Raw genomic sequence first — 288,358 nt, 5'->3', positions numbered from 1 at the left:
CCCGACATCTATCATACAACTACAATGCGTGTCCAACATGGCAATGCAATAGGATATATGTACAACCTACATATATATATATATATATCTATATTACATGATGCATGTTCAAGAACAATTCATGCTCGATGGAAGATTGAACAAGTAAGGTATGCAATATAACTCAAATCATACAACGAAGAAATCACAAAGTGGGGTTGCTCTCCCTTAGGTACAATTAAGGTGAGAACGAATCATAATGAACAATGAGAAAAGATAAACGTTCTTAATAGGAAGACATATTCAAAGAAAATAGCGAAGGGTGGAGTTTCCCTACCTCGCACTCCAAAAATTAGCTATGTAAACCAATACTCAACCTTGAATTTTCCGGCCTCAACCGACCTATTATTTGATAAGCCCATCCTCCAATCAATATACAAACAACTTCAATTTCACATATCTAACACAAATTAACCCAATAAATCAAGAAACCATTACCTTCTCTTACCCAAAACTTTTCAAGTTCTTGAACTTCACCTACTCAGCTTGCTACTCCAATCAACAATAGAATCTAGAAATACAACCATAAACAAGTCTAAATCAACCTATTAAATCACTAATTTCATCTAATTTAAATATTTCCCCCCAAATCTATAAAACCCATGAAACCCTAGAATTCTAAATCACCCAATCTCTAGATACTAGCTTTTAGGTTTAAGAAAACTTACCAAGCTTGTAGAGACAAGTAGAAGGAAGGGATTCAAGCTTCCTTTAGGCCTCAAATGATGTAGGAACTCATGGATTTGAGTTTGGGTTCAAACCTTGAAAGATTAGGACAAAGAGAGGAATTTAAAAACATGTAAGCTAGAGAGAGAAGTTATGAATCCAACTTGAAAGAGGACAATCTTACCTTGGTTGATGATCTTAGATTGATGGAAGGGAGGAAATTTGAGAGAAAATGGGGTTTAGGGAAAGTTGAGAGAAAATAGGGAGGAAATTTGAGTGAAAATCGTGAAATGAGTGTTTTTAAAACAATTCACGCATGCAGATTTTAGGGAGGTGTTCGGACACCCTGGATGGCCGTCCGGAAACCTCTTCCTGAAACCATCCCTGTTTTAGTTTCTTCTATAGCTGTCCGGATAGTTACACCTGTAGTCACAATTTTCAATTTTAAAACCACTCGTATACCCCCTAATCACTCGATATTAATTTCTAATGATTTTAAATATATATATACTCAACACATGTGGGTCCTACCTAATTTCTAAAAGAAAGAAGTTCGGGGTATTACACGTGAACTTTTCTATGATTTTTTGGACGATAGAAGGGGCGTGGAGATTTATTCTTCCAACTTTGTTACTGGCTAATTTGGACTTGCTTAGGCCTGGCCAGCTCCATTATTTTACGGCCGCAATTTATGTACTGCTAATCACTTTCCTTGTCTGTCTATATCTGAACTCACCGCTGTTTCTTCTGAATTCAACATCCTTTTTTCTTTATTACCTATTCTGCCTATTTTGTCTAATGTTTTTACTCATTTTTTGTTTACAAATTCTTGGCCTGGAGTTAGAGAACTTTTATTTCCTCCCATTATTGGCCATCCTTGCTTTTCTTATGAGCTTGGTATTACCATCTCTATAACTCCTGATCATGAACTGGCTAGCTTATTACGGCTATTGAGGAAGAGGCTACGACCAATAAATGATTCAGCCAGCTTAGCTCGCCGTAAGGTATCAAGCTCATCTTTTATATTATTCACAGTTAATGTTCAACATGCATTTAATCATTATTTGCATTCTTGCAGAAATTGAAAGCAGGCCATTCAGCTTCTTCTTCTAGTTTACAGGTAATAATTCGCCTTTGCACTTTTATTATTTTCATGAATAAATCTAACCTTTTTTTTTGGCAGGTCGATACTTCTCTGGTAGACCATGCTTCGAGTTGGACATCTTCTTGGTCTAAGTTACAGCTTGAAGCTCCTGCCCCTCGTCCAACTCCGGTTGAAACTGTCAACTTAGAAGAAGCTCACGACGTTATATTCATGCTCGTCGCATATCTTGAGTTGAGTCTTGACCATGCTTCTTTGCCAAAGAACTATGTATGCCTTAACTTAATAGAGACCATTATGCCCCCTACTGCCATTCTTGATGCTCTTCCTTTGAGCACTTGTCTTTTGATTACTTATGGTATGCAGGAGATTCGTGCCATTATTGAGCGACATCGTCAATCTCGGTCAGCTGTAGCACTTGGCGCTCAAAGATCAAATCTACCCACTACAATCAATACCAAACGAGAAACTATTTTGAAGTTGCTGGACACCATCACTTTGAAGGAATCCACTCTGAAGCTTCTTAGAGTTCAACATGTTAATGTTGATCATGACATTGATAGGATTCAACGCGAGAGGGACGATCTTCAATAGGAACTGACTGCAGAACTAGAGGCTGTATCTCAGTTAACCACGGAATTTTCTACTTTGAGCGAGGCCAGGACTTCGGCCGAACCAATTGCTAACAATGATACAATTTTTAGAGACTGGCAGAGGCTTCGTGCTAATATTTTGAACATTCAACAGTCTCTAAGCCATTAACATGTGTATTTTTTTAAGATGGACGTTTTCATCCTTTTTGTAGATGAAATAATTTCTTTTATGTTTATGATAAGTATCATTTTTCTAATACACTTATCTTGATATATTAATTGCGTTGTTTTTTGGCGTTTCACCGCCCAGTACCCATTTGCACCACGTCTTTTACTCATAAATGCAATTTTATTTCTTCCAAACCACCCCCTTTTGGCCTCTATAAAATGGGGTTTCCTGTTCTTTTAACTTATCATTCTCAAATCTTCTGAAAGACTTGGTAATTTGTATCGTGTGTAACCTCACAATGTCAGGATTCCTTCGACGTTGTGGGGAACACGCAATATGACTTTGTCAGGCCTACTGATAGTATTCTGCAAGTTTCTTTGCTAACTAATATGGGTAGGCTATGATTCAAGGAAGGGGTTGCTTGATCGGTCGTTTACCTATAACATTTTTCTGTTGGTTTCTAGGTCTGAAATGTGTGAACGCTCTTGACTTTTAAACATTTACATCTATATACCAGGTGGGTTCATCAAGCTACAACTATTAAGTTTTAGTATCTTTGGCTTGTCGTTTCAAAGCCATTTTACATTCAACTGTATGTTTTGTGTAAACATTTTGTGTAATTTCTTACTTATAGAAGGCCAATCTTTTCTTTGTCCTTACCACATTCTGCTTTGAGTAATGAGTTATAAGACGAGTTCGTTCTTTTATAAATCTTCGTGTTCCCATACTGACGGAACATATTTTTTCAAATATTTTCCATTGATGGCACGAATGTGTGCTTCTCCATCTAAATCTTTCAAATGGTAAGCACTATTAGGTAATATAGATTCCACCTGGTATGGTCCTTCCCAATTGGGTGACCATTTCCCATATTTTGGGTCTTTGGAGTTAAGAGGTAACCGGGCTTTCCATACTAACTCTCCTGGGTCAAAGGACTTCGCTACCACTCTCATATTATAACACTTGGCTATTTTAGTTTTTTGTACTTCAATCCTATTTAATGCATCAAACCTGACTTCGTCTAATTCTGATAAATTTTGCATCATGGCTTCAGTATAATCATCTTTGCTTAGTTCGTTCTGTAAAGCTACTCACATTGATTGAACATTTACTTCTACGGGCAATACTGCTTCCTGACCATACACCAATTGAAAAGGTGTAAAGCTGGTAGCTGAACAAGGACTTGTCCTATGTGCCCATAAAGCCTGTGCTAAAGTTTCATGCCACTGTCTGACATTTTGTTCAACCATTTTTCTTATAATATTTTTTAAGGCTTTATTGGATGATACAACTTGTCCATTGGATTAAGCGTAATAGGGAGTGGAATTAACCAATTGAATACCAAGTTCTTCCAACAAACCATTTACTCTTTCCCCATTCAGAGACGTGCCATGATCAACCATTATAGTTTGGGGAATTCCAAATCTATATATAATATGGTTTTTTATAAATTCGATCAAGTTCTCTTGGGTTATTTCTTTCAAGGGTATGGCCTCAACCCATTTCGTGAAAAAATCTATGGCCACAATAATGAATGTGTGGTGTTTAGACGAAGGTGGGTATATTTTCCTTATCAGATCTATCGTCCATCCTCTAAATGGTCCTGGTTTGATAATGGGTGCCATCTCTTTGGCAGGTGCTCTTTGAATAGGTCCATGTCTTTGACAAGCCTGACAACCTTTGACATATTGAGCACACATTTCCCCATTTTCGGCCAAAAATATCCATTCCTAATTATTAACCATCTCATTTTTACTCCAGCTTGATGGGCACCACATATTCTTTCATGGACTTCAGCCATTATTATTTTGACTACTTGTAAACTAACGCATTTCAGTAAGACCCCATCTGGACGTTTTTGTATAACACATCTTCTATTAATAAGAAATTCAAAGCTTTCAGCTTTGTTTTCTTATCCACCGTTATGCTCGTGTTATTTAAGAATGTAACTATCTCTGTTCTCCAATCTACTTTGTCTTGACATTCTATGCTTAAGATTTCCGCCCTATTCCTTTTTAAAGCTGATTTAATTTGGTCGGATTTAGTTTGGTCGAATTTAGTAACCTCATGGGTTAGCATGCTAACTTCCTTGAATCCTGGCGCTACTTGTGCTAAATCTTTGCCATATCATTGTACATTCTTGGGATGAACTGTACCTCAAGTTGATCAAATTCATCCAACAGGTTTTGTACCATTTCGTACAATGCAAGCAACAAGTGACTTTGACACTTAAAACCTCCTGTTGTCTGGCAAACAACAACTTGTGAATCTCCCATAATTTTTATATTCTTAACACCTATTTCTATTAAGATTTCCAAGCCAATAATTAGTGTTTCGTATTCGGCCTAGTTATTTGTACATACTTCATCCACTGTGAAGTAAAATCAGTATATTTGAACTACTGGTGTTATAATAACAATTCCTGCTCCTGCTCCTTTTGACGTTTTTGATCCGTCAAAATATAGAATCCACGGGTTAACATTCACCATATACAAATCTTGTTCTAATTCTTTGGTAATTGTCAAACATAGATGATCAGCTTAGAAATCGGCCAAAGCTTCATTTTTTACTACATTCTGAGGTATATATTGATATCAAATTCAGACAAGGCTAACGCCCAGTACCCTACCCTTTGCTGTATGATTGGGCAAGAAAACATGTATTTTATTAAATTCACTTTAGAAATCAAGTACACAATCACAGGCCTTATATAGGCCCTTAATTTCATACATGTGAAAAATAAAGCCAAACACAATTTCTTCGGTGGAGAATAATTACACTCATACTTGTGTAACTACCTACTCAAGTAGTAAATGGCTCTTTCCTTGCCCTGAGCATTGTCTTGTGCAAGTATTCCTGCTACAAATTGATCTTTAGGCGATATATACAGCTTCAATGCTTTCCCACGTGTAGGTGAGACCATGATTGGTGGTTGTGATAAATAGTCTTACAGGCTTTTAAAAGCCTTTTGGTGATCTTCATTCCAAACGAATTCATCTTGACCTTTCAGCTTTAATAAAGGAGAGAACACTTTTGTTCATCCTGGGTAATTAGAAATAAACAGTCTTAGGAAATTCACCTGCCATAGAAATCGTTGTAACTCTTTCTTGTTATTGGGTGATTGAGCTTCAAGTATGGCTTTCGATTTATTTCGATCTATTTCGATTCCTTTTTGATGCATGAGGAATCCTAGAAAGTTCACAGCGCTTACACCAAATGTGTACTTGAGCGGATTCAATTTTAACTTATAAGTTCTCATCCATTCAAATAGTTCCCGCAACTGGCCGAAATGTTCATCAACTTTGACCGATTTGGCCACTATGTCATCTACATAGACTTCCACGTGCTAGACAATCATATCATGGAAAATTAGGTTCATGGCCCGTTGGTATGTGGCATTAGCATTTTTTAAACCAAACAGCATAACTACCCATTCAAAACACCCCAATGACCCTGGGCATCTAAAGGCAGTTTCATGCACATCATTTTCGTCAATGAAAATTTGGTTATACCCAGAGTATCCATCCATGAACGAGTAAATTTCATATCCTGTAGTTGTATTTATTAAAGAATCTACCGTGGGCGTAGAGGCAAATCTTCTAAGAGGTTGTTTGTGAGGTTTGAAATTCGGCCTGGTTGGTAACTTATGCACTACCACCTGTCTGTCTAACTCGGGCATTTCATCATATTCCCAAGCAAAACAATCAATATACTCTTTAAGTAAAGCAATAAGTTTAACTCTGACCTCTGTGTCGAGTAGTTTACTGATGAAAGTTGGCCGATGTTCTCCTCCTTGTCCAAGCTCCACTTCCACGAGCGGGTCTTGGGCTCTAATGAATCCTTGTTTTTCTGCCTCATCCATGATACCCCTCAAATTTATCTCATCCGTAACACTTCATTCCTTCAAGCAATCTATTTTACATAAGTTTACGAGTTGGTCTTCCATTCGATGACCCATGAGCTTGGCTCTGAAATCTTGCATGGCCAGCTTTTTTTCTTGTGCAGCTCGTATTCCTCCTTCACATTCCTAGTGATAAGCCATTAGTCTGACTTTGGTGGCCGTTATTACGGTCTATTTTGTTGTTGGGTTGCTTATCATTGAAAAGTATTTCCAGTCTATGAGCCGTTGGTTGGCCCTTCAAAGGCGACTAAATTTGGCCTCATTGAATTGAGTAAACCAGTCAATTGTTCCATTGAGTAATCTTCATTTACGACCGTTACTATAAAATTTTCCCCACCTTGGGTCAATCTAATAAGCTCATAGTTTCCTTCATACATGTCATATTCAGCCAAGTTTGATTCAGTTGTAAAGGGTTTTCTGTCTGCTTGGACCACTTTGGCTTCGTCCTTCTGGTTCTAAAAGATTAGGAACTAATGCAATGATGATGGAATACATCTACTGCCATGTAGCCAATCTCTTCCTAGTAATATATTATAGTTGGCTGGTCCATCAATGACGAAGAAAATGGTGGTCCTAGTTGCACTTTCGATGGTAATATCTAACTGTAATACCCCAACATTTAAAACGAATTAAAGTGAAATTTTCAATAAGGGTTAAATTGAATGTACAAATTGTGATTGATTATTAATCAGTATGAAATTGGTATATTGGTATAGGTGATCGAGCAGTGGACTTGAGGCTGTAGACGGTTAATTATTTTGTGTACCGCTATCGAGGTAGGGGTTTCCTTACTCTTGCATGTGACTTTAGAGTTCCGGTTTACGGACTCTGGTGATATTATGGTTTTGTCGGTTTCCGGGGGTGGAAATACGACCTGTTTGCATGTTGATTTATATTCCATGTTATATATATCACTGTTGGTATGTTTTCTGAGAGTGAGGTGATTGGAGGTGTTGGATGTGGATGTGGATGTGGATTGTGGGCCCATATAGGAGCCCAAATGATCAGATATGGATTTCTGATGGATGATATATGTACATATACAGACCGGATATATACCGGTGGACCGTCTGAGATGGGGTGCATCACAGGGGACGCCCTCTGGTGTAGGATATGCTATCGGGATACCCGATCCTCATCCAGTTTCGGTGTGGACCTGGACTGGGAGACACCCTACGGGGATTAGGGTGGGTCCAGGGGTGATTTATGAATGATGGATTACTGGAGATTGGTTTGGTGGTTACAGTGTTGGATAGCCTTATCGGTTACCATTTCACTTGATTGGATTGGTGTATGGATTTCTGGAGACCAGTGTGGGTGGTTCCAGTGTTGTTTAGCCTTATCGGCTATTGTGCTATTTGGTTGGCTTACTGATGGATGTACATTTACTGTATTGCATACTGTGCATTATATTTCTGGATTTATTATTTATGGATATTGGCGTTTCCTCTCTAGGCCCTACTGAGCTTTGTGGCTCACCCCTCTTCTTTACCCCCTTTCAGGTGAGTTGGATGTAGGTGATGGCGGTCAGCAGCGGGATGCGTGAGCTGGTGTGTAGCCTCAGGCAGACTCTTTAGTGGGTGTGGGGACTTTTGATATTGTATTTTGTATATATTACTGGGTTTGATATCGGGTAGATATATTTTATTATTCCGCTGATGTATTCATACTCCGGTATTTCAAGTGATTTAGGTGGTGGTATGTATGGTATTTTGGGTTTAGTACTGATTATTATACATTGTGGGAGCTAGTATGATTATTATTATTACAATTTATTTTATTGAGTTTAATTGTATGAGTTGGGATCAGGTTCGGGGGACGGGGTGTCCCCTGCCGGTCACGTTCCTGTGGTATAGGTACACTTCGGTATACCTTAGGAGAGAGGGGCGTGACACTAACGGCACTACCCCCTTGGCCAATGAGGCTCCACCATTAAAGCTGGTTAACACTACTTCGGTCGGAATTAGGTCAACCTTTGACTTCGCAAACTTCTTAAGCATGCGATATGGGATGGCATTGATGGCAGCTCCATTATCCACCATTACCCTACATACTGGGACTCCATTGATCGTAGTTCGTACATAAAGAGGGTGTAGGTGTTTGGTCAATTTTAGGGGTGGTTTGCTAAGCAGCACTTTTTTGGCCTCATTAATTTCTACTTTCCCTTCTTCTTCTAGAAGCCTTTTGCTTTCTATTCCAATTTTCATTATGTCCAAAGATTCTGGGTGAGTGGATTCTTCTTCGATATCTCCCTATCTTGTAGGCTCTGGCTAGCTAGTTGATGTTGCATTTTTCCTTGCACTAGCTCTTAGCACTCGCCTTGTGACTTTGGGTGTTCCATACAGAACGAGAAACTCATAACCTGATTCTCCTAAAGGTCCTATAGGAGGATTCCCTGATTTGTACAATTCCTTTAACAATCGGCCTGTGGATATTCTCCTTTTCTTATCTTCAACTACAATATCAATTTCCTCCTCAACATCAGTCATCCCATCATCTTCTTCTAGGGGTTGATCTATGACAAAAGCAATCGTTTCCTCCTCGATTCTTTCTTGCTCATGTTTGCTTTCGTTGTCCTCTTCATATGAGAATGTTGTCTTCTTAAACTTAATGGATAAGAGGTACTTGTTGGCTACTACAGGTAGCATCGTCTCGAAACGTATAGTGATTGGAGTGGTAATATCTTCACTTTCATCATCTTTCTTGCTACAGAACCTAGATTTTTTGTTGGTTGACTTCTGAGGAACGTCTATTTCCATACCAGCCTCTTCTTCTTGATTCTCAACAGTGCTTTTAGTAGTTTCAGTGACTGCCCCACTATCTGTTCCTGAGTGATCCAACCTACCACTAACTTCAGAACGAACATAGCCGTATTTCCTCCTTATCATTTGGCCGTAATTCCTCTGATATCTTCGTTGTTGAGTGCGTGTCATCTCATCGAAAGGAATTGACTTTTGTGTCTGAGTGTTGTAGGAATGCCATGTGTTGGCTTTATGCAATTGAGGTCGAAAAGTCCTGACGTGCACGAAGTTTGAATGCTTTCTATAGAATCTTGGTTAATAGCTTCTTGGATGCCACATGGGTGGTTGTCTCCTTGGCATGAAAATTTCTTCTGGCATCACCCTTGGCCGCCAATCGACTGGCTGCTTGCTTTTTTCGTAATCTTCTTCACGTCGGATTTCATCGTTCAACTTCTAAATTAATCTTATGCTGTTGCGGCATCTTATGCATAAATCTTCTGCCTTGTCAGGATCGTATGTAATCTTTCCTTTAGCTTTGATGCTATCCAAGATGCTAGGACATTTCTCATCCATTTCCTTGTCTAGTACTAACTTGAATTTCGGTAGACTCAATTTGGTCAAATAAGGTGTCACCATATTTATCCTAGTAGTCTTTGGGAAGGGGTCTTCGTCTACCTTCATTTTCCCCTTGTCGAACGCAATTCGTCCAGACTCAATCCTGTGAAAGATTATGGAAAACCAAACAACTGTTAGTAGTGTAGGGCCATGCATTATGCCATTTGCAATATCGCTTCTTGCGAATTTGTTCAGGATTGGGGAGCTTATGTTTATCGCTCAATTTAATATGTTTATCTTTGTGCATCTGGTCGAATATCACGTCCGTTTTTGACAGGTCAAAAGAAAATGTTCTATTTTTCTTTTCTTTTGGCGCTTCTTTTTTATCTACATTTTCTTTCTTAATTAAAGCTTTACAGACATAAGTCTTCCCTTGTACTAATTCGGCCAAACATACGTCGGCTTGAGCCTTCTCATATTCTAAATCATTTTCTACATCTACCTCATTCATTTCATAATTTGGGTCCTTATAATAGGTCCCTCTGCTTGAATTTTTCATTTTATCTTTTTCTCTTAACAATTGCTCATGTTTAATTACGTTCGCGCAAAGTTGAAAAAGATTTGGGAATTCTCGATCTTGGAATTTCTTTTTCAAATCAAAGTTCAGACAACTTTGCTCGATCTTAGCAAATTCTCTCCCGGGCAAGGCGATGAAACATTTGGATCTAGTTGTCTTAAATCTTTGTAAAAAGGCCTCGGCCCATTATCCTGGCAATTGTCTAAGGTTAGCTAAATCTGCCAATATGACTTCCGATTATGCCCTATAAAACTGAGTCTGGAACAACTATTCCATTTACGGCCAATTTTGGACCTAATTTGCAGGCAAATTTATATTCCACGAAAATGCAATACCTGATAGTGAGCTATGAAACATTCTAAGTTTAGGATAATCATTAGCTTTCCAAAAGGACAATTCTGTCCATAAATGAGCTTTTCAAGTTTTGTGTATTTTCAAACATAACTTGGTCTATTGGCATGTTTTGATACAAACCATTGTATGAAAGCAAAACTAGCAAGTTAGACTTCTAAAAACACTAAATATAGTGTAATGGTCCACTTTGATGCTTTGTAATTGCTCAACTCTCTCTGTAGATGAGCTTTGACGTTTTTGTGCCATTTCCAACATAACCTGGTCTATTGACATCTTTACCTAACGAAACGTTTTACGAAAGCTAAACTAGCAAGTTAGACTTCTAAGAACACTAAATAGAGCACAATTGTCCACTTTGATGCTTTGGGAATGCTCAAGTCTGTCTACGGACAAGCTTCTCATGTTTTGGACAATTTTAAACATAACTAGGTTTATTGACATCTTTTGGTTAGGAAACATTGTACGAAAGCTAAACTAGCAGGTTAGAATTGTACAAACACTAAATAGAGTACAACGGTCCACTTTGATGCTTTGGAATTGCTCAACTCTCTCCATAGACGAGCTTTCGATGTTTTTGTGCAATTTCAAACATAACTTAGTATATTGGGATGTTTACCTAACGAAATGTTTTGCGAAAGCTAATCTACAAATTTAGACTTTTAAGAACACTAAATAGAGTACAACGGTCCACTTTGATGCTTTGGGATTGCTCAATTCTGTCCATGGACGAGTTTTTTACGTTTTGTGTAATTTCAAACATAACTTGGTCTGTTGGCATCTTTACTGAACGAAACAGTGTACGAAAGCAGAATTAGCAAGTTAGACTTCTAAGAACACTAAATAGAGTACTACGGTCAACTTTGATGCTTTGGGAATGCTCAATTCTGTCCATAGACGAGCTTTTCACGTTTTGTGCATTTTCAAACATGACTTGTTCTATTTTCATCTTTTGGTACAAAATGTTGTGTGAAAGCTAAACTAGCAAGTTAGACTTCTAAGAACACTAAAAAGAGTATAACGGTCCACTTGGATGATTTGGTATTGGTCAAGTCTCTTCAAAGATGAGCTCTTCACGATTTAGCGCAATTTCAAACAAAACTTGGTCTGTTGGCATCTTTACCTAACGAAACGTTGTACGAAAGCTAAAGTAGCAAGTTAGACTTCTAAGAACACTAAATAGAGTATAGCGGTCCACTTTGATTCTTTGGGATTGCTCAATTTTGTCCATATATGAGCTTTTCAGGTTTTGTGCATTTTCAAACATAACTTGGTCTATTGGCATCTTTAGGTACAAAACGTTGTATGAAAGCGAAACTAGCAAGCTAGACTTCTAAAAACACTAAATAGAGTATAATGGTCTACTTTGATGTTTTGTAATTGCCCAACTCTCTCCGTAGATGAGCTTTTGACGTTTTGGTGTCATTTCAAACATAGCTTTGTCTATTGGCATCTTTACCTAACGAAACGTTGTACGAAAGCTAAACTAGCAAGTTAGACTTCTAAGAACACTAAATGGAGCACAATTGTCCACTTTGATGCTTTGGGAATGCTCAATTCTGTCCATGGACAAGTTTTCACATTTTGGACAATTTCAAACATAACTAGGTCTATTGGCATGTTTTAGTACAAAACATTGTACGAAAGCTAAACTAGCAAGTTAGACTTCTAAAAACACTAAATAGAGAGAGTATAACGGTCCACTTCGATGCTTTGGAATTGCTTAACTCTCTCCAACGACGAGCTCTTCATGTTTTTGTGCAATTTCAAACATAACTTGGTCTATTAGCATCTTCACCCTACAAAACATTGTACAAAAGCTGAAGTAGCAACTTAAACTTCTAAGAATACTAAATAGAGTACAACGGTCCACTATAATGCTTTGGGAATGCTCAATTCTGTCCATAGACGAGCTTTTCACGTTTTGTGCAATTCCAAACATAACTTGATCTATTGACATTTTTTGGTTAGGAAACGTTGTACGAAAGCTAAACTAGGCGGTTAGAATTGTAAAAACATTATATGGAGTACAACGGTCCACTTTGATGCTTTGAAATTGCTCAACTCTCTCCATAGACAAGCTTTGACGTTTTTGTGCAATTTCAAACATAACATGGTCTATTAGCATCTTTACCTAACAAAACATTGTACGAAAGCTAAACTAGGAAGTTAGACTGATCAGAACACTAAATAGTGTACAACAGTCGACTTTGATGCTTTGGAAATGCTCAATTCTCCCCATACACGAGCTTTTCACGATTTGTGCAATTTCAAACGTAACTTGGTCTATTGGCATCATTTGATTATGTAGTGTTGTAGAAAGCTAAACATGCAAGTTAGACTTCTAAAAAAATCAAATAGAATACAACGGTCCACTATGATGCTTTGGAATTGCTCAACTATCTTCACAGACGAGCTGTTTATGATTTAGCGTCATTTCAAATGAAACTTCATCTAATTGCATATTTACCTAACGAAACGTTGGATGAAAGCTAAAGTTGCAAGTTAGACTTTTAAGAACACTAAATAGAGTATAGCGGTCCACTTTGATTCTTTGGGATTGCTCAATTTTGTCCATAAATAAGCTTTTCAGGTTTTGTGCATTTTCAAACATAACTTGGTCTATTGGCATCTTTAGGTACAAAACGTTGTATGAAAGCGAAACTAGTAAGCTAGACTTCTAAAAACACTAAAATAGAGTATAATGGTCTACTTTGATGCTTTGTAATTGTCACGCCCCTCTCTCCTAAGATATACCGAAGTATACCTATACCACAGGAACGTGACCGGCAGGGGACACCCTATCCCCCGAACCAGATCCCAACCAGATCCCAAATCTAAAACTAAACCCAACAGACATAATCATAATAATAATAAAAACTACCATAATATCCACAAAGTACATCCACCTATGTACATATACAACAGCGGAATAATAAAATATATCTACCCGATACCAAACCGTATAGTATCTACAAATACAATACAATAAGTTCTCACACCCACACTGAAGAGTCAGCCCAAGGCTACACACCAGCTCACGCATCCCTCTGCCGACCGCCATCACCTACATCCAACTCACCTGAAAGGGGATAAAGAAGAGGGGTAAGCCACAAAGCTCAGTAGAGCGTAGAGAGGAAACGCCAATATCCATAAATAATAGTAATAAATCCAGAAATGTAATGCATAGTATGCAATACAGTAAATATACATCCATCAGTAAGTAAACCAAATAGCACAATAGCCGATAAGGCTAAACAGCACTGGAACCACCCACACTGGTCTCCAGAAATCCATACACCAATCCAATCAAGTGCAATGGTAGCCGATAAGGCTATCCAACACTGTAACCACCAAATCAATCTCCAATAATCCATCACACCCCTGGACCCACCCTAATCCCCGTAGGGTGTCTCCCAGTCCAGGTCCACACCGAAACTGGATGAGGATCGGGTATCCCGATAGCATAGCCTACACCAGAGGGCGTCCCCTGTGATGCACCCCATCTCAGACGGTCCACCGGTATATATATCCGGTCTGTATATGTATATATATCATCCATCAGAAATCCATATCCGATCATTTGGGCGCCTATATGGGCCCACAATCCACGTCCACATCCAACACCTCCAATCACCACTCACAGAAACATACCAACAGTGATATATAACAGAGAATATAAATCAACATGTAAACAGGTCGTATTTCCACCCCCGGAAACCAACAAAACCATAACATCGTCAGAGTCCGTAAAATCAGAACTCTAAAGTCACATGCAAGAGTAAGGAAACCCCTACCTGGAAATCGGAAAGCAAATACCACGCAAACGTCCCCGTCAACCCCTGACTCCGAAAGTCAACCCGCTTCAAATCTCAACTGAGATTACCGTCTACACCGAAAAACACGATATACGAAAATACAATTAAAATACGGACGGTCAACTATGGTCAACGGTCAAACAGTATTGAACCGGGCCAAACAGTGCAAAACCGGTCAAACCGGGTCAAACAGTGGCAAACCGGGTCAAACAGTGGCAAACCGGGTCAAACCGGGTCAGACCGGTCAACAGACCAGTCAACCGAGTCAACTCGGCCTGACTCGGTCAACTCGGCTGAAACCCATTCAACACTACCACCGGAGATCCGGCCACCCAAACCTGCCAAATCTTATATCAAATCGAAGAGCTCGATGAGATGAACTCATAGGTACCTGAAAGAAGTCAAACCATCGCCGGAATCGACCGGATCGACCAAAAGAAATTCAAGGTGACCGAAACTTCAAACTCCGATATCTCCCTAACCGTAGCTCCGATCGACTTGATTCAAGTTGGGTTACACTCGTCTCGTCAATACGCTTCTTTTGATACCAAACACAGCCATCATCGTCACCGGAATCAGAAAATCACCAGGAGAGAGAAAGGTGTACGGGAGAGAGAAGAGTTGTGAGGAAGAGGGTGTATTTGTAAATAGTGAGAAATCTGGGTATTTAACTTATTTACTTAAAACTTCACTGTAGTCCCTGAAATTTTACGAAAATGCCACTCACCAAATGTAAAAATCCAACTAACTAAAAAAAACATAATAAATCCAATTTAAATCCGATTTGAGTGATTCTTGCGTCTAAAACTTTCTTTTAAAATCCTCCACTTATGAAAAATATTTCCAGATTTTTATCTTAATTTAATTTTTATTCTCTTCAAATACCGGTTCACCAACACAGAGGTTCCCTCCACCTCAACCACCACAATAAAATACTATGAATAGTGTAAAGTTATATCAGGATATTACATCCTTCCCCCCTTAAGAAAATTTCGTCCCCGAAATTAAATCATACGTAGGTAGTAAATAAATCCGGAAATCTAGTCTACATATCCGACTCCAACTCCCAAGTCGTCTCCTTCACTCCATAATGTTGCCATATCACCTTAACCAAGGGTATGGTCTTCGACCGTAGTCGCCTCTCCTGTCTATCCACAATCCTAATAGGACGTGTCTCGAAAGTAGCGTTCTCACCAATCTCCAGGGTAGACCAATCTAATATATGAGAAGGGTCCCTATGGTAACTCCGTAACATAGACACATGAAATACCCCATGTACTCCTGACAACTGTGGGGGTAATGCTAATCGATAAGCTACCATCCCCACCCTCTCCAAAATCTCAAATGGCCCTATAAATCTAGGGGCTAACTTCCCCGCTATCCCAAACCTCTGTACTCCTCTACGAGGACTAACCCTCAGGAAAACATGATCCCCCACCTGAAACTCTAGAGGTCTACGTCTCCTATCCGCGTAACTCTTCTGACGTGACTGAGCTGTCAGAAGCCGCTGTCGAATCACTGTCACCACCTCTGTAGTCTGCTGCACCATCTCTGGACCCAATAATGGTCTATCTCCAACCTCTGACCAACACAACGGTGATCTACAAGGTCTCCCATATAATGCCTCAAACGGTGCCATCTGAATACTACTCTGATAGCTATTATTGTACACAAACTCCACTAGAGGAATATGAGTCTCCCAATCTCCTCGAAAGTCTATCGCACAAGCCCGAAGCATATCCTCGAGAATCTGAATAGTCCGCTCACTCTGTCCATCAGTCTGCGGATGAAAAGCTGTACCGAAGTTCAGTTTCGTCCCCAGAGTATCCTGAAAACTGCCCCAAAACCGTGAAGTAAATCTGGGATCCCGATCAGATACAATACTCAACGGTACCCCATGCAATCAGACTATCTCTCGTACATATAATCTCGTCAACGACTCAATCGAATCTGTCTGACGAATAGGCATAAAATGGGCTGTCTTTGTCAACCGATCCACAACAACCCAAATCGCATCATGTCTCCGAGGAGTCATAGGTAAACCCATCACAAAATCCATAGTGATATGCTCCCACTTCCATTCAGGTAATGGAAGCGGTTGCAATAATCTAGCAGGTCGTCGATGCTCTGCCTTTACCTGCTGACAGGTAAGACATCGAGTCACAATCTGTGCCACATCTCTCTTCATGTCACTCCACCAATACTGCCTCCGTAAATCTCGATACATCTTAGTAGCACCAGGATGCATCGCAAATTGTGAGTAATGTGCCTCCTGAAGTATCTCCTCGCGTAACTCGGTGTCCTCTGGAACCACTAATCTGCCCCTGAATCTGACTCCACCATCAGTGCCTCTAACCCATCCCTCCATATCCTCAATGTCATCAAATAATGCATCCCCCAACTGTGCATCCAACACCCTCTGTACCAGGGTCGGACGAGCAATCAAACTCCGTAAACTCAGTACATCTCTACGCTCCTCCACATCTAGTCGATACTGACTAAGTGTATCCACCAACCCAAACTCCTGAATAGCCAACCGAGCTGCAATCAATCTCCTACTCAAGGCGTCGGCCACCACATTGGCCTTGCCCGGATGATACTGTAAAGTAAAATCAAAATCCCCAAGATACTCCATCCATCTACGCTGTCTTTGGTTTAAATCTCTCTGAGTAAACAAGTACCGAAGACTCCTATGATCCGAGAATACCTCAAACCTTTCTCCATAAAGATAATATCTCCACTGCTTAAGTGCGAACACTACTGCAGCCAACTCCAAATCATGCACAGGATAATTCCTCTCGTTCGGCTTCAACAAACGTGAAGCATACTCAACCACTCCCTCCTGCTGCATCAACACACAACCCAAACCAACTCCTGAAGCATCACAATATACCTGATAACCAATACCCCTGTCGGGTATCACCAACACTGGAGGTGAAGTGAGTCGAGTCTTCAACTCCTGGAAAGCCTGCTCACACACATCTGTCCACACAAATGGAGTATCCTTCCGAGTCAACTGTGTCATCGGTGCTGCAATCCGTGAGAATTCCCCAATAAAACGCCGATAGTAACCTGCTAATCCCAGGAAACTGCGAATCTCTCCTACATTTTTCGGTCTCCTCCATGCCACCACTGCCTCTACTTTCGCTGGATCCACCGCTATACCCTCCTGAGAAATCACATGCCCTAAAAATCTCACCTGAGTCACCCAAAATTCACATTTACTCAGCTTAGCATACAATCTATTCTCTCTGAGCGTCTGCAACACAATCTCCAAGTGTCTAATGTGATCTTCCTCAGTGGCTGAATAAACCAATATATCATCAATGAACACAATCACAAACTGATCCAGATACGGTCTAAACACCCTGTGCATCAAATCCATAAACGCTGCAGGTGCATTGGTTAACCCAAATGGCATAACCAAGTACTCATAATGGCCAAACCGTGTGCGAAATGCTGTCTTTGGAATATCCTCCTCTCTAATCCTCAACTGATGGTACCCCGATCTGAGATCAATCTTGGAGTAATAATGACTACCTCTCAACTGATCAAACAAATCATTAATCCTCGGCAATGGATATTTGTTCTTTACTGTCACCCTGTTCAGTTGTCGGTAGTCCACACACATACGCATCGTACCATCCTTCTTTTTCACAAACAAAACAGGTGCTCCCCAAGGTGAAGTGCTCGGTCTGATAAATCCCAACTTCTGTAAATCCGTCAACTGAGTGTCCAACTCCTTCAGCTCTGCTGGTGCCATCCTATACGGTGGTATAGAAATCGGATCTGTACCCGGGTACAACTCAATCACAAATTCAATCTCCCTCTGCGGTGGTAACCCCGGTAAATCATCGGGAAAAACATCCATATAATGCTCCACAACCGGTATGGGGTTCGAAGAATCTCCCCTCGACGCCGAAGTAATCAAACCCGCTATAACACAATCGGTGTACTGAGGATTATCTAGAAAATGTGGACACGGAAGAAATCTCGTTCCACGAAATCTAACCCTCCCCGTAGGTGTGGTCAGTGTAATCCTCCTCTCAGCACACTCTATAATCGCCTCATACTCAGTCAACCAATCCAAACCAAGAATAACATCAAAATCAGTAAATGGCATCACAAACAGATCCGCTCTAAACTCATGGTCTGAGAAACTAAATACACAGTCCCTACAGATACCACTAATCACGGTGCCTGGTCCTAGTGGTGAATCAACTATAAATCTCCTCGCCACACCCGTAATCTCCAAACCCAATGTCTCAGCAAATGATGCAGAAATAAATGAATGCGTAGCACCAGTGTCAAACAAAACACGTGCCCAAGAACTGAATAAGAGAAACCTACCTCCCAAGTGATCTCGCTCTGCTGGAACCACATCAGGCCTAAGTGCATACACTCCACCTCTCTGAACCTGCTGCTGCTGTCGCTGCTGCTGAACTAGTGGCCTACCCCGTCCTACAGGACCCCTCTGTATCGGAACCGGTGCTGGAGCTGGAGCTCTCTGACCTCCAAATACTGGCGGTGCAAATCCTCCACCCTGTGGACAATCTCTCCTGGTATGTCCTGGCAATCCACACTGGAAACATAACGGGTTGTTTGCCATAGGACAATCCCATCTCATGTGGCCCACATGACCACAAGCATAGCAATGCTGAGGCTGCTGGTCCCGTCTCGGAGCCTGTCCCTGCTGATCTGATCTCTGCCCCTGTTGACCCTGTCTCTGCCCCTGCTGAACCTGTCTAGGACCCTGCTGTCCCTGCCTGGGTCCTCGGTAACCCTGCCTCCGACTCTGAGAACCCTGTCCCTGACTCTGCTGCTGCCCCCGAGTATCAGTCCTCTGTCTGTGCTGACTACTCTCTCCAGTAGCAGATGTAGAACTCTCAAGCTTCCTCTTATGAATCTCCCAGTAATCCTTAATCTCCACTAAAGTCCTCTCCACTCCGAGTGCCTTATCAATACACTCACGATAGGTGGTGATAGTCTGAGCCGCCAAATGAGGTGAAATCTTTGGCGACAACCCTCTCCTAAATCTCAGTATCTTCTTTTCCTCTGTGCAAATATACTCCTCCCCATATCGCCCTAGCTCCTCAAAACGAGACTGATACTGTGTCACTGTCATGTCCGGAGACTGAATCAACTCGAGAAACTCCTTAGCTTTAGCAACACGCACTGTCTGTGGTACATACTGTGCCAGAAAAGTAGTCTCAAACTCTGCCCACTGCATACCCTCCCTGCCCCGACTAACTGTCATCACCTCCCACCAAGTGAAAGCATCTCCCTCTAAAAACTCTGGAGCTAATAAAGCCCTCCTCTCCTCAGGAATCCGTAAGGTAGTCATCTTCCTGTGTAACTGGCGAACCCACTCCTCTGCTGCCACTGGATCTATCACTCCCCTATATACCGGAGGATTCGTCTTTCGTAACTCGGCTAGCTCTTTGATCGACGTATCAATCGCCAAAGGAGCTACCTGTGCCTCCACAATCTGTCCTACACCCTCCTGTAACTCACCCAAACTCAGAACCTGCTCTGGAACCTCAACAGAAGCCTGTAATGCAGCTGGCACTGGAGCAGTCATCTGTGTCACAAGTCCTGTAACAGTCTGCCCAAGAGCTCGTACCAATTCAGTAACATCCCGAACCTCCTATCGTAAAGTAGTAACAACTGTCTCTACCCCCTGTGGTGCTAGATATCCCTCCTGATCCTCCCCAATATCATCCACTGGATCTATATTCACTCGCCGCCTGCCCCCACCTCTCCCACGTCTTCCGCCCCTACCACGTCTCGCACCCCTACCTCTCCGTCCTCGCCCCCGCTCTAATGGAGTCACCTCAGGCATACCCACCTCATCTACCCCCTGAGGCTCATCCGCCTCATGTTCTCCTCTACCCCGTCCATATCCTCGCACCCGAGTACTACGTGTGTCAACCATATCTGGAAAATATAACACACATATACATAAATCTAAAGCAGGAAACACCAAAAGTAAAAACTCACCAGGTCAGCGGGGAAACGCATGATGTGTAGCCAACAAAATAACCTAGGTAACCTAACCACTATAAGTTTCTAAACCTACAGCTCCGATACCAATCTGTCACGCCCCTCTCTCCTAAGATATACCGAAGTATACCTATACCACAGGAACGTGACCGGCAGGGGACACCCTATCCCCCGAACCAGATCCCAACCAGATCCCAAATCTAAAACTAAACCCAACAGACATAATCATAATAATAATAAAAACTACCATAATATCCACAAAGTACATCCACCTATGTACATATACAACAGCGGAATAATAAAATATATCTACCCGATACCAAACCGTATAGTATCTACAAATACAATACAATAAGTTCTCACACCCACACTGAAGAGTCAGCCCAAGGCTACACACCAGCTCACGCATCCCTCTGCCGACCGCCATCACCTACATCCAACTCACCTGAAAGGGGATAAAGAAGAGGGGTGAGCCACAAAGCTCAGTAGGGCGTAGAGAGGAAACGCCAATATCCATAAATAATAGTAATAAATCCAGAAATGTAATGCATAGTATGCAATACAGTAAATATACATCCATCAGTAAGTAAACCAAATAGCACAATAGCCGATAAGGCTAAACAGCACTGGAACCACCCACACTGGTCTCCAGAAATCCATACACCAATCCAATCAAGTGCAATGGTAGCCGATAAGGCTATCCAACACTGTAACCACCAAATCAATCTCCAATAATCCATCACACCCCTGGACCCACCCTAATCCCCGTAGGGTGTCTCCCAGTCCAGGTCCACACCGAAACTGGATGAGGATCGGGTATCCCGATAGCATAGCCTACACCAGAGGGCGTCCCCTGTGATGCACCCCATCTCAGACGGTCCACCGGTATATATATCCGGTCTGTATATGTATATATATCATCCATCAGAAATCCATATCCGATCATTTGGGCGCCTATATGGGCCCACAATCCACGTCCACATCCAACACCTCCAATCACCACTCACAGAAACATACCAACAGTGATATATAACAGAGAATATAAATCAACATGTAAACAGGTCGTATTTCCACCCCCGGAAACCAACAAAACCATAACATCGTCAGAGTCCGTAAAATCAGAACTCTAAAGTCACATGCAAGAGTAAGGAAACCCCTACCTGGAAATCGGAAAGCAAATACCACGCAAACGTCCCCGTCAACCCCTGACTCCGAAAGTCAACCCGCTTCAAATCTCAACTGAGATTACCGTCTACACCGAAAAACACGATATACGAAAATACAATTAAAATACGGACGGTCAACTATGGTCAACGGTCAAACAGTATTGAACCGGGCCAAACAGTGCAAAACCGGGTCAAACAGTGGCAAACCGGGTCAAACAGTGGCAAACCGGGTCAAACCGGGTCAGACCGGTCAACAGACCAGTCAACCGAGTCAACTCGGCCTGACTCGGTCAACTCGGCTGAAACCCATTCAACACTACCACCGGAGATCCGGCCACCCAAACCTGCCAAATCTTATATCAAATCGAAGAGCTCGATGAGATGAACTCATAGGTACCTGAAAGAAGTCAAACCATCGCCGGAATCGACCGGATCGACCAAAAGAAATTCAAGGTGACCGAAACTTCAAACTCCGATATCTCCCTAACCGTAGCTCCGATCGACTTGATTCAAGTTGGGTTACACTCGTCTCGTCAATACGCTTCTTTTGATACCAAACACAGCCATCATCGTCACCGGAATCAGAAAATCACCAGGAGAGAGAAAGGTGTACGGGAGAGAGAAGAGTTGTGAGGAAGAGGGTGTATTTGTAAATAGTGAGAAATCTGGGTATTTAACTTATTTACTTAAAACTTCACTGTAGTCCCTGAAATTTTACGAAAATGCCACTCACCAAATGTAAAAATCCAACTAACTAAAAAAAACATAATAAATCCAATTTAAATCCGATTTGAGTGATTCTTGCGTCTAAAATTTTCTTTTAAAATCCTCCACTTATGAAAAATATTTCCAGATTTTTATCTTAATTTAATTTTTATTCTCTTCAAATACCGGTTCACCAACACAGAGATTCCCTCCACCTCAACCACCACAATAAAATATTATGAATAGTGTAAAGTTATATCAGGATATTACAGTAATTGCCCAACTCTCTCCGTAGATGCGCTTTTGACGTTTTGGTGCCATTTCAAATATAACTTGGTCTATTGGCATCTTTACCTAACGAAACGTTGTACGAAAGCTAAACTAGCAAGTTAAACTTCTAAGAATACTAAATAGAGCACAACTGTCCACTTTGATGCTTTGGGAATGCTCAATTCTGTCCATGGACAAGTTTTCACATTTTGGACAATTTCAAACATAACAAGGTCTATTGGCATGTTTTAGTACGAAACATTGTACGAAAGCTAAACTAGCAGGTTAGAATGTAAAAACACTATATAGAGTACAACGGTCCACTTTGATGCTTTGAAATTGCTCAACTCTCTCTGTAGACGAGCTTTGACGTTTTTGTGCAATTTCAAACATATCATGGTCTATTAGCATCTTTACCTAACAAAACATTGTACGAAAGCTAAACTAGGAAGTCAAACTGCTAAGAACACTAAATAGTGTACAACGGTCGACTTTGATGCTCTGGAAATGCTCAATTATCCCCATACACGAGCTTTTCACGATTTGTGCAATTTCAAACGTAACTTGGTCTATTGGCATCATTTGATTACGAAATGTTGTAGAAAGCTAAACATGCAAGTTAGACTCCCAAAAAAACTAAATAGAGTACAATGGTCCACTATGATGCTTCGGAATTGCTCAACTATCTTCACAGACGAGCTCTTTGCGATTTAGCGCAATTTCAAACAAAACTTCATCTATTGGTATTTTTACCTAACGAAACGTTCTACGAAAGCTAAAGTAGCAAGTTAGACTTCTAAGAACACTAAATAGAGTACAACGGTCCACTTCAATGCCTTGGGATTGCTCAATTCTATCCATAAATGAGCTTTTCAGGTTTTGTGCATTTTCAAACACAACTTGGTCTATTGGCATCTTTTTGTACCAAACGTTGTATGGAAGCGAAACTAGCATGTTAGACTTCTAAAAACACTAAATAGAGTATAATGGTCCACTTTGATGCTTTGTAATTGCTCAACTCTCTCCGTAGACTTGCTTTTGACGTTTTTGTGCCATGTCAAACATAACTTGGTCTATTGGCATCTTTACCTAACGAAACGTTGTACGAAAGCTAAAGTACAAGTTAGACTTCTAAGAACACTAAATAGAGTACAACAGGCCACTATAATGCTTTGGTAATGCTCAATTCTGTCCATAGATGAGCTTTTCACGTTTTGTGGAATTCCAAACATAACTTGGTATATTGGCATCTTTTGGTTAGGAAACATTGTACGAAAGCTAAACTAGCCGGTTAGAATTGTAAAAAGACTATATGGAGTACAACGGTTCACTTTGATGATTTGAAATTGGTCAACTCTCTCCATAGATGAGCTTTGACTTTTTGTGTAATTTCAAACATAACATGGTCTATTAGCATCTTTACCTAATAAAACATTGTACGAAAGCTAAATTAGGAAGTTAGACTGCCAAGGACACTAAATAGTGTACAACAGTCGACTTTGATGCTTTGGAAATGCTCAATTCTCCCCATACCCAAGCTTTTCAAGATTTCTGCAATTTCAAACATAACTTGGTCTATTGGCATCATTTGATTATGAAGTGTTGTAGAAAGCTAAACATGCAAGTTAGACTTCTAAAAAAATTAAATAGAGTACAATGGTCCACTATGATGCTTTGGAATTGCTCAACTATCTTCACAGACGAGCTATTTACGATTTAGCCTAATTTCAAATGAAACTTCATCTATTGGCATCTTTACCTAACGAAACGTTGTATGAAAGCTAAAGTAGCAAGTTAGACTTTTAAGAACACTAAATAGAGTATAGCTATAGGAATTGTTTTAAAATATATATACACTTATATATGCTATGCTATACCAAAGTGCACGAACAGACTACTCCAAAACCCTATCACGCATTCTTTTTTTTTTCCTATTTTTCTCACTCTTGCCGTGTGCCCTCTTCCTCCACCATAATCTCAAGTTCTCAACTTCACTTGCAGCCACCTCCAATCACTGGTCGACCACCTGATTTTGGTAAGAATTAAGAAACCACCACAACCTTTATCTATTTCAATGGGTTCTAAACCAAGTGATTTTCTTTGGGTCTTGCAACAAAGGAGAATTTGACACTTGAATCTCTTCCTTTTTGTCTATTAGGAACTAGCTTTGAAGGTCCTTACAAGTTGGTAAGAACTATGATCTCATTAGATACAAATTTAATTGGAAATTTGTTAGATTATAATTTTAGGGTATTTGAATCAATTTGGGGCTTTTGTTATATTGATGTTAGGCTTGATAAATTAAGTCATAACATGTTATTTATGAATAGGTTGACTCATTGGATAGTACTTGACGTCTATTGTTCGAGCTTGGGAAGTTTGCATCTACAAGAGGTAGGGGAAACTTCTACCCTCCTTGATAACTCCTTCTATGCACTGTGTTAAATCATTGTAGGGAAACTACCACCCTCTTTAATAATTCTTTGTATATCTTGTGTTTAATCATTGTAGGAAAAACTTCTATTATCTTTAATAATTTCTTTTATGCCTTGTATTGAATTATTGTACAAACTTCCTAAATTCTTAAATTACTTGTTCCTACAATTGTTTTATTGTTGTACATGGATAATTATTGGCCTCCATTATTCTTTGTCTTCCTCCATGGACATGTTGTTGTGGCCTAAGCCGTTGTTGTGGGCTTAGGCCGTCTTGCATCCATCATGTTTGACTATAATTTTTTTTGACAAAGATATTGCATAAATATTTGTTATTCATGTCAAATACTTTTAATGCTTAAAGAGGAAAATTGTCAATTTATTTAAACCCAATATTTTACCTATTTTACACCTTTGTGGAGTTAAATGGATAAAGAGTTCGGGAATGACGTCAGGGCTTCGGCTTGGACATTGTGCGACTCCTAGAAGGATCCCGAGTTTATTGGACCGCAAGATGGGTTTTTTGAAAATTATATTGTAAACTGTTTTGGGTATAACCTAGTTGTACTGTTGTTGTTAAAGTAAATTCTTGTAATGATATAAAAAATTATATCATTGGTAAATGTTTTGAACTGTATTGTAATGTGGCATATATTGAGCCAAGTTTTGTGGACAATTGTTGGTTGTGTTGTTGTATCGCATTGTTCGGTGTAGGTGTACAACGCACTACCAGTTTAGATGTCCGGATATCCTTGTTTTTGGGAGTACACTTTCCTTCAATGGATCCTCCCTTGTGTGTGATTGTGACCTTATGTGTACTTCTATACACTTGGCCAATGAGTGCCCCTGCATTCGGTGTGCCTCAATTGTTCCACTTGTTGTTTTAAATATATATACAATATTTTAAATGTGTATATATGTTGTAAATTGCATTCATTCATTGATGCATATTAGATATGATACCGTGTAACCATTTATCCATATTCATTATTGTTATGTGCCATGTTTATACTCTCTTGGCACTTTGAGCGCTGTAAATCTTTATAGGGGCCCGAATCTAGTACGGTTCCTTCTGGTATTGTATTTCTATAACTTGTTGTTTATCGTTATATTTTTATTTCCCTATTGGGCCTTTCGCTCATGCCTTTGTTTCTTTCTTTTCCTTCCCCCCTCAGGCTAGGGAAAGGTTCAGGATTGACTGCCGGAGGTGTCACAGTGTGGTGTAGGCCGTGTTTATTAAATGTCTGTTTCCTTACCTTTATCTAGGATTGTTAGACATTTTAAATTGTTGAACTTTATGTATGACTCAGTCACCTTTGACTTGAGCTGTTATTTTGTTTTCGTTGTGATATTAACCACTGAGGTCTAGCATTCTAATTAAGTAGGTTGTTTTGTTGTATCTACTTGATGTGGACCGTTGAGGTATTAATTGCTATAGTAGTATTGAACTATGTTTCTAGAGGCTTAATGTCATTGGAGTCCTCTTTAGGACAATTGTTGATTTCTATACAGGTTGGTGCTCATTGTACTACAATGTTACGCCACGTCTGTCGAATTTTGTATGTGTGTTTTTCATCTCACGACCCCACCCGAAACGGGGCGTGACAACTTGGTATCAGAGGTTTATTTTCTAGTGCTCTAGCCTTGTGTGTCTATGGGCTACACTATGCGTCTTCGCAGTCGGCAAGTAAGTTTTGTTTTCAACATTAGTCTTGTAGTTGGAATTACTGACATTATAATTGTTCTGATATTTATGTTCCTGGAGGTAGATATAAGTTCTTGTTTGTGCTATAATTGTTGTTGTCTGTTGTTAGCTTATTATGTCATGTTTGTATGTTAAATACACATTCAATTCGACTAAAGATTTTTCTGTGTAGTTATGTTAGAGTTTCAAATGATGCACATGATTGGTGTGTTTAGTTAATGTTAGTGGTTCAGATGATGCGTATGAACATAGTTCATCAAAAACCTGTTAGTGGTGTGATGAACAAGGAAGTGTTCTCCACACTCATTTGTTAACTAAGTGAAAGAAAATAGGTAAAGCTTTACGATGATTGAAAATGATATTCAAAGTAACGGTAATCTTTCTCAATGAAAATGATTGTGGGTGTCTTGATCGTTAAGTTTGTGTTTTACCAAAAGAATGGTACATGGAAAATTTTGGGTGACTTTGTCAACCTAATGACGATAAGTCACAAAATGGGTTGGACTTAAGGTTCTAGAATTTTGTGGATGCTTCGTAATAACTAAGAAGTATGGGAAGTTTTAGTTTCAAAATTGAAGTTGTCTTTTCCCAAAATTAAGAACATTGAGTATGTGGTGTGTAAAGTCCCTATTGAGGTATGTAGTAAAAAAAAATCCTAGTGAAGTTGGAAAGGAAATTGTCGGAAAGGTTGGCACTTTAAATTTATAAGTTTAGAGTTGTCTAGTGGTTGAAAAATGAAAAAAAGTGTATTGTGAGATCCTTGGTGGATTATTTGAATCTACTAAGATCTAAGTGTAAGTTAGTAACTCTTATTGAGAGTCACTTCCCAATGAATGATGTTAGTGAGATTTTAAGAAATTTTAAAGATCACTACGTTGTGTGGACTTTATTGCATGTCATCAATGGTTAAGGAGAATTTTTCAATATTTGAAGTAAATTCATGAGTGTTGGGTGTTATGAGGATAAATGGAGTTGTTTAGAGATTAATGCACTTTATGTTAAGAGAATGATCTTAATTGTAATGGAGTAAATGTCTAAGTAATGGTATGATGTTCTTGATTAATGACACCTCATGAGATGTTGATGTTAAGATGTTTGTGGAAAATATGACCAAGTGACGATCATGTAAATCAATGCGTTTAATGATGAAAGTGTAGTTGCGAAAATGCTAGAAGCATATTGGAGTTTTTAGATATACATGAATCAATATATCTTGAACTTGTTGTGAAATTATTGCGTAAGTTGCTAATCTGGTGAAATATGAGATGTTAATACAAAATCAAAGAAATTGTTGAAGTTGTCCACTTGTGAATGTATGTTAAAGGAAAATTTGAATACTAGTGAAAGTTGTAACGGTATAGTGTATAGTGAAGTTGAAAATTTGTATGGTGAATATAAAAGGTAAGGTGGATGATATGAAACATATATATTGGGTTCCGATTAATTTTGACAATCATCTTGATTATTATGGGAGACAGGTATATTTATGGTTGCTTACAACTTTTTAGTAATTGGTGCTAGTTAGAAATTAGTGTAAGTTCTCAAGTTTGTTATTGGAGACATGGTTACTCAATAAGGTGAATTTATAAATTAATTATTTAAGTGATATTTGTGATGTCATGATTGGAGTATGATAGTTACGGTGTATCAAATATCTTTTTAAAGGATAGTTGGTTCTAAAGGTTCGATTGGTGAATTGTGATCCTATTGTAGTTAAGGTTGTGTGATTTTGATACATTGGGTAAACTAATAATTCCTTTGTGGATGATATATCATTTGATGGACTTTTGGATTTTCATAATTTTAGTGGTACTTGATGATTCTTTTTCTATAAAAAGGTAGATAGAATGAATATTACATAGGTTATTTTTTGGTGGGTTATGGTTCGTTTGATGTTTACATGCTTTTTGAGTTTTACTTGAAAATACATGCCTAATAATAACTTATAAGACCGAAAACTATTCGTAAGCTATACTTTTCTTTACCCTGTTTATGGATCAAAAAACAAAATTTGAAATTATTTATATAATCTTTTTATTTATTACTGAAGAAAGATATGGTATAATTTTTCTTAGTGGTTTACATTATGATATGTCAATTATGCACTTAACCTATGATGTATAATATTTTGCTTGGTCTACTTATGATGATGGAGAATGGAGCTATATTGCTTGACTTTACTGTATAAGTAAAATGTAATATCTTACAAATATCATAGTTGATGAGCATTTGACAATAGTAGCATCTTTGTACCTACTGTACTAAAAGAAAATTTTGGGGGAATATATCATATTTGTATTAAAGGTTGGAGATTTTATCAGTTCTACAAAAATCTTGATAGTAAGAAGAAAATTGTTTATATTTCCCACTTTTGGCTGTATAATTTGAACACTTTCTCGTCTCGTTAATTATGAAAACTAATTGAGAAATGTTTGGCGCGTCTGTTGTCTCAGTTTGACAATGTCTGTTTATTTGTTTTATTGATAAGATTGTTAATTATGTGAACTTTTTCTTTAAGCTAATAAGAGATATCATGTGATACTATAATTGGTTATAAATTTTCAAAATTTTATATTTCATGGAGCTCTATGGTCTGCTAATTAGTATGACTTATGTGAAGTAGAAGAAGTTATGTTATTAATCTTTTGATACTTTAGTTAACTTTATGTAAAATTAGCTTTTATTGACTTTACAAAAGTTCTGCACCGTTTATTTTTGAGTTTTGTAATTGGACTGGTATGTATTGGATTGGTTAATGGATCCCAATCTAGTCCATGAGTTTAGACATGAAGTGTGCATAATTCAAATCCTAGAATGGATTTTATTTTTTTTTTATGTACTTGAAAGATTATGGGAATAACTCGTCGTTAAATGAATTGGTATTGGATCTTTTGGAACACGATTTAGAGTGAAATTCTCTTGTAACATTTTTGCTTGAGGCTTGAAGTGTTTGCTCGCCTGAGACCATACTATAGTTTTCATGGTAAATTAGAAATAACTAATATTATGGGTAAACTAACAGTTTCTTAGTAAAATTTCGAGGATTAAATTTTGTTTCGAGGGGGAGAATGTTACACCCCGAGAGCCTGTAGTTTTTTGTGTGTTTGTGAATTCTTTAGTAGTAAACATGTTATGTACTATTACTTGCGAGCATTAAGCTTAGCGAGTGGTATAAATTTCGAGGACGAAATTTTGTTTAGTAGGGGAGAATGTTACACCCCTAGTGGTTGCAATTCTTATATGTTTGTGAATTCTTGACTAGTGAACATGCTGTGTTATGAGCTGTCATAAGCTTTGATGGTTATATAAATTTCGAGAACGAAATTTTTGTTAAGTGGGGAAGGATGTAATATCCCGTATTTTTTTGGGTCTGTTAAAACGGACAAGTGTCCTTAGTAGTAATATCCATTGAACCACATAGTGTAATAGAGGTTATAATTATAAATTTAGAAATAGTAAAATTTGATGGGATTAAATCATAGGAATATTGGTAAAGTAGTAAATATGAGAAAGGGGTTGTCTGTAATTTTATTTTTATAACTTGAGGGACATGATTGTCCTAATGAAAAGAAAAATAAAATTCTCTATTGCCGGACAAAGAAGACAGGGTAATTACAGTGGTAGCTATAGGAATTGTTTTTTAAAATATATATATATATATATATATGCTATACTAAAGTGCACGAACAGACTATATCAAAACCCTATCACACATTCTTTTTTTTTCCTATTCTCCTCACTCTTACAGTGTACCCTCTTCCCCCACCATAATCTCAAGTTCTCAACTTCACTTGCAGCCACCTCCAATCATCGGTCGACCACCTAATTTTGGTAAGAAACCACCACAACCTTTATTTATTTCAGTGGGTTCTAAACCAAGAGATTTTCTTTGGGTCTTGCAACAAAGGAGAATTTGACACTTGAATCTCTTCCTTTTTGTCTATTAGGAACTAGCTTTGAAGGTTCTTACAAGTTGGTAAGAACTATGATCCCATTAGATACAAGTTTAATTGAAAAATTGTTATATCATAATTTTAGGGTATGTGAATCAATTTGGGGCTTTTGTTATATTGATGTTAGGCTTGATAAATTAAGTCATATCATGTTATTTATGAATAGGTTGACTCATTGGATAGTAATTGATGTTTATTGTTTGAGCTTGGGAAGTTTGTATCTACAAGAGGTAGGGGAAACTTCTACCCTCCTTGATAATTCTTTCTATACACTGTGTTAAATCATTGTAGGGAAACTACCACCCTCTTTAATAATTGTTTGTATATCTTGTGTTTAATCGTTGTAGGGAAAACTTCTATTATCTTTAATAATTTCTTTTATGCCTTGTATTGAATCATTGTAGTAACTTCCTAAATTCTTAAATTCCTTGTTCCTACAATTGTTTGATTGTTGTCCATGGGTAATTATTGGCCTCTATTATTCTTTGTCTTCCTCCATAGACATGTTGTTGTGGCCTAAGTCGTTGTTGTGGGCTTAGACCGTCTTGTATCCATCACGTATGACTATAATTTTTTTTAACAAAGATATTCCATAAATATTTGTTATTCATATCAAATACTTTTAATGCATTAAAGAGGAAAATTGTCAATTTTTTTAAACCCAATATTTTACCTATATTTACACCCTTGTGGAGTTCAATGGATGAGGAGTTCGGAAGTGACGCCGGGGCTTCGACCTGGACATTGTACGACTCCTAGGAGGATCCTGAGTTTATTGGACCGCAAGATGGGTTTTTAGAAAATTATATTGTAAACTGTTTTGGGTACAACCTAGTTGTATTGTTGTTGTTAAAGTAAATTCTTGTAATGATAAAAAAAATTACATCATTGGTAAATGTTTTGAACTGTATTGTAATGTGACATATATTGAGCAAATTTTTGTGGACAATTGTTGGTTGTGTTGTTGTATCACATTGTTCGGTGTGGGGTGTACAACCCACTACCGGTTTAGTGTCCGGATATCCTTGTTGTTGGGAGTACACTTTCCTTAAATGGATCCTCCCTTGTGTGTGATTGTGACCTTATGTGTACTTGTATACACTTGGTTAACAAGTGCCTCGGCATTCGGTGTGCCTTAATTGTTCCACTTGTTTTTTTAAATATATATACAATATTTTAAATGTACATATATGTTGTAAATTGCATTCATTCATTGATGCATATTGGATATGGTACCTTGTAACCATTTATCCATATTCATTGTTGTTATGTGCCATGTTTATACTCTCTTGGCACTTTGAGCGCTGTAAATCTTTATAGGGGCCCGAATCTAGTATGGTTCCTTCTGGTATTGTATTTATATACCTCGTTGTTTATTGTTCTATTTTTATTTCCCTACTGGGCCTTTCGCTCATGCCTTTGTTTCTTTCTTTTCCTTTCCCTGCCCTCAGGTAAGGGAAAGGTTCAGGATCGACTGCTAGAGACGTGACAGTGTGGTGTAGCCCGTGTTTATTAGATGTCTGTTTCCTTACCTTTATTTAGGATTGTTAGACATTTTAAATTGTTGAACTTTATGTATGACTCAGTCACCTTTGACTTGAGTTGTTGTTTTGTTTCCGTTGTGATATTGACCACTGAGGTCTAGCATTCTGAGTAAGTAGGTTATTTTGTTATATCTGCTTGATGTGGATCGTTGAGGTCTCAATTACTATACTAGCATTGAATTACATTTCTGGAGGCTTAATACCATTGGAGTCCTCTTTAGGACAATTGTTGATTTCTGTACAGGTTGGTGCTCACTGTACTACAATGTTACGCCACGTCTAACGAATTTTGTGTGTGTTTTTCATCTCACGGCCCCACCTGAACATAACTTGGTCTATTGGCACGTTAACCTAACGAAATGTTGTACGAAAGCTAAACTAGCAACGTAGACTTCTAAGAACTCTAAATACAATACAACGGTCCACTTTGACGCTTTGGGAATGCTCAATTCTGTCCATAGACGAGCTTTTTCGCGTTTTGTGAAATTTCAAACATAACTTAATCTATTGGCATCTTTACCGAACGAAACGTTGTATGAAAGCTAAACTTCCAACGTAGACTTCTAAGAACACTAAATAGAGTTTAACGGTCCGCTTTGATGCTTTGGAATTGCTCAACTCGCTTCATAGATGAGCTTTTCAAGTTTTTATGCAATTTCAAACATAACTTGGTCTATTGGCATCTTTACCTAATGAAACATTGTACGAAAGCTAAACTGGCAACGTAGACTTCGAATAACACTAAATAGAGTACAACGGTCCACTTTGAAGCTTTTGGAATGCTTAATTCTGTCCATAGACGAGCTTTTCACGTTTTGTGCAATTTCAAACGTAACTTGGTCTATTGGCATCTTTACCTAATGAAACATTGTATGAAAGCCCAACTAGCAAGTCAGACTTCTAAGAACACTAAATAGATTGCAACGGTCCACTTTGATGCTTTGTGAATGCTCTGTTCTGTGGATAGACGAGCTTTTCATGTTTTGTACAATTTCAAAATGACTTAGTTTATTGGCATCTTTTGGTTACGAAACATAGTATGAAAGCTAAACTAGTAAGTTAGACTGCTAAGAGCACTAGATAGAGTACAACGGTCCACTTTGATGCTTTAGGAACGCTCAATTCTGTCCATAGACAAGTTTTTCATGTTTTTTGCAATTTCGAACATACCTTGGTCTATTGGCATCTTTACCTAACGAAATATTGTACGAAAGCTAAAATAGCAATGTAAACTTCTAAGAACACTAAACGGAGTACAATGGTCGGCGTTGAAGCTTTGGAATGCTCAATTCTGTCAATAGATCAGCTTTTCACGTTTTGTGCAATTTCGAACGTAACTTGCCTATTGACATCTTTACCTAACGAAACGTTCTATGAAAGCTAAACTAGCAACGTAGACTTAATGGAACACTAAATAGAGTACAACGGTCCACTTTAATGCTTTGGAAATTCTTGATTCTATCCATAGATAAGCTTTTCACGTTTTGTGCAGTTTCAGACATAACTTGGTCTATTGGCATCTTTACCTAACTAAACGTTGTACGAAAGCTAAACTAGCAAGTTAGACTTCTAAGAACACTAAATAGAGTACAACGGTCCACTTTGATGTTTTTGGAATGCTCAATTCTGTCCATAGACATGTTTTTCACGTTTTGTGAAATTTCAAACATAACTTAATCTATTGGCAACTTTATCGAACGAAACGTTGTACGAAAGCTAAACTTCCAACGTAGACTTCCAAGAATAGTAAATAGAGTTTAACGGTCCGCTTTGACGCTTTGGAGTTGCTCAACTCTCTTCGTAGATGAGCATTTCAAATTTTAATGCAATTTCAAACATAACTTGGTCTATTGGCATCTTTACCTTATGAAACATTGTACGAAAGCTAAACCAGCAACATAGACTGCGAACAACACTAAATAGAGTAAAACGGTCTACTTTGATGCTTTTGGAATGCTTAATTCTGTCCATAGTCGAGCTTTTCACGTTTTGTGCAATTTCAAATGCAACTTGGTTTATTGGCATCTTTACCTAATAAAACATTGTATCAAAGCTCAACTAGTAAGTTAGACTTCTAAGAACACTAAATAGATTGCAATGGTGCACTTTGATGCTTTGGGAATGCTCCGTTCTGTGCATAGACGAGCTTTTCATGTTTTGTGCAATTTCGAAATAACTTAGTTTATTGGCATCTTTTGGTTACGAAACATAGTATGAAAGCTAAACTAGCAAGTTAGACTGCTAAGAACATTAAATAGAGTACAACGGTCCACTTTGATGCTTTGTGAATGCTCAATTCTGTCGGTAGACAAGTTTTTCACGTTTTGTGCAATTTCGAACATAACTTTGTCTATTGGCATCTTTACCGAAGGAAACGTTATACAAAAGCTAAACTAGCAACTTAGACTTCTAAGAACTAAGAACACTCAAAAGAGTTTAACGGTCATCCTTGATGCTTTGGAATTGCTCAACTCTCTTCATAGATGAGCTTTTGAAGTTTTTGTGCGATTTCAAATATAAATTTTGGTCTATTGACATTTTTACCTTACAAAACGTTGTACGAAAGCTAAACTAGCATGTTAGACTTCTAAGAACAATAAATAGAGTACAACGGTCCACTTTGATGCTTTAGAAATGCTCTATTCTATCCATAGACAAGCTTTTCACTTTTGGTGCAATCTCAAACATTACTTGGTCTATTGACATATTTACCTAACTAAAGATTGTAACAAAGCTAAACTTGCAAGTTAGACATCGAAGAACACTAAATAGAAGACAACGGTCCAATCTGATGCTTTAGGAATGCTCAATTCTGTTCATAGAGAAGTTTTTCACAATTTGTACAATTTCGGGCATAATTTGGTCTATTGGCATCTTTACCTAACGAGACGTTCTACGAAAGCTAAACTAGCAATGTAGACTTCTAAGAAAACTAAATAGAGTACAACGGTCCACTTTGATGCTTTGCGAATGCTCAATCCTATCCATAGAAGAGTTTTTCACATTTTGTACAATTTCGAACATAACTTGGTCTATTGGCATCTTTACCAAACGAAACGTTGTACCAATGCTAAACTAGCAACTTAGACTTTTAAGAACACTAAATAGAGTTTAACGGTCCACTTTGATGCTTTGGAGTTGCTCAACTCTCTCCATAGACGAGCTTTTAAGTTTTTGTGCAAATTCAAACATAACTTGGTTTATTGGCATCTTTACCAAACGAAACGTTGTACCAATGCTAAACTAGCAACTTAGACTTTTAAGAACACTAAATAGAGCTTAACGGTCCACTTTGATGCTTTGGAATTGCTCAACTCTCTCCATAGACGAGCTTTTAAGTTTTTGTGCAAATTCAAACATAACTTGGTCTATTAGCATCTTTACCTAACGAAACATTGTACGTAAGCTAAACTAGCATGTTAGACTTCTAAGAACACTAAATAGAATACAACGGTCCACTTTGATGCTTTGCGAATGCTCAATTCTCTCTGTAGACATGTTTTTAATGTGTTATGCAATTTCGAACATAACTTGGTCTATTTCCATCTTTACCAAACGAAACGTTGTACAAAAGCTAAACTAGAAACTTAGACTTCTAAGAACACTAAATAGAGTGCAATGGTCCACTTTGGTGCTTTGGGAATGATCCATCTGTGCATAAACGAGCTTTTCACGTTTTATGCAATTTCAAACATAACTTAGTCTATTGACATCTTTTGGTTACGAAACATAGTATGAAAGTAAACTAGAAAGTTAGACTTCTCACAACACTAAATACAGTGTAACGGTTCATTTTGATGCTTTGGAATTGCTCAACTCTCTCCATAGATGAGCTTTTCAAGTTTTTGTACAATTTCAAACATTGCTTGGTCTATTGGCATCATTACCTAACGAAACATTATTCAAAAGCCAAGCTGGCAAGTCAGAATTCTAAGAACACTAAACAGAGAGCAACGGTCCACTTGAATGCTTTGACAATGCTCAATCTGTCCATGCACGAGCTTGTCACGTTTTCTACAAATTCAAACATAACTTGGCCTACTAGTATCTTTACCGAACAAAACGTTGTACGAAAGTGAAACTAGCAAGTTAGACTTCTAAGAACACTAAATAGACTACAACGGTCCACTTTGATTCTTTGGGAATGCTCAATTCTATCAATAGACGAGCTTTTCCCGTTTTGTACAATTTCAAAGATAACTTGGTCTATTGGCATCTTTACTGAACGAAACGCTGTACAAAAGCTAAACTATCAACATAGACTTCTAAGAACACTAAATAGAGTGTAACGGTCAACTTTGATGCTTTGCAATTGCTCAACTCTCTCCATAGACGAGCTTTTCAAGTTTTCTTGCAATTTCAAACATAACTTGGTCAATTGGAATCTTTACCTAACAAAACGTTGTACGAAAGCTAAACTAGCAACGTAGACTTTTAAGAACACTAAATAGAGTACAACGGTCCACTTTGAAGCTTTAGGAATGCTCTATTCTTTCCATAGACAAGTTTTTCACGTTTTGTGAAATTTCAAACATAAATTGGTCTATTGGTGTCTTTACCGAACGAAACGTTACACAAAAGCTAAACTAGCAACTTAGACTTCTAAGAACACTAAATAGAGTTTAACGGTTCACTTTGATGCTTTGGAATTGCTCAACTCTCTCCATAGATGAGCTTTTCAAGTTTTTGTGCAATTTCAAACATTGCTTGGTCTATTGGCATCTTTACCTAACGAAATATTGTACGAAAGCTAAAATAGCAATGTAGACTTCTAAGAAAACTAAAAAGAGTACAACGGTCCACTTTGAAGCTTTGGGAATGCCCAATTCTGTCCATAGATAAGCTTTTCATGTTTTGTGTAATTTCGAACGTAACTTGTCTATTGGCATCTTTACCTAACGAAACGTTGTATGAAAGCTAAACAAGCAACGTAGACTTCTAAGAACACTAAATAGAGTACAACAGTCCACTTTGACGCTTTGGAAATGCTCGATTCTATCCATAGATAAGCTTTTCACGTTTTGTGCAATTTCAAACAAAACTTGGTATATTGGCCTCTTTACCTAACTAAACGTTGTACGAAAGCTAAATTAGCAAGTTAGACTTCTAAGAACACTAAGTAGAGTACAACGGTTCACTTTGATGCTTTAGGAATGCTCAATTCTGTCGAAAGACATGTATTTCACTTTTTGTGAAACTTCAAACATAACTTAAATTATTGGCATCTTTACCGAACGAAATTTTGTACGAAAGCTAAACTTCCAACATAGACTTCTAAAAACACTAAATAGAGTTTAACGGTCCGCTTTGATGCTTTGGAATTGCTCAACTCTCTTCATAGATGAGCTTTTCAAGTTTTTAGGCACTTGCAAACATAACTTGGTCTATTGGAATCTTTACCTACTGAAACATTGTACGAAAGCTAAACTAGCAACGTAGACTGCGAAGAACACTAAATAGAATACAACAGTCCACTTTGATGCTTTTGGAATGCTTAATTCTGTCGATAGATGAGCTTTTCACATTTTGTGCCATTTCAAACATAACTTGGTCTATTGGCATCTTTACCTAACGAAACATTGTATGAAAGCTCAACTAGCAAGTTAGACTTCTAGGAACATTAAATAGAGTGCAACGGTCCACTTTGATGCTTTGGGAATGCTCCGTTTTGTCCATAGGCGACCTTTTCATGTTTTGTACAATTTGAAAATTACTTAGTTTATTGGCATCATTTGGTTATGAAACGTAGTACAAAAGCTAAACTAGTAAGTTAGACTGCTAAGAACACTAAATAGAATACAACGGTCCACTTTTATGCTTTGCGAATGCGCAATTCTTTCCATAGACTATGCAATTTCGAACATAACTTTGCCTATTGGCATCTTTGCCGAAGGAAACGTTATACAAAAGCTAAACTAGCAAGTTAGACTTGTAAAAACACTCAATAGAGTTTCACGGTCATCCTTGATGCTTTGGAATTGCTCAACTCTCTCCATAGACGAGCTTTTCAAGTTTTTGTGCGATTTCAAATATAACTTGGTCTATTGGCATCTTTACCTAACAAAACATTGTAGGAAACCTAAACTAGCATGTTAGACTTCTAAGAACAATAAATAGAGTGCAACGGTTAAATTTGATGCTTCGGGAATGCTCCATTCTATCCATAGACGTGCTTTTCACGTTTGATGCAATTTCAAACATACCGTGGTCTATTGACATCTTTACCTAACTAGACATCGAAGAACATTAAATAGAGTATAACAATTCACTTTGATGTTTTAGGAATGCTCAATTTTGTCCATAGAGAAGTTTTTCACATTTTGTACAATTTTGAGCATAACCTGGTCTATTGGCGTCTTTACCTAACGAAACGTTGTACGAAAGCTAAACTAGCAACGTAGACTTCTAAGAACACTAAATAGAGCACAACGGTCCACTTTGAAGCTTTAGGAATGCTCAATTCTGTCCATGGACAAGTTTTTCACGTTTTGTGAAATTTCAAACATAACTTGGTCTATTGGTATCTTTACCGAACGAAACGTTACACAAAAGCCAAACTAGCAACTTAGACTTCTAACAACACTTAATAGAGTTTAACGGTCCACTTTGACGCTTAGGAATTGCTCAACTCTCTCTATAGACGAGCTTTTCAAGTTTTTGTGCAATTGCAAACATTGCTTGGTCTATTGGCATCATCACCTAATGAAACATGCTATGAAAGCTAAACTAGCAAGACATACTTCTGAGAACACTAAACAGAGAACAACGGTCCACTTGAATGCTTTGGGAATGCTCAATCTATCCATACACGAGATTTTCACGTTTTCTGCACTTTCAAACATAACTTGATCTATTCGCATCTTTACCTAACGAAACGTTGTACGAAAGCTAAACTAGCAACATAGACTTCTAAGAACACTAAATATAGTACAACGATCCACTTTGATGCTTTGCGATTGCTCAATCCTGTCCATAGAAGAGTTTTTCACGTTTTATACAATGTCGAACATAACTTGGTCTATTGGCATCTTTACCTAACGAAACGTTGTACGAAAGCTAAAATAGCAATGTAGACTTCTAAGAACACTAAACAGAGTACAAGGGTCCACTTTGAAGCTTTGGGAATGCTCAATATTGTCCATAGATAAGCTTTTCGTGTTTTGTGTAATTTCGAACGTAACTTGTCTATTGGCATATTTACCTAACGAAACGTTGTACGAAAGCTAAACTAGCAACGTAGACTTCTAAGAACACTAAATAGAGTACAACGGTCCACTTTGATGCTTTGGAAATGCTCGATTCTATCCATAGATAAGCTTTTCACGTTTTGTGCAATTTCAAACATAACTTGGTCTATTTTCATCTTTACCTAACTAAACGTTGTACGAAAGCTAAACTAGCAAGTTCGACTTCTAAGAACACTAAATAAAGTACAATAGTTCACTTTGATGTTTTAGGAATGCTCAATTCTGTTCATAGACATGTTTTTCATGTTTTGTGAAATTTTGAACATGACTTAATCTATTGGCATCTTTATCGAACGAAACATTGTACGAAAGCTAACTTCCAACGTAGACTTCCAATAACACTAAATAGAGTTTAACGGCCCGCTTTGACTTTTTGGAATTGCTCAACTCTCTTCATATATGAGGTTTTCAAGTTTTTATGCAATTTCAAACATAACTTGGTCTATTGGCATCTTTACCTAACGAAATGTTGTTCGAAAGCTAAACTAGCAACGTAGACTTCAAAGAAAACTAAATAGATTACAACGGTCCATTTTGATGCTTTTGGAATGCTTAATTCTCTCCATAGACAAGTTTTTCATGTTTTGTGAAATTTCAAACATCACTTGGTCTATTGGTATCTTTACCAAACGAAACGTTGCAGAAAAGCTAAACTAGCAACTTAGACTTCTGAAAACGCTAAATAAAGTTTAACGGTCCACTTTGATGCTTTGGAATTGCTCAACTCTCTCCATAGATGAGCTTTTCAAGTTTTTGTGCAATTTCAAACCTTGCTTGGTCTATTGGCATTATTACCTAATGAAACATGCTATGAAAGCTAAACTAGCAAGTCATACTTCTAAGAACACTAAACAGAGAACAACGGTCCACTTGAAAGCTTTGGGAATGCTCAATCTATCCATACACGAGATTTTCACGTTTTGTGCAATTTCAAACATAACTTGGTCTATTGGCATCTTTACCTAATGAAACGTTGTACGAAAGCTAAACTAGAAACATAGACATCTAAGAACACTAAATAGACTAGAACGGTCCACTTTGATGCATTGGGAATGCTCAATTCTACCCATAGATGAGCTTTTCATGTTTTGCGCAATTTCAAACATAACTTGGGGTATTGGCATCTTTAGCAAACAAAACGTTGTACCAAAGATAAAGTAGCAAGTTAGACTTCTAAGAACACTAAATAGAGTACAACGATCCACTTTGATGCCTTACGAATGTTGAATCATGTGCATAGAAGAGTTTTTCACGTTTTATACAATTTCGAACGTAACTTGGTCTATTGGCATCTTTACCTAACGAAACGTTGTACGAAAGCTAAAATAGCAATGTAGACTTCTAAGAACACTAAACAGAGTACAAGGGTCCACATTGAAGCTTTTGGAATGCTCAATTCTGTCCATAGATAAGCTTTTCGCGTTTTGTGCAATTTCGAACGTAACGTATCTATTGGCATCTTTACCTAACGAACATTGTACGAAAGCTAAACTAGCAACGTAGACTTCTAAGAACACTAAATAGAGTATAACGGTCCACTTTGATGCTTTGGAAATGCTCTATTCTATCCATAGATAAGCCTTTCACATTTTGTGCAATTTCAAACATAACTTGGTCTATTGGCATCTTTACCTAACTAAACGTTGTACGAAAGCTAAACTAACAAGTTAGACTTCTAAGGACACTAAATAGAGTTTAACAATCCACTTGGATGCTTTAGGAATGCTCAATTCTGTCCATAGACATATTTTTCACGTTTTGTGAAATTTTGAACATAACTTAATCTATTGGCATCTTTACCGAACGAAACGTTGTACGAAAGCTAACTTCCAACGTAGACTTCTAAGAACACTAAATAGAGTTTAATGGTCCGCTTTGACGCTTTGGACTTGCTCAACACTCTTCATAGATGAACTTTTCAAGTTTTTATGCAATTTCAATCATAACTTGGTCTATTGGCATGTTTACCAAATGAAACGTTGTTCGAAAGCTAAACTAGCAGAGTAGACTTCGAAGGACACTGAATAGAGTACAACGGTCCACCTTAAAGCTTTTGGAATGCTTAATTCTGTCCATAGACAAGTTTTTCACATTTTGAGAAATTTCAAATATAACTTGGTCTATTGGTATCTTTACCGAACGAAACATTGCACAAAAGCTAAACTAGCAACTTAGACTTCCAAAAACACTAAAGAGAGTTTAACGGTCCACTTTGATGCTTTGGAATTGCTCAACTCTCTCCATAGACGAGCTTTTCAAGTTTTTGTGCAATTTCAAACATTGCTTGGTCTATTAGCATCATTACCTAACAAAAAATGGTATGAAAGCTAAACTAGCAAGTCATACTTCTAAGAAAACTAAAAAGAGAACAACGGTCCACTTGAAAGCTTTGGGAATGCTCAATCTATCCATACACGAGAATTTCACGTTTTGTGCAATTTCAAACATAACTTGGTCTATTGGCATCTTTACCTAACTAAACGTTGTACGAAAGCAAAACTAGCAAGTTAGACTTTTGAGAACACTAAATAGAGTATAACAATCCACTTTGATGCTTTAGGAATGCTCAATTCTATCCATAGACATGTTTTTCACGTTTTGTGAAATTTTGAACATAACTTAATCTATTGGCATTTTTACTGAACGAAACGTTGTACGAAAGCTAACTTCCAACGTAGACTTCTAAGAACACTAAATAGAGTTTAACGGCCCGCTTTGATGCTTTGAACTTGCTCAACTCTTTTCATTGATGAGCTTTTCACGTTTTACGCAATTTCAAACATAACATGGTGTATTGGCATCTTTAGCAAACGAAACGTTGTACGAAAGATAAAGTAGCAAGTTAGACTTCTAAGAACACTAAATAGAGTACAACGATCCACTTTGATGCCGTACGAATGTTGAATCCTGTGCATAGAAGAGTTTTTCACGTTTTATACAATTTCGAACGTAACTTGGTCTATTGGCATCTTTAACTAACGAAACGTTGTACAAAAGCTAAAATAGCAATGTAGACTTCTAAGAACACTAAACAGAGTACAAGGGTCCATTTTGAAGCTTTTGGAATGCTCAATTCTGTTCATAGATAAGCTTTTCGAGTTTTGTGCAATTTCGAACGTAACTTGTCTATTGGCATCTTTACCTAACGAACGTTGTACGAAAACTCAACTAGCAACGTAGACTTCTAAGAACACTAAATAGAGTATAACGGTCCACTTTGATGCTTTGGAAATGCTCTAATCTATCCATAGATAAGCCTTTCACGTTTTGTGCAATTTCAAACATAACTTGGTCTATTGGCATCTTTACCTAACTAAACATTGTACGAAAGCTAAAGTAGCAAGTTAGACTTCTAAGGACACTAAATAGAGCATAACAATCCACTTGGATGCTTTAGGAATGCTCAATTCTGTCCATTGACATGTTTTTCACGTTTTGTGAAATTTTGAACATAACTTAATCTATTGGCATCTTTACCGAACGAAACGTTGTAGAAAGGTAACTTCCAACGTACACTTCAATGAACACTAAATAGAGTTTAACGGTCCGCTTTGACGCTTTGGACTTGCTCAACTTTCTTCATAGATGAGCTTTTCAAGTTTTTATGCAATTTCAATCATAACTTGGTCTATTGGCATGTTTACCTAACGAAACGTTGTTCGAAAGCTAAAGTAGCAAAGTAGACTTCGAAGGACACTGAATAGAGTACAACGGTCCACCTTAAAGCTTTTGGAATGCTCAATTCTGTCCATAGACAAGTTTTTCACATTTTGTGAAATTTCAAATATAACTTGGTCTATTGGTAACTTTACCGAACGAAACGTCGCACAAAAGCTAAACTAGCAACTTAGACTTCTAAAAACACTAAATAGAGTTTAACGTTCCACTTTGATGCTTTTGAATTGCTCAACTCTCTCTATAGACGAGCTTTTCAAGTTTTTGTGCAATTTCAAACATTGCTTAGTCAATTGGCATCATTACCTAACGAAAAATGGTAAGAAAGCTAAACTAGCAAGTCATACTTCTACGAACACTAAAAAGAGAACAACGGTGCACTTGAAAGCTTTGGGAATGCTCAATCTATCCATACACGAGAATTTCACGTTTTGTGCAATTTCAAACATAACTTGGTCTATTGGCATCTTTACCTAACTAAACGTTGTACGAAAGCTAAAGTAGCAAGTTAGACTTCTAAGAACACTAAATAGAGTATAACAATCCACTTTGATGCTTTAGGAATGCTCAATTCTGTCCATAGACATGTTTTTCACGTTTTGTGAAATTTTGAACATAACTTAACCTATTGGCATCTTTACCGAGCGAAACGTTGTACGAAAGCTAACTTCCAACGAAGACTTCTAAGAACACTAAATAGAGTTTAACGGCCCGCTTTGACGCTTTGGACTTGCTCAAGTCTCCTCATAGATGAGCTTTTCAAGTTTTTAAGCAATTTCAAACATAACTTGGTATATTGGCATCTTTACCTAACGAAATGTTGTTCGAAAGCTAAACTAGCAAAATAGACTTCGAACAACACTAAAAAGAGTACAACGGTCCACCTTGAAGCTTTTGGAATGCTCAATTCCGTCCATAGACAAGTTTTTCACATTTTGTGAAATTTCAAATATAACTTGGTCTATTGGTATCTTTACCGAACGAAACGTTGCATAAAAGCTAAACTAGCAACTTAGACTTCTAGAAACACTAAATAGAGTTCAAAGGTCCACTTTGATGCTTTGGAATTGCTCAACTCTCTCCATAGATGAGCTTTTCAAGTGTTTGTACAATTTCAAACATTGCTTGGTCTATTGGCATTATTACCTAACGAGAAATGGTATGAAAGCTAAACTAGCAAGTCATACTTCTAAGAACACTAAACAGAGAACAACGGTCCACTTGAAAGCTTTGGGAATGCTCAATCTAACCATACACGAGATTTTCACGTTTTGTGCAATTTCAAACATAACTTGGTCTATTCGCATCTTTACGTAACGAAACGTTGTACGAAAGCTAAACTAGCAACATAGACATCTAAGAACATTAAATAGACTACAACGGTTCACTTTGATGCATTGGGAATGCTCAATTCTATCCATAGATGAGTTTGTCACGTTTTGCGCAATTTCAAACATAACTTGGTGTATTGGCATCTTTAGCAAACAAAATGTTGTACGAAAGATAAAGTAGCAAGTTAGACTTCTAAGAACACTAAATAGAGTACAACGATCCACTTTGATGCCTTACGAATGTTGAATCCTGTGCATAGAAGAGTTTTTCACGTTTTATACAATTTCGAACGTAACTCGGTCTATTGGCAACTTTACTTAACGAAACGTTGTACGAAAGCTAAAATAACAATGGAGACTTCTAAGAACACTAAACAGAGTACAAGGGTCCACTTTGAAGCTTTGGGAATGCTCAATTCTGTCCATAGATAAGCTTTTCGCGTTTTGTGCAATTTCCAACGTAACTTGTCTATTGGCATCTTTACCTAACGAACGTTGTACGAAAGCTAAACTAGCAACGTAGACTTCTAAGAACACAAAATAGAGTACAACGGTCCACTTTGATGCTTTGGAAATGTTCTATTCTATCCATAGATAAGCTTTTCACGTTTTGTGCAATTTCAAACATAACTTGGTCTATTGACATCTTTACCTAACTAAACGTTGCACGAAAGCTAAACTAGCAAGTTAGATTTCTAAGGACACTAAATAGAGTATAGCAATCCACTTTGATGCATTAGGAATGCTCAATTCTATCCATAGACATGTTTTTCACGTTTTGTGAAATTGTGAACATAACTTAATCTATTGGCATATTTACCGAACGAAACGTTGTACGAAAGCTAACTTCCAACGTAGACTTCTAAGAACACTAAATAGAGTTTAACGGCCCGCTCTGACGCTTTGGACTTGCTTAACTCTCTTCATAGATGAGCTTTTCAAGTTTTTATGCAATTTCAAACATAACTTGGTCTATTGGCATCTTTACCTAACGAAACGTTGTTTGAAAGCTAAATCAGCAAGTTAGACTTCTAAGAACACTAAATAGAGTATAACAATCCACTTTGATGCTTTACGAATGCTCAATTTTGTCCATAGACATGTTTCTCACGTTTTGTGAAATTTTGAACATAACTTAACCTATTGGCATCTTTACCGAGCGAAATGTTGTACGAAAGCTAACTTCCAACGTAGACTTCTAAGAACACTAAATAGAGTTTAACGACCCGCTTTGATGCTTTGGACTTGCTCAACTCTCTTCATATATGAGCTTTTCAAGTTTTTATGCAATTTCAAACATAACTTGGTCTATTGGCATGTTTACCTAACGAAACGTTGTTCGAAAGATAAACTAGCAAAGTAGACTTCGAAGAACACTAAATAGAGTACAACGGTCCATCTTGAAGCTTTCGGAATGCTCAATTCCGTCCATAGACAAGTTTTTCACATGTTGTGAAATTTCAAATATAACTTGGTCTATTGGTATCTTTACCGAACGAAACGTTGCACAAAAGCTAAACTAGCAACTGAGACTTCTAAAAACACTAAATAGAGTTTAACGGTCCATTTTGATGCTTTGGAATTGCTCAACTCTCTCCATAGACAAGCTTTTCAAGTTTTTGTGTAATTTCAAACATTGCTTGGTCTATTGGCATCATTACCTAACGAAACATGGTATGAAAGCTAAACTAGCAAGTCATACTTGTAAGAACACTAAACAGAGAACAACGGTCCACTTGAAAGCTTTGGGAATGCTCAATCTATCCATACACGAGATTTTCACGTTTTGTTCAATTTCAAACATAACTTGGTCTATTGGCATCTTTACCTAACGAAACGTTGTACGAAAGCTAAACTAGCAACATAGACATCTAAGAACACTAAAGAGAATATAACGGCCCACTTTCACGCATTGGGAATGCACAATTCTATCCATAGGTGAGCTTTTCCTGTTTTGTGCAATTTCAAACATAACTTGGTCTTTTGACATCTTTACCTAACTAAACGTTGTACGAAAGCTAAACTAGCAAGTTAGACTTCTAAGAACACTAAATTGAGTATAACAATCCACTTTGATGCTTTAGGAATGCTCAATTCTTTCCATAGACATGTTTTTCACGTTCTGTGAAATTTTGAACATAACTTAATCGATTGGCATCTTTACCGAACGAAACATTGTACGAAAGCTAACTTCCAACGTAGACTTCTAAGAACACTAAGTAGAGTTTAACGGCCGCTTTGACGCTTTGGACTTGCTAAACTCTCTTCATAGATGAGCTTTTCAAGTTTTTATGCAATTTCAAACATAACTTGGTCTATTGGCATGTTTACCTAACGAAACGTTGTTCGAAAGCCAAACTAGCAAAGTAGACTTCGAAGAACACTGAATAGAGTACAACGGTCCACCTTGAAGCTTTTGTAATGCTCAATTCCGTCCATAGACAAGTTTTTCACATTTTGTGAAATTTCAAATATAACTTGGTCTATTGGTATCTTTACCGAACGAAACGTTGCACAAAAGCGAAACTAACAACTTAGACTTCTAAAAACACTAAATAGAGTTTAACAGTCCACTTTGATGCTTTGCAATTGCTCAACTCTCTCCATAGACGAGCTTTACAAGTTTTTGTGCAATTTCAAACATTGTTTGGTCTATTGGCATCATTACCTAACGAAAAATGGTAAGAAAGCTAAACAAGCAAGTCATACTTCTACGAACACTAAAAAGAGAACAACGGTCCACTTGAAAGCTTTGGGAATGCTCAATCTATCCATACATGAGAATTTCACGTTTTGTGCAATTTCAAACATCACTTGGTCTATTGGCATCTTTACCTAACTAAACGTTGTGCGAAAGCTAAACTAGCAAGTTAGACTTCTAAGAACACTAATTAGAGTATAACAATCCACTTTGATGCTTTAGGAATGCTCAATTCTTTCCATAGACATGTTTTTCACGTTCTGTGAAATTTTGAACATAACTTAACCTATTGGCATCTTTACAGAGCGAAACGTTGTACGAAAGCTAACTCCCAACGTAGACTTCCAAGAACACTAAATAGAGTTTAACGGCCCGCTTTGACGCTTTGGACTTGCTCAACTCTCTTCATATATGAGTTTTTCAAGTTTTTATGCAATTTCAAACATAACTTGGTCTATTGGCATGTTTACCTAACGAAACGTTGTTCGAAAGCTAAAGTAGCAAAGTAGACTTCGAAGAACACTGAAAAAAGTACAACGGTCCACCTTGAACCTTTTGGAATACTCAATTCCGTCCGTAGACAAGTTTTTCACATTTTGTGAAATTTTAAATATAACTTGGTCTATTGGTATCTTTACCGAATGAAACGTTGCACAAAAGAGAAACTAGCAACTTAGACTTCCAAAAACACTAAATAGAGTTTAACGGTCCACTTTGATGCTTTGGAATTGCTCAACTCTCTCCATAGATGAGCTTTTCAAGCTTTTGTGCAATTTCAAACATTGCTTGGTCTATTGGCATCATTACCTAACGAAACATGGTATGAAAGCTAAACTAGCAAGTCATACTTCTAAGAACACTAAAAAGAGAACAACGGTCCACTTGAAAGCTTTGGGAATGCTCAAGCTATCCATACACGAGATTTTCACGTTTTGTGCAATTTCAAACATAACTTGGTCTATTGGCATCTTTACCTAACGAAACGTTGTACGAAAGCTAAACTAGCAACATAGACATCTAAGAACATTAAAGAGACTATAACGGCCCACTTTCACACCTTGGGAATGCTCAATTCTATCCATAGGTGAGCTTTTCGCGTTTTGTGCAATTTCAAACATAACTTGGTCTATTGACATATTTACCTAACTAAACGTTGTACAAAAGCGAAAGTAGCAAGTTAGACTTCTAAGAACACTAAATAGAGTATAAGAATCCACTTTGATGCTTTAGGATTGCTCAATTCTGTCCATAGACATGTTTTTCACGTTTTGTGAAATTTTGAACATAACTTAATCTATTGGCATCTTTACCGAACGAAACGTTGTACGAAAGCTAACTTCCAACGTAGACTTCTAAGAACACTAAATAGAGTTTAACGGCCCGCTTTGACGCTTTGGACTTGCTCAACTCTCTTCATAGATGAGCTTTCGAAGTTTTTATGCAATTTCAATCGTAACTTGGTCTATTGGCATTTTTACCTAACGAAACGTTGTTCGAAAGCTAAACTAGCAAAGTAGACTTTAAAGGACACTGAATAGAGTGCAACGGTCCACCTTAAAGCTTTTGGAATGCTCAATTCCGTCCATAGACACGTTTTTCACATTTTGTGTAATTTCAAATATAACTTGGTATATTGGTATCTTTACCAAACGAAACGTTGCACAAAAGCTAAACTAGCAACTCAGACTTCTAAAAACACTAAACAGAGAACAACGGTTCACTTGAAAGCTTTGGGAATGCTCAATCTATCCATACACGCGATTTTCACGTTTTGTACAATTTCAAACATAACTTGGTCTATTGGCATCTTTACCTAACGAAACGTTGTACGAAAGCTAAACTAGCAACATAGACATCTAAGAACACTAAATAGACTACAACGTTTCAATTTGATGCATTGGGAATGCTCTATTCTATCCACAAATGAGCTTTTCATGTTTTGCGCAATTTCAAACATAACTTGGTGTATTGTCATCTTTAGCAAACGAAACGTTGTACGAAAGATAAAGTAGCAAGTTAGACTTCTAAGAACACTAAATAGAGTACAACGATCCACTTTGATGCTTTCCGAATTCTCAATCCTGTCCATAGAAGAGTTTTTCACGTTTTATACAATTTAAAACATAACTTGGTCTATTGGCATCTTTACCTAACGAAACGTTGTACGAAAGCTAAAATAGCAATGTAGATTTCTAAGAACACTAAACTGAGTACAAGGGTCCACTTTGAAGCTTTGGGAATGCTCAATTCTATCCATGGATAAGCTTTTCGCGTTTTGTACAATTTCGAACGTAACTTGTCTATTGGCATCGTTACCTAACGAAACGTTGTACGAAAGCTAAACTAGCAACGTAGACTTCTAAGAACACTAAATAGAGTACAACGATCCACTTTGATGCTTTGGAAATGCTCGATTCTATCCATAGATGAGCTTTTCACGTTTTGTGCAATTTCAATCATAACTTGGTCTATTGGCATCTTTACCAAACTAAACGTTGTACGAAAGCTAAACTAGCAAGTTAGACTTCTAAGAACACTAAATAGAGTATAACAATCCACTTTGATGCTTTAGGAATGCTCAATTCTGTCCATAGACATGTTTTTCACGTGATGTGAAATTTTGAACATAACTTAACCTATCGGCATCCTTACCGAGCGAAACGTTGTACGAAAGCTAACTTCCAACGTAGACTTCTAAGAACACTACATAGAGTTTAACGGCCCGCTTTGACGCTTTGGACTTGCTCAACTCTCTTCATAGATGAGCTTTTCAAGTTTTTATGCAATTTCAAACATAACTTGGTCTATTTGCATCTTTACCTAACGAAACGTTGTTTGAAAGCTAAACTAGCACAGTAGACTTCGTAGAACACTAAATAGAGTACAACGGTCCACCTTGAAGCTTTTGTAATGCTCAATTCTGTCCATAGACAAGTTTTTCACATTTTGTGAAATTTCAAATATAACTTGGTCTATTGGTATCTTTACCGAACGAAACGTTGCACCAAAGCTAAACTAGCAACTTAGACTTCTAGAAACACTAAATAGAGTTCAACGATCCACTTTGATGGTTTGGAATTGCTCAACTCTCTCCATAGACGAGCTTTTCAAGTTTTTGTGCAATTTCAAACATTGGTTAGTCTATTGGCATCATTACCTAACGAAACTAGGTATGAAGGCTGAACTAGCAAGTCATACTTCTAAGAACACTAAACAGAGAACAATGGTCCACTTGAAAGCTTTGGGAATGCTCAATCTATCCATACATGAGTTTTCCACGTTTTGTGCAATTTCAAACATAACTTGGTCTATCGGCATCTTTACCTAACGAAACGTTGTACTAAAGCTAAACTAGCAACATAGACATCTAAGAACACTACATAGACTAAAACGGTCCACTTTGATGCATTGGGAATGGTCAATTCTATCCATAGATGAGCTTTTCACGTTTTGCGGAATTTCAAACATAACTTGGTGTATTGGCCTCTTTAGCGAGAAATGTTGTGCGAAAGATAAAGTAGCAAGTTAGACTTGTAAGAGCACTAAATAGAGTACAACAATCCACTTTGATGCTTTACGAATACTCAATCCTGTCCATAGAAGTGTTTTTCCCGTTTTATACAATTTCGAACATAAGTTGGTCTATTGGCCTCTTTATCTAACGAAACGTTGTACGAAAGCTAAACTAGCTACGTAGACGTCGAAGAACACTAAATAGAGTACAACGGTCCACTTTGATGCTTTTGGAATGCTTAATTCTTTCCACAGATGAGCTTTCCACGTTTTGTGTAATTTCAAACGTAACTTGGTCTATTAACATCTTTACATAACGATACGTTGTATGAAATCTCAACTTGAGAGTTGGAATTCTAAGAACACTAAATAGATTACAACGGTCCACTTTGATGATTTGGGAATGCTTCGTTCTGTGTATAGACGAGCTTTTCATCTTTTGTGTAATTTCAAACATAACTTAGTTTATTGGCATCTTTTGGTTACGAAACATAGTACGAAAGCTAAACTAGCAAGTTAGACTTCTAAGAACACTAAATAGAGTACAACGGTCCACTTCGATGCTTTGCGAATGCTCAATTCTGTCCAGAGACAAGTTTTTCACGTTTTATGCAAATTCGAACATAACTTTGTCTATTGCCATCTTTATTGAAGGAAGCGTTATAAAAATACTAAACTAGCAACTTAGACTTCATAGAACACTCAATGGAGTACAACGATCCACTTTGATTATTTGGGAATGGTCTATTCTGTCCATAGACGAGCTTTTCACGTTTTGTACAATTTCAAACATAACTTGGTCTATTGGCATCTTTACCTAACGAAACGTTGTACGAAAGCAAAACTAGCAACATAGACATCTAAGAACATGAAATAGACTACAACGGTCCACTTTGATGCATTGGGAATGCTCAATTCTATCCATAGATGAGCTTTTCACGTTTTGCGCAATTTCGAACATAACATGGTGTATTGGCATCGTTAGCAAACGAAACGTTGTACGAAAGATAAAGTAGAAAGTTGGACTTCTAAGAACACTAAATAGAGTACAACAATCCACTTTGATGCTTTACGAATACTCAATCCTGTCCATAGAAGAGTTTTTAATGTTTTATACAATTTCGAACATAACTTGGTCTATTGGCATCTTTACCTAACGAAACGTTGTACGAAAGCTAAAATAGCAATGTAGACTTCTAAGAACACTAAACAGAGTGCAAGGGTCCCCTTTGAAGCTTAGGGATTGCTCAATTCTGTCCATAGATAAGCTTTTCACGTTTTGTGCAATTTCGAACGTAACTTGTCTGTTGGCATCTTTATCTAACGAAACGTTGTACGAGAGTTAAACTAGCAACGTAGACTTCTAAGAACACTAAATAGAATACAACGGTCCACTTTGATGCTTTGGAAATGCTCTATTCTATCCATAGATAAGCTTTTCACGTTTTGTGCAATTTCAAACGTAACTTGGTCTATTGGCATCTTTACCTAACTAAATATTGTACGAAAGCTAAACTAGCAAGTTAGACTTCTAAGAACACTAAATAGAGTATAACAATCCACTTTGATGCTTTAGGAATGCTCAATTCTGTCCATAGACTTGTTTTTCACGTTTTGTGAAATTTTGAACATAACTTAATCTATTGGCATCTTTACTGAACGAAACGTTGTACGAAAGCTAACTTTCAATGTAGACTTCTAAGAACACTAAAAAGAGTTTAACGACCCGCTTTGATGCTCAATCCCGTCCATAGAAGAGTTTTTCACATTTTATACGATTTCAAACATAACTTGGTCTATTGGCATCTTTACCTAACGAAATGTTGTACATAAGCTAAACTAGCATGTTAGACTTCGCAGAACACTAAATAGAGTACAACGGTCCACTCTGATGCTTTGTGAATGCTCAACTCTGTCATTAGGCAAGTTTTTCACGTTTTATATATTTTCGAACATAACTTGGTCTATTGGCATCTTTACCGAACGAAACATTGTACAAAAGCTAAAGAAGAACCTTAGAATTCTAAGAACACTAAATAGAGTACAATGATCAACTTTGATGGTTTGCAAATACTCAATTCTGTCCGTAGATAAGTTTTTCACGTTTTATGCAATTTCAAACATAACATGCTCCATTGGCATCTTTTCCGAACGAAACATTGTACAAAAGCTAAACTGGCAACTTAGACTTCTAAGAACACTAAATAGAGTACAACGGTCCACTTTGATACTTTGGGAATGCTCTATTTTGTCCATAGATGAGCTTTTCATGATTTGTACATTTTCAAATATAACTTGATCTATTGGCATGTTTACCTAATGAAACGTTGTGTGAAAGCCGAACTAGCAACTTAGACTTCTAAGAACACTAAATGGACTACAAAGGTCCACTTTGATGCTTTAGGAATGCTCAATTTTGTCCATAGACGAGCTTATAAAGTTTTGTGCAATTTCAAACATGACTTGGTCTATTGGCATCTTTACCTAACAAAAGGTTGTATGAAAGCTTAACTAGCAAGTTAGACTTCTAAGAACACTAAATGGAGTACAACAGTCCACTTTTATGCTTTAGGTATGCTCGATTCAGTCCATACACAACTTTTTCACGTTTTGTGCAATTTCAAACGTAACTTGGTCTATTGGCATCTTTACCTAACAAAACATTGTACGAAGGCTAAACTAGCATGTTAGACTTCTAAGAACACTAAATAGAGTACAACGGTCCACTTTGATACTTTGGGAATGCTCTATTTTGTCCATAGATGAGCTTTTCATGATTTGTACATTTTCAAACATAACTTGATCTATTGGCATGTTTACCTAATGAAACGTTGTGTGAAAGCCGAACTAGCAACTTAGACTTCTAAGAACACTAAATGGACTACAAAGGTCCACTTTGATGCTTTAGGAATGCTCAATTTTGTCCATAGACGAGCTTATAAAGTTTTGTGCAATTTCAAACATGACTTGGTCTATTGGCATCTTTACCTAACAAAAGGTTGTATGAAAGCTTAACTAGCAAGTTAGACTTCTAAGAACACTAAATGGAGTACAACAGTCCACTTTTATGCTTTAGGTATGCTCGATTCAGTCCATACACAACTTTTTCACGTTTTGTGCAATTTCGAACGTAACTTGGTCTATTGGCATCTTTACCTAACAAAACATTGTACGAAGGCTAAACTAGCATGTTAGACTTCTAAGAACACTAAATAGAGTACAACGATCCACTTTGATACTTTGGGAATGCTCTATTTTGTCCATAGATGAGCTTTTCATGATTTGTACAATTTCGTATGTATTGTCATTTTTACCTAACGAAACGTTGTCCGAAAGCTAAACTAGCAAGTTAAGAGTTGAAAAACACTAAATAGAGTATCACGGTCCATTTTGATGCTTTGGAACTGCTCAACTATCTCCATAGACGAGCTTTTCAAGCTTCTGTGCAATTTCAAATATAACTTCATCTATTAGCATCTTTACCTAACAAAACATTGTACAAAAGCTAAAATTAGGGCTGTGCACGGTCCGGTTAACCGGACCATGCAGGTGAAACCATCACCAATCCGGAATTTACGGATTTGTATTTTCCGAAACCAAAACCAGACCAAAACCATTAAATCCAGTAACTACGGTTAACCGCTTAACCGGTCCGGTTATGGTTTCCAATAAAATATGCAATCTGTATTCTGTAAGTGCAAAAACAAATGACAAATCCATGTGTATCAATCAAACTATCAAAGCTATAATAACTAATATTTGTTCCAACTTCCGATATTCAAAGTGAACTAAAAACACAAACACAATTACAGTCATCCAACTATCCACCAAGTATCAAAGTATCAAAACACTCAAGTATCAAACAAAGTGTATAATATTACAGTGAATACAGTCATCCAAATTCCAAAACAAAAGGGTTCAAAATCAAACAAGTAAAGTAGTAAACAATAGTAGGTAGCAGCTGCCAGCAAGTAGGCAGTAGTACTGGAGTGGGCAGCAATTGGGCAGTGACGTAGTGCTGCAGTGGGCAATAAGCTGTAAGTATCAGTAGACAGTAATTTACAAATATGAAATTAAAGAACTTCCAGTATGTAAAATTATAGAATGATACTATGATACCTCACTGGCTCACTTTGAACTTGCAAGGGCAGTTTCAGTAGGTTCTTTACTTGCAAAAATTTGCAATGCTTCCATTTCTACAGTAGAACATTAGAAATTGGAGATTAAGTAGAACATTATATGATAATAATTAATAGAACAATAGAATTAGTAGATATTAGCAATTTAGAACAAACCTTTTTCTATTTGTTCGCACCATTCATATAATTCAATCGAATCTTCAGTTGGTTCCTTGTAAAAGTCGAAAGGTTCGCATCGAATCCAATCATTGCAACAAATGAGTGCCTCCACTGTTTTGGGACTCAAACAAGCCCGAAAAGGATTGACAACTCGCTTCCCAGCACTAAATGCAGATTCTGAAGGCACACTTGACATCGGAGCTGCAAATATATCCCTAACAATCTTGGATAGAATTGGATACCTTAATTGGTTTTCTTTCCACCAATCCAACACATTAAATGCAAGATTTTTAGGATTCTCGGCCGCCTCCAATAAATACTTATCAACTTCATTTCTAATTTGAACCCCATCTTTATCTTTTCTTCTTCTCATAAACATCTCCAAATTTGCATCTCCCTCCTCTTCATTTACATCCCCCTCATTCTCATTAGTAGCATCCATACTCCATTGAGCAACTCCCGGAGTATCCTTTTTATAATCTTCATACATGTTGAATAAGAGAGTTTTCACTCTAAACACCAACCCTTCAATCATTGTAGGTTCATCTTCCAAGAATTCAAATCCCCATTGGACTAGATCCATTTTGTAACGAGGATCAAGGACCACTGTAAGAACCACAACTTGATTGACATCTTTGATATTACCCCAATACTTGTCAAACTTTGTTTTCATTGAAGTTGCAACCTTCTTTAAGAATTCATCATCACTTCTCATTGCCTTTTTCAATGCATCAGCCATCATATAAATCTCACGGAAAGGCACATTAGCTGTCACCGTTTTGTAGGAACTAAGTTTCAAAGTTGCATCATAGAATTTTTTTAAGAACTTGACAAAAACCCTAGCATAAGACCAATCTGAGGCACTAGGCCATCAAGCAAAGTCTAGCAACCTCGTCCTCACTTGAAGTGCTTTGGAGTCCGAATCACTCCATGTAGCTTTGAAGGCTCTCTTGGTTTGCTCCTTGCTCTTTTCTTTCTTCTTTGGACACTCATACTTCATGTGTCCCTTCTTACCACACTCAAAGCACCTCAAATCTTTGTCTTGCTCCTTATGGTTCCCTTTTGAGTCGTTTTGATCCCCATGGCCAGATTTGAAGTTGTCCCTCCTTGAGTGGCCAAAAGGTCTACCACCTTGCTTCTTCTTGTTTATCAAGTATCTCTTGAATCTTTTTGTCATTAGGGCTACTTCCTCATCACTCAAATCATCTCCACTATCACCCTTGGAGGCAAAAGCAATGCTCTTCTTTTTGGTGTCCTCTTTTTGAGCTTCTCTTGCCTTCAAATTTGTCTCATATACCAGAAGTGATCCTACAAGCTCATCCAACTTCAAGACTTTGAGATCTTTAGCTTCTTGGATGGCTGTTACTTTGGCATCCCATGCTTCCGGAAGACTTCTCAAGTACTTTTGCACCTTTTCTTGATTGGAGAATGTCTTCCCTAAAGATTCAAGAGAATTCAGAATTTTGGTTAGTCTAATATCCATATCGGTAATAGACTCATGTGAAAGCATAGTGAACAATTCATATGAATGCATGAGCATGTTAATCTTGGACTCCTTTACTTGATTAGTTCCCTCATGCTTCATCTCTAACCTAGTCCACATATCTTTAGCCGAAATGCATGTTGAAATATGTTTAGCTTCAATTGAATTCAATGCATTAAATAAAATAGACATTGCTTTAGCATTCAAGGAAATCTTTTTCTTATCATTGTCATCCCATTTATCCCAAGGTTTTGAAATCTCCTTTTCAACATCACCAACTTTGGTGATGATGGTATGCTCATAAGGTCCATCCTCTATGACATACCACAAATCAATATCCAGAGACATGAAATAAAGTTTCATTCTCATCTTCCAATGGTCATAGTCATCTCCATCAAAGTATGGAGGTCTACCACTAGATTGACCCTCTAATACATGATCATGTCTACCACTAGTAGATGCCATATCAAGAATCACAAATAATGCACAAGACAATTACTTCTATATGCAAGTAACCTTGCTCCGATACCACTTGTTAGGATGTATGGCACCACAAGAGGGGGGGTGAATTGTGTCCTTAGTCAAATTTAGACTAGGTCACTATATTTTTCGGTTTCAATGAATTCTATCAAATTTCACCTTAAGCGGAAGCTAACTACCAAATTAAGTTCTAGTGTATATGTATATGAGTCAAGGAGAACAATCAATTTAAACAAACTTGAATCTAGCAACCTAAATATCCAATTTCAAGTATGTATGATATGAGAATGCAATGCTAATTGAAATTGCTGGAAAGTAAAAGAGGCAAGAGATTTATAGTGGTTCGGCTTAACCCAAGCCTACTCCACTCCCCAAGTCCCACTTGGGAATTTCAAACACTCCAATATGGCTTGTTCAACCGAGTCAAGCGGAACTCTTACAACCGATGTTTTTGTAGCTCAAACACCAAACTCTACACACCGTGTGGTTTGTAGCTCACCACACTAACTCAATCAACAAAATACAAGCTCAAAAATGGCTCTAAGAATAGCCGGGTATGAGATAAGTTTAGGCTCAAAGGCTGGCTCTTTAGTAGCTGGATTTGTAAGTGTCTAAGGCTCAAATGAAGCTCTTGAAAAGCTGGAATGGGAATGGTAAGCACAAAACTCAGATTTGAGATTTTTTGGTTGCTAGGGTATGTGAAATTTTGAGTAGTGTATCAACCAACGAAAATCAGTTGTGATAAGGCTTGAATGGTGAAATGGAGATATAGAATGAAGCCTTATAGGTGCTGGAAATTAGATTGCTCAAGCAAGTAGAATGACTCTTGAGGAAATGATAAGAATCTGGTAAGAAAGGCTCAAGAGTAACAATAAAGCTTTACTTGGCTAGTGTGTGTGATCTCTCTTCAAAATCAAGTATGTAATCAAGAAATGAATGAGTGAAAGAATGAAAGCTTAGAAGATGAAGAACACTAGAGAGAGAGTGTAATTTTCGGCCAAGTATATGCACCATAGACAAAGAGTTAGTTTTTATAGAAAATTGTGGAGTGTAAGCTCATGAAATGAGGGCCATTGGATTGATATGAAAGATATGGACCCTTGGATCATTAGAGACGTTAGAAGGCTTAGAGAAGTGTGAAAATGTTTACAACAAGTCTCTTTTGGTAGGAGGAAATAATGGCTTTTGGATGGATATAGACTTTGGAGGCATCTTGGAAGATACAACAATTGACTTGAGAAAAGTTTGTCTTTTAGGTGGAGTAAATCATGGCTTTTGGATGGATATAGACTTTAGATGCATCTTGAAAGATACAACAATTGACTTGAGAAAAGTTTGTCTCTTAGGTGGAATAAATGATGGCCTTTGGATCAAATGAAGATTCAATTTTGGCCATAGGATGTAAAGTAGGAGAGATAAGAATAAAGCTTGAATCTTTGGCCATTGGATTAAAATGTGATTTTGATGTAGAGAGAATATGATCCATTGGATGTGGAGTGTCTTGGTGGGAAAGAGAAATGGTTTTGAAATAAAGCTTCCCACACATGTGAAGAGAAAAACTTGTCATAAGACTTGTTGTACCTCTTGTCTCCTCCTTTCAAATTAACTTTTCCTTCTCTTCTCTTTTTGGCTCCAAGTCTTCTAGTTAAGATGTAACTATGGTTAACTTGTCTTCTTTGCCATGTCATCAATGCCATGTCATTAATGCCGTGTCAACAATGCCATGTCAGCTGCCACGTCACGTCCGTCGATTCTGACTTTGACTAGAAAGTTAATTTTACTTCAATTGATCCCAATTAAGCTTCAAGACATCTTTGGCAAAACTTGATTACGTTGACCACGAAATTGACTTTCTTAATCATGTTTGACACTGATTAAGTCTTCATTACAGTTCGGTTAAGGTCACCATGTTGATACATGGCCAACTTGATCATCCTACACACAATTAAACTCAAGACATGCTATGTAAACCCTTTTAGGATTTCTTGCAATTAGTTCATGTTAGTTCAATAATCAAATCATCAAATAAGCACAATTGAACTAGTTTAATATAAGTCTTGAATTCCTAAACTAATCAAGTAGGCATATGCACCTAGGTTTCTCAATACAATCAATAGATCAAAGTTCAATCAAAACATGCCGTTGTAATCACTCAAACATATATTCAACACGGTCCACTTCGATGAATTGGGAATGCTCAATTCTTTCCATAGACAAGTTTTTCACATTTTATGCAATTTCAAACGTAATTCGGTCTATTGGCATCTTTACCTAACAAAAGGTTGTATGAAAGCTCAACTAGCAACATAGACTTCTAAGAACACTAAATATAGTACAATGGTCCACTTTGATGCTTTAGGAATTGTCAATTCTTTCCATAGACAAGTTTTTCACGTTTTGTACAATTTCTAACGTAACTTGGTCTATTGCCATCTTTATCTAACGAAACGTTGTCCAAAAGCTAAACTAGTGAGTGAAAACTTCTAAGAACACTAAATAGAGTATAATGGTCCATTTTGACGCTTTGGAATTGCTCAACTCTATCCATAGACGAGCTTTTCAAGTTTTTGTGCAATTTCAAACATAACTTGATCTATTGGCATCTTTACCTAACAAAACATTGTACAAAATCTGAACTAGCTAGTTAGACTTCTAAAAACACTAAATAGAGTACAATGGTCCACTTTGATGCTTTGGGAATGCTCTATTTTGTCCGTACAAGAGCTTTTCACGTTTTATGCAATTTCAAACATAACTTGGTCTATATTTATCTTTACCTAATGAAACGTTGTACTAAAGCTAAACTAGCAACTTAGAATTCTCAAAACACTAAATATAGTACAACAGTCAACTTTGATGCTTTGGGAATGCTCAATTTTGTCCATAGACGAGCATTTCACGTTTTATGCATTTTCAAACATAACTTGTTCTATTCTATTGGCATCTTTACCTATCGAAACATTGTACGAAAGCTAGACTAACTAGCTAGATTTTTAAAAACACTAAATAGAGTACAACAATCCACTTTGATGCTCTAGGAAGGCTCAATTATGTCCATACATGAGCTTTTCATGTTTTGTGCAATTTCAAGCATAACTTGCTCTATTCGCATCCTTTTTTACCTAACTAAAAGTTTTATGAAAGCTAAAGTTGCAAGTTAGACTTTTAACAACACTAAAAAGAGCACAACGGTCCACTTTGATGGTTTAGGAATGCTCAATTCTATCCATAGACAACTTTTTCATGTTTTGTGAAATTTCAAACATAACTTGTTCTATTGGCATCTTTACCTAACAAAACGGTGTACGAAAGCTCAACTAGCAAGTTATACTTGTACGAACACTAAATAGAGGACAACGGTCCACTTTGAAGCTTTGGGAATGCTCAATTCTGTCCATGAATGAGATTTTCACGTTTTGTGCAATTTCAAACATAACTTGGTCTATTGGCAACTTTACCTAACTAAACGTTGTATGAAAGCTAAACTAGCAAGTCAGACTTCTAAGAAAACTAAATAGAGTACAACAGTCCACTTTGATGCTTTGGGAATGCTCAATTCTGTCCATCGATGAGCTTTTCACATTTTGTGCATTCTCAAGCATAACTTGGTCTATTGTCATCTTGACCTAACGAAACATTGTCCAAAAGCTAAACTAGCAAGTTAAGAATTCTAAGAACACTAAATAGAGTATAATGGACCATTTTCATGCTTTGGAATTGCTCAACTCTCTCCATAGACGAGCTTTTCAAGTTTTTGGGCAATTTCAAACATAACTTGTTTTATTTGCATCTTTACCTAATGAAACGTTGTACGAAAGCTAAACTAGCAAGTTAGACTTCTAAGAACAGTAAATTGAGAATAATGGTCCACTTTGATGGTTTAGGAATGATAAATTCTATCCATAGACGATCTTTTCACATTTTGTGCAATTTAAAACGTAACTTGGTCCATTGGCATCTTTACCTAATGAAACGTTTTACGAAAGCTTAACTAGCACGTTAGACTTCTAAGAACACTAAATAGAGTTTAACGGTCCACTTTGATGCTTTGGGAATGCTCAATTTTGTCCATGGACGAGCTTTTCACTTTTTGTGTAATTGCAAACATAACTTGGTCTATTGGCATCTAAAACCTAACGAAACGTTGTACGAAAGCTAATTATGTCCGTAGACAAGTGTTTCACGTTTTGTGTGATGGCGAACGTAACTTGGTCTATTGACATCTTTACCTAAGAAACTGTTGTACGAAAGCTAAACTATAAAGTTAGACTTCTAAGAACACTAAATAGAGTACAACGGTCAACTTTGATGGTTTGCGAAAGCTCAATTCTTTCCATACACGAGCTTTTCTCGTTTTATGCAATTTCAAACATAACTTGCTGTATTGGCATATTTACCTAACGAAACGTTGTACGAAAGCTAAACTAGCAAGTTAGACTTATAAGAACACTAAATAGAGTACAACAGTCCACTTCGACGCTTTGGGAAAGCTAAATTCTGTTCATAGATAGCTTTTCAGGTTTTGTCATTTTCAAACATAACTTGAACTATTGGCATCTTTATCGAATGAATCGTTGTACGTAAGCAAAACTACCAAGTTAGACATCTAAGAACACTAAATAAAGTACAATGGTCCACTTTGATGCTTCAGGAATGCTCAATTCTGTCCATAGACAAGTTTTTCACATTTTGAGGAATTTCGAACATAAATTGGTCTATTGGCATCTTTACCGAACGAAACGTTGTACAAACGCTAAACTAGCAACTTAGACTTCTATGAACACTAAATAGAATTTAACGGTCCACTTTGATGTTGTGGAATTGCTCAACTCTCTCCATGGATGAGCTTTTCAAGTTTTTGGGTAATTTCAAACATAACTTGATCTATTTGCATCTTTACCTAACAAAATGTTGTACGAAAAATAAACCAGCAAGTTACATTTGTAAGAATACTAAGTAGTGTACAATGGTCCACTTTGGTACTTTCGGAATGCTCAATTTTGTCCCTAGATTAGCTTTTCATGTTATGTGCAATTTCGAACATAACTTGGTCTATTGGCATCTTTTACCTAATGAAACGTTGTACGAAAGCTAAAATAGCAAATTAGACTTCTAAGAACACTAAATAGAGTTTCATGGTTCGCTTTGATGCTTTAGGAATTCTCAATTCTGTCCATAGACGAGCTTTTCACTTTATGACCAATTTCAAACATGACTTGGTCTATTGGCATCTAAAACCTAACGAAATGTTGTACGAAAGCTAAACTAGAAAGTTAGACTTCTAAGAATACAAAATAGAGTACAACGGTCCCCTTTGATGCATTGGGAATGCTCAATTCTGTCCGTAGAAAAGTTTTTCAAGTTTTGTGCAACTGCAAAAATAACTTGATCTTTTGCCATCTTTATCGAACGAAACATTGTACAAAAGCTAAACTAGAAACTTAGAATTCTAAGAACACTAAATAGAGTTTAACGGTCCGCTTTGATGCTTTGGAGTTGTTCAACTTTCTCCATAGACGAGCTTTTCAAATTTTTGAGCAATTGAAAACATAGCTTGGTTTGTTGGCATTTTTACCTAACGAAACATTGTACAAAAGCTAAACTAGCAAGTAAAACTTCTAAGAACACTAAATGGAGTAAAACGGTCCTCTTTGATGATTTGGGAATGCTCAATTCTGTCCATAGACGAGCTTTTCACGTTTTGTGTAATTTCTAGCATAACTTGGTCTATTGTCATCTTTACCTAACTAAACGTTGTACAAAAGCTAAAGTAGCAAGTTAGACTTTTAAGAACACTAAAAAGAGCACAATGGTCCACTTTGATGGTTTAGGAATGCTCAATTCCGTCCATAGACAAATTTTTCATGTTTTGTGCAATTTCGAACATAACTTGTTCTGTTGGCATCTTTACCTAACAAAACGGTGTAGAAAATCCAAACTAGAAAGTTAGACTTGTAAGAACGCCAAATAGAGGACAACGGTCTGTAATATCCTGATATAACTTTACACTATTCATAGTATTTTATTGTGGTGGTTGAGGTGGAGGGAACCTCTGTGTTGGTGAACCGGTATTTGAAGAGAATAAAAATTAAATTAAGATAAAAATCTGGAAATATTTTTCATAAGTGGAGGATTTTAAAAGAAAATTTTAGACGCAAGAATCACTCAAATCGGATTTAAATTGGATTTATTATGTTTTTTTTAGTTAGTTGGATTTTTACATTTGGTGAGTGGCATTTCCAAGTTATGTTTGAAATTGCAGAAATCTTGAAAAGCTTGGGTATGGGGAGAATTGAGCATTTCCAAAGCATCAAAGTCGACTGTTGTACACTATTTAGTGTCCTTAGCAGTCTAACTTCCTAATTTAGCTTTCGTACAATGTTTTATTAGGTAAAGATGCTAATAGACCATGTTATGTTTGAAATTACACAAAAAGTCAAAGCTCATCTATGGAGAGAGTTGACCAATTTCAAATCATCAAAGTGAACCGTTGTACTCCATATAGTCTTTTTACAATTCTAACCGGCTAGTTTAGCTTTCGTACAATGTTTCCTAACCAAAAGATGCCAATATACCAAGTTATGTTTGGAATTGCACAAAACGTGAAAAGCTCATCTATGGACAGAATTGAGCATTACCAAAGCATTATAGTGGCCTGTTGTACTCTATTTAGTGTTCTTAGAAGTCTAACTTGTACTTTAGCTTTCGTACAACGTTTCGTTAGGTAAAGATGCCAATAGACCAAGTTATGTTTGACATGGCACAAAAACGTCAAAAGCAAGTCTACGGAGAGAGTTGAGCAATTACAAAGCATCAAAGTGGACCATTATACTCTATTTAGTGTTTTTAGAAGTCTAACATGCTAGTTTCGCTTCCATACAACGTTTGGTACAAAAAGATGCCAATAGACCAAGTTGTGTTTGAAAATGCACAAAACCTGAAAAGCTCATTTATGGATAGAATTGAGCAATCCCAAGGCATTGAAGTGGACCGTTGTACTCTATTTAGTGTTCTTAGAAGTCTAACTTGCTACTTTAGCTTTCGTAGAACGTTTCGTTAGGTAAAAATACCAATAGATGAAGTTTTGTTTGAAATTGCGCTAAATCGCAAAGAGCTCGTCTGTGAAGATAGTTGAGCAATTCCGAAGCATCATAGTGGACCATTGTACTCTATTTAGTTTTTTTGGGAGTCTAACTTGCATGTTTAGCTTTCTACAACATTTCGTAATCAAATGATGCCAATAGACCAAGTTACGTTTGAAATTGCACAAATCGTGAAAAGCTCGTGTATGGGGATAATTGAGCATTTCCAGAGCATCAAAGTCGACCGTTGTACACTATTTAGTGTTCTTAGCAGTTTGACTTCCTAGTTTAGCTTTCGTACAATGTTTTGTTAGGTAAAGATGCTAATAGACCATGATATGTTTGAAATTGCACAAAAACGTCAAAGCTCGTCTACAGAGAGAGTTGAGCAATTTCAAAGCATCAAAGTGGACCGTTGTACTCTATATAGTGTTTTTACATTCTAACCTGCTAGTTTAGCTTTCGTACAATGTTTCGTACTAAAACATGCCAATAGACATTGTTATGTTTGAAATTGTCCAAAATGTGAAAACTTGTCCATGGACAGAATTGAGCATTCCCAAAGCATCAAAGTGGACAGTTGTGCTCTATTTAGTATTCTTAGAAGTTTAACTTGCTAGTTTAGCTTTCGTACAACGTTTCGTTAGGTAAAGATGCCAATAGACCAAGTTATATTTGAAATGGCACCAAAACGTCAAAAGCGCATCTACGGAGAGAGTTGGGCAATTACTGTAATATCCTGATATAACTTTACACTATTCATACTATTTTATTGTGGTGGTTGAGGTGGAGGGAACCTCTGTGTTGGTGAACCGGTATTTGAAGAGAATAAAAATTAAATTAAGATAAAAATCTGGAAATATTTTTCATAAGTGGAGGATTTTAAAAGAAAATTTTAGACGCAAGAATCACTCAAATCGGATTTAAATTGGATTTATTATGTTTTTTTTAGTTAGTTGGATTTTTACATTTGGTGAGTGGCATTTTCGTAAAATTTCAGGGACTACAGTGAAGTTTTAAGTAAATAAGTTAAATACCCAGATTTCTCACTATTTACAAATACACCCTCTTCCTCACAACTCTTCTCTCTCCCGTACACCTTTCTCTCTCCTGGTGATTTTCTGATTCCGGTGACGATGATGGCTGTGTTTGGTATCAAAAGAAGCGTATTGACGAGACGAGTGTAACCCAACTTGAATCAAGTCGATCGGAGCTACGGTTAGGGAGATATCGGAGTTTGAAGTTTCGGTCACCTTGAATTTCTTTTGGTCGATCCGGTCGATTCCGGCGATGGTTTGACTTCTTTCAGGTACCTATGAGTTCTTCTCATCGAGCTCTTCGATTTGATATAAGATTTGGCAGGTTTGGGTGGCCGGATCTCCGGTGGTAGTGTTGAATGGGTTTCAGCCGAGTTGATCGAGTCAGGCCGAGTTGACTCGGTTGACTGGTCTGTTGACCGGTCTGACCCGGTTTGACCCGGTTTGCCACTGTTTGACCCGGTTTGCCACTGTTTGACCCGGTTTTGCACTGTTTGACCCGGTTTGACCGGTTTTGCACTGTTTGGCCCGGTTCAATACTGTTTGACCGTTGACCATAGTTGACCGACCGTATTTTAATTGTATTTTTGTATATCGTGTTTTTCGGTGTAGACGGTAATCTCAGTTGAGATTTGAAGCGGGTTGACTTTCGGAGTCAGGGGTTGACGGGGACGTTTGCGTGGTATTTGCTTTCCGATTTCCAGGTAGGGGTTTCCATACTCTTGCATGTGACTTTAGAGTTCCGGTTTTACGGACTCTGGTGATATTATGGTTTTGTTGGTTTCCGGGGGTGGAAATACGACCTGTTTGCATGTTGATTTATATTCTCTGTTATACATATAACTGTTGGTATGTTTTCTGAGAGTGAGGTGATTGGAGGTGTTGGATGTGGATGTGGATGTGGATATGGATATGGATATGAATGTGGATGTGGATTGTGGGCCCATATAGGCGCCCAAATGATCGGATATGGATTTCTGATGGATGATATATATACATATACAGACCGGATATATATACCGGTGGACCGTCTGAGATGGGGTGCATCACAGGGGACGCCCTCTGGTGTAGGCTATGCTATCGGGATACCCGATCCTCATCCAGTTTCGGTGTGGACCTGGACTGGGAGACACCCTACGGGGATTAGGGTGGGTCCAGGGGTGTGATGGATTATTGGAGATTGATTTGGTGGTTACAGTGTTGGATAGCCTTATCGGCTACCATTTCACTTGATTGGATTGGTGTATGGATTTCTGGAGACCAGTGTGGGTGGTTCCAGTGCTGTTTAACCTTATCGGCTATTGTGCTATTTGGTTTACTTACTGATGGATGTATATTTACTGTATTGCATACTATGCATTTCATTTATGGGTTTATCATTATTATTTATGGATATTGACGTTTCCTCTCTACGCCCTACTGAGCTTTGTGGCTCACCCCTCTTCTTTATCCCCTTTCAGGTGAGTTGGATGTAGGTGATGGCGGTCAGCAGCGGGATGCGTGAGCTGGTGTGTAGCCTTGGGCTGACTCTTAGTGGGTGTGGGAACTTTTTGTGTTGTATTTGTATATACTATACGGTTTGGTATCGGGTAGATATGTTTTATTATTTCGCTGTTGTATATGTACACAGGTAGATGTACTTTGTGGATAGTATGATAGTTCTTATTATTATTATTATTATGTCTGTTGGGTTTAGTTTGAGATTTGGGATCTGGTTCGGGGGATGGGGTGTCCCCTGCCGGTCACGTCCCTGTGATATAGATACACCTCGGTGTATTGTAGGAGAGAGAGGCGTGACAGTTTGGTATCGGAGCTGTAGGTTTAGAAACTTACAGTGGTTAGGTTACCTAGGTTATTTTGTTGGCTACACATCATGCGTTTCCCGGCTGACCTGGTGAGTTTTTATTTGTCGTGTTCCCTACTTTAGATTTATGTATACATGTGTTATATTTTCCAGATATGGTTGACACACGTAGTACTCGAGTGCGAGGATATGGACGGGGTAGAGGAGAACATGAGGCGGATGAGCCTCAGGAGGTAGATGAGGTGGGTATGCCTGAGGTGGCACCATTAGAGCGGGGGCGAGGACGGAGAGGTAGGGGTGCGAGGCGTGGTAGGGGCGGAAGACGTGGGAGAGGTGGGGGTAGGCGGCGAGTGAATATAGATCCAGTGGATGATATTGGGGAGGATCAGGAGGGATATCTAGCACCACAGGGGGTAGAGGCTGTTGTTACTACTTTACGACAGGAGGTCCGGGATGTTACTGAATTGGTACGAGCTCTTGGGCAGACTGTTACAGGACTTGTGACACAGATGACTGCTCCAGTGCCAGCTGAATTACAGGCTTCTGTTGAGGTTCCAGAGCAGGTTTCGACTTTAGGTGAGTTACAGGAGGGTGCAGGACAGATTATGGAGGCACAATTAGCTCCTTTGGCGATTGATACGTCGATCAAAGAGCTAGCCGAGTTACGGAAGACGAATCCTCCATTATATAGGGGAGTGATAGATCCAGTGGTAGCAGAGGAGTGGGTTCGCCAGTTACGTAGGAAGATGACTACCTTACGGATTCCTGAGGAGAGGAGGGCTTTATTAGCTGCTGAGTTTCTAGAGGGAGATGCTTTCACTTGGTGGGAGGTGATGACAGTTAGTCGGGGCAGAGAGGGTATGCCGTGGGCAGAGTTTGAGACTGCTTTTCTGGCGTAGTATGTACCACAGACAGTGCGTGTTGCTAAAGCTAAGGAGTTTCTCGAGTTGATTCAGTCCCCGGACATGACAGTGACACAATATCAGGCTCGTTTTGAGGAGTTAGGGCGATATGGGGAGGAGTATATTTGCACAGAGGAAAAGAAGATACTGAGATTTAGGAGAGGGTTGTCGCCAAAGATTTCACCTCATTTGGCGGCTCAGACTATCATCACCTATCGTGAGTGTATTGATAAGGCACTCGGAGTGGAGAGGACTTTAGTGGAGATTAAGGATTACTGGGAGATTCATAAGAGGAAGCTTGAGAGTTCTACATCTGCTACTGGAGAGAGTAGTCAGCACAGACAGAGGACTGATACTCGGGGGCAGCAGCAGAGTCAGGGACAGGGTTCTCAGAGTCGGAGGCAGGGTTACTGAGGACCCAGGCAGGGACAGCAGGGTCCTAGACAGGTTCAGCAGGGGCAGAGACAGGGTCAACAGGGGCAGAGATCAGATCAGCAGGGACAGGCTCCGAGGCGGGACCAGCAGCCTCAGCATTGCTATGCTTGTGGTCATGTGGGCCACATGAGATGGGATTGTCCTATGGCAAACAACCCGTTATGTTTCCAGTGTGGATTGCCAGGACATACCAGGAGAGATTGTCCACAGGGTGGAGGATTTGCACCGCCAGTATTTGGAGGTCAGAGAGCTCCAGCTCCAGCACCGGTTCCGATACAGAGGGGTCCTGTAGGATGGGGTAGGCCACTAGTTCAGCAGCAGCGACAGCAGCAGCAGGTTCAGAGAGGTGGAGTGTATGCACTTAGGCCTGATGTGGTTCCAGCAGAGCGAGATCACTTGGGAGGTAGGTTTCTCTTATTCAGTTCTTGGGCACGTGTTTTGTTTGACACTGGTGCTACGCATTCATTTATTTCTGCATCATTTGCTGAGACATTGGGTTTGGAGATTACGGGTGTGGCGAGGAGATTTATAGTTGATTCACCACTAGGACCAGGCACCGTGATTAGTGGTATCTGTAGGGACTGTGTATTTAGTTTCTCAGACCATGAGTTTAGAGCGGATCTGTTTGTGATGCCATTTACTGATTTTGATGTTATTCTTGGTTTGGATTGGTTGACTGAGTATGAGGCGATTATAGAGTGTGCTGAGAGGAGGATTACACTGACCACACCTACGGGGAGGGTTAGATTTCGTGGAACGAGATTTCTTCCGTGTCCACATTTTCTAGATAATCCTCAGTACACCGATTGTGTTATAGCGGGTTTGATTACTTCGGCGTCAAGGGGAGATTCTTCGAACCCTATACCGGTTGTGGAGCATTATATGGATGTTTTTCCCGATGATTTACCGGGGTTACCACCGCAGAGGGAGATTGAATTTGTGATTGAGTTGTACCCGGGTACAGATCCGATTTCTATACCACCGTATAGGATGGCACCAGCAGAGCTGAAGGAGTTGGACACTCAGTTGACGGATTTACAGAAGTTGGGATTTATCAGACCGAGCACTTCACCTTGGGGAGCACCTGTTTTGTTTGTGAAAAAGAAGGATGGTGCTATGCGTATGTGTGTGGACTACCGGCAGCTGAACAGGGTGACAGTAAAGAACAAATATCCATTGCCGAGAATTAATGATTTGTTTGATCAGTTGAGAGGTAGTCATTATTACTCCAAGATTGATCTCAGATCGGGGTACCATCAGTTGAGGATTAGAGAGGAGGATATTCCAAAGACAGCATTTCGCACACGGTTTGGCCATTATGAGTACTTGGTTATGCCATTTGGGTTAACCAATGCACCTGCAGCGTTTATGGATTTGATGCACAGGGTGTTTAGACCGTATCTGGATCAGTTTGTGATTGTATTCATTGATGATATATTGGTTTATTCAGCCACTGAGGAAGATCACATTAGACACTTGGAGATTGTGTTGCAGACGCTCAGAGAGCATAGATTGTATGCTAAGCTGAGTAAATGTGAATTTTGGGTGACTCAGGTGAGATTTTTAGGGCATGTGATTTCTCAGGAGGGTATAGCGGTGGATCCAGCGAAAGTAGAGGCAGTGGTGGCATGGAGGAGACCGAAAAATGTGGGAGAGATTCGCAGTTGACTCGGAAGGATACTCCATTTGTGTGGACAGATGTGTGTGAGCAGGCTTTCCAGGAGTTGAAGACTCGACTCACTTCACCTCCAGTGTTGGTGATACCCGACAGGGGTATTGGTTATCAGGTATATTGTGATGCTTCAGGAGTTGGTTTGGGTTGTGTGTTGATGCAGCAGGAGGGAGTGGTTGAGTATGCTTCACGTTTGTTGAAGCCGCACGAGAGGAATTATCCTGTGCATGATTTGGAGTTGGCTGCAGTAGTGTTCGCACTTAAGCAGTGGAGATATTATCTTTATGGAGAAAGGTTTGAGGTATTCTCGGATCATAGGAGTCTTGGGTACTTGTTTACTCAGAGAGATTTAAACCAAAGACAGCGTAGATGGATGAAGTATCTTGGGGATTTTGATTTTACTTTACAGTATCATCCGGGCAAGGCCAATGTGGTGGCTGACGCCTTGAGTAGGAGATTGATTGCAGCTCGGTTGGCTATTCAGGAGTTTGGGTTGGTGGATACACTTAGTCAGTATCGACTAGATGTGGAGGAGCGTAGAGATGTACTGAGTTTACGGAGTTTGATTGCTCGTCCGACCCTGGTACAGAGGGTGTTGGATGCACAGTTGGGGGATGCATTATTTGATGACATTGAGGATATGGAGGGATGGGTTAGAGGCACTGATGGTGGAGTCAGATTCAGGGGCAGATTAGTGGTTCCAGAGGACACCGAGTTACGCGAGGAGATACTTCAGGAGGCACATTACTCACAATTTGCGATGCATCCTGGTGCTACTAAGATGTATCGAGATTTACGGAGGCAGTATTGGTGGAGTGGCATGAAGAGAGATGTGGCACAGATTGTGACTCGATGTCTTACCTGTCAGCAGGTAAAGGCAGAGCATCGACGACCTGCTGGATTATTGCAACCACTTCCATTACCTGAATGGAAGTGGGAGCATATCACTATGGATTTTGTGATGGGTTTACTTATGACTCCTCGGAGACATGATGCGATTTGGGTTGTTGTGGATCGGTTGACAAAGACAGCCCATTTTATGCCTATTCGTCAGACAGATTCGATTGAGTCATTGACGAGATTATATGTACGAGAGATAGTCCGATTGCATGGGGTACCGTTGAGTATTGTATCTGATCGGGATCCCAGATTTACTTCACGGTTTTGGGGCAGTTTTCAGGATACTCTGGGGACGAAACTGAACTTCGGTACAGCTTTTCATCCGCAGACTGATGGACAGAGTGAGCGGACTATTCAGATTCTAGAGGATATGCTTCGGGCTTGTGCGATAGACTTTCGAGGAGATTGGGAGACTCATATTCCTCTAGTGGAGTTTGTGTACAATAATAACTATCAGAGTAGTATTCAGATGGCACCGTTTGAGGCATTATATGGGAGACCTTGTAGATCACCGTTGTGTTGGTCAGAGGTTGGAGATAGACCATTATTGGGTCCAGAGATGGTACAGCAGACTACAGAGGTGGTGACAGTGATTCGACAGCGGCTTCTGATAGCTCAGTCACGTCAGAAGAGTTACGCGGATAGGAGACGTAGACCTCTAGAGTTTCAGGTGGGGGATCATGTTTTCCTGAGGGTTAGTCCTCGTAGAGGAGTACAGAGGTTTGGGATAGCGGGGAAGTTAGCCCCTAGATTTATAGGGCCATTTGAGATTTTGGAGAGGGTGGGGATAGTAGCTTATCGATTAGCATTACCCCCACAGTTGTCAAGAGTACATGGGGTATTTCATGTGTCTATGTTACGGAGGTACCATAGGGACCCTTCTCATATATTAGATTGGTCTACCCTGGAGATTGGTGAGAACGCTACTTTCGAGACACGTCCTATTAGGATTGTGGATAGACAGGAGAGGCGACTACGGTCGAAGACCATACCCTTGGTTAAGGTGATATGGCAACATTATGGAGTGGAGGAGACGACTTGGGAGTTGGAATCGGATATGCAGACTAGATTTCCGGATTTATTTACTACCTACGTATGATTTAATTTCGGGGATGAAATTTTCTTAAGGGGGGAAGGATGTAATATCCTGATATAACTTTACACTATTCATAGTATTTTATTGTGGTGGTTGAGGTGGAGGGAACCTCTGTGTTGGTGAACCGGTATTTGAAGAGAATAAAAATTAAATTAAGATAAAAATCTGGAAATATTTTTCATAAGTGGAGGATTTTAAAAGAAAATTTTAGACGCAAGAATCACTCAAATCGGATTTAAATTGGATTTATTATGTTTTTTTTTAGTTAGTTGGATTTTTACATTTGGTGAGTGGCATTTTCGTAAAATTTCAGGGACTACAGTGAAGTTTTAAGTAAATAAGTTAAATACCCAGATTTCTCACTATTTACAAATACACCCTCTTCCTCACAACTCTTCTCTCTCCCGTACACCTTTCTCTCTCCTGGTGATTTTCTGATTCCGGTGACGATGATGGTTGTGTTTGGTATCAAAAGAAGCGTATTGACGAGACGAGTGTAACCCAACTTGAATCAAGTCGATCGGAGCTACGGTTAGGGAGATATCGGAGTTTGAAGTTTCGGTCACCTTGAATTTCTTTTGGTCGATCCGGTCGATTCCGGCGATGGTTTGACTTCTTTCAGGTACCTATGAGTTCATCTCATCGAGCTCTTCGATTTGATATAAGATTTGGCAGGTTTGGGAGGCCGGATCTCCGGTGGTAGTGTTGAATGGGTTTCAGCCGAGTTGACCGAGTCAGGCCGAGTTGACTCGGTTGACTGGTCTGTTGACCGGTCTGACCCGGTTTGACCCGGTTTGCCACTGTTTGACCCGGTTTGCCACTGTTTGACCCGGTTTTGCACTGTTTGACCCGGTTTGACCGGTTTTGCACTGTTTGGCCCGGTTCAATACTGTTTGACCGTTGACCATAGTTGACCGACCGTATTTTAATTGTATTTTCGTATATCGTGTTTTTCGGTGTAGACGGTAATCTCAGTTGAGATTTGAAGCGGGTTGACTTTCGGAGTCAGGGGTTGACGGGGACGTTTGCGTGGTATTTGCTTTCCGATTTCCAGGTAGGGGTTTCCATACTCTTGCATGTGACTTTAGAGTTCCGGTTTTACGGACTCTGGTGATATTATGGTTTTGTTGGTTTCCGGGGGTGGAAATACGACCTGTTTGCATGTTGATTTATATTCTCTGTTATACATATAACTGTTGGTATGTTTTCTGAGAGTGAGGTGATTGGAGGTGTTGGATGTGGATGTGGATGTGGATATGGATATGGATATGAATGTGGATGTGGATTGTGGGCCCATATAGGCGCCCAAATGATCGGATATGGATTTCTGATGGATGATATATATACATATACAGACCGGATATATATACCGGTGGACCGTCTGAGATGGGGTGCATCACAGGGGACGCCCTCTGGTGTAGGCTATGCTATCGGGATACCCGATCCTCATCCAGTTTCGGTGTGGACCTGGACTGGGAGACACCGTACGGGGATTAGGGTGGGTCCAGGGGTGTGATGGATTATTGGAGATTGATTTGGTGGTTACAGTGTTGGATAGCCTTATCGGCTACCATTTCACTTGATTGGATTGGTGTATGGATTTCTGGAGACCAGTGTGGGTGGTTCCAGTGCTGTTTAGCCTTATCGGCTATTGTGCTATTTGGTTTACTTACTGATGGATGTATATTTACTGTATTGCATACTATGCATTTCATTTCTGGGTTTATCATTATTATTTATGGATATTGGCGTTTCCTCTCTACGCCCTACTGAGCTTTGTGGCTCACCCCTCTTCTTTATCCCCTTTCAGGTGAGTTGGATGTAGGTGATGGCGGTCAGCAGCGGGATGCGTGAGCTGGTGTGTAGCCTTGGGCTGACTCTTAGTGGGTGTGGGAACTTTTTGTGTTGTATTTGTATATACTATACGGTTTGGTATCGGGTAGATATGTTTTATTATTTCGCTGTTGTATATGTACACAGGTAGATGTACTTTGTGGATAGTATGATAGTTCTTATTATTATTATTATTATGTCTGTTGGGTTTAGTTTGAGATTTGGGATCTGGTTCGGGGGATGGGGTGTCCCCTGCCGGTCACGTCCCTGTGATATAGATACACCTCGGTGTATTGTAGGAGAGAGGGGCGTGACACGGTCCATTTTGATGCTTTGGAAATGCTCAATTCTGTCTATAGACAAGTTTTTCACATTTTGTACAATTTCGAACATAAATTAGTTTATTGGCGTCTATGCCGAACGAAACGTTGTACAAAAGCTAAAGTAGCAACATAGACTTCTAAGAACACTAAATATAGTACAATGGTCCACTTTGATGCTTTAGGAGTGGTCAATTCTTTCCATAGACAAGTTTTTCACGTTTTACACAATTTCGAACGTTACTTGGTCTATTGGCATCTTAACCTAACGAAACGTTGTCCAAAAGCTAAACTAGCAAGTTAAGACTTCTAAGAACACTAAATAGAGTATAACGATCCATTTTGATGCTTTGGAATTGCTCAACTCTCTCCATAGACAAGCTTTTCAAGTTTTTGTGTAATTTGAAACATAACTTGATCTATTGGCATCTTTACCAAACAAAACATTGTACAAAAGCTAAACAAGCTAGTTAGACTTCTAAGAACACTAAATAGAGTACAATAGTCCACTTTGATGCTTTGGGAATGCTAAATTATGTCCATACATGAGCCTTTCATGTTTTGTGCAATTTCAAGCATAACTTGCTCAGTTGGCATCTTTACCTAACTAAACGTTGTACGAAAGCTAAAGTAGCAAGTTAGACTTTTAAGAACACTAAAAAGAGCACAATGGTCCACTTTGATGGTTTAGGAATGCTTAATTCCGTCCATAGACAAGTTTTTCATGTTTTGTGCAATTTCGAACATAACTTGTTCTATTGGCATCTTTAACAACCAAAACTCATGCGAAAGCTAAACTAGAAAGTTACAGTTCTAAGAACAATAAATTGAGTATAACGGTCCAATTTAAAGCTTTGGTAATGCTCATTTCTGTCCATAGACATGTTTTTCATGTTTTGTTCAATTTCGAACATAACTTGGTCTATTGGCATCTTTACTGAATGAATCGTTGTACAAAAGCTAAAATAGAAACTTAGACTTCTATGAACTCTAAATAGAGTTTAACGGTACACTTTGATGCTTTGGAATTGCTCAACTCTCTCCACAGATGAGCTTTCCAAGTTTTGGGCAATTTCAAACATAACTTGTTCTATTTGCATCTTCACCTAACGAAACGTTGTACGAAAGATAAACTAGCATGTTACACTTGTAAGAATACTAAATAGTGTACAACAGTCCACTTTGATCCTTTGGGAATGCTCAATTTCGTCCATAGATGAGCTTTTCACGTTTTGTGCAATTTCAAACATAACTTGGTCTATTGGCATCTTTACCTAATGAAAAGTTGTACAAAAGCTAAACAAGCAAGTTAGACTTCTAGGAACACTAAATAGGGTTTAACGGTTCGCTTTGATGCTTTAGGAATGCTCAATTCTGTCCATAGATGAGCTTTTCACTTTATGACCAATTTCAAACATGACTTGGTCTATTAGCATCTAAAACCTAACGAAACGTTGTACCAAAGCGAAACTAGAAAGTTATACTTTTAAGAACACTAAATAGAGTACAACGGTCCACTTTGATTCATTTGGAATGCTCAATTCTATCCATGGACAAGTTTTTCACGTTTTGTGCAATTGCGAAAATAACTTGGTCTATTGGCATCTTTACCTAACAAAACATTGTTCGAAAGCTAAACTAGCTAGTTAGACTTCTAAAAATACTAAATAGAGTACAACGGTACACTCTGATGCTTTGGGAATGCTCAATTTTGTCTGTACACGAGCTTTTCACGTTTTATGCAATTTCGAACATAACTTGGTCTATATTCATCTTTACCAAACGAAACATTGTACTAAAGCTAAACTAGCAAGTAAGAATTCTAAGAACACTAAATAGAGTCCAACAGTCAACTTTGATGCTTTGGGAACGCTCAATTTTGTCCATAGACGAGCTTTTCAAGTTTTTGTACAATTTAAAACATAGCTTGGTCTATTGGCATCGTTACCTAACGAAGCATTGTACGAAAGCTAAACTAGCATGTAAAACTTCTAAGAACACTAAATAGAGTACAACAGTCCGCTTTGATGCTTTGGGCAATTTCTAACATAACTTGGTCTATTCTCATCTTTATCTAACTAAACAATGTACGAAAGCTAAACTAGCAAGTCAGACTTCTAAGAACACTAATATAGTACAACGGTCCACTTTGATGCTTTAGGAATGGTCTATTCTTTCCATAGACAAGTTTTTCACGTTTTGTACAATTTCGAACGTAACTTGGTCTATTGGCATCTTTACCAAACAAAACGTTGTCCAAAAGCTAAAATAGCAAGTTAAGACTTCTAAGAACACTAAATAGAGTATAACGGTCCCTTTTGATGCTTTTGACTTGCTCAACTCTCTCCATAGACGAGCTTTTCAATTTTTGTGCAATTTCAAACATAACTTGATCTATTGGCATCTTTACCTAACAAAACTATATACAAAAGCTAAACTAGCTAGCTAGACTTCTAAAAACACTAAATAGAGTACAACAGTCCACTTTGATGCTTTGCGAATGCTCAATTTTGTCCGTACACGAGGTTTTCATGTTTTTTGCAATTTCAAACATAACTGTTGGACCTATGGTCCTATATGTCTAATTTTGATGATATTAAATCATTTATAAATCATAATGAAACATTAAAGCAATATTTGATTTATATGAATTGAATTTAAATGACTATATATTTTTTAGATAGTGCTGGAAATTAAGTTTTGAAAACAAACATACATGGACTAAGTTAGAGCATCAATTTTCCAATTATCATATCTTAACCAACTTAGGTCCAAATGACTTGAAACTTGAATCACATATACATGAAGGTTTAATATATGTTCTAGGACTATAATCATGAGAAATTAAGTGCATCACATATATATTTGGTCATATGCTTAAATTCCGCCAAAACTAGGTTTTACCTAATTTTGTGCATATGTGTTCTTTGTGAACGTGGTGAACCAAATGAACTCCGATTTAAATGAAATTTCGTGTGCATCTTAGTTTCATCACTATGAACATATTTGATTTAGTAAAGTTCAAGAGAAAAGGTCATTTACACTGAGTTAGCAAAATGACTTTGAATTTACACTTGGAATTTATCGGTTTCACTATTAGTGATCAAATTGCTTGGTTGAGTGACCAAACGATTTCCGATTGTTATGAAATTTTACATGGACATTCTAATACATATAAAATGATTTATCATGCAGTAATATGAATTTTCTGGGTTGTTTTTGTAACGGCCCGACCCACTAAAGCCCAATCTCCCCACCAACCACTGAACTTGGCCCATACCAAGCCCAGCCTGGCAGTTCCCAACCTCTCCTGGCCCATACCAGAAAAGATTGGACAATAGTTTAAGGTCTGCAGCTCATTATATTCTGCACCCAGGGACCTTCCTTGGCTGATGTGGTATTTCATCACAGAACAGTAACCCCCACACCTCGCCTCATATGACGCAGAGCAGGGCATCACAGTCCACCCCCCTTAGGAGCCCACGTCCCCGTGGGTCACGCCAGACACGGGCACCGCGCCCCGGCTAGACGCAAGGGACGAAACCCACATACCCACCAAGGTCGGCTTCGATACCAACTGTAACGGCCCGACCCACTAAAGCCCAATCTCCCCACCAACCACTGAACTTGGCCCATACCAAGCCCAGCCTGGCAGTTCCCAACCTCTCCTGGCCCATACCAGAAAAGATTGGACAATAGTTTAAGGTCTGCAGCTCATTATATTCTGCACCCAGGGACCTTCCTTGGCCGATGTGGTATTTCATCACAGAACAGTAACCCCCACACCTCACCTCATATGACGCAGAGCAGGGCATCACAGTTTTTCTAATATAATTAACCTATGCGCTCTATATGAAGCTCTTTGAGCTTACATGCAATTGGGGAGTTCTACCTCCTATTTCCTTGTAGGTTAATCATCATTGTGGTCTCATATGGCTCAGAATTCAGTATGTTCAAGAGTGGTCGAAGTCCAGTTTCTAAGAATGAGCTTGGAGCTCTAGGAAACTATGAAAAATCCTATATTTGCCAACTTTCCACTAAGGCACTTTATCAAGTTGAATGAATCAAACATTGAGGCTATTGGTTGTGGTCTTCATGGAGATACAACTCTTTTCAAACATGTGGGACAAACCTTGTCCTCTCTATCATTAGTGATATATTCTTGTTTGACATTTTCACTCAAGACATGTGCTACCAAGAAAGTTAGGTTGGTGCAATCAAACAAGATCCTTGACATTTTCACTCAAGACATGTGCTACCAAGAAAGTTATGTTGGTGCAATCAAACAAGATCCTTGACTAAGGGATCACTTTTGAAGTCTTTGACTCAAAATGAAGGGACAAGATTGTTATGATATGAGTTTTGATGATGAAGTGTGCATTCTATATGTTGATCAAAATATGTGTTCTATGTTTGCTATGCATTCTTAATTATATTCTGAACTTGTTTCTATCCTTTAATGCTTTAATTTGCAAGGCTAACAAAGATCAAGACATGAAGCTTTTAATCAAGCTTACAAGTCACTAAGTTTCAGGTTTCAGATTTCATTATGATTTGTCTTGTTGTTTTGGCCATTACTAATCTTACACAAGTTAGCATATCACAAGTTGTCATCCTATAAAGTCAAAGCTTGCTGAAATTCAATGAATGAGTACAGAAAAGAAAGATTAGCAGCTGATTTGAAATGGCAGCTAGCAAAGCATGCTGAAAATTAAATTATGAAGACTTTCCTAGCACCTACAAACATCACATGTTCAAGTTACTGCAAAAAGTTAAAGATGGCTGCAATTGTTGAAAAGAAAAGCAATGAAGTAGGTGAAAGAGATAAGAAGTCAAAGTTGGCTGTAAAAGAAGTTGGAATTATTGAAGAGATGAAGAAATAAATGGAGAAGACAAGAAGTGAAATATAGCTGCAAATGGGAGCTGAAATCTTTCAAGATCACAAAGCCTTAAAAGTCAAAAAGGTCTAGCTCCATGCAACGGTCATGTTTAGGAATTCTAGTGCATATAAATGCTTCTATATACTCCATAGAACAACACAGAACTTGATTCCAATTCTCTGAGAGTTTTACAAGCATTCAAGCCTTCATTCTTACTCAGAAAATACTCGAGCTTCATTGTACACTCCTTGATCATTATAGAGTCACTTTGTACACACAATTAAGAGTCTAAGTGCTGGTGGTTAGCTTACAAAATCACAAGAAAGTGAGGCTGGCACTTGGTAAGCCAAAACAGCCATTGTAAAGTGAAGTTGGCACTTTAAACAACAGCTGGTGTAAAGAGAGAGGCTTGGCTCTTCAACAAGCAAATCATAGTGGATTCAAACTCTCAAGGAGGAGCCTTGAGGAGTGGATGTAGGACTATACGTAGCCGAACCACTATAAATCTGTTTGCACTCTCTTACCCTACTCTTTACTTGTTTATTTGTGTGTGTGCTTGTTGTATTTAGTTCTAGTACTTGATTCCTACTTGAACTAACCTAGACCTCAAGCTTATATTCACTAATATCAAGTTTCTATAAGATTTAAAGTAATCTGAAATCAGTAGGTTTAAACTCAAATTTGACATATTTTTAAGGGTAAAACAATTCACCCCCCCCTCTTGTGTTACCTAGATTCTTTCAATTGGTATCGGAGCAAGGTTTTAAATTCTCATAAGAACTAACATTCTAGAGAATTAGATGGCTGAAGAGTTTGGAATGTCAATTAATAAACCACCATTCTTTAAAGGAAAAGACTATGCTTTTTGGAAAAATAGAATGGAGATTTTTCTACAATCAAATGACATTGAGTTATGGGAAATTGTAGCAAATGGACCATATAAACCAACAAAACAGATCAAGAAAGGTGAAGAAGAATCAGAGATTGATAAACCTAGAAGTGAATGGAGTGAAAATGACAAGAAGTTAGTGTCCTATAATGCAAAAGCTAAAAACATATTACACTGTGGACTAAGTAGACAAGAATATAATCATATTTCTACATGTGTAACAGCTAGAGATATATGGAAGAAATTAGAAGTTAAGCATGAAGGGACAAGTCAAGTTAAGGACTCTAAAATAAATATTCTTGTTCATAAGTATGAGTTGTTCAAAATGGAACCTCATGAGTCAATATCTGATATGTATGGAAGGCTTACTGGTTTAGTAAATGATTTAACTGCTCTTGGTAAAGTGTTTTCAGATGCAGATCAAGTTCAAAAGATCCTAAGATCTCTACCTAAAAAGTGGGATGCCAAGGTGACAGCAATTCAAGAATCAAAGAACTTGAAGACATTACCTCTTGAGGAACTCATTGGTTCCCTAATGACTCATGAGCTAAAATTGAAGGATAGAGAAGTAGAGGAAGAAGAGGACAACAAGAAAAGAACTACTGCACTTGCTGTACATAGTTCCCATGAAGATAGTGAAGATGATAGTGATGCTGATACAGCTTTGCTGGTTAAAAATTTCAAAAAATTTATGAAGTACAGGAAGAAGTTTCCTAACAGAAGCAAAAGAAATGAAAAAGGTAAAACAATTGATGAAGTTGTTTGCTTTAATTGTGGCAAAGCAGGACATGTTAAAAATGAATGTCCAAGGAGGAAAAGAGCACACTACATAGATAAGAAGAAAGAAGATAAGAAAGCACTTAAATCTACTTGGGATCTAGATTCTTCAGAGTCGGACCAATCTGATAATGAAGATATCAGGGCAAACTTTTGCCTAGTTGCTAAGGAAGAAGCTCATTCTTCTGCAGAGGTTAGTGAATCTGATTTGGACTCTGATTATGATGATATTTCTATTGATGAATTATTTAAATCTTTCCAGGAAATGTGCAATCAAAATGAAAAACTTATCTTTGTAAACAAGAACTTGAAAAAGGAAAATACTAGCTTGAAAGATAAAGAGAAAGCATGTCTAGAAGAAATAAGTAAATTACAAAGCAAGCTTAACAACTTAAACATAGAACTAGAGGAGCTGAAAAATTTTAAGGACATTACTATGCCTGATAATTCAGATTTGCTAGAAGAACTTAGATGTCTAAAAGAAAAGAACAAATGCTTAGAAGAGTCTTTTAAAAAATTTTATGCTAGTTCAGACAAGCTTGATAACATCCTATCTATGCAAAAACAATATCTAGATAAAACAGGGATAGGATACAATCCTACTAAATTGAAGGAAACATTATTAGAAAGAAGCAAATTTGATTTTAATGCCTCTACCAGCTCAGTAATTAAAAATTCCAGATTCAGGTCAAGAACTATAAATAAAAAAATTGTCCAAATTTGGGTTCCTAAAGGAACATATGTTGTTGATACTAACCACCAAGGACCCCACAAAGTGTGGGTACCTAAATAAACACAAATTTTCTGCAGGTTTGTCTAAAATCAAGCCTTAAAGCTTGTGAATGGTTTCTGGACAGCGGGTGTTCTAGACATATGACTGGAAATCCAAAATTGTTTTCGTCCTTCACAAAGAAAGAAGATGGAGGATATGTAACTTTTGGAGACAATGCAAAGGGTAAGATCCTAGGTATAGGGTCTATAGGTAATCTCTCTTTGGTTTGCATTGAAAATGTGCTCTTGGTAGATGGTTTATCTTACAATCTATTAAGTATTAGTCAATTAACAGATAGAGATCTTAATGTGTGTTTTTCTAAGAAAAAATGTCTTATAACAAGTGCTGAAAATGTCACAGCTTTAACTGGTTTCAGAAAAGGTAACGTTTATAAAATTGACTTGGAAATGTTACATGCAAGTTCTGTAAAATGCTTAGTTGCATCTGAATTAGTAATTGAAAATTGGCATAGAAGACTTGGACATATAGGTATGAGCACCTTAGCTAAATTGACTAAAAGAGGGCTAGTTAAAGGAGTTCCAAATCTGAATTTTGTCAATAATGGTGTCTGTGATACTTGCACAAGAGGCAAGCAAGTGAAAAGCTCTTTTAAACCTGAAGATGTAGTTTCTACTTCAAGGCCATTACAACTATTGCATTTGGACCTTTTTGGTCCTAGTAGAGTAAAAAGTCTTGGTGGAAAATCTTATGCTTTTGTTCTAGTTGATGACTATACAAGATTTACATGGGTTCTATTTTTAGCACATAAAAATGAGGCCTTAACTGAATTTTCAAAACTAGTAAAGAAATTGCAAAATGAAAAGAGTTGTTGCATATCTAGAATAAGAAGTGACCATGGAGGTGAGTTTGAGAACAATGAATTTGTAAAATATTGTGATGAACAAGGTATTTCACATAATTTTTCAGTTTCTAGAACACCACAGCAAAATGGTGTGGTGGAAAGGAAAAATAGAACTTTACAAGAAATTGGAAGAACTATGATGCTTGAAAACAATTCACCTAAGTATTTTTGGGCTGAAGCAATAAATACAGCTTGTTATGTCTCAAATAGGTTAACAATAAGACCTATTCTTAAGAAAACCCCTTATGAGTTGTGGAATGGAAGACCTCCTAGAGTTGATTATTTTAAAGTTTTTGGATGTAAATGTTTTATTCTAAATACCAAGGATAATCTAGACAAATTTGATTCCAAATCTGATTTAGGTATCTTTCTAGGCTACTCACTGGTTAGTAAAGCCTATAGGGTGTTTAATAAAAGAACTAAATGTGTTGAAGAAGCAATACATGTTAAATTTGATGAATTATCTACTCTAACACCTTCTTGTGAGAAAAATGTGGATATAGTAACAGAAATTGCAGAATTAACAAACAAGGAAAAAGCTGGTACAATTTCTCCAGAGAAGGAAGATGACTCTGAAGAGGAAGTTGACATTTTTGGAACTAAGAAACAAGAAGAGAAAAATGAGTATAAAACTCATGAAAGCACAACTTCAATACCAACCATAGTAGTGGATCCAAAGAAACCAAGGTACACAACATATCATTCACCAAAAGAAATAATTGGTGATGTACATGAAGGAATTCAGACCAGAAATTCCAGGTTATCATCTCTTAATGTTTTCAATTTTGTTGCACTCATTTCTAAGATTGAACCTAGGAATATAAGTGAAGCTATAGATGACAATGATTGGGTTATTGCCATGCAGGAAGAATTAGATCAATTTCAAAAATGTAATGTATGGGAACTAGTTCCAAAACCAGAAAATAAATCAATCATAGGTACTAGATGGATTTATAGAAATAAAATGGATGAAAGTGGTGTAGTTACAAGGAATAAAGCCAGGTTAGTTGCACAAGGTTATAATCAACAAGAAGGCATTGATTTTGGTGAAACCTATGCACCCGTAGCTAGAATGGAAGCCATAAGACTATTAATTGCATTTGCATGTTACAAAGGAATAAAATTATTTCAAATGGATGTTAAAAGTGCTTTCTTAAATGGAAAAATTAATGAAGAAGTGTATGTTAAACAACCACCAGGGTTTGAAGACTTGAAACATCCAGATTATGTTTTCAAATTAAATAAAGCTCTTTATGGATTAAAACAAGCTCCTAGAGCCTGGTATGAGAAGCTGTCCAGCTTCTTAATTCAATGTGGTTTTAGCCGTGGGAAAATTGATAACACTTTGTTTATTAAGATTAAAGATCAAGATATACTACTAGTACAAATATATGTTGATGATGTGATTTTTGGAGCTACTAATGAGTGTATGTGCAAGGAATTTGCTGCAAGAATGCAGGGGGAGTTTGAGATGAGCATGATGGGTGAACTTACCTATTTTCTTGGCTTACAAGTGAAACAAACGCCTAAGGGAACACACATCAATCAAACCAAATACATAAAGGATCTTCAGATCAAATTTGGAATGGACAAAGCTAAACCTTCTCCAACTCCTATGGCAACTACAACTAAACTTGACATAGACTCAGAAGGCAATGAGGTAAATTCAAAACTCTATAGATCCATGATTGGATCTTTGCTATATTTAACTGCCAGTAGACCAGATATCATGTTTAGTGTATGTTTGTGTGCTAGATTTCAATCAAATCCTAAGGAATCACATCTAAAAGCTGTCAAAAGAATTTTTAGATACTTAAATGGTACCCCTACTTTAGGACTATGGTATTCTAGAGAATCAAACTTTGATTTGTTTGGTTTCTCTGATGCTGATTATGCAGGCAGCATGATTGATAGGAAAAGTACCTCTGGCACATGTCAATTTCTAGGAAGAATGTTAGTTTCCTGGTATTCTAAAAAGCAATACAGTGTGGCTCTATCAACCACAGAGGCAGAATATGTAGCTTTAGCGGGCTGTTGTAGTCAACTATTATGGATAAGACAACAACTAAGTGATTTTGGACTCACATATTCAAAAATCCCAATTATGTGTGATAACACAAGTTCAATCAATCTATCAAACAACCCTGTGCATCATTCCAAAGCCAAACACATAGATGTTAGGCACCATTTTATCAGGGACCATGTCATAAAGGGTAATGTTAGCATAGAATACATTGACACTACTCACCAACTTGCTGACATTTTTACAAAGCCCTTGAATTCTGAGAGATTTAAATTCTTAAGACATGAACTAGGATTAACTCAAACATCTTAGTTTCTACCATGCATCATTTCAGGGGGAGCATTCAATATTATTCTTTTTGATTATTCCAAAAAGGGGGAGAAACATTGACAAATTGACAAACATCAAGACTTAAATCTGATTTAAGTCATACATATTTTGTCATCATCAAAAAGGGGGAGAATGTTATGATATGAGTTTTGATGATGAAGTGTGCATTCTATATGTTGATCAAAATATGTGTTCTATGTTTGCTATGCATTCTTAATTATATTCTGAACTTGTTTCTATCCTTTAATGCTTTAATTTGCAAGGCTAACAAAGATCAAGACATGAAGCTTTTAATCAAGCTTACAAGTCACTAAGTTTCAGGTTTCAGATTTCATTATGATTTGTCTTGTTGTTTTGGCCATTACTAATCTTACACAAGTTAGCATATCACAAGTTGTCATCCTATAAAGTCAAAGCTTGCTGAAATTCAATGAATGAGTACAGAAAAGAAAGATTAGCAGCTGATTTGAAATGGCAGCTAGCAAAGCATGCTGAAAATTAAATTATGAAGACTTTCCTAGCACCTACAAACATCACATGTTCAAGTTACTGCAAAAAGTTAAAGATGGCTGCAATTGTTGAAAAGAAAAGCAATGAAGTAGGTGAAAGAGATAAGAAGTCAAAGTTGGCTGTAAAAGAAGTTGGAATTATTGAAGAGATGAAGAAATAAATGGAGAAGACAAGAAGTGAAATATAGCTGCAAATGGGAGCTGAAATCTTTCAAGATCACAAAGCCTTAAAAGTCAAAAAGGTCTAGCTCCATGCAACGGTCATGTTTAGGAATTCTAGTGCATATAAATGCTTCTATATACTCCATAGAACAACACAGAACTTGATTCCAATTCTCTGAGAGTTTTACAAGCATTCAAGCCTTCATTCTTACTCAGAAAATACTCGAGCTTCATTGTACACTCCTTGATCATTATAGAGTCACTTTGTACACACAATTAAGAGTCTAAGTGCTGGTGGTTAGCTTACAAAATCACAAGAAAGTGAGGCTGGCACTTGGTAAGCCAAAACAGCCATTGTAAAGTGAAGTTGGCACTTTAAACAACAGCTGGTGTAAAGAGAGAGGCTTGGCTCTTCAACAAGCAAATCATAGTGGATTCAAACTCTCAAGGAGGAGCCTTGAGGAGTGGATGTAGGACTATACGTAGCCGAACCACTATAAATCTGTTTGCACTCTCTTACCCTACTCTTTACTTGTTTATTTGTGTGTGTGCTTGTTGTATTTAGTTCTAGTACTTGATTCCTACTTGAACTAACCTAGACCTCAAGCTTATATTCACTAATATCAAGTTTCTATAAGATTTAAAGTAATCTGAAATCAGTAGGTTTAAACTCAAATTTGACATATTTTTAAGGGTAAAACAATTCACCCCCCCCTCTTGTGTTACCTAGATTCTTTCAAAGATGACATAGTACAATCTACATCCATGGCTGAGAATTAAAGAGAGTTTGAATGGTCAAGATTTGAAGACATACATTGATCAAATGGTTGTGCATAAGACAACTTTCTTGCTTGCAATTTTTGACTTAAAAAAAGGAGCATGTGCAACGTCTATATGCTCTATGGTGGAGATTTGTTTGCTCAAATCATCAATGACCAAGATTAGGAGCTGCAATGGATGGTAGAGATCAACTCTTGAAGTTTGATCGAATGGCTACAAGCATAGGAGAGAATTGCCTTTAAAAGAGGATCTTCCCTTTCATACAACTTGGAGAAGCAAATTGAAAAATTATCCTTGAGAGAAACCTCTTGCTATCAAGTTCATCAATCATCAAGCCTTCTTGCTATTTGCTACAACAATCTTCTCCAATACAAGCCTCTACAATCAAGGACTTCTCACTACTCTTGCTTTTGCAAAAGGGAAGTTCCTATATCCTTTAGGCTTTGTTTACTTACAATCTAAACCTCTCTTGTTCTTAAAATCCTATCTTTGAGAGTGTTGCTGTAATCTTGAGAGTTCCACACCAAATACCTTTGAGGTAACCTGTGAGAACCTTGGTTGAAAATCCCATTGAAAAATTCCCTTTGTTAAGGGAAATTGTAAACATTGAAGTTTGAGGGAGTTCTTAGAAACCCTTGGTGTAAGGAGTTTTGTGGGTCTCTTAAAACCACACCTTAGTGGAGTTGGGAAAATCCTAGGTTGGTGAATCTAGGTAGTAGACGTAGGAGAAGGGTCTCCGAACTACTATAAATCGCTGTGTTGATTTTTTTGTTTACTTGTTTATATTTACTACTTGTTTCAAACTGCAGGATTTTCAAAACCCTAATCTGTCCGAGATTAGCAGACTGCCTTAAACTTTGAATTTTGATCTGAAATTTTGATATAGTGTTTATTAAGGTGTTGTGACATTGCATATAAAATTTCGTTGCATTTTGACATCATTTGATAGGTAAAATCTGAGTTGACAAATCTGTGTGCAGTGTGTTGCTTGAAAATCTGTTTTGTGCAATTCTTGATTATTTGATATTTGGTCATTCACTATATTGTATCACATCTTGCATTGGATTGAATATTGATTAGGAAAATCATTAGAGTCCAAATTTGTGTGCTACTTGTTAATTGCCATTAATTTGTTTAAATTGAAAAAGGGATTCCAATTGGAATTTGGGGACACAATTCACCCCCCTCTTGTGTTAAACTCGATCCGTCAATAACTTGGTCTATATTTATCTTTATTGAACGAAACGTTGAACTAAAGAAAAACTAGCAAGTTAGAATTCTAGGAACACTAAATAGAGTACAACAGTAAACTTTGATGCTTTGGGAATGCTCAATTCTTTCTATAGACGAGCTTTTCATGTTTTATGCATTTTCAAACATAACTTGTTCTATTGGCATCTTTACCTAATGAAACATTGTACGAACGCTAAACTAGCTAGTTGGACTTCTAAGAACACTAAATAGAGTACAACAGTCCACTTTGATGCTTTGGGAATGCTCCATTCAGTCCATAGATGAGCTTTTCACGTTTTGTGCAATTTCAAGCATATCTTGCTCTATTGTCATCTTGACCTAACTAAAATTTGTACGAAAGCTTAAGTAGCAAGTTAGACTTTTAAGAACACTAAAAAGAGCACAATGGTCCACTTTGATGGTTTAGGAATCCTCAATTCTGTCCATAGACCAGTTTTCATGTTTTGTGGAATTTCGAACATAACTTGTTCTATTGGAATCTATGCCTAACGAAATGGTGTACGAAAGCGAAACTAGAAAGTTAGACTTGTAAGAACACTAAATAGAGGACAACGGTCCAATTCGATGCTTTGGGAATGCTCAATTCATTCCGTGGACGAGCTTTTCACGTTTTGTGCAATTTCAAAGATAACTTCATCTATTGACATTTTTACCTAACTAAACGTTGTATGAAAGCTAAACTAGCAAACTAGGCCTCCAAGAACACTAAATGGAGTACAACGATCCACTTTGATGCTTCAAAAATGCTCAATTCTGTCCATAGACAAGTTTTTCACATTTTGTGCAATTTTGAACATAACTTGGTCTATTGGCATCTTTACCTAACGAAATGTTGCATGAAAGCTAAATTAGCAACATAGATATGTGAGAACACTAAATAGAATACAGTGGTTTAGTTTGATGCTTTAGCAATGCTCAATTCTATTCATACACAAGTTTTTCATATTTTGTGCAATTCTGAACATAAATTGGTCTATTGGCACCTTTACCAAAGCTAAACTAGCAACTTAGACTTCTATGAACACTACATACAGTTTAACGGTCCACTTTGATGCTTTAGGAATGCTCAATTCTGTCTATAGATGAGCTTTTCACATTTTGTGCATTTTCAAACGTAACTTGTTCTATTGGCATCTTTACCTGACGAAACATTGTACAAAAGCTAAACTAGCTAGTTAGACTTCTAAGAACACTAAATAGAGTATAACGGTCTATTTTGATGCTTTGGAATTGCTCAACTCTCTCCATAGATGAGCTTTCCAAGTTTTTGAGTAATTTCAAACATAACTTTATCTATTGGCATCTTTACCTAACAAAACATTGCACAAAAGCTAAACTAGCTAGTCAGACTTCTAACAACACTAAATAGAGTACAACGATCCACTTTGATACTTTGGGAATGCTCAATTTTGTCCGTACACGAGCTTTTCACGTTTTATGCAATTTCAAACATAACTTGGTCTATATTCATCTTTACCGAACGAAACGTTGAACTAAAGCTAAACTAGAAAATTAGAATTCTAAGAATACTAAATAGAGTACAGCAATCCACTTTGATGTTTTGGGAATGCTCAATTCTGTCCATACATGAGCTTTCACGTTTTCTGCAATTTCAAGCATAACTTGCTCTATTGGCATCTTTACCTAACTAAACATTGTACAAAAGCTAAGTAGGAAGTTAGACTTTTAATAACACTAAAAAGAGCACAATGGTCCACTTTCATGGTTTAGGAATGCTCAATCCTATCCATAGATAAATTTTTCATGTTTTGTTCAATTTCAAACATAACTTGTTCTATTGGCATCTTTACCTAACGGAGCGGTGTACGAAAGCTAAACTAGCAAGTTAGACTTGAAAGAACACTAAATAGAGGACAACGGTCCACTTTGATGCTTTAGGAGTGCTCAATTTTGTCCATGGATGAGCTTTTCACGTTTTGTGCAATTTCAAACATAACTTGGTCTATTGACATCTTTACCTAACTAAACGTTGTATGAAAGCAAGAATAGCAAGCTAGCCGTCTACGAACACTAAATAGAGTACAATGATCCACGTTGATGAACCTAACTAAACGTTGTATGAAAGCAAAAATAGCAAGCTAGCCGTCTACGAACACTAAATAGAGTACAATGATCCACGTTGATGCTTCAGAAATGCTCAATTATGTCCATAGATGAGTTTTTCACGTTTTGTGTAATTTTGAACATAACTTGGTCTATTGGCATCTGTACCTAACAAAACATTGTATGAAAGCTACACCAGCGACATAGACTTGTAAGAACACTAAATAGTGTACAACGGCCCAGTTCGATGCTTTAGCAACTCTCAATTCTATCCATAGACCAATTTTTCACATTTTGTGCAATTTCAAACATAAATTGGTCTATTGGCATCTGTACCAACGCTAAACTAGAAATTTAGACTTCTATGAACACTAAATAGAGTTTAACGGTCCACTTTGTTGCTTTGGAATTGCTCAACTCTCTCCATAGACGACCTTTGTATGAAAGCAAAAATAGCAAGCTAGCCGTCTACGAACACTAAATAGAGTACAATGATCCACGTTGATGAACCTAACTAAACGTTGTATGAAAGCAAAAATAGCAAGCTAGCCGTCTACGAACACTAAATAGAGTACAATGATCCACGTTGATGCTTCAGAAATGCTCAATTATGTCCATAGATGAGTTTTTCACGTTTTGTGTAATTTTGAACATAACTTGGTCTATTGGCATCTGTACCTAACAAAACATTGTATGAAAGCTACACCAGCGACATAGACTTGTAAGAACACTAAATAGTGTACAACGGCCCAGTTCGATGCTTTAGCAACTCTCAATTCTATCCATAGACAAATTTTTCACATTTTGTGCAATTTCAAACATAAATTGGTCTATTGGCATCTGTACCAACGCTAAACTAGAAATTTAGACTTCTATGAACACTAAATAGAGTTTAACGGTCCACTTTGTTGCTTTGGAATTGCTCAACTCTCTCCATAGACGACCTTTGTATGAAAGCAAAAATAGCAAGCTAGCCGTCTACGAACACTAAATAGAGTACAATGATCCACGTTGATGTACCTAACTAAACGTTGTATGAAAGCAAAAATAGCAAGCTAGCCGTCTACGAACACTAAATAGAGTACAATGATCCACGTTGATGCTTCAGAAATGCTCAATTATGTCCATAGATGAGTTTTTCACGTTTTGTGTAATTTTGAACATAACTTGGTCTATTGGCATCTGTACCTAACAAAACATTGTATGAAAGCTACACCAGCGACATAGACTTGTAAGAACACTAAATAGTGTACAACGGCCCAGTTCGATGCTTTAGCAACTCTCAATTCTATCCATAGACAAATTTTTCACATTTTGTGCAATTTCAAACATAAATTGGTCTATTGGCATCTGTACCAACGCTAAACTAGAAATTTAGACTTCTATGAACACTAAATAGAGTTTAACGGTCCACTTTGTTGCTTTGGAATTGCTCAACTCTCTCCATAGACGACCTTTTCAAGTTTTTAGGCGATTTCAAGCATAACTTGTTCTATTTGCATCTTCACCTAACGAAACGTTGTACGGAAGCTAAACTAGCAAGTTAGACTTCTAACAACACTACATTGAGTACAATGGTCCACTTTGATGGTTTAGGAATGCTCAATTCTATCCATAGACGATCTTTTCACGTTTTGTGCAATTTCAAACATAACTTGGTCTATTGGCATCTTTACCTAGTGAAACATTTTACGAAAGTTAAACTAGCAAGTTAGACTTCTAAGAACACTAAATAGACTTTAACGGTCCGCTTTGATGCTTTGGGAATGCTCAATTTTTTCCATAGACGAGCTTTTCATTTTCTGTGCAATTTCAAACATAACTTGGTCTATTGGCATGTAAAACCTAACGAAACATTGTACGAAAGCTAAACTATAAAGTTAAACTTCTAAGAACACTAAATAGAGTACAACGGTCCACTTTAATGAATTAGGAAGGGTCAATTCTTTCCATAAACAAGTTTTTCACGTTTTGTGCAATTTCAAACGTAACTTGGGCCATTGGCATCTTTACCTAACAAAATGTTGTACGAAAGCTAAACTAGCAACATAGACTTGTAAGAACACTAAACAGAATACAACGGTCCAGTTTGATGCTTTAGCAATGCTGAATCCAGTCCATACACAAGTTTTTCACATTTTGTGTAATTTCGAATATAAATTGGTCTATTGGCATCTTTACCAAAGCTAAACTAGCAACTGAGACTTCTATGAACGCTAAATAGAGTTTAACGGTCCACTTTGATGCTTTGGAATTGCTCAACTCTCTCCATAGACGAGCTTTTAAAGTTTTTAGGCAATTTCAAACATAACTTGTTCTATTTGCAGCTTTACCTAACGAAACGTTGTACGAAAGCTAAACTAGCAAGTTAGACTTCTAACAACACTAAATTGAGTACAACGGTCCACTTTGATGGTTTAGGAATGCTCAATTCCATCCATAGATGAGCATTTCTCGTTGTGTGCAATTTCAAACATAACTTGGTCTATTGGAATCTTTACCTAATGAAACATTTTACGAAAGCTAAACTAGCAAGCTAGACTTCTAAGAACACTAAATAGACGAGCTTTTCATGTTTTGTACAATTTCAAGCTTAACTTGATCTATTGGCAACTTTACCTAACTAAACGTTGTACGAAATCTAAAGTAGCAACTAGACTTTTAAGAACACTAAAAAGAGCACAATGGTCCACTTTGATGGTCTAGGAATGCTCAATTATGCCCATAGACAAATCTTTCATGTATTGTGCAATTTCAAACATAGCTTGGTCTACTGACATCTTTACCTGACTAAACATTGTATGAAAGCTAAACCAGTGAGCTAGACCTCTAAGAACACTAAATAGAGTACAACGATCCTCTTTGATGCTTCGGAAATGCTCAATTCTGTCCATAGACAAGTCTTTCACGTTTTGTGCAATTTCGAACATAACTTGGTATATTGGCATCTTTACCCAACAAAATGTTGTATGAAAGCTAAACTAGCAACATAGACTTGTAAGAACACTAAATAGAGTACAACGGTCCCGTTCGATGCTTTAGCAATGCTCAATTCTATCCATAGACAAGTTTTTCACTTTTTGTGCAATTTCGAACATAAATTGGTGTATTGGCATCTTTACCAAAGCTAAACTAGCAACTTAGACTTCTACGAACACTTAATAGAGTTTAACAGTCCACTTTGATGTTTTGGAATTGCTCAACTCTCTGCATAGACGAGCTTTTCAAGTTTTTGGACAACTTCGAACATAACTTGTTCTATTTGCATCTTTACCTAACGAAACGTTGTACGAAAGCTAAACTAGCAAGTCAGACTTCTAAGAACACTAAATTGAGTACAACGGTCCACTTTGATGGTTTAGGAATGCTCAATTCTGTCCATAGACGAGCTTTTCACGTTTTGTGCAATTTCAAACATAACTTGGTCTATTGGCATCTTTACCTAATGAAACGTTTCACGAAAGCAAAACTAGCAAGTTAGACTTCTAAAAACACTAGATATAGTTTAACGGTCCGCTTTGATCTTTTGGGAATGCTCAATGTTGTCCATAGACAAGCTTTTCACTTTTTGTGCAATTTCAAACATAACTCGGTCTATTGGCATCTAAACCTAACAAAACATTGTACGAAAGCTAAACTAGAAATTTAGACTTGTAAGAACATTAAATAGAGTACAACGGTCTACTTCGATGAATTGGGAGTGCTCAGTTCTTTCCATAAACAAGTTTTTCACATTTTGTGCAATTTCAAACGCAACTTGGTCTATTAGCATCTTTACCTAACAGAACGTTGTACGAAAGCTAAACTAGCAACATTAACTTCTAAGAACACTAAATATAGTACAATGGTCCACTTTGATGCCCTAGGAATGGTCAATTCTTTCCATAGACAAGTTTTTCACGTTTTGTACAATTTCGAACGTAACTTGGTCTATTGGCATCTTTACCTAACAAAACATTGTACAAAAGCTGACTAGCTAGTTAGACTTCTAAAAACATTAAATAGAGTACAATGGTCTACTTTGATGCTTTGGGAATGCTCAATTTTCTCCTACACGAGCTTTTCACGTTTTATGCAATTTCAAACATAACTTAGTCTATTGGCATCTAAAACCTAACGAAACCTTGTACGAAAGCTAAACTAGTAAGTTAGACTTCTAAGAACGCTAAAAAGAGTACGACGGTCCACTTTGATGCTTTGGGAATGCTCAATTCTGTCCATAGACAAGTTTTTCATGTTTTGTGCAATTTCGAACATAACTTGGTCTACCCGCATCTTTATCGAACGAAACGTTGTACCAAAGCTAAACTAGGAAGTTAGACTTCTAAGAATCCTAAATAGATTTTAACGGTCCTCTTTGATGCTTTGAAATTGCTCAACTCTCTCCATAGACGAGCTTTTCAAGTTTTTGTTCAATTTCAAACATAACTTGGTCTATTGGCATCTTTACCAACCAAAACTTGTACGAAAGCTAAACTAGAAAGTTACACTTCTAAGAGCAATAAATAGAGTACAACAGTCCACTTTAATTCTTTGGTAATGTTCAATTCTGTCCATAGACATGTTTTTCACGTTTTGTGCAATTTCAAACATAACTTGGTCTATTGGAATCTTTCCCGAATGAAACGTTTTATGAAAGCTAAACTAGCAAGTTAGACTTCTAAGAACACTAAATAGAGTACAACGGTGCACTTTGATGCTTTAGGAATGCTCAATTCTATCCATAAACAAGTTTTTCATGTTTTGTGCAATTTCGAACATTAGTTGGTCTATTGGCATCTTTACCGAACAAAACATTGTATGAAAGCTAAACTAGAAACTTAGACTACCAAGAACACTCAATATAGTACAATAGTCCACTTTGATGCTTTAGGAATTGTCTATTCTTTCCATAGATAAGTTTTTCACTTTTTGTGCAATTTCAAACGTAACTTGGTCTATTGGCATCTTTACCTAAGGAAATGTTGTCCAAAAGCTAAACTAGCAATTTAAGACTTCTAAGAACACTAAATAGAGGATCACGGTCGATTTTGATGCTTTGGGAATGCTTAATTATGTCTGTACACGAGCTTTTAAGTTTTATGCAATTTCAAACATAACTTGTTCTATTCGCATCTTTACCTAATGAAACATTGTACGAAAGCTAAACTAGCTAGTTAGACTTCTAAGAACACTAAATAGAGTACAACCGTCCCCTTTGACAATTTTGTAATGCTCAATTCTGTCTACAAATAAGTTTTTCACGTTTTGTGCAATCTCGAACATAACTTGGTCTATTGGCATCTTTAGCTAACAAAACGTTGTACAAAAGCTAAATTAGCATCGTAAACTTCTAAGAACACTAAATAGATTACAATGGTCCACTTTGATGCTTTGGGAATGCTCAATTCTTTCCATAGATGAGGTTTTCACGTCTTCTGCAATTTCAAACATAACTTGGCCTATTGGCATCTTGACCTAACTAAATGTTGTACAAAAGCTAAACTAGCAAGTTAGACTTCTAAGAACACTAAATAGAGTACAACGGTCGACTTTCATGCTTTAGGAATGCTCAATTCTGTCCATAGATCAGTTTCTCACGTTTTGTGCAATGTCGAACATAACTTGGTTTATTGGCATCTTTACTGAATGAAACATTGTACAAAAGCTAAACTAGCAACTTAGACTTCTAAGAACGCTAAATAGAGTTTAACGGCATGCTTTGATGCTTTGGAATTGTTCAACTCTCTCCATAAAAGAGCTTTTTAAGTTTTTCAAATGTAACTTAATCTATTGGAATCTAAAACCTAACGAAACGTTGTACGAAAGCTAAACTAGAAAGTTAGACTTCTACGAACACTAAATAGATTACAACAGTCCACTTTGATGCTTTGGGAATGTTTAATTCTGTCCATAGGCAAGTTCTTCACGTTTTGTTCAATTTCGAACATAACTTGGTCTATTGGCATCTTTACCTAACGAATCATTGTGTGAAAGCTAAACTAGCAAGTTAGACTTCTAAGAACACTAAAGAGAGTACAACGGTCCACTTTGATGTTTTGCGAATGCTCAATTCTGTCCATAGACCAGTTTTTCACGTTTTGTGTAATTTAAAACATAACTTCGTCGATTGCCATCTTCACCGAACGAAACGTTGTACAAAACTAAACCGGCAACTTAGACTTCTAAGAACACTAAATAGAGTTTAACGGTATGCTTTGATGCTCTGGAATTGCCCAACTCTCTCCATAGATGAGCTTTTCAATTTTTTGAGCAATTTTAAACATTACTTGGTCTATTGACATCTTTACAAAACGAAACTACATACAAAAGCTAAAATAGCAACCCAGACCTCTAAGAACACTAAATATATAACAACGGTCCACTTTGATGCTTTGGGAATGCTCAATTTTGTCCACAAACGAGCTTTTCACTTTTTGTGTAATTTCAAACATAACTTGGTCTTTTGGAATCTAAAACCTAACAAAACGTTGTACGAAAACTAAACTGCAATGTTAGACTTCTAAAAACACTAAATAGAGTACAACAGTCCACCTTGATGCTTTGGGAATTTTCAATTTTGTCCATGGACAAGTTTTTCACGTTTTGTTCAATTCTGAACATAACTTGGCCTATTGGCATCTTTACCAAACGAAACGTTATACAGAAGCTAAACAAGCAAGTTAGACTTCTATTAACGCTAAATAGATTTTAACGGTCCTCTTTGATGCTATGGAATTGCTCAACTCACTCCATGGACGAGCTTTTCAAGTTTTTATGTAATTTCAAACATAACTTGGTCTATTGGCATCTTTATCGAACGAAACATTGTACGAAAGCTAAACTAGAAATTTAGACTTCTAAGAACACTAAATAGAGTACAACAGTCCACTTTGATGCTTTAGAAATGATCAATTCTTTCAATAGACAAGTTTTTCACGTTTTGTGTAATTTCGAACATAACTTGGTCTATTGGCAGCTTTACCTATCGAAACGTTATCCAAGAGCTAACCTAGCAAGTTAAGACTTCTAAGAACACTAAATAGATATCACAGTCCACTTTGATGCTTTGCAATTGCTCAGCTCTTTCCATATATAAGCTTTCCAAGTTTTTGTGTAATTTCAAACATAACTTGATCTATTGGCATCTTTACCTAACGAAACATTGTACAAAAGCTAAACTAGCAAGTTAAGACTTCTAAGAACACTAAAAAGAGTACAACGCTCAACTTTGATACTTTGGTAATGCTCAATCCTACCATTGATGAGCTTTTCATGTTTTGTGTATTTTCAAACATATTTGTTCTATTGGATTCTTTACCTAACGAAAGATTGTACGAAAGCTAAACTAGCTAGTTAGACTTCTAAGAACACCAAAGAGAGTACAACGGTCCACTTTGATGCCTTTGGGAATGCTAAATTCTGTCCGTGCACGAGCTTTTCACGTTTTGTGCAATTTCAAACATAACTTGCTCTATTGGCATCTTTACCCAACTAAACATTGTACGAATGCCAAAGTAGCAAATCAGACTTCTAAGAACACTAGATACAGTACAACGGTCCACTTTGATGCTTTAGCAATGCTCAATTCTATCCATAGACAAGTTTTTCACGTTTTGAGCATTCTCGAACATAACTTGGACTATTGGCATCTTTAGCTAATGAAACGTTGTACAAAAGCTAAAATAGCAAGTTAAGACTTCTAAGAACACTAAATAGAGTATAACGGGCCACTTTTATGCTTTGGAATTTCATAACTCTTTCCATAGATGAGCTTTTCCTGTTTTTGTGTAACTTCAAACATAACTTGATCTATTGGCATCTTTACCTAACGAAACATTGTAAGAATGCTAAAATAGCTAGTTAGACTTCTAAAAACACTAAATGGAGTGCAACGGTCCACTTTGATGCTCTAGGAATGCTCAATTCTGTCCATAGATATGTTTTTCACGTTTTGTGTAATTTCGAACATAACTTGGTCTATTGGAATCTTTACCAAATGAAACGTTGTACAAAACCTAAACTACCAAGTTAGACTTCTAAGAACACTAAATAGAGTATAGCGGGCCACTTTTATGCTTTGGAATTGCTTAACTCTCTCCATAGACGAGCTTCTCATGTTTTTATGCAATTTCATACATAACTTGATCTATTGGCATCTTTACCAAATGAAACATTATACGAAAGCTAAATTAGCTAGTTAGACTTCTAAGAACATCAAATAGAGTGCAACGATCCACTTTGACGCTTTGGGATGCTCAATTCTTTCCATACACGAGCTTTTCACGTTTTGTACAATTTCAAAGGTAACTTACTCTATTAGAATCTTTACCTAACTAAACGTTGTACGAAATCTAAACTAGCAATGTCGACCTCTAAGAACACTAAATAGCGTACAACGGTCCACTTTGATGCTTTGGAAATGCTCAATTCTATCCATAGACGAGCTTTTCACGTCTTGTGCAATTTCAAACATAACTTGGTCTATTGGCAACTTTACATGACGAAACGTTATACGAAAGCTAAACTAGAAACTTAGACATCTAAGAACACTAAATATAGTACAACGGTCCACTTTGATGCTTTAGGAATGGTCAATTCTTTCCATAGACAAGATTTTCACTTTTTGTTCAATATCGAACGTAACTTGGTCTATTGGCATCTTTACCTAATGAAACTATTGGCATCTTTACCTAATGAAACGTTGTCCCAAAGCTAAACTAGCAATTTAAGACTTCTAAGAACACTAAATAGATATAACGGTCCACTTTGATGCTTTGGGAATACTCAATTCTGTCCATAAATATGTTTTTCACGTTTTTTACAATTTCGAACATAACATGGTCTGGAATCTTTACCGAATGAAAAGTTGTACAGAAGCTAAACTAACAAGTTAGACTTCTAAGAACACTAAATATAGTACAAAGGTCAGCTTTGATGCTTTAGAATGCTCAATTTTGTCCTTGAGCAAGTTTTTCACATTTTGTGCAATTTCGAACATAACGTGGTCTATTGGCATCTTTACCAAATGAAACGTTGTACGAAAGCTAAACTTGCAAGTTAGACTTCTAAGAACACTAAATAGAGTACAACGGTCCACTTTGATGCTTTAGGAATGAGCAAATCTATCCATAGACATGTTCTTCACGTTTTGTGCAATTTTGAACATAACTTGGTCTATTGGAATCTTTACTAAATGAAACGTTGTACGAAAGCTAAACTAGCAAGTTAGACTTCTAAGAACACTAAATAGAGTATAACGGGCCACTTTTATGCTTTGGAATTTCATAACTCTTTCCATAGATGAGCTTTTCCTGTTTTTGTGTAACTTCAAACATAACTTGATCTATTGGCATCTTTACCTAACGAAACATTGTAAGAATGCTAAAATAGCTAGTTAGACTTCTAAAAACACTAAATGGAGTGCAACGGTCCACTTTGATGCTCTAGGAATGCTCAATTCTGTCCATAGATATGTTTTTCACGTTTTGTGTAATTTCGAACATAACTTGGTCTATTGGAATCTTTACCAAATGAAACGTTGTACAAAACCTAAACTACCAAGTTAGACTTCTAAGAACACTAAATAGAGTATAGCGGGCCACTTTTATGCTTTGGAATTGCTTAACTCTCTCCATAGACGAGCTTCTCATGTTTTTATGCAATTTCATACATAACTTGATCTATTGGCATCTTTACCAAATGAAACATTATACGAAAGCTAAATTAGCTAGTTAGACTTCTAAGAACATCAAATAGAGTGCAACGATCCACTTTGACGCTTTGGGATGCTCAATTCTTTCCATACACGAGCTTTTCACGTTTTGTACAATTTCAAAGGTAACTTACTCTATTAGAATCTTTACCTAACTAAACGTTGTACGAAATCTAAACTAGCAATGTCGACCTCTAAGAACACTAAATAGCGTACAACGGTCCACTTTGATGCTTTGGAAATGCTCAATTCTATCCATAGACGAGCTTTTCACGTCTTGTGCAATTTCAAACATAACTTGGTCTATTGGCAACTTTACATGACGAAACGTTATACGAAAGCTAAACTAGAAACTTAGACATCTAAGAACACTAAATATAGTACAACGGTCCACTTTGATGCTTTAGGAATGGTCAATTCTTTCCATAGACAAGATTTTCACTTTTTGTTCAATATCGAACGTAACTTGGTCTATTGGCATCTTTACCTAATGAAACTATTGGCATCTTTACCTAATGAAACGTTGTCCCAAAGCTAAACTAGCAATTTAAGACTTCTAAGAACACTAAATAGATATAACGGTCCACTTTGATGCTTTGGGAATACTCAATTCTGTCCATAAATATGTTTTTCACGTTTTTTACAATTTCGAACATAACATGGTCTGGAATCTTTACCGAATGAAAAGTTGTACAGAAGCTAAACTAACAAGTTAGACTTCTAAGAACACTAAATATAGTACAAAGGTCAGCTTTGATGCTTTAGAAAGCTCAATTTTGTCCTTGAGCAAGTTTTTCACATTTTGTGCAATTTCGAACATAACGTGGTCTATTGGCATCTTTACCAAATGAAACGTTGTACGAAAGCTAAACTTGCAAGTTAGACTTCTAAGAACACTAAATAGAGTACAACGGTCCACTTTGATGCTTTAGGAATGAGCAAATCTATCCATAGACATGTTCTTCACGTTTTGTGCAATTTTGAACATAACTTGGTCTATTGGAATCTTTACTAAATGAAACGTTGTACGAAAGCTAAACTAGCAAGTTAGACTTCTAAGAACACTAAATAGAGTACAATAGTCCACTTTGATGCTTTAGGAACGCTCAATTCTGTCCATAAACAAGTTTCTCATGTCTTGTGCAATTTTGAACATAACTTGGTCTTTTGGCATCTTTACCGAACGAAACGTTGTACTAAAGCTAAACAAGGATCTTAGAATTCCAAGAACACTAAATATAGTACAACGGTCCACTTTGATGCTTTGGGAATGGTCAATTCTTTGCATAGACAAGTTTTTCACGTTTTGTTCAATTTCGAACGTAACTTGGTCTATAGGCATCTTTACCTAACGAAACGTTGTCCCCAAGCTAAACTAGCAATTTAAGACTTCTAAGAACAATAAATAGATATAACGGTCCACTTTGATGCTTCGGAATCGCTCAACTGTCTCCATAGATGAGCTTTTCAAGTTTTTGTGCAATTTCAAACATAACTTTGTCTATTGGCATCTTTACCTAACGAAACGTTGTAATAAAACTAAACTAGCAACGGTCAACTTTGAAGCTTTGGGAATGCTCAATTCTGTCCATAGATGAACTTTTCACGTTTTGTGCATTTTCAAACATAACTTGTTCTATTGGCATCCTTACATAACGAAAGATTGTACGTAAGCTAAACTAGCTAGTTACACTTCTAAGAACACTAAACAGAGCGCAACGGTCCACTTTGATGCTTTGGGAATGCTCAATTCTTTCCATACACGAGCTTCTCACGTTTCGTGCAATTTCAAAGATAACTTACTCTATTGGCATCTTTACCTAACTAAATGTTGTAGGAAAGCTGAACTAGCAATGTCGACTTCTAAGAACGCTAAATAGAGTACAACGGTCCACTTTGATGCTTCGAAAATGCTCAATTCTGTCCATAGACGAGCTTTTCACGTCTTGTGCAATTTTAGAAATAACTTGGTCTATTGGCTTCTTTACCTGACGAAACATTGTACGAAATCTAAACTAGAAACTTAGACATCTAAGAACAGTAAATAAAGTACAAAGGTCCATTTTGACACTTTAGGAATGCTCAATTCTGTCCATGGGCAAGTATTTCACATTTTGTGTAATTTCGAACATAACTTGGTCTATTGGCATCTTTGCCCACCGAACCGTTGTACGAAAGCTAAACTAGCAAGTTACACCTCTAAGAACACTAAATAGACTACAACGGTCCACTTTGATGATGTGAGAATGCTGAATTCTATCCGTAGAAGAGTTTTTCACGTTTTGTGCAATTTCGAACATAACTTGGTCTATCGACAGCTTTACCTAACGAAACGTTGTACAAAAGCTAAACTAGGAAGTTAGATTTCTAAGAACTCTAAATAGAGTTCAACGGTCCACTTTGATGATTTGAGAATGCTCAATTCTATCCATAGACAAGTTTTTCACGTTTTGCGCAATTTCAAACATAACTTGGTCTATTGGCATCTTTACCTAACGAATCATTGTGCGAAAGCTAAATTAGCGAGTTAAACTTCTAAGAACACTAAATAGAGTACAACGGCCCACTTTGATGCTTTAGGATTGAGCAAATCTATCCATAGACATCTTTTTCACGTTTTGTGCAATTTCAAACATAACTTGGTCTATTGGAATCTTTACCGAATGAAATGTCATACGAAAGCTAAACTAGAAAGTTAGACATCTAAGAACACAAAATAGAGTACAACGGTACACTTTGATGCTTTAGGAATGCTCAATTCTGTCCATAAACAACTTTCTTACTTTTTGTACATTTCTGAACATAACTTGGTATGTTGGCATCTTTACCGAACGAAACGTTGTACGAAAGCTAAACAAGAAACTTAGACTTCTAAGAACACTAAATATAGTACAACAGTCCCATTTGATGCTTTAGGAATTGTCAATTCTTTCCATAGACAAGTTTTCACGTTTTGTTCAATTTCGAACGTAACTCGGTCTATATGCATCTTTACCTAACGAAACATTATCCCAAAGCTAAAATAGCAATTTAAGACTTCTAAAAACACTAAATAGATATAGCTGTCCACTTTGATGCTTTGGAAATTCTCAACTCTCTCCATAGATGAGCTTTCCAAGTTTTTATGCAATTTCAAACATAACTTGGTCTATTGGCATCTTTACCTAACGAAACGTTGTCCTAAAGCTAAACTAGCAAGTTTGACTTCTAAGAACACTAAATAGAGTGCAATGGTCCACTTTGATGCCTTAGGAATGCTCAATTCTTTCCATAGACGAGCTTTTCACGTTTTGTGCAATTTCAAAGATAACCTACTCTATAGGCATCTTTACCTAACTAAACGTTGTACGGAAGCTAAACTAGAAATGTCGACTTCTAAGAACACCAAATAGAGTACAACGGTACACTTAGATGCTTTAGGAATGCTCAATTCTGTCCATAAACAAGTTTCTCACGTTTTGTGCAATTTTGAACATAACTTGGTCTGTTGGCATCTTTACCGAACGAAACGTTGAACGAAAGCTAAACAAGAAACTTAGACTTCTAAGAACACTACATATAGTACAACGGTCCCTTTTGATGCTTTAGGAATGGTCAATTCTTTCCATAGATAAGTTTTTCACGTTTTGTTCAATTTCAAACGTAACTTGGTCTATTGACATCTTTTCCTAGCGAAACGTTGTCCCAAAGCTAAACTAGCAATTTATGACTTCTAAGAACACTAAATAGATATAACCATCCACTTTGATGCTTTGGAATTGCTCAATTCTCTACATAGATGAGCTTTTCAAGGTTTTTTGCAATTTCAAAAATAACTTGGTCTATTGGCATTTTTACGTAACGAAACGTTGTGCGAAAGCTAAACTAGAAACTTAGACATCTAGGAACACTAAATAAAGTACAAATTCCCCTTTGACGCTTTTGGAATGCTCAATTCTATCCATAGACAGGTTTTTCACGTTTTGTGCAGTTTCGAACATAACTTGGTCTATTGGCATCTTTACTGAGCGAAACGTTGTACAAAAGCTAAACTAGGAAGTTAGACTTCTAATAATTCTAAATAGAGCTTAACGGTCCTCTTTGATGCTTTGGAATTGCTCAACTCTCTCCATAGACGAGCTTTCCAAGGTTTTGTGCAATTTCAAACATAACTTGGTCTATTGGCATCATTACCTAACGAATCATTGTGGGAAAGCTAAACTAGCAAGTTACACTTCTAAAAACACTAAATAGAGTACAACGGTCCAGTTTGATGCTTTGGGAAAGAGCAAATCTATCCATACACATGTTTTTCACGTTTTGTACAATTTCAAACATAACTTGGTCCATTGGCACCCGTACGTAACGAATCATTGTTCAAAAGCTAGACTAGCAGGTTAGACTTCTAAGAATAATAAATAGAGTACAACAGTCCACTTTGATGCTTTAGGAATGCTCAATTCTGTCCATAAACAAGTTTCTCACGTTTTGTGCAATTTCGAAAATAACTTGGTCTTTTGGCATCTTTACCGAACAAAACATTGTTCAAAAGATAAACAAGAAACTTAGACTTTTAAGAACACTAAATATAGTACAAAGGTCCACTTTGACGCTTTAGGAATGGTCAATTCTTTCCATACACAAATTTTTCACATTTTGTTCAATTTCGAACGCAACTTGGTCTATTGGTGTCTTTACCTAACGAAACGTTGTCCCAAAGCTACACTAGAAATTTTAGACTTCTAAGAACACTAAATAGATATAACGGTCCAGTTTGATGCTTTGGAATTGCTCAACTCCCTCCATAGAAGAGCTTTTTAAGTTTTTGTGCAATTTCAAACATAACTTGGTCTATTGGTATCTTTACCTAACGAAACGCTGTACTAAAGTTAAACTAGCAAGTTAGACTTCTAAGAACACTAAATAGAGTACAACGGTGAACTTTGAAGCTGTGAGAATGCTCAATTCTGTCCATAGATGAGCTTTTCACGTTCTGTGCATTTTTAAACATAACTTGTTCTTGGCATCTTAACATAACGAAAGATTGTACGAATGCTAAACTAGCTAGTTAGACCTCTAAGAACACTAAATAGAGTACAACGGTCCACTTTGAAGGTTTGGGAATGCTCAAATCTTTCCATACACGAGCTTTCCACGTTTTGTGCAATTTTAAAGATAACTTTCTCTATTGGCATCTTTACCTCACTAAACGATGTACGAAAGCTAAAGTAGCAAATAGAGTACAACGTTCCACTTTGATGCTTTAGGAATGTGCAAATATTTCCATATACAAGTTTTTCGCGTTTTGTGGAATCTCGAACATAACTTGGTCTATTGGCATCTTTACCTAAAGAAACGTTGTACGAAAGCCAAACTAGCAGTGTCGACTTCTAAGAACACTACATAGAGTACAATAGTCCACTTTGATGCTTTGGGAATGCTCGATTCTATCCATAGACGAGCTTTTCACGTCTTGTGCAATTTCAAACATAACTTGGTCCATTGGCATCTTTACCTGAGAAACGTTGTACAAAAGCTAAACTAGAAACTTAGACACCTAAGAACACTAAATAAAGTACAAATGTCCATTTTGACGCTTTAGGAATGCTGAATTCTGTCCATAGTCGAGCTTTTCTCGTTTTGTGCGTTTTCAAACATAACTTGTTCTATTGACATCTTTACATAACGAAAGATTGTACGAAAGCTAAACTAGCTAGTTAGACTTTTAAGAACGCCAAAAAGAGTGCAACGGTCGACTTTGACGCTATGGGAATGCTCAATTCTTTCCATACACGAACTTTTCACGTTTTGTGTAATTTCAAAGATAACTTCATCTATTGGCATCTTTACCTTACTAAACGTTGTACGGAAGCTAAACTAGCAATGTCGACTTCTAAGAACACTAAATAGAGTACAACGGTTCACTTTGATGCTTTAGGAATGCCCAATTCTGTCCATAGACGAGCTTTTCACGTCTTGTGCAATTTCAAACATAACTTGGCCTATTGGCATCTTTACCTGACGAAACATTGTACGAAAGCTAAACTAGAAACTTAGAAATCTAAGAACACTAAATAAAGTACAAAGGTCCACTTTGATGCTTTAGGAATGCTCAATTATTGCCATAGACAAGTTTTTCATGTTTTGTGTAATTTCAAACATAACTTGGTTTATTGGCATCTTTACCTAATAAATCATTGTGCGAAAGCTAAACTAGCGAATTAAACTTCTAAGAACACTAAATAGAGTTCAACGGTCCACTTTGATGCTTTAGGATTGAGAAAATCTGTCCATAAACATGTTTTTCACGTTTTCTGCAATTCCAAACATAACTTGGTCTATTGGAATCTTTACCGAATGAAACGTTGTACGAAAGCTAAACTAGCAAGTTAGACTTCTAAGAACACTAAATAGAGTACAACGGTACGCTTTGATGCTTTAGGAATACTCAATTCTGTCCATAAACAAGTTTCTCACGTTTTGTGCAATTCTGAACATAACTTGGTCTGTTGGCATCTTTACCGAATGAAACATTGTACGAAAGCTAAACAAGAAACTTAGACTTCTAAGAATACTAAATATAGTTCAACGGTCCCCTTTGATACTTTAGGAATGGTCAATTCTTTCCATAGACAAGTTTTTTACGTTTTGTTCAATTTCGAACGTAACTCGGTCTATTGGCATCTTTACCTAACGAAACATTATCCCAAAGCTAAACTGGCAATTTAAGACTTCTAAAAATACCAAATAGATATAACTGTCCACTTTGATGCTTTGGAATTGCTCAACTCTCTCCATAGATGAGCTTTTCAAGTTTTTGTGCAATTTCAAACATAACTTGGTCTATTGGCATCTTTACCTAACGAAATGTTGTCCTAAAGCTAAAGTAGCAAGTTTGACTTGTAAGAACACTAAATAGAGTGCAACGTGACGGATCGAGTTTAACACAAGAGGGGGGGTGAATTGTGTCCCCAAATTCCAATTGTAATCCCTTTTTCAATTTAAACAAATTAATGGCAATTAACAAGTAGCACACAAATTTGGACTCTAATGATTTTCCTAATCAATATTCAATCCAATGCAAGATGTGATACAATATAGTGAATGACCAAATATCAAATAATCAAGAATTGCACAAAACAGATTTTCAAGCAACACACTGCACACAGATTTTTCAACTCAGATTTTACCTATCAAATGATGTCAAAATGCAACGAAATTTTATTTGCAATGTCACAACACCTTAATAAACACTATATCAAAATTTCAGATCCAAATTCAAAGTTTAAGGCAGTCTGCTAATCTCGGACAGATTAGGGTTTTGAAAATCCTGCAGTTTGAAACAAGTAGTAAATATAAACAAGTAAACAAAGAAATCAACACAGCGATTTATAGTAGTTCGGAGACCCTTCTCCTACGTCTACTACCTAGATTCACCAACCTAGGATTTTCCCAACTCCACTAAGGTGTGGTTTTAAGAGACCCACAAAACTCCTTACACCAAGGGTTTCTAAGAACTCCCTCAAACTTCAATGTTTACAATTTCCCCTAACAAAGGGAATTTCTCAATGGGATTTTCAGCCAAGGTTCTCACAGGTTACCTCAAAGGTATTTGCTATGGAACTCTCAAGATTACAGCAACACTCTCAAAGATAGGATTTTAAGAACAAGAGAGGTTTAGATTGTAAGTAAACAAAGCCTAAAAGATATAGGAACTTCCCTTTTGCAAAAGCAAGAGTAGTGAGAAGTCCTTGATTGTAGAGGCTTGTATTGGAGAAGATTGTTGTAGCAAATAGCAAGAAGGCTTGATGATTGATGAACTTGATAGCAAGAGGTTTCTCTCAAGGATAATTTTTTCAATTTGCTTCTCCAAGTTGTATGAAAGGGAAGATCTTCTTTTAAAGGCAATTCTCTCCTATGCTTGCAGCCATTGGATCAAATTTCAAGAGTTGATCTCTACCATCCATTGCAGCTCCTAATCTTGGTCATTGATGATTTGAGCAAACAAATCTCCACCATAGAGCATATAGACGTTGCACATGCTCCTTTTTTTAAGTCAAAAATTGCAAGCAAGAAAGTTGTCTTATGCACAACCATTTGATCAATGTATGTCTTCAAATCTTGACCATTCAAACTCTATTTAATTCTCAGCCTTGGATGTAGATTGTACTATGTCATCTTGTCCCTTCATTTTGAATCAAAGACTTCAAAAGTGATCCCTTAGTCAAGGATCTTGTTTGATTGCACCAACATAACTTTCTTGGTAGCACATGTCTTGAGTGAAAATGTCAAGGATTTTGTTTGATTGCACCAACCTAACTTTCTTGGTAGCACATGTCTTGAGTGAAAATGTCAAACAAGAATATATCACTAATGATAGAGAGGACAAGGTTTGTCTCATATGATTGAAAAGAGTTGTATCTCCATGAAGACCACAACCAATAGCCTCAATGTTTGATTCATTCAACTTGATAAAGTGCCTTAGTGGAAAGTTGGCAAATATAGGATTTTTCATAGTTTCCTAGAGCTCCAAGCTCATTCTTAGAAACTGGACTTCGACCACTCTTGAACATACTGAATTCTGAGCCATATGAGACCACAATGATGATTAACCTACAAGGAAATAGGAGGTAGAACTCCCCAATTGCATGTAAGCTCAAAGAGCTTCATATAGAGCGCATAGGTTAATTACATTAGAAAAACAACCCAGAAAATTCATATTACTGCATGATAAATCATTTTATATGTATTAGAATGTCCATGTAAAATTTCATAACAATTGGAAATCGTTTGGTCACTCAACCAAGCAATTAGATCACTAATAGTAAAACCGATAAATTCTAAGTGTAAATTCAAAGTCATTTTGCAAACTCAGTGTAAATGACCTTTTCTCTTGAACTTTACTAAATCAATTATGTTCATAGTGATGAAACTAAGATGCACACGAAATTTCATTTAAATCGGAGTTCATTTGGTTCACCACGTTCACAAAGAACACATATGCACAAAATTAGGTAAAACCTAGTTTTGGCGGAATTTAAGCATATGACCAAATATATATGTGATGCACTTAATTTCTCATGATTATAGTCCTAGAACATATATTAAGCCTTCATGTGCATGTGGTTCAAGTTTCAAGTCATTTCGACCTAAGTTGGTTAAGATATGATAATTGGAAAATTAATGCTCTAACTTAGTTCATGTATGTTTGTTTTCAAAACTTAATTTCCAGCACTATCTCAAAAATATATAGTCATTTAAATTCAATTCATATAAATCAAATATTGCTTTAATGTTTCATTATCATTTATAAATGATTTAATATCATCAAAATTAGACATATAGGACCATAGGTCCAACAATCTCCCCCTTTTTGATGATTACAAAACATGCATGATATAAATGTCTATTTGATTGTAATTGAATTTAATATCAATTCAAAGTGCATTAAAAAGTTTAATGATATCAATTTAAAACAATTTTGAAACTCATATACAACTTTAGTTAAGTAAGCTTAGCTCCCCCTTATTTTAACATCTATTCTCTCCCAATCATGGCATATACACTCCCCCTTAAGTTATGCCTATATATGCATTTTGGCAAATGATTTTAATGCAATTTATCATCATGTCTCTCCCCCTTTTTGTAATAATTCAAAAAGTGGAGAACTAAGGGGTTGATGCAAGTTTTGTAAAAGATTTATAAGCATTTTTGAGATTTTATCACAAAAGTGATTTAAGACCATAAACATTCTTCAAATAATATCAAAACTAGTTCTCATCAACAAATAATCATGGCTACACACCAATTGAACTAATAGAACCTAAGTGACCTAATTTGGAGCCTATCACACTAAGTGACCCATGGCCTCCTAATGACACTAGGTTACTCCCCCTTCAATCATGCATACCAATTTATACATTTAGCTTATAAGCACATATCACCAAGAAAATATAATAAGCATTCAAGTTCAATCTTGGGATATCAATCAAACCAGGATATGCATTCAAGTAATATGCTCTCAAGGTGCTTCACACAAACCCAATGCATTTCTTAGTTTTATGAATCTATCCTTAGCTAAAGGTTTAGTGAACAAATCGGCAATATTATGTTCCCCGTCTACATGTTCAAGCACAATGTTCTTTTTAGCAACATGATCTCTAATGAAATGATGTCTAATGTCTATATGCTTAGCTTTACCATGATATCTAGGATTCTTAGACAAATGTATGGCACTTATGTTATCACAAAGAATTGGAATGTTTGAAAATTCCATATTAAAATCAAGCATTTGTTGTTTAATCCAAAGCAATTGGCAAGTACAACTACCAATAGCCATATATTCGGCTTCGGTAGTGCTCAAAGCAACACATGTTTGCTTCTTGGAGAACCAAGATATGAGCATATTTCCTAGGTATTGACAAGTACCACTAGTACTTTTCCTATTTATTTTGCAACCCGCAAAGTCGGCATCTACAAATGAATGCAAGTCAAATGAAGATTTCTTATCATACCACAACCCTAGGGAAGGTGTGTCTTTTAAGTACCTAAGAATCTTCTTTATGGCCATGAGATGTGTTTGCTTAGGATTAGATTGAAATCTTGCACACATGCAAACACTAAACATAATATCGGGCCTAGATGCGGTCAAGTAAAGTAAACTACCAATCATTGACCTATATCTCTTTTGATCAACATCATTACCATCTAGGTCGGGTTCTAATTTGGTTCCCACTCCCATAGGTGTGGATGAACCTTTAGAAATATCCATGCCAAACCTTTTTAATATCTCATTTGTATACTTAGTTTGACTAATGTGAGTGCCAAGTGGGGTTTGTGTAATTTGTAAACCTAGAAAGTAAGTCAACTCACCCATTATACTCATTTCAAATTCATTCTTCATGCATAATGCAAAATCTTCACACATAGATTCTAATGTAGCACCAAACACAATATCATCAACATATATTTGCACAATTAGCATATCAAGACCTTTGTATTTAATAAACAAAGTATCATCAATACTACCACATTGAAAACCATTTTCAAGCAAGAACTTAGACAATCTTTCATACCAAGCTCTAGGAGCTTGTTTTAAACCATATAAAGCCTTGTCTAGTTTGTAAACATGGTTTGGAAATTTCTTACTTTCAAATCCGGGAGATTGTTTAACATAAACTTCCTCATTTATCACACCATTTAAAAATGCACTTTTCACATCCATTTGAAAAAGTTTGATATTTTTGTAACATGCAAATGCAAGCAATAATCTAATAGCCTCTAACCTTGCAACCGGTGCAAAGGTTTCATCAAAGTCAATGCCCTCTTCTTGGCAATATCCTTGGGCCACTAATCTAGCTTTGTTCCTAGTTACATTACCATTTTCATCCATCTTATTCCTATAGACCCATTTTGTTCCTATAATGGTGTGGTCTTTAGGTTTAGGACAAAGAGTCCAAACCTTACTTCTCTCAAATTGTTCTAACTCCTCTTGCATGGCATACACCCAATCATCATCATGCAAAGCATCACGTACATTTTTAGGCTCTACTAAAGAAAGCATGGCAAAAGAGTTTAAAGGATTAGAATTAACCGTAGAGTCCCTTTTGGCTCTTAGTTGCCTTCCTTGATGCAAGTCTCCAATAATTAGTTCTTTTGGATGAGACTTCATCACCTTGTATTTGTGAACACCCGGTTGTTCCATAGCATTTTCAGCTTCTTTTGGTTCTTCATTTCCCTCGGGTTCACCTTCACTTTCTTCATTTGGTGGTGTTTCTTCATTTGAGATATTCATCTCCCTTAAGTTCTCCACCAAAGGGACATCATCTTCATCTTCTTCTAGCAATTGTACTCCATGTGTACCTTCATTTTTGTGCTTCAAAGGATGTTCCAAATCTGAAAATTTATTTTCTACACGCACATTTGGAGCAAGTGTGGTCATATCATCGAATTTAACATTTACACTTTCTTCCACAATTTTAGTTCTAGAGTTAAATAATCTATATGCTTTAGATGATGATGAATATCCTAAAAATATTCCAATGTCACTCTTTGCATCAAATTTATCCAAATTGTCTTTGGTATTTAAAATAAAACATTTAGCACCAAAAACCTTAAAGTAATCTACTTTAGGTTTCTTGCCATACAAGAGTTCATAAGGAGTTTTCTTTAATCCTTTTCTAATGCTAAGTCTATTACTCACATAACATGCATTACTAGTAGCTTCGGCCCAAAAATATTTAGGAAGATTATATTCTAGAAGCATGGTTCTTCCTAGTTCTTGTAAAGTTCTATTCTTCCTTTCTACAACCCCATTTTGTTGAGGTGTCCTAGGAGCACTAAACTCATGTTTAATACCAAAAGAAGCACACAAAGAATCAAAATTAGCATTTTCAAATTCACCTCCATGGTCACTTCTAATTTTTGAAACTTTTAAGTTATGCTCATTTTGCAATCTCCTAAGTAAGTTTTCAAAAGCATGCAATGCATCACTTTTATGCACAAGAAACAAACACCATGTAAATCTAGTATAATCATCCACAATAACAAATGCATAGTATTTTCCACCTAGACTCCTAACTCTACTAGGACCAAATAAATCCATATGTAACAATTCTAGAGGCCTAGAAGTACTAATATCAAGTTTAGGCTTAAAAGACTCTTTAGTTTGTTTACCCCTAACACAAACATCACAAACATGTTCAACATTGAAATTTAACTTAGGCAATCCTCTAATAAGTTCATTGGCACACAACTTTTTCAATGTAGACATTCCGATATGACCTAATCTTCTATGCCAATGCAAAGCATCATCATTCTTAGCAAGCAAGCAAGATATTTTAGAATTTTTCATAGCATCAAAATGCATTACATACATATCACCACTTCTACTTCCTAATTTCACAACATTACCATAAACATCAAACACATAACATTTATCATTTTTGAAAAGAATATCAAAGCCTTTATCGGCTAAATGACTAACACTCAATAAATTAAAAGATAAATTTTCAACCAATCTTACTTCACTAAGGGAGAAAGAAGAGTTACCTATGGATCCCAAGCCTAGGATCTTACCTTTGACCTTGTCTCCAAAGGTCACAAATCCTCCATTCTTCTTTGCTTCAAAGGATGTGAATAATGAAGCATCTCCCGTCATGTGTCTAGAACAACCACTATCCAAATACCATTTGCATGATTCGGATTTGGATTTTAAGCACACCTAGATAAACACATGTTTAATATACCTTAGGTATCCAAACTTTGGATCCTTTGGGGTTAGTAGCAATAAAGGCATATGCATCAATTTTGAAAGTTCTCATCACATATGCTTTCTTTTCAAAGTCATTCAACCCTTTAGGCACCCAAACCTTCTTCACATAAACTTTTCTCTTCCTAGGTGTAGTTCCCTTAGGAACATTAGCCTTACCCTTGGGGTAGGTACCATTTTTGTTCACATTGACCGTGGCCTCCTTAGCCTCTAGGGTGTCCTTAAGTTTCATAGGATCATATCCTAATCCACTCTTGTCAAGATAATGTCTTTGAGATGCAAGAAGTTCATCCAATTTAGAAGAACTCATAGAAAATTTTGAAAATTGTTTTTCAAGCATATTGTATTTCTCATTGGCCATATCAACCTCTATTTGTAGAGAAGAAGAGTTAGGCATAATAATGCACTCATGATCATCCCATGTATCCAACTCACCTTCTAGCTCATGAATCCTAGCATGCAAAGCATCTAAGTCATGTGAATTGCTAGATGATGCAATGTTACTAGAATTAACACATGTTTTCAATTGATTTTTTAAATCCTCATTTTCTTGAACTAATGCATCAAGTGAAAAACATACATCATCATATTTAGATTTCAAATCACAACACTCATTTAGATGCATTTTTTCTACTTTAGAAAGTCTACTAACTTCTTTCTTAGCATGCTTGTGTTTATGCATCAATTTCTCATAAGCAATATAAAGTTCATCATAAACACAAGAGAGCTCATCATAAGAAGATTTAGAAGATGTTACCATCTCATCCGAATTTGATGAGGACACTTCCTCTTCCTCATTTGCCATGAGACACAAGTTGGCTTGGAGTTCCTCTTCACTATCACTTGAAGATGATGATGAAGAATCATCCCAAGTGGCCTTGAATGCCTTCTTCTCCTTCTTCCCTTTTTCCTTCTTCTTCTCTTTCTCTCTATATTCCTTATGCTTCTTCTTTTGAAGCTTAGGGCAATCGGCCATAAAGTGACCTACTTTGCCACACTTAAAGCAAGTACTCTTTTCTTTCTCTTTCTCCTCTCTCTTTTCTTTAAAAGCCTTTCTATTCTTGAATCCTCCACGTTTGTTCATCCTCAAGAACTTCTTGAAATGCTTAGCTAATAGGGCTGCCCCTATTTCACTATCATCATCACTAGAATCCGAACTAGTGTCACTATTGATCCTAAGAGCTAAGCCATTTTTCTTAGGTGGTGCATCTTCCTCATCTAATCTTGACATCTCCAACTCATGTGTCATTAGACTTCCTATTAATTCCTCTATTTTAAGCTTCCTAAGGTCTTTAGCCTCTTTAATGGCTACTACCTTATCTTTCCAAATCCTAGGTAAACTCCTAAGGATCTTTTGGACCTAATCAACTTCCTCATATGGTTTGTTCAAAGCTTCTAATTCATTACATATGCAAGTAAGTCTAGAAAACATCTCCCTAATGCTCTCACCCTTTTTCATTCTAAAGGTCTCAAACTCGGTGACTAGCATGTTTATCTTAGAGTCCTTCACTTGACTTGTTCCTTCATGCTTCAACTCTAACATATCCCAAATCTCCTTTGCACTCTTACATTGAGCTATGTAATCAAATTCACTCCTAATAAGTGCAATGTGCAAAGTGTTGATTGCCTTATTATTTAGGCTAAGTAATCTCTTATCTTCCTTAGTAAACTCACTCTTTTCCTTATCTACCATCTCATCACCCAAAAGTTTCCTAGGAACATAAGGACCATTCTCTACAACTTCCCACAAATCATAATCAATGGAATTTATAAAAATTTTCATCCTATTTTTCCAAAAATCGTATTGCAAGCCATTGAAAAATGGTGGTATATTCATGGATAGGCCTTCGGCCTCACTATAAGAATTAATATTTGCCATAAATATGCCAAATAAGATATAACTCCTAGTTTTAGCTAACCTGCTCCGATACCAATTGACGGATCGAGTTTAACACAAGAGGGGGGGTGAATTGTGTCCCCAAATTCCAATTGGAATCCCTTTTTCAATTTAAACAAATTAATGGCAATTAACAAGTAGCACACAAATTTGGACTCTAATGATTTTCCTAATAAATATTCAATCCAATGCAAGATGTGATACAATATAGTGAATGACCAAATATCAAATAATCAAGAATTGCACAAAACAGATTTTCAAGCAACACACTGCACACAGATTTTTCAACTCAGATTCTACCTATCAAATGATGTCAAAATGCAACGAAATTTTATATGCAATGTCACAACACCTTAATAAACAGTATATCAAAATTTCAGATCCAAATTCAAAGTTTAAGGCAGTCTGCTAATCTCGGACAGATTAGGGTTTTGAAAATCCTGCAGTTTGAAACAAGTAGTAAATATAAACAAGTAAACAAAGAAATCAACACAACGATTTATAGTAGTTCGGAGACCCTTCTCCTACGTCTACTACCTAGATTCACCAACCTAGGATTTTCCCAACTCCACTAAGGTGTGGTTTTAAGAGACCCACAAAACTCCTTACACCAAGGGTTTCTAAGAACTCCCTCAAACTTCAATGTTTACAATTTCCCCTAACAAAGGGAATTTCTCAATGGGATTTTCAGCCAAGGTTCTCACAGGTTACCTCAAAGGTATTTGGTATGGAACTCTCAAGATTACAGCAACACTCTCAAAGATAGGATTTTAAAAACAAGAGAGGTTTAGATTGTAAGTAAACAAAGCCTAAAGGATATAGGAACTTCCCTTTTGCAAAAGCAAGAGTAGTGAGAAGTCCTTGATTGTAGAGGCTTGTATTGGAGAAGATTGTTGTAGCAAATAGCAAGAAGGCTTGATGATTGATGAACTTGATAGCAAGAGGTTTCTCTCAAGGATAATTTTTTCAATTTGCTTCTCCAAGTTGTATGAAAGGGAAGATCTTCTTTTAAAGGCAATTCTCTCCTATGCTTGCAGCCATTGGATCAAATTTCAAGAGTTGATCTCTACCATCCATTGCAGCTCCTAATCTTGGTCATTGATGATTTGAGCAAACAAATCTCCACCATAGAGCATATAGACGTTGCACATGCTCCTTTTTTTAAGTCAAAAATTGCAAGCAAGAAAGTTGTCTTATGCACAACCATTTGATCAATGTATGTCTTCAAATCTTGACCATTCAAACTCTCTTTAATTCTCAGCCTTGGATGTAGATTGTACTATGCCATCTTGTCCCTTCATTTTGAATCAAAGACTTCAAAAGTGATCCCTTAGTCAAGGATCTTGTTTGATTGCACCAACATAACTTTCTTGGTAGCACATGTCTTGAGTGAAAATGTCAAGTATTTTGTTTGATTGCACCAACCTAACTTTCTTGGTAGCACATGTCTTGAGTGAAAATGTCAAACAAGAATATATCACTAATGATAGAGAGGACAAGGTTTGTCTCATATGATTGAAAAGAGTTGTATCTCCATGAAGACTACAACCAATAGCCTCAATGTTTGATTCATTCAACTTGATAAAGTGCCTTAGTGGAAAGTTGACAAATATAGGATTTTTCATAGTTTCCTAGAGCTCCAAGCTCATTCTTAGAAACTGGACTTCGACCACTCTTGAACATACTGAATTCTGAGCCATATGAGACCACAATGATGATTAACCTACAAGGAAATAGGAGGTAGAACTCCCCAATTGCATGTAAGCTCAAAGAGCTTCATATAGAGCGCATAGGTTAATTACATTAGCAAAACAACCCAGAAAATTCATATTACTGCATGATAAATCATTTTATATGTATTAGAATGTCCATGTAAAATTTCATAACAATTGGAAATCGTTTGGTCACTCAACCAAGCAATTAGATCACTAATAGTAAAACCAATAATTCTAAGTGTGAATTCAAAGTCATTTTGCAAACTCAGTGTAAATTACCTTTTCTATTGAACTTTAATAAATCAAATATGTTCATAGTGATGAAACTAAGATGCACACGAAATTTCATTTAAATCGGAGTTCATTTGGTTCACCACGTTCACAAAGAACACATATGCACAAAATTAGGTAAAACCTAGTTTTGGCGGAATTTAAGCATATGACCAAATATATATGTGATGCACTTAATTTCTCATGATTATAGTCCTAGAACATATATTAAGCCTTCATGTGCATGTGGTTCAAGTTTCAAGTCATTTCGACCTAAGTTGGTTAAGATATGATAATTGGAAAATTAATGCTCTAACTTAGTTCATGTATGTTTGTTTTCAAAACTTAATTTCCAGCACTATCTCAAAAATATATAGTCATTTAAATTCAATTCATATAAATCAAATATTGCTTTAATGTTTCATTATCATTTATAAATGATTTAATATCATCAAAATTAGACATATAGGACCATAGGTCCAACACAACGGTCAACTTTGAAGCTTTGGGAATGCTCAATTCTGTCCATAGACGATCTTTTCACGTTTTGTGCATTTGCTAACATAACTTGTTCTATTGGCATCTTTACATATTGAAAGATTGTATGAAAGCTAAAATAGCTAGTTAGACTTCTAAGAACACTAAGTAGAGTGCAACGGTCCACTTTGATGCCTTGGGAATGCTCAATTCTTTCCATAGACGAGCTTTTCACGTTTTGTGCAATTTCAAACATAACTTACTCTATTGACATCTTTACCTAACTAAACGTTGTACGAAAGCTAAACTAGAAATGTCGACTTCTAAGAACACTAAATAGAGTACAACGGTACACTTTGATGCTTTGAGAATGCTCAATTCTGTCCATAAACAAGTTTCTCACGTTTTGTGCAATTTTGAACATAACTTGGTCTATTGGCATCTTTACCGAACGAAACGTTGTGCGAAAGCTAAACAAGAAACTTAGACTTCTAAGAACACTAAATATAGTACAACGGTCCCCTTTGATGCTTTTCGAATGGTCAATTCTTTCCAGAGATAAGTTTTTCACGTTTTGTTCAATTTCGAATGTAACTTGGTCTATTGGCATCTTTACCTAACGAAACATTGTCCTAAAGCTAAACTAGCAATTTAAGACTTCTAATAACACTAAATAGATATAACGGTCCACTTTGATGCTTTGGAATTGCTCAATTCTCTCCATAGATGAGCTTTTCAAGTTTTTTTGTAATTTCAAAAATAACTTGGTCTATTGGCATTTTTACCTAACGAAACGTTGCATGAAAGCTAAACTAGAAACTTAGACATCTAGGAACACTAGATAAAGTACAAAGGTTCACTTTGATGCTTTGGGAGTGCTCAATTCTGTCCATATACAAGTTTTTCACGTTTTGTGCCGTTTCGAACAGAACTTGGTATATCGGCATCTTAACTGAACGAAACATTGTACAAAAGCTAAACTAGGAAGTTAGACTTCTAAGAACTCTAAGTAGAGTTTAACGGTCTTCCTTCATGCTTTGGAATTGCTCAACTCTCTCCATAGACAAGCTTTCCAAGTTTTTGTGCAATTTCGAACATAACTTGGTCTATTGGAATCTTTACCTAATGAATCATTGTGGGAAAGCTAAACTGACAAGTTACACTTCTAAGAACCCTAAATAGAGTACAACGGTCCACTTTGATGCTTTGGGAATGAGCAAATCTGTCCATAGACATGTTTTTCACGTTTTGTGCAATTCTGAACATAACTTGGTCTATTGGAATCTTTACCGAATGAAACGTTGTACAAAAGCTAAACTAGCAATTTAGACTTCTAAAAAAACTAAATAGAGTACAACGATCCACTTTGATGCTTTAGGAATGCTCAATTCTGTTCATAAACAAGTTTCTCACGTTTTGTACAATTTCGAACATAACTTGGTCTACTGGAATCTTTACCGAACGTGTACGAAAACTAAACTAGAAATGTAGACTTCTAAGAACACTAAATATAGTACAACGGTCCACTTTAATGCTTTAGGAATGGTCAATTCTTTTCATAGACCAGTTTTTCACGTTTTTCACAATTTTGAACATAACTTGGTCTATTGGCATCTTTACCTAACAAAACGTTGTCCAAAAGCTAAACTAGCTAGTTAGACTTCTAAAAACACTAAATTCAAAACAGCGATCCACTTTGATGCTTTGGCGATGCTCAATTATCTTAATACACAAGCTTTCCATGTTTTATGCAATTTCAAACATAACTTGGTCTTTTGGCATCTTTAGCTGATGAAACATTGTACAAAGGCTGAACTAACAAGTTAGACTTCTAAGAACACTAAATAGACTACAACGGTCAACATTGATGCTTTGGGAATGTTCAATTCTGTCCATAGTCAAGCTTTTCTCGTTTTGTGCATTTTCAAACATAACTTGGTCTATTGGCATCTTTACATAACGAAAGATTGTACGAAAGCTAAACTAGCTAGTTACACTTCTAAGAACACTAAATAGAGTGCAACGGTCCACTTTAACGCTTTGGGAATGCTCAATTCTTTCCATACACGAGCTTTTCACGTTCTGTGCAATTTCAAAGATAACTTCCTCTATTGGCATCTTTACCTAACTAAACGTTGTACGAAAGCTAAACTAGCAATGTCGACTTGTAAGAACACAAAAGAAAGTAGAACGGTCCACTTTGATGCTGTGGGATTGCTCATTTCTGTCCATAGACGAACTTTTCACGTCTTGTGTAATTCCAAACATAACTTGGTCCATTGGCATCTTTACCTGAGGAAACATTGTACGAAAGCTAAACTAGAAACTTAGACATCTAAGAACACTAAATAAAGTACAAACGTCCATTTTGACGCTTTAGAAATGCTCTATTCTGTCCATGGTTGAGCTTTTCTCATTTTGTGCGTTTTGAAACGTAACTTGTTCGATTGGCATCTTTACATAACGAAAGATTGTACGAAAGCTAAACTAGCTAGTTAGACTTCTAAGAACACAAAATAGAGTGCAACAGTCCACTTTGATGCTTTGGGATTGCTCAATTCTGTCCATAGGTGAGCTTTTCACGTCTTGTGCAATTTCGAACATAACATGGTCCATTGGCATCTTTACCTAACTAAACGTTGTACGAAAGCTAAACTAGAAACTTAGACATCTAGGAACACTAAATAAAGTACAAAGGTCCACTTTGACACTTTAGGAATGCTCAATTCTGTCCATAGACAAGTTTTTCACGTTTTGTGCAGTTTCGAACAAAACTTGGTCTATCGGCATCTTTACTGAACGAAACGTTGTACAAAAGCTAAACTAGGAAGTTAGACTTCTACGAATTCTAAATAGAGTTTAACGGTCCTCTTTGATGCTTTGGAATTGCTCAACTCTCTCCATAGACGAGCTTTCCAAGGTTTTGTGCAATTTCAAACATAACTTGGTCTATTGGCATCATTACCTTGGGAAAGCTAAACTAGCAAGTTACACTTCTAAGAACACTAAATAGAGTACAAAGGTCCACTTTGATGCTTTGGGAATGAGCAAATCTGTCCATAGACATATTTTTCACGTTTTGTGTAATTTTGAACATAACTTGGTCTATTGGAATCTTTGCCGAATGAAACCTTGTACGAAAGCTAAACTAGCAAGTTAGACTTCTAAGAAAACTAAGTAGACTACAACAATCCACTTTGATGCTTTAGAAATGCCCAATTCTGTCCATAAACAAGTTTCTCACGTTTTGCACAATTTCGAACATAACTTGGTCTACTGGCATCTTTACCGAACGAAACGTTGTACGAAAGCTAAACTAGAAATTTATACTTGTAGGAACACTAAATATAGTACAACGGTCGACTTTGATGCTTTAGGAATGGTCAATTCTTTCCATAGACAATTTTTTCACGTTTTTCACAATTTTGAACATTACTTGGTCTATTGGCATCTTTACCTAACCAAACGTTGTCCAAAAGCTAAACTAGCTAGTTAGACTTCTAAAAACACTAAATGCAAAACAACTATCCATTTTGATGCTTTGGCAGTGCTCAATTATGTAAATACACGAGCTCTCCATGTTTTATGCAATTTCAAACATAACTTGGTCTATTGGCATCTTTACATGATGAGACATTGCACTAAGGCTAAACTAACAAGTTATACTTCTAAGAACACTAAATAGACTACAACGGTCGACTTTGATGCTTTGGGAATGCTCAATTCTGTCCATAGTCAAGCTTTTCTCGTTTTGTGCATTTTCAAACATAACTTGTTCTATTGGCCTCTTTACATAACGAAAGATTGTATGAAAGCTAAACCAGCTAGTTAGACTTCTACGAACACTAACTAGAGTGCAACGGTCCACTTTAATGCTTTGGGAATGCTCAATTCTTTCCATACACGAGCTTTTCACGTTCTGTACAATTTCAAAGATAACTTCCTCTATTGGCATCTTTACCTAACTAAACGTTGTACGAAAGCTAAACTAGCAATGTCGGCTTGTAAGAACACTAAATAGAGTACAACGGTTCACTTTGATGCTTTGGGATTGCTCAATTCTGTCCATAGATGAGCTTTTCAAGTCTTGTGCAATTTAAAACATAACTTGGTCCATTGGCATCTTTACCTGAGGAAACGTTGTATGAAAGCTAAACTAGAAACTTAGACATCTAAGAACACTAAATAAAGTACAAATGTCCATTTTGACGCTTTAGGAATGCTCAATTCTGTCCATGGTTGAGCTTTTTTCATTTTGTGCGTTCTGAAACATAACTTGTTCTATTGGCATCTTTACATAACGAAAGATTGTACGAAAGCTAAACTAGCTAGTTAGACTTCTAAGAAAACAAAATAGAGTGCAACAGTCCAATTTGATGCTTTGGGAGTGCTCAATTCTTTCCATACACGAGCTTTTCAAATTTTCTGCAATTTTAAAGATAACTTCATCTATTGGCATCTTTACCTTACTAAACGTTGTACGAGAGCTAAAATAGCAATGTCGACTTGTAAGAACACTAAATAGAGTACAACATTCCACTTGGATGATTTGGGATTGCTCAATTCTGTCCATAGACGAGCTTTTCACGTCTTGTGCAATTTCGACATAACTTGGTCCATTGGCATCTTTACCTAACGAAACATTGTACGAAAGCTAAACTAGGAAGTTATACTTCTAAGAACTCTCAATAGAGTTTATCGGTCCTCTTTGATGATTTGGAAAATCTCAACTCTTTCCATAGAAGAGCTTTCCAAGGTTTTGTGCAATTTCAAACATAACTTGGTCTATTGGCATCATTACCTTGGGAAAGCTAAACTAGCAAGTTACACTTTTAAGAACACTAAATAGAGTACAACGGTCCACTTTGATGCTTTGGGAATGAGCAAATCTGTCCATAGACATGTTTTTCACGTTTTGTGCAATTTTGAACATAACTTGGTCTATTGGAATCTTTACCGAATGAAACGTTATACGAAAGCTAGACTACCAAGTTAGACTTCTAAGAAAACTAAATAGAGTACAACGGTCCACTTTGAGGCTTTCGGAATGCTCAATTCTGTCCCTAAACAAGTTTCTCACGTTTTGTACAATTTTGAACATAACTTGGTCTATTGGCATCTTTATCAAACGAAACGTTGTACGAAAGCTAAACTAGAAATTTAGACTTCTAAGAACACTAAATATAGTACAACGGTCCACTTTGATACTTTAGGAATGGTCAATTCTTTCCATAGCCAAGTTTTTCACGTTTTTCACAATTTCGAACATAACTTGGTCTATTGGCATCTTTACCTAATGAAACGTTGTCCAAAAGCTAAACTAGCTAGTTAGACTTCCCAAAACACTAAATGCAGAACAATGATCCACTTTGATGCTTTGGCAATGCTCAATTATGTTAGTTCACGAGCTTTCGACGTTTTATGCAATTTCAAACATAACTTGGTCTATTGGCATCTTTAGCTAACGAAACATTATACTAAGGCTAAACTAGCAAGTTAGACTTCTAAGAACACTAAATAGACTACAACGGTCGACTTTGATGTTGTGGGAATGCTCAATTCTGTCCATAGTCAAGTTTTTCTCATTTTGTGCATTTTCAAATATAACTTGTTCTATTGGCATCTTTACATAACAAAAGATTGTACGAAAGCTAAACTAGCTAGTTAGACTTCTAAGAACACTAAATAGAGTGCAACGGTCCACTTTGATGCTTTTGGAATGCTCAATTCTATCCATACATGAGCTTTTCACGTTCTGTACAATTTCAAAGATAACTTCCTCTATTGGCATCTTTACCTAACTAAACGTTGTGCGAAAGCTAAACTAGCAATGTCGACTTGTAAGAACACTAAATAGAGTACAACGGTCCACTTTGATGGTTTGGGATTGCTCAATTCTGTCCATAGACGAGCTTTTCACGTCTTGTGCAATTTGAAACATAACTTGGTCCATTGGCATCTTTACCTGAGGAAACGTTGTACGAAAGCTAAACTAGAGACTTAGACATCTAAGAACACTAAATAAAGTACAAATGTCCATTTCGACGCTTTAGAAATGCTCAATTCTGTCCATGGTTGAGCTTTTCTCATTTTGTGCGTTTTGAAACATAACTTGTTCTATTGGCATCTTAACATAATGAAAGATTGAACGAAAGCTAAACTAGCTAGTTAGGCTTCTAAAAACACAAAATAGAGTGCAACAGTCCACTTTGACGCTTTGGGAATGCTCAATTCTTTCCATACACTAGCTTTTCATGTTTTGTGCAATTTCAAAGATAACTTCACCTATTGGCATCTTTACCTTACTAAACGTTGTATGAAAGCTAAACTAGCAATGTCAACTTGTAAGAAAACTAAATAGAGTACAACGGTCTACTTTGATGCTTTGGGGTTGCTCAATTCTGTCCATAGACGAGCTTTTCACGTCTTGTGTAATTTCGAAAATAACTTGGTCCATTGGCATCTTTACCTAACGAAACGTTATACGAAAGCTAAACTTAGACATCTAGGAACACTAAATAAAGTATAAAGGTCCACTTTGATGCTTTAGGAATGTTCAATTCTATCCATGGATAAGGTTTACACGTTTTGTGCAGTTGTGAACATAACTTGGTCTATCGGCATCTTTACTGAACAAAACGTTGTACAAAAGCTAAACTAGGAGGTTACACTTCTAAGAACTCTAAATAGACTTTAACGGTCCTCTTTGATGCTTTGGAATTGCTCAACTCTCTCCATGGACGAGCTTTCCAAGGTTTTGTGCAATTTCAAACATAATTTGGTCTATTGGCATCTTTACCTAACGAAACGCTGTACTAAAGCTAAACTAGCAAGTTAGACTTCTAAGAACACTAAATAGAATACAACGGTTAACTTTGAAGCTATGGGAATGCTCAATTCTGTCCATAGATGAGCTTTTCACGTTCTGTGCATTTTCAAACGTAACTTATTCTATTGGCATCTTTACATAACGAATAATTGTACGAAAGCTAAACTAGCTAGTTAGACTTCTAAGAACACTAAATAGAGTACAACGGTCCACTTTGAAGGTTTGGGAATGCTCAAATCTTTCCATACACGAGCTTTTCACGTTTTGTGCAATTTCAACGATAACTTTCTCTATTGGCATCTTTACCTAACTAAACGATGTATGAAAGCTAAAGTAGCAAGTGAGACTTCTAAGAACACCAAATAGAGTACAACGTTCCACTTTGATGCTTTAGGAATGTGCAAATCTTTCCATACACAAGTTTTTCGCGTTTTGAGGAATCTCGAACATAACTTGGTCTATTGGCATCTTTCCCTAAAGAAACGTTGTACGAAAGCTAAACTAGAAACTTAGACATCTAAGAACACTAAATAAAGTACAAATGTCCATTTTGACGCTTTAGGAATGCTCAATTCTTTCCATACACGAGCTTTTCACGTTTTGTACAATTTCAAAGATAACTTCGTCTATTGGCATCTTTACCTTGCTAAACGTTGTACGGAAGCTAAACTAGAAATGTCGACTTCTAAGAACACTAAATAGAGTACAACGGTTCACTTTGATGCTTTAGGAATGCCCAATTCTGTCCATAGACGAGCTTTTCACGTCTTGTGCAATTTCAAACATAACTTGGTCTGTTGGCATCTTTACCTGACGAAACGTTGTACAAAAGCTAAAATAGAAATGTAGAAATCTAAGAACACTAAATAAAGTACAAAGGTCCACTTTGATGCTTTAGGAATGCTCAATTATGTCCATAGACAAATTTGTCACATTTTATGTAATTTCAAACATAACTTGCTATATTGGCATCTTTACCAACCGAAAAGTTGTATGGAAGCTAAACTATAAATTTACACTTCTAAGAACACTAAATAGAGCACAACAGTCCACTTTGATGATATAAGAATGCTCAATTCTGTCCATAGACAAGCTTTTCACGTTTTGTGCACTTTCAAACATAACTTGGTCTATCGGCATCTTTACCGAACGAAACGCTGTTCAAAAGCTAAAATAGGAAGTGAGAATTCTAAGAACTCTAAATGGAGTTCAACGGTTCTCTTTGATGCTTTCGAATTGCTAAACTCTCTCCATAGACGAGCTTTCCACGTTTTTGTGCAATTTCAAACATAACTTGGTCTATTGGCATCTTTACCTAACAAATCATTGTGCGAAAGCTAAAATAGCAAGTTACACTTCTAAGAACACTAAATAGAGTACAACGGTCCACTTTGATGCTTTGGGAATGAGCAAATCTGTCCATAGAAATGTTTTTCAGGTTTTGTGCAATTTCGAACATCACTTGGTCTATTGGAATCTTTACTCAATGAAACGTTGTACGGAAGCTAAACTAGCAAGTTAGACTTCTAAGAACACTAAAGAGAGTACTATGGTCCACTTTGATGCTTTAGAAATGCTCAATTCTATCCACAAACAAGTTTCTCACGTTTTGTGCAATTTCGAACATAACTTGGTCTTTTGGCATCTTTACCGAACAAAACGTTGTGCAGAAGATAAACAAGAAACTTAGACTTCTAAGAACACTAAAGATAGTACAACGGTCCACTTTGATGCTTTAGGAATGGTCAATTCTTTCCATAGACAAATTTTTGATGGTTCGTTTAATTTCGAACGTAACTTGGTCTATTGGCATCTTTACCTAACGAAACGCTGTCCCAAAGCTAAACTAGCAATTTAAGACTTCTAAGAACACTAAAGAGATATAACGGTCCACTTTGATGCTTTCGAATTGCTCAACTCCCTCCATAGATGAGCTTTTCAAGTTTTTGTGCAATTTCAAAAATAACTTGGACAATTGGCATCTTTACCTAACGAAACGCTGTACTAAAGCTAAACTAGCAAGTTAGACTTCTAAAAACATTAAATAGAGTACAACGGTTAACTTTGAAGCTTTGGGAATGCTCAATTCTATCCATAGACGAGCTTTTCACGTTCTGTGCATTTTCAAACATAACTTGTTCTATTGGCATCTTTACATAACGAAAGATTGTACGAAATCTAAATTAGCTAGTTAGACTTCTAAGAACACTAAATAGACTACAACGGTCCACTTTGAAGGTTTGGGAATGCTCAAATCTTTCCATACATGAGCTTTTCACGTTTTGTTCAATTTCAAAGATAACCTCCTCTATTGGCATCTTTACCTAACTAAACGATGCACGAAAGCTAAAGTAGCAAGTTAGACTTCTAAGAATATCAAATAGAGTACAACGTTCTACTTTGACGATTTAGGAATGTGCAAATCTTTCCATAGAGAAGTTTTTCACGTTTTGTGGAATCTCGAACATAACTTGGTCTATTGGCATCTTTACCTAAAGAAACGTTGTACGAAAGCTAAACTAGCAATGTCGACTTCTAAGAACACTAAATAGAGCACAATAGTTCACTTTGATGCTTTAGAAATGCCCAATTCTGTCCATAAACGAGCTTTTCACGTCTTGTGCAATTTCAAACATATCTTGGTCTACTGACATCTTTACCTGACGAAACGTTGTACAAAAGCTAAACTAGAAACTTAGAAATCTAAGAACACTAAATACAGTACAAAGGTCCACTTTGATGCTTTAGGAATGCTCAATTATGTCCATAGACAAATTTTTCACGTTTTGTGTAATTTCAAACATAACTTGGTCTATTGGCATCATTACCTACCAAAACGTTATACGAAAGCTAAACTAGCAAGTTACACTTCTAAGAAGACTAAATAGAGTAAAACGGTCCACTTTGATGATATGAGAATGGTCAATTCTGTCCATAGACAAATTTTTCACGTTTTGTGCACTTTCGAACATAACTTGGTCTATCGGCATCTTTACCGAATGAAATGTTGTACGGAAGCTAAACTAGGAAGTTAGACTTCTAAGAACTCTAAATAGAGTTTAACGGTCCTCTTTGATGCTTTGGAATTGCTCAACTCTCTCCATAGACGAGCTTTCCAAGGTTTTGTGCAATTTCAAAGTTAACTTGGTCTATTGGGATCATTACCTAACGAGTCATTGTGGGAAAGCTTAAATAGCTAAATAGAGTACAACAGTCCACTTTGATGCTTTGGGAATGGTCAATTCTTTCCATAGACAACTTTTTCATGTTTTGTTCAATTTCGAACGTAACTTGGTCTATTGGCATCTTTACCTAGCGGAACGTTGTCCCAAAGCTAAACTAGCAATTTAAGACTTCTAAGAATACTAAATAGATATAACGGTCCACATTGATACTTTGTAATTGCTCAACCCTCTCCATAGATGAGCTTTTCAGGTTTTTGTGCAATTTCAAACATAACTTGGTCTATTGGCATCTTTACCTAATGAAACGTTGTACTAAAGCTAAACTAGGAAGTTAGACTTCTAAGAACACTAAATAGAGTACAACAGTCAACTTTGAAGCTTTGGGAATGCTCAATTATGTCCATAGACGAGCTTTTCATGTTTAGTTCATTTTCAAACATAACTTGTTCTATTGGCATCTTTACATAACGAAAGATTGTACGACAGCTAAACTAGCTAGTTAGACTTCTAAGAACACTAAATAGAGTACAATGGTCCACTTTGAAGCTTTGGGAATGCTCAATTATTTCCATACACGAGCTTTTCACGTTTTGTTTAATTTCAAAGATAACTTCCTCTATTGGCATCTTTACCTAACTAAACATTGTACGAAAGCTAACTTGGTCCACTTTGATGCTTTAGGAATGTGTAAATCTATCCATAGACAAGTTTTTCACATTTTGTGGAATCTCGAAGATAACTTGGTCTATTGGCATCTTTACCTAAAGAAACGTTGTACGAAAGCTAAACTAGCAATGTCAACTTCTATGAAAGCTAAACTAGAAACTTAGACATCTAAGAACACTAAATAAAATACAAAGGTCCACTTTGACGCTTTAGGAATGTTCAATTCTGTCCATAGAGAAGTTTTTCACGTTTTGTGCAGTTTCGAACATAACTTGGTCTATCGGCATATTTACCGAACGAAACGTTGTACAAAAGCTAAACTAGAAAATTTTAATTCTAAGAACACTAAATATAGTACAACGGTACACTTTGATGTGTTAGGAATGGTCAATTCTTTCCATAGACAAGTTTTTCATGTTTTTCACAATGTTGAATGTAACTTGGTCTATTGGCATCTTTACCTAACGAAACGCCGTCCAAAAGCTAAACAAGCTAGTTAGACTTTTAAAAACACTAAATGCAGTACAACGATCCACTTTGATGCTTTGGCAATGCTCAATTCTGTTAATACACGAGATTTTCACTTTTTTGCAATTTCAAACATAACTTGATCTATTTGCATCTTTACCTAACGAAATATTGTACTAAGGCTAAACTAGCTAGTTAGACATCCACGAACACTAAATAGACTACGATGGTCGACTTTGATGCTTTGGGAATGCTCAATTTTGTCCATTGTCGAGCTTTTCTCATTTTGTGCATTTTCAAGCATAACTTGTTCTATTGGCATCTTTAGCTAACGAAACAATGTATGAAAGCTAAACTAGCTAGTTAGACTTCTAAGAACACTAAATATAGTACAATGGTCCCCTTTGACGCTTTGGGAATGATCAATTCTGTCCATACACAAGCTTTTCACGTTTTGTGCAATTTCAAACGTAACTTGCTCTATTGGCATCTTTACGTAACTAAACGTTGTAAGAATGCTAAAGTAGCAACTTAGAATTCTAAGAACACTAAATAGAGTACATTAGTCCACTTTGATGCTTTAGGAATGTTCAATTCTGTCCGTGGACAAGTTTTTAACGTTTTGTGTAATCTCGAACATAACTTGGTCTATTGGCATCTTTACCTAACGAAAAGTTGCACAAAAGCTAAACTATAACCGTAGACTTCTAAAAACACTAAATAGAGTACAACAGTCCAATTTGATGCTTTGGGAATGCTCAATTCTTTCCATAGAGGAGCTTTTCATGTCTTGTGCAATTTCAAACATAACTTCGTCTATCGGCATCTTTACCTAACTAAACGTTGTACGAAAGCTAAACTAGCAAGTTAGACTTCTAAGAACACTAAATAGAGTAGAATGGTCTACTTTGATGCATTAGGAATGTTGAATTCTGTCCATATACCAGTTTTTCACGTTTTGTGCAATTTTGAACATAACTTGGTTTATTGGCATCTTTACCGAGTGGAACGTTGTACAAAAGCTAAACTAACAACTTTGACTTCTAAGAACACTAAATAGAGCTTAACGGTATGCTTTGATGCTTTGGATTTGCTTAACTCTCTCCATATACAAGCTTTTCAAGTTTTTGTGCAATTTCAAACATAACTTGGTCTACTTGCATCTTTACCAAATGAAACTTCGTACAAAAGCTAAACTAGCAATTCAGACTTCTAAGAACACTAAATAGATAACAACTGTCCACTTTGTTGCTTTGGGAATGCTCAATTTTGTCCATAGACATGTTTTTTTTGTTTTGTGCAATTTTAAACATAACTTGGTCTTTTCGAATCTTTACCGAATGAAACATTGTATGAAAGCGAAACTAGCAAGTTAGACTTCTAAGAGAACACTAAATACAGTACAGCGGCCAACTGTTATGCTTTAGGAATGCCCAATCCTGTCCATAAATAAGTTTTTCACGTTTTCCGTAATTTTGAACATAACTTGGTCTATCGGCATCCTTACCGAACGAAACGTTGTATGAAAGCTAAACTAGAAACTTATACTTCTAAGAAAACTAAACATAGTACAACGGTCCACTTTGATGCTTTAGGAATGGTCAATTCTTTCCATAGTCAAGTTTTTCACGTTTCGCGCAATTTCGAACGTACCTTGGTCTATTGACATCTTTACCTAACAAAACGTTGTCCAAAAGCTAAAAAAGCTAGTTATACTTCTCAAAACACTAAATGCAATGCAATGGTCCACTTTGATGCTCTGGCATTGCTCAATTCTGTTAATACACGAGCTTTTCACGTTTTATGCAATTTCAAACATAACTTGGTCTATTGGCATCTTTACCTAACGAAACGTTGTACTAAAGCTAAACTCGCAAGTTAGACTTCTAAGAACACTAAATGGACTGCAATGGTCCACTTTGATGCTTTGGGAATACTCAATTCTGTCCATAGTTGAGCTTTTCTCGTTTTGCACATTTTCAAACAAAACTTGTTCTATTGTCATCTTTACCTTATGAAAAATTGTACAGAAGATAAACTAGCAAGTTAGAATTCTAAGAACACTAAAAAGAGTACAACGGTCCCCTTTGTCGCTTTAGGAATGCTCAGTTTTATCCATACACGAGCTTTTCACGTTTTGTGCAATTTCAAACATAACTTGCCCTATTGGCATCTTTACCCAACTAAACGTTGTACGAATGCTAAAGTAGCAACTTAGACATCCAAGAACACTAAATAGAGTACAACGGTCCAATTTGATGCTTTGGGAATGCTCAAATCTTTCCATACACGAGCTTTTCACGTCTTGTGCAATTTCAAACATAACATCGTCTATCGGCATCTTTACCTAACTAAACGTCGTACTAAAGCTAAAGTAGCAAGTTAGACTTCTAAGAACACTAAATAGAGTAGAATGGTCCACTTTGATGCATTAGGAATGCTGAATTCTATCCATAGACCAGTTTTTCACGTTTTGTGCAATTTTGAACATAACTTGGTCTATTGGCATCTTTACCAAATGAAACGTTCCACAAAAGCTAAACTAGCAAATTAGACTTATAATAACACTAAATAGAGCTTAACGGTATGCTTTCATGCTTTGGAATTGCTTAACTCTCTCCATATACAAACTTTTCAAGTTTTTGTGCAATTTCAAACATAACTTGGTCTACTGGCATCTTTACCAAATGAAACTTCGTACAAAAGCTAAACTAGGAAGTCAAACTTCTACGAACACTAAATAGATAACAACTGTCCACTTTGATGCTTTAGAAATGCTCAATTTTGTCCATAGACATGTTTTTCTTGTTTTGTGCAATTTTGAACATAACTTGGTCTTTTGGAATCTTTACCGAATGAAACATTATACGAAAGCTAAACTAGCAAGTTAGACTTCTAAGAGAATACTAAATAGAGTACAACGGCCAACTTTGATGCTTTAGGAATGCTCAATCCTGTCCATAAATAAGTTTTTCACGTTTTACGTAATTTTGAACATAACTTGGTCTATCGGCATCCTTACCGAACGAAACGTTGTATGAAAGCTAAACTAGAAACTTATACTTCTGAGAAAACTAAACATAGTACAACGGTCCACTTTGATGCTTTAGGAATGGTCAATTCTTTCCGTAGTCAAGTTTTTCACGTTTCGCGCAATTTCGAATGTAACTTGGTCTATTGACATCTTTACCTAACGAAACGTTGTCCAAAAGCTAAACAAGCTACTTAGACTTCTCAAAACACTAAATGCAATGCAATGATCCACTTTGATGCTCTGGCATTGCTCAATTCTGTTAATACACGAGCTTTTCACGTTTTATGCAATTTCGAACATAACTTAGTCTATCGACATCTTAACCTAACAAAACGTTGTCCAAAAGCTAAACAAGCTAGTTACACTTCTCAAAACACTAAATGCAATACAATGGTCCACTTTGATGCTCTCGCATTGCTCAATTCCGTTAATACACGAGCTTTTCACGTTTTATGCAATTTCAAACATAACTTGGTCTATTGGCATCTTTACCTAATGAAACGTTGTACTAAGGCTAAACAAGTAATTTAGACTTCTAAGAACACTAAACAGACTACAACGGTCCACTTTGATGCTTTGGGAATACTCAATTCTGTCCATAGTCGAGCTTTTCTCATTTTGCGCATTTTCAAACATAACTTGTTCTATTGGCATCTTTACCTTATGAAAAATTGTACAAAATATAAACTAGCAATTTAGACTTCTAAGAACACTAAATAGAGTACAATGGTCCCCTCTGACGCTTTGGGAATGCTCAATTTTGTCCATTCACGAGCTTTTCACGTTTTGTGTAATTTCAAATGTAACTTGCCCTATTGGCTTCTTTATCCAACTAAACGTTGTATGAATGCTAAAGTAGCAACTTAGACATCCAAGAACACTAAATAGAGTACAACAGTCCAACTTGAAGCTTTGGGAATGCTCAATTCTTTCCATACACGAGCTTTTCACGTTTTATGCAATTTCAAGCAAAACTTGGTCTGTTGGCATCTTTACCTAACGAAACGTTGTACTAATGATAAACTACCAAGTTAGACTTCTAAGAACACTAAATAGACTGCAACGGTCCACTTTGATGCTCTGGGAATGCTCAATTCTATCCATAGTCGAGCTTTTCTCGTTTTGTGCATTTTCAAACATAACTTGCTCTATTGGCATCTTTACCTTACGAAACATTGTACAAAAGCTAAACTGGCTAGTTAGACTTCTAAGAACACTAAATAGAGTACAACGTTCGCCTTTGATGCTTTGGGAATGCTCAATTCTGTCCATACACGAGCTTTTCAGAATTTGTGCAATTTCAAATGTAACTTTCTCTAATGGCATCTTTACCTAACTAAACTTTGTACGAACGCTAAAGTAGCAAGTTATACTTCTAAGAACACTAAATAGAGTACAACGGTCCAATTTGATGCTTTGGGAATGCTCAATTCTTTTCATAGAGGAGCTTTTCACGTCTTCTGCAATTGCAAACATAACTTGGTCTATTGGCATCTTTACCTAACTAAACGTTGTACGAAAGCTAAACTAGCAACTTAGACTTCTAAGAACACTAAATAGAGTAGTATGGTCCACTTTGATGCTTTAGGGATGCTCAATTCTGTCCATAGACCAGTTTCTCACGTTTTGTGCAATTTCGAACATAACTTGGTCTGTTGGCATCTTTACCAAATTAAACGTTATACAAAAGCTAAACTAGCAAATTAGACTTCTAAGAACACTAAATAGAGTTTAACGGTGTGCTTTGATGCTTTGAAATTGCTCCACTCTCTTCATAGACGAGCTTTTCAAGTTTTTATGCAATTTCAAACAAAACTTGGTCTACTGGAATCTTTACGAACTGAAACTTCGTACAAAAGCTAAACTAGCAAGTCAGACTTCTAAGAACATTAAATACATAACAACTATCCTCTTTGATGCTTTGGGAATGCTCAATTCTGTCCATAGAAATGTTTTTCACGTTTTGTGCCATTTCGAACATAACTTGGTCTATTGGAATCTTTACTGAATGAAACATTGTACGAAAGCGAAACTAGCAAGTTGGACTTCTAAGAAAATTAAACAGAGTACAACGGTCCACTTTGATGCTTTAGGAATGCTCAATTTTCTCCACAAACATGTTTTTCATGTTTTGCGCAATTTTGAACGTAACTTGGTCTATTGGAATCTTTACAGAGCGAAATGTTGAACGAAAGCTAAACTAGAAACTTATACTTCTAAGAACACTAAATATAGTACAACGGTCCACTTTGATTCTTTGGGAATGGTCAATTCTTCCCATTGACAGGTTTTTCACGTTTCGCACAATTTTGAACGTAACTTGGTCTATTGGCATCTTTACCTAACGAAATGTTGCCCAAAAGCTAAACAAGCTAGTTAGACTCCTAAAAACACTAAATGCAATGCAACGGTCCACTTTGATGCTTTAGAAATGTTCAATTCTGTAAGAACACTAAATAGAGTACAATGGTTCTCTTTGACGCTTTGAGAATGCTCAATTCTGTCCATACACGAGCTTCTCACGTTTTATGCAATTTCAAACGTAACTTGCTCTACTGACATCTTTATCTAACTAAACTTTGTACGAATGCTAAAATAGCAACTTAGACTTCTAAGAACACTAAATAGAGTACAACGGTCCACATTGATGCTTTAGGAATGGTGAATTCTATCCGTAGACAAGTTTTTAACATTTTGTGCAATCTCGAACATAACTTGGTCTATTGGCATCTTTACCTAACGAAACGTTGTACAAAAGCTGAGCTACCATCATAGACTTCTAACAACACTAAATAGAGTACAACGGTCCAATTTGATGCTTTGGGAATGCTCAATTCTTTCCATAGAGGAGCTTTTCACGTCTTTTGCAATTTCAAACATAACTTGGTCTATTGGCATCATTACCAAACCAAACATTGTACGAAAGCTAAACTAGCAAGTTAGACTGCTAAGAATACTAAATAGAGTAGAATGGTCCACTTTGATGCTTTAGGAATGCTCAATTCTGTCCATAGACCAGCTTTTCACGTTTTGTATGATTTCGAACATAACTTTGTCTATTGACATCTTTACCAAATGAAACGTTGTACAAAAGCTAAGCTAGCAAGTTAGTCTTCAAAGAATAATAAATAGAGTTTCACGGTATGATTTGGTGCTTTAGAATTGCTCAACTCTTTCCATAGGCGAGCTTTTCAAGTTTTTATGCAATTTAAAACATAACTTAATCTCTGGAATCTTTACCAAATGAAACTTCGTACAAAAGCTAAACTAGCAAGTCACACTTCTAAGAACACTAAATAGATACCAACTGTCCACTTTGATGCTTTGAGAATGTTCAATTCTGTCCATAGACATGTTTTTCACGTTTTGTGCAATTTCGAATATAACTTGGTCTATTGGAATTATTACCGAATGAAACATTGTATGAAAGCTAAACTAGCAAGTTGGACTTCTACGAACTCTAAATAGAGTACAACGGTCCACTTTGATGCTTTAGGAATGCTCAATTTTGTGCATAAACATGTTTTTCACGTTTCGCGTAATTTTGAACATAACTTGGTCTATTGGCAGCTTTACCGAACGAAACGTTCTACGAAAGCTAAACTAGAAACTTATACTTCTAAGAACACTAAATATAGTACAACGGTCCACTTTGATGCTTTAGGAATGGTCAATTCATTCCATAGAGAAGTTTTTCACGTTTTATGCATTTTCGAACGTAACTTTGTCTATTGGTATCTTTACGTAATGAAACGTTGTCCAAAAGCTAAACTAGCTAGTTAGACTTCTAAAAACACTAAACGCAGTACAATGGTCCACTTTGATGCTTTGGCAATGCTCAATTCTGTTGATACACGAGCTTTTCACGTTTTATGCAATCTCAAACATAACTTGGTCTATTGGCATCTTTACATAACGGAACGTTGTACTAAGGCTAAAGTAGCAGATCAGGCTTCTAAGAACACTAAATAGACTACAACGATCCACTTTGATGCTTTGGGAATGCTCAATTCTGTCCATGGATGAGCTTTTCATGTGTTCTGCAATTTCAAACACAACATAGTCTATTGGCATCTTTACCTAACGAAACGTTATACAAAATCTAAACTAGAAACATAGACTTCTAAGAACACTAAGTGTAGTACAACAATCCACTTTGATGCTTTAGAAATGGTCAATTCTTTCCATAGACAAGTTTTTCACGTTTTGTGTAATTTCGAAAGTAACTTGGTCTATTGGCATCTTTACCTAATGAAACGTTGTCCAAAAGCTAAACTAGCAAGTTAAGAATTCTAAAAACACTCAATAAATATCATGGTCCACTTTGATCCTATAGAATTGCTCAACTCTCTCCATATACGAGCATTTTAAGTTTTTGTGCAATTTCAAACATAACCTGATCTATTGGCATCTTTACATGACGAAACATTGTACGAAAGCTAAACTAGCCAGTTAAGACATCTACGAACGCTAAAAAGAGTACAACGGTCAATTTGATGCTTTGGGAATGCTCAATCATGTCCGTACAAGAGTTTTTCACGTTTTGTGCAATTTAAAACATAACTTGCTGCATTGGCAACTTTACCTAATTAAACGTTGCACGAAAGCTAAAGTAGCAAGTTAGACTTCTAAGAACACTAATAGAGTACAATGATTCACTTTGATGCTTCAGGAATGCTCAATTCTGTCCATAGACAAGTTTTTCGAGTTTTGTGCAATCTCGAACATAGCTTGATCCATTGGCATCTGTACCTAATGAAACGTTGTACGAAAGCTAAACTATCAAGTTAGACTTCAAAGAACACTAAATAGAGTACAACGGTCAACTTTGAAGCTTTGGGAATGCTCAACTCTGTCCATAGACGAGCTTTTCACATTTTGCGCATTTTCAAACATAACTTGTTCTATTGGCATCTTTACATAACGAAAGATTGTATGAAGCTAAACTGGCTAGTTGGAGTTCTAAGAACACTAAATAGAGTACAACGGTCCACTTTGACGCTTTAGGAATGTGCAAATCTTTCCAAAGACAAGGTTTTCACGTTTTGTGGAATCTCGAACATAACTTGGCCTATTGGCATCTTTACCTAAGGAAACGTTTTACGAAAGCTAAACTAGCAATGTTGACTTCTAAGAACACTAAATAGAGTACAACGGTCCACTTTGATGCTTTGGGAATGCTCAATTCTATCCATAGACGAGCTTTTCACGTCTTGCGCAATTTCAAGCATAACTTGGTCTACTGGCATCTTTACCTGACGAAACGTTATACGTAAGCTAAAGTAGAAACTTAGACATCTTAGAAAACTAAATAAAGTAAAAATATCCATTTTGACGCTTTCGGAATCCTCAATTCTGTCCACAGATAAGTTTTTCACGTTTTGTGCAGTTACGAACATAACTTGGTCTATTGGCATCTTTACTGAACGAAATGTTGTACAAAAGCTAAACTAGGAAGTTAGACTTCCAACAAATCAAAATAGAGTTTAACGGTCCTCTTTGATGCTTTGGAATTGCTTAGCCCTCTCCATAGATGAGCTTTCCAAGTTTTTGTGCAATTTCGAACATAACTTGGTCTATCGCCATCTTTACCTAACGAATCATTGTGCGAAAGCTAAACTAGACAGTTACACTTCTAAGAACACTAAATAGAAAAAAACGGTCCACTTTGATGCTTTAGGAATAAGCAAATCTGTCCATAGACATGTTTTTCACGTTTTGTGTAGTTTCAAACATAACTCGGTCTATTGGAATCTTTACCGAATGAAACGTTGTACGAAAGCTAAAATAGCGAGTTAGACTTCTAAGAACACTAAATAGAGTACAACGATCCACTTTGATGCTTTAGGAATGCTCAATTCTGTCCATAAACAAGTTTCTCACGTTTGTGCAATTTCGAACATAACTTGGTCTATTGTCATCTTTACCGAACGTCACGTTGTACAAAAGATAAACAAGAAACTTAGACTTCTAAAAACACTAAATATAGTACAACGATCCACTTTGATGCTTTAGGAATGGTCAATTCTTTCCATAGACTAGTTTTTCACGCTTTGTTTAATTTCGAACGTAACTTGGTCTATTGGCTTCTTTACCTAGCGGAACGTTGTTCAAAAAGCTAAACTAGCAATTTAAGACTTCTAAGAACACTAAAGAGATATAACGGTCCACTTTGATGCTTTGGAATTGCTCAACTCTCTCCATAGATGAGCTTTTCAAGTTTGTGTGCAATTTCAAACATAACTTGGTGTATTGGCATCTTTACCTAGCGAAACGTTGTACTAAAGCTAAACTAGCAAGTTAGACTTCTAAGAGCACTAAATAGAGTACAAAATTCAACTTTGAAGCTTTGGGAATGCTCAATCTTGTCCATAGACGAGCTTTTCACGTTTTGTGCATTTTCAAACATAACTTGTTCCATTGGCATCTTTACATAATGAAAGATTGCACGACAGCTAAACTAGCTAGTTAGACATCTAAGAACACTAAATAGGGTACAACGGTCCACTTTGATACTTTGGGAATGCTCAATTCTTTTCATAGACGAGCTTTTCACGTTTTCTGCAATTTCAAAGATAATTTCCTCTATTGGCATCTTTACCTAACTAAACGTTGTACGAAAGCTAAAGTAGCAAGTTAGACTTTGAAGAACACTAAATAGAGTACAACGATCCACTTTGATGCTTTAGGAATGTGCAAATCTATCCATAGACAAGTTTTTCACGTTTTGTGGAATCTCAAACATAACTTGGTCTATTGGCATCTTTACCTAAAGAAACGTTGTATGAAAGCTAAACTTGCAAATTCGACTTCTATGAAAGCTAAACTATAAATTTAGACATCTAAGGACACTAAATAAAGTACAAAGGTCCACTTTGATGGTTTAGGAATGCTCAATTCTGTCCATAGACAAGTTTTTCACGTTTTGTGCAGTTTCAAACATAACTTGGTCTATCGATATCTTTACCGCACGAAACGTTATACAAAAGCCAAACTACAACCACAGACCTCTAACAACACTAAATAGAGTACAACAGTCCAATTTGATGCTTTGGGAATGCTCAATTCTTTCCGTAGAGGAGCTTTTCACGTCTTGTGCAATTTCAAACATAACTTCGTCTATTGGCCTCTTTACCTAACTAAATGTTGTACGAAAGCTAAACTAGCAAGTTAGACTTCTAAGAATACTAAATAGAGTAGAATGGTCCACCTTGATGCTTTAGGAATGCTCAATTCTGTCCATAGACCAGTTTTTCACGTTTTGTGCAATTTTGAACATAACTTGGTCTATTGGCATCTTTACCGAATGAAACGTTGTACAAAAGCTAAACTAGCAACTTAGGCTTCTAAGAACACTAAATAGAGTTTAACGGTATGCTTTGATGCTTTGGAATTGCTTGACTCTCTCCATAGACAAGCTTTTCAAGTATTTGTGCAATTTCAAAGATAACTTGGTCTACTGGCAACTTTACCAAATAAAACTTCATACAAAAGCTAAACTAGCAAGTCAGACTTCTAAGAACATTAAATAGATAACAACTGTCCACTTTGAAGTTTTGGGAATGCTCAATTTTGTCCAGAGACATGTTTTTCACACTTTATGCAATTTTGAACATAACTTGGTCTATTGGAATCTTTACCGAATGAAAAATTGTACGAAAGCTAAACTAGCAAGTTAGACTTGTAAGAGAACACTAAATGGAGTACAACGGCCAACTTTGATGCTTTAGGAATGCTCAATCCTATCCATAAACACGTTTTTCACGTTTTGCGCACTTTTGAATATAACTTGGTCTATCGGTATCCTTACCGAATGAAACGTTGTACGAAAGCTAAACTAGAAACTTATACTTCTAAGAACACTAAGTACAACGGTCCACTTTGATGCTTTAGGAATGGTCAATTCTTTCCATAGTCAAGTTTTTCACCTTTTGCGCAATTTCGAACATAACTTGGTCTATTGGCATCTTTACCTAACAAAACGTTGTACAAAAGCTAAACGAGCTAGTTAGACTACTAAAAACACTAAATGCAGTGCAATCGTACACTTTGATGCTTTGGCAGTGCTCAATTCTGCTCATACACGAGTTTTTCACGTTTTATGGAGTTTCAAACATAACTTAGTCTATTGGTATCTTTACCTAACGAAACGTTGTACTAAGGCTAAACTAGCAAGTTAGACTTCTAAGAATACTAAATAGACTACAACGGTCCACTTTGATTCTTTGGGAATGTTCAATTCTGTCCATAGTCGAGCTTTTCTCATTTTGCGTATTTTCAAACATAACTTGCTCTATTGGCATCTTTACCTTACGAGACATTGTACGAAAGATAAATTGGCTAGTTAGACTCCTAAGAACACTAAATAGAGTACAACGGTCCCCTTTGATGCTTTGGGAATGCCAATTCTGACCATACACGAGCTTTTCACGTTTTGTGTAATTTCAAACGTTATTTGCTCTAATGGCATCTTTACCAAATTAAACATTGTACAAAAGCTAAACTAGCAACTTACACTTCTAAGAACACTAAATAGAGTTTAACGGTATGCTTTGATGCTTTGGAATTGCACAACTCTTTTCATAGATGAGCTTTTCAAGTTTCTATGCAATTTCAAACATAACTTGGTCTACTGGAATCTTTACCAAATGAAACTTTGTACAAAAGCTAAACTAGCAAGTCAGACTTCTAAGAACACTAAATAGAGAACAACTGTCTACTTTGATGCTTTGGGAATGCTCAATTCTGTCCATAGACATGTTTTTCACGTTTTGTGAAACTTCTAACATAACTTGGTCTGTTGGAATCTTTGTCCGAATGAAACGTTGTACGAAAGCGAAACTAGCAAGTTGGACTTCTAAGAAAACTAAATAGAGTACAACGGTCCACTTTGATGCTTTAGGAATGCTCAATTCTGTCCATAAACAAGTTTTTCACGTTTTGTGCAATTTTGAACGTAACTTGGTCTATTGGCATCTTTACCTAGCGAAACGTTGTATGAAAGCTAAACTGGAAACTATACTTCTAAGAACACTAAATATAGTACAACGGTCCACTTTGATTCTTTAGGAATGGTCAATTCTTTCGATAGACAAGTTTTTCACGTTTCGCTCAATTTTGAACGTAACTTGGTCTATTGGCATCTTTACCTAACGAAACATTGTCCAAAAGCTAAACAAGCTAGTTAGACTTCAAAAAACACTAAATGCAGTGCAACGGTCCACTTTAATGCTTTGGCAATACTCAATTCTGTTCATACACGATCTTTTCACGTTTTATGCAATTTCAAACGTAACTTGCTCTATTGGCATCTTTACCTAATGAAACGTTGTACTAAGGCTAAACAAGTAATTTAGAATTCTAAGAACACTAAATAGACTACAGCGGTCAACTTTGATGCTTTGGGAATGCTCAATTTTGTCCATAGTCGAGCTTTTCTCGTTTTGTGCATTTTCAAACATAAATTGTTCTATTGGCATCTTTACCTAACGAAACATTGTACGAAAAGTAAACTAGCTAGTTAGACTTATAAGAACACCAAATAGAGTAAAATGGTCCTCTTTGACACTTTGGGAATGCTCAATTCTGTCCATACATGAGCTTTTCACGTTTTGAGCAATTTGAAACGCAACTTGTTCTATTGGCATCTTTATCTAACTAAACGTTGTACGAATGCTAAAGTAGCAACTTAGACTTCCAAGAACACTAAATAGAGTACAACGGTCCACTTTGATGCTTTAGGATGCTCAATTCTGTCCGTAGACAAGTTTTTAACGTTTTGTGCAATCTCGAACATAACTTGTTCTATGGCATCTTTACCTAATGAAACGTTGTACAAAAGCAAAACTACCATCATAGACTTCTAACATCACTAAATAGAGTACAACGGTCTAATTTGATGCTTTGGGAATGCTCAATTCTTTCCATAGAGGAGCTTTTCACGTCTCGTGCTATTTCAAACATAACTTGGTCTATTGGTATCTTTACCTAACTAAACATTGTACGAAAGCTAAACTAGCAAGTTAGACTTGTAGGAACACTAAATAGAGTATAATGGTCCACTTTGATGCTTTAGGAATGCTTAATTCTATCGATAGACCAGTTTTTCACGTTTTGTGCAATTTCGAACATAACTTAGTTTATTGGCATCTTTACCAAATGAAACGTTGTACAAAAGCTAAACTAGCAACTTAGACTTCTATGAAAAGTAAATAGAGTTTCACGGTATGATTTGATGCTTTGGAATTGCTCAACTCTCTCCATAGACAAGCTTTTCAAGTTTTTATGCAATTTCAAACATAACTTAATCTCTGGAATCTTTACCAAATGAAACTTTATACAAAAGCTAAACTAGCGAGTCAGACTTCTAAGAACACTAAATAGATACCAACTATCCACTTTGATGCTTTCGGAATGCTTAATTATGTCCATAGACATGTTTTTCACGTTTTGTGAAATATCGAACATAACTTGGTCTATTGGAATCTTTACTGAAAGAAACGTTATACGAAAGCTAAACTAGCGAGATGGACTTCTGCGAACACTAGATAGAGTACAGCTGTCCACTTTGATGCTTTAGGAATGCTCAATTCTGTGCATAAAAAGGTTTTTCACGTTTTGCGTAATTTTGAACATAACTTGGTCTATTGGCATCTTTATCAAACGAAACGTTGTACGAAACCTAACCTCGAAACTTATACTTCTAAGAACACTAAATATAGTACAACGGTCCACTTTGATGCTTCAGGAATGGTCAATTCATTCCATAGACAAGTTTTTCACGTTTCATGCAATTTCGAATGTTACTTGGTCTATTGGAATCTTTACCAAACGAAACGTTGTCCAAAAGCTAAACTAGCTAGTTAGACTCCTAAAAACACTAAATGCAATACAACGGTCCACTTTGATGCTTTGGCAATGCTCAATTCTGTTGATACACGAGCTTTTCACGTTTTATGCAATTTCAAACATAGCTTGGTCTATTGGCATCCTTACATAACGAAACATTGTATTAATGCTAAACTAGTAAATTGGGCTTCTAAGAACACTAAATATACTACAACAGCCCACTTTGATGCTCTGGGAATGCTCAATCATGTCCATACATGAGCTTTTCACGTTTTGTGCATTTTCAAACATAACTTGCTGTATTGGCAACTTTACCTCACTAAACATTGTATGAAAGCTAAAGTAGCAAGTTAGACTTCTAATAGCACTAAATAGAGTACAATGATCCACTTTGATGCTTTAGGAATGCTCAATTCTGTCCATAGATAAGTTTTTTGAGTTTTACGCAATCTCGAACATAACTTGATCCATTGGCATCTGTACCTAACGAAACGTTGTACGAAAGATAAACTAGCAACGTCGACTTCTAAGAACACTAAATAGAGTACAATGGTCCACTTTGATACTTTGGGAATGCTCAATTCTGTCCATGGATGAGCTTTTCACGTCTTGTGCAATTTCAAACATAACCTGGTCTATTGGCATCCTTAACTAATGAAATGTTTTACGAAAGGTAAACTATAAATTTAGACTTCTAAGAACACTAAACATAGGACGACAGTCCACTTTGATGGTTTAGGAATAGTCAATTCTTTCCATGTACAAGTTTTTCATGTTTTGTGCAACTGCGAACGTAACTTGGTCTATTGGCATCTTTACCTAACAAAATGTTATCCAAAAGCTAAACTATAGAGTTAAGACTTTTAAGAACACTAAATAGAGTACAACGGTCCACTTTGATGCTTTGGAATTGCTCAACTCTCTCCACAGATAAGCTTTTCATGTTTTTGTACAATTTCAAACATAACTTGATCTATTGGCATATTTACCTAATGAAACATTGTATGAAAGCTAAACTAACTAGTTAGACTACTAAAAACAAAAAATAGAGGACAACGTTCGTTCCACTTTCATGCTTTGGGAATGCTCAATTCTTTCCATGGACATGTTCTTCACGTTTTGTGCAATTTCGAACATAACTTGGTTTATTGGAATCTTTACCGAATGAAACGTTGTACCAGAGCTAAACTAGCAAGTTAGACTTCTAAGAACACTAAATAGAGTACAACGGTCCACTTTGATGCTTTAGAATGCTCAATTCTGTCCATAAACAAGTTTTTCACGTTTTGTGCAATTTCGAACGTAACTTGGTCTATTGTCATCTTTACCGAATGAAAAGTTCTACGAAAGCTAAACTAGAAACTTAGAATTCTAAGAACACTAGATATAGTACAACGGTCCACTTTGATGCCTTAAGAATGCTCAATTCTTTCCACATACAAGTTTTTCACTTTTTGTGCAATTTCTAACGTAACTTGGTCTATTGGCATCTTTACCTAACGAAACGTTCTCCAAAAGCTAAACTAGCAAGTTAAGACTTCTAAGAAAACAAAATAGATATAACGGTTCACTTTGATGCTTTGGAATTGCTAAACTCTCTTCATATATAAGCTTTTCATGTTTTTGTGCAATTTCAAACATAACTTGATCTATTGGCATCTTTACCTAACGAAACATTGTACGAAAGCTAAACTGGCTAGTTAGACTTATAAAAACACTAAATAGAGTACAACGGTCCACTTTGATGCTATGGGAATGCTCAATTATGTCTATAGACATGTTTTTCACATTTTGTGCAATTTCGAATATAACTTGGTCTATTGGAATCTTTACCGAATGAAACGTTGCACGAAAGCTAAACTAGCAAGTTAAACTTCTAAGAACACTAAATAGAGCACAACGGTCCACTTTGATGCTTTAGGAATGCTCAATTCCGTCCATAAACAAGTTTTTCACGTTTTACGCAATTTTGAATATAACTTGGTGCATTGACATCTTCACCGAACGAAACGTTGTATGAAAGCTAAACTAGAAACTTATACGTCAAAGAACACTAGATATAGTACAACGGTCCACTTTGATGTTTTAGGAATGGTCAACTCTATCCATAGACAAGTTTTTCACGTTTTGTGCAATTTCGAACGTAGCTTGCTCTATTGCCATCTTTACCTACCGAAATGTTGTCCAAAAGCTAAACTAGCAAGTTAAGACTTCTAAGAACACTAAATAGAGTACAACGGTCCACCTTGATTGTTTGGAATTTCTTAAATCTTTGCATAGACGAGCTTTTCAAGTTTTTGTGCAATTTCAAACATAACTTGGTCTACTGGCATATTTACCAAATGAAAGTTCGTAAAAAATCTTAACTAGCAAGTCAGATTTCTAAGAACACTAAATAGATAACAACTGTCCACTTTGATGCTTTGGGAATGCTCAATTCTATCCAAGGACTTGTTTTTCACGTTTTGTGCAATTTCGAACATAACTTGGTCTATTGGAGTCCTTACCGAATGAAACGTTGTACGAAAGCTAAACTAGCAAGTTACACTTCTAAGAACACTAAATAGAGTACAGCGGTCCAGTTTGACGCTTTAGGAATTCTCAATTCCGTCCATAAACAAGTTTTCACGTTTTGTACAATTTTGAACATAACTTGGCTATTGGCATCTTTATCGAATGAGACGTTGTACGAAAGCTAAACTAGAAACTTATACTTCTAAGAACACAAAATATAGTACAACGGTCCACTTTGATGCTTTAGGAATGGTCAATTCTTTCCATAGACAAGTTTTTCACGTTTTGTGCAATTTCGAACGTAACTTGGTCTATTGGCATCTTTACCTAACGAGACGTTGTACGAAAGCTAAACTAGAAACTTATACTTCTAAGAACACAAAATATAGTACAACGGTCCACTTTGATGCTTTAGGAATGGTCAATTCTTTCCATAGACAAGTTTTTCACGTTTTGTGCAATTTCGAACGTAACTTGGTCTATTGGCATCTTTACCTAACGAAACGTTGTCCAAAAGCTAAACTAGCAAGTTAAGACTTCTAAGAACACTAAATAGAGTACAACGGTCCACTATGATACTTTGGAATTTCTCAACTCTCTCCATAGCCGAGCTTTTCAAGTTTCTGTGCAATTTCGAACATTACTTGCTCTATTTGCATCTTTACCTATCGAAACGTTGTACGAAGGCTAAACTAGCAACTTCGACTTCTAAGAACGCTAAATAGTGTACAACGGTCCACTTTGATGCTTTGGGAATGCTCAGTTCTGTCCATGGACGTGCTTTTCACGTCTTGTGCAATTTCAAACACAACATGGTCTATTGGCATCTATACCTAACGAAACGTTGTACGAAAGCAAAAAACTAGAAACTTAGAATTCTAAGAACACTAAATAGAGTACAGCGGTCCACTTTGAAACTTTAGGAATGCTCAATTCCGTCCATAAACAAGTTTTTCACGTTTTGTGCAATTTTGAACATAACTTGGCTATTGGCATCTTTATCGAACGAGACGTTGTACGAAAGCTAAACTAGAAACTTATACTTCTAAGAACACTAAATATAGTACAAGGGTCCACTTTGATGCTTTAGGAATGGTCAATTATTTCCATAGGCAAGTTTTTCACGTTCCATGCAATTTCGAACGTTACTTGGTCTATTGGCATCTTTAACTAACGAAACGTTGTCCAAAAGCTAAACTATCTAGTTAGACTTCAAAAAACACTAAATGAAATACAATGGTCCACTTTGATGCTTTGGCAATGCTCAATTCTGTTGATACACGAGCTTTTCACGTTTTATGCAATTTCAAACATAGCTTGGTCTATTGGCATCCTTACTTAACGAAACATTGTATTAAGGCTAAACAAGTAATTTAGGCTTCTAAGAACACTAAATAGAGTAGAGCGGTCCACTTTCACGCTTTAGGAAAGCTCAATCCCATCCATAAACATGTTTTTCACGTTTTGTGCAATTTTGAACATAACTTGGCTATTGGCATCTTTATCGAACGAGACGTTGTACGAAAGCTAAACTAGAAACTTAGACTTCTAAGAACGCTAAATATAGTACAACAGTCCACTTTGATGCTTTAGGAATGGTCAACTCTTTCCATAGACAAGTTTTTCACATTTTGCGCAATTTCGAACGTAATTTGGTCTATTGGCATCTTTACCAAATGAAACATTGTCCAAAAGCTAAACTAGCAAGTTAAGAATTCTAAGAACACTAAATAGATACCACAGTCCACTTTGATGCTTTGGAATTGCTCAACTCTTTCCATATATGAGCTTTTCAAGTTTTTCTGCAATTTCAAAGATAACTTGATCTATTGGCATTTTTACCTAGCGAAACATTGTACGAAAGCTAAACTAGCAACTTAAGACTTCTAAGAACGCTAAAAAGAGTACAACTGTAATGCCCTGCTATGCGTCATATGAGGCGAGGTGTGGGGGTTACTATTCTGGATGAAATACCACATCGGCCAGGGACGAGTCTTGGGTGCAGAATATAACACGCTGCAGACCTTAAACTATTGTCCAATCTTTTTTGGTATGGGCCAGGAGAGGTTGGGAACTGCCAGGCTGGGCTTGGTATGGGCCAAGTTCAGTGGTTGGTGGGGAGATTGGGCTTTAGTGGGTCGGGCTGTTACAGTTGGTATCGGAGCCGACCTGGTGGGTATGTGGGTTTCGTCCCTCACGTCTAACCGGGGCGCGGTGCCCGTGTCTGGCGTGACCCACGGGGACGTGGGCTCCTAAGGGGGGTGGACTGTAATGCCCTGCTCTGCGTCATATGAGGCAAGGTGTGGGGGTTACTATTCTGGATGAAATACCACATCGGCCAGGGACGAGTCTTGGGTGCAGAATATAACACGCTGCAGACCTTAAACTATTGTCCAATCTTTTCTGGTATGGGCCAGGAGAGGTTGGGAACTGCCAGGCTGGGCTTGGTATGGGCCAAGTTCAGTGGTTGGTGGGGAGATTGGGCTTTAGTGGGTCAGGCTGTTACAACAACGGTCACTTTCATGCTTTGGGAATGCTCAATCATGTCCATACATGAGCTTTTCACGTTTTGTGCATTTTCAAACATAACTTGCTGTATTGGCAACTTTACCTCACTAAACATTGTATGAAAGCTAAAGTAGCAAGTTAGACTTCTAATAGCACTAAATAGAGTACAATGATCCACTTTGATGCTTTAGGAATGCTCAATTCTGTCCATAGATAAGTTTTTTGAGTTTTACGCAATCTCGAACATAACTTGATCCATTGGCATCTGTACCTAACGAAACGTTGTACGAAAGATAAACTAGCAACGTCGACTTCTAAGAACACTAAATAGAGTACAATGGTCCACTTTGATACTTTGGGAATGCTCAATTCTGTCCATGGATGAGCTTTTCACGTCTTGTGCAATTTCAAACATAACCTGGTCTATTGGCATCCTTAACTAATGAAATGTTTTACGAAAGGTAAACTATAAATTTAGACTTCTAAGAACACTAAACATAGGACGACAGTCCACTTTGATGGTTTAGGAATAGTCAATTCTTTCCATGTACAAGTTTTTCATGTTTTGTGCAACTGCGAACGTAACTTGGTCTATTGGCATCTTTACCTAACAAAATGTTATCCAAAAGCTAAACTATAGAGTTAAGACTTTTAAGAACACTAAATAGAGTACAACGGTCCACTTTGATGCTTTGGAATTGCTCAACTCTCTCCACAGATAAGCTTTTCATGTTTTTGTACAATTTCAAACATAACTTGATCTATTGGCATATTTACCTAATGAAACATTGTATGAAAGCTAAACTAACTAGTTAGACTACTAAAAACAAAAAATAGAGGACAACGTTCGTTCCACTTTCATGCTTTGGGAATGCTCAATTCTTTCCATGGACATGTTCTTCACGTTTTGTGCAATTTCGAACATAACTTGGTTTATTGGAATCTTTACCGAATGAAACGTTGTACCAGAGCTAAACTAGCAAGTTAGACTTCTAAGAACACTAAATAGAGTACAACGGTCCACTTTGATGCTTTAGAATGCTCAATTCTGTCCATAAACAAGTTTTTCACGTTTTGTGCAATTTCGAACGTAACTTGGTCTATTGTCATCTTTACCGAATGAAAAGTTCTACGAAAGCTAAACTAGAAACTTAGAATTCTAAGAACACTAGATATAGTACAACGGTCCACTTTGATGCCTTAAGAATGCTCAATTCTTTCCACATACAAGTTTTTCACTTTTTGTGCAATTTCTAACGTAATTTGGTCTATTGGCATCTTTACCTAACGAAACGTTCTCCAAAAGCTAAACTAGCAAGTTAAGACTTCTAAGAAAACAAAATAGATATAACGGTTCACTTTGATGCTTTGGAATTGCTAAACTCTCTTCATATATAAGCTTTTCATGTTTTTGTGCAATTTCAAACATAACTTGATCTATTGGCATCTTTACCTAACGAAACATTGTACGAAAGCTAAACTGGCTAGTTAGACTTATAAAAACACTAAATAGAGTACAACGGTCCACTTTGATGCTATGGGAATGCTCAATTATGTCTATAGACATGTTTTTCACATTTTGTGCAATTTCGAATATAACTTGGTCTATTGGAATCTTTACCGAATGAAACGTTGCACGAAAGCTAAACTAGCAAGTTAAACTTCTAAGAACACTAAATAGAGCACAACGGTCCACTTTGATGCTTTAGGAATGCTCAATTCCGTCCATAAACAAGTTTTTCACGTTTTACGCAATTTTGAATATAACTTGGTGCATTGACATCTTCACCGAACGAAACGTTGTATGAAAGCTAAACTAGAAACTTATACGTCAAAGAACACTAGATATAGTACAACGGTCCACTTTGATGTTTTAGGAATGGTCAACTCTATCCATAGACAAGTTTTTCACGTTTTGTGCAATTTCGAACGCAGCTTGCTCTATTGCCATCTTTACCTACCGAAATGTTGTCCAAAAGCTAAACTAGCAAGTTAAGACTTCTAAGAACACTAAATAGAGTACAACGGTCCACCTTGATTGTTTGGAATTTCTTAAATCTTTGCATAGACGAGCTTTTCAAGTTTTTGTGCAATTTCAAACATAACTTGGTCTACTGGCATATTTACCAAATGAAAGTTCGTAAAAAATCTTAACTAGCAAGTCAGATTTCTAAGAACACTAAATAGATAACAACTGTCCACTTTGATGCTTTGGGAATGCTCAATTCTATCCAAGGACTTGTTTTTCACGTTTTGTGCAATTTCGAACATAACTTGGTCTATTGGAGTCCTTACCGAATGAAACGTTGTACGAAAGCTAAACTAGCAAGTTACACTTCTAAGAACACTAAATAGAGTACAGCGGTCCAGTTTGACGCTTTAGGAATTCTCAATTCCGTCCATAAACAAGTTTTTCACGTTTTGTACAATTTTGAACATAACTTGGCTATTGGCATCTTTATCGAATGAGACGTTGTACGAAAGCTAAACTAGAAACTTATACTTCTAAGAACACAAAATATAGTACAACGGTCCACTTTGATGCTTTAGGAATGGTCAATTCTTTCCATAGACAAGTTTTTCACGTTTTGTGCAATTTCGAACGTAACTTGGTCTATTGGCATCTTTACCTAACGAGACGTTGTACGAAAGCTAAACTAGAAACTTATACTTCTAAGAACACAAAATATAGTACAACGGTCCACTTTGTTGCTTTAGGAATGGTCAATTCTTTCCATAGACAAGTTTTTCACGTTTTGTGCAATTTCGAACGTAACTTGGTCTATTGGCATCTTTACCTAACGAAACGTTGTCCAAAAGCTAAACTAGCAAGTTAAGACTTCTAAGAACACTAAATAGAGTACAACGGTCCACTATGATACTTTGGAATTTCTCAACTCTCTCCATAGCCGAGCTTTTCAAGTTTCTGTGCAATTTCGAACATTACTTGCTCTATTTGCATCTTTACCTATCGAAACGTTGTACGAAGGCTAAACTAGCAACTTCGACTTCTAAGAACGCTAAATAGTGTACAACGGTCCACTTTGATGCTTTGGGAATGCTCAGTTCTGTCCATGGACGTGCTTTTCACGTCTTGTGCAATTTCAAACACAACATGGTCTATTGGCATCTATACCTAACGAAACGTTGTACGAAAGCAAAAAACTAGAAACTTAGAATTCTAAGAACACTAAATAGAGTACAGCGGTCCACTTTGAAACTTTAGGAATGCTCAATTCCGTCCATAAACAAGTTTTTCACGTTTTGTGCAATTTTGAACATAACTTGGCTATTGGCATCTTTATCGAACGAGACGTTGTACGAAAGCTAAACTAGAAACTTATACTTCTAAGAACACTAAATATAGTACAAGGGTCCACTTTGATGCTTTAGGAATGGTCAATTATTTCCATAGGCAAGTTTTTCACGTTCCATGCAATTTCGAACGTAACTTGGCCTATTAGCATCTTTAGCTAATGAAACGTTGTCCAAAAGCTAAACTAGCAAGTTAAGAATTCTAAAAACACTAAATACATATCACTGTCCACTTTGATGCTTTGGAATAGCTCAACTCTCTCAATATACGAGCTTTTCAAGTTTTTGTGCAATTTCAAAGATAACTTGATCTATTGGCATCTTTACCTAACGAAGCATTGTGGGAAAGCTAAAATAACAAGTTAAGACTTCTAAGAACACTAAAAATAGTACAATGGTCACTTTGATGCTTTGGGAATGCTCAATCAAGTCCAAACACGAGCTTTTCACGTTTTGTTCAATTTCAAACATAACTTGTTATATTGGTAACTTTACCTCACCAAACATTGTATGAAAGCTAAAGTAGCTAGTTAGACTTCTAATAACACTAAATAGATTACAACGATCCACTTTGATGCTTTAGGAATGATCAATTCTGTCCATAGACAAGTTTTTAACGTTTTGGGCAATCTCGAACATAACTTGATCCATTGGCATCTTTACCTAACGAAATGTTGTACGAAACATAAACAAGCAACGTCGACTTCTAAGAACACTAAATAGAGTACAACGGTCCACTTTGATACTTTGGGAATGCTCAATTCTGTCCATGGATGAGCTTGTGCAATTTTAAACATAGCATTGTCAATTGGCATCTTTACCTAACGAAACGTTGTACGAAAGGTAAACTAGAAATTTAGACTTTTAAGAACACTAAATATAGGACAACAGTCCACTTTGATGCTTTAGGAATGGTCAATTCTTCCCATAGACCAGTTTTTCACGTTTTGTGCAATTTCGAGCATAACTTGGTCTATTGGCATCTTTACCTAACGAAATGTTGTCCAAAAGCTAAACTCGCTAGTTAGACTTCTAGAAACACTAAATTCAATGCAACGGTCCAATTTGATGCTTTGGCATTGCTCAATTCTGCTCATACACGAGCTTTTCACGTTTTATGGAGTTTCAAACATAACTTAGTGTATTGTCATCTTTACCTAATGAAACGTTGTACTAAGGCTAAACCAGCAAGTTAGACTTCTAAGAATACTAAATAGACTACAACGGTCCACTTTGATGCTTTGGGAATGTTCAATTCTTTCCATAGTCGAGCTTTTCTCATTTGCTTATTTTCAAACATAACTTGCTCTATTGGCATCTTTACCTTACGAGACATTGTACGAAAGCTAAACTGGCTAGTTAGACTTCTAAGAACACTAAATAAAGTACAACGGTCCCCTTTGATTCTTTGGTAATGCCAATTCTGTCCATACACGAGCTTTTCACGTTTTGTGTAATTTCAAACGTTACTTGCTCTAATGGAATCTTTACCAAATTAAATGTTGTACAAAAGCTAAACTAGCAACTTAGACTTCTAAGAACACTAAATAGAGTTTAACAGTATGCTTTGATGCTTTGGAATTGCTCAATTCTTTCCATAGATGAGCTTTTCAAGTTTCTATGCAATTTCAAACATAACTTTGTCTACTGGAATCTTTGTCCGAATGAAACGTTGTACGAAAGCGAAACTAGCTAGTTAGACTTATAAAAACACTAAATAGAGTACAACGGTCCACTTTGATGCTATGGGAATGCTCAATTATGTCTATAGACATGTTTTTCACGTTTTGTGCAATTTGGAACATCACTTGGTTTGTTGGAATCTTTACCGAATGAAACGTTGTACCAGAGCTAAACTAGCAAGTTAGACTTCTAAGAACACTAAATAGAGTACAACGGTCCACTTTGACGCTTTAGAATGCTCAATTCTGTCCATAAACAAGTTTTTGACGTTTTGTGCAATTTCGAACGTAACTTGGTCTATTGGCATCTTTACCGAACGAAACGTTGTACGAAAGCTAAACTAGAAACTTAGAATTCCAAGAACACTAATTATAGTACAACGGTCCAGTTTGATACCTTAGGAATGCTCAATTCTTTCCATAGACAAGTTTTTCACTTTTTGTGCAATTTGTAACGTAACTTGGTCTATTGGCATCTTTACCTAACGAAACGTTGTCCAAAAGCTAAACTAGCAAGTTAAGACTTCTGACAAAACAAAATAGATATAACGGTCCACTTTGATGCTTTGGAATTGCTAAACTCTCTTCATATATAAGCTTTTCATGTTTTTGTGCAATTTCAAACCCTAAACCCTAAACCCTAAACCCTAAACCTAAATCTATTGGCATCTTTACCTAACGAAACATTGCACGAAAGCTAAACTCGCTAGTTAGACTTATAAAAACACTAAATAGAGTACAACGGTCCACTTTGATGCTATGGGAATGCTCAATTATGTCAATAGACATGTTTTTCACGTTTTGTGCATTTTCGAATATAACTTGGTCTATTGGAATCTTTACTGAATGAAACGTTGCACGAAAGCTAAACTAGCAAGTTAGACTTCTAAGAACACTAAATAGAGCACAACCGTCAACTTTGATGCTTTAGGAATGCTGAATTCCGTCCATAAACAAGTTTTTCACATTTTACGCAATTTTAAATATAACTTGGTCCATTGACATCTTCACCGAACGAAACGTTGTACGAAAGCTAAACTAGAAACTTATACTTCAAAGAACACTAGATATAGTACAACGGTCCACTTTGATGTTTTAGGAATGGTCAATTCTTTCCATAGAAAAGTTTTTCACGTTTTGTGCAATTTCGAACGTAAGTTGCTCTATTGCCATCTTTACCTACCGAAACGTTGTCCAAAAGCTAAACTAGCAAGTTAAGACTTCTAAGAACACTAAATAGAGTACAACGGTCCACCTTGATGGTTTGGAATTTCTTAAATCTCTGCATAGACGAGCTTTTCAAGTTTTTGTGCAATTTCAAACATAACTTGGTCTACTGGCATATTTACCAAATGAAAGTTTGTACAAAAGCTTAACTAGCAAGTCAGATTTCTAAGAACACTAAATAGATAACAACTGTCCACTTTGATGCTTTGGGAATGCTCAATTCTATCCAAGGACTTGTTTTTCACGTTTTGTGCAATTTCGAACATAACTTGGTCTATTGGAGTCCTTACCGAATGAAACGTTGTACGAAAGCTAAACTAGCAAGTTATATTTATAAGAACACTAAATAGAGTACAACGGTCCAGTTTGACGCTTTAGGAATTCTCAATTCCGTCCATAAACAAGTTTTTCACGTTTTGTGTAGTTATGAACATAACTTGGCTATTGGCATCTTTATCGAACGAGACGTTGTACGAAAGCTAAACTAGAAACTTATACTTCTAAGAGCACTAAATATAGTACAACGGTCCACTTTGATGCTTTAGGAATGGTCAATTCTTTCCATGGACAAGTTTTTCATGTTTTGTGCAATTTCGAACGTAACTTGATCTATTGGCATCTTTACGTAACGAAACGTTTTCCAAAAGCTAAACTAGCAAGTTAAGACTTCTAACAACACTAAATAGAGTACAACGGTCCACTTTGATACTTTGGAATTTCTCAACTCTCTTCATAGCCGAGCTTTTCAAGTTTCTGTGCAATTTCGAACATAACTTGCTCTATTTGCATCTTTACCTATCGAAACGTTGTACGAAAGCTAAACTAGCAACTTCGACTTCTAAGAACGCTAAATAGTGTACAACGGTCCACTTTGATGCTTTGGGAATGCTCAATTCTGTCCATGGACGTGCTTTTCACGTCTTGTGAAATTTCAAACACAACATGGTCTATTGGCATGTATACCTAACGAAATGTTGTACGAAAGCAAAAAACTAGAAACTTAGAATTCTAAGAACACTAAATAGAGTACAGCGGTCCACTTTGACGCTCTAGGAATGCCTAACGAAACGTTGTACGAAAGGTAAACTAGAAATTTAGACTTTTAAGAACACTAAATATAGGACAACAGTCCACTTTGATGCTTTACGTTTTGTGCAATTTGGAGCGTAACTTGGTCTATTGGCATCTTTACCTAACGAAATGTTGTCCAAAAGCTAAACTCGCTAGTTAGACTTCTAGAAACACTAAATTCAGTGCAACGGTCCAATTTGATGCTTTGGCATTGCTCAATTATGCTCATACACGAGCTTTTCACGTTTTATGGAGTTTCAAACATAACTTAGTCTATTGGCATCTTTACCTAACGAAACGTTGTACTAAGGCTAAACTAGCAAGTTAGACTTCTAAGAATACTAAATAGACTACAACGGTCCACTTTGATGCTTTGGGAATGTTCAATTCTGTCCATAGTCGAGCTTTTCTCGTTTGCTTATTTTCAAACATAACTTGCTCTATTGGCATCTTTACCTTACGAGACATTGTATGAAAGCTAAACTGGCTAGTTAGACTTCTAAGAACACTAAATAAAGTACAACGGTCCCCTTTGATTCTTTGGGAATGCCAATTCTGTCCATACACGAGCTTTTCACGTTTTGTGTAATTTCAAATGTTACTTGCTCTAATGGCATTTTTACCAAATTAAACGTTGTACAAAAGCTAAACTAGCAACTTAGACTTCTAAGAACACTAAATAGAGTTTAACGGTATGCTTTGATGCTTTGGAATTGCTCAATTCTTTCCATAGATGAGCTTTTCAAGTTTCTATGCAATTTAAAACATAACTTGGTCTACTGGAATCTTTGTCCGAATGAAATGTTGTACGAAAGTGAAACTAGCAAGTTGGACTTCTAAGAAAACTTAATAGAGTACAACGGTCCACTTTGATGCTTTAGGAATGCTCAATTCTGTCCATAAACAAGTTTTTCATGTTTTGCGTAATTTTGAACGTAACTTGGTCTATTGACATCTTTACCTAGTGAAACGTTGTACGAAAGCTAAACTATAAACTATACTTCTAAGAACACTAAATATAGTACAACGGTCCACTTTGATTCCTTAGGAATGGTCAATTCTTTTGATAGACAAGTTTTTCACGTTTCGCTCAATTTCGAACGTAACTTGGTCTATTGGCATCTTTTCCTAACGAAACATTGTCCAAAAGCTAAGCAAGCTAGTTAGACTTCAGAAAATACTAAATGCAGGGCAACGGTCCACTTTAATGCTTTGGCAATGCTCAATTCCGTTCATACACGAGCTTTTCACGTTTTATGCAATTTCAAACGTAACTTGCTCTATTGGCATTTTACCTAACGAAACGTTGTACTAAGGCTAAACTAGTCATTTAGAATTCTAGGAACACTAAATAGACTACAGCGGTCAACTTTGATGCTTTGGGAATGCTTAGGAAGCATGCCATGGCTATCACACTTTGTGATGAGCAACTGATTGGACCTCTATTTTGAGGTTCCAATGTCTTTTAATTAGGATGTTCTAGCACTTAGCTAATGTATTTGATTGCATTTTAGCTTAGTTTTACACTTACGAATGTTTCCCCTTGGTTTTGTAGGAATCGGACCTTGTTCGGGCAAGTTGGAGCACGTTTTGGGGACTTTTTGCTGTGAGGTGTCGGGACACCGCTCAAGGTGTCCGGACACTTACTGTCCGGACACCCACATTAGGTGTCCGGACACGTTCTTTGAAAAATGAGATAGAGCCTATGACGAAGACTTGATGAAGCCCAGGTGTCCGACCACCTTCCGAAGCCGTCCGGACACCTACCGCGGATCTGCAATTTTCTACACCAAAATTTCAAGGGCATTTGGGGTAAATCATGTATGTAACCAATGGGGAACGTTTGTATAAGGGTAGTTAGGTATTTTCAATGGTAAAAGGAGGAGAAAACCCTAAGATTTCTTCTTCCTTCTCATATTTCATCTCACACAACATCTAGCCTCCATAGTTTTTCTCTCTTTCTCTCTCTAGGGTTTTACTTAGTTCTTGTGATCTTGATTGTAAACATTGGTTTTCATCTATAAAATTGATGTTTATTCTCATTATAATGAGTGGCTAAGTTCCCTTTCTAGTTTCTAGTCCCGAACGGTGGGTGGAAGGTTTCGATTACTCAAGGTATGCTCAAAGAATCGTAGCTCCGATTTCTCTCTTTTAATTTCGTGATAGTTGTGTGATTGGATCTACGGGAATGACATTTTTTATTGTATTCTTGGATTGTCTAGTCTAGGGATTGCATCTAATGTGTTCGATTGAGAATTGTTAAACCCATTGCATGATTTCCTTAATTAATTGAGTTTTTCATTGCATAGCTATTAATTATGTGTATTGATGATGGGGTTTTGGGTTAATTTAGGAATGTGCATGGGAGAGTTATGGTTAATTGATCTTTGAGTGTGAAACTAGGGTGTTAGCCAAGCCGAGTCCCAAGGGGGAACATTAATCCATAATATTAGGTGCTTATCCCTTTGCGTTCATCGTAGATTAAGAGACCCGATAGCCTACATGTATGAATTGAAGTCTTATATCCCAATTCTCTTTGCATATGCATGATTGATAGTATCACACAATGCATTGTGTATGGTTGTGTGTGTTTGCAATGATACCTTGAGTATGAGAACCAAGTAGCCACCGGGACGGACTAGAGGCTAGGTTTTTAATTAATTGTTTTAAATCCAATTTGTACTTACTTTGATTACAAAATCGCTCATGCTACCGAGTCATTCGGCCCATTTCTTTTACTTGCTTTTATTTGATATTCATTGTGTTTATTAGTGTTAGCTAGTCATTTGCATATCATTCACTTCAAATTTGCATTGCTTCCTCGTGGATCGATACCGGACTCATCGGTTTATTACTTGACGATACCCTACACTTGGGGTAAGTACACACACACACTTTGGTGTCGGTTAAGTTTTTGGCGCCGTTGCCGGGGAAGCGGATGTCAAAGACGGAGCTGGGTGGCTTGTAGATGCTAGCTTTATGCTATTAAACACCATCAAATAAGGAAGGAGCACGGTCACGCTTCAAGGGTAACTTCGTTCCTCCCTTTTACTTGCTTTCTAGTGTAGTTGATTTAGTGTAGTGGCTGAAAAAAAAAAAAAAAATTTGTGAGGAGAACTTGGCGGATGGGGCTAACTTAGATTCCTGTGGGCGATGGATGCCATCTTGTTTGCTGCTTGGTAGTGATACGTTGTTTGAGAGAGCTTTGCGCATTTTTCTTTCTATCACTACTTGCTACATCTTGGTGTGTTATTGTTCCTAAGGTTGATCGTTGTTCTATTCCTATCTTTGCTCTCGTTCTTGGTAGTTCCTTGATTGAAAATCTTGTGTTACTTGACGTGGTTGATTGCTACTTTTGTGTGCTACTTGCTATTGTTCCTTGCCATCATGTCTCAACCTAGAGATAATGTTAGTGGGCATGGGTCTAATAGAGATGGGATAGGTGGTGATATAAATGTGAGTGATGCGGGGAGTGTACGTGGGGGTGATATGAATCTTGATGCATTGCGTCGTCTTTTGCAACATGTGAACATTGATGAATTAATGAATCCTGTGCAAGGGCAAGATGCCCAAAATTTGCCAAATGTTCCAGTTGAGCATGCTTTGCAAAATGCACCTCAACCACTTCAACACGACAATGCGGTGCAATTTGCCCCACAAAATGTCTACCAACCTCCCAATATGCCTCCCGCATACCATATGCCTCCCCCATATAACTATGTGCATCCCATGTATTACAATATGCCTCAAATGCCACAAGTGCCACAATATGCTCCTTTTGGGCAAAACTTTCATGCACCTCCTCCTATGGAGTACCTTCATGCCCAAGCCCAAGAGCATCGCACTTTGAGGGAGCTTACACATCCCGCAAGGCAAACCCAACCTTCTTGCATCATCATGCCACCGAACCAACAAAATGTGAGCCTTAAACCATCCATGTTCCAAATGATTCCCAAATTCCATGGAATGGAATCGAAACGACCATATTCACATGTGCGTGATTTTGAATCGGTGTGTACTACTTTTGGTGATGTCACATGCTCACAAGAAATTTTGAGACTCAAACTTTTTCCATTCTCTTTGAAGGATCATGCAAAACAATGGTTTGAGAACTTACGCCCCCAATCCATTGTGACTTGGGTGGCAATGCAAGAAGAATTTCTTAACAAATATTTTCCTTCCCACCGTACCATCTCTTACCAAACACAAATCATGAATTTTCATTGCAAAGAACATGAAATCTTCTTCCAAGCTTGGGAGAGGTTTAAAGATTTGTTGTTTATGTGCCCTCACCATGGATTTCAAAAATTTCAAATTGTGAATTTTTTCCACAAATCTTTGACTCCATCTTTGAAGAAATTGGTCTCCACCATAACTCAAGGTGATTTTTTGAATAGGGATGCCAATGAAGCATTCACTTTCTTTGATGGGTTGGCGGAGGAATCTCGATCTTGGGAAGCTCCTCCACTAACCCGACATGATGTTGTGCCAAACTCTAGTGGCAAGTTTGTTTGAATGAAAATGATGATGTGCATGCTAAACTTGCTTTGTTGTCCAAGAAATTGGAGTCCTTAGAGTCACAAAAGGCCCCTATAAATGTGGTTGGTGTTGATGAACAAGTTGCTTGTACTTTGTGTGAAAGTAGGGATCATAGGACGGATGAGTGTAATGCTCTACCGGCTTGTAAGGAAGTCCTATTTGGGCAAGGTTACAATGGGAACAATTCTCAAAACTTTAGAAAGCCCTACCCTACTAATAACCAAGGCAACAATTCTTACAATGAGAATTACCCTTGGAGGAATCATCCAAACTTTGGGTGGAGGAATGATGGGAATGCTCAATCTCAATCACTCCCCACTCCACCCCAACAACAATTGCCTCCTCCAAGTGTTACACAACCACCTCCACAACCTTACATTCCACCTCCTAAGAGGTCTCTTGAAGACACTCTTAACATTTTCATGCAAGCTCAAATAGGGGAGAATCAAAAGGCCACCAAATTCCAAGAACAAACCAATAGAGCCATTGAGGATATTAAGAGTCAAATCACTAAGGTCACCCAAGCTCTCACCACATATGAGAAGGGTAAATTCCCAGCTCAACCATATCCCAATCCATCCAAACCAGCCAATGTGGTGGAATCTACTAGTGGGGGGGGTGAGTGGACATGAACAAGCCCAATCCATCCTCACTTTGAGGAATGGACGCGTTGTGGATAGGCCCATACCAAATGAGAATGTTGATCAAAGTGATGAGGTGCAGAATTTTGGGGATAGTGTGGGGAGGAAAGACAAAGGAAATAGTGGAAAGGAGAATAGTTTGGAGAAAATTGTGCAGGAAAATGGTACACTTGATGCAAGTGTCCGGACACCTATTTTGGATCATCCGGACAATGCATCCAGAAATTTAGAGAAAGGTGAGAAAATACCAAGAAACGATGAGGCGAGTGAGGGACAATCACATAGGACAAGGGTAGACACGTCTAAGGATAAAGAGTGTATCCCAAGGCCACCATTTCCTCACCGATTAGGGAAGAAAACCAATGAGGCTCTACATAAAGAGATGTTTGAACTTTTCAAACAAGTGAAAGTGAACATACCTCTTTTAGATGCCATCAAACAAGTTCCCTCGTATGCAAAGTTCCTCAAGGATTTGTGTACCGTGAAACGCAAATTGAATGTGAAGGAGAAGGCATTTCTTACAGAGCAAGCAAGCTCCATCTTACAAGCCACCACTCCACCTAAATATAAGGATCCCGGTTGCCCTACCATTCCCATAGTCATAGGGAACCATAGGATTGAGCAAGCATTGTTGGATTTAGGTGCTAGTGTTAATCTCCTTCCATACTCGGTCTATCAACAAATGGGGTTAGGTGAGCTTAAGCCTACAAGAATTACTTTGCAACTAGCCAATAGATCCGTCAAGATTCTTAGGGGAATAGTTGAAGACGTACTAGTTCAAGTGGATGAATTTTACTTCCCGGTTGACTTTGTGGTTTTAGATACTCAACCCCTCCCTAGCTTTAGCAAACCAATTTCGGTCCTTTTAGGTAGACCCTTCCTAGCAACCTCAAATGCTTTGATCAATTGTAGGAATGGTATCATGGTGCTATCTTTTGGGAATATGACCGCGGAGATGAACATCTTTAATGTGTCTAAGCAAATGGGAGAGTTTGAAGACATTAGGGAAGTAGATTGGATCCATTCATATGTTGAGGAGAACTTCGAGAAAACTCTTGCTAGGGATTCGGTGGAAGGTGTGCTAGCTTTGAGCGAAAAAGGTAGTCAATTTCTAGTTGAGGAAGAGGAAATTAATGAGGTTTTGGAGTCTTTAGCTATCCATAGCATAGGACGATTCAACCCACCTATTGAGGAATTAGAACCTTCCAAGACTAAGCTTGAATCATCTCTAGAGCATCCACCAACACCGGAAAGGAAACCCTTACCAAGTGAATTAAAATATGTGTTTTTGGGCGAGAAGGAGTCATACCCCGTTGTGATATCTTCCCTACTTACTTCTCCCCAAGAAGAGAAACTTGTTCAAGTTTTGCAAAGGTATAGACGGGCAATAGGTTGGACAATTGCTGATTTGAAGGGTATTAGTCCTTTGGTTTGTACTCATAGGATTTACATGGAAGAGGAAGCTAAGCCCGTTAGACAAATGCAAAGACATTTGAATCCAAACATGAAGGAGGTAGTTAGGGGGGAGGTACTAAAATTGCTTGACGCGGGGATCATTTATCCCATTGCGGATTCCAAATGGGTATCTCCTACCCAAGTGGTCCCCAAAAAGTCCAGAGTTACGGTAGTTAAGAATGACAAGAACGAATTGGTGCCCACTCGAATTCAAACCGGGTGGCGTATGTGTATTGACTACCGTAGACTCAATATGGTTACTAGAAAGGACCATTTCCCCTTACCTTTCCTTGACCAAGTCCTTGAGAGAGTAGCGGGTCGAGCCTATTATTGCTTCCTTGATGGGTATTCTGGATATAATCAAATAGAGATTGCCTTAGAAGACCAAGACAAGACCACATTCACATGTCCATTCGGAACTTTTGCTTATAGACGCATGCCTTTTGGGTTATGCAATGCTCCGGCTACCTTTCAAAGGTGCATGATGAGTATCTTTAGTGACATGGTTGAGAAGATTGTGGAGGTCTTTATGGATGATTTCTCGGTTTACGGAGACACCTATGACCAATGCCTTGCTAATTTGGCAAGTGTGTTAAAAAGATGTGAGGAGAGCCAATTGGTTCTCAATTGGGAAAAGTGTCATTTCATGGTGACACATGGAATTGTATTGGGACACATTGTGTCGTCAAAAGGGATAGAGGTTGACAAGGCAAAAATTGAATTAATTCAAAAGTTACCTCCCCCTACATGTGTTAAAGATGTGAGATCTTTTTTGGGTCATGCGGGTTTCTATAGAAGGTTTATTAATTCTTTTAGTGCCATTGCCAAACCTTTAAGTAACTTGCTTGCTCAAGATGTCTCTTTTGAATGGACACCACAATGTCAACAAGCTTTTGATGATTTGAAAGGTGCCCTAACCACCGCACCCATTATGCAAACTCCCGATTGGAGTATGCCCTTTGAACTCATGTGTGATGCAAGTGATGTGGCGGTTGGGGCGGTCCTAGGACAAAGAAAAGAAAAACATGCTCATGTTATATACTATGCTAGTAAGACTTTGAATGATGCTCAAGTGAATTATACCACTACCGAAAAGGAATTACTAGCTATAGTTTTTGCCTTGGACAAGTTTAGGTCCTATTTGGTTGGCTCGAAAGTCATCATCTTTACCGACCATGCAGCTTTGAAGTATCTACTTTCAAAAGCTGATGCCAAGCCTAGGTTGTTAAGATGGATTCTCTTACTTCAAGAATTTGACCTTGAAATTAAAGATAAGAAAGGAGTGGAGAATGTAGTAGCCGACCATCTCTCTCGACTTCCCGGACAAAATTTGATTTCACATGGCCTACCCATCAATGAGCATTTCCCGGATGAACAACTCCTCCTCACTAATGCCATCTCTTCTAAATTGACTCCATGGTATGCGGACATTGCCAACTTTTTGGTGACCGGAAACATGCCATCTCATTGGAGTAAGATTGATAGATCCAAATTTCTTCGCAATGTGCGAAACTTCTTTTGGGATGACCCATATTTGTTCAAGTATTGTTCTGATCAAGTGATTAGGAGGTGCATTCCCGATAATGAATTTGAAAGTGTCATGGCCTTTTGCCATAAATATGCTTGTGGATGCCATTTTTCCTCCAAAAAGACCGCAGCCAAAATTCTTCAAAGTGGCTTATATTGGCCTTCTTTGCACAAAGATGTCCATGCTTATTGCCTATCTTGTGACAATTGCCAAAGGCTAGGTAATTTAGGAAAACGTGAGATGATGCCCCTCCAACCTATTAACATTTTGGAAATTTTCGATTGTTGGGCCATTGACTTCATGGGACCCTTCCCTAATTCATTTGGTTATTTGTATATCTTGGTTGGTGTGGATTATGTGTCCAAGTGGGTAGAAGCCATCCCTTCTCGAACAAATGATCACCAAGTTGTGATAAAATTTTTAAAAGAAAACATTTTCTCAAGATTTGGGATGCCTCGAGCCATCATAAGTGATGGTGGGTCTCACTTTTGCAATGCCCCGGTTAGAACTTTGATGAAACGATATGGCATTTTGCACAAAGTTGGCACCCCATATCATCCACAAACAAGTGGCCAAGCGGAATTGGCAAATAGGGAGATTAAACGTATTCTTGAAAAAACGGTTGGTCCCAATAGAAAAGATTGGTCTTCAAAATTGATTGATGCTTTGTGGGCTTACCGTACTGCGTATAAGACTTCCCTTGGAATGTCTCCTTATAGACTTGTCTATGGCAAGGCTTGCCACTTGCCGGTGGAATTGGAGCACAAGGCCTATTGGGCCATTCGCACTTTGAATGACTCCACCGATCAAGTTGGGGGGCATCGCAAACTCCAAATCCAAGAGATTGAGGAGTTGAGGAATGATGCTTTTGAAAATGCTAAAATTGCTAAGCTTAAAATGAAAAGATACCATGACAAGCACATTGTGAGGAAAGTTTTTCATGAGGGACAAAAGGTTCTTTTATACAACTCCCGGTTACACTTGTTTCCCGGGAAGTTACGTACCAAATGGACCGGACCTTTTATTATCCGTAAGGTTTCCCCATATGGAAGCATTGACATTGATGATCCTAGGAGTGGAAAAACTTTTAAGGTTAATGGCCAACGTTTGAAACCATACTTGGAAAATTTTAATGAATTGGCCGAAGAATGGGACCTTGTGGATCCCACTCCTTCCTAGTGTGCGTGAAAAGAGCTCTCTTGTAAATATGTAGTGTTAGATTATTTTTCATTCATTTTTGATGTGTTTTTGTATGTTCACAATGTATTTCACAATTTGTTCTTGCCTTGTTTTCCATTCTTGACATTGGGGACAATGTCTCATTTAAGTTGGGGGGTGAGGGAATTGTGAATCCATTGTGAAACTTGCTTTATTTTGGTGTGCTTTTGTGAATATCAAAAATTTGAAAATTTTGAAAAAAAAAAAAAAAGTCTTGTTGTGTCATGCTTGGATAGTGTGGTTGGTATTAACTTTTTCAGGACATGCTTCGTTTCTCATGATTCCAACCACTTTTGAAGAGTATGGTATGACTTCCTACCCTTTATCCTATTGTGTTGTGCTTTGTTGTTCATACATGCTAGATGGACTTTAGGAGGGGACGGGTAGGTGCTTTTAGGGATTCACTACCAATTTGACTGTTAATTTCTTATTCTTGTTCAAACGTGCAAGTGTAGAGTAGGTTTCTTGATTTCTTTTGTGAAGTTGATACATGCAATTGAGTGGGATAACTATAATCAATTTCTCTTGGAATGATTGAGACCTAGTTTGATATAGAATTGTGCAGTTGAGCAGACATCTTGGCATTGAAGCATTTGTATGACTGCGTTTTTGGATCATTTTGTCTGAAAAATTACCTTTTTACCATTCTCATTCCTTTGAGCCATTCTTCATTGATACACATTGGGTTTCGGGTGATGTTTTTCATTGATATTCATTTGCCATCTTATGCGCGTGTTCTTCAATAGCTTTGCATCCATTACATTTGATTACTGAGAGGTGTGATTTTTGTATTTTGCCACTTGCTTGTGAACTTAGGATTGAAGGATTCATTAGGTTGAGAGATTTGAGCCTAACCTATTCATTTGTGAGTGATTATAAGCCAAAATTTCTTTAAGCTTCTTGATTTCACTTACAAGCCTTGTGTGAGCTATTTTCCCAAATATTTCCCACCTTTGGTTGCAAGGTTGAGTAGGAGCTTGAAAAATAAATCGGTAGTGATATTACCCCTCCTTATTATGAGAAAAAAATTATGAGGGTTGTTGTATAAATGATGTTATATTCAAAAAAAAAAAACAAAAACAAAAACAAAAGAAAAGGAAAAAAATGCATAGAAAAGAGAAGAAAAATATCAAAAAAAAAAAGAAAAAAAAAAAGAAAAAGAAGGTGTATGCAATAAAGTTAATCCTTTGTGTGTAAAGCATGAGAAGTGTTTGAAATTGTGGTACACTGGAAGGGGTGACAAAAATGAGAGTTTAGCTCACATGTTTGAACTTAACCTTGCAACTTGTTACCTAGATCCAAATTCTTCCTACCTTGTCCCATGACCACATTACAACCCATTTAACCTTTGGATGAATTTGATCCAAGGTAAGCAAGTGAGTTGGTGAATGCATTAATTGCTTTTGTAGGTGATTTCTTTCTCAAAGCTATGCCCATCCAAATTATCTTTTATAAGCACATACATTTAATTCAATTGTGTAAGTAATTCACTTAGCACAATGCTTTCATGTTTTTGTGTACATTTGGGATTGAGAATTTATGAACACCAAAAGGGTCCATAACAAGGTTTTGCTTGTGTGAATATGTTGAGTTGTCTAGTTTGATTGCACATATATTTTTCATAGTATAAAATGTTCTTGGTCATTTTTAAGGGGATTGAGATTGATTTTCCAAAGATTTTGCATGTTTTTGACCAAGCAGGGGAATTGGGGGATTAGCTCTACTTCTTACATGTGAGAACTTAAGAATCATTTATGGTGCTTTCAAAGTAATGGTGGATCCCTTGGCAAGTGTTTGTGGGTATCGCTCTGATAAGCCCTCACGAGACTACAACTCGTCCACTAGGGTGACCTAGGGGTTTAAAGGCTTGTTGCATGCGCTAAATGCAACCGTGATGCCTACGTCAGTGAGTTAGGATTTTATTTAGTAGATTTTAGTTTTAGGTAGTGATTGCATTGCTAGAGACTAGCAACGTCTAAGTTGGGGGGTGTGATTGGACCTCTATTTTGAGGTTCCAATGTCTTTTAATTAGTATGTTCTAGCACTTAGCTAATGTATTTGATTGCATTTTAGCTTAGTTTTACACTTACGAATGTTTCCCCTTGGTTTTGTAGGAATCGGACCTTGTTCGGGCAAGTTGGAGCACGTTTTGGGCACTTTTTGCTGTGAGGTGTCGGGACACCTCTCAAGGTGTCCGGACACTTACTGTCCGGACACCCACATTAGGTGTCCGGACACTTTCTTTGAAAAATGAGACAGAGCCTATAACGAAGACTTGATGAAGCCCCGGTGTCCGGACACCTTCCGAAGCCGTCCGGACACATACCGCGGATCTACAATATTCTACACCAAAATTTCAAGGGCATTTGGGGTAAATCATGTATGTAACCAATGGGGAACGTTTGTATAAGGGTAGTTAGGTATTTTCAATGGTAAAAGGAGGAGAAAACCCTAAGATTTCTTCTTCCTTCTCATATTTCATCTCACACAACATCTAGCCTCCATAGTTTTTCTCTCTTTCTCTCTCTAGGGTTTTACTTAGTTCTTGTGATCTTGATTGTAAACATTGGTTTTCATCTATAAAATTGATGTTTATTCTCATTATAATGAGTGGCTAAGTTCCCTTTCTAGTTTCTAGTCCCGAATGGTGGGTGCAAGGTTTCGATTACTCAAGGTATGCTCAAAGAATCGTAGCTCCGATTTCTCTCTTTTAATTTCGTGATAGTTGTGTGATTGGATCTATGGGAATGACATTTTTTATTGTATTCTTGGATTGTCTAGTCTAGGGATTGCATCTAATGTGTTCGATTGAGAATTGTTAAACCCATTGCATGATTTCCTTAATTAATTGAGTTTTTCATTGCATAGCTATTAATTATGTGTATTGATGATGGGGTTTTGGGTTAATTTAGGAATGTGCATGGGAGAGTTATGGTTAATTGATCTTTGAGTGTGAAACTAGGGTGTTAGCCAAGCCGAGCCCCAAGGGGGAACATTAATCCATAATATTAGGTGCTTATCCCTTTGCGTTCATCGTAGATTAAGAGACCCGATGTCCTACATGTATGAATTGAAGTCTTATATCCCAATTCTCTTTGCATATGCATGATTGATAGTATCACACAATGCATTGTGTATGGTTGTGTGTGTTTGCAATGATACCTTGAGTATGAGAACCGAGTAGCCACCGAGACGGACTAGAGACTAGGTTTTTAATTAATTGTTTTAAATCCAATTTGTACTTACTTTGATTACAAAATCGCTCATGCTACCGAGTCATTCGGCCCATTTCTTTTACTTGCTTTTATTTGATATTCATTGTGTTTATTAGTGTTAGCTAGTCATTTGCATATCATTCACTTCAAATTTGCATTGCTTCCTCGTGGATCGATACCGGACTCATCGGTTTATTACTTGACGATACCCTACACTTGGGGTAAGTACACACACACACTTTGGTGTCGGTCAGCAACAAAGCCGAGTTGCTACAAAGTTGGAAGAGCAGAAAGTTCAAGAACAAGAGCAGCCATTTCAACAGTCACGTCGTGCAATCATATATGGGTTGCCTGACCCCGATAAACCTGCTCCACCTGTGAGACCTTATGTTCCTCCAATCCCGTTTCCAGGGCGTCTTATGAGAAATAAAGAAGAAATGTCATCATTGCAAAAGACAATCCCAAAGGCGGATGTGGAACCTTCTGTTGTGCAAGAAGAGAAGAAAGTAGATGAGAATAAGGTGGTTCAACTAACTGAAGAGTGTAGTGTCATATCACAAAAGAAGTTGCCGCCAAAGCTTAAGGATACAGGAAGTTTCACTATACCTTGTTACATAGCTAATCAAAATTTTGAACATGCTTTATTAGATTTGGGTGCATCAGTTAATCTAATGTCTCTCTCTGTCTTTGAATCTTTGAATGTAGGTGCGCTCAAAAAGACCTCTGTGGGCATACAATTGGCTGATCGATCTATTTGATATCCTAGGGGAGTACTAGAAGACGTTTCCGTTGAGGTACATGGACTAATTTTTCCAGCTAACTTTCTAGTACTTGATATGCAAGATTGCCAAGGTCATGGAGAAGAGTTTCCGCTGATTTTGGGACAACCATTCATGAAAACTGCAAGGATGACAATTGATGTGTACAAAGGCACGCTGACAATGACAAATAATGAGGAGACAGTGACCTTCAAGCCCAAGGCAGCACAAGGTGAGAAATCAATGGAGAAAGTGCTCACTATTAAAGATTACATTGTGGAGAAAGAAGGACATCCAACTAAGGTTGAGTCTATGAATCTACCTAGAGTCATGCCATACGAGAGAGGTAAGCATACTCCCGCCTTTGAGTCCTTTTCTTTATCCACTAACAAGTTGTTCCCCTCAATTGTGAAAGTACCCCAAGATAAAATCCTCCAACAAGCGGTTTTTGGAAAAAGGGAAAAAGGATATTCAGATCCTTTTGAGAAATCAACTGCTCTTACAACTCTGAGTAATGAAAGGCATACTTTAGATGTTGAACTGGGTGTTGCTAGAGGAAGGCGATTGTTACCACCCAATGAACTGAAAGTGGGCTTCCAAGTTCACTAATTTAACTACTTGAAGAGTTACGTCTCGCCTAGACGTTAAATAAAGCGCTTGGTGGGAGGCAACCCACCCGGTAAATTCGTTTCTTTTATTGTATATTATTTTAGTTTATTATAGAAGAGCACTCATCCCACACTGAATTGAATTGCTATTTGTGAATTAAATGCCGAAAGAAAAGTTGTGCCAAAGCACTGGATTGAAACAATTTTATGGGACAACTCGGGACGAACCAGAATATGTTCCATATATGTACAGAAAGCTATGGATGTCTAGTTTCTGCAGAATTTTACGGTTCATGAATCCGAGCTCAGATGAAGAAGAAATTGATGATTTTACGACAGCTGCGCAGTGCAGAATTCTACGCGGGAAATATTTCCCGGATGTTTTCGCAGTCAGGTTGTATTGCTCTAACTCAGTACTTTTTCTTTGTGTTTTTTTGCACATTATTCCATGCACTGAGGACATTGCATAATTCAAGTGTGGGGGTGAGAATAGCTTGTTTTGAAAAAAAATTTTGAAAAAATTTATTTAGTTCCTTCCAATGCGATGATGAGACATAAATTGTTTAGGTCTAAAATTAGTTTGTTAGTAAAGAGAATTTTCACTAGAATTGAGCTTGAATTACAATTTTTCATGGGCCAATATTAACATGATATGTTGATTGAGAAAGAAGCATGTTTAGACTTGATGTAGACTTGCATAATTACCCTTGTGAGTTTTGAGCCTATATGATTGATACATTATGCATATCAATCCAATTTCTTTCTTGTGTGCTCTCATGATTACATGTTTCTCTAGAACTTTCTTTAAACCTTTTTGAGACTATATTGATACATGTGATGACATGAATATGATTTAGGCATTAGGATGATACAACCATAGCCAAATTGCCTATATCCTAATGTATTTATCCACTAGGAAGCCCTTTGAGCCTAAATAACCCTTTTTACTCATGAAACTTATCTACTTGACCCTTTAACTCGAAAAACAATTACTTACCTAATTCTAAGGAATTAGTAGAGCATACCATAAGAGTTTTCAAGTGTCGATTGTGTTTAGTATGTTGAGTTTGATGATGAAAAGAATTAAGTGTGGGGGAGTTTTTGTTTGTTTTGGGATGTTATTTGGTGAAGAATAAGTGTGATATCGAACACATGTGCATTAATGTGTCGAAAAGAAAATAAGAAGAAGAAGAAGAAAAATATGTAGTATGATTCGACATTGTTCTGAAAAAAAAAAAAAAGAAGAGAGTAAAAAAAGAAGAAAAAAAAAGTTTATGTGCATAGTGAAAGAAATCTTGAAGTTGTGAAGGATTGGTGGAGTAATAAATATTGAGAAAATTGCCCTAATTTTTGTGTGCTCTAATTTTTGTGTGCTCTACTAGTTCTTTAGAAATTTTGTGATTTCATATACCATTTTTTTTTCTCTTTACCTTCACCCTTGGCCCCATTACAACCTTGAATAAAGACCTCTTGATTCATGAAGTTACATGATTTTAATAGTGTATAATAGGTGGACAAGCAAGCATATGGTAGGGCTGTTTTCATGAGATTAATTGAGTGCAAACACTTTACTACCACTAAATTGAGTGAATCTTGAGAGTATTCCTAGTGAGAGGTTGCAATTGAGCTTGAATGTGCACTATTTCGATTGAGATATGTTGTGTTGATGTTGGCCTAATTCTAAACATATATATTTGAGCATGATTCTTTGTGAAATTCTTTAGCTAATGACTAGTTTACAAGACATCTTTGGTGCTTGAGCGAGATTGGAAGGACTATTTTAAATGTTTGTGGGTGTCGTTCTGGTAAACCCTCACGAGACTATAACTCGTCCACTAGGGACACCTAGGGGTTTAAAGGCTTGTGTCACATGCTTAGTGCCACCGCGATTCGTACGAAATTGAGTTAGGTTTTTTATTTTTATTTTTGTTTTACTCGAGGACGAGCAAAAACTAAGCGTGGGGGTATTTGATCGTATGATATTTTATATATTTTTATACCTCACTTTATATTTATTTTTGTCTCTATTTAATTGAATTAGTCATGGATATTACAAATATTTCCTTTATTTTGATTTTCAGGACATTATAAATAAATGGGTGATAAAAGTCTTATTTTGTATCAATAAATGGACACTTAAAAAGCCATCAGGCCGTGAGTTCAAGAAAGCCCATAAAGGCCGGAGAATGGTCGGATGGTGTTAGAGAAGCTTGACCATGAGAGAAGGCAGTATTAGAAGAAAACAAAAAAAGATGCCGCATGTGATCAAACAGATACAGGGAAATAAATCAATGAAGATCACTAAATGAAGATATGCATGGGTCAGTGAAGTACACATATCAAGGGGAGCTTAGTTGACTTTGAAAGCAAAGATTCAATTGAAGGAAATATACGCATGACGCCGTTGGTCATTAAAAGAGCAAAAGCAATAAAGAGATTTGCACGGCAAGTAAAGGAAATCAAATCAAATTAAGTGAAGGAAACCGAGTTTGACAAGGTGATCAATTGAAGGAAGCTTTTGTCACTATAAAAGGGGAGGCACGGCAATGTAATAACACGAATTGGAGAGCCACATTCTCTAGCTTTTGTTCTAGTTCTTGTCTCTAGCTTTTCTCTTTGTTCTTGTTCTTGATTCATGGCGTTCTCATATTTAGTTTCCTTGTGTTCTTATAACATGAGTAGCTAAACGTTTTTGCTAGGGCTTGATGCAGTCTAGTATGATTATTGCAAGTACTTCAATTAATTGAATGCACAATTTTGGTTCATGATTCTTGTCTTTAATTTCTATGCTTATAATCTATTGTTTGTTTGGTTGATTGGCCACCAATTGAATGCTCAATTAGATTCATCTAGCTAGGACTAAGGAATGAACCGAATTCATGTGTCTTAGTAGAACTGAAATTAAGGAAATCAATTGTCGACTGCCATGAACAAGGTTTAGGGGATTGATTGGTTGTTATAGTTCTTTAGATCGTAATGAGTTGTTAGCCTTGGGTTAAAAACTGCGAACCGAACAGGATTAATCCATTGTTAATAATATTTGTTGGCACCGCGAACGAACGAACCAACATATTTAAGAAAGAATCAACCCTTGAATCGGAACCATAATTGTGTGTCTGTTAATTGGATGCTTGTGATAGGATTACTAGGTGAAATCATTGCCCTAGCGTTCTTCTCTTATTGAATACAAAATCTGAATTTTATTTCTTTGTTTTTATTTTATTTTATTTACATCAATCATTCTTCCTTTTTCCCTCAATCTCAATCATTCATCAAGTTAGGTAAATTAATTAGATTAACTAGTCTCCGTGGGATTGACCTCGTACTTCCATACACTGTACTATTCGTAAACCCTTGTGCACTTGCGAGAATTATTACATCAACAAGGATCCACTTTGATGCTTTAGGAATGATCAATTCTGTCCATAGACAAGTTTTTTGCGTTTCGTGCAATCTCGAACATAACCTGATCCATTGGCATCTTTACCTAACGAAATGTTGTACGAAACATAAACTAGCAACGTCGACTTCTAAGAACACTAAATAGAGTACAACGGTCCACTTTGATGCTTTTGGAATTCTCAATTCTGTCCAGGGATGAGCTTTTCACGTCTTGTGCAATTTCAAACATAGCATGGTCAATTGGCATCTTTACCTAACGAAACGTTGTACGAAAGGTAAACTAGAAATTTAGACTTTTAAGAACACTAAATATAGGACAACAGTCCACTTTGATGCTTTAGGAATGGTCAATTCTTCCCATAGACCAGTTTTTAACGGTTTGTGCAATTTCGAGCGTAACTTGGTCTATTGGCATCTTTACCTAACGAAACGTTGTCCAAAAGCTAAACTAGCTAGTTAGACTTCTAAAAACACTAAATGCAATACAACGGTCCACCTTGATGCTTTCACAATGCTCAATTATGTTGATACACGAGCTTTTCACATTTTTTGCAATTTCAAACATAACTTGATCTATTGGCATCCTTACATAACGAAACATTGTATTAAGGATAAACTAGCGAATTAGGCTTCTAAGAACACTAAATAGACCACAACAATCCACTTTGATGCTGTGGGAATGCTCAATTCTATCCAAGGATGAGCTTTTCACGACTTGTGTAATTTCAAACACAACATAGTCTATTGGCATCTTTACCTAACGAAACGTTTTACGAAAGCTAAACTAGAAACTTAGACTTCTAAGAACACTAAATATTGTACAATAGTCCACTTTGATGCTTTAGGAATGGTCAACTCTTTCCATAGACAAGTTTTTCACGTTTTGCGCAATTTTGAATGTAAGTTGGTCCATTGGCATCTTTACCAAATGAAACGTTGTCCAAAAGCTAAAATATCAAGTTAAGAATTCTAAGAACACTAAATAGATATCACAGTCCACTCTGATGCTTTGGAATTGCTCAACTCTCTCCATATAAGAGCTTTTCAAGTTTTTGTGCAATTTCAAAGATAACTTGATATATTGGCATCTTTACCTAACGAAACATTTTACAAAAGATAAACTAGCAAGTTAAGACTTCTAAGAACGCTAAAAAGAGTACAACAGTCACTTTGATGCTTTGGGAATGCTCAATCATATCCATACACGAGCTTTTCACGTTTTGTGCAATTTCAAACATAACTTGCTGTGTTGGCAACTTTACCTGACTAAACGTTGTATGAAAGCTAAAGTCGCAAGTTAGACTTCTAATAAAACTAAATAGAGTACATCAATCCACATTGATGCTTTAGGAATGCTCAATTCTGCCCATAGACAAGTTTTTCAAGTTTTGTGCAATCTCGAATATAACTTGATCCATTGGCATCTGTACCTAACGAAACGTTGTACAAAAGCTAAACTAGCAACGTCGACTTCTAAGAGAACTAAATAGAGTACAACGATCCACCTTGATGCTTTGGGAATGCTCAATTCTGTCCATGGATGAGCTTCACGTCTTGTGCAATTTCAAACATAACATGGTCTATTGGCATCTTTACCTAACGAAATGTTGTACGAAAGGTAAACTAGAAATTTAGACTTCTAAGAACACTAAATATTGGATGACAGTCCACTTTGATGCTTTAGGAATTGTCAATTCTTTCCCTTTACAAGTTTTTCATGTTTTGTGCAACTATGAACGTAATTTGGTATATTGGCATCTTTACCTAACGAAACGTTGTCCAAAAGCTAAACTAGCAAGTTAGGACTTCTAAGAACACTAAATAGAGTACAACGGTCCACTTTGATACTTTGGAATTTCTCAATTCTCTCCATAGACGAGCTTTGCAAGTTTTTGCGCAATTTCAAACATAACTTGGTCTACCGGCATATTTACCAAATGAAACTTGGTATAAATGCTTAACTAGCAAGTCAGACTTCTAAGAACACTAAATAGATAACAACTGTCCACTTTGATGCTTTGGGAATGCTCAATTCTATCCAAAGACTTGTTTTTCATGTTTTGTGCAATTTCGAACATAACTTGGTCTATTGGAATCTTTACCGAATAAAATGTTGTACGAAAACTAAACTAGCAAGTTAGACTTCTAAGAACACTAAATAGAGTACAGTGGTCCACTTTGATGATTTAGGAATGCTCAATTCCATCCATAAATAAGTTTTTCACGTCTTGTGCAATTTCAAACACAACATGGTCTATTGGCATCTTTAGCTAACGAAACGTTGTACGAAAGCTAAACTAGAAACTTAGACTTCTAAGAACACTAAACATAGTACTACAGTCCACTTTGATGCTTTAGGAATAGTCAACTTTTTCCATAGACAAGTTTTTCACGTTTCGTGCAATTTCAAACGTAACTTAGTCTATTGGCATCTTTACCTAATGAAACGTCGTCCAAAAGCTAAACTAGCAAGTTAAGAATTCTAAGAACACTAAATACATATCACGGTCCACTTTCATGCTTTGGAATTGCTCAACTCTCTCCATATACGAGCTTTTCATGTTTTTGTGCAATTTCAAAGATAACTTGATCTATTGGCATCTTTCCCTGACGAAACATTGTACGAAAGCTAAAATAGAAAGTTAAGACTTCTAAGAACACTAAAAAGAGTACAATGGTCACTTTAATGCTTTGGGAATGCTCAATCATGTCCATACACAAGCTTTTCACGTTTTGTGCAATTTCAAACATAACTTGCTGTATTGGCAACTTTACCACACTAAACGTTGTACGAAAGCCAAAGTAGCAAGTTAGACTTCTAATAACACTACCTATAGCACAACGATCCACTTTGATGCTTTAGGAATGATCAATTCTGTCCATAGACAAGTTTTTTGCGTTTTATGTAGTCTCGAACATAACTTGATCCATTGGCATCTTTTCCTAACAAAACATTGTACGAAACCTAAACTAGCGACGTCGACTTCTAAGAACACTAAATAGAGTACAACGGTTCACTTTGATGCTCTGGCAATGCTCAATTCTATCCCTCGATGAGCTTTTCACGTCTTGTGCAATTTCAAATATAACATGGTCAATTGACATCTTCACCTAACGAAACGTTGTACGAAAGGTAAACTAGAAATTTAGACTTTTAAGAACACTAATTATAGGACAACAGTCCACTTTGATGCTTAAGGAATGGTCAATTCTTTCCATACACCAATTTTTCATGTTTTGTGCAATTTCGAGCGTAACTTGGTCTATTCGCATCTTTACCTAACGAAACATTGTCCAAAAGCTAAACTAGCTAGTTAGACTTCTAAAAACACTAAATGCACTACAATGGTCCACTTTGATGTTTTGACAATGCTCAATTCTGTTGATACACGAGCTTTTCACGTTTTATGCAATTTCAAACATAACTTGGTCTATTGGCATCCTTACATAACGAATCATTGTATTAAGGCTAAACTAGCGAATTAGGCTTCTAAGAACACAAAATAGACTACAACAATCCACTTTGATGCTTTGGGAATGCTCAGTTCTGTCCATGGATGAGCTTTTCACGTCTTGTGCAATTTCAAACACAACATAGTCTATTGGCATCTTTACCTAACGAGACGTTGTACGAAAGCTAAACTAGAAACTTAGACTTCTAAGAACACTAAATATTATACAACAGTCCACTTTGATGCTTTAGGAATGGTCAACTCTTTCCATAGACAAGTTTTTCACATTTTGCGCAATTTCGAACGCAACATGGTCTATTGGCATCTTTACCAAATGAAACATTGTCCAAAAGCTAAATTAGCAAGTTAAGAATTCTACGAACACTAAATAGATATCATGGTCCACTTTGATACTTTGGAATTGCTCAACTCTCTCCATATATGAGCTTTTCAAGTTTTTGTGCAATTTCAAAGATAACTTGATCATCTTTACCTAACAAGACATTGTACGAAAGGTAAACTAGCAAGTTAAGACTTCTAAGAACGCTAAAAAGAGTACAACGGTCACTTTGATGCTTTGGGAATGCTCAATCATGTCCATACACGAGCTTTTCACGTTTGGTGCAATTTCAAACATAACTTGCTGTATTGGCTACTTTACCTCACTAAACGTTGTATGAAAGCTAAAGTAGCACGTTAGACTTCTAATAACACTAAATAGAGTACAACGATCCACTTTGATGCTTTGGTAATGCTCAATTCTGTCCATAGACAAGTTTTTCAAGTTTTGTGCAATCTCGAATATAACTTGATCCATTGGCATCTGTACCTAACGAAACGTTTTACAAAAGCTAAAGTAGCAACGTCGACTTCTAAGAACACTAAATAGAGTACAACGGTCCACTTTGATGCTTTGGGAATGCTCTATTCTTTCCATGGATGAGCTTTTCACGTCTTGTGTAAATTCAAACATAACATGGTCTATTGGCATATTTAACTAACGAAATGTTGTACGAAAGGTAAACTAGATATTTAGACTTCTAAGAACACTAAATATAGGATGACAGTCCACTTTGATGTTTTAGGAATAGTTAATTCTTTCCATGTACAAGTTTTTCATGTTTTGTGCAACTGCGAACGTAACTTGGTCTATTGGCATCTTTACCTGACGAAACGTTGTCCAAAAGTTAAACTAGCATGTTAAGACTTCTAAGAACATTAAATAGAGTACAACGGTCCACTTTGATGCTTTGGAATTTCTCAATTCTCTCCATAGATGAGCTTTTCAAGTTTTTGTGTAATTTCAAACATAACTTGGTCTACCGGCATATTTACCAAATGAAACTTTGTACAAATGCTTAACTAGCAAGTCAGACTTCTAAGAACACTAAATAGATAACAACTCTCCACTTTGATGCTTTGGGAATGCTCAATTCTATCCAAAGACTTGTTTTTCATGCTTTGTGCAATTTCGAACATAACTTGGTGTATTGGAATCTTTACCGAATAAAATGTTGTACGAAAACTAAACTAGCAAGTTAGACTTCTAAGAACACTAAATAGAGTACAGCGGTCCACTTTGATGCTTTAGGAATGCTCAATTCCGTCCATAAATAAGTTTTTCACGTCTTGTGCAATTTCAAACACAACATGGTCTATTGGCATCTTTACCTAACAAAACGTTGTACGAAAGCTAAACTAGAAACTTAGACTTCTAAGAACACTAAACATAGTACTACAGTCCACTTTGATGCTTTAGGAATGGTCAATTCTTTCCATAGACAAGTTTTTCACGTTTAGTGCAATTTCAAACGTAACTTGGTCTATTGGCATCTTTACCTAATGAAACGTCGTCCAAAAGCTAAACTAGCAAGTTAAGAATTCTAAGAACACTAAATACATATCACGGTCCACTTTGATGCTTTGGAATTGCTCAACTCTCTCCATATACGAGCTTTTCAAGTTTTTGTGCAATTTCGAAGATAACTTGATCTATTGGCATCTTTCCCTAACGAAACATTGTACGAAAGCTAAAATAGAAAGTTAAGACTTCAAATAACACTAAAAAGAGTACAATGGTCACTTTAATGCTTTGGGAATGCTCAATCATGTCCATACACAAGCTTTTCACGTTTTGTGTAATTTCAAACATAACTTGCTGTATTGGCAACTTTACCATACTAAACGTTGTACGAAAGCCAAAGTAGCAAGTTAGACTTCTAATAACACTAACTAGAGTACAACGATCCACTTTGATGCTTTAGGAATGATCAATTTTGTCCATAGACAAGTTTTTTGCGTTTTATGCAGTCTCGCACATAACTTGATCCATTGGCATCTTTTCTTAACGAAACGTTGTACGAAACCTAAACTAGCGACGTCGACTTCTAAGAACACTAAATAGAGTACAACGCTCCAATTTGATGCTTTGGCAATGCTCAATTCTATCCATCGATGAGCTTTTCACGTCTTGTGCAATTTCAAATATAACATGGTCAATTGACATCTTTACCTAACGAAACGTTGTATGAAAGGTAAACTAGAAATTTAGACTTTTAAGAACACTAATTATAGGATAACAGTCCACTTTGATGCTTTAGGAATGGTCAATTCTTTCCATAGACCAGTTTTTCATGTTTTGTGTAATTTCGAGCGTAACTTGGTCTATTCGCATCTTTACCTAACGAAACATTGTCCAAAAGCTAAACTAGCTAGTTAGACTTCTAAAAACACTAAATGCACTACAATGGTCTACTTTGATGCTTTGACAATGCTCAATTCTGTTGATACACGAGTTTTTCACGTTTTATGCAATTTCAAACATAACTTGGTCTATTGGCATCCTTACATAACGAAACATTGTATTAGGGTTAAACTAGCGAATTAGGCTTCTAAGAACACAAAATAGACTACAACAATCCACTTTGATGCTTCGGGAATGCTCAATTCTGTCCATGGATGAGCTTTTCACGTCTTGTGCAATTTCAAACACAACATAGTCTATTGGCATCTTTACCTAACGAGACATTGTACGAAAGCTGAAGTAGAAACTCAGACTTCTAATAACACTAAATATTGTACAACAGTCCACTTTGATGCTTTAGGAATGGTCAACTCTTTCCATAGACAAGTTTTTCACGTTTTGCGCAATTTCGAACGTAACATGGTCTATTGGCATCTTTACCAAATGAAACATTGTCCAAAAGCTAAATTAGCAAGTTAAGAATTCTAAGAACACTAAATAGATATCATGGTCCACTTTGATGCTTTGGAATTGCTCAACTCTCTCCATATATGAGCTTTTCAAGTTTTTGTGCAATTTCAAAGATAACTTGATCATCTTTACCTAACAAAACATTGTACGAAAGCTAAAATAGAAAGTTAAGACTTCAAAGAACACTAAAAAGAGTACAATGGTCACTTTAATGCTTTGGGAATGCTCAATCATGTCCATACACAAGCTTTTCACGTTTTGTGTAATTTCAAACATAACTTGCTGTATTGGCAACTTTACCACACTAAACGTTGTACGAAAGCCAAAGTAGCAAGTTAGACTTCTAATAACACTAACTAGAGTACAACGATCCACTTTGATGCTTTAGGAATGATCAATTTTGTCCATAGACAAGTTTTTTGCGTTTTATGCAGTCTCGCACATAACTTGATCCATTGGCATCTTTTCTTAACGAAACGTTGTACGAAACCTAAACTAGCGACGTCGACTTCTAAGAACACTAAATAGAGTACAACGCTCCAATTTGATGCTTTGGCAATGCTCAATTCTATCCATCGATGAGCTTTTCACGTCTTGTGCAATTTCAAATATAACATGGTCAATTGACATCTTTACCTAACGAAACGTTGTATGAAAGGTAAACTAGAAATTTAGACTTTTAAGAACACTAATTATAGGATAACAGTCCACTTTGATGCTTTAGGAATGGTCAATTCTTTCCATAGACCAGTTTTTCATGTTTTGTGCAATTTCGAGCGTAACTTGGTCTATTCGCATCTTTACCTAGCGAAACATTGTCCAAAAGCTAAACTAGCTAGTTAGACTTCTAAAAACACTAAATGCACTACAATGGTCCACTTTGATGCTTTGACAATGCTCAATTCTGTTGATACACGAGCTTTTCACGTTTTATGCAATTTCAAACATAACTTGGTCTATTGGCATCCTTACGTAACGAAACATTGTATTAAGGCTAAACTAGCGAATGAGGCTTCTAAGAACACAAAATAGACTACAACAATCCACTTTGATGCTTCGGGAATGCTCAATTCTGTCCATGGATGAGCTTTTCACGTCTTGTGCAATTTCAAACACAACATAGTCTATTGGAATCTTTACCTAACGAGACGTTGTACGAAAGCTAAACTAGAAACTTAGACTTGTAAGAACACTAAATATTGTACAACAGTCCACTTTGATGCTTTAGGAATGCTCAACTCTTTCCATAGACAAGTTTTTCACGTTTTGCGCAATTTCGAACGTAACATGGTCTATTGGCACCTTTACCAAATGAAACATTTGGTCAAAAGCTAAATTAGCAAGTTAAGAATTCTAAGAACACTAAATAGATATCATGGTCCACTTTGATGCTTTGGAATTGCTCAACTCTCTCCATATATGAGCTTTTCAAGTTTTTGTGCAATTTCAAAGATAACTTGATCATCTTTACCTAACAAAACATTGTACAAAAGCTAAACTAGCAAGTTAAGACTTCTAAGAACGCTAAAAAGAGTACAACGGTCACTTTGATGCTTTGGGAATGCTCAATCATGTCCATACACGAGCTTTTCACGTTTTGTGCAATTTCAAACATAACTTGCCGTATTGGCAACTTTACCTCACTAAACGTTGTATGAAAGCTAAAGTAGCACGTTAGACTTCTAATAACACTAAATAGAGTACAACGATCCACTTTGATGCTTTGGGAATGCTCAATTCTGTCCATAGACAAGTTTTTCAAGTTTTGTGCAATCTCGAATATAACTTGATCCATTGGCATCTGTCCCTAACGAAACGTTGTACAAAAGCTAAAGTAGCAACGTCGACTTCTAAGAACACTAAATAGAGTACAACGGTCTACTTTGGTGCTTTGGGAATGCTCAATTTTGTCCATGGATGAGCTTTTCACGTCTTGTGCAAATTCAAACATAACATGGTCTATTGGCATCTTTAACTAACGAAATGTTGTACGAAAGGTAAACTAGAAATTTAGACTTCTAAGAACACTAAATATAGGATGACAGTCCACTTTGATGCTTTTGGAATAGTTAATTCTTTCCATGTACAAGTTTTTCATGTTTTGTGCAACTGCGAACGTAACTTGGTCTATTGGCATCTTTACCTAACGAAACGTTGTCCAAAAGCTAAACTAGCATGTTAAGACTTCTAAGAACACTAAATAGAGTACAACGGTCCAGTTTGATGCTTTGGAATTTCTCAATTCTCTCCGTAGACGAGCTTTTCAAGTTTTTGTGTAATTTCAAACATAACTTGGTGTACCGGCATATTTACCAAATGAAACTTCGTACAAATGCTTCACTAGCAAGTCAGACTTCTAAGAACACTAAAAAGATAACAACTGTCCACTTTGATGCTTTGGGAATGCTCAATTCTATCCAAAGACTTGTTTTTCATGCTTTGTGCAATTTCGAACATAACTTGGTCTATTGGAATCTTTACCGAATAAAATGTTGTACGAAAACTAAACTAGCAAGTTACACTTCTAAGAACACTAAATAGAGTATATCGGTCCACTTTGATGCTTTAGGAATGCTCAATTCTGTCCATAAATAAGTTTTTCACGTCTTGTGTGTAACGACCCATCCCACTCACCCACCCCGCAGTAATGGTCTGGCTTAGTTGGTGACATAGGTTGCCAAAGGCCACTATGTTAAAGGCTAGGTGGACGGTTCGAAACCTAGCAACAACCTGCCTGCGTTGCGAGGGGGAGAGGGGTTGGGGGTAGCGGCCCATGGGCCCGGCTTGTATGCACAGCCCATTACTGCGGGGTGGGTGTGTGGGATGGGTCGCTACATTGTGCAATTTCAAACACAACATGGTCTATTGGTATCTTTACCTAACAAAACGTTGTACGAAAGCTAAACTAGAAACTTGACTTCTAAGAACACTAAACATAGTACTACAGTCCACTTTGATGCTTTAGGAATGGTCAACTCTTTTCATAGACAAGTTTTTCACGTTTCGTGCAATTTCAAACGTAACTTGGTCTATTGGCATCTTTACCTAATGAAACGTCGTCCAAAAGCTAAACTAGCAAGTTAAGAATTCTAAGAACACTAAATACATATCATGTCCACTTTGATGCTTTGGAATTGCTCAACTCTCTCCATATACGAGCTTTTCAAGTTTTTGTGCAATTTCAAAGATAACTTGATCTATTGGCATCTTTCCCTAACGAAACATTGTACGAAAGCTAAAATAGCAAGTTAAGACTTCTAAGAACACTAAAAAGAGTACAATGGTTACTTTAATGCTTTCGGAATGCTCAATCATGTCCATACACAAGCTTTTCACGTTTTGTGCAATTTCAAACATAACTTGCTGTATTGGCAACTTTACGACACTAAACGTTGTACGAAAGCCAAAGTAGCAAGTTATACTTCTAATAACACTAACTAGAGTACAACGATCGACTTTGATGCTTTAGGAATGATCAATTCTGTCCATAGACAAGTTTTTTGCATTTTATGCAGTCTCGAACATAACTTGATCCGTTGGCACCTTTTCCTAACGAAAAGTTGTACGAAACCTAAACTAGTGACGTCGACTTCTAAGAACACTAAATAAAGTACAACGGTCCACTGTGATGCTTTGGCAATGCTCAATTCTATCCATGGATGAGCTTTTAACGTCCTGTGCAATTTCAATTATAACATGGTCAATTGGCATCTTTACCTAACGAAACGTTGTACGAAAGGTAAACTATAAATTTAGACTTTTAAGAACACTAATTATAGGACAACAGTCCACTTTGATGCTTTAGGAATGGTCAACTCTTTCCATAGACAAGTTTTTCACGATTTGCGCAATTTCGAACGTAACTTGGTCTATTGGCATCTTTACCAAATGAAACGTTGTCCAAAAGCTGAACTAGCAAGTTAAGAATTCTAAAAACACTAAATAGATATCACGGTCCACTCTGATGCTTTGGAATTGCTCAACTCTCTCCATATATGAGCTTTTCAAATTTCTGTGCAATTTCGAAGCTAACTTGATCTATTGGCATCTTTACCTAACGAAACATTGTACGAAAGCTAAACTAGCAAGTTAAGACTTCTAAGAACACTAAAAAGAGTACAACGGTCACTTTGATGCTTTGGGAATGCTCAATCATGTCCACACACGAGCTTTTCACGTTTTGTGCAATTTCAAACATAACTTACTGTATTGGCAACTTTACCTCACTAAATGTTGTATGAAAGCTAAAGTAGCAAGTTAGACTTCTAATAACACTAAATAGAGTACAACAATCCACTTTGATGCTTTAGGAAAGCTCAATTCTATCCATAGACAAGTTTTTCGAGTTTTGTACAATCTCGAATATTACTTGATCCATTGGCATCTGTACCTAACGAAACATTGTACAAAAGCTAAACTAGCAACGTCGACTTCTAAGAACACTAAATAGAGGATGACAGTCCACTTTGATGCTTTAGGAATAGTAAATTCTTTCTATGTACAAGTTTTTCATGTTTTGTACAACTGTGAACATAACTTGGTCTATTGGCATCTTTACCTAACGAAACGTTGTCCAAAAGCTAAACTAGCTAGTTAAACTTCTAAAAACAATAAATGCACTACAACTGTCCACTTTGATGCTTTGAGAATGCTCAATTCTGTTGATACACGAGCTTTTCACGTTTTATGCAATTTGAAACATAACTTGGTCTATCGGCATCCTTACATAACGAAACATTGTATTAAGGCTAAAATAGCGAATTAGGCTTCTAAGAACACAAAATAGACTACAACGATCCACTTTGATGCTTTGGGGATGCTCAATTCTATCCATGGATGAGCTTTTCACGTCTTGTGCAATTTCAAACACAACATAGTCTATTGACATCTTTACCTAACGAAACGTTGTACGAAATCTAAACTAGAAACTAAGACTTGTAAGAACACTAAATATAGTACAACAGTCCACTTTGATGCTTTAGGAATGGTCAAATCTTTCCATAGATAAGTTTTTCACGTTTTGCGTAATTTCGAACGTTACTTGGTCTATTGGCATCTTTACCAAATGAAACGTTGTCCAAAAGCTAAACTAGCAAGTTAAGAATTCTAAGAACACTAAATATATATCACGTGCATTTTCAAACGTAACTTGGTCTATTGACATCTTTATCGAACGAAACATTGTACGAAAGCTAAACTTGCAAGTTAGACTTCTAAGAACACTAAATAGAGTTTAACGGTTCACTTTGATGCTTTGGGAATGCTCAATTCTTTCCAGAGACAAACTTTTCAAGTTTTGTGCAATTTCAAACATAACTTGGTCTATTGGCATCTTTACTTAACGAAATGTTGTACGAAAGCAAAACTAGCAAGTTAGACTTCTGAGAACAGTAACTAGAATACAACGGTACACTTTGATACTTTGGAAATGCTCAATTTTGTCGATAGACCAGCTTTTCAAGTTTTGTACATTTTCAAACCTAACTTAGTCTGTTGGCATCTTTACCGAATGAAATGTTGTACGAAAACTAAACTAGCATGTTAGATTTCTAAGAACACTTGTCACAACCGGGGTCACAACGCGGACCGGCGATGAAAGGATGAAAAATGATGTAGAGTCGCCGTCAATTGATTTGAGTGCAATTCGACACTAAAAAATGGTCTACAAACCAGAAAATTGGTAAATGGGTCTATTGAGTGTAGGGAAGGTGTTAGGCACCCCACAACTCACTAAAAGGTTACCTAGATTGATTTATGTGCTTTTTCTGAAAATTTGTTTGTATTTCCCAATTTGTTTTAAGGGATTTTTCATATGCCCGAAAAACCATGTATTATCAAATGGTGAGGAATCTTTTCATTAATGTTAGACCAAGGCTTTATTTTGAAAATCTGATTTTGATGGGTTTTATTGGAATTTGTTTGAAAAGATATTTGACGGAATTTGCAAAAGGACATTGGGTTTTATACCAAGGGGATTTCTTAATCACATAATCAAAGAACAATGAAATAAACGGAAAGAACAGTCCAATTTTATTTGGCAAACACAAATGGTATTTTAATTTGAAAAGATAACATAATTAAAGTCTAGGCAGGAGCTGAATTTTATCGAGTCCTCCTCCTAAAGAACTTTAATTTAGGTATATAGTAAATTAATTTATCATTGTTTTTTTTTTGTTTAGAGGAAGATATCATAATAAAGTCTAGGCAAAAGCTGAATTTTATCAAGTCCTCCTCTTATTTGACTTTAATGTAGTATCCATTAATTTATCATTGTGCTTACGAATACAAATAATACTTTAATTCAAAGAGATAGCATAATTAAAGCCTAGGCAAGAGCTAAATTTTATCAAGTCCTCCTCCTAATGAACTTTAATTTAGGTATCTAATAAATTAATTTATCATTTGTTTAAATGAAGATAACACAATTAAAGTCTAAGCAGGAGCTGAATTTTATCAAGTCCTCCTACTATTTGACTTTAATGTAGTATCCATTAATTTGTTTTTAGGAAAAGTTGGTAAAAACGTGATTATCGAATTGATGGATTGGCAAAACTAAACCTCTAAACATGCATGCTAATCATGTTAGACATAAATAAAACTAAAATACACTACTCTACACTACTTTTCATTATTTTCATTACCCTATTACATGGCCTACATTTACAAGAATAGACATGCAAAATAAAAATAAGATAAAAAATATATACAAATAATGAAATATAAAGAAAAAATTACAAATATAAATATGGCCCATGGAGCCCGTTAATTGCTCAAACCTGGTCCAATCTCCAAATGAACTCTCCGGCCCCAAACGAAATCAAGTCCGCCCCAAGTTGAATCAAGTCCGGTCTACATTCAAAAATCAACAAGAGAAAGGGTCAAAAACTAATATCCACATGCTAATCCAAACTCAAATTAATGTCAAATTCATACTAGGAGATTCATCCACATAAACCTTAGAGATGCATAAACCCCCACATCTTAATCTAAAAACATGATTTTTCAAAGCTGATCATACACGCACACACACGGCCAATAATATATACACACCATATATATACATATATAAACATATGGACACAAACGAACCCATATATATATATACATACACACCATATAAACATGTACATGATAGACCCATATCCATATACAAACACATATACAACAGTTGCATATAGATATACATATTGAGCATATGAACAAGCAAATGTTTGCACAGACCAGATTTTTATTCAATTCCTACATGCACCCATAACTCACATACAGGCATCAACCTTCGTATATTGTACAAACTAAATCAAGTATTTAAACAAATATTACCACAGTGAACAATATGTTTAAACCGGACATCAATAACAAAGAACAAACAAGCATCCTTCAAATCCAAAACGTATTATAGATCATACACATTGGAATAGAACCAGGAGAAACATATCCGAAAGCTTTGCAAAACCACAATCATGAAACTGAACCAAGGGTATTGAAACAGGGTCCTGTATGACACGATTAACACTGGTATGGGTCAAAGAAACGAGTCCGGCTTAAGCATGGAGGCAGGGAGCAACGCATGGGTTTAGCAAATAGATATCCACAAAAATTGCAGAGATTGAAGCGCACACAAGAACGAAAATCAGAACTAAAGATGAAAGTGTGTGTGAATCATCACCTTTTCGACCCCAAGCTAGAAGAGACAGAATCCTTTTCTTCTCCTTACTGTTTCTCTTGGCCTCCAGTTACTCTGCCTTCCTACCCGTTTCTCTTGCTTCTCTCTTGCACTCCAGTTTTTCTTTCTCTCTTGGTTTTTTTGCTCTCCTTTTTCTCCCCTGCGGCTACCCTCTCCTCTTCTCATTTTGTTCCCCCTTTTCTGTTTTTTCTCCCCACCTGCTCTCCTTATTTTTCTCTTTTTTCCTGCCCAAAATCCTCTCTTACACACGCTATCTCCTCTGCCATACGCTTTCTTTCTCACATTTTCTCTCTTTCCCTCTTTACACGCCACACACCACACCGTTTCCTATTTATTTTATTTATTATTTTATTGTTTGCTTTTCCTTTTTTACCCCTTAAAACCTCTCATGAAACCAAACCTTATAAATTTGTGTCTTTTCATATATTTGATCCCCACCACACACATTCTCCTTTTTTAGGTTTTTTCTTTATTTCTCTAGATATTTTCTAGAGCTTTGCTTTTTAGCAATTGGACCAAAACTTGAGAATTGGACCATAAATTCTGAACTCGTGGGCTCACGGGCTTTTAAGCAAAGAAAAAGTTTGAATTTCATATTTTTATTTTTTCTTTTACTATTATTTTTGGTCGGACGAAAACCGGTTACTACAACACTAAATAGAGTTTAACGGTCCACTTTGATTCATTGGAATTGCTCAACTCTCTCCATAGATGAGCTTTTCAAGTTTTTGTGCATTTTCAAACATAACTTGGTCTATTGACATATTTACCTAACGAAATAGTGTACGAAAGATAAACTAGTAAGATAGACTTCTAAGAACACTAAATAGAGTACAACAGTCCACTTTGATAGTTTATGAGTGCTCAATTCTGTCCATAGATGAACTTTTCACGTTTTATGCATTTTCAACCATAACTTGGTCTATTGGCATCTTTAGCAAACAATACATTGTACGAAAGCTAAACCAGCAATTTAGACTTCTAAGAACACTAAATAGAGTACAACGGTCCAATTTCATGCTTGAGAAATGCTCAATTCTGTCCATGGATAAGTTTTTCACGTTTTATGCAATTTCAAATATAACTTGGTCTACTGGAATCTTTAACGAATGTAACGTTGTACGAAAGCTAAAAAGGCAAGTTAAACTTCTAAGAACACTAAATAGAGTTTAACGGTCCACTTTGATGCTTTGTGAATGCTCAATTCTGTCCATAGACGAGCTTTTCAAATTTTGTACATTTTCAAAGATAATTTGGTCTATTGGCATCTTTACCAAACGAAACGTTGTACGAAAGCTAAACGAGCAAGTTAGACTTCTAAGAACACTAAATAGAGTACAACGGTCCACTTCGATACTTTACGAATGCTCAATTCTGTCCATAAATGACCTTTTCACGTTTTGTGCATTTTCAAACATAACTTGGTCTATTGGCATCTTTACTGAACGAAACATTGTACGAACTAGAAAGTTAGACTTCAAGGAACACTAAATTGTGTTTAACGGTCCATTTTGATGCTTTGGAAATGCTCAATTCTATCCATAGACGAGCTTTTTAAGTTTCGTGCATTTTCAAACGTAACTTGGCCTACTGTTCGAAACGTTGTACGAAAGCTAAACTTGCAAGTTAGACTTCTAAGAACACTAAAGAGAGTTTAACGGTGCACTTTGGTGCTTTACGAATGCTCAATTCTGTCCATAAACGAGCTTTTCAAGTTTTGTGCATTTTCAAACATAACTTGGTCTATTGGCATCTTTACCTAACAAAACGTTGTAAGAAAGCTAAATTAGCAAGTTAGACTTGTAAGAACACTAATTAGAGTACAACAGTCCACTTGGATGCTTTGGGAATGCTCAATTCTGTCCATAGACGAGCTTTTCACGTTTTGTGCACTTTCAAACATAACTTGGTCTATCGATATCTTTACCGAACGAAACGATGCACGAAAGCTAAACTAGCAAGTTAGACTTCTAAGAACGCTAAATAGAGTTTAACGATCTACTTTTGATGCTTTGAAATAACTCAACTCTGTCCATAGACGAGCTTTTCAAGTTTTTCTGCAATTTCAAACATAACTTGGTCTATTGGCATCTTCACTTAACGAAACGTTGTACGGAAGCTAAAATAGCAAGCTAAAATTTTAAGAACACTACATAGAGTTTAACGGTCCACTTTGATGCTTTGGGAATGGTCAATTCTGTCCGTAGACGAGCTTTTCATGTTTTGTTCAATTTCAAACATAACTTGGTCTATTGGCATCTTCACCTAACGAAATGTTGTACGAAAGCTAAACTAGCAAGCTAGACTTCTAAGAACACTAAATAGAGTTTAACGGTCCAATTTGACGCTTTGGGAATGGTCAATTCTTTCCATAGACAAGCTTTTCACGTTTTGTGCATTTTCGAACATAACTTGGTCAATTGGCATCTTTACCGAACAAAATATTGTACGAAAGCTAAAGTAGCAAGTTAGACATCTCAGAACACGAAATAGAGTTTAACGGTCCACTTTGATGCTTTCGGAATGGTCAATTCTATCCATAGACGAGCTTTTCACGTTTTGTGCATTTTCAAGCATAACTTGGTCTATTGGCATCTTTACTGAACGAAACGTTGTAAGAAAGGTAAATAGCAAGTTAGACTTCAAAGACCACTAAATTGTGCTTAACGGTCCATTTTGATGCTTTGGGAATGCGCAATTCTGTCCATAGACGAGCATTTCAAGTTTTGTGCATTTTCAAACGCAACTTGGTCTATTGGCATCTTTATCGAAAGATACATCGTACGAAAGCTAAACTTGCAAGTTAGACTTCTAAGAACACTAAAGAGAGTTTAACGGTGCACTTTGGTGCTTTGCGAACATTCAATTCTGTCCATAGACGAGCTTTTCAAGTTTTCTGCAATTTCAAACATAACTTGGTCTATTGGCATCTTTACCGAACAAAATGTTGTACAAAAGCTAAAATAGCAGGTTAGGCTTGTCAGAACACTAAATAGAGTTTAACGGTCCACTTCGATGCTTTCGGAATGGTCAATTCTGTCCATAGACGAGCTTTTCACGTTTTGTGCATTTTCAAACTTAACTTGGTCTATTGGCATCTTTACTGAACGAAATTGTACGAAAGCTAAACTAGCAAGTTAGACTTCAAAGAACACTAAATTTTGTTTAACGGTCCATTTTGATGCTTTAGGATTGCTCAACTCTGTCCATAGACGAGCTTTTCAAGTTTTGTGCATTTTCAAACGTAACTTGGTCTATTGGCATCTTTATCGAACGGAACATTGTACGAAAGCTAAACTTGTAAGTTAGACATCTAAGAACACTAAATAGAGTTTAATGGTGCACTTTGGTGCTTTGCAAATGCTCAATTCTGTCCATAGACGAGCTTTTCAAGTTTTGTGCATTTTCAAACATAACTTGGTCTATTGGCATCTTTACCTAATGAAACGTTGTATGAAAGCTAAATTAGCAAGTTAGACTTGTAAGAACACTAATTAGAGTACAACGGTCCACTTTGATGCTTTGGGAATGCTCAATTCTTTCGATAGACGAGCTTTTCACGTTTTGCGCACTTTCGAACATAACTTGGTGTATTGGCTTCTTTACCGAAAAAAATGTTGTACGAAAGCTAAAGTAGCAAGTTAGACTTCTCAGAACATGAAGTAGAGTTTAACGGTCCACTTTGATGCTTTCGGATTGGTCAATTCTATCCATAGACGAGCTTTTCACGTTTTGTGCATTTTCAAACATAACTTGGTCTATTGGCATCTTTACTAAACGAAACATTGTACGAAAGCTAAACTAGCAATTTAGACTTCAAAGAACACTAAATTGTGTTTAACGGTCCATTTTGATGCTGTGAGAATGCTCAATTCTGTCCATAGACGAGCTTTTCAAGTTTCGTGCATTTTCAAACGTAACTTGGTCTATTGGCATCTTTATCAAACGAAACGTTGTACGAAAGCTAAACTTGCAAGTTAGACTTCTAAGAACACTAAAGAGAGTTTAACGGTGCACTTTGGTGCTTTGCGAATGCTCAATTCTGTCCATAAACGAGCTTTTCAAGTTTTGTGCATTTTCAAACATAACTTGGTCTGTTGGCATCTTTACCTAACGAAACGTTGTACGAAAGTTAAATTAGAAAGTTAGACTTGTAATAACACTAATTAGAGTACAACAGTCCACTTTGATGCTTTGGGAATGCTCAATTCTTTCCATAGACGAGCTTTTCACATTTTGTGCGCTTTCAAACATAACTTGGTCTATCGACATCTTTACCGAACGAAACAATGCACGAAAGCTAAACTAGCAAGTTAGACTTCTAAGAACGCTAAATAGAGTTTAACGGTCCACTTTTCATGCTTTGAAATAACTCAACTCCGTCCATAGACGAGTTTTTCAAGTTTTTCTGTAATTTTAAACATAACATGGTCTATTGGCAACTTCACTTAATGAAACGTTGTACGGAAGCTAAACTAGCAAGCTAAAATTTTCAGAACACTACATAGAGTTTAACGGTCCACTTTGATGCTTTGGGAATGGTCAATTCTATCCGTAGACGAGCTTTTCACGTTTTGTGCAATTTCAAGCATAACTTGGTCTATTGGCATCTTCACCTAACGAAATGTTGTACGAAAGCTAAACTGGGAAGCTAGACTTCTAAGAACACTAAATAGAGTTTAACGGTCCATTTTGATGCTTTGGGAATGGTCAATTCTTTCCATAGACGAGCTTTTCACATTTTGTACATTTTCGAACATAACTTGGTCAATTGGCATCTTTACCGAACAAAATATTGTACGAAAGCTAAAGTAGCAAGTTAGACTTCTCAGAACACGAAATAGAGTTTAACGGTCCACTTTGATGCTTTCGGAATGGTCAATTCTGTCCATAGACGAGATTTTCACGTTTTGTGCAATTTCAAACATAACTTGGTCTATTGGCATCTTTACTGAAAGAAACGTTGTAAGAAAGCTAAACTAGCAAGTTAGACTTCAAAGACCACTAAATTGTGCTTAACGGTCCATTTTGATGCTTTGAGAATTCTCAATTCTGTCCATAGACGAGCATTTCAAGTTTTGTGCATTTTCAAACCTAACTTGGTCTATTGGCAACTTTATCGAAAGAAACATTGTACGAAAGCGAAGCTTGCAAGTTAGACTTCTAAGAACACTAAAGAGAGTTTAATGGTGCACTTTGGTGCTTTGCGAATGCTCAATTCTGTCCATAGACGAGCTTTTCAAGTTTTCTGTAATTTCAAACATAACTTGGTCTATTGGCATCTTTACCGAACAAAATGTTGTACAAAAGCTAAAATAGCAGGTTAGGCTTCTCAGAACACTAAATAGAGTTTAAAGGTCCACTTCGATGCTTTCGGAACGGTCAATTCTGTCCATAGACGAGCTTTTCTCGTTTTGTGCATTTTCAAACTTAACTTGGTCTATTGGCATCTTTACTGAACGAAACGTTGTACGAAAGCTAAACTAGCAAGTTAGACTTCAAAGAACACTAAATTTTGTTTAATGGTCCATTTTGATGCTTTGGGAATGCTCAACTCTATCCATAGACGAGCTTTTCAAGTTTTGTGCATTTTCAAACGTAACTTGGTCTATTGGCATCTTTATCGAACGAAACATTGTACGAAAGCTAAACATGCAAGTTAGACATCTAAGAACACTAAATAGAGTTTAACGGTGCACTTTGGTGCTTTGCGAATGCTCAATTATGTCCATGGACGGGCTTTTCAAGTTTTGTGCATTTTCAAACATGACTTGGTCTATTGGCATCTTTACCTAACGAAACGTTGTACGAAAGCTAAATTAGCAAGTTAGACTTGTAAGAACACTAATTAGAGTACAACGTCCACTTTGATGCTTTGGGAATGCTCAATTCCGTCGATAGATGAGATTTTCACGTTTTGTGCACTTTCAAACATAACTTCGTGTATTGGCATGTTTACCGAATGAAACGTTGTACGAAAACTATACTAGCGACTTAGATTTCTAAGAACACTAAATAGAGTTTAACGGTCCACTTTGATTCATTGGAATTGCTCAATTCTCTCCATAGAAGAGCTTTTCAAGTTTTTGTGCATTTTCAAACATAACTTGGTCTATTGGCATCTTTACCTAACGAAATGGTGTACGAAAGATAAACTAGTAAGATAGACTTCTAAGAACACTAAATAGAGTACAATAGTCCACTTTAATGGTTTATGAGTGCTCAATTCTGTCCACAGATGAACTTTTCACGTTTTATGCATTTTCAAACATAACTTGGTCTATTGGCATCTTTAGCAAACGAAACGTTGTACGAAAGCTAAACCAACAATTTAGACTTCTAAGAACACTAAATAGAGTACAACGGTCCACTCTGATGCTTTTGAAATGCTCAATTCTGTCCATAGATAAGTTTTTCACATTTTATGCAATTTGAAACATAACTTGGTCTATTGGCATCTTTGCCGAATGTAACATTGTACGAAACCTAAACTAGCAAGTTAAACTTCTAAGAACACTAAATAGAGTTTAACGGTCCACTTTGATGCTTGGTGAATGCTTAATTCTGTCCATAGACAAGCTTTTCAAGTTTTGTGCATTTTCAAAGATAACTTGGTCTATTGGCATCTTTACCAAACGAAATGTTGTACAACACTAATTCGAGTACAACGGTCCACTTTGATGCTCTGGGATTGTTCAATTCTGTCCATAGACATACTTTTCAAGTTTTGTGCAATTTCAAACATAAGTTGGTCTATTGGCATCTTTACCTAACGAAACAATGTACGAAAGCTAAACTAGCAAGTTAGACTTCTAACAACACTAAATATAGTACAACGGTCCACTTTGATACTTTAGGAATGCTCAATGCTGTCCATAGACAAACTTTTCAAGTTTTGTGCAATTTCAAACATAAGTTGGTTTATTGGAATCTTTACCTAACGAAACGTAGTACGAAAGCTAAACTAGTAAGTTGGACTTCTAAGAACACTGAATAGAGTTTAACGGTTCACTTTGATGCTTTGCGAATGCTCAATTCTATCCATAGACGAGCATTTCAAGTTTTGTGTATTTTCAAACATAACTTGGTCTATTGGCATCTTTACCTAACGAAACGTTGTACGAAAGTTAAACTAGCAAATTAGACTTGTAAGAACACTAACTAGAGTACAACAATCCACTTTGATCCTTTGGGAATGCTCACTTCTGTCCATAGACATATTTTCAAGTTCTATGCAATTTCAAACATAAGTTGGTCTATTGCCATCTTTACCTAACGAAATATTGTACGAAAGCTAAACTAGAAAGTTAGACTTCTAAGAACACTAAATATAGTATAACGGTCCACTTTGATACTTTGGGAATGCTCAATGCTGTCCATAGATGAACTTTTCACGTTTTGTACGTTTCAAACATAACTTGGTCTCCTGCCATCTTTACCGAACGAAAATGTTGTACGAAAGCTAATCTTGCAAGTAAAACATCTAAGAACACTAAATAGAGTACAACGGTCCACTTTGATGCTTTGGAATAGCTCAATTCTCTCCATAGATGAGCTTTTCAAGTTTTTATGCATTTTCAAACATAACTTTGTCTATTGGCATCTTTTCCTAACGAAACGGTGTATGAAAGCTAAACTAGAAAGTTGGACTTCTAAGAACACTAAATAGAGTACAACAGTCCACTTTGATGGTCTGCGAATGCTCAATTCTATCCATAGACGAACTTTTCACGTTTTATGCATTTTCAAACATAACTTGGTCTATTAGCATGTTTAGCGAACAAAACATTGTACGAAAGCTAAACCAGAAATTTAGACTTCTAAGAACACTAAATAGAGTATAATGGTCCACTTCGATGCTTTGGAAATGCTCAATTTTGTCCATATGTCAATTTTTCATATTTTGTGTTATTTCAAACATAACTTGGTGTACTGTCACTTTTACCAAACGAAACGTTGTACGAAAGTTAAACTAGCAAATTAGACTTCTAAGAACACTGAATAGAGCTTGACGGTCCACTTTGATGCTTTGGGAATGCTCAATTTTGTCCATAGACGAGCTTTTCAAGTTTTGTGCATTTTCAAACATAACTTGGTATATTGGCATCTATACCTAACGAAACGTTGTACGAAAGCTAAAATAGCAAGTTAGACTTGTAAGAGCACTAACTAGAGTACAGCTGACCACTTTGATACTTTGGGAATGTTCAATTCTGTCCATAAATGAACTTTTCACGTTTCATGCATTTTCAAACATAACTTGGTCTATTGGCATCTTTAGCGAATGAAACGTTGTACGAAAGCTAAACCAGAAATTTCAACTTCTAAGAACAGTAAATAGAGTACAAAAGTCCACTTTGATGCTTTAGAAATGCTCAATTCTTTCCATAGATAAGTTTTTCACGTTTTGTGCAATTTCAAACATAACTTCGTCTATTGACATCTTTATCTAACGAAACGTTGTACGAAAGCTAAATTAGCATGTTAGACTTCTAAGAACACTAAATAGAGTACAATGGTCCACTTTGATACTTTGAAAAAGCTCAATTATGTCCATAGACGAGCTTTTCAAGTTTTGAACATTTTCAAACCTAACTTGGTCCATTGGCATCTTTACCGAATGAAACGTTGTACGAAAGCTAAACTAGCAAGTTAGATTTCTAAGAACACTAAATAGAGTTTAACGGTCCACTTTGATGCATTGGAATTACTCAACTCTCTCCACAGATGATCTTTTTAAGTTTTTGTGCAAATTGAAACATAACTTGGTCTATTGGCAACTTCACCTAACGAAACGGTGTACGAAAGCTAAACTAGCAAGTTAGACTTCTAAGAACACTCAATAAAGTACAACAGTCCACTTTGATGGTTTGTGAATGTTCAATTCTATCCATAGATGAACTTTTCACATTTTATGCATTTTCAAACATAACTTGGTCTATTGGCATCTTTAGCGAATGAAACTGTTGAATATATATGTTTGAGTGATTACAAAGGCATGATTGATTAAAATTTGATCCATAATGTACATGAGAAATCTTAGACCTATATGTCCTACCCAAAATGCATGGGAATTTGATTTATTGAACTAACATGGACTAACATTGCAAGAAGCCCTAACAAGGCTTACATAGCATGTCTTGAGTTTAATTGTGTGTAGAATGATCAAGTTGACCAAGTATCAACATGGTGACCTTAACCGAACTATAATGAAGACTTAATCACATGATTAAGAAAGTCATTTTCGTGGTCAACCATGGTCAGAATATGTAAAGAAAATCTTGGAGCTTAAATGGAGCCAATTGAAAAAAAGTTGACTTTCTAGTCAGAGTCGAAATCAACGGAGTGACGTGGCAGATGACATGGCACATGAAGTGGATACATGAAATGGATTTGTGGATCGAAAAAGTGCTATAAGTCAACAATAGAGATTTAAAGCCAAAAAGCAAGAGGAGACATGCAATAAATGCCTCACATTTTCAAGACCTCTTTTGCTACAAAAGAGATATAGTTTGCTGAAAAAACACTTTGGAAAGAGACAAAGGAAGGTGATTTATTTCAAAGGTTTTCCTCATCCAATGGTCCACAATCCTTCCTTCCAAAATATCTTTTTGATCCATTGGTGCAAGATTAAACCTTTCCACTACACCTTTTTATCCAATGGCTATCTTTAAACCTTCCTCATCTAATGGCCATTATTCCTCCCAGCAAGGAGAGACTTGTTATAATCATTTTCACAGTTCTCTAAGCCTTCTAATAGCTATATTGATCCAAGGGTCCATATTTTTCATATCTAATCCAATGGCCCTCATTTCGTGGGCTTACACTCCACAATTTCTACAAAAATTAACTCTTTGTCTATGGTGCATAGATCATGCGCCGAATATATACATACATTTTTGCATCCTTTACACATGAGTTCATCCCATTTTGAGTTGATTAAGAGTTGATATTGCCTAAGAAAACTATATTTGCATATTGTAGGTGCCAAGGCAAAAAAGGGAGGAAAAGAGTGCAAAATGAATATTTGGACTCCAGAATTGATTTTCGATCGATCGGAGCCATTCCCGATCGATCGGACCTACCAAAACACTAAAAAACTCGTGGAGGCAGATTGTATTTCCGATCGATAGGAAATATTCCCGATCGATATGAGGTACTATTCACAGCACGCGCAGTTTCACGAAAAAAGTTCCGAATTCACTTGTTTTTAAGCCAAAACGACCCCAACTTGTTTTGAAAATGACATAAGAGTTTGGGGAAGTATAAAAGGGCATAAAATAGGGTTTTGGGGGACTTCTTGGAGCTGGATTTCATTCTACCACCATTGGAGAGCTTGGAGCCAACATTGGAGCTTGGAGAAGAAGAGGGCCTACAATGGGGTTTTCTCTCTCCTTTTCTATCCTAGTTTCTATGGTTGATTTCCTTTGTTTAATGATGTATTTTGCTTCCATGAGTGGCTATATTTCTTACTAGGGACTTAATGTAACCAAACCTTGAAGATTCAATAAACTTGGTTTCCTTATTTCTTGATTTCTCTCTCTCTCTTGATTGTCTATGGGTGTGATTAATGCCTTTGAATGTTTGGCCATCATTCAATTGATTTTTTTCCTAGATTGAGATCGGAAGGAGATATCTAGGGTTTGCCTCAAGCCATAGATGACATAGGGTGCATGAACCATAGGAATATAGGTTCGTGACTTATGTAATCGTTAAATGATTTTCATAGTTCTTAATGGGTTTTTGATATATTAATCCGATTGTTAGGAATAACAGGGATTTATATTGAAAATACGTTTGATGTATCTAGGAATAGAACATTAAATAGGTTGGAAAATCGATTGTCATTATAGAGAGAGGAATTAAGGATTAAGGGACCAAGGGACCAAGGGAATTGGATTGGATAGGTGAGGTGACGTTAGGTACCCTAGTGCTTTCCATCCTTGATTTCACACTTGTGTTTGATTTGTCTTTGTTCTTTTTAATTAGTTTAGTTAAAAATCAAAACAAACTGCAAGACCTTTCCCCAATTTGCATAGTTGTTACTAGTTTGACATTGATTTCTATTGCCAACACATCCCTAGTGGAAACGATAATTTACTCACATCTTTATTACTTGTGCGATTTGTGTGCTTGCAATTAAATCCATATCAATAAACTTGGCCGAAAATTACTCTCTCTCTTAGGTGTTCTTCATCTTCCAAGCTTTCATTTTTTCACTCATTCATTCCTTGATTACATACTCATTCATTACTTGATCACATACTTTTGAGCGTTTCTTACCTGATTCTTATCATTTCCTCAAGATCCATTTTCTTGCTTGCACAATCTGATTTCTAAAACATAAAAGGCCACTCTGAAAACTTTCATTTCATACATTTGATCCTTCATCACTTGATTCAAGCTAGTTGCTACATATTCAAGGTCTATAAACCTTAGCAACTAAAATACTACAAAGCTGTCCAAATTTTCACCGTACCATATCCAGCTACCTAAGAGCATAATTTGAGCCTAAACACTTCCATATCTAGCTACTCAAAGAGCCATACCTTGAGCTTAAACTACTTCTCTACCCGGCTGTCATAAAGAGCCAATTTGAGAGTTCAACTTGTTGATTTGTGTTCTCGGTGAGACCGAGGTGTATTGTTGATAAGAGTTTGTGTGGAGAGCTAGAAACCACACTGATTGTAAAGTTTTGGTGTTTGGCTTCAAAACACTGGTCGTATGAGTTCTGCTTGACTCGGTTGAACAAGCCATAGTGGAGTGTTTCAAATTCCCATGGGTGACTTGGGGAGTGGAGTAGGCTTGGGTTAAGCCGAACCACTATAAATCTCTTTGCCCTTTTTACTTTACAGCAATTTCATTTTAGCATATCATACTTGCATTGCATACTTGAAATTGGACATCTAGGGTGATAGAATCAAGCTTGTGCATACATTTGTTGAATCTGATTTTGTGCTTCATTACAACCTGTTTTGGTGTGTGATATTCATTTTTGATCATTTGACTTGATTCTTGTTGTTAAGTTTGCTTTATGTGATTATCTTTGCATACATTTATATTTAACTTATTTAAATTGCTTCCGCTTAGGGTGAAACTCAATTGAAACAGAAAAAGAGGTGACTTAGTCTAAATTTGATTAAGACCACAATTCACCCCCCTCTTGTGGTGCCATCCGATCCAACAAGTGGTATCGGAGCTTGTGTTCCCTTGCATATAGAAGTAATTGTCTTATGCATTATTAGTGATTTATTTGACGGCATCTACTAGTGGTAGACATGATCATGTGTTAGAAGGTCAATCTAGTGGTAGACCTCCATTCTTTAATGGAGAAGACTATGACCATTGGAATATGAGAATGAAACTTTATTTCATGTCTCTTGATACTGATTTGTGGTATGTCATAGAATATGGACCTTATGAGCCTACCATCACCACCAAAGCTATGTCTATCTTGTTTAATGCATTAAATCAAGTTGACGCTAAACATATTTCTACATGCATTTCGGCTAAAGACATGTGGACTAGGTTAGAGATGAAGCATGAGGGCACTAATAAAGTAAATGAGTCAAGGATTAACATGCTCATGCATTCATATGAACTGTTTACCATGCATCATAATGAATCCATTGCCGAAATGGATATAAGACTAACTCATATTTTGAATTCTCTTGAATCTTTAGGAAAGACTTTCTCCAATCAAGAAAAGGTGCAAAAATACTTGAGAAGTCTTCCAGAAGCATGGGATGCCAAAGTCACAGCCATCCAAAAAGCTAAAGACCTCAAAATCTTGAAGTTGGATGAGCTGGTCGGTTCCTTGATGGTGTATGAAACAAACATGAAGACAAGAGAAGCCCAAAAGGAGGACACCAAAAAGAAGAGTCTAGCTTTTGCCTCCAAGGGTGATAGTGGAGATGACTTGAGTGATGAGGAAATTGCCTTAATAACAAGAAGATTCAAGAGATACTTGATAAATAAGAAGAAGAAAGGTGGAGCACCATTCAACCATTCCAAAAGAGACAATTTCAAATATGATCATGTAGATCAAAATACTTCCAAGAGGACTCATGAGGAGCAAAGCAAAGATTTGAAGTGTTTTGAGTGTGGCAAAAAGGGACACATGAAGAATGAGTGTCCAAAGAGGAAAGAAAAGAGCAAGTACCAATCAAAGAGAGCTCTCAAAGCCGCATGAAGTGACTCGGATTTAGATTGCATTTTCAAAGAGAGCTCTCAAAGAGCAAGTACCAATCAAAGAGAGCTCTCATGGCAAAAGGGAACTCATCCAATTCGGATGAGGAGGTAACTTCTTTAGACCATGATAATGATGATGATTTATCTTTTGATGACTTGATTTCCTTACTTGATGACATGAATGCTAAAAACAGAAAATTGCATAAGGAAAAGAAGCATCTAAAGAATGAAAATGCTTGATTGGTAGAAATGGTAGAAAAGCATGAAAAGACCATTTATGAAATTAATGCTAAATATGATGAAAAATGTGATATGCTTGCTGCCATGTGTGCTAATGACATATCTAAATGTGATCATGAGCCTTTGATTGAAGATTTGCAACTTAGACTTGGTACCTTGCAAGAAGAGTATGATGATTTGAAATTAATTGCTATTTTGCCTAATGAGAACCAAGAGTCCCATGCTGACTCTAGTGTTCAAGATGAGTTGGACACATTAAAAATGAGATATGAGGAACTAGAGAAATCTTTCTCTAAGTTTAGTATGGGATCATCTAGACTTGATTCACTTCTTTCATGCCTTAGAAAATCTCTTGACAAATCTGGTCTAGGCTACATTAATGACGATGTGAAGTTGAAAAAATGTGATTTGCATGATATTTCTACAACTTTTGTATCACATGGTTACTTGGATTCTTTGAATGATAAGGAGGATAAGTGCTTACCTATGAAACTGAATTTTTCTCCTCCTAACTATAATAATTTCAATGATATGCATGCTAGTACTTCAAAATCACATCATGAGCATGCTATATATCTCCAGCCCGTAGGGCGTAAAGCAATTCCTATTGGGAATGTGCTATTTGAGCCTTGGAAGAATGGAAGTAAATCTGGTCATATGAGACCCTTAAGGTTCCCTAAGAAATAAAGGCAATCCGTGGCTTATGATAGGAGACCTAGGGTACCACAAGGTCATATGTATGCTAGAACTTCATTGTTGGGATTATGTCCTAAAAACATACCATGTATGACAGTTCTGAGGTTTATTGATAAATATTTAATATTGCATTATGCGTATTAGATTTCTTTTCATTTATGTATGAATGTTCCATCAACGCCTAGGGATGTTATTTATAGTAATCTTGGATACTCAGATACACTTTATGTGTGAGTATAGATAGACACACGATTCACTATTACATCTGAAATAAATTAGTCACAACCAGATTAACAAAGCTAGGCACTTTGTTGATATAGGTTGTAGTGCATGGACATCTCCAAATAGGGGAGTGTTTTGTCTTGATCACTCAAGAGGAGTCTCGGATTGGTGCACTAGTGTATGTAAGGAAACATACATTGACGGACTTACATAGGAAAGAACAACCAGAAAAGTACTATCAATGAGTTGTTCATCCTATAGCTGTGAGAGTACGATAGCTCTTAAGCTTGAGTAGGTCAATACTTTCATACTTATAGCGTGTGCATTTTGATTCATCAATGAGTGAGACACACACTATTGTCAATATACTCGATGAATTGGATGTATGCCACTAGGGTGTGGGAACATTCCTACAACATAGTCATTCATGTACTTTCGGGATACGGAAGTGTATGCACCCACCTGAGAGGTTCAAATTAATCTACCCAGAAACTCTGCAGAGTGATCCTTATGGATCAAGCATTAGCATTTAGATTGATCGACAGGTCAATCTAATACGCTTAGTGGATAGATATAAGGGAACTGAGAGCTCAGGGGAAATATGGACTTTGGAGTGTTTGATAGTACACAAACTCTCACTCCAACTTACCGGGTGTTGCAGGGAGGATATATTCGTACACATCTCACAGGTCAGGGACAGGTTTCTAATAAGGAAAAGCCTCGATGTAAGAATCGTACATCTCTGGGAGTTCATCCATAGTTCAGGTGGTGTCACACGAACATTGGATTGAAATATTATTCCTAGACATAGGGCTTGGCGGTAAAGAATAATATTTCGGGAGCCTAGATTTTTATGTCCTGCGGGGTCCCCTTGGTAGCCTCATTTTAGTCTCTCGTCCTATTAAAGGAAGATCGGCAAATTTCACCATATCACAACGGCCATTGGGATATTTACAAAAATAGAATTTGTATAACAAATAGATATAATTTTATTGGGTTTTGGATTTCCAAAGATAACCCTAAGATGAAATTATTTTTTGTTAAGATATACAAAATTCTTGTAAGTGTATTTATGATAAAATAATAAGTCTCAGAATTTCGATTTAGATTGTAAAAGACCTATTTTACATAATTGAAATTAAAATCAAGAATGGGCCAAGGACTAGAATAATATTTGAGCCTTGAATTCTTGAATGATTGGGCCAAACTAGGCTCAAATCATGCTTTGAAAAACAAAGCAAGGAAAGCCCATTAAAGAAGCAAAGTCGGTGCCGATTATACATGTTATAATGATTCTCGGTTTTCTTACTTTCTTAACTCCAATATAATTGGAAACCCTAGGGCTAATGAGACTCTTTATTAAATCATATATATAAACATCACTCTCTTGGTCAAGGTCACGTTTTAGAGAAGCACAAAAAGGCAAGACTTCTCTGAAATATAAAAACACAAAAGAAAAACCTATAGAGTGACCAAGAAAAGTGATAGCCGTGTAGTTGATTTTTGGTTCACCACCAATCGGTGATTCTTTGCTTTGCACATTCGCAAGGAGATTAAGGGGAGTACCAAGGAAACGACGTAGGATTTCTAAGTTGGTAGAGATCAAGACGGTGGTTCGTGCGTTCAAGTAAAAGAAGAAAGCGTAGGACCTCGATTTTGAAGAGGTTGGTTAATCTCTAACTTTCTTGATGTCATGTTGTGTGTGCTTGATCTTGTTTTAATAATTGTTAGGATATCAACCTAGAAGCATGCTAGGATTATTTACAAAGATTAAAACTTGATCTTATGTGTTCGATTAACATGTTAAAATAATATTTGAGATCAAACAAATTTGTAGAAGCATGTTAGGCAAAAACACGCTATGGCCGTAGGGCATCGTTCGTTAAATTTTGATTTATACCTATGCTAAGACGATCCTAGTTAGCTTCCGCTGTGTGTCTAAAATTAGTTTTAGCAACCAACATTCATTTCATACTTCACATAATGCATACATGCATGACTTGAATGCCAAGATTCATCCAAAGTTTCAATATGTGTTTGGCAAGAGAGTTGTGCAAATGTGGGCTCCTAAGGGAACTAAAGTTGCTAGTGCTAATCTCCTAGGACCCAAAAGAAATTGGGTACCTAAAGTGAGTTGAACTTGTGTAGGTGTGCTTGAAAGTCAAATCTTTTAGAGCTTCAAAGTGGTATTTGGACAGCGGTTGTTCAAGACATATGACCGGCAATCGAAATCTATTCTTTGCTTTCAAGAAATCTTCCAAAGGAGGACATGTTACCTTCGGGGACAACAAGAAGGGTAGGATCCTTGGTCAAGGATCCATCGGTGATGTATCTTCTATCTCTATCTCTAATGTTTCACTAGTTGATGGTTTGTCTTTTAATCTTCTGAGCATTTCTCATTTGGCTGATTGTGGGTTGATTATTTGCTTTGATGATTCTAAGTGTGAAATAAGAAATGCCATGAATGAGTGCTTACTTATAGGTCGTAGAGATGGTGATATGTACACTCTTGATTTAAATGATTTGAATGATTGCAAAGTGAAGTGCTTGATTTCTAGCATTTGTGATGTGAACATTTGGCGTAGAAGATTAGGACATGAAGGAATCTCTACAATTGAAAAATTAGTTAAAAAGAACCTAATTAGAGGCATTCCATCTTTGAACTTTGATGTGTATGATGTATGTGAGCCTTGCATTAAAGGAAAGCATGCTAGGGAGTCTTTTAAATCAAAATCCCAGATTTCATCTACCAGAGTTTTAGAGCTTTTGCATCTTGATTTGTTTGGTCCAAGTAGAGTTAAGAGTCTAGGTGGTAGATCATATGCATTTGTGATTGTTGATGACTATTCATATACTTGGGTGATTTTCCTTGCACATAAGCATGAGACCATTAATGAGTTTTCGAAATTTATCAGAAGGCTTCAAAATGAAAAGAACATGAGCATTAGCAAGATTAGGAGTCATCATGGAGGATAATTTGATAATCATGCATTCATTGATCTATGTGATGAATATGGCATCAGACATGATTTCTCTTCACCTAGGACACCCCAACAAAATGGGGTAGTAGAAAGGAAAAATAGAACCTTACAAGAAATTGCTAGGATCATACTTGTTGAATATGATTTGCCTAAGATCTTATGGGCCGAGGCCATTAATTGTGCATGCTATATTGTGAATAGGTTGTCTATTAGAAAGACAATCAATAAGACAACTTATGAGATTTGGAATGATAGAAAACCTAGAGTTGACTACTTTAGGGTATTTGGATGCAAGTGCTATGTTTTGAACACTAAGGATGATTTAGATAAATTTGATGCAAAATCTACTCCTTGTGTGTTTGTTGGCTATTCTTTGACTTCTAGGACTTATAGAGTATATAATCCAAAATCTAGAAAAATAGAAGAGTCCATTCATGTTAAATTTATTGAAACTCTTGCATTTGACCCCTTGCTTGAGCATGATGATATTGAGATAGGTTTGCAGAAGTTGAGCATAAATGATGATGAGGATGACTCTCCTACACCTAAAATTGATAAATCAAGCAAATAAGGAGCAAAAGAGCATGTGGAAACTATAAATGGAGAAGAACCAGTGGATGGTGGTGTGCAACCAGCAAGCTTGGATGAAAACCAAGTTGAGCCCGTGAGCTCGATAAATGAAAATCAAAGTGAACTAGCTCCTACATCGTGGCTGTAAGTGAGAGACAAGCACAAGCACCCCAAACAGCTCATTATTGGTGATTTGCACCAAGGGGTAAGAACTCGTAGATCTCACTTAACTTCTAATGTTTGGTGATATGCATGAGGTAGATAATGTGAATGATAATGTGGCTGAAAATTTGATGGATAATGCTTTGATTGTTGATGTGAATGGTTCATGTGCTTTGATTTATCAAGTAGAACCTAGGAATATTGATGATGCTTTGCTTGATGCTAAATGGATTATTGTTATGCAAGATGAGTCTTTGCTTGATGCTAAGTTGCTTATGGCATTTGCATGTATCAAAGGTTTTAAACTTTACCAAATGGATGTCAAAAGTGCATTTTTGAATGGTTTTATCAATGAGAATGTGCATGTAAAGCAACCACCCGAATTTGAAGATCCTAACTTTCCAAACCATGTTTATAAATAGACAAAAGCCTTGTATGGTTTGAAACAAGCACCTAGGGCATGGTATGATAGACTTTCCTCATTCTTAATTCAAAATGGTTTTAAAAGAGGAAGAATTGATAGCACTTTGTTCTTAAAGGAAAAAGGTCATGACATGCTTATTGTTCCAATATATGTAGATAACGTTAAATTTGGTGCTACTAATGAGGCCATGTGCAAAGAGTTTGAGTCTTGCATGAAAAATGAATTTGAGATGTCTATGATGGGTGAACTTACATTCTTTTTAGGGCTGCAAGTTAAACAAACTAAGAAAGGTATACACATTAGTCAAACTAAATATATTCATGATATGCTTAAAAAGTTTGGTTTCGATTCCGTGAATCCTTCTCCTACTCCCATGAGTGTGTCTACTAAGCTTGACAAAGAAGAAAATGGACAGCCTTATGATTCTAAAATGTATAGGTCCATGATTGGTTCACTTTTGTATTTGACCTGTAGTAGACCCGACATTATGTTTAGTGTATTCATGTGTGCTAGATTTCAAAGTTAGCCTATGCATTCTCATTTCCTAGCGGTTAAGAGAATATTTAGGTATCTTAGGCATACATCAACTCTTGGCTTATGGTATAACAAAAATTCATTGTTTGATTTACATGCATATAGTGATGCTGACTTTGCTGGATGTAAGATAAATAGGAAGATTACTTCGGGTACATGCCAATTCCTAGGGAGTATGCTTATCTCTTGGCTCTCCAAAAAACAACCTTGTGTTGTCCTATCTACCACCAAAGCCGAATATATGGCTATAGGGAGTTGTTGTGCTCAACTCTTATGGATTAGACAACAACTATATGACTTTGGACTTAAATTGAAAGATATTCCTATATATTGTGATAATACTAGTGCCGTTAGCCTTTCTAATGGCATGAGAATGAGAATGAGTCCTTGATATATGTATGAATGTTTATGCATTGTTTATATTGAACACCCTTTGGATGCATTTACAAAATAAAGGGGGAGAAAATATTGAATGCAACTTTGAATTCAAAAGTTTGTATGCATAGGTTTAGGGGGAGGAACTTGAATGTAATTGTGATATACCTTGCCTATTGATGCTTTACTTGTCTTGAATTGCACTTCCCTTGTCTTGATTTTATGCACATGTTTAGGGGGAGTTAATTTGAATGAAGCAAGTTGTGAGGGGGAGAGTTTCTCATGAAAATTAAAGAAAATAGTTCAAAGTTACATAGGTTATTTTGTAATCATCAAAAGGGGGAGAATGTTGAATATATATGTTTGAGTGATTACAAAAGCATGATTGATTGAACTTTGATCCATAATGTACATGACAAATCTTAGACCTATATGTCCTACCCAAAATGCATGGGAATTTGATTTATTGAACTAACATTGACTAACATTGCAAGAAGCCCTAACAAGGCTTACATAGCATGTCTTGAGTTTAATTGTGCGTAGGATGATCAAGTTGACCAAGTATCAACATGGTGACCTTAACCGAACTATAATGAAGACTTAATCATTGTCAAGCTTGTGCCTACATTTGTTGAATCTGATTTTGTGCTTCATTACAACCTGTTTTGGTGTGTGATATTCATTTTTGATCATTTGACTTGAATCTTGTTGTTAAGTTTGCTTTATGTGATTATCTTTGCCTACATTTATATTCAACTTATTTAAATTGCTTCCACTTAGGGTGAAACTCAATTGAAACAGAAAAAGAGGTGACTTAGTCTAAATTTGATTAAGACCACAATTCACCCCCCCTTTTATGGTTCCATCCGATCCAACAGAAACATTGTACGAAAGCTAAACCAGCAATTTAGACTTCTAAGAACACTAAATAGAGTACAACGGTCCACTTTGATGCTTTAGAAATGCTCAATTCTGTCTATAGATAAGTTTTTCACATTTTGTGCAATTTCAAACATAACTTGGTCTATTGGCATCTTTACCTAAAGAAACGTTGTACGAAAGCTAAACTAGCAAGTTAGACTTCTAAGAAGACTAAATAGAGTACAACGGTCCACTTTGATACTTTGAAAATGCTCAATTATGTCCACAGACAAGCTTTCCAAGTTTTCTACATTTTCAAACCTAACTTGGTCTATTGGCATCTTTACCGAACAAAAACATCGTACGAAAGCTAATCTAGCAAGTAAGACTTCTAAGAACACTAAATAAAGTTTAACGGTCCACTTTGATGAATTGGAATTGCTTAACTCTCCCCATAGACGAGCTTTTCAAGTTTTTGTGCATTTTCAAAGATAACTTGGTCCATTGCCATCTTTACCTAATGAACGGTGTACGAAAGCTAAACTAGCAAGTTGAACTTCTAAGAACACTAAATAGAGTACAACAGTCCACTTTGATGGTTCGCGAATGCTCAATTCTGTCCATAGAAGAACTTTTCACGTTTGATGCATTTTCAAACATAACTTCGTCTATTGGCATCTTTAGCGAACGAAACGTTGTGCGAAAGCTAAACCAAAAATTTAGACTTCTAAGAACACTAAATAGAGTACAACAGTCCACTTTGATACATTGGGAATGCTCAATTCTGTCCATAGATGAACTTTTCACGTTTTGTACATTTTCAAACATAAGTTGGTCCATTGGCATCTTTACCGAATGAAAACGTCGTACGAAAGCTAATAGCTAATCTAGCAAGTAAGACTTCTAAGAACACTAAATAGAGTACAACGGTCCACTTTGATGCTTTGGAATACCTCAACTCTCTCCGTAGACTAGCTTTTCAAGTTTTTGTGCAGTTTCAAACAAAACTTGGTCTATTGGCATCTTTACTTAACGAAACGTTGTACGAAAGCTAAACTAGCAAGTTAGACTTGTAATAACACTAACTAGAGTACAATGGTCCACTTTGATGCTTTGCGAATGCTCAATTCTGTCCATTGACAAACTTTTCAAGTTTTGCACAATTTCAAACATAACTTGGTCTATTGGCATCTTTACCTAACGAAATATTGTACGAAAGCTAAGCTTGCAAGTTAGACTTGTAATAACATTATCCAAAATACAATGGTCTACTTTGATGCTTTGGGAATGCTCAATTCCGTCCATAGACAAACTTTTCAAGATTTATGCAATTTCAAACATAACTTGGTCTATTGGCATCTTTACCTAACGAAATGTTGTGTGAAGCTAAACTAGTAAGTTAGACTTCTAAGAACACTAAATAGAGTACAACAGTCCACTTTAATACTTTGGAAATGCTCAATTCTGTCCATAGACGAGCTTTTCAAGTTTTGTACATTTTCAAACCTAACTTGGTCTCTTGGCATCTTTACCGAACGAAACGTTGTACGAAAGCTAAACTAGCAAGTTAGATTTTTATGAACACTAAATAGACTTTAACGGTCCACTTCGATGCATTGGAATTGCTCAACTCTCTCCATAGATGAGCTTTTCAAGTTTTTGTGCAATTTCAAACATAACTTGGTCTATTGGCATCTTTACCTAACGAAACGGTGTACGAAAGCTAAACTAGCAAGTTAGACTTCTAAGAACACTAAATAGAGTACAACAGTCCACTTTGATGGTTTGCGGAAGCTCAATTCTGTCCATAGACAAACCTTTTCACGTTTTATGCATTGTCAAACATAACTTGGTCTATTGGCATCTTTAGCGAACGAAACGTTATAGCTAAACTAGCAATGTAGACTTCTAAGAACAGAATAGAGTACAACGGTCCACTTTGATGCTTTAAAAATGCTTAATTCTGTCCATAGAAAAGTTTTTCATGTTTTGTGCAATTTCAAACATAACTTGGTCTATTGGCATACTTACCTAATGAAACATTGTACGAACGCTAAACTAGCAAGTTAGACATCTAAGAACACTAAATAGAGTACAACGGTCCACTTTGATAGTTTGAAAATGCCCAGTTATGTCCATAGATGAGCTTTTCATGTTTTGTACATTTTGAAACTTAACTTGGTCTATTGGCATCTTTATCGAACCAAACATTGTACGAAAACTAAACTAGCAAGTTACATTTATAAGAACACTAAATAGAGTTTAATGGTCCACTTTGATGCATTGGAATTGCTCAACTCTCCCCATAGACGAGCTTTTTGAGTTTTTGTGCATTTTCAAAAATAACTTGGTCGATTGCCATCTTTACCCAACGAAACCGTCTACGAAAGCTAAACTAGTAAGTTGGACTTCTAAGAACACTAAATAGAGAATAACAGTCCACTTTGATGCGAATGCTCAATTCCGTCCATAGATGAACTTTTCACGTTTTATGCATTTTTAAACATAACTTCATCTATTGGCATCTTTAGCGAATGAAACGTTGTACAAAAGCTAAACCAGCAATCTAGACTTCTAAGAACACAAAATATAGTTCAACGGTCAACTTTGACGCTTTAGAAATGCATAATTCTGTCCATATGTCAGTTTTTCACATTTTGTGCAATTTCAAACGTAACTTTGTCTATTGGCACCTTTACAGAACGAAACGTTGTAGGAAAGCTAAACTAGCAAGTTAGACTTCTAAGAACACTAAATAGAGCTTAACGGTCCACTTTGATGCTTTATGAATGTTCAATTCTGTCCATAGACGAGCTGTTCAAGTTTTGTGCATTTTCAAACATAACTTGGTCTATTTGTAATATCCTGGTCTAATTTTACACTATTCATAGTATCTTCTCGTGGTGGTTGAGGTGGAGGGAACCTCTGTGTTGGTGAACCGGTATTTGAAGGAGTAAAAAATTAAATTGTGATAAAATTATAAAAATATTTTTAATAAATGGGGAATTTTAAAGGAAAATTTTTAAAGTAAGAATTACTTTAATCGGATTTAAATTTGATTTGTTATGAATTTTTGAAGTTAATTATAACAATTTAGTTAGGGGCGTTTTTGACAGGTGGGTGTTTTTGGTAAGTCAAAGTTATTATAAAAGAAAACTTAAAATCAAAAAAATAAAAATAAATAAAAAAATAAAAATTCTTACGCAGTTTCTTCTCTTCTTCCTTTTCTCTCTCCCGTACATTTTTGTTACTATTCATTTTCCGAGTCCGACGACGGTGAGCGACACCACCGGTATCAAAAGAAGCGTATTGACGAGACGAGTATAACCCAACTTGAATCACGTCGATCGGAGTTGTGGTTAGGGAGATATCGGAGTTTGAAGTTCCGATTTCCTCGGATTTCTTTTGGTCGATCCGGCCGATTCCGGCAACGGTTTGACGTGTTTCAGGTACCTATGAGTTTATCTCATCGAGTTCTTCAATTTGATATAAGATTTGACAGGTTTGGGTGGTCGGATCGCCGGCGATGGGGTTAAATGGGTTTCCGGCGAGTTGACCGAGTCAGGCCGAGTTGACTCGGTTGACCGGCGAGTTGACTCGGTTGACCGGTGAGTTGACTCGGCTGGGGTACTATTTGACCCGATTTGACCCGGCCGGGTACTATTTGACCCGGTTACTGACCCGGTTACTATTTGACTATTGACTTTGACTCGGTTACTATTTATACGTTGACTTTGACCAGTACTATTTGGCCGTTGACCATAGTTGACCGACCGTATTTTTACCGTATTTTCATATATCGTGTTTTTCGGTGTAGACGGTGGTCACGATTGAGATTCGGAGCGGGTTAACTTTTCGAGGTAGGGGTTGCCTGGGACGCGTGCTTGGTTTTAGCACTCTGATTTCCAGGTAGGGGTTTCCTTACTCTTGCATGTGACTTTAGAGTTCCGGTTTACGGACTCTGGTGATATTATGGTTTTGTCGGTTTCCGGGGGTGGAAATACGACCTATTTTGCATGTTGATTTATATTCCCTGTTATATATATATCACCGTTGGTATGTTTTCTGAGAGTGAGGTGATTGGAGGTGTTGGATGTGGATGTGGATATGGATGTGGATGTGGATGTGGATTGTGGGCCCATATAGGCGCCCAAATGATCGGATATGGATTTCTGATGGATGATATATATATGCATATACAGACCGGATATATACCGGTGGACCGTCTGAGATGGGGTGCATCACAGGGGACGCCCTCTGGTGTAGGCTATGCTATCGGGATACCCGATCCTCATCCAGTTTCGGTGTAGACCTGGATTGAGACACCCTACGGGGATTAGGGTGGGTCCAGGGGTGATGGATTGTTGGAGATTGATGTGGTGATTACAGTGTTGGATAGCCTTATCGGCTACCATTTCACTTGATTGGATTGGTGTATGGATTTCTGGAGACCAGTGTGGGTGGTTCCAGTGTTGCTTGGCCTTATCGGCTATTGTGCTATTTGGTTGACTTACTGATGGATGTATATTTCCTGTATCGCATACTATGCATTTCATTTCTGGGTTTATCAGTATTATTTATGGATATTGGCGTTTCCTCTCTACGCCCTACTGAGCTTTGTGGCTCACCCCTCTTCTTTATCCCCTTTCAGGTGAATTGGATGTAGGTGATGGCGGTCAGCGGCGGGATGCGTGAGCTGGTGTGTAGCCTTGGGCTGACTCTTTAGTGGGTGTGGGGACTTTTGATATTGTATTTTGTATATATTACTGGGTTTGATATCGGGTAGATATATTTTATTATTCCGCTGATGTATTCATACTCTGGTATTTCAAGTGATTTAGGTGGTGGTATGTATGATATTTTGGGTTCAGTACTGGGTATTATACATTGTGGGAGCTAGTATGATTATTATTATTACAATTTATTTTATTGAGTTTAATTGTATGAGTTGGGTTCAGGTTCGGGGAACGGGGTGTCCCCTGCCGGTCACGTTCCTGTGGTATAGGTACACTTCGGTATACCTTAGGGGAGAGGGGCGTGACAGTTTGGTATCGGAGCTGTAGGTTTAAAAACTTACAGTGGTTAGGTTACCTAGGTTATTTTGTTGGCTACACATCATGCGTTTCCCGGCTGACCTGGTGAGTTTTTATTTTGATGTTTCCTGCTTTAGATTTATGTATACATGTGTTATATTTTCCAGATATGGTTGACACACGTAGTACTCGGGTGCGAGGACATGGATCGGGTAGAGGGGAACACGAGGCGGATGAGCCTCAGGGGGTAGATGAGGTGGGTATGCCTGAGTTGGCTCCATTAGAGCGGGGGCGAGGACAGAGAGGTAGGGGTGCGAGACGTGGTAGGGGCGGAAGACGTGGGAGAGGTGGGAGCAGGCGGCGAGTGAATATAGATCCAGTGGATGATATTGGGGAAGATCAGGAGGGATATCTAGCACCACAGGGGGTAGAGGCTGTTGTTACGACCTTACGACAGGAGGTTCGGGATGTTACTGAGTTGGTACGAGCTCTTGGGCAAACTGTTACAGGACTTGTGACACAGATGACTGCTCCAGTTCCAGCTGCATTACAGGCTCCTGTTGAGGTTCCAGAGCAGGTCCTGACTTTGGGTGAGTTACAGGAGGGTACAGGACAGATTGTGGAGACACAGGTAGCTCCTTTGGCGATTGATACGTCGATCAAAGAGCTAGCCGAGTTACGAAAGACGAATCCTCCGGTATATAGGGGAGTGATAGATCCAGTGGCAGCAGAGGAGTGGGTTCGTCAGTTACGCAGGAAGATGACTTCCTTACGGATTCCTGAGGAGAGGAGGGCTTTATTAGCTGCTGAGTTTTTAGAGGGAGATGCTTTCACTTGGTGGGAGGTGATGACAGTTAGTCGGGGCAGGGAGGGTATGCCGTGGGCAGAGTTTGAGACTGCTTTTCTGGCACAGTATGTACCACAGACAGTGCGTGTTGCTAAAGCTAAGGAGTTTCTCGAGTTGATTCAGTCTCCGGACATGACAGTGACACAGTATCAGGCTCGTTTTGAGGAGTTAGGGCGATATGGGGAGGAGTATATTTGCACAGAGGAAAAGAAGATACTGAGATTTAGGAGAGGGTTGTCGCCAAAGATTTCACCTCATTTGGCGGCTCAGACTATCACCACCTATCGTGAGTGTATTGATAAGGCACTCGGAGTGGAGAGGACTTTAGTGGAGATTAAGGATTACTGGGAGATCCATAAGAGGAAGCTTGAGAGTTCTACATCTGCTACTGGCGAGAGTAGTCAGCATAGACAGAGGACTGAGACTCGGGGGCAGCAGCAGAGTCAGGGACAGGGTTCTCAGAGTCGGAGGCAAGGTTACCGAGGACCCAGGCAGGGACAGCAGGGTCCTAGACAGGTTCAGCAGGGGCAGAGACAGGGTCAGCAGGGGCAGAGATCAGACCAGCAGAGACAGGCTCCGAGACGGGACCAGCAGCCTCAGCATTGCTATGCTTGTGGTCATGTGGGCCACATGAGTTGGAATTGTCCTGTGGCAAACAACCCGTTATGTTTCCAGTGTGGATTGCCAGGACATACCAGGAGAGATTGTCCACAGGGTGGAGGATTTGCACTGCCAGTATTTGGAGGTCAGAGAGCTCCAGCTCCAGCACCGGTTCCGATACAGAGGGGTCCTGTAGGACGGGGTAGGCCACTAGTTCAGCAGCAGAGGCAGCAGCAGCAGCTTCAGAGAGGTGGAGTGTATGCACTTAGGCCTGATGTGGTTCCAGCAGAGCGAGATCACTTGGGAGGTAGGTTTCTCTTATTCAGTTCTTGGGCACGTGTTTTGTTTGACACTGGTGCTACGCATTCATTTATTTCTGCATCATTTGCTGAGACATTGGGTTTGGAGATTACGGGAGTGGCGAGGAGATTTATAGTTGATTCACCACTAGGACCAGGCACTGTGATTAGTGGTATCTGTAGAGACTGTGTATTTAGTTTCTCAGACCATGAGTTTAGAGCGGATCTGTTTGTGATGCCATTTACTGATTTTGATGTTATTCTTGGATTGGATTGGTTGACTGAGTATGAGGCGATTATAGAGTGTGCTGAGAGGAGGATTACACTGACCACACCTACGGGGAGGGTTAGATTTCGTGGAACGAGATTTCTTCCGTGTCCACATTTTCTAGATAATCCTCAGTACACCGATTGTGTTATAGCTGGTTTGATTACTTCGGCGTCTAGGGAAGATTCTTCGAACCCTATACCGGTTGTGGAGCATTATATGGATGTTTTTCCCGATGATTTACCGGGGTTGCCACCGCAGAGGGAGATTGAATTTGTGATTGAGTTGTACCCGGGTACAGATCCGATTTCTATACCACCGTATAGGATGGCACCAGCAGAGCTGAAGGAGTTGGACACTCAGTTGACAGATTTACAGAAGTTGGGATTTATCAGACCGAGCACTTCACCTTGGGGAGCACCTGTTTTGTTTGTGAAAAAGAAGGATGGTACGATGCGTATGTGTGTGGACTACCGGCAACTGAACAGGGTGACAGTAAAGAACAAATATCCATTACCGAGGATTAATGATTTGTTTGATCAGTTGAGAGGTAGTCATTATTACTCCAAGATTGATCTCAGATCGGGGTATCATCAGTTGAGGATCAGAGAGGAGGATATTCCAAAGACAGCATTTCGCACACGGTTTGGCCATTATGAGTACTTGGTTATGCCATTTGGGTTAACCAATGCACCTGCAGCGTTTATGGATTTGATGCACAGAGTGTTTAGACCGTATCTGGATCAGTTTGTGATTGTGTTCATTGATGATATATTGGTTTATTCAGCCACTGAGGAGGATCACATTAGACACTTGGAGATGGTGTTGCAGACGCTCAGAGAGCATAGATTGTATGCCAAGCTGAGTAAATGTGAATTTTGGGTGACTCAGGTGAGATTTTTAGGGCATGTGATTTCTCAGGAGGGTATAGCGGTGGATCCAGCGAAAGTAGAGGCAGTGGTGGCATGGAGGAGACCGAAAAATGTAGGAGAGATTCGCAGTTTCCTGGGATTAGCAGGTTACTATCGGCGTTTTATTGAGGGATTCTCGCGGATTGCAGCACCGATGACACAGTTGACTCGGAAGGATACTCCATTTGTGTGGACAGATGTGTGTGAGCAGGCTTTCCAGGAGTTGAAGACTCGACTCACTTCACCTCCAGTGTTGGTGATACCCGACAGGGGTATTGGTTATCAGGTATATTGTGATGCTTCAGGAGTTGGTTTGGGTTGTGTGTTGATGCAGCAGGAGGGAGTGGTTGAGTATGCTTCACGTTTGTTGAAGCCGCACGAGAGGAATTATCCTGTGCATGATTTGGAGTTGGCTGCAGTAGTGTTCGCACTTAAGCAGTGGAGATATTATCTTTATGGAGAGAGGTTTGAGGTATTCTCGGATCACAGGAGTCTTCGGTACTTGTTTACACAGAGAGATTTAAACCAAAGACAGCGTAGATGGATGGAGTATCTTGAGGACTTTGATTTTACCTTACAATATCATCCAGGCAAGGCCAATGTGGTGGCTGACGCCTTGAGTAGGAGATTGATTGCAGCTCGATTGGCTATTCAGGAGTTTGGGTTAGTGGATACACTTAGTCAGTATCGACTAGATGTGGGGGAGCGTAGAGATGTACTGAGTTTACAGAGTTTGATTGCTCGTCCAACCCTGGTACAGAGGGTGTTGGATGCACAGTTGGGGGATGCATTATTTGATGACATTGAGGATATGGAGGGATGGGTTAGAGGCACTGATGGTGGAGTCAGATTCAGAGACAGATTAGTGGTTCCAGAGGACACTGAGTTACGCGAGGAGATACTTCAGGAGGCACATTACTCCCGATTTGCGATGCATCCTGGTGCTACTAAGATGTATCGAGATTTACGGAGGCAGTATTGGTGGAGTGGCATGAAGAGAGATGTGGCACAGACTGTGACTCGATGTCTTACCTGTCAGCAGGTAAAGGCAGAGCATCGACGACCTGCTGGATTATTGCAATCGCTTCCATTACCTGAATGGAAGTGGGAGCATATCACTATGGATTTTGTGATGGGTTTACCTATGACTCCGCGGAGACATGATGCGGTTTGGGTTGTTGTGGATCGGTTGACAAAGACAGCTCATTTTATGCCTATTTGTCAGACAGATTCGATTGAGTCGTTGACGAGATTATATGTACGAGAGATAGTCCGATTGCATGGGGTACCGTTGAGTATTGTATCTGATCGGGATCCCAGATTTACTTCACGGTTTTGGGGCAGTGTTCAGGATACTCTGGGGACGAAACTGAACTTCGGTACAGCTTTTCATCCGCAGACTGATGGACAGAGTGAGCGGACTATTCAGATTCTAGAGGATATGCTTCGGGCTTGTGCGATAGACTTTCGAGGAGATTGGGAGACTCATATTCCTTTAGTGGAGTTTGTGTACAACAATAGCTATCAGAGTAGTATTCAGATGGCACCGTTTGAGGCATTATATGGGAGACCTTGTAGATCACCGTTGTGTTGGTCAGAAGTTGGAGATAGACCATTATTGGGTCCAGAGATGGTGCAGCAAACTACTGAGGTGGTGACAGTGATTCGACAGCGGCTTCTGACAGCTCAGTCACGTCAGAAGAGTTATGCGGATAGGAGACGTAGACCTCTAGAGTTTCAGGTGGGGGATCATGTTTTTCTGAGGGTTAGTCCTCGTAGAGGAGTACAGCGGTTTGGGAGAGCGGGGAAATTAGCCCCTAGATTTATAGGGCCATTTGAGATTCTGGAAAGGGTGGGGACGGTAGTTTATCGATTAGCATTACCCCCACAATTGTCAGGAGTACATGGGGTATTTCATGTGTCTATGTTACGGAGGTACCATAGGGACCCTTCTCATATATTCGATTGGTCTACATTGGAGATTGGTGAGGACGCTACTTTCGAGACACGTCCTATTAGGATTACGGATAGACAGGAGAGGCGACTACGGTCGAAGACCATACCCTTGGTTAAGGTGATATGGCAACATTATGGAGTGGAGGAGACGACTTGGGAGTTGGAGTCGGATATGCAGACTAGATTTCCGAATTTATTTACTACCTACGTATGATTTAATTTCGGGGACGAAATTTTCTTAAGGGGGGAAGGATGTAATATCCTGGTCTAATTTTACACTATTCATAGTATCTTCTCGTGGTGGTTGAGGTGGAGGGAACCTCTGTGTTGGTGAACCGGTATTTGAAGGAGTAAAAAATTAAATTGTGATAAAATTATAAAAATATTTTTAATAAATGGGGAATTTTAAAGGAAAATTTTTAAAGTAAGAATTACTTTAATCGGATTTAAATTTGATTTGTTATGAATTTTTGAAGTTAATTATAACAATTTAGTTAGGGGCGTTTTTGACAGGTGGGTGTTTTTGGTAAGTCAAAGTTATTATAAAAGAAAACTTAAAATCAAAAAAAAAAAATAAATAAAAAAATAAAAATTCTTACGCAGTTTCTTCTCTTCTTCCTTTTCTCTCTCCCGTACATTTTTGTTACTATTCATTTTCCGAGTCCGACGACGGTGAGCGACACCACCGGTATCAAAAGAAGCGTATTGACGAGACGAGTATAACCCAACTTGAATCACGTCGATCGGAGTTGTGGTTAGGGAGATATCGGAGTTTGAAGTTCCGATTTCCTCGGATTTCTTTTGGTCGACCCGGCCGATTCCGGCAACGGTTTGACGTGTTTCAGGTACCTATGAGTTTATCTCATCGAGTTCTTCAATTTGATATAAGATTTGACAGGTTTGGGTGGTCGGATCGCCGGCGATGGGGTTAAATGGGTTTCCGGCGAGTTGACCGAGTCAGGCCGAGTTGACTCGGTTGACCGGCGAGTTGACTCGGTTGACCGGTGAGTTGACTCGGCTGGGGTACTATTTGACCCGATTTGACCCGGCCGGGTACTATTTGACCCGGTTACTGACCCGGTTACTATTTGACTATTGACTTTGACTCGGTTACTATTTATACGTTGACTTTGACCAGTACTATTTGGCCGTTGACCATAGTTGACCGACCGTATTTTTACCGTATTTTCATATATCGTGTTTTTCGGTGTAGACGGTGGTCACGATTGAGATTCGGAGCGGGTTAACTTTTCGAGGTAGGGGTTGCCTGGGACGCGTGCTTGGTTTTAGCACTCTGATTTCCAGGTAGGGGTTTCCTTACTCTTGCATGTGACTTTAGAGTTCCGGTTTACGGACTCTGGTGATATTATGGTTTTGTCGGTTTCCGGGGGTGGAAATACGACCTATTTTCCATGTTGATTTATATTCCCTGTTATATATATATCACTGTTGGTATGTTTTCTGAGAGTGAGGTGATTGGAGGTGTTGGATGTGGATGTGGATATGGATGTGGATGTGGATGTGGATTGTGGGCCCATATAGGCGCCCAAATGATCGGATATGGATTTCTGATGGATGATATATATATGCATATACAGACCGGATATATACCGGTGGACCGTCTGAGATGGGGTGCATCACAGGGGACGCCCTCTGGTGTAGGCTATGCTATCGGGATACCCGATCCTCATCCAGTTTCGGTGTAGACCTGGATTGAGACACCCTACGGGGATTAGGGTGGGTCCAGGGGTGATGGATTGTTGGAGATTGATGTGGTGATTACAGTGTTGGATAGCCTTATCGGCTACCATTTCACTTGATTGGATTGGTGTATGGATTTCTGGAGACCAGTGTGGGTGGTTCCAGTGTTGCTTGGCCTTATCGGCTATTGTGCTATTTGGTTGACTTACTGATGGATGTATATTTCCTGTATCGCATACTATGCATTTCATTTCTGGGTTTATCAGTATTATTTATGGATATTGGCGTTTCCTCTCTACGCCCTACTGAGCTTTGTGGCTCACCCCTCTTCTTTATCCCCTTTCAGGTGAATTGGATGTAGGTGATGGCGGTCAGCGGCGGGATGCGTGAGCTGGTGTGTAGCCTTGGGCTGACTCTTTAGTGGGTGTGGGGACTTTTGATATTGTATTTTGTATATATTACTGGGTTTGATATCGGGTAGATATATTTTATTATTCCGCTGATGTATTCATACTCTGGTATTTCAAGTGATTTAGGTGGTGGTATGTATGATATTTTGGGTTCAGTACTGGGTATTATACATTGTGGGAGCTAGTATGATTATTATTATTACAATTTATTTTATTGAGTTTAATTGTATGAGTTGGGATCAGGTTCGGGGAACGGGGTGTCCCCTGCCGGTCACGTTCCTGTGGTATAGGTACACTTCGGTATACCTTAGGGGAGAGGGGCGTGACACTATTGGCATCTTTACCTATTGAAACATTGTACGAAAGCTAAACCAGCAAGTTATACTTGCAACAACACTAACTAGAGTGCAACGGTCCACTTTGATGCTTTGAGAATGCTCAATTCTATCCATAGACAAACTTTTCAAGATTTGTGCAATTTCAAACATAAGTTGGTCTATTGGCATATTTACCTAATGAAACATTGTACGAAAGCTAAACTAGCAAGTTAGACTTCTGAGAACACTAAATATAGTACAACGGTTCAATTTGATACTTTGGGAATGCTCAATTCTGTCCATAAATGAATTTTTCACGTTTTATGCGTTTTTAAACATAATTTGGTCTATTGGCATCTTTACCGAACGAAAACATCATACGAAAGCTAATCTAGCAAGTAAGACTTCTAAGAACACTAAATAGAGTTTAACGGTCCACTTTGATGCATTGGAATTGCTCAACTCTCTCCATAGACGAGCTTTTCAAGTTTTTGTGCAATTTCAAACATAACTTGGTCTATTGGCATCTTTACCTAACGAAATGTTGTACGAAAGATAAACTAGCAAGATAGACTTATAAAAACACTAAATAGAGTAGAACAGTCCACTTCGATGGTTTGCGAATGTTCAATTTTGTCCATAGACGAACATTTCACGTTTGATGCATTTTCAAACATAACTTCGTCTATTGGCATCTTTAGCAAACGAAACATTGTACGAAAGCTAAACCAGCAATTTAGACTTCTAAGAACACTAAATAGAGTACAACAGTCCACTTTGATACATTGGGAATGCTCAATTCTGTCCATAGATGAACTTTTCACGTTTTGTACATTTTCAAACATAAGTTGGTCTATTGGCATCTTTACCAAATGAAAACGTCGTACGAAAGCTAATCTAGCAAGTAAGACTTCTAAGAACACTAAATAGAGTACAACGGTCCACTTTGATGGTTTAGAATAGCTCAACTCTCTCCATAGACTAGCTTTTCAAGTTTTTGTGCAATTTCAAACAAAAGATGGTCTATTGGCGTCTTTACTTAACGAAACGTTGTACGAAAGCTAAACTAGCAAGTTAGACTTGTAAGAACACTAACTAGAGTACAATGGTCCCCTTGGATGCTTTGCGAATGCTCAATTCTGTCCATTGACAAACTTTTCAAGTTTTACACAATTTCAAACATAACTTGGTCTATTGGCATCTTTACCTAACAAAATATTGTACGAAAGCTAAGCTAGCAAGTTAGACTTGTAAGAACATTAACTAGAATACAATGGTCTACTTTGATGCTTTGGGAATGCTCAATTCTGTCCATAGAAAAACTTTCCAAGTTTTATGCAATTTCAAACATAACTTGGTCTATTGGCATCTTTACATAACGAAACGTTGTGCGAAAGCTAAACTAGCAAGTTAGACTTCTAAGAACACTAAATAGAGTATAACGGTCCATTTTGTTTGGAAATGCTCAATTCTGTCCATAGACGAGCTTTTCAAGTTTTGTACATATTCAAACCTAACTTGGTCTATTGGCATCTTTACCAAACGAAACGTTGTACGAAAGCTAAACTAGCAAGTTAGCTTTCTACGAACACTAAATAGAGTTTAACGGTCCACTATGATGCATTGGAATTGCTCAACTCTCTCCATTGATGAGCTTTTCAAGTTTTTGTGCAATTTCAAACATAACTTGGTCTATTGGCATCTTTACCTAATGAAACGGTGTACGAAAGCTAAACTAGCAAGTTAGACTGCTAAGAACGCTAAATAGAGTACAACAGTCCACTTTGATGGTTCGCGAATGCTCATTTCTGTCCATAGACAAACTTTTCATGTTTTATGCATTGTCAAACATAACTTGGTCTCTTGGCATCTTGGCATCTTTAGCGAACGAAAAGTTGTGGCTAAACTAGCAATTTAGACTTCTAAGAATACTAAATAGAGTACAACGGTCCACTTTGATGCTTTAGAAATGCTCAATTTTGTCCATAGAAATTTTTTTCACGTTTTGTGCAATTTCAAACATAACTTGGTCTACTGGCATACTTACCTAACGAAACGTTATACGAACGCCAAACTAGCAAGTTAGACATCTAAGAACACTAAATAGCGTACAACTGTACACTTTGATAGTTTGGAAATGCTTAATTATGTCCATAGATGAGCTTTTCATGTTTTGTACTTTTTGAAACGTAACTTGGCCTATTGGTATCTTTATCGAACAAAATGTTGTAGCTAAATTAGCAATTTAGACTTCTAAGAACACTAAATAGAGTACAACGGTTCACTTTGATGCTTTAGAAATGCTCAATTCTGTCCATAGAAAATTTTTTCACGTTTTGTGCAATTTCAAACATAACCTGGTCTATTGGCATACTTACCTAACGAAACGTTGTACGAACGCCGAACTAACAAGTTAGACATCTAAGAAAACTAAATAGAGTACAACGGTCCACTTTGATAGTTTGGAAATGCTCAATTATGTCCATAGACGAGCTTTTCATGTTTTGTACATTTTGAAACATAACTTGGTCTATTGGCATCTTTATCGAACGAAACATTGTACGAAAACTAAACTAGCAAGTTACATTTATACGAACACTAAATAGAGTTTAACGGTCCACTTTGATGCATTGGAATTGCTCAACTCTCCCCATAGACGAGCTTTTCAAGTTTTTGTGCATTTTCAAACATTACTTGGTCTATTGCCATCTTTACCTAATGAAACGTTGTACGAAAGCTAAACCAGAAAGTTAGACTTGTGACAACACTAACTAGAGTACAACGGTCCACTTTGATGCTTTGAGAATGCTCGATTCTATACATAGACAAACGTTTCAAGCTTTGTGCAATTTCAAACATAAGTTGCTCTATTGGCATATTCCTAATGAAACGTTGTACGAAAGCTAAACTAGCAAGTTAGACTTCTGAGAACACTAAATATAGTACAACGGTTCAATTTGATACTTTGGGAATGCTCAATTCTGTCCATAGATGAACTTTTCACGTTTGATGCATTTTCAAACATAACTTCGTCTATTGGCATCTTTAGCAAACGAAACATTGTACGAAAGCTACACCAGCAATTTAGACTTCTAAGAACACTAAATAGAGTACAACAGTCCACTTTGATACTTTGGGAATGCTCAATTCTGTCCATAGATGAACTTTTCACGTTTTGTACATTTTCAAGCATAAGGTGGTCTATTGGCATCGTTATCGAATGAAAATGTTGTACGAAAGCTAATCTAGCAAGTAATACTTCTAAGAACACTAAATAGAGTACAACGGTCCACTTTGATGCTTTGGAGTGGCTCAACTCTATCCATAGATTAGCTTTTCAAGTTTTTGTGCAATTTCAAACATAACTTGGTCTATTGGCATCTTTACTTAACGAAACGTTGTACGAAAGATAAACTAGCAAGTTAGACTTTTAAGAACACTAACTAGAGTATAATGGTCCACTTTGATGCTTTTCGAATGCTCAATTCTGTCCATTGACAAACTTTTCAGGTTTTGCACAATTTCAAACATAACTTGGTCTATTGGCATCTTTACCTAACAAAATATTGTACGAAAACTAAGCTAGAAAGTTAGACTAGTAAGAACACTAACTATAATACAATGGTCCACTTTGATGCTTTGGGAATGCTCAATAACTAACCATAGACAAACTTTTCAAGTTTTATGCAATTTCAAACTAAACTTGGTCTATTGGCAACTTTACATAACGAAACGTTGTGCGAAAGCTAAACTAGCAAGTTAGACTTGTAAGAACACTAAATAGAGTACAACGGTCAACTTTGATACTTTGGAAATGCTCAATTCTGTCCATAGACGAGCTTTTCAAGTTTTGTACATATTCAAACCTATCTTGGTCTATTGGCATCTTTACCGAACAAAACGTTGTACGAAAGCTAAACTAGCAAGTTAGATTTCTATGAACACTGAATAGAGTTTAACGGTCCACTATGATGCATTGGAATTGCTCAACTCTCTCCATTGATGAGCTTTTCAAGTTTTTGTGCAATTTCAAACATAACTTGGTCTATTGGCATCTTTACCTAACTAAACGGTGTACGAAAGCTAAACTAGCAAGTTAGACTTCTAAGAACACTAAATAGAGTACAACAGTCCACTTTGCTAGTTTGCGAATGCTCAATTCTGTCCATAGACAAACTTTTCATGTTTTATGCATTGTCAAACATAACTTGGTCTCTTGGCATCTTTAGCGAACAAAACATTGTAGCTAAAACTAGCAATTTAGACTTCTAAGAACACTAAAACTAGCAATTTAAACTAACAAAACATTGCCATCTTTACCTAATGAAACGTTGTACGAAAACTAAACCAGAAAGTTAGACTTGTAACAACACTAAATAGAGTACAACGGTCCACTTTGATGCTTTAGAAATTCTCAATTCTGTCCATAGACAAACTTTTCAAGATTTGTGCAATTTCAAACATAAGTTGGTCTATTGGCATCTTTACCTAATGAAACATTGTACGAAAGCCGAAAGCCAAACTAGCAAGTTAGACCTCTAAGAACACTAAATATTGTACAACGGTCCAATTTGATACTTTGGGAATGCTCAATTCTGCGCATAAACGAACTTTTCGCGTTTTATGCGTTTTCAAACATAATTTGGTCTATTGGCATCTTTACCGAACGAAAACATCGTACGAAAGCTAATCTAGCAAGTAAGACTTCTAAGAACACTAAATAGAGTTTAACGGTCCACTTTGATGCATTGGAATTGCTCAACACTCTCAATAGACGAGCTTTTCAAGTTTTTGTGAAATTTCAAACATAACTTGGTCTATTGGCATATTTACCTAACGAAATGGTGTACGAAAGATAAACTAGCAAGTTAAACTTCTAAGAACACTAAATAGAGTACAACAGTCTACTTCGATGGTTTGTGAATGCTCAATTCTGTCCATAGACGAACTTTTCACGTTTGATGCATTTTCAAACATAACTTCGTGTATTGGCATCTTTAGCAAACGAAACATTGTACGAAAGCTAAACCAGCAATTTAGATTTCTAAGAACACTAAATAGAGTACAACAGTCCACTTTGATACTTTGGGAATGCTCAATTCTGTCCATAGATGAGCTTTTCAAGTTTTGTTCATTTTCAAACCCAACTTGGTCTATTGGCATCTTTACCGAACGAAACGTTGTACGAAAGTTAAACTAGCAAGTTAGATTTCTATGAACACTGAATAGAGTTTAACGGTCCACTTTGATGCATTGGAATTGCTCAACTCTCCCCATAGATGAGGTTTTCAAGTTCTTGATCAATTTCAAACATAACTTGGTCAATTGACATCTTTACTTAGCGAAACATTGTACGAAAGCTAAACTAGCAACTTAGACTTGTAAGAACACTAAGTAGAGTACAATGGTCCACTTTGATGCGTTGGGAATGCTCAATTCTGTCCATTGACAAACCTTTCAAGTTTTGCACAATTTCAAACATAACTTGGTCTATTGACATCTTTGCCTAATGAAATGTTGTACGAAAGCTAAGCTAGCAAGTTAGACTTGTAAGAACACTAAATAGAATACAATGTTCCACTTTGATGCTTTGGGAATGCACAATTCTGTCCATAGACAAACTTTTCAAGTTTTATGCAATTTCAAACATAACTTGGTCTATTGACATCTTTACCTAACGAGACGTTGTGCGAAAGCTAAACTAGAAAGTTAGACTTCTAAGAACACTAAATAGAGTACAACGGTCCACTTTGATACTTTGGAATTGCTCAACTCTCCTCATAGATGAGCTTTTCAAGTTTTTGTGCAATTTCAAACATAAGTTGGTCTATTGGCATCTTTACCTAACGAAACGGTGTACGAAAGCTAAACTAGCAAGTTAGACTTCTAGGAACACTAGATAGAGTACAACAGTCCACTTTGATGGTTTGCGAATGCTCAATTCTGTCCATAGACAAACTTTTCAAGTTTTATGCTTGTAAAACATAACTTGGTCTCTTGGCATCATTAGCGAATGAAACGTTGTAGCTAAACTAGCAATTTAGACTTCTAATAACACTAAATAGAGTACAACGGTCCACTTTGATGCTTTAGAAATGCTCAATTATGTCGATAGAAAATTTTTTCACGTTTTGTGCAATTTCAAACATAGCTTGGTCTATTGGCATACTTACCTAATGAAACGTTGTATGAACGCCAAACTAGCAAGTTAGACATCTAAGAACACTAACTAGAGTATAACGGTCCACCTTGATGCTTTATGAATGTTCAATTCTGTCCATAGATGAGCTTTTGAAGTTTTGTGCATTTTCAAACATATAACTTGGTCTATTGGCATCTTTACCTAACGAAACGTTGTACGAAAGCTAAACCAGCAAGTTAGACTTCTAAGAACCCTAAATATAGTACAACGGTCCAATTTGATACTTTAGGAATGCTCAATTCTGTCCATAAATGAACTTTTCGCGTTTTATGCGTTTCCAAACATAATTTGGTCTATTGGCATCTTTACCGAGCGAAAACATCGTACAAAAGCTAATCTAGCAAGTAAGACTTCGAAGAACACTAAATAGAGTTTAACGGTCCACTTTGATGCATTGGAATTGCTCAACTCTCACCATAGACGAGCTTTTCAAGTTTTTGTGCAATTTCAAACATAACTTGGTCTATTGGCATCTTTACCTAACTAAACGGTGTACGAAAGCTAAACTAGCAAGTTAGACTTCTAAGAACACTAAATAGAGTACAACGGTCCACTTTGATACTTTGGAAATGCTCAATTCTACCCATAGACGAGCTTTTCAAGTTTTGTTCATTTTCAAACCTAACTTGGTCTATTGGCAGCTTTACTGAACGAAACGTTGTACGAAAGCTAAACTAGCAAGTTAGATTTCTATTAACACTAAATAGAGTTTAACGATCCACTTTGACGCATTGGAGTTGCTCAACTCTCCCCATAGATGAGCTTTTCAAGTTTTTGTGCAATTTAAAACATAACTTGGTCTATTGGCATCTTTACCTAAGGAAACGGTGTACGAAAGCTAAAATAGCAAGTTAGACTTCTAAGAACACTAAATAGAGCTTAACGGTCCACTTTGATGCTTTATGAATGTTCAATTCTGTCCATAGATGAGCTTTTCAGGTTTTGTGCATTTTCAAACATAACATGGTCTATTGGCATCTTTACCTAACGAAACATTGTATGAAAGCTAAACCAGCGAGTTAGACTTGTAACAACACTAACTAGAGTACAACGGTCCATTTTGATGCCTTGAGAATGCTCAATTCTGTCCATAGACAAACATTTCATGATTTGTGCAATTTCAAACATAAGTCGGTCGATTGGCATCTTTACCTAATGAAACGTTGTACGAAAGCCAAATTAGCAAGTTAGACTTCTAAGAACACTAAATATAGTACATCGGTCCATTTTGATACTTTGGGAATGCTCAATTATGTCCATAATCGAACTTTTCTCGTTTTATGCGTTTTCAAACATAATTTGGTCTATTGGCATCTTTACCGAACGAAAACATCGTACGAAAGCTAATCTAGCAAGTAAGACTTCGAAGAACACTAAATAGAGTTTAACTGTCTACTTTGATGCATTGGAATTGCTCAACTCTCTCCATAGACGAGCTTTTCAAGTTTTTGTGCAATTTCAAACATAACTTGGTCTATTGGCATCTTTACCTAACGAAATGGTGTATGGAAGATAAACTAGCAAGTTACACTTCTAAGAACACTAAATAGAGTGCAACAGTCCACTTCGATGGTTTGGGAATGCTCAATTCTGTCCGTAGAAGAACTTTTCACGTTTGATGCATTTTCAAACATAACTTCGTCTATTGGCATCTTTAGCAAACGAAATGTTGTACGAAAGCTAATCTAGCAAGTAAGACTTCTAACAACACTAAATAGAGTACAACGGTCCACTTTGATGCTTTGGAATAGCTCAAATCTCTCCATAGACTAGCTTTTCAAGTTTTTGTGCAATTTCAAACATAACTTGGTCTATTGGCATCTTTACTTAGCGCAACATTTTACGAAAGCTAAACTAGCAACTTAGACTTGTAAGAATGCTAAGTAGAGTACAATGGTCCAATTTGATGCTTTGGGAATGCTCAATTCTGTCCATTGACAAACCTTTCAAGTTTTGCACAATTTCAAACATAACTTGGTCTATTGGCCTCTTTGCCTAACGAAATGTTGAACGAAAGCTAAGCTACCAAGTTAGACTTGTAAGAACACTAAATAGAATACAGTGATCCACTTTGATGCTTTGGGAATGCTCAATTCTGTCCATAGACAAACTTTTCAAGTTTTATGCTATTTCAAAGATAACTTGGTCTATTGGCATCTTTACCTAACGAAACGTTGTGCGAAAGCTAAACTAGCAAGTTAGACTTCTAAAAACACTAAATAGAGTACAACGGTCCACTTTGATACTTTGGAAATGCTCAATTCTACCCATGGACGAGCTTTTCAAGTTTTGTTCATTTTCATACCTAACTTGGTCTATTGGCATCTTTACCGAACGAAACGTTGTACGAAAGCTAAACTAGAAAGTTAGATTTCTATGAACACTAAATAGAGTTTAACGGTCCACTTTGATTCATTGGAATTGCTCAACTCTCCCCATAGATGAGCTTTTCAAGTTTTTGTGCAATTTCAAACATAACATGGTCTATTGACATCTTTACCTCACGAAACGGTGTACGAAAGCTAAACTAGCAAGTTAGACTTCTAGGAACACTAAATAGAGCTTAACGGTCCACTTTGATGCTTTATGAATGTTCAATTTTGTCCATAGATGAGCTTTTCAAGTTTAGTGCACTTTCAAACATAACTTGGTCTATTGGCATCTTTACCTAACGAAACGTTGTACGAAAGCGAAACCAGCAAGTTAGACTTGTAACAACACTAACTAGAGTACAACGGTCCACTTTGACGCTTTGAGAATGCTCAATTCTGTCCATGGACAAACTTTTCAAGATTTGTGCAATTTCAAACATAAGTTGGTCTATTGGCATCTTTACCTAATGAAACGTTGTACGAAAGCCAAACTAGCAAGTTAGACTTCAAAGAACACTAAATATAGTACAACGGTCCAATTTGATACTTTGGGAATGCTCAATTCTGTCCATAAATGAACTTTTCACGTTTTATGCGTTTTCAAACATAATTTGGTCTATTGACATCTTTACCGAACGAAAACATCGTACGAAAGCTAATCTAGCAAGTAAGACTTCGAAAAACACCAAATAGAGTTTAACGGTCCACTTCGATGCATTGGAATTGCTCAACTCTCTCAATAGACGAGCTTTTCAAGTTTTTGTGCAATTTCAAACATAACTTGGTCTATTGGCATCTTTACCTAACGAAATGGTGTACGAAACATAAACTAGCAAGTTACACTTCTAAGAACACTAAATAGAGTACAACAGTCCACTTCGATGAATTGCGAATGCTCAATTCTGTCCATAGACGAACTTTTCACGTTTGATGCATTTTTAAACATAACTTCGTCTATTGGCATCTTTAGCAAACGAAACGTTGTACGAAAGCTAAACCAACAAGTTAGACTTGTAACAACACTAACTAGAGTACAACGGTCCACTTTGATGCTTTGAGAATGCTCAATTCTGTCCATAGACAAACTTTTCAAGATTTGTGCAATTTCAAACATAAGTTGGTCTATTGGCATCTTTACCTAAAGAAACGTTGTACGATTGCCAAACTAGCAAGTTAGACTTCTAAGAACACTAAATAGAGTTTAACGGTCCACTTTGATGCATTGGAATTGCTCAACTCTCTCAATAGACGAGCTTTTCAAGTTTTTGTGCAATTTCAAACATAACTTGGTCTATTGGCATCTTTACCTAACGGAATGGTGTACGAAAGATAAACTAGCAAGTTACACTTCTAAGAACACTAAATCGAGTACAACAGTTCACTTCGATGGTTTGCGAATGCCCAATTCTGACCATAGACGAACTTTTCATGTTTGATGCATTTTCAAACATAACTTGGTCTATTGGCATCTTTACCGAACGAAAACATCGTACGTAAGCTAATCTAGCAAGTAAGACTTCGAAGAACACTAAATAGAGTTTAACGGTCCACTTTGATGCATTGGAATTGCTCAACTCTCTCCATAGACGAGCTTTTCAAGTTTTTGTGCAATTTCAAACATAACTTGGTCTATTGGCATCTTTACCTAACGGAATGGTGTACGAAAGATAAACTAGCAAGTTACACTTCTAAGAACACTAAATCGAGTACAACAGTTCACTTCGATGGTTTGTGAATGCCCAATTCTGACCATAGACGAACTTTTCATGTTTGATGCATTTTCAAACATAACTTGGTCTATTGGCATCTTTAGCAAACGAAACGTTGTACGAAAGCTAAACCAGCAATTTAGACTTCTAAGAACACTAAATAGAGTACAACAGTCCACTTTGATACTTTGGGAATGCTCAATTCTGTGCATCGACGAATTTTTCATGTTTTGTACATTTTCAAACATAAGTTGGTCTATTGCCATCTTTACCGAATGAAAACGTCGTACGAAAGCCAATCTAGCAAGTAAGACTTCTAAGAACACTAAATAGAGTACAACGGTCCACTTTGATGGTTTTGAATAGCTCAACTCTCTCTATAGACTAGCTTTTCAAGTTTTTGTGCAATTTCAAACATAACTTGGTTTATTGGCATCTTTACTTAGCGAAACATTTTACGAAAGCTAAACTAGCAACTTAGACTTGTAAGAACGCTAAGTAGAGTGCAATGGTCCACTTTGATGCTTTGGGAATGCTCAATTCTGTCCATTGACGAACCTTTCAAGTTTTGCACAATTTCAAACATAACTTAGTCTATTGGAATCTTTGGCTAACGAAATGTTGTACGAAAGCTAAGCTAGAAAGTTAGACTTGTAAGAACACTAAATAGAATACAATGGTCCACTTTGATGCTTTGGGAATGCTCAATTCTATCCGTGGACAAACTTTTCAAGTTTTATGCAATTTCAAACATAACTTGGTCTATTGGCATCTTTAGCTAACGAAACGTTGTGCAAAAGTTAAACTAGCAAGTTAGACTTCTAAGAACACTAAATAGAGTACAACAGTCCACCTTGATACTTGGAAATGCTAAATTCTGCCCATAGACGAGTTTTTGAAGTTTTGTTCATTTTCAAACCTAACTTGGTCTATCGGCATATTTACCGAACGAAACGTTGTACGAAAGCTAAACTAGCAAGTTAGATTTCTATGAACACTAAATAGAGTTTAATGGTCCACTTTGATGCATTGGAATTGCTCAACTCTCCCCATAGATGAGCTTTTCAAGTTTTTGTGCAATTTCAAACATAACTTGGTCTATTGACATCTTTACCTAATGAAACGGTGTACGAAAGCTAAACTAGCAAGTTAGACTTCTAAGAACACTAAATATAGTACAACGGTCCAATTTGATACTTTGGGAATGCTCAATTCTATCCATAAACGAACTTTTCACGTTTTATGCGTTTTCAAACATAATTTGGTCTATTGGCATCTTTATCGAACGAAAACATCAGACGAAAGCTAATCTAGCAAGTAAGACTTCGAAGAACACTAAATGGAGTTTAACGCTCCACTTTGATGCATTGGAATTGCTCAACTTTCTCCATAGACAAGCTTTTCACGTTTTTGAGCAATTTCAAACATAACTTGGTCTATTGGCATCTTTACTTAGCGAAACATTTTACGAAAGCTAAACTAGCAAGTTAGACTTCTAAGAACACTAAATATAGTACAACGGTCCAATTTGATACTTTGGGAATGCTCAATTCTATCCATAAACGAACTTTTCACGTTTTATGCGTTTTCAAACATAATTTGGTCTATTGGCATCTTTACCGAACGAAAACATCGTACGAAAGCTAATCTAGCAAGTAAGACTTCGAAGAACACTAAATGGAGTTTAACGGTCCACTTTGATGCATTGGAATTGCTCAACTCTCCCCATAGATGAGCTTTTCAAGTTTTTGTGCAATTTCAAACATAACTTGGTCTATTGACATCTTTACCTAATGAAACGGTGTACGAAAGCTAAACTAGCAAGTTAGACTTCTAAGAACACTAAATTGAGCTTAACGGTCCACTTTGATGCTTTATGAATGTTCAATTCTGTCCATAGATGAGCTTTTCAAGTTTTGTGCATTTTCAAACACAACTTAGTCTATTGGCATCTTTACTTAACGAAACATTGTACGAAAGCTAAACCAGCAAGTTAGACTTGTAACAACACTAACTAGAGTACAAAGGTCCACTTTGATGCTTTGAGAATGCTCAATTCTGTCCATAGACAAACTTTTCAAGATTTGTGCAATTTCAAACATAAGTTGGTCTATTGGCATATTTACCTAATGAAACGTTGTACGAAAGCCAAACTAGCAAGTTAGACTTCTAAGAACACTAAATATAGCACAACGGTCCAATTTGATACTTTGGGAATGCTCAATTCTATCCATAAACGAACTTTTCACGTTTTATGCGTTTTCAAACATAATTTGGTCTATTGGCATCTTTACCGAACGAAAACATCGTACAAAAGCTAATCTAGCAAGTAAGACTTTGAAGAACACTAAATGGAGTTTAACGGTCCACTTTGATGCATTGGAATTGCTCAACTTTCTCCATAGACAAGCTTTTCAAGTTTTTGAGCAATTTCAAACATAACTTGGTCTATTGGCATCTTTACTTAGCGAAACATTTTACAAAAGCTAAACTAGCAACTTAGACTTGTAAGAACGCTAAGTAGAGTGCAATGGTCCACTTTGATGCTTTGGGAATGCTCAATTCTGTCCATTGACGAACCTTTCAAGTTTTGCACAATTTCAAACATAACTTGGTCTATTGGCATCTTTGCCTAACGAAATGTTGTACGAAAGCTAGGCTAGAAAGTTAGACTTGGAAGAACACTAAATAGAATACAATGGTCCACTTTGATGCTTTGGGAATGCTCAATTCTATCCATGGACAAACTTTTCAAGTTTTATGCAATTTCAAACATAACTTGGTCTATTGGCATCTTTACCTAACGAAACGTTGTGCAAAAGCTAAACTAGCAAGTTAGACTTGTAAGAACACTAAATAGAGTACAACTGTACACTTTGATACTTGGAAATGCTCAATTCTGCCCATAGACGAGCTTTTCAAATTTTGTTCATTTTCAAACCTAACTTGGTCTATTGGCATATTTACCGAACGAAACGTTGTACAAAAGCTAAACTAGCAAGTTAGATTTCTATGAACATTAAATAGAGTTTAATGGTCCACTTTGATGCATTGGAATTGCTCAACTCTCCCCATAGATGAGCTTTTCAAGTTTTTGTGCATTTTCAAACATAACTTGGTCTATTGACATCTTTACCTAACGAAACGGTGTACGAAAGCTAAACTAGCAAGTTAGACTTCTAAGAACACTAAATTGAGCTTAACGGTCCACTTTGATGCTTTATGAATGTTCAATTCTGTCCATAGATGAGCTTTTCAAGTTTTGTGCATTTTCAAACACAACTTAGTCTATTGGCATCTTTACTTAACGAAACATTGTACGAAAGCTAAACCAGCAAGTTAGACTTGTAACAACACTAACTAGAGTACAAAGGTCCACTTTGATGCTTTGAGAATGCTCAATTCTGTCCATAGACAAACTTTTCAAGATTTGTGCAATTTCAAACATAAGTTGGTCTATTGGCATATTCACCTAATGAAACATTGTACGAAAGCCAAACTAGCAAGTTAGACTTCTAAGAACACTAAATATAGTACAACGGTCCAATTTGATACTTTGGGAATGCTCAATTCTATCCATAAACGAACTTTTCACGTTTTATGCGTTTTCAAAAATAATTTGGTCTATTGGCATCTTTACCGAACAAAAACATCGTACGAAAGCTAATCTAGCAAGTAAGACTTCGAAGAACACTTAATAGAGTTTAACGGTCCACTTTGATGCATTGGAATAGCTCAACTTTCTCCATAGACAAGCTTTTCAAGTTTTTGAGCAATTTCAAACATAACTTGGTCTATTGGCATCTTTACTTAGCGAAACATTTTACGAAAGCTAAACTAGCAATTTAGACTTGTAAGAACGCCAAGTAGAGTGCAATGGTCCACTTTGATGCTTTGGGAATGCTCAATTTTGTCCATTGACGAACCTTTCAAGTTTTGCACAATTTCAAACATAACTTGGTCTATTGGCATCTTTGCCTAACGAAATGTTGTACGAAAGCTAAGCTAGCAAGTTAGACTTGTAAGAACACTAAATAGAATATAATGGTCCACTTTGATGCTTTGGGAATGCTCAATTCTATCCGTAGACAAAGTTTTCAAGTTTTATGCAATTTCAAACGTGACATGGTCTATTGGCATCTTTACCGAAGGAAACGTTGTACGAAGGCTAAACTAGCAAGTTAGATTTCTTTGAACACTAAATAGAGTTTAACGGTCCACTTTGATGCATTGGATTTGCTCAACTCTCCCCATAGATAAGCTTTTCAAGTTTTTGTGCAATTTCAAACTTAACTTGGTCTATTGGCATCTTTACCTAACGAAACGGTGTACGAAAGCTAAACTAGGAAGTTAGACTTCTAAGAACACTAAATAGAGCTTAACGGTCCACTTTGATGCTTTATGAATGTTTAATTTTGTCCATAGATAAGCTTTTCAAGTTTTGTGCATTTTCAAACATAACTTGGTCTATTGGCATCTTTACCTAACGAAACGTTGTACGAAAGCTAAACCAGCAAGTTAGACTTGTAACAACACTAACTAGAGTACAACGGTCCACTTTGATGCTTTGAGAATGCTCAATTCTGTCCATAGACAAACTTTTCAAGATTTGTGCAATTTCAAACATAAGTTGGCCTATTGGCATCTTTACCTAAAGAAACGTTGTACGAAAGCCAAACTAGCAAGTTAGACTTCTAAGAACACTAAATACAGTACAACGGTCCAATTTGATACTTTGGCATCTTTTTACCGAACGAAAACATCGTACGAAAGCTAATCTAGCAAGTAAGATTTCGAAGAACACTAAATAGAGTTTAACGGTCCACTTTGATGCATTGGAATTACTCAACTCTCTCCATAGACGATCTTTTCAAGTTTTTGTGCAATTTCAAAAATAACTTGGTCTATTGGCATCTTTACCTAACGAAATGGTGTACGAAAGATAAACTAGTAAGTTACACTTCTAAGAACACTAAATAGAGTACAACAGTCCACTTCGATGGTTTGCGAATGCTCAATTCTGACCATAGACGAACTTTTCACGTTTGATGCATTTTCAAACATAACTTCGTCTATTGGCATCTTTAGCAAACGAAACGTTGTACGAAAGCTAAACCAGCAATTTAGACTTCTAAGAACACTAAATAGAGTACTACAGTCCACTTTGATACTTTGGGAATGCTCAATTCTGTCCATAGATGAATTTTTCACGTTTGGTACATTTTCAAACATAAGTTGGTCTATTGCCATCTTTACCGAATGAAAACGTCGTACGAAAGCCAATCTAGCAAGTAAGACTTCTAGGAACACTAAATAGAGTACAACGGTCCACTTTGATGGTTTGGAATAGCTCAACTCTCTCCATAGACTAGCTTTTCAAGTTTTTGTGCAATTTCAAACATAACTTGGTCTATTGGCATATTTACTTAGCGAAACATTTTACGAAAGCTAAACTAGCAACTTAGACTTGTAAGAACGCTAAGTAGAGTGTAATGGTCCACTTTGATGCTCTGGGAATGCTCAATTCTGTCCATTGACGAACCATTCAAGTTTTGCACAATTTCAAACATAACTTGGTCTATTGGCATCTTTGCCTAACGAAATGTTGTACGAAAGCTAAGCTAGAAAGTTAGACTTGTAAGAACACTAAATAGAATACAATGGTCCACTTTGATGCTTTGGGAATGCTCAATTCTATCCATGGACAAACTTTTCAAGTTTTATGCAATTTCAAACATAACTTGGTCTATTGGCATTTTTACCTAACAAAACGTTGTGCAAAAGCTAAACTAGCAAGTTAGACTTGTAAGAACACTAAATAGAGTACAACAGTCCAATTTGATACTTGGAAATGCTAAATTCTGCCCATAGACGAGCTTTTCATGTTTTGTTCATTTTCAAACCTAACTTGGTCTATTGGCATATTTACCGAACGAAACGTTGTACAAAAGCTAAACTAGCAAGTTAGATTTCTATGAACACTAAATAGAGTTTAATGGTCCACTTTGATGCATTGGAATTGCTCAACTCTCCCCATAGATGAGCTTTTCAAGTTTTTGTGCAATTTCAAACATAACTTGGTCTATTGACATCTTTACCTAACGAAATGGTGTACGAAAGCTAAACTAGCAAGTTAGACTTCTAAGAACACTAAATTGAGCTTAACGGTCCACTTTGATGCTCTATGAATGTTCAATTCTGTCCATAGATGAGCTTTTCAAGTTTTGTGCATTTTCAAACACAACTTATTCTATTGGCATCTTTACTTAACGAAACATTGTACGAAAGCTAAACCAGCAAGTTAGACTTGTAACAACACTAACTAGAGTACAACGGTCCACTTTGATGCGTTGAGAATGCTCAATTTTGTCCGTAGACAAACTTTTCAAGATTTGTGCAATTTCAAACATAAGTTGGTCTATTGGCATATTCACCTAATGAAACATTGTACGAAAGCCAAACTAGCAAGTTAGACTTCTAAGAACACTAAATATAGCACAACGGTCCAATTTGATACTTTGGGAATGCTCAATTCTATCCATAAACGAACTTTTCACGTTTTATGCGTTTTCAAAAATAATTTGGTCTATTGGCATCTTTACCGAACAAAAACATCGTACGAAAGCTAATCTAGCAAGTAAGACTTCGAAGAACACTTAATAGAGTTTAACGGTCCACTTTGATGCATTGGAATTGCTCAACTTTCTCCATAGACAAGCTTTTCAAGTTTTTGAGCAATTTCAAACATAACTTGGTCTATTGGCATCTTTACTTAGCGAAACATTTTACGAAAGCTAAACTAGCAATTTAGACTTGTAAGAACGCCAAGTAGAGTGCAATGGTCCACTTTGATGCTTTGGGAATGCTCAATTTTGTCCATTGACGAACCTTTCAAGTTTTGCACAATTTCAAACATAACTTGGTCTATTGGCATCTTTGCCTAACGAAATGTTGTACGAAAGCTAAGCTAGAATGTTAGACTTGTAAGAACACTAAATAGAATACAATGGTGCACTTTGATGCTTTGGGAATGCTCAATTCTATACATGGACAAACTTTTCAAGTTTTATGCAATTTCAAACATAACTTGGTCTATTGGCAACTTTACCTAACGAAACGTTGTGCAAAAGCTAACCTAGCAAGTTAGACTTGTAAGAACACTAAATAGAGTACAAACGTCCACTTTGATACTTGGAAATGCTCAATTCTGGCCATAGACGAGCTTTTCAAGTTTTGTTCATTTTCAAACCTAACTTGGTCTATTGGCATATTTACCGAACGAAACGTTGTACGAAAGCTAAACTAGCAAGTTAGATTTCTATGAACACTAAATAGAGTTTAATGGTCCACTTTGTTGCATTGGAATTGCTCAACTCTCCCCATAGATGAGCTTTTCAAGTTTTTGTGCAATTTCAAACATAACTTGGTCTATTGACATCTTTACCTAATGAAACGGTGTACGAAAGCTAAACTAGCAAGTTGGACTTCTAAGAACACTAAATTGAGCTTAACGGTCCACTTTGATGCTCTATGAATGTTCAATTCTGTCCATAGATGAGCTTTTCAAGTTTTGTGCATTTTCAAACACAACTTATTCTATTGGCATCTTTACTTAACGAAACATTGTACGAAAGCTAAACCAGCAAGTTAGACTTGTAACAACACTAACTAGAGTACAACGGTCCACTTTGATGCGTTGAGAATGCTCAATTTTGTCCGTAGACAAACTTTTCAAGATTTGTGCAATTTCAAACATAAGTTGGTCTATTGGCATATTCACCTAATGAAACATTGTACGAAAGCCAAACTAGCAAGTTGGACTTCTAAGAACACTAAATATAGTACAACGGTCCAATTTGATACTTTAGGAATGCTCAATTCTATCTATAAACGAACTTTTCACGTTTTATGCGTTTTCAAAAATAATTTGGTCTATTGGCATCTTTACCGAACGAAAACATCGTACGAAAGCTAATCTAGCAAGTAAGACTTCGAAGAACACTTAATAGAGTTTAACGGTCCACTTTGATGCATTGGAATTGCTCAACTTTCTCCATAGACAAGCTTTTCAAGTTTTTGAGCAATTTCAAACATAACTTGGTCTATTGGCATCTTTACTTAGCGAAACATTTTACGAAAGCTAAACTAGCAATTTAGACTTGTAAGAACGCCAAGTAGAGTGCAATGGTCCACTTTGATGCTTTGGGAATGCTCAATTTTGTCCATTGACGAACCTTTCAAGTTTTGCACAATTTCAAACATAACTTGGTCTATTGGCATCTTTGCCTAACGAAATGTTGTACGAAAGCTAAGCTAGAATGTTAGACTTGTAAGAACACTAAATAGAATACAATGGTGCACTTTGATGCTTTGGGAATGCTCAATTCTATACATGGACAAACTTTTCAAGTTTTATGCAATTTCAAACATAACTTGGTCTATTGGCAACTTTACCTAACGAAACGTTGTGCAAAAGCTAACCTAGCAAGTTAGACTTGTAAGAACACTAAATAGAGTACAACAGTCCACTTTGATACTTGGAAATGCTCAATTCTGGCCATAGACGAGCTTTTCAAGTTTTGTTCATTTTCAAACCTAACTTGGTCTATTGGCATATTTACCGAACGAAACGTTGTACGAAAGCTAAACTAGCAAGTTAGATTTCTATGAACACTAAATAGAGTTTAATGGTCCACTTTGTTGCATTGGAATTGCTCAACTCTCCCCATAGATGAGCTTTTCAAGTTTTTGTGCAATTTCAAACATAACTTGGTCTATTGACATCTTTACCTAATGAAACGGTGTACGAAAGCTAAACTAGCAAGTTAGACTTCTAAGAACACTAAATTGAGCTTAACGGTCCACTTTGATGCTTTATGAATGTTCAATTCTGTCCATAGATGAGCTTTTCAAGTTTTGTGCATTTTCAAACACAACTTAGTCTATTGGCATCTTTACTTAACGAAACATTGTACGAAAGCTAAACCAGCAAGTTAGACTTGTAACAACACTAACTAGAGTACAAAGGTCCACTTTGATGCTTTGAGAATGCTCAATTCTGTCCATAGACAAACTTTTCAAGATTTGTGCAATTTCAAACATAAGTTGGTCTATTGGCATATTTACCTAATGAAACGTTGTACGAAAGCCAAACTAGCAAGTTAGACTTCTAAGAACACTAAATATAGTACAACGGTCCAATTTGATACTTTGGGAATGCTCAATTATATCCATAAACGAACTTTTCACGTTTTATGCGTTTTCAAAAATAATTTGGTCTATTGGCATCTTTACCAAACGAAAACATCGTACGAAAGCTAATCTAGCAAGTAAGACTTCGAAGAACACTAAATAGAGTTTAACGGTCCACTTTGATGCATTGGAATTGCTCAAATTTCTCCATAGACAAGCTTTTCAAGTTTTTGAGCAATTTCAAACATAACTTGGTCTATTGGCATCTTTACTTAGCGAAACATTTTACGAAAGCTAAACTAGCAACTTAGACTTGTAAGAACGCTAAGTAGAGTGCAATGGTCCACTTTGATGCTTTGGGAATGCTCAATTCTGTCCATTGATGAACCTTTCAAGTTTTGCACAATTTCAAACATAACTTGGTCTATTGGCATCTTTGCCTAACGAAATGTTGTACGAAAGCTAAGCTAGAAAGTTAGACTTGGAAGAACACTAAATAGAATACAATGGTCCACTTTGATGCTTTGGGAATGCTCAATTCTGTCCATTGACAAACCTTTCAAGTTTTGCACAATTTCAAACATAACTTGGTCTATTGGCATCTTTGCCTAACGAAATGTTGTACGAAAGCTAAGCTAGCAGATTAGACTTGTAAGAACACTAAATAGAGTACAACGGTCCACTTTGATACTTTGGGAATGCTCAATTCTGCCCATAGACGAGCTTTTCAAGTTTTGTTCATTTTCAAACCTAACTTGGTCTATTGGCATTTTACCGAACGAAACGTTGTACGAAAGCTAAACTAGCAAGTTAGATTTCTATGAACACTAAATAGAGTTTAACGGTCCACTTTGATGCATTGGAATTGCTCAACTCTCCCCATAGATGAGCTTTTCAAGTTTTTGTGCAATTTCAAACATAACTTGGTCTATTGGCATCTGTACCTAACGAAACGGTGTACGAAAGCTAAACTAGCAAGTTAGACTTCTAAGAACACTAAATAGAGTACAACAGTCCACTTTGATGGTTTACGAATGGTCAATTCTGTCCATAGACAAACTTTTCACGTTTTATACATTGTCAAACATAACTTAGTCTATTGGCATCTTTAGCGAACGAAATGCTCAATTTTGTCCATAGACGAGCTTTTCATGTTTTGTACATTTTGAAACGTAACTTGGTCTATTGGCATCTTTATCGAATGAAACGTTGTACGAAAACTAAACTAGCAAGTTACATTTCTAAGAACACTAAATAGAGTTTAACGGTCCACTTTGAAGCATTGGAATTGCTCAACTCTCTCCATAGACGAGCCTTTCAAGTTTTTATGCATTTTCAAACATAACTTGGTCTATTGCCATTTTACCTAACGAAACCATGTACGAAAGCTAAATTAGGAAGTTTGACTTCTAAGAACACTAAATAGAGTACAAAAGTCCAGTTTGATGGTTTGTGAATGCTCAATTCTGTCCGTGGATGAACTTTTCACGTTTTTTGCATTTTTAAACATAACTTCATCTATTGGCATCTTTAGCGAATGAAACGTTGTACGAAAGCTAAACCAGCAATCTAGACTTCTAAGAACACTAAATGGAGTACAACGGTCCAGTTTGATGCTTTAGAAATCCTCAATTCTGTCCATATGTTAGTTCTTCACGTTTTGTGCAATTTTAAGCATAACTTTGTCTATTGGCACCTTTACAGAACGAAACATTGTAGGAAATCTAAACTAGCAAGTTAGACAGAACACTAAATGGAGTACAACGGTCCAGTTTGATGCTTTAGAAATCCTCAATTCTGTCCATATGTCAGTTCTTCACGTTTTGTGCAATTTTAAGCATAACTTTGTCTATTGGCACCTTTACAGAACGAAACATTGTAGGAAATCTAAACTAGCAAGTTAGACTTCCAAGAACACTAAATAGAGCTGAACTGTCCACTTTGATGCTTTATGAATGTTCAATTCGGTCCATAGATGAGCTTTTCAAGCATTCTGCATTTTCAAACATAACTTGGTCTATTGGCATCTTTACCTAATGAAACATTGTACGAAAGCTAAACTAGCAAGTTAGACTTCTAAGAACACTAAATATAGCACAACGGTCCAATTTGATACTTTGGGAATGCTCAATTCCGTCCATAAACGAACTTTTCATGTTTTTTGCGTTTTCAAACATAATTTGATCTATTGACATCTTTATCGAACCAAAACATCGTACGAAAGCTAATCTGGCAAGTAAGACTTCTAAGAACATTAAATAAAGCTTAACGGTCCACTTTGATGCATTGGAGTTGCTCAACTCTCTCTATAGACGAGCTTTTCAAGTTTTTGTGCAATTTCAAACATAACTTGGTCTTTTGGCATCTTTACCTAACGAAATGGTGTACGAAAGATATACTGGCAAGTTAGACTTCTAAGAACACTAAATAGTGCAGAATAGTCCACTTCGATCGTTTGTGAATGCTCAATTCTGTCCATAGACGAACTTTTCACGTTTTATGCATTTTCAAACATAATTTGGTCTATTGGCACCTTTAGCGATCAAAACGTTGCATGAAAGCTAAACCAGCAATTTAGACTTCGAAGAACAATAATAGAGTACAACGGTCCACTTTGTTGCTTTAGAAATGTTTAATTCTGTCCAAAGACAAGTTTTTCACGTTTTGTGCAATTTCAAACATAACTTGGTCTATTGGCATCTTTACCAAATGAAACGTTGTACGAAAGCTAAAATAGCAAGCTAGACTTCTAAGAACACTAAATAGAGTACAACGGTCCACTTTAATGCTTTGGGAATGTTCAATTCAATCTATGGACGAGCTTCTTAAGTTTTGTGCATTTTCAAACATAACTTCGTCTATTGGCATCTTTACCAAACGAAACGTTGTACGAAAGCTAAACTAGCAAGTTAGACTTCTAAGAACACTAAATAGAGTTCAACGGTCCACTTTGATGCTTTGGAATGGCTCAACTCTCTCCATAGATGAGCTTCTCAAGTTTTTGTACAATTTCAAACATAACCTGGTCTATTGGCATCTGTACCTAACAAAACGTTGTATGAAAGCCAAACTAGCAGGTTAGACTTGTAAGAACACTAACTAGGAAACAAAGGTCCACTTTGATGCTTTGTGAATGCTCAATTCTGTCCCAGATGAACTTTTCAAGTTTTGTGCAATTTCAAACACAAGTTTGTCTATTGGCATCTTTACCTAACGAAACGTTGTATAAAAGCTAAACTAGCAAGTTAGACTTCTAAGAACACTAAATATAGTACAACGGTCCACTTTGATGCTTTAGAAATGCTCAATTTCGTCCATATGTCAGTTTTTCACGTTTTGTGCAATTTCAAATATAGCTTGGTCTATTGGCATCTTTACCGAACGAAACGTTGTACGAAAGCTAGACTAGAAAGTTAGACTTCTAAGAACACTAAATAGAGTACAACAGTCTACTTTCATACTTTGAAAATGCTCAATTATGTCCATAGATTAGCTTTTCAAATTTTGTACATTTTCAAACCTAACTTGGTCAATTGGCATCTATACCAAACGAAACGTTGTACGAAAACTAATCTAGCAAGTTAGATTTCTAGGAACACCAAATAGAGTTTAACGGTCCACTTCGATGCATTGGAATTGCTGAACTCTCTCCATAGATGAGCTTTTCAAGTTTTTGTGCATTTTCAAAGATAACTTGGTCTATTGCCATCTTTACCTAACGAAACGCTGTACAAAAGCAAAACTAGTAAGTTGTACTTCTAAGAACACTAAATAGTGTACAAAAGTCCACTTTGGTGGTTTCCGAATGGTCAATTCTGTCCATAGACGAACTTTTCAAGTTTTATGCATTTCCAAACATAACTTCATCTATTGGCACCTTTAGCGAGTGAAACTTTGTACGAAAGCTAAACCATCAATTTAGAATTTTAAGAACACTAAATCGAGTACAACGGTCCACTTTGATACTTAAAAAATGCTCAATTCTGTCCATATGTCAGATTTTCACGTTTTGTGCAATTTCAAACATAACTTGGTCAATTGGCACCTTTGCCGAACGAAACATTGTACAAAAGCTAAACTAGCAAGTTAGACTTCTAAGAACACTAAATAGAGCTTAACGGTGCACTTTGATGCCTTGGGAATGCTCAATTCTGTCCATATACGAGCTTTTCAAGTTTTGTACATTTTCAAACATAACTTGGTCTATTGGCATCGTTACCTAACGAAACGTTGTACGAAAGCTAAACTAGCAAGTCAGACTTGTAAGAACACTAACTAGAGTACAACGGTCCACTTTGATACTTTGGGAATGCTCAATTCTATCCATAGATGAAATTTTCATGTTTTATGCATTTTCAAACATAACTTGGTCTATTGGCATCTTTAGCGAATGAAACGTTGTACGAATGCTAAACCAGCAATTTAGACTTCTAAGAACGCCAAATAGAGTACAGCGGTCCACTTCGATGCTTTAGAAATGCTCAATTCTGTCCATAGACAAGTTTTTCACGTTTTGTGGAATTTCAAACATAACTTGGTCTATTGGCATCTTTACCAAATGAAACATTGTACCAAAACAAAACTAGCAAGCTAGACTCCTAGGAACACTAAATGGAGGACAACGTTCCACTTTGATACTTTGGGAATGCTCAATTCAATCCATAGACGAGCTTTTCAAGTTTTGTGCATTTTCAAACAAAACTTGGTCTATTGGCATCTTTACCAAACGAAACGTTGTATGAAAGCTAAACTAGCAAGTTAGACTTCAAAGAACATTAATAGAGTTTAACGGTCCACTTTGATGCTTTAGAATACCTCAACTCTCTCCATAGATGAGCTTTTCAAGTTTTTGTACAATTTCAAACATAACTTGGTCTATTGGCATCTTTACCTAACGAAACGTTGTGCGAAATCTAAACTAGCACGTTAGACTTGTAAGAACACTAACTAGAGTACAACGGTCCATTTTGGTGCTTTGGGAATGCTCAATTCTATCCATAGACAAACTTTCCAAGTTTTGTGCAATTTCAAACATAAGTTGGTCTATTGGCATCTTTACCTAACGGAACGTTGTGCGAAAGCTGAACTAGCAAGTTAGACTTCTAAGAACACTAAATATAGTACAACGGTCCACTTTGATTTAGAAATGCTCAATTCTGTCCTTATGTCAGTTTTTCAGGTTTTGTGCAATTTCAAACATAACTTGGTCTATTGGCACCTTTACCGAACGAAACGTTGTGCGAAAGCTAAACTAGCAAGTTAAACTTCTAAGAACACTAAATAGAGCTTAACGGTCCACTTTTGATGCTTTGCGAAGGCTCAATTCTGTCCATGGACTAGCTTTTCAAGTTTTGTGCATTTTCAAATATAACTTGGTATATTGGTATCTTTACCTAACGAATCATTGTACAAAAGAGAAACTATCAAGTTTGACTTGTAAGAAAACTAACTAGAGTACAACGGTCCACTTTGATGCTTTGTGAATGCTCAATTCTGTCCATAGATGAACTTTTCACGTTTTGTGCGTTTTCAAACATAAGTTGGTCTAGTGGCATCTTTACCAAACGAAAACGTCGTACAAAAGCTAATCCAGCAAGTAAGACTTCTAAGAACACTGAATAGAGTTTAATGATCCACTTTGATACATTGGAATTGCTCAACTCTCTCCATAGACGAGTTTTTCAAGTTTTGTGCAATTTCAAGCAAAACTTGGTCTCTTGGCATCTTTACATAACGAAACGGTGTACGAGAGCTAAACTGGCAAGTTAGACTTCTAAGAACACTAAATAGAGTACAACAGTCCGCTTTGATGGTTTGCGAATGCTCAATTCGGTCCATAGATGAACTTTTCACGTTTGATGCATTTCCAAGCATAACTTGGTCTATTGGCATCTTTAGCAAATGAAACGTTGTACGAAAGCTAAACGAGCCATTTAGAATTCTAAGAACACTAAATGCAGTACAATGGTCCACTTTGATGATTTAGAAATGCTGAATTATGTCCATAGACAAGTTTTTAACGTTTTTTGCAATTTCAATCGTAAGTTGGTCTATTGGCATCTTTGCCTAATGAAACGTTGTACGAAAGCTAAACTAATAAGTTAGACTTCTAAGAACACTAAATATAGTACGACGGTCCACTTTGATGCTTTAGAAATGCTCAATTCCGTCCTTATGTCAGTTTTTCACGTTTTGTTCAATTTCAAACATAACTTGGTCTATTGGCACCCTTACTGAATGAAACGTTGTGCGAAAGCTAAACTAGCAAGTTAGACTTCTAAAAACACTAAATAGAGCTTAACGGTCCATTTTGATGCTTTGCGAATGCTCCATTCTGTCCATAGACGAGCTTTTCAAGTTTTGTGCATTTTCAAACATAACTTGGTCTCTTGGCATCTTTACCTAACGAAAAGTTGTACAAAAGCAAAACTATCAAGTTCGACTTGTAAAAACACTAACTAGAGTACAACGGTCCACTTTGATGCTTTGGGAATGCTCAATTTTGTCCATAGACAAACTTTTCAAAGTTTGTGCAATTTCAAACATAAGTAGGTCTATTGGCATCTTTACCTAGCGAAATGTTGTACGAAAGCTAAACTAGCAAGTTAGACTTCTAACAACACTAAATATAGTACAACGGTCCACTTTGATAGTTTTGAAATGCTCAATTCTGTCCATGGATGAACTTTTTCATGTTTTGTGCGTTTTCAAACATAAGTTGGTCTTTTGGCATCTTTACCGAACGAAAACGTTGTACGAAAGCTAATCTAGCAAGTAAGACTTCTAAGAACACTAAAGAGAGTTTAACGATCCACTTTGATGCATTGGAATTTCTCAACTCTCTCTGTAGACGGGCTTTTCAAGTTTTTGTGCAATTTCAAACATAACTTGGTTTCTTGGCATCTTTACCTAACGAAACGATGTACGAGAGCTAAGCTAGCAAGTTAGACATCTAAGAACACTAAATAGAGTACAACCGTCTACTTTGATGGCTTGTGAATGCTCAATTCTGTCCATAGATGAACTTTTCACGTTTGATGCATTTTCAAACATCACTTGGTCTATTGGCATCTTTAGAGAATGAAATGTTGTACGAAAGCTACACCAGCAATTTAGACTTCTAAGAACACTAAATACAATACAACGGTCCAATTTGATGTTTTAGAAATGCACAATTTTGTCCATAGACAAGTTTTTCTCGTTTTGTGCAATTTCAAATTAACTTGGTCTATTGGCATCTTTACCAAATGAAACGTTGTACGAAAGCTAAACTTGCAAGTTAGACTTCAAAGAACACTGAATAGAGTACAAAGGTCCACTTTGATACTTTGGAAATACTCAATTATGTCCATCGATGAGCCTTTCAAGTTTTGTACATTTTTATACCTAACTTAGTCTATTTGCATCTTTACCGAACGAAACGTTGTACGAAAACTAAACTAGCAAGTTAGATTTCTAAGAACACTAAATAGAGTTCAACGGTCCACTTTAATGCATTGGAATTGCTCAACTCTATCCATAGGCGAGCTTTTCAAGTTTTTGTGCATTTTCAAACATAACTTGGTGTATTACCATCTTTAACTAATGAAACGGTGTCCGAAAGCTAAATTAGCAAGTTGGACTTCTAAGAACACTAAATAGAGTACAACAGTCCACTTTGATGGTTTGCGAATGCTCAATTCTGTCTACAGATGAACTTTTCACGTTTTATGCATTTTCAAACGTAACTTGGTCTATTGGCATCTTTAGCGAACGAAACGTTGTACGAAAGCTAAACCAAAAATTTAGACTTCTAAGAACACTAAATATAGTACAACGCTACACATTGATGCTTTGTGAATGCTCAATTTTGTCCATAGACGAGCTTTTCAAGTTTTGTTCTTTTTCAAACATAACTTGGTCTATTGGCATTTTTACCTAACGAAACGTTCTACGAAAGCTAAACTAGTGAGTTAGACTTTTAAGAACACTAACTATGGTACAACGGTCCACTTTGATGCTTTGGGAACGCTCAATTCTGTCCATAGACAAACTTTTCAAGTTTTATGCAATTTCAAACATAAGTTGTTCTATTGGCATCTTTACCTAACGAAACGTTGTACGAATGCTAAACTAGCAAGTTAGACTTCTAAGAACACTAAATATAGTACAACGGTGCACTTTGATGCTTTGGAAATGCTCAATTCTGTCGATAGACGAACTTTTTAAGTTTTGTGCATTTTCAAACATAAGTTGGTCTATTGGCATCTTTACCGAACGAAAACGTCATGCGAAAGCTAAACTAGCAAGTTAGACTTGTAAGAACACTAACTAGAGTACAACGGTCCACTTTGATGCTTTGGGAATGCTGAATTCTGTCCATAGACAAACTTTTCAAGAGTTGTGCAATTTCAAACATAAGTTGGTCTATTGGCATCTTAACCTAACGAAACGGTGTACGAAAGCCAAACTAGCAAGTTAGACTTCTAAGAACGCTAAATAGAGTACAACAGTCCACTTTGATGGTTTGCGAATGCTCAATTCTGTCCATAGACGAACTTTTCACGTTTTATGCATTTCCAAACATAACTTCATCTATTGGCGTCTTAGCGAAGGAAACATTGTACGAAAGCTAAACCATCAATTTAGTCTTCTAAGAACACTCAATAGAGTACAACGGTCCACTTTGATGCTTTAGAAATGCACAATTCTGCCCATATGTCAGTTTTTGACGTTTTGTACAATTTCAAACATAACTTGGTCTATTGGCATCTTTACCTAACGAAACTTTATACGAAATCTAAACTAGCAAGTCAAGCTTGTAAGAACACTAACTAGAGTACAACGGTCCACTTTGATGCTTTGGGAATGCTCAATTTTGTCCATAGACGAACTTTTCACGTTTTATGCATTTTCAAACATAACGTGGTCTATTGGCATCTTTAGCGAACGAAACGTTGTACGAAAGCTAAACCAACAATTTGAACTACTAAGAACTCTAAATAGAGTACAACGGTCCACTTTGATGCTTTAAAAATGCTCACATGTGTCCATAGATAAGTTTTTCACGTTTTTTACTATTTTAAACATAACTTCGCCTATTGGCATCTTTACCAAATGAAACGTTGTACGAAAGCTAAACTAGCAAGCTCGACTTCCAAGAACACTAAATAGAGTACAACGGTCCACTTTGATGCTTTAGGAATGCTCAATTCTGTCCATACACAAACTTTCAAGTTTTGTGTAATTTCAAACATAAGTTGGTCTATTGGCATCTTTACCGAATGAAACGTTGTACGAAAGCTAAACTAGCGAGTTAGACTTCTAAGAACACTAAATATAGTGCAACGGTCCACTTCGATGCTTTAGAAATGCCCAATTCTGTCCTTATGTCAATTTTTCATGTTTTGTGCAATTTTAAACATAACTTGGTCTATTGGCACCTCTACCGAAAGAAACGTTGTACGAAAGCTAAACTAGCAAGTCAGACTTCTAAAAACACTAAATAGAGCTTAATGGTCCACTTTGATGCTTTGTGAATGCTCAATTCTGTCCATAGACGAGCTTTTCAAGTTTTATTATTTTTCAAACATAACTTGGTCTATTGGCATCTTTACCTAACCAAACATTGTTTGAAAGCTAAAATAGCATGTTAGACTTGTAAGAACTCTAACTAGAGTACAATGGTCCACTTAGATGCTTTGGGAATGCTCAATTCTGTCCATAGACGAGCTTTTCAAGTTTTGTGCATTTCCAAACATAACTTGGTCTACTGGCATCTCTACCTAACGAAACGTTCTACGAAAGATAAACTAGCGAGTTAGACTTGTAAGAACACTAACTAGAGTACAACGGTCCACTTTGATGTTTTGAGAATGCTCTATTCCGTCCAGAGACAAACTTTTCAAGTTTTATGCAATTTCAAACATAAGTTGGTCTATTGGCATCTTTACCTAACGAAACGTTGTACGAATGCTAAACTAGCAAGTTAGACTTCTAAGAACACTAAATACAGTACAACGGTGCACTTTGATGCTTTGGAAATGCTCAATTCTGTCCATATGTCAGTTTTTCACTTTTTTGCAATTTCAAACATAACCTGGTCTATCGGCACCTTTACCGAATGAAACATTGTACGAAAGCTAAACTAGCAAGTTGGACTTCTAAGAACACTAAATAAAGCTTAATGATCCACTTTGATTCTTTGCGAACGGTCAATTCTGTCCATGGATGAGCTTTTCATGTTTTGTGCATTTTCAAACATAACTTGGTCTATTGGCATCATTACCTAACGAAATTTCGTAGGAAAGCAAAACTAACAAGTTAGACTTGTAAGAACACTAACTAGAGTACAACGGTCCACTTTGATGCTTTTGGAATGCTCAATTCTGTCAATAGACGAGCTTTTCAAGTTTTGTGGATTTTCGAACTAACTTGGTTTATTGGCATCTTTATCGAACGAAACGTTGTACCAAAGCTAAACTAGCAAGTTACACTTCTAAGAACACTAAATGGAGTACAACGGTCCACTTTGATACTTTGGGAATGCTCAATTCTGTCCATGGATGAACTTTTTACTTTTTGTGCATCTTCAAACATAAGTTGGTCTATTGGCATCTTTACCGAACGAAAACGTCGTACCAAAGCTAAAGTAGCAACTTAGACTTGTAAGAACACTAACTAGAGTACAACGGTCCACTTTGGTGATTTGGGAATGTTGAATTCTGTCCATAGACAAACTTTTCAAGATTTGTGCAATTTCAAAGATACGTTGGTCTATTGGCATCTTAACCTAACGAAACGGTGTACGAAAGCTAAACTAGCAAGTTAGACTTCTAAGAACACTAAATAGAGTACAACAGTCCACTTTGATGGTTTGTGAATGCTCAATTCTTTCCATAGACGAACTTTTCACGTTTGATGCATTTTCAAACATAACATGGTCTATTGGCATCTTTAGCGAACGAGACGTTGTACGGAAGCTAAACCAGCAATTTAGACTTCTAAGAACACTAAATAAAGTACAACGGTCCACTTTAATGCTTTTAAGATTGCTCAATTCTGTCCATACACAAGTTTTTCATGTTTTGTGCGATTTCAAACATCACTTCGTCTATTGGCATCTCTAGCAAGCTAGACTTCCAAGAACACTAAAGGGAGTACAACGGTCCACTTTTATGCTTTGGGAATGCTCAATTCAATCCATAGACGAGCTTTTCAAGTTTTGTGCAATTTCAAACATAACTTGGTCTATTTGCATCTTTACCTAACGAAACGGTGTACGAAAGCTAAACTAGCAAGTTAGACTTCTAGGAACACTATATAGAGTACAACAGTCCACTTTGATGGTTTACGAATGTTCAATTCTGTCAACAGAAGAACTTTTCACGTTTGATGCATTTTCAAACATAACTTGCTCTGTTGCCATCTTTACATAACGAAACGTTGTACGAAAGCTAAACTAGCAAGTTAGATTTCTAAGAACACTAAATATAGCACAACAGTCCACTTTGATGCTTTAGAAATGCTCAATTCTGTCCATATGTATGTTTTTCACGTTTTTTGCAATTTCAGACACAACTTGGTCTATTGGCACCTTTACCGAACGAAACATTGTACGAAAGCTAAACTAGCGAGTTAGACTTCTAACAACACTAAATAGAGCATTACGGTCCACTTTGATGCTTTGCGAATGCTCAATTCGGTCCATAGACGAGCTTTTCAAGTTTTGTGCACTTTCAAACATAACTTGGTCTATTAGCATCTTTACCTAATGAAACGTTGTACGAAAGCTAAGCTAGCAAGTTAGACTTGTAAGAACACTAACTAGAGTACAACGGTCCACTTTGATGCTTTGGGAATGCTCAATTCTATCCATAGACAAACTATTCCAGATTTGTGCAATTTCAAACATAAGTTGATCTATTGGCCTCTTTGCCTAACGAAACGTTGTACGAAAGCTAAACTAGCAAGTTAGACTTCTAAGAACAATAAATATAGTACAACGGTCCACTTTGATACTTTGGGAATGCTCAATTCTGTCCATGGATGAACTTTTTACGTGTTGTGCATCTTCAAACATAAGTTGGTCTATTGGCATCTTTACCGAACGAAAACGTCGTACGAAAGCTAAACTAGCAACTTAGACTTGTAAGAACACTAACTAGAGTACAACGGTCCACTTTGGTGCTTTGGGAATGCTGAATTCTGTCCATAGACAAACTTTTCAAGATTTGTGCAATTTCAAAGATAAGTTGGTCTATTGGCATCTTAACCTAACTAAACGTTGTACAAAAGCTGAACTAGCAAGTTAGACTTGTAAGAACACTAACTACAGTCCAACGGTCCACTTTGATGCTTTGGGAATGCTCAATTCTGTCCATACACAAACTTTTCAAGTTTTGTGTAATTCCAAACATAAGTTGGTCTATTGGCATCTTTACCTAACGAAACGTTGTACGAAAGCTAAACTAACGAGTTAGACTTGTAAGAACACTAACTATAGTCCAACGGTCCACTTTGATGCTTTGGGAATGCTCAATTTTGTCCATACACAAACTTTTCAAGTTTTGTGTAATTTCAAGCATAACTTGGTCTATTGGCATCTTTACCTAACGAAACGTTGTACGAAAGCTAAACTAACGAGTTAGACTTGTAAGAACACTAACTAGAGTACAACGGTCCACTTTGATGCTATGGGAATGCTCAATTCTGTCCATAGACAAACGTTTCCAGATTTGTGCAATTTCAAACATAAGTTGGTCTATTGGCCTCTTTGCCTAACGAAACGTTGTACAAAAGCTAAACTAGCAAGTTAGACTTCTAAGAACAATAAATATAGTACAACGGTCCACTTTGATACATTGGGAACGCTCAATTCTGTCCATGGATGAACTTTTTACATTTTGTGCATCTTCAAACATAAGTTGGTCTATTGGCATCTTTATCGAACGAAAACGTCGTACAAAAGCTAAACTAGCAACTTAGACTTGTAAGAACACTAACTAGAGTACAACGGTCCACTTTGGTGCTTTGGGAATGCTGAATTATGTCCATAGACAAACTTTTCAAGATTTGAGCAATTTCGAAGATAAGTTGGTCTATTGGCATCTTAACCTAACGAAACATTGTACGAAAGCTAAACTAGAAAGCTATACTTCTAAGAATTCTAAATAGAGTAGAACAGTCCACTTTGATGCTTTGGGAATTGTCAATTCAATCCATAGATGAGTTTTTCAAGTTTTGTACATTTCCAAACATAACTTGGTCTATTGACATCTTTACCGAACGAAACGTTGTATGATAGCTAAACTAGCAAGTTAGACTTTCAAGAACACTAAATAGAGTTTAACAGTCCACTTTGATGCTTTGGAATAGCTCAACTCTCTCCATGGATGAGCTTTTCAAGTTTTTGTACAATTTCAAATATAACTTGGTCTATTGGCATCTTTACCTAACGAAACATTGTGCAAAAGCTAAACTAGCAAGTTAGACTTGTAAGAACACTAACTACAGTCCAACGGTCCACTTTGATGCTTTGGGAATGCTCAATTCTGTCCATACACAAACTTTTCAAGTTTTGTGTAATTTCAAACATAAGTTGGTCTATTGGCATCTTTACCTAACGAAACATTATACAAAAGCTAAACTAGCGAGTTAGACTTCTAAGAACACTAAATATAGTGCAACGGTCCACTTCGATGCTTTAGAAATGCGCAATTCTGTCCTTATGTCAATTTTTCATGTTTTGTGCAATTTTAAACATAACTTGGTCTATTGGCACCTTTACCGAAACAAACGTTGTACGAAAGCTAAACTAGCAAGTTAGACTTCTAAGAACACTAAATAGAGCTTAATGGTCCACTTTGATGCTTTGTGAATGCTCAATTCTGTCCATAGACTAGCTTTTCAAGTTTTATTCTTTTTCAAACATAACTTGGTCTATTGGCATCTTTACCTAACGAAACATTGTACGAAAGCTAAAATAGCTTGTTAGACTTGTAAGAACACTAAATAGAGTACAATGGTCCACTTAGATGCTTTGGGAATGCTCAATTCTGTCCATAGATGAGCTTTTCAAGTTTTGTGCATTCCCAAACATAACGTGGTCTATTGGCATCTTTACCTAACGAAACGTTCTACGAAAGCTAAACTAGCGAGTTAGACTTGTAAGAACACTAACTAGAGTACAACGGTCCACTTTGATGCTTTGCGAATGCTCAATTCTGTCCAGAGACAAACTTTTCAAGTTTTATGCAATTTCAAACATAAGTTGGTCTATTGGCGTCTTTACCTAACGAAACGTTGTACGAATGCTAAACTAGCAAGTTAGACTTCCAAGAACACTAAATACAGTACAACAGTGCACTTTGATGCTTTGAAAATGCTCAATTCTGTCCATATGTCAGTTTTTCACCTTTTTGCAATTTCAAACATAACCTGGTGTATTGGCACCTTTACTGAACGAAACATTGTACGAAAGCTAAACTAGCATGTTAGACTTCTAGGAACACTAAATAAAGCTTAATGATCCACTTTGATTCCTTGCGAACGCTCAATTCTGTCCGTGGATGAGCTTTTCATGTTTTGTGCATTTTTAAACATTACTTGGTCTATTGGCATCATTGCCTAATGAAATGTTGTACGAAAGCTAAACTAACAAGTTAGACTTGTAAGAACACTAACTAGAGTACAACGGTCCACTTTGATGCTTTGGGAATGCTCAATTCTGTCCATAGACAAACATTTCCAGATTTGTGCAATTTCAAACATAAGTTGGTCCATTGGCCTCTTTGCCTAACGAAACGTTGTACGAAAGCTAAAATAGCAAGTTAGACTTCTAAGAACAATAAATATAGTACAACGGTCCACTTTGATACTTTGGGAATGCTCAATTCTATCCATGGATGAACTTTTTACGTTTTGTCCATCTTCAAACATAAGTTGGTCTATTGGCATCTTTACCGAATGAAAACGTCGTACCAAAGCTAAAATAGCAACTTAGACTTTTAAGAACACTAACTAGAGTACAACGGTCCACTTTGGTGCTTTGGGAATGCTGAATTCTGTCCATAGACAAACTTTTCAAGATTTGTTCAATTTCAAAGATACGCTGGTCTATTGGCATCTTAACCTAACGAAACGGTGTACGAAAGCTAAACTAGCAAGTTAGACTTCTAAAAACACTAAATAGAGTACAACAGTCCACTTTGATGGTTTGTGAATGCTCAATTCTTTCCATAGACGAACTTTTCACGTTTGATGCATTTTTAAAATGGTCTATTGGCATCTTTAGCGAACGAGACGTTGTACGGAAGCTAAACCAGCAATTTAGACTTCTAAGAACACTAAATAAAGTACAACGGTCCACTTTAATGCTTTTAAGATTGCTCAATTCTGTCCATACACAAGTTTTTCTTGTTTTGTGCGATTTCAAACATAACTTGGTCTATTGGCATCTCTAGCAAGCTAGACTTCTAAGAACACTAAAGGGAGTACAACGGTCCACTTTTATGCTTTGGGAATGGTCAATTCAATCCATAGATGAGCTTTTCAAGGTTTGTGCAATTTCAAACATAACTTGGTCTATTTCCATCTTTACCTAACGAAACGGTGTACGAAAGCTAAACTAGTAAGTTAGACTTCTAGGAACACTATATAGAGTACAACAGTCCACTTTGATGGTTCACGAATGTTCAATTCTGTTCATAGAAGAACTTTTCACGTTTGATGCATTTTCAAACATAACTTGGTCTATTGCCATCTTTACATAACGAAACGTTGTACGAAAGCTAAACTAGCAAGTTAGATTTCTAAGAACACTAAATATAGCACAACAGTCCACTTTGATGCTTTAGAAATGCTCAATTCTGTCCATATGTATGTTTTTCACGTTTTTTGCAATTTCAGACATAACTTGGTCTATTGGCACCTTTACCGAACGAAACATTGTACGAAAGCTAAACTAGCAAGTTAGACTTCTAACAACACTAAATAGAGCTTAACGGTCCACTTTGATGCTTTCCGAATGCTCAATTCGGTCCATAGACGAGCTTTTCAAGTTTTGTGCATTTTCAAACATAACTTGGTCTATTAGCATCTTTACCTAATGAAATGTTGTACGAAAGCTAAGCTAGCAAGTTATACTTGTAAGAACACTAACTAGAGTACAACGGTCTACTTTGATGCTCTGGGAATGCTCAATTCTGTCCATAGACAAACTTTTCAAGATTTGTGCAATTTCAAACATAACTTGGTCTATTTGCATCTTTACCTAATGAAACGGTGTACGAAAGCTAAACTATCAAGTTAAACTTCTAAGAACGCTACATATAGTACAACAGTCCACTTTGATAGTTTACGAATGTTCAATTCTGTCCATAGAAGAACTTTTCACGTTTGATGCATTTTCAAACATAACTTGGTCTATTGGCACCTTTACCGAATGAATCATTGTACGAAAGCTAAACTAGCAAGTTAGACGTCTAAGAACACTAAATAGAGCTTAACGGTCCACTTTGATGCTTTGCGAATGCTCAATTCTGTCCGTAGATGAGCTTTTCAAGTTTTGTGCATTTTCAAACATAACTTGGTCTATTGGAATCTTTACCTAACGAAATGTTGTACAAAAGCTAAGCTAGCAAGTTAGACTTCTAAGAACACTAACTAGAGTACAACGGCCCACTTTGATGCTTTGGGAATGCTCAATTTTGTCCATAGACAAACTTTTCAAGATTTGTGCAATTTCAAACATAACTTGGTCTATTTGAATCTTTACCAAACGAAACGGTGTACGAAAGCTAAACTAGAAAGTTAGACTTCTAAGAACACTAAATAGAGTACGACAGTCCACTTTGATGGTTTGTGAATGTTCTATTCTGTCCATAGATGAACTTTTCACGTTTAATGCATTTTCAAACAAAACTTGGTCTATTGGCATCTTTAGCGAACGAAACATTGTACGAAAGGTAAACCAGAAATTTAGACTTCTAAGAACACTAAATAAAGTACAACGGTCCATTTTGATGCTTCTGAAAAGCTCAATTTTGTCCATACACAAGTTTTTCACGTTTTGTGTAATTTCAAACGTAACTTGGTCTATTGGCATCTTTACCAAATGAAACGTGGTACGAAAGCTAAACTAGCAAGCAAGACTTCCAAGAACACTAAATTGAGTACAACGGTCCAGTTTGATGCTTTAGAAATGCTCAATTCTGTCCATACACAAGTTTTTCACGTTCTGTGCCATTTCAAATATAACTTGGTCTATTGGCATCTTTACTAAATGAAACGTTGTACGAAAGCTAAAATAGCAAGCTAGACTTCTAAGAACACTAAATGGAGTACAACGATCCAGTTTGATGCTTTGGGAATGCTCAATTCAATCCATAGCCGAGCTTTTCAAGTTTTGCGCATTTTCAAACATAACTTGGTTTATTGGCATCTTTACCTAGCGAAACATTGTACGAAAGCTAAACTAGGAACTTGGATTGGCAAGAGCACTAACTACGGTATAGCGGTCCACTTTGATGCTTTGGGAACCCTCAATTCTGTCCATACACAAACTTTTCAAGTTTTGTGCAATTTCAAACATAAGTCGGTCTATTCGCATCTTTACCTATCGAAACGTTGTACGAAAGCTAAACTAGCAAGTTAGACTTCCAAGAACACTAAATATAGTACAACTGTCCACTTCGATGCTTTAGAAATGCTCAATTCTGTCCTTATGTCAATTTTTCAAGTTTTGCGCAATTTCAAACACAACTTGGTCTATTGGCACCTTTACCGAAAGAAACATTGTACGAAAACTAAACTAGCAAGTTAGACTTGTAAGAACACTTAATAGAGCTTAACGGTCCACTTTGATGCTTTGCGAATGCTCAATTCTGTCCATAGACGCGCTTTTCAAGATTTGTGCAATTTCAAACATAAGTTGGTCTATTGGCATCTTTGCCTAATGAAACGTTGTATGAAAGCTAAACTAGCAAGTTAGACTTCTAAAAACACTAAATATAGTACAACGGTCCACTTTGATACTTTGGGAATGCTCATTTCTGTCCATAGACAAGCGTTTCAAGTTTTGTGCATTTTCAAATATAAGTTAGTCTATTGGCATCTTTACCGAACGAAAACATTGTACGAAAGCTAATCTAGCAAGTAAGACTTCTAAGAACACTAAATAGAGTTTAATGGTCCACTTTGATGTATTGGAATTGCTGAACTCTCTCCACAGACGAGCTTTTCAAGTTTTTGTGCAATTCCAAACATAACTTGGTCTATTGGCATCTTAACCTATCGAAACGGTGTACGAAAGCTAAACTAGCAAGTTAGACTTCTAAGAACAATAAATAGGGTACAACAGTCCACTTTGGTGGTATGCGAATGCTCAATTCTGTCCATATATGAACTTTTGACGTTTGATGCATTTTCAAACATAACTTGGTCTATTGGAATCTTTAGCGAACAAAACGTTGTACGAAAGCTAAACCAGCAATTTAGACTTCCAATAACACTAAATAAAGTACAACGCTCCACTTTGATGCTTTAAAAATGCTCAATTCTGTCCATACACAAGTTTTTCATGTTTTGTGCAATTTTAAACATAACTTGGTCTATTAGTATCTTTACCAAATGAAACGTTGTACGAAAGCTAAAATGGCAGGCTAGACTTCTAAGAACACTAAATGGAGTACAACGGTCCACTTTGATGCTTTGGGAATGCTCAATTCAATCCATAGACGTGCCTTTCAAGTTTTGTGCATTTTCAAACATAACTTGGTCTATTGGCATCTTTACCGAAAGAAACGTTGTAAGAAAGCTAAACTAGCAAGTTAGACTTCTAAGAACACTAAATAGGGTACAACGGTCCACTTTGATACTTTGGGAATGCTCATTTCTGTCCATAGACGAACTTTTCATGTTTTGTGCGTTTTCAAACTTAAGTTGGTCTATTGGCATCTTTACCGAATGAAAACGTCGTACGAAAGCTAATTTAGCAAGTAAGACTTCTAAGAACACTAAATAGAGTTTAATAGTCTACTTTGATGCATTGGAATTGCTCAACTCTCTCCACAGACGAGCTTTTCATGTTTTTTGTGCATTTTCAAACATAACTTGGTCTATTGGCTTCATAACCTATCGAAACGGTGTACGAAAGCTAAACTAGCAAGTTAGACTTCTTAGAACAATAAATAGAGTACAACAGTCCACTTTGATGGTTTGTGAATGCTCAATTCTGTCCATGGATGAACTTTTCACGTTTGATGCATTTTCAAACATAACTTGGTCTATTGGCATCTTTTGCGAACGAAACGTTGTACGAAAGCTAAACCAGCAATTTAAACTTCGAAGAACACTAAATAAAGTACAACGCTCCACTTTGATGCTTTAAAAATGCTCAATTTTGCGCATACACAAGTTTTTCATGTTTTGTGCAATTTCAAACATAACTTGGTCTATTGGTATCTTTACCAAATGAAACATTGTACGAAAGCTAAAATGGCAGGCTAGACTTCTAAGAACACTAAATGGAGTACAACGGTCCACTTTGATGCTTTGGGAATGCTCAATTCAATCCATAGACGTGCCTTTCAAGTTTTGTGCATTTTCAAGCATAACTTGGTCTATTGGCATCTTTACCGAAAGAAACGTTGTACGAAAGCTAAACTAGCAAGTTAGACCTCTAAGAACACTAAATAGAGTTTAACGGTCCATTTTGACGCTTTGGAATAGCTCAACTCTCTCCATAGACGAGCTTTTCAAGTTTTTGTACAATTTCAAACATAACTTGGTCTATTGGCATCTTTACCTAACATAACGTTGTACGAAAGCTAAACTAGCAAGTTAGACTTGTAAGAAAACTAACTACAGTACAACGGTCCACTTTGATGCTTTGGGAATCCTCAATTCTGTCCATACACAAACTTTTGAGGTTTTGTGCAATTTCAACCATAAGTTGGTCTATTGGCATCTTTACCTGATGAAACATTATACGAAAGATAAACTAGAAAGTTAGACTTCTAAGAACACTAAGAGTGTGTTTGGTATACATGTTTTCCAATTGTTTTCTCTTTTCAATTTCTGGAAAATAGAAAACGCTATGAAAAACACGTTTGGTTGAAGGATTTAGAAAACACAGAAAATGAAAATCATTAGAAAATAGAAAACAATAAATATAAGTTTTCTAAAATGGAAAACACAAAAACATGGAGTCTTCCGTCTTCGTATTTTCTCTGTCTTTCGTATTTCTCTTTGGGCGTCGCTCTTGCGATCCTCTGCTCCCTCCCTATCTTCCGAGACCACTCTGATCTACAAGATAATTTGTGATCGCGAGGCTCATCAGACTGCTCCCTCCTAGTTTCACGATCGTGCTCCTTATCTCTACTCTTATTCTCTCTCTCATCCCTCGACTCATACTATTTGTCGTGCTTGTACTCTCCATCTCGAGAGCTTTCTCGAACCGCGCTTCTGGAGGATTTTTCGTGAGACTTCTCCTGCTTCGAATCTCGTTTCGATCGGCGGTGCCTTTCCTCCCGGTCTTAGGTTCGGTGCTTGGGGTCATGATCACGGTGTTCTTTGGTTGATTGACATTCTTCATGGGATTGTTTGCAAGTACTCATCCTTCCAACTGTTTTTGGTTACTGCAACTTAGGGTCTTGCTTTTCGATTACTGTAACTTTCAGATTTCTCTTTAACCTTTATGCATTTGATAAGTTATTCTAGCCCCTTTAGTATATACGTGATGATACTTATATGAGTTGGGTGGAGATTTTCTTTACAAAATAGTGCAATTATGTGGCATTGAGTTGGTCATTTAATCATTGATGATGAACTGTGTTACCTTGCCCCTTTCGTTAGTGATTACTGCAGTTGATAGTTTCTCCTTTTTACGTTGAGTTGATGTTGAAGGATTATGATCTATTTGCTTATTACTTAAAAATGTGGTCAAGGGGTCTTGGATGAAAATTTTATCTGATATGATTACTATGCAATTCCATTGCTTACTATCAAATTTTCAAACGAGTTGGTTGGGATTGTTGGCGACTTGAATTTTGTTTGAGACGTACTGTGCAGATTCACCACACATTGTGGTTGGAGCACTTGGATTGTGGTGTTTTATGTTAGATACAGACTTTGATTCATTCATATTCTCAATTCTCTAGGTGGATTTTCGGCATTAGACGGTAATCTATAGGAGGTGGATCCAGGGGTGCTATTGGTATTTGGTGTGCAGTTATGTCTTCTTCTTCTTCCTCCTTTCTTATCAACTTGTCAAATGTTTGATAAAGGGTGTGGAAATTGAGGGTTGTTTCCATGGAAGGATTGATGGATTAAGTTGCCTTAGAATCCCTCTTGTTCAGTCTCTTGTTTGTGGGACATTAGGAGAGTTGTTAGGGAATAATGAGAACCCCTGAAAGGAAAGGGAGAGAAACTCAACTGTGTTTTTTTGTATTATGTCTATATGTCCCATTAATTAATACTATTAATCATGATTTATAGCTTCATAATTTAGTGCTTCATTGATTCAGTAGATCCTGCATTTATCATATTTTACTTTTAACCTAAAAGAATAAAAGGACATGCCTAGAACCAGAAATGCCCAGAAAATGCAGGCTAGACAGGGAGAGTGTCTAATTAGTATATTGTTTTGATGGGAAACACTTTCATTAATAAATCTTTGATTAGCCAATGGAAGCATTAATGCTAGGATAAGGAGTATATGCTCTGTCATGTGATCTATTGTGTTTTCTCTTATAATGAACATTAAACACCAGCTCATTTTCTATCTAAGAAATGTGGTACATTGGATTTAGGAGTTATTGGTTGATGCTCAATTTTCTTCCTAAGCAATGTAATACATTGGATTTTGGAGTTTGAAGGACCGTTTTGCTATTGCAAAGCCCAACAAATCACTCCATTGATCTTCCTGAGTTCCCGCGAATCCTATTACCATCATCAACTAGCTGCTTTCTCTTTTGAGATTTGTAGACAGTTGCTGGTACGCTTTGGTCTAAAGGTCCCCTGTATCATTCGCACAAAAAAGACTAGTTGTTAATGTCCAAACTACAATTCAACCTTTAATACATGAAATTGACAGAGATAAAAGCACTATAGTACACATGAAACCATATTAAGGAGGTAATCCCCATATTTTGCATCATATACTATACCTCAAGATAAGTTTTTCCCGGTCAGAATAGCCAGAAAAAATAAGATTTTTACTGGGAGCATTTCCTTGATATTCACTGCGCCCTGTTAGCACAAATAGAGTGAAACCCACATAATATGTGGAGATATTGTTTTGAGGAATTGAAACCCACATACTATACCTCAGTTTTTTGTTCTTGTGGTTTCCTGTATACAATTAAAGTCTTATTCTTTAGTATTTGATTCCTTCTTGGTCAACTTGGTAACAAGTTTGCCGGTGTGAGCAGAAAGATTTGGTGAAAAACCTTAAAAGAAATAGAATAAGATTCTAAATAATGGAAGTGAAACCATGAAAAAACATGTTGCTAACTTTTGCAGATTATTAGCATTGTATGAATTCTAGATTGGTTGGTAGCTTATTGTTTTGTTTATCATTGAGCCCATGTTCTGTTGCAGAAAATGATTTAGGGAGCCCCTACATATGATATTAGAGTTGCTCTTCAGTAAGTAAGAATGTAATGCCCAAACTAAACCGTTGCTTATGGGTAAAAGGGTAGGATAAATCAGGTTTTCTATGGTATAGTAGATGGACGAACCTAAAGAGAAAGGATCAAGAACTGGAACTAATCAAGGTTGCAAGTACTTTAGTTCCTTCCCTCTCACTCTATTTTGACTTGCAGTGGTTAGGTTAAGGTTCAAGTTAGTGGCATGGGGTTTCCAAATATTGTTTGGCCTGTTAATAACTTGGAAATAACGGAAAATTAGAAAGGATAGAAGAATGAATGGAGAAAATCTCAAATTCTCGCTAAGGCTTTCTAGGAGTCAAATAGAAAGAAAGTTTGTGTGCCTTGCATAATTTTTTTTAATTACTTCTCTTATCTGTTTTTACAATTAATTGTTTACTCCACTTGCTAAGATGATGCATTTGTCATCTCAAAAATATAATCAGAGGCAATCAGCATGAATCAAGTTCAAATAATTTCCATTGGTTTCTGTTTTTGAAGTTATATTTAGAGGATGACAAGTATAACAACTTTATAACTAGTTTGTTTGCCTATCTTTTGTATGATCATAGTTGAATTTACATTTATTCAATAGACAATATGGGTGACAAGAGTGGCATTAGTATGGAGAAAACTGAATGGCCAAGACAAAATGTAGCTGCTTTTGTTGCGATCCTTTATGAGAAAGTGAAATAAGGGAAGTCGCAGACCTCCACTTTTAAGCCCGATGTTTGGAATGACATAAATCAAGAGATGAGAATTGCTGTCGGGAAAGATTATGGGGTTAATAAGTTAAAGGGAAAGTACAATCGTTTACGGTTGAGGCATTGATTGTTTTTTGCATTGCTCGCTCACACAGGGGTTACATGGGACGCAGACATGAACCAAGTCAATGCTCCTGAAGAGGTGTGGGGTGAATTTTACAAGGTATGTAATATCAAGATTTTGCTTTTTATCATTGCTTAAATTTTACAAGATATGTAAAATTAACATCAATTATTTGGATTATTACAGAAAAATAAAAAAGAGTATAAGCCACTTAGAAAAGAAGGTTGTGAGCATTGCCCCATACTTGGTGAGATATTTGGAGGCACCTCAACAACGGGGGGGGGGTGGGGTTCCACTATGCTTCAACTGAGAATCCTCCAACATTGGAGGAAGAACGACAATTGGAGGATGAATTTTTTAATACAGGAGTGCATGTTAACACAGAGAAAGTTGATGAGAATGAAGATGATAGTAGTTTAAGCAAACGCAAGAATGACCAATCATCCAATTCCCGCCAACAGAAAGTATCCAACTCCTCTAGACTTGAAAAACTTGAAGCAGCCATTGACAAATGGTCAGCCACAGTTACAACTTCATCTACAATCAAGAATGATGAATCAATAGCAAGAAAGGAATACTTTCTTGCTAAGGCGGAAAAATATAGAAGTTGTCAAACTACTCAGGAAAATGATGCATAATCCCTGGAAGTGTGCTTGGACATAATCAACAACATGAATCATTTGGATGATGATACTTATAGCAAAGCAACATTGGCATTTGAAAATCCGTTGAAGAGAATGACATTTGTGAAGATGGAGCAGAGTAGGAGGATGCCTTGGTTGGAACGTCTTTGATCTTTTAGTTTCTAATTGAGTTTTGAACTTTGTGTTTGAACAACTATTGTTTTTATTTTTGTAATGATGTTTGAACTTTGTGCTTGAACAATTTTTGGATTTTTCTTTTAACTAATGATGTTTGAACTTTTGTGCTTGAATATTTTTCTTTTACCTAATGATGTTGTTGAACTTTATGTACAGATATGTCATCATCTTCTACTATGGATGATTATTCTGATCATGATGATCAAGAAGATCAATTACAGGATCTTCTTGAAATTTGAGTTGTTTGTAGAATGTGAAAAATAATTTGTAGAACGAATGCCATGTAGAACATCGACACTGAACGGGAAAATGTACACACTTGAAGATCTTGATGGTCATCCAGCTGTATGCCATGAAATGTTTCGCATGGAGAAACATGTGTTTAGAAATCTATGCGATACTTTGAAAGATATGGGTTACTTGAGAGATGGAAAGAAAGTCAACGTGGAGGAGGGAGTTGCGATGTTCTTAAGAATAGTTGGGCATAATGATCGAAATAGGGTTATAGCTGACCGTTTTCAGCATTCCATCTATACTGTCAGTAAATGGTTCAGGCGAGTGTTAGGAGCTGTTTGTAAGTTGGGTACGCACATTATCAACCAAACACATCGTACTGGTGTTCATGAACACATTCCCCTTAATCCCAAATATTACCCACATTTTAAGGTAATTTATTTATGTAATCTTATTATTATTATTATTTTTATATATTTACATATACCTTATAAATATTGTCATGTAGGATTGTATTGGAGGTATCGATGGTACACATATTACAACCCAAACATGTTTTCTATTCTTAGAAAATAGAAATAGAAAATGAAAATAGAAAACGGAAAATGAAAATAGAAAATATAAAATATTTTCTAAACCAAACGCACTCTAAATATAGTACAACGGTCCACTTTGATGCTTTAGAAATGCTCAATTCTGTCCTTATGTCTATTTTTCACGTTTTGTACAATTTCAAACATAACTTGGTATATTGGCACCATTACCGAAAGAAACGTTGTACGAAAGCTAAACTAGCAAGTTCGACTTCTAAGAACACTAAATAGAACTTAACGGTCCACTTTGATCCTTTGTGAATGCTCAATTCTGTCCATAGTCGAGCTTTTCAAGTTTTGTTCTTTTTCAAACATAACTTGGTCTATTGGAATCTTTACCTCACGAAACATTGTACGAAAGCTAAACTAGCATGTTAGACTTGAAAGAAAACTAACTAGAGTACAACGGTCCACTTTGATACTTTCGGAATGCTAAATTTTGTCCATAGACAAACGTTTCAAGATTTCTACAATTTCAAACATAAGTTGGTCTATTGGCGTCTTTACCTAACGAAACGTTGTACGAAAGCTAAACTAGCACGTTAGACTTCTCAGAACACTAAATATAGTACAACGGTCCACTTTGATATCTTGGGAATGCTCAATTCTGTCCTTAGATGAACTTTGAACGTTTTGTGCGTTTTTAAACATAAGTTGGTCTATTGGCATCTTTACCTAACAAAAACGTCGTACGAAAGCTAATCTAGCAAGTAAGACTTCTAAGAACACTAAATAGAGTTTAATGGTCCACTTTGATGCATTGGAATTGCTCAACTCTCTCCATAGACGAGCTTGTCAAGTTTTTGTGCAATTTCAAACATAACTTGGTCTATTGGCATCTTTACCTAACGAAACGGTGTACGAAAGCTAAACTAGCAAGTTAAACTCCTAAGAACAGTAAATAGAGTACAACAGTCCATTTTGATGGTTTACCAATGCTCAATTCTGTCCATAGATGAACTTTTCACGTTTGATGCATTTTCAAACATAACTTGGTCTATTGGCATCTTTAGCGAATGAAACGTTGTAGAAATGCTAGACCAGCAATTTAGACTTCAAAGAACACTAAATAAAGTACAGCAGTCCAGTTTGATGCTTTAGAAATGCTCAAATCTGTCCTTATGTCTATTTTTCACGTTTTGTGCAATTTCAAACGTAACTTGGTCTATTGGCACGTTTACCGAAAGAAAGGTTGTACGAAAGCTAAACTAGCAAGTTAGACTTATAAGAACACTAAATAGAACTTAACGGTCCACTTTGATTCTTTGTGAATGCTCCATTATGTCCATAGTCGAGCTTTTCAAGTTTTGTTCTTTTTCAAACATAACTTGGTCTATTGGCATCTTTACCTCACGAAACATTGTACGAAAGCTAAACTAGCATGTTAGACTTGAAAGAACACTAACTAGAGTAGAACGGTCCACTTTGATACTTTCGGAATGCTAAATTCTGTCCATAGACAAACATTTCAAGATTTCTGCAATTTAAAACATAAGTTGGTCTATTGGCATCTTTACCTAACGAAACGTTGTACGAAAGCTAAACTAGCACGTTAGACTTCTAAGAACACTAAATATAGTACAACGGTCCACTTTGATACCTTGGGAATGCTCAATTCTGTCCATAGATGAACTTTTCACGTTTTGTGCGTTTTTAAACATAAGTTGGTCTATTGGCATCTTTACCGAATGAAAACGTCGTACGAAAGCAAATCCAGCACGTAAGACTTCTAAGAACACTAAATAGAGTTTAATGGCCCACTTTGATGCATTGGAATTGCTCAACTCTCTCCATAGACGAGCTTTTTAAGTTTTTGTGCAGTTTCAAACATAACTTGGTCTATTGGCATCTTTACCTAATGAAACGGTGAACGAAAGCTAAAATAGCAAGTTAAACTTCTAAGAACACTAAATAGAGTACAACAGTCCATTTTGATGGTTTACCAATGCTCAATTCTGTCCATAGATGAACTTTTCACGTTTGATGCATTTTCAAACATAACTTGGTCTATTGGCATCTTTAGCGAATGAAACGTTGTAGAAATGCTAGACCAGCAATTTAGACTTCAAAGAACACTAAATAAAGTACAGCAGTCCAGTTTGATGCTTTAGAAATGCTCAAATCTGTCCTTATGTCTATTTTTCACGTTTTGTGCAATTTCAAACGTAACTTGGTCTATTGGCACGTTTACCGAAAGAAAGGTTGTACGAAAGCTAAACTAGCAAGTTAGACTTATAAGAACACTAAATAGAACTTAACGGTCCACTTTGATTCTTTGTGAATGCTCCATTATGTCCATAGTCGAGCTTTTCAAGTTTTGTTCTTTTTCAAACATAACTTGGTCTATTGGCATCTTTACCTCACGAAACATTGTACGAAAGCTAAACTAGCATGTTAGACTTGAAAGAACACTAACTAGAGTAGAACGGTCCACTTTGATACTTTCGGAATGCTAAATTCTGTCCATAGACAAACATTTCAAGATTTCTGCAATTTAAAACATAAGTTGGTCTATTGGCATCTTTACCTAACGAAACGTTGTACGAAAGCTAAACTAGCACGTTAGACTTCTAAGAACACTAAATATAGTACAACGGTCCACTTTGATACCTTGGGAATGCTCAATTCTGTCCATAGATGAACTTTTCACGTTTTGTGCGTTTTTAAACATAAGTTGGTCTATTGGCATCTTTACCGAATGAAAACGTCGTACGAAAGCAAATCCAGCACGTAAGACTTCTAAGAACACTAAATAGAGTTTAATGGCCCACTTTGATGCATTGGAATTGCTCAACTCTCTCCATAGACGAGCTTTTTAAGTTTTTGTGCAGTTTCAAACATAACTTGGTCTATTGGCATCTTTACCTAATGAAACGGTGAACGAAAGCTAAAATAGCAAGTTAAACTTCTAAGAACACTAAATAGAGTACAACAGTCCATTTTGATGGTTTACCAATGCTCAATTCTGTCCATAGATGAACTTTTCACGTTTGATGCATTTTCAAACATAACTTGGTCTATTGGCATCTTTAGCGAACGAAACGTTGTACGAATGCTAGACCAGCAATTTAGACTTCAAAGAACACTAAATAAAGTACAACGGTCCAGTTTGATGATTTAGAAATGCTCAATTATTTCCTTATGTCTATTTTTCAAGTTTTGTGCAATTTCAAACATAACTTGGTCTATTGGCATCTTTACCTAACGAAACGGTGTACGAAAGCTAAACTAGCAAGTTAAACTTCTAAGAACACTAAATAGAGTACAACAGTCCTTTTTGATGGTTTACCAAAGCTCATTTCTGTCCATAGATGAACTTTTCACGTTTGATGCATTTTCAAACAAAACTTGGTCTATTGGCATCTTTAGCGAACGAAACGTTGTACGAATGCTAGACCAGCAATTTAGACTTCAAAGAACACTAAATAAAGTACAACGGTCCACTTTGATGCTTTAGAAATGCTCAATTATGTCCTTATGTCTATTTTTCACGTTTTGTGCAATTTCAAACATAACTTGGTCTATTGGCACCTTTACCGAAGGAAACGTTGTACGAAAGCCAAACTTGCAAGTTAGACTTCTAAGAACACTAAATAGAACTTAACGGTCCTCTTTGATGCTCTGTGAATGCTCAATTCTATCCATAGTCGAGCTTTTCAAGTTTTATTCTTTTTCAAACATAACTTGGTCTGTTGGCATCTTTACCTCACGAAACATTGTACGAAAGCTAAGATAGCATGTTAGACTTGTAAGAACACTAAATAGAGTACAACAGTCCATTTTGATGGTTTACCAATGCTCAATTCTGTCCATAGATGAACTTTTCACGTTTGATGCATTTTCAAACATAACTTGGTCTATTTGCATCTTTAGTGAACGAAAAGTTGTACGAATACTAGACCAGCAATTTAGACTTCAAAGAACACTAAATAAAGTACAACGGTCCACTTTGATGCTTTAGAAATGCTCAATTCTGTCGTTATGTCTTTTTTTCACGTTTTGTGCAATTTCAAAAATAACTTGGTCTATTGGCATCTTTACCTAACGAAACGGTGTACAAAAGCTAAACTAGCAAGTTAAACTTCTAAGAACACTAAATAGAGTACAACAGTCCATTTTGATGGTTTACCAATGCTCAATTCTGTCCATAGATGAACTTTTCACGTTTGATGCATTTTCAAACATAACTTGGTTTATTGGCATCTTTAGCGAACGAAACGTTGTACGAATGCTAGACCAGCAATTTAGACTTCAAAGAACACTTAATAAAGTACAACGGTCCACTTTGATGCTTTAGAAATGCTCAATTCTGTCCTTATGTCTATTTTTCAAGTTTTGTGCAATTTCAAACATAACTTGGTCTATTGGCACCTTTACCGAAAGAAACGTTGTACGAAAGCCAAACTTGCAAGTTAGACTTCTAAGAACACTAAATAGAACTTAACGGTCCTCTTTGATGCTCTGTGAATGCTCAATTCTATCCATAGTCGAGCTTTTTCAAGTTTTATTCTTTTTCAAACATAACTTCGTCCGTTGGCATCTTTACCTCACGAAACATTGTACGAAAGCTAAGCTAGCATGTTAGACTTGTAAGAACACTAAATAGAGTACAACAGTCCATTTTGATGGTTTACCAATGCTCAGTTCTGTCCATAGATGAACTTTTCACGTTTGATGCATTTTCAAACATCATTTGGTCTATTGGCATCTTTAGTGAACGAAACGTTGTACCAATCCTAGACCAGCAATTTAGACTTCAAAGAACACTAAATAAAGTACAACGGTCCACTTTGATGCTTTAGAAATGGTCAATTCTGTCCTTATGTCTATTTTTCACGTTTTGTTCAATTTCAAACATAACTTGGTCTATTGGCATCTTTACCTAACGAAACGGTGTACGAAAGCTAAACTAGCAAGTTAAACTTCTAAGAACACTAAATAGAGTACAACAGTCCTTTTTGATGGTTTACCAAAGCTCAATTCTGTCCATAGATGAACCTTTCACGTTTGATGCATTTTCAAACATAACTTGGTCTATTGGCATCTTTAGCGAACGAAACGTTGTACGAATGCTAGACCAGCAATTTAGACTTCAAAGAACACTAAATAAAGTACAACGGTCCACTTTGATGCTTTAGAAATGCTCAATTCTGTCCTTATGTCTATTTTTCACGTTTTGTGCAATTTCAAACATAACTTGGTCTATTGGCACCTTTACCAAAGGAAACGTTGTACGAAAGCCAAACTTGCAAGTTAGACTTCTAAGAACACTAAATAGAACTTAACGGTCCTCTTTGATGCTTTGTGAATGCTCAATTCTGTCCATAGTCGAGCTTTTCAAGTTTTATTCTTTTTCAAACATAACTTGGTCTATTGGCATCTTTACCTCACGAGACATTGTACGACAGCTAAACTAGCATGTTAGACTTGTAAGAACACTAAATAGAGTACAACAGTCCATTTTGATGGTTTACCAATGCTCAATTCTGTCCATAGATGAACTTTTCACGTTTGATGCATTTTCAAACATAACTTGGTCTATTGGCGTCTTTAGCGAACGAAACGTTGTACGAATGCTAGACCAGCAATTTAGACTTCAAAGAACACTTAATAAAGTACAACGGTTCACTTTGATGCTTTAGAAATGCTCAATTCTGTCCTTATGTCTATTCTTCAAGTTTTGTACAATTTCAAACATAACTTGGTCTATTGGCACCTTTACCGAAAGAAACGTTGTACGAAAGCCAAACTTGCAAGTTAGACTTCTAAGAACACTAAATAGAACTTAACGGTCCTCTTTGATGCTCTGTGAATGCTCAATTCTATCCATAGTCAAGCTTTTCAAGTTTTATTCTTTTTCAAACATAACTTGGTCTGTTGGCATCTTTACCTCACGAAACATTGTACGAAAGCTAAGCTAGCATGTTAGACTTGTAAGAACACTAAATAGAGTACAACAGTCCATTTTGATGGTTTACCAATGCTCAATTCTGTCCATAGATGAACTTTTCACGTTTGATGCATTTTCAAACATCACTTGGTCTATTGGCATCTTTAGTGAACGAAACGTTGTACCAATCCTAGACCAGCAATTTAGACTTCAAAGAACACTAAATAAAGTAAAACGGTCCACTTTGATGCTTTAGAAATGGTCAATTCTGTCCTTATGTCTATTTTTCACGTTTTGTTCAATTTCAAACATAACTTGGTCTATTGGCATCTTTACCTAACGAAACGGTGTACGAAAGCTAAACTAGCATGTTAAACTTCTAAGAACACTAAATAGAGTATAACAGTCCTTTTTGATGGTTTACCAAAGCTCAATTCTGTCCATAGATGAACCTTTCACGTTTGATGCATTTTCAAACATAACTTGGTCTATTGGCATCTTTAGCGAACGAAACGTTGTACGAATGCTAGACCAGCAATTTAGACTTCAAAGAACACTAAATAAAGTACAACGGTCCACTTTGATGCTTTAGAAATGCTCAATTCTGTCCTTATGTCTATTTTTCACGTTTTGTGCAATTTCAAACATAACTTGGTCTATTGGCACCTTTACCGAAGGAAACGTTGTACGAAAGCCAAACTTGCAAGTTAGACTTCTAAGAACACTAAATAGAACTTAACGGTCCTCTTTGATGCTTTGTGAATGCTCAATTTTGTCCATAGTCGAGCTTTTCAAGTTTTATTCTTTTTCAAACATAACTTGGTCTGTTGGCATCTTTACCTCACGAGACATTGTACGACAGCTAAACTAGCATGTTAGACTTGTAAGAACACTAAATAGAGTACAACAGTCCATTTTGATGGTTTACCAATGCTCAATTCTGTCCATAGATGAACTTTTCACGTTTGATGCATTTTCAAACATAACTTGGTCTATTGGCATCTTTAGCGAACGAAACGTTGTACGAACGCTAGACCAGCAATTTAGACTTCAAAGAACACTTAATAAAGTACAACGGTCCACTTTGATGCTTTAGAAATGCTCAATTCTGTCCTTATGTCTATTTTTCAAGTTTTGTACAATTTCAAATATAACTTGGTCTATTGGCACCTTTACCGAAAGAAACGTTGTACGAAAGCCAAACTTGCAAGTTAGACTTCTAAGAACACTAAATAGAACTTAACGGTCCTCTTTGATGCTCTGTGAATGCTCAATTCTATCCATAGTCGAGCTTTTCAAGTTTTATTCTTTTTCAAACATAACTTGGTCTGTTGGCATCTTTACCTCACGAAACATTGTACGAAAGCTAAGCTAGCATGTTAGACTTGTAAGAACACTAAATAGAGTACAACAGTCCATTTTGATGGTTTACCAATGCTCAATTCTTTCCATAGATGAACTTTCCACGTTTGATGCATTTTCAAACATCACTTGGTCTATTGGCATCTTTAGTGAACGAAACGTTGTACCAATCCTAGACCAGCAATTTAGACTTCAAAGAACACTAAATAAAGTACAACGGTCCACTTTGATGCTTTAGAAATGGTCATTTCTGTCCTTATGTCTATTTTTCACGTTTTGTTCAATTTCAAACATAACTTGGTCTATTGGCACCTTTACCGAAAGAAACGTTGTACGAAAGCCAAACTTGCAAGTTAGACTTCTAAGAACACTAAATAGAACTTAATGGTCCTCTTTGATGCTTTGTGAATGCTCAATTCTGTCCATAGTCGAGCTTTTCAAGTTTTATTCTTTTTCAAACATAACTTGGTCTATTGGCATCTTTACCTCACGAAACATTGTACGAAAGCTAAACTAGCATGTTAGACTTGTAAGAACACTAACTAGAGTACAACGGTCCACTTTGATGCTTTCGGAAAGCTAAATTCTGTCCATAGACAAACGTTTCAAGATTTCTGCAATTTCAAACATAAGTTGGTCTATTGGCGTATTTACCTAACGAAACGTTGTACGAAAGCTAAACTAGAACGTTAGACTTGTAAGAACCCTAAATATAGTACAACGGTCCACTTTGATACCTTGGGAATGCTCAATTCTTTCCATAGACGAAATTTTCATGTTTTGTGCGTTTTTAAACATAAGTTGGTCTATTGGCATCTTTACCAAACGAAAACGTCGTATGAAAGCTAATCTAGCAAGTAAGATTTCTAAGAACACTAAATAGAGTTTAATGGTCCACTTTGATGCATTGGAATTGCTTAACTCTCTCCATAGATGAGCTTTTCAAGTTTTTGTGCAATTTCAAACATAACTTGGTCTATTGGCATCTTTACCTAACGAAACGGTGTACGAAAGCTAAACTAGCAAGTTAAACTTCTAAGAACACTAAATAGGGTACAACAGTCCTTTTTGATGGTTTACCAAAGCTCAATTCTGTCCATAGATGAACTTTTCACGTTTGATGCATTTTCAAACATAACTTGGTCTATTGGCATCTTTAGCGAACGAAACATTGTACGAATGCTAGACCAGCAATTTAGACTTCAAAGAACACTAAATAAAGTACAACGGTCCACTTTGATGCTTTAGAAATGCTCAATTCTATCCTTATGTCTATTTTTCACGTTTTGTGCAATTTCAAACATAACTTGGTCTATTGGCACCCTTACCGAAGGAAACGTTGTACGAAAGCCAAACTTGCAAGTTAGACTTCTAAGAACACTAAATAGAACTTAACGGTCCTCTTTGATGCTTTGTGAATGCTCAATTCTGTCCATAGTCGAGCTTTTCAAGTTTTATTCTTTTTCAAACATAACTTGGTCTATTGGCATCTTTACCTCACGAAACATTGTACGAAAGCTAAACTAGCATGTTAGACTTGTAAGAACACTAAATAGAGTACAACAGTCCATTTTGATGGTTTACCAATGCTCAATTATGTCCATAGATGAACTTTTCACGTTTGATGCATTTTCAAACATAACTTGGTCTATTGGCATCTTTAGTGAACGAAACGTTGTACGAATCCTAGACCAGCAATTTAGACTTCAAAGAACACTAAATAAAGTACAACGGTCCACTTTGATGCTTTAGAAATGCTCAATTCTGTACTTATGTCTATTTTTCACGTTTTGTTCAATTTCAAACATAACTTGGTCTATTGGCTCCTTTACCGAAAGAAACGTTGTACGAAAGCCAAACTTCCAAGTTAGACTTCTAAGAACGCTAAATAGAACTTAATGGTCCTCTTTGATGCTTTGTGAATGCTCAATTCTGTCCATAGTCGAGCTTTTCAAGTTTTATTCTTTTTCAAACATAACTTGGTCTATTGGCATCTTTACCTCACGAAACATTGTACGAAAGCTAAACTAGCATGTTAGACTTGTAAGAACACTAACTAGAGTACAACGGTCCACTTTGATGCTTTCGGAAAGCTAAATTCTGTCCATAGACAAACGTTTCAAGATTTCTACAATTTCAAACATAAGTTGGTCTATTGGCGTATTTACCTAACGAAACGTTGTACGAAAGCTAAACTAGAACGTTAGACTTGTAAGAACCCTAAATATAGTACAACGGTCCACTTTGATACCTTGGGAATGCTCAATTCTTTCCATAGACGAAATTTTCATGTTTTGTGCGTTTTTAAACATAAGTTGGTCTATTGGCATCTTTACCAAACGAAAACGTCGTATGAAAGCTAATCTAGCAAGTAAGATTTCTAAGAACACTAAATAGCGTTTAATGGTCCACTTTGATGCATTGGAATTGCTTAACTCTCTCCATAGATGAGCTTTTCAAGTTTTTGTGCAATTTCAAACATAACTTGGTCTATTGGCATCTTTACCTAACGAAACGGTGTACGAAAGCTAAACTAGCAAGTTAAACTTCTAAGAACACTAAATAGGGTACAACAGTCCTTTTTGATGGTTTACCAAAGCTCAATTCTGTCCATAGATGAACTTTTCACGTTTGATGCATTTTCAAACATAACTTGGTCTATTGGCATCTTTAGCGAACGAAACATTGTACGAATGCTAGACCAGCAATTTAGACTTCAAAGAACACTAAATAAAGTACAACGGTCCACTTTGATGCTTTAGAAATGCTCAATTCTATCCTTATGTCTATTTTTCACGTTTTGTGCAATTTCAAACATAACTTGGTCTATTGGCACCCTTACCGAAGGAAACGTTGTACGAAAGCCAAACTTGCAAGTTAGACTTCTAAGAACACTAAATAGAACTTAACGGTCCTCTTTGATGCTTTGTGAATGCTCAATTCTGTCCATAGTCGAGCTTTTCAAGTTTTATTCTTTTTCAAACATAACTTGGTCTATTGGCATCTTTACCTCACGAAACATTGTACGAAAGCTAAACTAGCATGTTAGACTTGTAAGAACACTAAATAGAGTACAACAGTCCATTTTGATGGTTTACCAATGCTCAATTATGTCCATAGATGAACTTTTCACGTTTGATGCATTTTCAAACATAACTTGGTCTATTGGCATCTTTAGTGAACGAAACGTTGTACGAATCCTAGACCAGCAATTTAGACTTCAAAGAACACTAAATAAAGTACAACGGTCCACTTTGATGCTTTAGAAATGCTCAATTCTGTACTTATGTCTATTTTTCACGTTTTGTTCAATTTCAAACATAACTTGGTCTATTGGCTCCTTTACCGAAAGAAACGTTGTACGAAAGCCAAACTTCCAAGTTAGACTTCTAAGAACGCTAAATAGAACTTAATGGTCCTCTTTGATGCTTTGTGAATGCTCAATTCTGTCCATAGTCGAGCTTTTCAAGTTTTATTCTTTTTCAAACATAACTTGGTCGATTGGCATCTTTACCTCACGAAAGATTGTACGAAAGCTATACTAGCATGTTAGACTTGTAAGAACACTAACTAGAGTATAACGGTCCCCTTTGATGCTTTCGGAATGCTAAATTCTGTCCATAGACAAACGTTTCAAGATTTCTGCAATTTCAAACATAAGTTGGTCTATTGGCGTCTTTACCTAACGAAACGTTGTACGAAAGCTACACTAGCACGTTAGAATTCTAAGAGCACTAAATATAGTACAACGGTCCACTTTGATACCTTGGGAATGCTCAATTTTGTCCATAGATGAACTTTTCTCGTTTTGTGCGTTTTTAAACATAAGTTGGTCTATTGGCATTTTTACCGAACGAAAACGTCGCACGAAAGCTAATCTAGCAAGTAAGACTTCTAAGAAGTCTAAATAGAGTTTAATGGTCCACTTTGACGCATTGGAATTGCTAAACTCTCTCCATAGACGAGCATTTCAAGTTTTTGTGCAATTTCAAACATAACTTGGTCTATCGGCATCTTTACCTAATGAAACGGTGCACAAAGCTAAACTAGCAAGTTAAACTTCTAAGAACACTAAATAGAGTACAACAGTCCATTTTGATGGTTTAGCAATGCTCAATTCTGTCCAAAGATGAACTTTTCACGTTTGATGCATTTTCAAACATAACTTGGTCTATTGGCATCTTTAGCGAACGAAACGTTGTATGAATGCTAGACCAGCAATTTAGACTTCAAAGAACACTAAATAAAGTACAACGGTCCACTTTGATGCTTTAGAAATGCTCAATTCTGTCCGTATGTCTATTTTTCACGTTTTGTGCAATTTCAAACCTAACTTGGTCTATTGGCACCTTTACCGAAAGAAACGTTGTACGAAAGCCAAACTTGCAAGTTAGACTTCTAAGAACACTAAATAGAACTTAACGGTCCTCTTTGATGCTTTGTGAATGCTCAATTCTGTCCATAGTCGAGCTTTTCAAGTTTTATTCTTTTTCAAACATAACTTGGTCTATTGGCATCTTTACCTCACGAAACATTGTACGAAATCTAAACTAGCATGTTAGACTTCTAAGAACACTAACTAGAGTACAACGGTCCACTTTGATGCTTTCGAAATGCTAAATTCTGTCCACAGACAAACGTTTCAAGATTTCTGCAATTTCAAACATAAGTTGGTCTATTGACGTCTTTACCTAACGAAACGTTGTACGAAAGCTAAACTAGCACGTTAGACTTCTATGAACACTAAATATAGTACAACGGTCCACTTTGATACCTTGGGAATGCTCAATTTTGTCCATAGACGAACTTTTCACGTTTGGTGTGTTTTTAAACATAAGTTGGTCTATTGGCATCTTTACCGAACGAAAACGTCGTACGAAAGCTAATCTAGCTAGTAAGACTTCTAAGAAGTCTAAATAGAGTTTAATGGTCCACTTTGATGCATTGGAATTGCTCAACTCTCTCCATAGACGAGCTTTTCACGTTTCTGTGCAATTTCAAACATAACTTGGTCTATTAGCATCTTTACCTAATGAAACGGTGTACGAAAGCTAAACTAGCAAGTTAAACTTCTAAGAACACTAAATAGAGTACAACAGTCCATTTTGATGGTTTACCAATGCTCAATTCTGTCCATAGATGAACTTTTCACGTTTGATGCATTTTGAAACATAACTTGGTCTATTGGCATCTTTAGCGAACGAAACGTTGTATGAATGCTAGACCAGCAATTTAGACTTCAAAGAACACTAAATAAAGTACAACGGTCCACTTTGATGCTTTAGAAATGCTCAATTCTGTCCTTATGTCTATTTTTCACGTTTTGTGCAATTTCAAACCTAACTTGGTCTATTGGCACCTTTACCGAAAGAAACGTTGTACGAAAGCCAAACTTGCAAGTTAGACTTCTAAGAACACTAAATAGAACTTAACGGTCCTCTTTGATGCTTTATGAATGCTCAATTCTGTACATAGTCAAGCTTTTCAAGTTTTATTCTTTTTCAAACATAACTTGGTCTATTCTCATCTTTACCTCACGAAACATTGTACGAAATCTATACTAGCATGTTAGACTTCTAAACACACTAACTAGAGTACAACGGTCCACTTTGATGCTTTCGGAATGCTAAATTCTGTCCATAGACAAACGTTTCAAGATTTCTGCAATTTCAAACATAAGTTGGTCTATTGACGTCTTTACCTAACGAAACTGTGTACGAAAGCTAAACTAGCAAGTGAAACTTCTAAGAACACTAAATAGAGTACAATAGTCCATTTTGATGGTTTACCAATGCTCAATTCTGTCCATAGATGAACTTTTCACGTTTGATGCATTTTCAAACATAACTTGGTCTATTGGCATCTTTAGCGAACGAAACGTTGTATGAATGCTAGACCAGCAATTTAGACTTCAAAGAACACTAAATAAAGTACAACGGTCCACTTTGATGCTTTAGAAATGCTCAATTCTGTCCTTATGTCTATTTTTCACGTTTTGTGCAATTTCAAACGTAACTTGGTCTATTGAAACCATTACCGAAAGAAAGGTTGTACGAAAGCTAAACTAGCAAGTTAGACTTCTAAGAACACTAAAAAGAACTTAACGGTCCACTTTGATTCTTTGTGAATGCTCAATTCTGTCCATAGTCGAGCTTTTCAAGTTTTGTTTTTTTTCAAACATAACTTGGTCTATTGGCATCTTTACCTCACGAAACATTGTACGAAAGCTAAACTAGCATGTTAGACTTGAAAGAACACTAACTAGAGTACAACGGTCCACTTTGATACTTTCGGAATGCTAAATTCTGTCCATAGACAAACTTTTCAAGATTTCTGCAATTCCAAACATAAGTTGGTCTATTGGCGTCTTTACCTAACGAAACGTTGTACAAAAGCTAAACTAGCACGTTAGACTTCTAAGAACACTAAATATAGTACAACGGTCCACTTTGATACCTTGGGAATGCTCAATTCTGTCCATAGATGAACTTTTCACGTTTCGTGCGTTTTTAAACATAAGTTTTTCTATTAGCATCTTTACCGAACGAAAACGTCGAACGAAAGCTAATCTAGCAAGTAAGACTTCTAAGAACACTAAATAGAGTTTAATGGTCCACTTTGATGCATTGGAATTGCTCAACTCTCTCCATAGACGAGCTTTTCAAGTTTTTGTGAAATTTCAAACATAACTTGGTCTATTGGCATCTTTACCTAACGAAACGGTGTACAAGAGCTAAGCTAGCAAGTTAGACTTCTTAGAACACTAAATAGAGTACAACAATCCATTTTGATGGTTTACCAATGCTCAATTCTGTCCATAGATGAACTTTTCACGTTTGATGCATTTTCAAACATAACTTGGTCTATTGGAATCTTTAGCGAACGAAACGTTGTACGAATGCTAGACCAGCAATTTAGACTTCAAATAACACTAAATAAAGTACAGCGGTCCACTTTGATGCTTTAGAAATGCTCAATTCTGTCCTTATGTCTATTTTTCACGTTTTGTGCAATTTCAAACGTAACTTGGTCTATTGACACCTTTACCGAAAGAAAGGTTGTACAAAACCTAAACTAGCAAGTTAGACTTCTAAGAACACTAAATAGAACTTAACGGTCCACTTTGATTCTTTGTGAATGCTCAATTCTGTCCATAGTCGAGCTTTTCAAGTTTTGTTCTTTTTCAAACATAACTTGGTCTATTGGCATCTTTACCTCACGAAACATTGTACGAAAGCTAAACTAGCATGTTAGACTTGAAAGAACACTAACTAGAGTACAACGGTCCACTTTGATACTTTCGGAATGCTAAATTCTGTCCATAGACAAACTTTTCAAGATTTCTGCAATTTCAAACATAAGTTGGTCTATTGGTGTCTTTACCTAACGAAACGTTGTACAAAAGCTAAACTAGCACGTTAGACTTCTAAGAACACTAAATATAGTACAACGGTCCACTTTGATACCTTGGGAATGCTCAATTCTGTCCATAAATGAACTTTTCACGTTTCGTGCGTTTTTAAACATAAGTTTGTCTATTAGCATCTTTACCGACCGAAAACGTCGAACGAAAGCTAATCTAGCAAGTAAGACTTCTAAGAACACTAAATAGAGTTTAATGGTCCACTTTGATGCATTGGAATTGCTCAACTCTCTCCATAGACGAGCTTTTCAAGTTTTTGTGAAATTTCAAACATAACTTGGTCTATTGGCATCTTTACCTAACGAAACGGTGTACAAAAGCTAAACTAGCAAGTTAGACTTCTAAGAACACTAAATAGAGTACAACAATCCATTTTGATGGTTTACCAATGCTCAATTCTGTCCATAGATGAACTTTTCACGTTTGATGCATTTTCAAACATAACTTGGTCTATTGGAATCTTTAGCGAACGAAACGTTGTACGAATGCTAGACCAGCAATTTAGACTTCAAAGAACAATAAATAAAGTACAGCGGTCCACTTTGATGCTTTAGAAATGCTCAATTCTGTCCTTATGTCTATTTTTCACGTTTTGTGCAATTTCAAACGTAACTAGGTCTATTGGCACCTTTACCGAAAGAAAGGTTGTACGAAAGCTAAACTAGCAAGTTAGACTTCTAAGAACACTAAATAGAACTTAACGGTCCACTTTGATTCTTTGTGAATGCTCAATTCTGTCCATAGTCGAGCTTTTCAAGTTTTGTTCTTTTTCAAACATAACTTGGTCTATTGGCATCTTTACCTCACGAAACATTGTACGAAAGCTAAACTAGCATGTTAGACTTGAAAGAACACTAACTAGAGTACAACGGTCCACTTTGATACTTTCGGAATGCTAAATTCTGTCCATAGACAAACTTTTCAAGATTTCTGCAATTTCAAACATAAGTTGGTCTATTGGTGTCTTTACCTAACGAAACGTTGTACAAAAGCTAAACTAGCACGTTAGACTTCTAAGAACACTAAATATAGTACAACGGTCCACTTTGATACCTTGGGAATGCTCAATTCTGTCCATAAATGAACTTTTCACGTTTCGTGCGTTTTTAAACATAAGTTTGTCTATTAGCATCTTTACCGACCGAAAACGTCGAACGAAAGCTAATCTAGCAAGTAAGACTTCTAAGAACACTAAATAGAGTTTAATGGTCCACTTTGATGCATTGGAATTGCTCAACTCTCTCCATAGACGAGCTTTTCAAGTTTTTGTGAAATTTCAAACATAACTTGGTCTATTGGCATCTTTACCTAACGAAACGGTGTACAAAAGCTAAACTAGCAAGTTAGACTTCTAAGAACACTAAATAGAGTACAACAATCCATTTTGATGGTTTACCAATGCTCAATTCTGTCCATAGATGAACTTTTCACGTTTGATGCATTTTCAAACATAACTTGGTCTATTGGAATCTTTAGCAAACGAAACGTTGTACGAATGCTAGACCAGCAATTTAGACTTCAAAGAACAATAAATAAAGTACAGCGGTCCACTTTGATGCTTTAGAAATGCTCAATTCTGTCCTTATGTCTATTTTTCACGTTTTGTGCAATTTCAAACGTAACTTGGTCTATTGGCACCTTTACCGAAAGAAAGGTTGTACGAAAGCTAAACTAGCAAGTTAGACTTCTAAGAACACTAAATAGAACTTAACGGTCCACTTTGATTCTTTGTGATTGCTCAATTCTGTCCATAGTCGAGCTTTTCAAGTTTTGTTCTTTTTCAAACATAACTTGGTCTATTGGCATCTTTACCTCACGAAACATTGTACGAAAGCTAAACTAGCATGTTAGACTTGAAAGAACACTAACTAGAGTACAACGGTCCACTTTGATACTTTCGGAATGCTAAATTCTGTCCATAGACAAACTTTTCAAGATTTCTGCAATTTCAAACATAAGTTGGTCTATTGGCGTCTTTACCTAACGAAACGTTGTACAAAAGCTAAACTAACACGTTAGACTTCTAAGAACACTAAATATAGTACAACGGTCCACTTTGATACCTTGGGAATGCTCAATTCTGTCCATAGATGAACTTTTCACGTTTCGTGCGTTTTTAATGGTCCACTTTGATGCATTGGAATTGCTCAACTCTCTCCATAGACGAGCTTTTCAAGTTTTTGAGCAATTTCAAACGTAACTTGGTCTATTGGCATCTTTACCTAACGAAACGGTGTACGAAAGCTAAACTAGCAAGTTAAACTTCTAGGAACACTAAATAGAGTACAACAGTCCATTTTGATGGTTTACCAATGCTCAATTCTGTCCATTGATGAACTTTTCACGTTTGATTTCAAACATAACTTGCTCTATTGGCATCTTTAGCGAACGAAACGTTGTACGAATGCTAGACCAGCAATTTAGACTTCAAAGAACCCTAAATAAAGTACAACGGTCCACTTTGATGTTTTAGAAATGCTCAATTCTGTCCTTATGTCTATTTTTGACGTTTTGTGCAATTTCAAACATAACTTGGTCTATTAGCACCTTTACCGAAAGAAACATTGTACGAAAGCCAAACTTGCAAGTTAGACTTTTAAGAACACTAAATAGAACTTAACGGTCCTCTTTGTCCATAGTCGAGCTTTTCAACTTTTATTCTTTTTCAAACATAACTTGGTCTATTGGCATCTTTACCTCACGAAACATTGTACGAAAGCTAAACTAGCATGTTAGACTTGTAAGGACACTAACTAGAGTACAACGGTCCACTTTGATGCTTTCGGAATGCTAAATTCTGTCCATAGACAACTTTTCAAGATTTCTGCAATTTCAAACATAAGTTGTGATGGATCGTACTTAACACAAGAGGGGGGGGTGAATTGTGTCCCCAAATTCCAATTGGAATCCCTTTTTCAATTTAAACAAATTAATGACAATTAACAAAGAAACCTCCACTAATGCAATTAACAACCTCAAGCAAATTATCAACACACAAGGGCAGAAAATCAGTTTTAATGCATGGTCTTGCAATGACAAAAATAGTTTAGGAAACAATTAAACACTTAGTCAATCAACATGCAAACAATGCAATGAACAAAAATTGACACAACGATTTATAGTAGTTCGGAGACCCTTCTCCTACGTCTACTACCTAGGTTCACCAACCTAGGATTTTCAACCTCCACTAAGGATGTGGTTTTCTCAAGAGCTCCACAAAACTCACAAGGGTTTTTAGGTCACACTTGAAACTGAAGATTTCAAGACAATCTTCAAACTTTACAACCAAGGGTTTCTAAGAACTCCCTCAAACTTCAATGTTTGTAATATGCCCTAACAAAGGGACTTTCTCAATGGGTTTTTTAGCCAAGGTTCTCACAACTAGCACTAAGCTATTTAAGTGAAGAACTTTCAATAACAACAATCACACACTCACGGGTAGGATTTTCAAGTAGGTAAGGTGAGGTGATTTTGGGAGAAATAACACCTTGAGCTTAAGTGAAAGCACCCTCTCTTTGCAGCAGCAAAATGGTGAGAAGGCCTTGAGTAGTGGCTCAAGAAGAAGCTGGGATTTTAGTAGACAATGGATGCTTGAATGCTTGAAAGCTTTGAACAAAGTTCTCTCTTGATTGTAAATGCTTCTCCAAGTTGTATGAAAGGGAAGATCCTCTTTTAAAGGCAATTCTCTCCTATGCTTGCAGCCATTGGATCAAACTTCAAGAGTTGATCTCTACCATTCATTGCAGCTCCTAATCTTGGTCATTGATGATTTGAGCAAACAAATCTCCACCATAGAGCATATAGACGTTGCACATGCTCCTTTTTTTAAGTCAAAAATTGCAAGCAAGAAAGTTGTCTTATGCACAACCTTTTGATCAATGTATGTCTTCAAATCTTGACCATTCAAACTCTCTTTAATTCTCAACCATGGATGTAGATTGTACTATGCCATCTTGTCCCTTCATTTTGAATCAAAGACTTCAAAAGTGATCTCTTAGTCAAGGATCTTGTTTGATTGCACCAACCTAACTTTCTTGGTAGCACATGTCTTGAGTGAAAATGTCAAACAAGAATATATCACTAATGATAGAGAGGACAAGGTTTGTCCCCATGAAAAGAGTTGTATCTCCATGAAGACCACAACCAATAGCCTCAATGTTTGATTCATTCAACTTGATTAAGTGCCTTAGTGGAAAGTTGGCAAATATAGGATTTTTTTATAGTTTCCTAGAGCTCCAAGCTCATTCTTAGAAACAGGACTTCGACCACTCTTGAACATACTGAATTCTGGGCCATATGAGACCACAAGGATGATTAACCTACAAGGAAATAGGAGGTAGAACTCCCCAATTGCATGTAAGCTCAAAGAGCTTCATATAGAGCGCATAGGTTAATTTACATTAGAAAAACAACCCAGAAAATTCATATTACTGCATGATAAATCATTTTATATGTATTAGAATGTCCATGTAAAATTTCATAACAATCGGAAATCGTTTGGTCACTCAACCAAGCAATTTGATCACTAATAGTGAAACCGATAAATTCTAAGTGTAAATTCAAAGTCATTTTGCAAACTCAGTGTAAATGACCTTTTCTTTTGAACTTTACTAAATCAAATATGTTCATAGTGATGAAACTAAGATGCACACGAAATTTCATTTAAATCGGAGTTCATTTGGTTCACCACGTTCTCAAAGAACACATATGCACAAAATTAGGTAGAACCTAGTTTTGGCGGAATTTAAGCATATGACCAAATATATATGTGATGCACTTAACTTCTCATGATTATAGTCCTAGAACATATATTAAACCTTCATGTGCATGTGATTCAAGTTTCAAGTCATTTGGACCTAAGTTGGTTAAGATATGATAATTGGAAAATTGATGCTCTAACTTAGTCCATGTATGTTTGTTTTCAAAACTTAATTTCCAGCACTATCTCAAAAATATATAGTCATTTAAATTCAATTCATATAAATCAAATATTGCTTTAATGTTTCATCATCATTTATAAATGATTTAATATCATCAAAATTAGACATATAGGACCATAGGTCCAACAAGTTGGTCTATTGGTGTCTTTACCTAACGAAACATTGTACGAAAGCTAAACTAGCACGTTAGACTTCTAAGAACACTAAATATAGTACAACGGTCCACTTTGATACCTTGCGAATGCTCAATTCTGTCCATAGATGAACTTTTCACGTTTTGTGCGTTTTTAAACATAAGTTGGTCTATTGGTATCTTTACCGAACGAAAACGTCGTACGAAAGCTAATCTAGCAAGTAAGACTTCTAAGAACACTAAATAGAGTTTAATGGTCCACTTTGATGCATTGGAATTGCTCAACTCTCTCCATAGATGAGCTTTTCAATTTTTTGTGCAATTTCAAACATAACTTGGTCTATTGGCATCTTTACCTAACGAAACGCTGTACGAAAGCTAAACTAGCAATTTAAACTTCTAAGAACACTAAATAGAGTACAACAGTCCATTTTGATGGTTTACCAATGCTCAATTCTGTCCATAGATGAACTTTTCACGTTTGATGCATTTTCACACAACACTTGGTCTATTGGCATCTTTAGCGAACGAAACGTTGTACGAATGCTGGACCAGCAATTTAGACTTCAAAGAACACTAAATAAAGTACAACGGTCCACTTTGATGCTTTAGAAATGCTCAATTCTGTCCTTATGTCTATTTTTCATGTTTTGTGCAATTTCAAACTGAACTTGGTCTATTGGCACCTTTACCGAAAGAAACGTTGTACGAAAGCAAAACTTGCAAGTTAGACTTCTAAGAACACTAAATAGAACTTAACGGTCCTCTTTGATGCTTTGTGAATGCTCAATTCTGCCCATAGTCAAGCTTTTCAAGTTTTATTCGTTTTCAAGCATAACTTGGTCTATTGGCATCTTTACCTCACGAAACATTGTACAAAAGCTAAACTAGCATGTTAGACTTGTAAGAACACTAACTAGAGTACAACGATTCACTTTGATGCTTTCGGAATGCTAAATTCTGTCCATAGACAAAAGTTTCAAGATTTCTGCAATTTCAAACATAAGTTGGTCTATTGGCGTCTTTACCTAACGAAACGTTGTACGAAAGCTAAACTAGCACGTTAGACTTCTAAGAACACTAAATATAGTACAACGGTCCACTTTGATACCTTGGGAATGCTCAATTCTGTCCATAGATGAACTTTTCACGTTTTGTGCGTTTTTAAACATAAGTTGGTCTATTGGCATCTTTAGCGAACAAAAACGTTGTACGAAAGCCAATCTGGCAAGTAAGACTTCTAAGAACACTAAGTAGAGTTTAATGGTCCACTTTGATGCATTGGAATTGCTCAACTCTCTCCATAGACGAGCTTTTCAAGTTTTTGTGCAATTTCAAACGCAACTTGGTCTATTGGCATCTTTACCTAACGAAACGGTTTACAAAAGCTAAACTAGCAAGTCAGACGTCTAAGAACACTAAATAGAGTACAACAATCCATTTTGATGGTTTACCAATGCTCAATTCTATCCATAGATGAACTTTTCACGTTTGGTACATTTTCAAACATAACTTGGTCTATTGGCATCTTTAGCGAACGAAACGTTGTACAAATGCTAGACCAGCAATTTAGACTTCAAAGAACACTAAATAAAGTACAGCGGTACACTTTGATGCTTTAGAAATGCTCAATTCTGTCCTTATGTCTATTTTTCACGTTTTGTGCAATTTCAAACATAACTTGGTCTACTGGCACCTTTACCGAAAGAAACGTTGTACGAAAGCTAAACTAACAAGTTAGAATTCTAAGAAAACTAAATAGAACGTAATGTTCCACTTTGATTCTTTGTGAATGCTCAATTCTGTCCATAGTCGAGCTTTTCAAGTTTTGTTCTTTTTCAAACATAACTTGGTCTATTGGCATCTTTACCTCACGAAACATTGTACGAAAGCTAAACTAGCATGTTAGACTTGAAAGAACACTAACTAGAGTACAACGGTCCACTTTGATACTTTCGGAATGCTAAATTCTGTCGACAGACAAACGTTTCAAGATTTCTACAATTTCAAACATAAGTGGGTCTATTGGCGTCTTTACCTAACGAAACGTTGTACGAAAGCTAAACTAGCACGTTAGACTTCTAAGAACACTAAATATAGTACAACGGTCCACTTTGATACCTTGGGAATGCTCAATTCTGTCCATAGATGAACTTTTCATGTTTTGTGCGTTTTTTAACATAAGTTGGTCCATTGGCATCTTTACCGAACGACATCGTCGTACGAAAGCTAATCTAGGAAGTAAGACTTCTAAGAACACTAAATAGAGTTTAATGGTCCACTTTGATGCATTGGAATTGCCCAACTCTCTCCATAGACGAGCTTTTCAAGTTTTTGTGCAATTTCAAACATAACTTGGTCTATTGGCATCTTTACCTAACGAAACGGTGTACGAAAGCTAAACTAGCAAGTTAAACTTCTAAGAACACTAAATAGAGTACAACAGTCCATTTTTGATGGTTTACCAATGCTCAATTTTGTCCATAGATGATCTTTTCACGTTTGATGCATTTTCAAACATAACTTGGTCTATTGGCATCTGTAGCGAATGAAACGTTGTACGAATGCTAGACCAGCAATTTAGACTTCAAAGAACACTAAAAAAAGTACAACGGTCCACTTTGATGCTTTAGAAATGCTCAATTCTGTCCTTATGTCTATTTTTCACGTTTTGTGCAATTTCAAACATAACTTGGTCTATTGGCACCTTTACCGAAAGAAATGTTGTACGAAAGCCAAACTTGCAAGGTAGACTTCTAAGAACACTAAATAGAACTTAACGGTCCTCTTTGATGCTTTGTGAATGCTCAATTCTGTCCATAGTCGAGCTTTTCAAGTTTTATTCTTTTTCAAACATAACTTGGTCTATTGGCATCTTTACCTCACAAACATTGTACGAAAGCTAAACTAGCATGTTAGACTTCTAATAACACTAACTAGAGTACAATGGTCCACTTTGATGCTTTCGGAATGCTAAATTCTGTCCATAGACAAACGTTTCAAGATTTCTGCAATTTCAAACATAAGTTGGTCTATTGGCGTCTTTACCTAACGAAACGTTGTACGAAAGCTAAACTAGCACGTTAGACTTCTAAGAACACTAAATATAGTACAACGGTCCACTTTGATACCTTGGGAATGCTCAATTCTGTCCAGAGATGAACTTTTCACGTTTTGTACGTTTTTAAACATAAGTTGGTCTATTGGCATCTTTACCGAACGAAAACGTATTACGAAAGCTAATCTAGCAAGTAAGACTTCTAAGAACACTAAATAGAGTTTAATGGTCCACTTTGATGCATTGGAATTGCTCAACTCTCTCCATAGACGAGCTTTTCAAGTTTTTGCGCAATTTCAAACATAACTTGGTCTATTGTCATCTTTACCTAACGAAACGGTGTACAAAAGCTGAACTAGCAAGTTAGACTTTTAAGAACACTAAATAGAGTACAAAAATCCATTTTGATTGTTTACCAATGCTCAATTCTGTCCATAGATGAACTTTTCACGTTTGATGCATTTTCAAACATAACTTGGTCTATTGGCATCTTTAGCGAACGAAACGTTGTACGGATGCTAGACCAGCAATTTAGACTTCAAACAACACTCAATAAAGTACAGCGGTCCACTTTGATGCTTTAGAATTGCTCAATTCTGTCCTTATGTCTATTTTTCACGTTTTGTGCAATTTCAAACATAACTTGGTCTATTGGCACCTTTACCGAAAGAAACGTTGTACGAAAGCTAAACTAGCAAGTTAGAATTCTAAGAACACTAAATAGAACGTAACAGTCCACTTTGATTCTTTGTGAATGCTCAATTCTGTCCATAGTCGAGCTTTTCAAGTTTTGTTCTTTTTCAAACATAACTTGGCCTATTGGCATCTTTACCTCATGAAACATTGTACGAAAGCTAAACTAGCATGTTAGACTTGAAAGAACACTAACTAGAGAACAACGGTCCACTTTGATACTTTCGGAATGCTAAATTCTGTCCATAGACAAACGTTTCAAGATTTCTGCAATTTCAAACATAAGTTGGTCTATTGGCGTCTTTACCAAACGAAACGTTGTACGAAAGCTAAACTAGCACGTTAGACTTCTAAGAACACTAAATATAGTACAACGGTCCACTTTGATACCTTGGGAATGCTCAATTCTGTCCAGAGATGAACTTTTCACGTTTTGTACGTTTTTAAACATAAGTTGGTCTATTGGCATCTTTACCGAACGAAAACGTATTACGAAAGCTAATCTAGCAAGTAAGACTTCTAAGAACACTAAATAGAGTTTAATGGTCCACTTTGATGCATTGGAATTGCTCAACTCTCTCCATAGACGAGCTTTTCAAGTTTTTGCGCAATTTCAAACATAACTTGGTCTATTGTCATCTTTACCTAACGAAACGGTGTACAAAAGCTGAACTAGCAAGTTAGACTTTTAAGAACACTAAATAGAGTACAAAAATCCATTTTGATTGTTTACCAATGCTCAATTCTGTCCATAGATGAACTTTTCACGTTTGATGCATTTTCAAACATAACTTGGTCTATTGGCATCTTTAGCGAACGAAACGTTGTACGGATGCTAGACCAGCAATTTAGACTTCAAACAACACTCAATAAAGTACAGCGGTCCACTTTGATGCTTTAGAATTGCTCAATTCTGTCCTTATGTCTATTTTTCACGTTTTGTGCAATTTCAAACATAACTTGGTTTATTGGCACCTTTACCGAAAGAAACATTGTACGAAAGCCAAACTTGCAAGTTAGACTTCTAATAACACTAAATAGAACTTAACGGTCCTCTTTGATGCTTTGTGAATGCTCAATTCTGTCCATAGTCGAGCTTTTCAAGTTTTATTCTTTTTCAAACATAACTTGGTCTATTGGCATCTTTACCTCACAAACATTGTACAAAAGCTAAACTAGCATGTTAGACTTCTAATAACACTAACTAGAGTACAACGGTCCACTTTGATGCTTTCGGAATGCTAAATTCTGTCCATAGACAAACGTTTCAAGATTTCTGCAATTTCAAACATAAGTTGGTCTATTGGCGTCTTTACCAAACGAAACGTTGTACGAAAGCTAAACTAGCACGTTAGACTTCTAAGAACACTAAATATAGTACAACGGTCCACTTTGATACCTTGGGAATGCTCAATTCTGTCCAGAGATGAACTTTTCATGTTTTGTGCGTTTTTAAACATAAGTTGGTCTATTGGCATCTTTACCGAACGAAAACGTATTACGAAAGCTAATCTAGCAAGTAAGACTTCTAAGAACACTAAATAGAGTTTAATGGTCCACTTTGATGCATTGGAATTGCTCAACTCTCTCCATAGACGAGCTTTTCAAGTTTTTGTGCAATTTCAAACATAACTTGGTCTATTGGCATCTTTACCTAACGAAACGGTGTACAACGGTCCACTTTGATGCTTTAGAAATGCTCAATTCTGTCCTTATGTCTATTTTTCACGTTTTGTGCAATTTCAAACATAACTTGGTTTATTGGCACCTTTACCGAAAGAAACATTGTACGAAAGCCAAACTTGCAAGTTAAACTTCTAAGAACACTAAATAGAACTTAACGGTCCTCTTTGATGCTTTGTGAATTCTCAATTTTGTCCATAGCCGAGCTTTTCAAGTTTTGTTCTTTTTCAAA

At 36.8% G+C, this 288,358-nt stretch overlaps 1 long non-coding RNA gene and 2 pseudogenes across 1 annotated transcript; 1 reads left to right on the top strand and 2 right to left on the bottom strand.

Moving 5' to 3' along the window:
- Positions 1–54,481: 54,481 nt before the first annotated feature.
- Positions 54,482–55,291, bottom strand: LOC120002917. The gene is made up of 3 exons (XR_005469205.1): positions 55,056–55,291; positions 54,880–54,956; positions 54,482–54,778 (listed from the first exon to the last, which is right to left on the bottom strand). It is a non-coding gene; the product is annotated as an uncharacterized LOC120002917 (long non-coding RNA).
- A 12,162-nt stretch (positions 55,292–67,453) lies between these two features.
- LOC120002592 lies at positions 67,454–168,016 on the top strand (annotated as a pseudogene).
- LOC120003170 lies at positions 158,255–158,354 on the bottom strand (annotated as a pseudogene).
- Positions 168,017–288,358: the final 120,342 nt, after the last annotated feature.

The sequence above is a fragment of the Tripterygium wilfordii genome, chromosome 7 (assembly GCF_013401445.1).
Source record: "Tripterygium wilfordii isolate XIE 37 chromosome 7, ASM1340144v1, whole genome shotgun sequence".
NCBI lineage: Eukaryota > Viridiplantae > Streptophyta > Magnoliopsida > Celastrales > Celastraceae > Tripterygium > Tripterygium wilfordii.
The sequence above is the reverse complement of the archived record's forward strand: the minus strand, read 5'-3'. Positions and strand labels throughout refer to the sequence as shown.